The sequence below is a fragment of the Perognathus longimembris genome, chromosome 23, assembly GCF_023159225.1.
Source record: "Perognathus longimembris pacificus isolate PPM17 chromosome 23, ASM2315922v1, whole genome shotgun sequence".
NCBI lineage: Eukaryota > Metazoa > Chordata > Mammalia > Rodentia > Heteromyidae > Perognathus > Perognathus longimembris.
The window spans coordinates 24,601,888-24,886,631 of record NC_063183.1 but is presented as its reverse complement, the minus strand read 5'-3'; the positions used below and the strand labels follow the sequence as shown (position 1 = coordinate 24,886,631).

General features: G+C 45.5%; 9 protein-coding genes and 3 long non-coding RNA genes across 18 annotated transcripts; 4 read left to right on the top strand and 8 right to left on the bottom strand.

The window, feature by feature from the left end:
• Positions 1 to 37,995: 37,995 nt before the first annotated feature.
• Rsl24d1 (ribosomal L24 domain containing 1) lies at positions 37,996 to 44,052 on the bottom strand. Its single transcript, XM_048332178.1, has 6 exons — positions 43,912 to 44,052; positions 43,541 to 43,654; positions 42,045 to 42,117; positions 41,174 to 41,237; positions 40,180 to 40,265; positions 37,996 to 38,742 (listed from the first exon to the last, which is right to left on the bottom strand). Exons 1-6 carry the CDS (start codon positions 43,990 to 43,992, stop codon positions 38,669 to 38,671), a joined length of 492 nt encoding a protein of 163 aa, XP_048188135.1. The 5' UTR covers positions 43,993 to 44,052; the 3' UTR covers positions 37,996 to 38,668.
• Positions 44,053 to 47,257: 3,205 nt separating this feature from the next.
• On the bottom strand, positions 47,258 to 67,362 carry Rab27a (RAB27A, member RAS oncogene family). 2 transcript variants are annotated; one of them, XM_048332571.1, is made up of 6 exons: positions 67,342 to 67,362; positions 58,265 to 58,439; positions 56,681 to 56,766; positions 54,446 to 54,549; positions 53,518 to 53,641; positions 47,258 to 47,555 (listed from the first exon to the last, which is right to left on the bottom strand). In XM_048332571.1, exons 2-6 carry the CDS (start codon positions 58,415 to 58,417, stop codon positions 47,360 to 47,362), a joined length of 663 nt encoding a protein of 220 aa, XP_048188528.1. In that variant the 5' UTR covers positions 58,418 to 58,439; positions 67,342 to 67,362; the 3' UTR covers positions 47,258 to 47,359. The 2 variants fall into 2 exon arrangements, with proteins under 2 accessions (XP_048188528.1, XP_048188529.1); XM_048332572.1 differs by lacking the exon at positions 67,342 to 67,362 and adding an exon at positions 59,121 to 59,136.
• Positions 67,363 to 84,328: 16,966 nt separating this feature from the next.
• Positions 84,329 to 85,603, top strand: LOC125340758. The gene is made up of 2 exons (XR_007208815.1): positions 84,329 to 84,395; positions 84,593 to 85,603. It is a non-coding gene; the product is annotated as an uncharacterized LOC125340758 (long non-coding RNA).
• Positions 85,604 to 92,209: 6,606 nt separating this feature from the next.
• Pigbos1 (PIGB opposite strand 1) lies at positions 92,210 to 92,549 on the bottom strand. The gene has a single exon (XM_048333306.1). It carries the CDS (start codon positions 92,547 to 92,549, stop codon positions 92,385 to 92,387), a length of 165 nt encoding a protein of 54 aa, XP_048189263.1. The 3' UTR covers positions 92,210 to 92,384.
• Positions 92,502 to 136,514, bottom strand: Ccpg1 (cell cycle progression 1). Of its 3 annotated transcripts, none has more exons than XM_048333300.1 (10): positions 136,381 to 136,514; positions 130,115 to 130,183; positions 128,017 to 128,131; positions 126,504 to 126,586; positions 125,430 to 125,631; positions 120,563 to 120,814; positions 113,769 to 113,890; positions 110,149 to 111,551; positions 108,175 to 108,272; positions 92,502 to 92,620 (listed from the first exon to the last, which is right to left on the bottom strand). In XM_048333300.1, exons 2-10 carry the CDS (start codon positions 130,172 to 130,174, stop codon positions 92,589 to 92,591), a joined length of 2,367 nt encoding a protein of 788 aa, XP_048189257.1. In that variant the 5' UTR covers positions 130,175 to 130,183; positions 136,381 to 136,514; the 3' UTR covers positions 92,502 to 92,588. The 3 variants fall into 3 exon arrangements, with proteins under 3 accessions (XP_048189257.1, XP_048189258.1, XP_048189256.1); XM_048333301.1 differs by lacking the exon at positions 92,502 to 92,620 and adding an exon at positions 107,506 to 107,626; XM_048333299.1 differs by lacking the exon at positions 92,502 to 92,620 and having other exon boundaries at positions 107,506 to 108,272.
• Positions 94,854 to 107,514, top strand: Pigb (phosphatidylinositol glycan anchor biosynthesis class B). Of its 2 annotated transcripts, XM_048333302.1 has the most exons (12): positions 94,857 to 95,061; positions 95,948 to 96,083; positions 96,998 to 97,115; positions 98,554 to 98,658; positions 99,240 to 99,370; positions 99,972 to 100,112; positions 102,019 to 102,070; positions 103,962 to 104,173; positions 104,860 to 104,924; positions 105,852 to 106,062; positions 106,289 to 106,469; positions 107,152 to 107,514. In XM_048333302.1, the coding sequence occupies exons 1-12, from the start codon at positions 94,926 to 94,928 to the stop codon at positions 107,287 to 107,289; spliced, it is 1,626 nt and encodes a 541-aa protein (XP_048189259.1). In that variant the 5' UTR covers positions 94,857 to 94,925; the 3' UTR covers positions 107,290 to 107,514. The 2 variants fall into 2 exon arrangements, with proteins under 2 accessions (XP_048189260.1, XP_048189259.1); XM_048333303.1 differs by lacking the exon at positions 107,152 to 107,514 and having other exon boundaries at positions 94,854 to 95,061; positions 106,326 to 106,470.
• An 87-nt stretch (positions 136,515 to 136,601) lies between the features above and the next one.
• Pierce2 (piercer of microtubule wall 2) lies at positions 136,602 to 142,415 on the top strand. Of its 2 annotated transcripts, none has more exons than XM_048333304.1 (2): positions 136,602 to 136,817; positions 141,818 to 142,415. In XM_048333304.1, the coding sequence occupies exons 1-2, from the start codon at positions 136,701 to 136,703 to the stop codon at positions 142,163 to 142,165; spliced, it is 465 nt and encodes a 154-aa protein (XP_048189261.1). In that variant the 5' UTR covers positions 136,602 to 136,700; the 3' UTR covers positions 142,166 to 142,415. The 2 variants fall into 2 exon arrangements, with proteins under 2 accessions (XP_048189261.1, XP_048189262.1); XM_048333305.1 differs by having other exon boundaries at positions 136,684 to 136,922; positions 141,818 to 142,409.
• A 5,502-nt stretch (positions 142,416 to 147,917) lies between these two features.
• On the bottom strand, positions 147,918 to 162,157 carry Dnaaf4 (dynein axonemal assembly factor 4). 2 transcript variants are annotated; one of them, XM_048332327.1, is made up of 9 exons: positions 162,022 to 162,157; positions 161,191 to 161,338; positions 159,832 to 159,965; positions 157,664 to 157,895; positions 156,039 to 156,184; positions 154,834 to 154,943; positions 151,248 to 151,401; positions 150,103 to 150,208; positions 147,918 to 148,223 (listed from the first exon to the last, which is right to left on the bottom strand). In XM_048332327.1, the coding sequence occupies exons 1-9, from the start codon at positions 162,142 to 162,144 to the stop codon at positions 148,108 to 148,110; spliced, it is 1,269 nt and encodes a 422-aa protein (XP_048188284.1). In that variant the 5' UTR covers positions 162,145 to 162,157; the 3' UTR covers positions 147,918 to 148,107. The 2 variants fall into 2 exon arrangements, with proteins under 2 accessions (XP_048188284.1, XP_048188285.1); XM_048332328.1 differs by lacking the exon at positions 150,103 to 150,208 and having other exon boundaries at positions 148,140 to 148,223.
• On the top strand, positions 156,837 to 171,543 carry LOC125340612. The gene is made up of 3 exons (XR_007208787.1): positions 156,837 to 156,849; positions 159,720 to 159,721; positions 171,405 to 171,543. It is a non-coding gene; the product is annotated as an uncharacterized LOC125340612 (long non-coding RNA).
• Positions 169,501 to 195,346, bottom strand: LOC125340613. The gene is made up of 3 exons (XR_007208788.1): positions 195,335 to 195,346; positions 186,395 to 186,402; positions 169,501 to 170,636 (listed from the first exon to the last, which is right to left on the bottom strand). It is a non-coding gene; the product is annotated as an uncharacterized LOC125340613 (long non-coding RNA).
• On the bottom strand, positions 173,511 to 183,345 carry Pygo1 (pygopus family PHD finger 1). The gene is made up of 3 exons (XM_048332329.1): positions 183,218 to 183,345; positions 175,999 to 176,084; positions 173,511 to 175,091 (listed from the first exon to the last, which is right to left on the bottom strand). Exons 1-3 carry the CDS (start codon positions 183,264 to 183,266, stop codon positions 173,970 to 173,972), a joined length of 1,257 nt encoding a protein of 418 aa, XP_048188286.1. The 5' UTR covers positions 183,267 to 183,345; the 3' UTR covers positions 173,511 to 173,969.
• Positions 195,347 to 198,152: 2,806 nt separating the features above from the next.
• Prtg (protogenin) lies at positions 198,153 to 259,584 on the bottom strand. The gene is made up of 19 exons (XM_048332052.1): positions 259,257 to 259,584; positions 239,243 to 239,387; positions 237,597 to 237,730; positions 236,409 to 236,546; positions 235,447 to 235,605; positions 234,484 to 234,643; positions 232,581 to 232,828; positions 229,708 to 229,872; positions 228,977 to 229,282; positions 227,440 to 227,628; positions 211,184 to 211,279; positions 210,042 to 210,228; positions 209,066 to 209,193; positions 207,327 to 207,497; positions 203,888 to 204,070; positions 202,574 to 202,694; positions 201,561 to 201,723; positions 200,258 to 200,362; positions 198,153 to 198,885 (listed from the first exon to the last, which is right to left on the bottom strand). The coding sequence occupies exons 1-19, from the start codon at positions 259,582 to 259,584 to the stop codon at positions 198,556 to 198,558; spliced, it is 3,456 nt and encodes a 1,151-aa protein (XP_048188009.1). The 3' UTR covers positions 198,153 to 198,555.
• Between the last annotated feature and the right edge of the window lie 25,160 nt (positions 259,585 to 284,744).

Here is a 284,744-nt window from a genome sequence, read left to right as displayed (position 1 = left end):
GAGCTATAACGCCAAGTGGTAGAGCACTAGCCTTGAGCAAAAGAGCTCAGGGATAGTGCCTAGGCCCTCCCTGAGTTCAAGAGTTCAAGACCCACAACAACACCACTAAAAAAAGCATCTAAGTCTAAAATAAGTCCCCAAATAAGCATTTAATCTTAGCTTCTCAGAAGGCTGAGACCTGAGGATCACAGTTCAAAGCCAGCCAAGGCAGCAAAGTCTATGAGACTTATGTCCAATTAACAAGCCAAAAGCTAGAAGTGGAGCTTTTGCTGGCACAAAAGCTGAGGGACAGTGCTCAGGCCCTGAGTTCAAGCCCCAGGACTGACACATATACATGCATACATGCCCATGCGCACGCGCACACACACACACACACACACACACACACACCTATAAGGGGAGAAGAGAAATGGAGGGACAAAGGGAGGACAACTATAGCAGTGGTACTCACTAGACACTATATGGAACAGGAAGGGAAAACTAGGAGAGATGGAGGGAAGGGATGACATGGTCCAAAAAGAAATGCACCCATTACTGGACTTATGAAATTGTAACCCACTTGCATATCGCCATTTTTCTCCTCCTCCTCTCTCCCTGTGAAGTGAGCGCTTCCTGGGGTCTACGTCATGAGAGTTCATTTCAATTCAGCACCTGGCGTCCCCCTCAGACACAAAGAGCAACACGGATGGCATTGGAAGGCCAAGTGGGACAAAAGCGGACCATGTGCCCGTCCCGTCCCCCACAAGAGGAGATGTGGATGCAATGGGGTGAGGCTCCATCAGAGAGGAAGCGGCCACAGCCCCCCACAGCTCGGCAGACCCCACTCCCCACCCCCAGATTCAGAACTCTGCATTAAATCTGCACTCCAATGGCCACACACACACACACACACACACACACACACACACACACACACACACACGGCTGCCAAACACCTCATATGCTCTCTGAACAAGTCCTTTCCCCAACTCCTGCCCTCCCTTTCTTCTCTCCCTCTCTCTCTTTCTCACTTCCCCTTCCCCCCTCTTTCTCTCACGTTCCTTTCCTTTCCCTCTCTGTCTTAACACTTCCTTCTAGAAGTTAGAACTGCAGCCTAACTTAAAAGCTCTCTATGTTCCTTTTCTTTTTTTGTTTTGTCAGTCGTGGGGCTTGAACTCGGGACCTGGGCGCTATCCCTGAGCTCTTGCACTCAAGGCTAGTGCCCTACCACTTGAGCCACAGCACCATTCCTGGCTTTCTCTGTTTATATGACACTGAGGAATCGAACCCAGGGCTTCATGCATGCTAGGCAAGCTCTCTACCACTAGGCCACATTCCCAGCCCACACTGTCTATGTTTTCAGGTGCTTATCCTTTAGCTCTGGCTTCCACACAAAACACATGCACCCTTGGTCTTCCTGGGCATGGCTTACTTCATTTTCTTCCAGGCTCATCCATGTTTCTGCACGGGTTGGACCATGATTCCTTGTGATGGATGAGTAACATCCCTCTCCATGGGAAATGGCACTTCCTCCAACATGGCAGCTTCCTAACACGGGAGAAGAAGGGAGCAGGCTGGTCAGAGACCCTGAAGAAAGCCTTGGCAAGAAACCCTCAAGCACATTCACCACAGCAGGAGCTGGGACGGGGCCAACAGACTGCTTCCCTCGGCTCCACCCTAAAGGTCATTCTAAAGGTCATTCTGAAGAGGAAGATGGGCCACAGAGAGACAGAAGCAGAGAGAGGCCAAAATGGAGGAAGGAAAAGCAAACGTTCACTGTCTCAGGCATGAGAACGGCCTTTCCCCATACTTGGACCTTTTCCAAGTACATTCACATGGAATGAAACCGTTCACTGCCCTGTCTGGAAACTGCTGTGGTCCGCAGGGAAATGGAATGATTGAGGTACGTCTGGTGTCTGGTACCCCAGGAACGCATACCAGGCCCACAGGTCACAACTCATCTTGGATGGGGTAAGAACTCGTTTTCTTTTATTTCCCACTAGTTTTCCGTGCTGAGCGTGTCTCAGCAAATGCAATAGGAAAAGAGCTGACGAGCCATGGTTATATCTTCTTTTCCACAAACCAAGGAAGCTTGAGGAAATGACAGAAGAAATGAATCACATTCGCCAAACCAATACCCACAATGCCTTTCTTTTTGCTTTCAATTTGAGAAGAATTAATTGTTTTTTTCTTCCCCAATACCAGCCATGTTTATGACCTAACGTGTCAATATCTCACACGTTCAACCGAATCAATTTTCTTACTGAAATGAATGTACTGCGCCTTTCTCTCTCAATTCAATTCTGTGCCACAAGTCTTGAAAAGTTATTCTGGAAGAAACAAACCAAAAAAAAAGCACACTCATATGTCTGAGACATTTCTCCTCTCTAGAGACCCAAATCATATTCAGATAAGCTATGAACCCGAGTCAGCCTCCCAACCAGAAATGCAGGCTTAAATCTACGCAAAGGGAGAACAGGGCCTACCTTCACAGTCGTCACACATAAAAAGAAAGAAAAGAAAAAAGTCACAGCGAGGCACCCGTGGCTCACTCCTGTAAGTCCTAGCTACTCAGGAGTCTGATACCTGAGGATCAAGGATCAAGCTCAGCCCAAGCAGGAAAGTCTATGAGACTGTTACCTCTACTAAACTACCCAAAAAGCCAGAGGTAGAACTGTTGTTACTCAAATGGTAGAGTGCCATCCTTGAGCAAAATAACTCAGGGACAGCAGCCAGGCCAAGTGCGCACACACACACACACACACACACACACACACACACACACACACACACAGCACTTATGTACGGTTCATCTTATTTCAAAGTCAACTTATGTAAATACACTTTTCCCTATTCAAACTAGCCAGCCAAGAGTAGACCGTGAAGCTGAGCTCAACCAATCCAAGCAGAAAGGCAGGGATAGCCTGCCTGCTCTGTGTGCTTGTTTGCCAGATTTGGGGCTAATGGTACGTTCTTCTGAAGAAGTCAATTTTGCCTTGCTGAGGCAACTCTTTTCTTTCTTCCTTTTCTGCCAGTCCTAGGGCTTGAACTCAAGGCCTGGGAGCTGTTTCTGAGCCTCTTTGTGCTCAAAGCCAGCACTCTACCACTAGAGCCACTTCTGGCTTTTTCTCTGTAGTTTATTGGAGATAGAAATTTCATGGACTTTTCTGGCCCGGCAGGCTTCAAATCATGATCCTCAGATCTCAGCTTCCTGAATAGCTAGGATTATAGGTGCAAGCCACTGGCACCCAGCTAAGACAATTCTTTTTTTTTTTTTTTTTTTTTTTGGCCAGTCCTGGGCCTTGGACTCAGGGCCTGAGCACTGTCCCTGGCTTCTTTTTGCTCAAGGCTAGCACTCTGCCACTTGAGCCACAGAGCCACTTCTGGCCATTTTCTATATATGTGGTGCTGGGGAATTGAACCCAGGGCCTCATGTATACGAGGCAAGCACTCTTGCCACTAGGCCATATCCCCAGCCCCATAAGACAATTCTTAAAGAAAAAAAAAAAATCGGGCTAGGAATGTGGCTTAGTGGACAAGTGCTTGGCTAGCATGCATAAAGCCCTGGGTTCAATTCCTCAGCATCACATGAACAGAAAAAGCCAGAAGTAGCGCTGTAGCTCAAGTGGCAGAGTGCTAGCCTTGAGCAAAAGAAGCTTAGGGACAGTGCTCAGGCCCTGAGATCAGGCCCAAGGACTGGCAAAAAAAAAAAAAAATCACTGTGACTTGGGAGTTCATAAAAATTGTAATAAATTATATTATATGATATTTATCCTGCATGCTTAACAGAAATGTTACATATGATCCTATCTGCCATTGCATAAGGAAACACTCAAGTTACACACAAGTGCTAACGTTGGGTTCTCTTGCCCAGAAGAATGATGGGAGCCGGCAGCGCTTAGCTAGGACTTTCAGAGGATTGACCAACACTAAACACCACAAAAATGCATCCTCGCATATTGCTATTGTCACATATACTTAATCACAGAAGATTGTGCCTTCTGAATATTGTAGAAGAACTTCTCAACATCAAGGAGACAATGAGTCATAGTTTCAGAAGGCAGTGACGACGCTCCCGATTGTAATTAACTATGGGATGGGTACAAGGAGGAGATGATAATTCATGAACTTGATTTGAAGTGGTGTCTTGGGGGAATTTTTTGGCTTGAGGTTCAGATCTATCTTAATCCATTGCCACGAAGGGATAATGTGTCATCGGATTGTTAGCCAGCCTTAAATAATTCAAAAGGACAGATCTCTTGGGATATGAGAGAAGAATTAAGTTTTAACTTTGTTTCAAAGCAAGTCATAAAAGCCGCTTTTCAATCTGCCAAGTGGATGACAAACCGGTTTAAAAATCTAACAGTCCATCCAGGAGTTTAGATACTGGAAGAGTTGAAATAACCAACAGTCGCTACCAAATCAAAATAATAATAATTATTATAGTAACTATTTACGTCGGGGGTTAATGTGAGAGAAGCCAGAATTGGGGAGACAGGAGGAAAGACTGCTTCTTTACCTCTATGTGGACGTAAGAATAGACTAAATGTTGTCAGGTGCCAGTGGCTCACACCGTAATCCTAACGGCTCAGGAGACTGAGATCTGAGGATTGGGGTTTCAAGCCAGCCTGGGCAGAAAAATCAACGATGCCCTCATCTTCAATGAACCAGCAAGAAGCCATTAGTGGAGCTGTGGCTCATGCAGTAGCTTGTGCTCCATAGTAGCTTTGAGCAACAAAAGCTTAGAGACAAGCCACCAGGCCCTGAGTTCAAGCTCTAGGACCATTGCCCACACCCCCACACCCCCGAAAAAAGAAAGGATGAAGAGTCGTGCGATGAGTAATAGCTAGAAAGAGAACAAAGATAATGTGAACTATTAATGAAAGAGACCACAGTTTAAAAATCTCAATTTAGGGCTGGGAATGTGACCTAGTGGTAGAGCGCTTGCCTCGCATACATGAAGCCCTGGGTCTGATTCCTCAGCACCACATAGATAGAAAAAGCCAGAAGTGGCGCTGTGGCTCAAGTGGTAGAGTGCTAGCCTTGAGTAAAAAGAAGCCACGGACAGTGCTCAGGCCCTGAATTCAAGCCCCAGGACTGGCAACAAAATAAAAATTTTTGAAATCTCAATTTACAAGTCCTGAGCATAGAGACTGGTTGAAGCCCTATGAATGGATATTTTACATCCAAATGATAAAAACTTTTTTAAAAACAGCACTGGAACCACCTTCTCTCTCATCAAAATGAGCTTGGAGCATTACCAGACAATCTCTGTGTCTCACGAGCATTTCTGAATCTTGTAAAATATCCAAAATTCAAAGAAAATCAAATACCACATCAAAAAACAGATCAAAGCCAGGCTCCAGTAGCTCACACCTGTAATCCTAGCTACTCAGGAGGCTGAAATCTGAGGACCATGGCTCAAAGTCAACCTAGGCAGGAAAGTCTATGCGACTCTTATCTCCAGCTAACCACCAAAAAGCCAGAAACGGCATGGTGGCTCAAGTGGTAGAAACAAAAACAAAAGCTCAAGGACAGTGCCCAAGCCCTGAGGTTCAAACCCCAGGACGAGCAGAAGAAAAAAAAAAGAAATCTGCAAGTATAGCTTCTGCACATTCATATATAATGCAGTGCAAGATGACAGATTTGGGGGATTTTTGTCCCATCATCCTACGGCATAAAGAAGAACTCACATCCACCATCTCTGGATCCCTAAGTAGAATCAAAAACCCTCCAGACTTTCTGATCTCTGTCAGCTCTTGGGCTGTGAACAGGCATAACCACACTGCTTCCCTGAGTTTTCCAGAAGTGATACAGCATGGTTTTGCTGTTAACAATTACCCCACGTAAAAGTTCAACATCTTGGGCTGGGGATATAGCCTAGTGGCAAGAGTGCCTGCCTCGGATACATGAGGCCCTAGGTTCGATTCCCCAGCACCACATATACAGAAAACGGCCAGAAGCGGCGCTGTGGCTCAAGTGGCAGAGTGCTAGCCTTGAGCTGGAAGAAGCCAGGGACAGTGCTCAGGCCCTGAGTCCAAGGCCCAGGACTGGCCAAAAAAAAAAAAAAAAAAAAAAAAAAAGTTCAACATCTTGGTGGATGCGTCTGGGACTGTGACAGACAGCACAGGATGTAACGGCATTCAGTCCACATTGATCTAACTGCTGGAGCAGGAGAATCAATGCACATTACTGGGATGATTTGCTGAACTTCCTAGTCAAAGAAAGCAGCATCCTCTTAAGCTGAGGAACCAAGTATCTGCTTTCAAAAAACCGTTAGGAGGATTAGAGAGAACATTCAAATCCCAAACAAGCTCAACACTGGTAAAATTAGGTTGAATTATGTGGACAGCTTAAGGCATATTCTTTCTGCTAGGGCAGAGCCCCTGAGCAGGCATGATGGTCTTTGACAGAACAGCGACGGGGAAATAGCAGCTCTCCGAAGAGAACTGCTTCCCTGCCACACCACCACCACCAAGAGAGAATACGATACAAACGTGACCTGATTTCCAAAGTTGCCTTCCAGACTTTTCCACTCACACTAAAATCCCTCAGCTCATCTCATGTTCTCCCTAAGTAACATCACGGTCTTCGTGCTGTGGTCTGAGCTTTTGTCTCCCCCAAAGTTCATATTTCAGAATCCCAGTGGGGGTATTAAAAAATTGTGGCCTTTGAGAGGCCAACTGGGTCATGAAGGGTCTTGGTAGTGAGGTCACCAATGACTTAACTTCCTTGCACTAGGCCCCACCCTCCAATGATCTAACTTCCTCCCACTAGGCCCCTCCCTCCAATGATCTAAATTCCTTGCACTAGGCCCCACCCTCCAATGATCTAACTTCCTCTCACTAGGCCCCTCCCTCCAATGATCTAACTTCCTCCCACTAGACCCCACCCTCCAATGATCTAACTTCCTCCTACTAAATAGGCCCCACCCCCAATAACCTAACTTCCTCCCGCTAGGCCCCACCTCTGGTCCACTACCGCCCACGGGTGCTACAGGCTATTGACCAAGCCTTTGACACTCGAGCCTTTGAGGGGACACTCAAGATGCAAATCATCACATCAACTTATAGATTTGGAATATAGTCTACTCAGGCTGAACCTCCATGGGTACCATCAGTGAGTCCTGAGAATCCCAGTTCACACACCCTTTGCCTTTCCGTATCCCGGATCTACCTGCTCACAGGCTTTTCCTCCCAGGTATCCATGAGTCTCATTTCGAAATGAAAAATGGACACGTGACTTCTCAATCGCAACTACTAAAAATGTATTATGAAGTAGAACCTTCAGATGGACTGGATATTAGAAATAATCTAGCTCAAGTCCCCAAAAAGTTTCAGATGAGGGAACAGATACCCAAGGGGGGGACAGGCCTGGCAAAGGTCACAGAACTCATCAATCAGAAAGGCTGAAAGCTGCTTCCAGGCTCGAGGCCTCCAGAGGCCAAGATTCATGTTGCTTTTCTTATTGCCATATCAGCCACACCGGCCAGTCACCCCGGCTGTCACACAGGGAGCTGGAGAAAAGACATTTCAGTCTCCAAGTTGGGGGATTTTGTACTAGGCAACGGCCTTTCGAATACTGTTTTCGGTTTTATTTCATTTTTATCAAGCATTCCCTTGTAGAGCTATTAGAAATAACCTTTAAATACCAGCAAGCCAGAGATCTTAAAGAGTCTGTAATAATTGGTGAACCTTCAAATGGATTCTGAATCCGGAAATGAATTCACTAACAACAGGAGCTTCTCAAGCAAAATGGCCAGCAGCTACCCCAAGGAAATTTTTTTTCTGCAGTACTGAGATTTGAACTCAGGGCCTTGAACTTGCTAGGTGAGCATGTTGCTACTTGAGCCAAGCCCCCAGACCTTTTTGCTTTAGTAGTTTTTCAAATCGGATCTTGTCTTTATGCCCAGGACAGCCTGGATTAGAACCATCTTATGTATACTTCCCAGGGAACCTGGAACACACACACACACACACACACACACACACACTCACGCACACACTCAACCAGACTGAACTACAGGTAGCTCTAGATGCCTTGACATAAAAAGCATTCATCCATCTGGGTACCGGTGGCTCACGCCTGTAATCTGAGCTACTCCGGAGGCTGAGATCTAAGAAGCTTAATGCAAAGCCAACCCTGGGGCAGACAAATCCAGCAGACTCTTATCTGCCATTAACCAGCAAACGACCCCCCAAAAATGGAGCTGTGGCTCAGGCGGTAGAGCATCAGCCTTGATGAAAAAAAGCCAAGCAAGAGCACAAGACCCCGAGTTCAAGCCCCAGTACCTGCGTACACGCACATGGACACACGCACACACACACACACACACACTTTATTATTCCTTCTCTAAAATCCTCAGATCTCTCCTAACTAGGGAGTCCTAAACTGAAGAGCAGGAATTCCCAGAAAGGCCTGGAGGAAGAAGGGAATTCCAGGCAGAAGGAACAGCCTATGCAAAGGACCTGAGGTAGAAGAGAACAGGGAATTCTTAGAGACTGAAGTGGGTGAGACATGAAGCTGAAATATAGGCAGTTAGAAGCTTAAATCCTTGATCCCAGACAGCAAAGTACCCTTCCATGGCTGGGAAATGCCATTCCTGACAGAAAGTCAGGTAGAGCTGCTCAGTCTGTCTCCATTGGTCATCTATGATCTCTTAGTGCTCAAATGTCCCAGTACACAGTTCTCTTCCCTGTCCACGTTCACTCTCACCCGATGCAATGGCTTGCTCCTATAATCTACAGCTATTTAGGAGTCCGAGTGGCAGGATCATGTATAAGGCCAGCCTGGGCAAAGCGAAAGACTCTATCTCAGCAAATAAGCAAGATGTGGAAGCAGGCTATATGCTACGCGGGAGGCACGGGTGGGAGGATTCGCATCCACAGCCAGTCCCAGGCAAAAGCACAACCCCATGTACAAAAAGAAAGCAAAAGCCAGGCTCACCCAGGTAAACCTGAGGATCATGGTTTGAAGCCAGCCAGCCAGAAAGTTCATGACACTCTTATCTCCGATTAACCACTAGAAAGCCAAAAGTGGAGCTGTGGCAAAAAGTGGTAGAGTGCTAACCTTGAGCAAAAAAGCTCAGGGACAGCACCCAGGCTCTGAGTTCAAGCCCCATGATCAACAAAATAAAAGAAAGAAAGCAAAAACAAGACCAATGGCAGAGGAGCTGGGAATGTGGCTTAGCGGTAGAGTGCTTGCCTAGCATGCATGAAGCCCTGGGTTCGATTCCTCAGCACCACATAAGCAGAAAAAGCCAGAAGTGGCTCTGTGGCTCAAGTGGTAGAGTGCTAACCTTGAGCAGAAGCTCAGCAACAGTGCCCAGGCTCTGAGTTCAGTCCCTAGGACTGGCAAAAAAAAAAAAAAAAAGAAAGAAAGAAAGAAAAAAAAGTTTTACTCCCATGACAACATTTTCCTCTCGTTCCTAGTGTTAGAGATGGACAATTCCTTCCTGCACTCCGTATTATCAAACATTGTCCATTTTGTCAATATAACCTTGTTTGATCATCATTCACTGTAAGTAACATTAAGTACTTTTTATTTTTATATTTGTATAATCCATTTAGATTTCTTCCTCTGTGAACTGCTTCTCCCTGTTTTTTTTTTTTTTTGCCTTGTGTTTCTACTGAGTTATTATTTTTCCCTTATTAAATCATCCAGTGCTGCTTTGGCATGAAATAACTATTAGAGAAAATGATATATTTTCTTTCTCAAGAAATTCAGGAACTGCCTGAAAACTTAAGCTTTTCCCTGTAGATTTATAATGCCTAGATTATTTTTTCGTAAGTCATATATTCTATTTTTACCAGGACATGAAAGGCTACAAACGATATATTTTACATTTATGAGGTAACCATTGCAAATTATATTAAGTCTGAGCAGAGTATGGAGAAACTTGCAGCCCGTAATTTTCTAATACTAAAGCGGATTCTCTTGGATTTTTCTGGACTTTTTATATGTCTCTGTGCTCGAGCCTATTTTGGAAAGATGAATGTCCCTCTTTGAGTTTCTTGTAATTTCTCTCTCTTTTTATTTGCTCTCTGCAGGAATCAATTCTTGACCATAAAAGAGTTCTGAGCTTATGTAGATACTTGATAAAATCTATGGCACAGATGATTATTTGGGCATTGCTATGATGCAAATGCTCCTCTGAATAACAATTCGCAATGGCTGGGCACTAGTGGCTCACGCCTGTAATCCCATCTTCTCCGGAAGGTGAGATCCCAGAATCACAGTTCAAAGCCAGCCAGGGCAGAAAAGTCTATGCGTGAGACTCTTATCTCCAATGAAACTACCCCCCCACCCCCCGCCCAAAAAAAGAAGCCAGAAGTGAAGCTGTAGTGGGAAATAAAACCTAGGGACAGTGCTCAGACCAGACCCTGTGTTCAAGCCCCAGGACCAGCACAAAAAGCAAAATAAAAACAATCATGAACCAAGCGTTTTCCATAGCTGTCATCTCAGCTCAGCAATAGTTCCTGGACAATTGAGCTGCATTCCAAAAAACTAAAAGTAAGTTAAAAAAAAAACAAGTTTGGTGCACCTTGCGGGTCTCCTGGCCTTCGGCCTTCTGCCTCGCCCAACGCCAGCAGCCTGGGCCCCGCGGCCTCCATGGTGGCACAGACAGGCATTGTATTCTTCCTCAGTCCCCGAGCCTCAGGGACTCTGTGATCGCAGCACTAATGGACCACACGCATCCGGGACAGTGCTGCACACACGCATCCGGGACAGTGCTGCACACACGCATCCGGGACAGTGCTGCACACACGCATCCGGGACAGTGCTGCACACACGCATCCGGGACAGTGCTGCACACACGCATCCGGGACAGTGCTGCACACAGGCACTTTGTTTCTCTGGCACAGACACACTTGCCTACGAGTGAACCTGCAGCCCTGACACTCAAGCTGCCTCTAGCTCACCCCCACGGAGGGTGCCAGTCCTGAGCCAGACACCCAGCGAATCCTCAGGACCGAGCCCATGGAGCTGCCCCCCCATCACCTGCCCCCAGAAGCAGCAGATAAGCAGGGAAAGTTTGGAGAGCTTCATCAAGTACGGATGGCTCCTCTCAGTGATGGTTACACACACACACACACACACACACACACACACACACACACACACACACAAATGTAGGCTGAAACATTTTTTATTTTATTTTTTTGCCAGTCCTGGGGCTTGAACTCATGCCTGAGCACTGTCCCTGGCTTCTTTTTGCTCAAGGCTAGCACTCTACCACTTGAGCCACAGCTGTGTATGTGGTGCTGAGGAATCGAACCCAGGGCTTCATGCATGCTAGGCAAGCACTCTACCACTAGGCCACATTCCCAGCCCCTAGGCTGAAACATTTTATAAAGCAATTTCAAATATTTACAAAAATAAGAAAGAAAAAGTATCTTGATCTTTCCTGATTATATGGGTGTGTGTGTGTGTGTGTGTGTGTGTGTGTGTGTGTGTATGTGCACAGCAGTCCTGAGCTTAAACTTGAGGCCTGAGCATGGTCCCTGAGCTTTTATTTTTGCTCAAAGCTAATGCTCTGCCACTTTCAGTGCACCTCCACTTCCGGCTGTTTGGGTGGTTAATTAGAGGTGAGAGTCTCAGATCTTTCTGCCCGGCTAGCTTGAAACCTCCATCCTCACATCTCAGCCTCCTGAGTAGCTGGCATTATAGGCGTGAACCACTGAAGCCCAGGTAGAAGTGCAGCTTGTCTTCAGTCCAAAACCAATACATGAATCATAGCTACTGTGAGCTGTGCTCTGTGAGAATATGATGAGAGAGAGAGAGAGGGAAAGAGAGAGAGAGGAAGGAGAAGAAGAAGAAGAAGAAGAAGAAGAAGAAGAAGAAGAAGAAGAAGAAGAAGAAGAAGCATGAGTTCATAGGATACTGAGGCTGCACAAAAGCATCTCAAATACAAAGGACATGAACCAGATGATAAAATTGCAGCCTACACAAGCATAAGCTTTTCCTGGATAGAAACATGATGTGGGCATTAAGAAAATGGAGGTAGTGAGCTAAGCCTTCCTCCAAGCTCATAGAAGGCGGTAGGAAAGCGATGCGATGGCTCGCGCCTGCAATCCTAGCTATGCAGAAGGCTGAGATCTGACGATCCACACTGGAGGCCAGGCCAAGCCAGAAAGTCTGAGAGACTGTGTATCTCCAATGAACCACCAAAAAGCCATGTGGTTCAAGAGGTAGAGCACCAGCCTTGAGCAGGGAAGCGAAGGAAGGGATAGCAGACAGGCTCTGAGTTAAAGCCCCAGCATCAGCGCCAAAAAAAAGGGGGGGGGGGAGATTAAAACTTCCAATTCCCCTGCCCTTTCATTGGTCGGGAAATGTGTGACCAAGGCTTGGAGTGGATGCTCGCGGGTTGCAAACCAATCTTGGCTCAGGATGCAAATGGCCCCAAATCTCTGGATCTGACCGCAGACTCCCAAAGCACCTGCTGGTATAATACACTAGACTCCCTGAATTAACGACAGCCAGCTTCAAGAAGTTTCTAACCGCCTCCTGTGACGTTCTTCTCACACAGGCTCATGACCACTACTAGCCCGGACCAAGTTCAAAGGAGTTAAGAAAAGAAAGGCATAAGTGTAGAAAAGACAGGATCAACCCGGTTTCTTCCTTCCTGCCCTGCCTGGCACAACTTCCTGCCATCTGCCAATGATGAGGGGAGAAAGCTACCATCTGCCACCTCCATTAATACAGGGGGGAGGCGAGGTCTCCTCACCTTGGAAGCCCAAGGGAGCTTTCCAGGCCTCCTTACACACCCCTGGTCCTGGTCAGTCCGGATGGACCAGGGTATGTGTGTGTGTGTGTGTGTGTGTGTGTGTGTGTGTGTGTGTGTGTGAAAGCTGGGTGCCAGTGGTTCACATCTGTAATCCTAACTATTCAGGAGGCTGAGGTAGGAGGATGGTGGTTCAAAGCCAGCCAGGGCAGGAAATTCTGTGAGACTCTCATCTCCAATGAACCACCAAAATGCCAGAAGTGGCGCTGTGGCTCCAAGTGGTAGAGTGCTAGCCTTGAGCACAAAAGCTCAGGGACAGTGCCCAGGCCCTGAGTTCAAGCCCCAGGACGTACAAAAAAAAAATAACTGTACAGCAGCCAAAAAATGGAGTCTTCACACAAATAGAATTGGAGGCGTGAAAAGGGCCTGCTGCTCCCATGGGAAAAGCAGAGTCTATACCGTCCTCAAATGTTCCCACGGGCTCGTCCACAACATTCTTGTCTTTTTCCTCTTTTCTATTTTCTGAGATATCCCATCTTCCCTTAGGCATGTCAGAAATGCATTTCTTACAACATTTAAAAAGAGCACGAAGAGGGCATAACATCTTTACTAGCAGTCTGAAATCCAAACTTGAACTATTTCTAGAGCTGAATGGATGGGAACTTGGGGGGGGAGGAGGGGAGAGGATGGAATTGGGAAATGGAAACAGACTGAAAAGTCTCCCCAGGCTGTGCTCAGGTCTGCCTCGTTCTCCAAAGGCTGCTCGTAATACAGCTCCGACCTTGGGTTTGTTTTTTTTTCTTTTCTTTTCTTTTTTGCCAGTCCTGGGGCTTGAACTCTGGGCCTGGGCTATGGACTCCCCAAAAGGTCCTTGGCCTCTGTAGTTTATAGATCATAAAATAAAATTAGACTCTTTTCAGACCAAAGAAATTATACCCCGTGTCTCCTTTTTTAACCATCTCTAAATTCAGCAAACCCAGTTCTGTCTCTGTTCCTGTTCTTTGGGGATTATTTTTAGGTCCAAGGCTGGGATTCGAACTTGGTACTTGCTGCCACTTCTGCCCATTGGCTGGCTAGTGCTTTACCAACTGAGCCACGCCTTCAACCCGCTAAAAGTGATATACTCACAAACACTGGCATGAGGTAGGAAGTCTATATGACCATTTTCCAATGATGCTACCCAATATTGATTTGTTTTTGTTTTATTTGTTTTTGTTGCCAGTCCTGGGGCTTGAAATCAAGGCCTGAGCACTGTCCCTGGCTTCTTTTTGCTCAAGGCTAGCACTCTGCCTCTTGAGCCACAGCGCCACTTCTGGCTTTTTCTATATATATGGTGCTTGGGGAATCGAACCCAGGGCTTCATGTATACGAGGCAAGGACTTTACCACTAGGCCATATTCCCAGCCCACGCTACCCAATATTGAGATGCAGGGGCCAGGCAAATGCAGGAAGAATGCTAACCATTGCTACTGGGGTTCTTCCTACTTTTCCGAAATCTAGTGTTGTTCAGAATAAAGAAGGGAGAAGAGACACAAGGTCATATGATCTTGCTGCAACCCTGCCAAACAGAAATAAATACCAGCCATTCCCAAACTCACCATTTCTCTTCCTCAGCCTGTACTAAAGCTAAGAGATACAGATACACTCCGAATGGCTAAAATAAACTACACTCACAAGGATAGATGGTTGAAACGTTAACTATGAAGAGTTCAGAAACTCTCATTAATTTTCTTAAATAACCCACCCAAAGCTTTTACCACTCAAGAAATATAGACTAGCTGTAATCCCAGGATTCAGGAGGCTAAAGCCAGAGGATCAGAAGTTCAAGGCCAGCCTGGACTACCTACTGAGACCCTATCTCCAAAAAGGAGGAAGAGAGGTTCCTAAGTTCAAACCCCAGTACAAGAACCACAACAACAACAACAAAATGCCCTGTTTATATCATCCATACTTCATTATATTTGTAATACATGTGTGGATTTCATTACATGATATACTATTTGGGATTTTCACATGCAGTTTATAAGCAAAATGGGTCTGTAAAAGTACCTTTCCTTGATCCATTTTTATCTGGCTTTCAAATTATTCTAGCTTGGGGCTATGAATGTGGCTTAACAGGAGAGTGCTTGCCCCGCATGCATGAAGCCCTGGGTTCGATTCCTCAGCACCACAGAAACAGAAAAAGCTGGAAGTGACACTATGGCTCAAGTAGTAGAGCGCTAGCCTTGAGCAAAAGGAAATCAGGGACAGTGCTCAGGCCCTGAGTGCAAGCCCCAGGACTGACAAAAAAAAAAAGAAAAGAAAATTCTAGCTTTATAGAATAAGGATGATTTCTTCCTTTATTTCTAAACTTTATATAACACAGTTATTATCAACCCCCCCAAAAAAAGAAAATCCATGTGCCAGTGGTTCGTGCCTATAATCCTAGCTACTCAGGAGACTGATCTGAGAATCACTGTTTGCAAACAGCCTGGGCAGGAAAATCCATGAGACACTTATCTCCAATAAATTACTCAAAAAAACAAAGCTGAAAATGGAGCTATGGCTCAAGTGGTAGAGCAAAAAGAGTGAGGGGAAAAAAGTGAGCAAAAAGAGCTCAGGGACAGCACCCAAGGCCCTGAGTAAAAAAAAAAAAAAAAAAGAAAGTAAGTATCCCGGACTTTCCTGCCTGAGCTCTTTGTGCTCAAGGCTAGCACTCTACGACTTTGAGCCACAGCTCTAGTTCTGGCTTTTTCTGAGTCGTTTATTGGAGATAAGAGTCTCATGGACTTTCCTGCCTGGGCTGGCTTCGAACTGTGATCCTCGGATCTCAGCCTTCTGAATAGCTAGGGTGACAGGCGTGAGCTACCAGCGCCTGGCTTGTCGATTTTTCTGTCTTCTCAGTGCACACCCTCGACTACAACACCCCGAGACTCATTGCATGCCTGCCTTGTTTCCAGTCTGCAAATTAGAACCCAGAAACGCAGCAGGAACTCCATAAATATCCATTAAACGAAGGAACAGATCCATTACAGAACGAGCAGCTCCACACACTTGCTGAGAATACAGCATTTGTTGGCGAGAGGAAAAGATAAGTGGGGGGAGGGAATGGAGAGGAAGAGGAAGGATGTAGGGGAAGGAAAGGAGAAGGAAACGGGAAGGAGGAAAGACTACGGAGTACATAAATGAACAGGTTGGGTTTTTTTGTTGGATTTGTGTTGGGTTTTTTGGTGCCAGTCCTTGGGCTTGACCTTAGGCCTGGTCACTGTCCCCGAGTTTCTTGAGCCACAGCGCCAGTTTTGAGTTTCAGGTGGCTAATTGGCTACACATACTTCCTTGCCTGGGTGGCTTCGAACCAAGATCCTCAGATATCAGCCACCCACGTAGCTGGGATGACAGGCTGGGAAATGATGGGAAAGATGGCACATGCCATTCAACCCAGTGGGGGACAAGAAACAGGAGGCATGGAGAGTTGCTCGTTTCCTTAGTAGAACAGATTACTACTGGGAGTCAAGATGCCAGGGGAAATCACCATGGGAGAAGCCATCCCACAGTCCAGCACGTGACGTGTTTAACGAAAGGAGACATTAGTGCTGCTTGGCCCAGAGTCCCCAGCTGTCACTTGTTTGAGCCTCCTAAGCTCATACCGTGAAAACTTGCATTGTCATGAGTAAAGATGTGTGAGCCTCATAATTAGAGATGCGCTAGTCGATTAAGAGAAATCACTGTAAAATAATAAAGAGGAAATAAAAGCCAAGCACTCGGGTGGCGCGTGCCTGTTAGCCTCACTACTCAAGAAGCTGAAAGCTAAGGATCGAGGTTCGAAGTCAGCCCGAGCAGGGAAGTTCGTAAGACTCTTGTCTCCAATTAAGCAGCAAGAAAAATAAAAAACAAAAGGAAGTGCAGGCATGCATTATAGTGGCTAGCAACAGCTTTGTGTGAAAAAGCTAAGGGACAGAGCCCAGGCCCTGAGTTCAAGTCCCAGTACCTGCTAATCCAAGTCTGCACAGGTTTAAAAATAAAAAATAAAAAGGAAGTGACACTGTTCAAAAAAGAAATGTACTCACTACCTCCCTTAAGTACTGTAACCCCTCTGCACGTCACCTTTACAATAAAAAATTAAAAATAAAATGAAAAAATATTTTTAAAAGACTCTCAGGTACTTGTCTGATGAGCACAATGATTGGGAAAATGGTAAACCTAAGGATCCTAAAGTACAAAGGCAACACTGTACTTCTAGGCTGGCACGTGGAAGTGACACCTTTTTGTACAATTACATGTAATTTCTTAAACTTTTTTTAATGACATAATTCCTAAAGAGAAGTCACAACTGGAGTTTACTGACACAATTCAGGTAGCCGCATATTCCCAGTGGAGTTGGAAAGTTGGGGTTCATAAGGTTCTGCATATCTTGAATATTTAAAAACTTGAACTTTTTAGACTCACCATCTGCCCAAATTTTAAGCCTGGTTTGGGGGTTTTTTTTTAGTGTTTTTTTTTTTTACATAATCAAAATCTGGGTACAGCTGGCATTAATAATACATCTGTATTACCCATAATTGTTCCAAGCTTCATTTGGGTACGATTAAGGATAATCATAATCCTTCTGGAAAAGAAACATCTTTTTGTGTTTATTCTGTTGAAAGCTCCTCTTGGAGCATTTTTATGTTTCTACTCGCTGTTCAATTAATCTGAAATCAAGTATGCATTTCCTTTGTGTCGAATTTTCCTTCACTCCATCCACCAATGTGACACCTTTGGGTGCTCAACGCACAGAACTAACCAGATCCGGGTGTTTTAGTCAGTCGATCCCTTTTTTAAAAAATCCTTAGAGCATACATAAGGGCATCACCTCCAAAGGGGGTGCAAAGGTTCTATGGAAAAGGGTGTCGGCCAAGAGTCAAAGGAGTTCCCTCTGGCTACCAGAACCATTCCAGAAACTTCCATTGCTTCTTCACTGCCACCCAACCACAGCAACACCCAGACAACCATCACAGACGCTGCCAAGTGGCAGGAGGGGGGTCACGCTGCCAGGTGCTCAGCTTCCCTGGATGGAGGGGGGCCTGGACACACGGAGCCCGGCGTCTGTCCCTGAGAGTGTTTCTGAAACAGCACCCAGGCCCCTGAGTTCAAGTCCCAGAAAAACACCTAGGTGGGGGAGGGGTGCTTCAGGGAACTGTGTCTTGGGGTGTCTGGGGTCCTGGCAAAGCCCAAGGGACTGGGGGAGGGAAGGAGGCTGGCTGGAGCCAGCTCCCCCTTCTTGAGGAGTCTGGATAGTGGACTCCAGATTTTTCTTGTGCTGAGTAGACTTGAACTGGCGGCTCCCCAGGACCTGCCCTGCCCTTGGCTCTGGACCAGGGCTATGTCATTGCCGTGTCTCTGGTTCTAGAGGCTTCTGCCCTCCAAGCCAGCAGTGAAACCCTCTCTGATCGTGTGGAAACAATCGAATAAATGGCCTCTTCCCATCACACACTGTACGTGCTCCGTGTGTCTAAAAACACTGCTTAACCACAACCCTCATTCTGCCCCTTGTGACTTTCTGAAAACCATAAGAACTTCTCCCTGGCCTCTTTCCACCTTAAGCAGAACTCTTTCCCCTCTCCCTCTCTCTCTCTCTTCCTCCCCTCTCCCTCTCTCGTTTGTCTTTTGGTGACTTTACAGCCCTGCCCCTCCACCTTGAGGACAAGAAAGAGAAGCAGGAGGGAAATCATTCACGCTACTGCATTTTTCCTTTCCCTACACACTTTTCCAACAAAAAAAATGGCAATTAAAGGGCCTGGCCCTCCCTTTCTAGTACGTTTCTTTCATAGGAAGTGCAGCATCTGTGCTAGCCTCTAATCCTCCAGCTCCCTCTCAGAGAGGGATGCCCTCTCTCTATGTTGGGGGAAGGGCTGGTCCTGGGGCTTGAACTCAGGACCTAGGTACTGTCCTTAAGCTTTTTCACTCAAGGCTGGTGCTCTACCGGGTGAGCCACAGCTCCATTCCGGGCTTTTTTTTTGGTGGTTCCTTGAAGATAAAGAGTCTCACAGACTTTCCCGTCCAAGCTGGCTTCAAACCATGATCCTCAGATCTCAGCCTCCTGAGTAGCCAGGATTCCAGACATGAGCCCCCAGCGCCTGGCTGAGATTCTCTTTCAGACAATGATTTCCTCAGGATGCTCTAGGATCAATTCTTCCAAACAAGTCTGACTCTCCATCCCGGATTGGCTTTTCCTCTTCTCGCCGCTTCTTCCTCTGCTCGTGCTGGGGCTCACCTTCGCTCAACCTTCTCCCTGACATCATTCCCCTCAATCCCCCCACGCGTGGCAGCCGGATGAATTATCCTACAACCTTTCTGTGTGAAGTCATGTGGATCGGTTTGAAAATTACAGCTAAATTATTACCGCTGATAAATCCAAGGCGAAAAACCCACAGAAGCCACCGTTTAAAAGGTTTAAAAATGCTCTTAGCGATTTCGAAACCAGATGTGCTTGGTTTAAGAGGAGAGAAAAAGACAAGTCAATTCCAAAGCCATTCCGAATGTTTCATGGTTAAGACAACTTTTATATTGCTATACAAACTCCAAAGGCCGGAGATAGTTGCTAATATCTTGTGCTTCTTAAATAATATATCTGTAAGTTGTTTTATGAGACAGTTGATGCTAGTGGCAATGAAAATCACCAGCTTGTAACCGGTTGTAACAATAATGTACTACCTGCAGAGGTAAGTCCCAAACCATTTCAGGAGACAAGAGAAAAGGAAGGAAGAAGAAAAGACTGAAGCCTGGTGGCCAGTACCAGAGGCTCACACCTGTCATCCTAGCTGCTCAGGAGGCAGAGATCTGCGGATCGAAGTTCAAAGCCAGCCCAGGCAGAAAAGTCCCCGTGAGACTCAATCTCCAATTAATCACTCAAAACCTGGTAGTGGCAGAGCACTAGCCTTGAGCAAAAGAAGCTCAAGGAGAGCACTCAGGCCCGGAGTTCAAGCCCTACAACCAGAAAAAAAAATGAATGAATGAATGAATAGACTATGAATACCGCCTTGGAAGCCAATACAGCAGTTCCTGTCTGTAATCCCAGAATTCAGGAGGCTGAGAATGAGGTAGGTGGAAGATGATGAGTTTGAAACTAGCCTGTATTACACAGCACAAGCATGTCTCAAAAAAAAAAAAAAAAGGACAAGGGAATATATATGGAATAAAGAGAGAAAGCTAGAAGATAAGAAATCAGAGAGAAAAATGAAATGTTCACTGGAAACTGGATTTTACATAATCAGCATTTCTTTTATTTTGAAGTTTTCTACAAGAGTTAAAAAAGAGTCAGATTGCTTTCAGAACTCAGCCTTTGGATAACTAAAGTACTTTTCCATCATCCCCAGGGAAAGCTGAAATAAATCAGGAAAGCTGTGTGTGTGTGTGTGTGTGTGTGTATACACACTCGGCTGTGGAAAACCCTTAGTAACTGATAGACAGCCCAAACACTGAACTCTTTTCTTTCCATAAAATGCAAACCTAAAAAGAAAGCCCATGAAATGTTTCAGTTTTCACTCTTTACATTTTCCACTGTGCTACAGAATTGGTGAGATGAAAGAGGCCGTCCAAGTTTGTTGTGGACAGGGATTTTGTGGTGGTTTGGTTCCATTTTTTCCCCCCCATCTAATGGTTGATAAATAGCTTCTTCCATCCCGTCCAGTTATCCCCAGGAGCACAGCGCCCCCTGTCGGCCGGCCTGCCACACTGCACCCGAGGTCCTCTGACTCTCAGTCACACCAGAAACAAAAGGACACTAGGTATAATGGGCCCTAAAAATAAAAATAAGTAAAGCCAATAACATTATTTATGGCCAAATCCACGATTTGATTTTTCTGAAAAACTGCTTTGTCCCATGGCTGAATTACCAACCACGGTGGCTGGCAACAAGCGAGCTCACCCCTAACCAAAGTAGCCCCAGCCCACAAATGGGTGATAGCAGACTGGAGATGGAGCACACAGGGGAGACCCCCCCCCCACTTTCTCCAGGCTTGCATCACCTTGAGGCTGAGCTGGGAAGGGGCCAGGAGTTGTCACACGAGGGGAAGATGCTTCCAGGGAAGGATAAAAGGACGTTTCAGAGACTGAGCCATGCAAAGTCCTAGCGAAACATTTCTTGGCAAGAACTTTAATCCTTTGGTCTTTGACCATTGGCTTATGTTTTTAGATGACAACATAGAAAGGCCCTGGTTGGTGTTTTTTGTTTTGTCCTCCATACAAAGCTTAATTTCCTCTCAAACCTAGTGTTATAATTTGGATCTCCAAAGCACCTTCAAGCAGGTGCTGGTGACATATGCCTATAGTTAGAGCTACTCAGGAGGCTGAGGTATAATGATCGCGATTCAAAGACAGCCCAAGCAGACAAACCGAAGAGTTCCTTAGCTTCAACTGACCAGCAAAAAGCCTGACATGGAGGTGTGGCTCAAGTAGAAGAGTGCCGCCCATGTGCCAAAAAGTTGAGCAAGAGCCCCAGCCTTGGGGCAGGAAAAAGAGCTAAGTAAGAATGTAAACCCTGGCGCGCACACACACACACACACACCCTCTGTTGCTGAAGGCTGATCTGCCTGTAACATTACAGAGAGAGGCGGAGCCGAATGGGAGGAAGTTAGGTTATTGGAAATGTGCCTTTGAGACTACATCTTCTTGTTCTCTCTACCATGATGCTGAGTCTCACAAACCCAAAGCAGTGGGACCAAGCCAGCATGGACAGAAACCTCTGAAGCTGTGGGCCAAAACAAACCATTCCTCCTTTGAAAATATTTCATCACAGGGATAGGAAACATATGACAAGTTTTTACCAAAAAAATAACCAACCCAAGAGTATCTTTAAACTGGGGACCCATTGAGTCTCTATGTGAAACAGACCAAGAGCATCACCCCAATCTTCCCGCCCTACCCCCACATGCCCCAGGGCAGATTGCCTGCAAATAGCTTGTCTCCACACAGAAATAGTGACCTGTGGTCACACCCTGTCAGTGTTGTCAATGGATGTGCCAGGCACTGGACAGGAATCATGGAGGGACAAAAATAAATAGCAGTTCTTTCCCACAAGGCTCTCAGTCAAGTAGGACACAAACACAAATGAACACCATTAGAATATTGCACCGTTGGGCTGGGAATAGGGCCTAGTGGCAAGAGTGTTTGCCTCAGATACATGAAGCCCTGGGTTGGATTCCTCAGCACCACATATATAGAAAAGGCTAGAAGTGGCGCTGTGGCTCAAGTGGCAGAGTGCTAGCCTTGAGCAAAATGAAGCCAGGGACAGTGCTCAGGCCCCGAGGTCAAGGCCCAGTACTGGCAAAAAAAAAAAAAAAAAGAATATAGCACTGTAAAGCCCATGCTAAAAATGTGCACAGATTGGGAGCAGAGAAAATTCTTGTAAGACCCATGATTTCAAATCAGTTCCAAATTCCTCACATTTCATTCAGTGAGGATTCAGGTAGCTTCTGGATTCCTCTAATACACTTCTGATACACTGTGTGTTTGAAAAGGACAGAGCTAGTGAGAAATACATGCGGTATGAATTACTCGGAATCAGAGAGGCCTCAAATACAAAAAGCAAATTATTTAGATGCTTGGAAGGAGGTGGTAAATTCAGAGGGCAAGGATCGCTGCATGTGGCCCTTGGAAAAGACATATGGGGTTCAAAACCACTACTTCAGTAGAGCAAAGAGTTCAAAAGATCAGGCTCAAAGAAGGCGTGAATAAAAGGAAACTAAACATGGCAGGCACAGAGGCTATTGGAGGTCATTATTACTTGTGCATTTAGCTTAAGTGAGCACTAAGAAGGAATTACACCGAGCCTCCCTGTTAAAGTAGAGAGGCTGGAGCTGGGTGCTGATGGTTTATTTTGTAATCCTGGAGGCTAAGATTCAGAGAATCATGGTTCCAAGTGCTCAAGACACCCTCTCTCAAAATAATCAGCCAAAAGATGAGGTGGAGGGATGGTTTAGGTAGTCAAGCACCAATCATGAAAGAAAGCTAAGGGAGAAAGGAAGGAAGGAGGGAGGGAGGGAGGGAGGGAGGGAGGGAGGGAGGGAGGGAGGGAGGGAGGGAGGGAGGGAGGGAGGGAGGGAGGGAGGGAGGGAGGGAGGGAGGGAGGGAGGGAGGGAGGGGGCTGGGCATGCAGGTTCACTAGTCATTGAGACCTGAGTACAACTTCAAGATAATTTAGCTACTCCAACTCTCTATAAAATCATAGCATCTATTTCATAGAAAAGTACCTAGCATAGATATTCAGGGCAGAAACTGAAAAAAGAGGAAGAGGTGAAAGAGGAGGAAAAGGAGGACAGGTATAGAAAGTACTATATTTCTCTAAATCTCACTTTTAACATTTCTGAAATTGGGATGCATTGTAATTTAGTGTCAGCACTTTCCCATTAGTAGCACATAAAATAATGACTCTTGTAACAATAACCCATGGCACCCTGGATTTAATGAGTTAGTCCTTAACCCCGGAGCAAAGAGCAGGTCTGATCATATGCCAGGATTAGGAAGATATGAATATAGACTCAAGTGAATGTTTCAAATCATAAAAAAAAAGTCTTCCAGGCTTCTGCTACTCATAATACAGCCCATAAACCAGCACTGGAAGCCTCGCCTGGGAACTGGTTAGACATTCAGAACTGCCAGCCGCCAGTGGCTCACACCTGTAATCCTAGCTGCTCAAGAGGCTGAGAGCTGAGATCCTAGTTCCAAGCCAGCCCAGGGCTGGAAAAGTCTTTGAGACTCTATTTTCAATTAATCGGCCAACAGCCAGAAAGGAAATGGCTCAAATGATAATCAGCCTGGAGAAAGCTAAAGGATAGCACCCAGGCCCTGAGTTCAAGCCCCAGACGTAAAAAGGAAAGAAATGCAGGTTCTCAGGCCCTACTCCAGAACTACCCAAGAGAATCTTCATTTTAACAAGGTTCCGAGGTGATTTTTTTTTTTGTACACAAGTTCAGAACAATCAAATTTTTGTTAGTTCAGTGTTAAAGGTATGTAATTAACATTTCAACGTGATCCCTGAAGATTCATAAAAATTATATTCTTGCCTTAAAAATATAATGGTGTTATGCTTCCTGGCTGTCATAGTCCACACCTCTGTGCAAATATCCTATACTAACAAATCTCAACTGGAAATTCAGCTGATTCTTAGTGAATAAAGATGACTACACAAGAAAAAAAATAGAGGGAATAGAAGAGAGAAAGACAGAGACAGAGACAGAGACAGAGAGAGAAGAAATAGATTTATTATAGAAGAAATAAGAATATGTACCTAATTTCCTTAAACCAGATCTTGTTAGTTATTGTTTTTTGAGAGACGGGATCTTACTCTAGAGCCCAGGCTCATCTCAAACTCAAAATCCTGCTGCCTCTGCTACCCAAGGGCTGAGGTGACAGACACGAGACACCATGCCCAGCCAGCAAGCATTCCCTGATCACAAAGCAGACAGATTTCTTATTTCAACTGGACTTGATCCTTGATCCCTGTCTTATGCCTGAATAGCCTAGTTTTAGCCAAGGATCCTTGCTCATTCATTTTAGCAATAACTCCCTTACCCGTGGCCTGCTTTTTCCCAAAATAAAAAATCATGTTAAGTACACTTAGAAGTCAATCCTGACTTTGAGATGTCTCAGTAAATTTCCATCCACTGACCCCCTTCATTCTGTGTGTTCTATAGACATTTCTGGTGGTGGTGGTGGTGGTGGGTTTTTTTTGGGGGGAGGTCAGTTGTGGGGCTTGAACTCTGGACCTGAGCACTGTCCCTGAGCTCTTTTGCTCCCGGCTAGTACGCTACCACTTTGAGCCTCAGCACCACTTCCAATTTTCTGGTGGTTAATTAGAGATCAGAGTCTCACGGACTTTCTTTCCTGCCAATGATGGCTTCAAACCCTGATCATCAGATCTCAGCCTCCTGAGATGTTAGGATTACAGAAGGAAGGCATCAACACCCAGCTTTCACCTGTATTTTTTTTTTACCAGTCCTGGGGCTTGAACTCAGGGCCTGAGCACTGTCCCTGGCTTCTTCCCGCTCAAGGCTAGCACTCTGCCACTTGAGCCACAGCGCCACTTCTGGCCATTTTCTATATATGTGGTGCTGGGGAATCGAACCCAGGACTTCATGTATGCGAGGTGAGTACTCTACCGCTAGGCCATATTCCCAGCCCTCTTATTTTTTTTAATATACAAGTTTTCTCAGACATCCATTGAAGTCTCTCTTTTGGCACGAACACTTAGTAAAGTCTATCTCTACACATACATACAGGCACCATACATACACCCCATATATAATGAAAAGTTCAGGTGACAAGCTTTTAAATATTCTAAAAATGGATGCTGTATTTTCGGACTACTATATCTTCACACAAAAGTTAAATTGTCTCTGATTAGCAATAATGTTAAGCTGGAAAGATGAGAAAGACAGTTTTAATTTAAAAAAAAATAGGCCAGGTACCAGTGGTTCACACCTGTAATCCTAGCTACCAAGAGGCTGAGAAGTGAGGATGGAGGTTCAAAGCCAGGCACTGTCAGGAAAGTCCATGAGACTCTTATCTCCAATTAACCACCCAAAGGCCAAAAGTAGGGCTGTGGCTCAAGTGGCAGAACACTATCCTTGAGCAAAGAAGCTCAAGAACGGTGTCTAGGCCTGAGTGCAAGCCCCTCTAGCTGTACAAAAATAAATAAATAAACTTCTGCCTAAAGCACTGACTTGAGTCTCTAGTCTATCCGGCTTTACCAACCTAGTAAGCAACAGGCCGCCAAATATTTGATTCAACATCATAGCATCAGAAACACCAGCTGGTGGTGATAGGTTTTTATTTCATGATTCTGACTACAGAAAACATGAATCACGTACTAATGATTTACATGAGATTGTGGTAGAGTCACATGTTATGTTTTATAACAGTACATTCATTCATAGCCCAAGATCATAAGGTATTCATTACCCTATCCTTCCTCCTTCTCCAGGATACGTTCAGCCGAGGCAATGTAAAATGGGGAGGCAGAAACTGAGCTGGAATCAGAGCAAGTCTAGCTGGGCTGCGGGCCCACAAACAGCACACAGCAGTACAGCAGGTGGGGGGAGCCCAGACCTCCGCTTCCCGCCACAGAATCACTAGGTTTCCTGACATTCATGCAGCCAGGGGACATGGGCTGGGCCTTTGGCTCGTCTCCCTACTGACTGTCATCCCAACTCATCTGGGGGCTGAGATCTGAGGATCACGGTTCAAAGTCAGCCCAGGCAGGAAAAGTCCGTGACACTCTCATGTTCAATGAACCAGCAAAAAGCCAGGCGTGGCTGTGTCTCAAGTGGTAGAGCACTAGTCTTGAGGGAAAAAGCTAAAGAACAGTGACCAGACCCTGAGTTCAAGTCCCCAAACTGGCACCAAAAGGAAAGGAAGAGGAAACAGAGAGAAAGAGAGAGAGAGAGAGAGAGAGAGAGAGAGAGAGAGAGAGAGAGGAAGAGAAGAGGAGAGGAGAGGAGAGGAGAGGAGAGGAGAGGAGAGGAGAGGAGAGGAGAGGAGAGGAGAGGAGAGGAGAGAGAGGAAAAAGAACGGAGGAAGGGAGGGAAGGAGGGAGGGAGGGAGGGAGGGAGGGAGGGAGGGAAGGAGAGAGGGAGGAGAGAAAATGCAAGCCTATTGCAAGAATGGGCTGGTAGCAGGTAAGGTTAGTTTGCATGCTAGACTGTCAGAGTTGTGATTTGCTCGCCAGCACTCTGCTTTCTGATTGCTGAATGGAGATTGTGGTTACAACACTGTCATTACCCGTGAGGAACCAGATCCCAGGGAGACCCAGGCTCGCCAGCGTGTCCATCCAGAACTAGGCAGATTAGGACACGCTGTCCCTGTAAGGAGCCCGCAATGAAGCTGGTGGCAAGCAGAGGCTCTAGCGCATGCGCCACGCACACACCACACACACGCCATGCTAGGTTCACCAGTGACATACCAACCTATGAAATGATGGCAACTGCAACACTCCGAAGGTTTGCTGGGTGTCGCTTCTAAACCTTTTTATTTTTGTTTATTTTTTGATGTTCAAAGTCGAGTTTAAAGTTGTCATTTGGGTAAACGGATCAAGAATTAAGGCATTTTCAACTACTTACTTCAAGATACAGAAAACAGCTCTGAAACAGAGAACCATGGTGGAAAGCCCAGGGAAAGGCAGCTCCTGACAGGGCCCGGGGCTGTGGTCAGGTGTGAGACTCCATCACACAAGGACACGTAGGGGAGAAACGTAGGGCTGGGAATATGGCCTAGTGGCAAGAGTGCTTGCCTTGTATACATGAAGCCCTGGGTTCAATTCTCCAGCACCATATACATAGAAAAAGCCAGAAGTGGCGCTGTGGCTCAAGTGGCAGAGTGCTAGCCTTGAGCAAAAAGAAGCCAGGGACAGTGCTCAGGCCCTGAGTCCAAGGTCCAGGACTGGCAAAGAAACAAACAAAAAAAAAACAACAAGGGGAGAAACGTGTTTCTCACTTCCTTCTCAGCCACCGTATGGAGAAAGCTCTCAAATGTTCTCCCATTGTGAACGATGGTGCTAGGGCATTTCCTTAGGCATAAAGTGTCAAGCTCAAAAGAGAGAAGGGTGGGGGAAGCATTTTTAATGCCGTGTCACAAAATCAGAAGGAAAAGATGACAGGAGGGAAAAGGTAGTCAGGCACCCAGTGGTTCACGCCTGTCATCCTAGCTATGCAAGAGGCTGAGATCTGCAGATCGTGGTTCAAAGCCAGCCTGGGCAGGAAAGTCCAGGAGACTCTCATTTCCAATGAACCACCAGAAAACCAGAAGTGGTGCTGTGGCTCAAAGTGGTAGAGTGCTAGCCTTGGGCAAAAAAGGGACAGCACTCAGGCCAGGAGTTCAAGCCCTCGTACTGCATACACAAACAAAAAATAGAAGTAAAATTCTTAATCTCATGACCTCAATAACTATTTTGCAAATCACAGCATGATTCTTTGTTATGATGATAGGTAAAACATCAACATTTATCTCTATCAAAAACTGGGACATCTGGCTACCCTAACCTTGTCTATTAAGCAGAATATAAATCACAGACCAGGGAACTGTGAACAGTAAAGAGAAGAGAGTTATGAAAATGGATGGCCTGGCAGACAAACCCAAGGGGCACGCGCGCACACACACACACACACACACACACACACACACACACATCTTTCTTTTAGAACATCTTCCAACCAAATCGCCATGAAAGTTGGAATTAGGGAAAAGGCAAGTTTGACACATTTGGCTACTTATAGCAGCAGCTCATCTTTCTAACAGCCCTCCAGAAAAGCAGCAAAAGTCCCACTGCTTCCAATAACAGCTATCAAAGCACTGGAATATTATCAAAACTTGGAGAAAGTGGTTCCTGGATCTACAAGAATTGACCTCTACAAAGAAAGATAAAAGGGCTGGGAATGTAGCTTCGTGGTAGAGTGCCTGCCTAACATACATGAAGCCCTGGGTTCCATTCCTCAAACAAAAAAGGCCAGAAGTGGCGCTGTGGCGCAAGTGGTAGAGTGCTAGCCTTGAGCAATAATAATAATAATAAAGTCAAGCAAGAGCTCAAGGCTCTGAGTTCAAGCCCTAATATAGGCATAAAAAAGTAAGAGTCCTTCAGACTCCCCATGCACACTGCCTATCATGCGTGAGATTTTGGGGAGCGCATGTGAGCTAGGAAGGGAAGCGATCTGTGGAAACCAGCAGGCCTGCCTTTAGGTCTTTCTCCTCGGACAGGTCACCGAGGGCCCCTGGGAACAGGAGAGAGTTGTAAAGACTATGGATAATGAATGCATCGCTGTCCCTGGGACCCGGGGTTCACAGGACTTGCTTGCTGGCTTCTCACTCTGCATCAGAACTCCCTATCAACATAACTCCAGGAGTCGGGTTTTCCACTCACACAGGTTGCTCTCTTTCATCTTGCCAGCCCTCCACAGAGCCGGCAGACCGTGTCCTTGTTTTCTAGAAGGCAGAACTGGAGTGGAAGGGAGAAGGTGATTTGCAGACACTCACCGCTCCATCTCCTGGCTATTGATCTGGTCTCTGGCGTCCTTGCATGCCCTGCTTCTCTCTGCTCCAGTGGCTTCTCGGGCAGCCCCTCTGGGCTGCTTTATCCATACTGTCCAGACCATACTGTCTCTCATGGAGACAAGCTTACACCTTCCTGAAGAGCAGCTAAAGCCTTCTTCTCCTCAGCCATCCACTGCAAGGGTCCCCTCACCTGGGCGCTGCCATAAAAGCCTATGTCAGGCAGGTAGCAAAGCCTGGGAAATGAGCTGTGTACGTGCAGGAAGCGAGTGGAAATAGAGGCCGAGCTGCACAAAATGATAGGATACTTCTAGCTAGACACTTGTGGGTACGCCTGTCATCCTAAGTACAAAGGAGGCTGAGATTGAAGGATCCAGGTCCAAGCCCAGCCTGGGCAGACAAAGCTAAAAGACTCTTGTTTCCAGTTAGCTACTAAAAAGTTCAAAGTGTTAACCAGGCACCAATGGCTCGTGCCTGTAATCCTAGCTACTCAGGAGGCTGTAATATGAGGATCATGGTTCAAAGCCAGGCCAGGCAGGAAAGCCCATGAGACTCTGATCTCCAGTTAACCTTAGAAAACCAAAAGTGGTGCTATGACTCAAAGTGGTAGGGCACTAACCTTGGGCAAAAAAGCTCAAGATAGCGCCCAAGCCCTGAGTTCAAGCCCCATGACTGATGGAAAAAAGTCAACAGTGAAGGTGTGATTCAAGTGGTAGAGCACCAACCTCAGGTAAAAAGGCCAAAGTTGTGTATACATTATACACACACACGTACGCATATATACATCTACATATATGGGCATATGCACAAATACATTTACACGTACATATTTGCATGATATTTGACAAAAAGATTATTCCATACTAGATCTATAAAGGTAATTGGAATGATTTATTCATTTTCTCCTTACCAATATTTTCAGAAACCTGAAACATTTCAAACTCTCCAAGCCTACTTTTGCAGATAATAAAATTCACCTGCCAAGAGCTCAATTGATTCGAGCCATCTTAATTATTTCTGCACTAGACGGCTAGCAGCGGGGCTCCATTTTTATAAAACAAAGATTTGAAAGAGAAAATCATCAGCTCAAGGCATCTCAGAGGCAGCCCGGCCTTCCTGCCGGTGCCCGCGGCCAGCGTGACCCCGACATGCGCGCGAGGGAACGCAGAGAAAGCCCAAGGCCCATCCTAGAAATGGGGGGGGGGGTCACCTGAGAACTTGTCCCGAGACACCCCAACACTGCGGAATGGGGCCACGCCTCACATGGAAGAGGTATGGGTGGAAAAGGGTTGGGATCGTTCCGAATTCAAGCAGGGCAGGCTCTGAGTTCAAGCCTCAGGACCAGCAAAAAAAAAGTCTATAACATATACTTACATATAGAAATATATGTACAGGGCTGGGGATATGGCCTAGTGGCAAGAGTGCCTGCCTCATATACATGAGGCCCTGGGTTCGATTCCCCAGCACCACATATACAGAAAATGGCCAGAGGGGGCGCTGTGGCTCAAGTGGCAGAGTGCTAGCCTTGAGCAAAATAAGAAGCCAGGGACAGTGCTCAGGCCCTGAGTCCAAGCCCCAGGACTGGCCAAAAAAAACAAAACAAAACAGAAATATATGTACATATATTTATACTTCTATGGACACATATGCTTATATATGAATATAAGTATATATACATATACTTTCATATTTATATACGTACACACAGGCACCTACCTTTTAGGGTATTAAATACAGATCCGGCATTTGCTAGTCAGGCACTCTCTGGCTTGAACCACGCCTCCAGCCCTTTTTTGGCTTTAGCTATTTCTCAGATAAGTTCTCCTCTCTTGCCCAAAGCCAGCTGGACCAGGATCCTCCTACTTACACCTCTGACGTGGCTGGGAGGACAGGTCTACACCCCCACGCCCAGCTTGTTGGAGATGGGGGTCTTGCATTTTACCAAGGTTGGCCTCCATGATGATTCTCTGGAACACAGCCTCCTGAGTAGCTGGGATTACAGGTGTGAGCCCCCAGTCCTAGCCTGGAGTGACTTCTTGAGGCTTTGTGGATGGAAAATATCCCAAAGAATCCGTATAAACCAATTCCACTATTACCTTTCTTCGCAGTGTTTTTCCATTCAAATCAACCGCTCAGTAATTCAGCCCGTGTATGCAAGCCCAGAGCCTTCTGCTGATAGGACTGAAAAACAGACAGACAGAGGGAGGGCAGGAAAGAGACTGAACCCAGAACCCTTTTAGTATTTCCAGGAGCAGCTTGCCTAGAACCTGCCCTCACCTCCCTCACTGGTGGAAGTTAAGTCCTGTTCCAGCTTTGCGACCACCCTAGAGACGCATTATGCCATAGGTAGACTGGGGGTGTTGGTATCAGTTGCCTGGGCAGGCGCTTTCCCCTGCTTCATGGCCAGCCAGCAGGGCAGAGCTTTGCCGCCACCCACTCCACAGATCCCTGACTCCAGGACTTCCCACCACCACTCCTCAGCCGGAGTCCAGCCTCCAGCTCTTACTTTCTGCCCATCATACACCGGCTGTGCTATTGGTGTCACAACCAAATTCCTGTCCCCCAGCACAGACTGAAGGGCTGTCTCCGTCCTGCTCCCCAGCCAGACTTTTCTATCCTTAGAGGAAGGTCCAATGGTAGCACACAGTGCAGGGGTTGAACTAAGAGTGCCAGGGACCCCAAAACCACACCTTGAGGGCTACATGTCCAGATAGCATTTTTCTCTATCCATAGGCAAACATTCCACTGTAGCAGATTCTTGACTGAACTGAAACCCTTTTGTGCAACTACTTTAATAATAATAACAATCGTGATAACAGAGTCCCTTAGGCAGCCACCTTAAAGGTGGCTCGCATCTTGAAGCCCAGCTACTCAGGAGACTGAGATCTGAGGACCAAGGTTCAAAGCCAGCTCAGGCAGGAAAGTCTGTGAGAGTCTTATCTCCAATTAACCACCAAAAGACCTGGAAGTAGAGCTGTGATTCAAGTGGTAGAGCGCTAGCCTTAATGGAAAACATCTGAAGGGACAATGCACAGGCCCTGAGTTCAAGCCCCAATACCAGTACCAAAAGATAAAAATAAGAAGAACTGTTGAAAATCAGGCATGGTAACACACACATGAAATCGCAGCCATTGGGAAGCTGAGGCAAGAGCAACTTGAATTTAATACCCCCCAAAATGGCTGAGCCTCGTTTGGGTCACTTTAAAACCAGGTATGATTAAAGAGTGTAGCCTAGGCTTTCTTCAAAAGGAAAAGAGACCTTTCCTTACACTTGCTTAGTGATGTATTCAAATTTAAACTATAATAAGTAGTAAACATGTAGTGTGTATGTAGTTGGCTGCATCCACAAAATAAAACAATATGATTATACCCTATGTACAGATCTGCAAACTGAGACTTTGCCCGGGATGACAGGATTCTAACACTGGATTCTGTGGCTTTGAAGCTGTGCTAAGAGTTTTCCCTGTCCTGAGGTTGTGCTGGGCCCCGGCCTCTCCTGACAGGATCTAGTGCCCCAGTCCTGGCTGACAACAGCCCCCAAGCTTTTCCTCAGCCTTGTTTGGCAGGAAGACACCTGCAGAATTCCCTACAAGGTGTCCTGAGTACAGCTCTCTGCTGCCCCCAGCTGGCAGGCAGAAGTACAGTCTTCCGCCTAACCAACCCCTCACCAGCACTGTCAAGAGCTTACATAACTGCAAATTTTCTAAATGCTCCCATTAACAAATCAACAGTGGATTGAATTCCTCCATTTCACACATCCAATCCAAAATAGGATCTTTTTTAATATCAAAGATTTATCAGTATGAGCTGGACGCTGGTGGCTCATGCCTGTCACCCTAGCTACTCAGGAGGCTGAGATCTGAGGATTACGGTTCAAAGCCAGTCCAGGCAGGAAAGTCCATGAGACTCTTATCTCCAATGAACCACCAGAAAACCAGAAGTGGCGCTGTGGCTCAAAGTGGTAGAGCACTGGCCTTGAGCAAAAGAGCTCGGAAACAGCACCCAAGCCCTGAGTTCAAGCCCCAAGACCACCACTAACAACAACAATAAAGTATTAGTATGTTAGTTTATCTTCCTAGGGGAGGAGCTTGAAATAGAGTCTCACTTATCCAGCCCACACTGGCCTTCAACTGGTGATCCTCCTGCCTCAGGGGCCTCCCGAGTGCAGCAATGGGATTGCAAGCATGAACTGCCGTGCCCAGCTATACTTTCTGCATTCTTTTCCCACCAAGATCTGGTATATATATTTACAACTGTAACACATCCTAATTCAGACAGGACACAGTGCAAATGCTGTCACCACAGGTAGCTACCAGAGCTGAGACACGTTAGACACACTTCAAGTCCAGCAAAATTGGTTAAGTAGTTCTTCTATGGTGATGAAATGCCACCATCAAATTGTAATGCTTACCCAATGTCTTTTACCAAGTTAAGCTGAAGTATAACCAAAGTTACATCATTCCTGAAGTGATATCACAGTAAGGAAAGCACAGGCCTTGTGTTCAAACAGTCACAAGTTTAAATCCCAGCAAAATGACTAAGGATCTCCAGTAGCTGGGAGTTAATGGTTCATACCTGTAATCCTAGCTACTTAGGAGGCTGGGATCGGAGGATCGCAGTTCAAAGCCAGCCTGGGCAGAAAAGTCTGTACGCCCTTTATCTCCAATTAATCACAGAAAAAGCCAGAAGTGGCGTTGTGGCTCAAGTGGTAGAGTGCTAGCCTTGAGCAAAAGGTGCTCAGGGACAGTGCTCAGACCCTGAGTTCACAAAAAAGAAAGAAAAAACATCTGAAGTGGCACTGTGGCTCAAGAGGTAGAGTGCTAGCTAGCCTTGAGCCAAGACGCTCAGGACAGTGCCCCAAGCCCTCAGTTCAAGCCCCAGGACCAACACACAAAGAACAAAATACAAAAAAAAAAAAAAAGTAGGGCTGGGGATATGGCCTAGTGGCAAGAGCGCTTGCCTCGTATACTTGAAGCCCTGGGTTCGATTCCCCAGCACCACATATACAGAAAATGGCCAGAAGTGGCGCTCTGACTCAAGTGGCAGAGTGCTAGCCTTGAGCAAAAAGAAGCCAGGGACAGTGCTCAGGCCCTGAGTCCAAGGCCCAGGACTGGCAAAAAAAAAAAAAAAAGTAAAGTAATTAATGCCAAGTTACTTGTGCTCAGGCATTGAAGTTTAACACAGCGTTTAGAAAGGCTTTATTCCTAGACACATTTATCGTCATCACTTGGCCCAGCTGCGTGCCAAATGCTGAAGGCTTCAACTATTTCCATGTGCTCCAATGTAATTATGCAAAACTGCATGGTGATTTTGTGGAGGGTTTTTCTGTCCAATCCCAGTTTGGTTTAAACACTGATTACGTTGAAAGCCAATTAACACAGTGTAATTATTGATGGAATTATCATAAATCGGCACTTACCCCTGTAAACATACCAGCCACTAATGAATTAATTATACTGTATTGGGGGACAAATAAACACCAGACATAACCAAGTGAGCACCTATAGGCATGGGTCCCAGTCAACGGGGTGCAGGAATGATACTCAGGAAGTGAATTCGAAGAGTTACCTACTGCAGGATACACAGGCTTGAAGTAGAAAAATAAGGAATGACCTGCCCTGCCCACTTAATCCAAGAAGCCTGAGAGAGTGGGAATTATTCATTCCCAAACACACACAACCCTACCTGGTCAGCAGAAAACATTTCTGCAGAAAACACAAGCCAACACAATTCCACTGACTCTGTGTGTGTGTGTGTGTGTGTGTGTGTGTGTGTGTGTGTATACACCAGTACTGGGCTTGAAGTCAGGACCTGGGTGCTGTCCCTTAGAAAACACAAGCCAACACAATTCCACTGACTGTGTGTGTGTGTGTGTGTGTGTGTGTGTGTGTGTGTGTGTGTGTGTGTGTGTGTATACACCAGTACTGGGCTTGAAGTCAGGACCTGGGTGCTGTCCCTTAGCTTTTTCACCCAAGGCTGGCACTCTACCACTTGAGAGCCAGCTCCACTTCTGGCTTCTTGCTAATTGGAAATAAGATTCTCACAAGCTCTCCTGCCCAGGTTGGTTTGGAACTGTGATCCTCAGGATTGCAAGATAAATAGAAAGCCCACAGATTGGGAGATCTTCACTGGCCATACAACAGACAAGGGCCTCCTATCTAAAATATATGTAGAACTCAAAAAATTAAATTAGCCCAAAACAAATCTTCAAAGAAACAACTTCCCCCTTAATAAGTGGGCTAAATAGAGACTTCTCAGAAGAGGAAATGAGAATGGCCAAGAGACACAGGAAGAAGTGCTCCACACTACTGGCCATTAAAGAAATGCAAATCAAGGGCTGGGAATATGGCCTAGTGGCAAGAGTGCTTGCCTCCTACACATGAAGCTCTGGGTTCGATTGCCCAGCACCACATATATGGAAAACGGCCAGAAGGGGTGCTGTGGCTCAGGTGGCAGAGTGCTAGCCTTGAGCAAAAAGAAGCCAGGGACAGTGCTCAGGCCCTGAGTCCAAGGCCCAGGACTGGCCAAAAAAAAAAAAAGAAATGCAAATCAAAACAACACTGAGATTCTACCTCACCCCATTAAGAATGTCCATTATCAAGAAAACTAATAACAAATGCTGGAGGGATGTGGCCAAAAGGGAACCCTAGTACACTGTTGGTGGGAGTGTAAACTTGTTCAACCACTTTGGAAACAGTATGGAGGTTCCTCAAAAGGCTAAACATGGAGCTCCCCTGACTCAGCAACCCCACTTTTGAGCATTTACCCAAAGGATTACAAGCAAGACCACACCAAAGCCACCAGCACAACTATGTTCACCGCAGCACAATTTGTCATCGCTTAAATATGGAACCAATCCAGATGCCCCTCAGTAGACCAGTGGATCAGGAAAACATAGTACATATACACAATGGAATTCTATGCCTCTATCAGAAAGAATGACACTGCCCCATTCATAAGGAAATGGAAGGACTTGGAAAAAAATAATACTAAGTGAAGTGAGCCAGATCCAAAGATTTGAATCGTTCTCAGGTTTCTCTGAACTAACCCACTATGGAGGGTTATCCATAAGAATATGATGGGGGTGGGGGGCACCAGTGGCTCATATCTGTAATCCCAGCTACTCAGGAGGCTAAGATCCGAGGATATCAGTTCAAACCCAGCCTGGGCAGGAAAAGTCCAAGTCCATGAGACTTCAATGAACCACCAAAAAAATCTAGAAGTGGATTTTGTGGCTCAAGAGATAGAATACCAGCTGTGGGCAAAAAAAAAAAAGCTAAGGGACAGCATACAGGCCCTGAGTTCGACCCCCAGGACTGGCACACAAAAAAAAAAAATACGGAGCTCAAATCTAAGCTCTGCTAGGTGTTCACCAGCAACAGAAGCCCAACCACTCACCTCCAGCTTGTTCATCTGCAAGGCGGCAATTCTCCCTAAGGACTGTTGTCATTTCCATTGTGCATCCTCACCTATCTCCTGGTCCTCCTGTGTAGAAATGGAGTCATGTGTATAAAGCAAAAGGTTTTGTGGCTCTTGCTTTGTGGCAACAAGATTCACCTGGGGGACCTGGAGATCTTAATAGCCATCAAGGCTGGCACCTGCGGTCTACCCTAGTGCACACAGGCGTCTGTGTTGTAGTGACATCCTTTGTGCAGGTGTACAGACTGTAACACACTTGTACCTATACTGCATTCCTTGATAATCCACAAGGGAAAGATGGAATGGTATCTGTGTACACTAAATCTGCATTGGGTAACTGGGTAAGAATATCTTCTTCCCCTGAAGCCTAGCTTTCTTGGGTGCCACACATCAGTGGGAGGCTAGAGAGAAAGAGCATGCCAAGTGGAACCCCGGGGGAAAGTCTAAGAACATATTCACCTTCTCAAACCTGACATGATTACCCTCCAGACTAAACGTGAGGGACAGCAGGAGCAGCTCTGTGCTTGACAGCTTGTCCAGTGTGGGCAAGTCTGGCTTCCATTCCCGGCATTAGAGAAAGAGAAGGGAAAACCAAGAGCTCATCAGGACAGCGTCAGGAATTCTTAGGTTCAGACTGTAAAAAATAACTTGTGTGTGTGCTAGTCCTGGGGCTTGAACACAGGGCCTGGGCACTGTCCCTGAGCTCTTTTGTTTAAGGCTGGTGCGTGACTGCTTGAGCTGCAGCGCCTTTTTTTGTTGTTGTTGGTAGTTTACTGGAGATAAGTTTCATGGACTTTGCTGCTTGAGCTGGCTTTGAACCGTGATCCTCAGATCTAAGTCTCCAGAGTAGCTAAGAACACAGGTGTGAGCCACCAATGGCCAGCAAGTGTTCTACTTTTACTTTTTTTCCTTCATTGTGAATGTTTCTGCATTCTTACATGGCATCATGGTTGAGTTGTAGTGGTACACACCAACAGGAACACTCAAGAGACTGACGAAGGGTCTCAAGTTCAAGGACAGCCTGGATACACACTGAAAGGTCTCCAAAAAAAAAAAAGTGCTGGGCTGGGAATGTGGCTTAGTGGTAGAGTGCTTGCCTAACATGCATGAAGCCCTGGGTTCAATTCCTCAGTAGCACATAAACAGAAAAAGTCATGGCTCTGTGGCTCAAGTGGTAGAGTGCTAGCCTTGAGCAAAAAGAAGCCAGGGACAGTGCTCAGGCCCTGAGTTCAAGCCCCAGGACTGGCCAAAAAAAAAAGGCAAAAACTACACTGGAATTCAGTTCTTCGAAAACTGATCCACATTTTTACTACCTATTACTGAAAAACAAAAAATTAGCTGTTAACTTCATGATAATTACCTAAAAACTGTAAACCTAAATCCCACACTAAAAACAATGTAAATATTCTTAACACACTTGTCATCAATATAAAAATACAATGAAATATTAAGCACATATTTCTTCCTAATTAACTGTATCTGCTATTTAAGAAGGTTAGAGAAAATGCTTCTTTTCCAAACAACAGATCCTTCTAACCTTTATTAGAATCCATATGTAGGAGCTTACTTTAAAAATGGCTTATTTGGGCACACACACGTGTGCATGTGCACACCAGTCTTAGGGGTTGAACTCAGGACCTGGGCACTGTCCAAGATTTTGTGCTCAGGGCTAGTGCTCTACCACTTGAGCCACAGCTCCACTTCGGGCTTTTCTGGCGGTTAATTGGAGATGAGTCTCTTGCACTTTCTTACCCAGGCTGGCTTCGAACCTCAGATCTTAGCCTCCTGGGTAGCTATGATTACAGGTGTGAACCACCAGCACTCAGCCCAAAATGGTTTTATTTTATACAGAAATAATAAACAGCTATCAACCAGGAGAATTTCTTTTGTTGTTTTCAAAGAGAGAGAAAACTAGATAGTAAATTTTTTAAAGCACTGGATTGTTCTATTTCTAAAGCAGCTGGGAAAGCCAGGAACCACATGTCAGAACTGAGTCCGCTTCAAAGCAGAAAGCAACACAGTGCCATTTCCGGCACAGACAGTTCACCTTCCCTGCCAGCATCCTCCGGGCCAGCCAGCCCAGCGCAGGACAATTAGGCCTCATGGACTAGGCCACTGTGCAGCGCTAAGAGACCACAGCTCCAAAGAGAAAAACGCTGACATCAGCAGGATTAGCAGGGTTGGCACTTACATGTCTGGGATGTACACCCCCCTCACCCCCGCCTCCTTTACCATGAATTCACAAGGATCATTTCACTGCAAATAACATGTTCTTTTAGACATCAGTAGTCCTGAACGCTCGTGTCTAGTCACGACACAGATGCTGTCCAGCGCCTTGAACCAGGCGCCATGGGAGCCCAGGCCAGGCCATCCCTGCACCATGGACGAGGACCAGGGACCAAGGCGCCATCTGACATGCGCTCTTCGCCGGCAGCGGAGGCTGTGTGGAGAGCAACGCCCCCAGGGACGTCATGCAACCAATCAGTGATTCCCAAGTTCCACGTCTCCACAGACCATCCCTCGGCGTCCACGCATGGCCAGAAGAGGCAGCTACGACACATCCTCCATGTCCACGTCCTGCTGTAACTGCTGAACCATTTTTTCTTCCAGTTGCTTCCCTTTGCCTTTAAGAAGGAAAATGAAGATTTATTGTTTTGGGTTTTTTTTTTTGCCAGTCCTGGGCCTTGAACTCAGGGCCTGAGCACTGTCCCTGGCTTCTTTTTGCTCAAGGCTAGCTAGCATTCTGCCACTTGAGCCACAGTGCCACTTCCGGCCATTTTCTATATATGTGGTGCTGGGGAATTGAACCCAGGGCTTCAAGTATAAGAGGCAAGCACTCTTGCCACTAGGCCATATTCCCAGCCCCGAAAATGAAGATTTATGTGATGCGTCATAAAGGATCTGGACTGTGGAACACTAACATCGGCCATGTCCAAGAAAGTCACTCACACCTTACGGCTGAATACAGTAAACATCCTACAGAGGTTGCTCATTACCCCCTCAGAAGACCCCATTTGAATGAGAAAACTGAGCCACAGACTCGGCCCAGGTCTCTCAGCTAGTGAGTCCAAGCTGGGGTTTGAACCCCGGTCACTGGGGTTGCCAGCCTCTAAGAGGGTTGCTTTACCTAAAAAGCAAGGTAACAGTGGTTCACTCCTGTTCCTTTGGAGTGTACGTGCTTATAACCGCTTCCACTGGAAACCAATGTCCAGTAATTTGTCTGTCTTGTTTATACAGAATTTGGTACTAATACAACCTAAATAAGACTTCCACATCAGTCCTCTCACGTGCCATCAAGAATCTGGCCTTGACACTAGGGGGTAGGCGTTTTTCTCTCTCCCTTTAATTCATCTGCTTCAGGCAAATGTTACAGAGCAGACTGTACTCAACCAAGCAGGGTTTATGCAATGAATAGCCACCCAAATCAGTCACACTACGTGAGTAATAAGAGGTTCTAATACAAAAAAGCAACCTCCAATTTTTAGAATTACTACCACATTGGGGGCTACTCCAGACCTAGGCCTGTGTGTTTATACACTAAGCTCCCTAAGTAACTCCAGTACGAAGCCAAGTTTGAAAACTACTCATGTAAAATGTCCTTTAACCAAAGTAAGTCTGAAGCAAATATCATCTGTGCTGATTTAACTTAGCTACAATGTGGCTGACCAGATTTTAAGAAAAAAGAAATTCCATGTGTAAAAGACTGGAATGGGAAAAAAAAAAACACTGACTGTTGCTTTTTATTAACTAACTCATTATACATGCATGACTGCACAATATACCCACAAAACATATTTAAATGAGAAAATAAGAGCTGGAACTTAAGGAGACATACAGGGATGGGGTAGACGGGTGGGGGAGGGGTACAGTGGAAGGGGTGACTCTAATCAAGACACATTGTACCCATCAGTGGACATGTTAAATAAAAACCTATTTGAAGAGACAATTTAAAAAAATGGTAATAATAAGTTAGCGGGCACCCAAGTGCATGGACCACAGTCTGCTTTCCATTGCTCAACTGTAAGTAGTACCTGAAGTCCTGCACAGAAAGCAGCACTCACCTGCAAGCGGGGCCCGGACAAGGTGGATGTTCTGCTTGACTTCCTTGATGTCCTGAACTTTCTGTAGCTCCTTATTCTTCTTCAGTCTAGAACCAAACACATCAAAGCCAAATGTTCAGTTTCTATCATGTGTTTCAGAGGCATCAATTCCCAAGATGGGTATGAAATTTCAGGGTGTGAGCCACACAGAGCGGGGTTGGGAGCCAGCCAATCCTCCTCTTCCTCTTCCTCTTCCTCCTCCTCCTCCTCCTCCTCCTCCTCCCTCCTCCTCCTCCTCCCTCCTCCTCCTCCTCCCTCCTCCTCCTCCTCCTCCCTCCTCCTCCTCCTCCTCCCTCCTCCTCCTCCTCCTCCCTCCTCCTCCTCCTCCTCCCCCTCCTCCTCCCCCTCCTCCTCCTCTTCCTCCCCCTCCTCCTCCCCCTCCTCCTCCTCTTCCTCCCCCTCCTCCTCCCCCTCCTCCTCCTCTTCCTCCTCCCTCCTGTGCTTGCAGCACAAGCAACCCCACTCCTACCACACATCCTCGCAATGATTTGGGAAATGTGGGAGATGCTAACAGAACTGACAGGAATCCACATATTCTGCCTCCAAGTTTGGTTATGTCTGAAATTATCTGAGCTTTAAAAAATATTAATCCGGGGGCTGGGAATGTGGCTTAGTGGTAAGAGTGATTGCCTAGCATTCATGAAGCCCTAGGTTCAGTTCCTCAGTACCACTTAAACAGAAAAGGCCACAAGTGAAGCTATGGTTCAAGTGGTAGAGTGCTAGCCTTAAGCAAAAGCAGCTCAGGTCCTGAGTTCAAGCCCCAGGACTGGCCAAAAAGAAAAAAAAAAAACTAATCTGGACAGGCTTAGTAGAAGTGTTTGCCTAGCATGCATGAGGCCATGCGTTCAATTCCTCAGTACCACATTAGCAAAAAAGTAAATAAAATTAATAAAAATAAAAGGAAAAAATTAAAATACTAATCTTAATTTGTATGGTTACTCTAAAATACTCATACCTGTTCATGATAAACTTAGCCTGGCGTTTCTGTTTGATTTCTTCCACTCTCTTCATTGCATCGACTACAAAGAAAATTTTTAAAATCAGCAAATATTCGTACACTCAAATAACACACAATTACATCAACAAGTGCTTCAACACCCCCCACCCCCATCTTTATTACTTGACTTCAGAAGAAATTGAACTGACAACAATGAACTGCTTCGGAAAATATCTACAAAGGCCTTGACTTCACAAAACTGAGTGGAACTCTATTTTAGAATCTACGTCAGCACTGTTGAATGTAAGACACCACACGTGTTATTTTCACCTATAAGGGAGCTGAGTATATGGGAATCAATTACCATTACAGAAGGCTAAGCAAGCAACAGGGCAGGGAGCGCGTGTTACACACTCATCTCTGCACCCTCCCCAACCCTGCCACACGCATGTGCGTGCATAGCACACACACAGGAGGCACGCATGCGCACATGCGAGCACACGCACCAGTGCTTCCTAGGTGAATGCTGAACTGAAATGCATTCAGAACAACAGTGAGCACCACCAGTGAGAACTCACAGAACAGGACAGCACGGAAACAATTCACCCCTAAACACATCTGAACTTGCAAAGTGTGTTAGGTACGCTGAACACTGCGCCCCGCAGAGCCCTCTCCTCAGCCGTTCAGGTCCCCATCTCAAGTCTAACAGTTACATGATTTCATAATAGAAGGACCTGGCATATGCTGACAAAAGAACTCAAGGAAACCACTGAAATGCAGAGAAAGGAATAAAAGCCAAGCAATGAGAATGACGCACTTAATATGTACAATACATCGTTTCAGAATCTGCAGAATTCCTGCATACTCCCCGCCCTGCCCAGGAACTTACCGGTCTTATTCCACAGCTCCCGCTGGTATTTCACAGGCTCATTTCTCCGTTTCTCAAATTCAAAGGAGTTGTCCTGCAAGAAGGAACAGGGGCTGGTGAACATGGCTTCAAGCATCACCCTCTCACAAAACTTCTGAGGGGTGCATAATAAAACCCCTCCAGGGTCACTGCAAAAGTAGAGGTTTCTTTTTTTTTTTTTGCCAGTCCTGGGCCTTGGACTCAGGGCCTGAGCACTGTCCCTGGCTTCTTCCCGCTCAAGGCTAGCACTCTGCCACCTGAGCCACAGAGCCCCTTCTGGCCATTTTCCATATATATGGTGCTGGGGAATCGAACCAAGAGTTTCATGTGTAGGAGGCAAGCGCTCTTGACACTAGGCCATATTCCCAGCCCCAAAAGTAGAGAGTTTCGACCTTTCTCTCCTCTTGAGACAGGTGGCTGCAAGGCAAAGGAGTTGCACCCCATCCTTGGGGAAAGGGAGGAGGTGTGCATACAGCAACAGCAGAGACTACAGACAACCTGAAATTGGGTTCTCCAGTTGCCCCCCAGATATGACTCACAGCCAGAAAACTTTGTATTAGAGTAAACCATATGAAATTATCACCATTCATAAATACAAAAGAGTTTAAAACAAAACATCAAAAACTTCACGTGACCAATCTCCACTATGCCTCTGACACCAACACTATTAATTCTCAGATACAAAGTCTTGCTAAGAAAATCTAGAAACTGATAAAGGAATTTATTACAAATCTCATGGGAGATGACCACTTTTCTTTTTGTCAGTCATGGGACTCAACCTCAGGACCCGGATACTGTCCCTGAGCTCTTTTGCTTAAGGCTAGTGCTCTACCTCTTTGAGCCAAAGCTCTACTTCTGATTTTCTGGTGATTAGTTACAATTGAGTCTCACAGCCTTTCCTGTCTTAGCTTTGAACCATGATCCTTCGATCTCAGCCTCCTGAGTAGCTTAGGTAAGCCACCAGAACCCTGGCTGAGATCACTACTTCTTAGAAATCTATTTAGTCATTAACAACTTTCAAGATCCTTGAGAAACTACTTCACCAAATCCATTTAAGTGATTTTCTTCTTTTCCAGCAAGACCTAAAAAATAATCCTATGAAGCTAAAAAAAAAATCAATTCTACCAGCCAGGAGCAAGTGGCTCACGCCTATAATCCTGGCAACTCAGGAGGCTGAGATCTGAGGATCACCTGCCTTGCCAGCTTGGGCAGGAAAGCCTGTGAGACTCTTATCTCCAATTAACTACTCAAAAAGCAGGCTGTGGTGCTGTGGCTCAAGCGGAGAGCACTAGCCTTCATCATAAAAGCTCAAGGACAAGCGCCCAGGGCCTGAGTTCAAGCCCCAAGACTGGCATCCTTCCTCCCCACCACCGCAAAAAGAAAAAAAGGAAAAAAAAATCATTTCTAGGGCTGGGATGTAGCTCAATGGCAAAGCACAGCCTGCTACAGGCCCTGCCGTGCTCAGCTACTGTACTCACCACCGTCAGCTCTTTGCCCGCTGCTTTCCGGAAGGCCTTCGTCCACCTCACCTTGCGAGGGTTGCGCTTCTTCTTAAAGTTTTTATGACACTTGGATTTACAGAATCTGAACACCTACAAGAGAAGTTAACAGACTGAAAAGCCACCATTCAAACTTTCCAGGGGCTCACACACGCAATACATAAAACGGGTTTATGATGAACAGTACAGACTCTTCCAACCTCTGCCCCCGCCTCCGCCCAGCGCCCAGTGTCGCGGGACGTAGCTCCCCGAGTTCGAGGCCCGAGGCCCCCATCCCCCCTAACCTTACCGCGCGCCCACCCACGTGCCAGCCGCCGGCTCCCGGGCGCGCTCGGCCTCGGCCCGCTCACCTTGCAGTCGTTGCGGACGAACATCATGCCGTGGCCCGGGTAGATGGGCCCCGAACAGAAATAACACTTCTCGATCCGCATGCTGAGCCCGCGTGGACGCGCTCCCACCCCACACCCGGCCCCGCCGGAAGTGACGGGATTCGCTGCCGGAAGCGACTCTTCCCGGCCCTCCGACCCGGAAGAAGAAAGCGCTTGCGGAGGCCCAGGAAGGCGATCCGAAGCGGACTGGCGCCCCCTGGCGGCCCGGCATGTCGACACGCGCCAGCTGTTGTGCGCAGGCGCAGAACTGTGCAAAGGCGCTCTGCCCTACCCAGCCTGCTAATTGGGAAGCTGCACCTGGCTCTCTGCCCTGCGAGAACGCGTGACTTCTGAATTTTATCTCGGGTTGGGGTGGGGCTGACCTCCTTTCCCATAGTTTGCCCTGGTCAAACCCATTCCAGTCCCAAACTGGGTTTGCCTGGCGGGGGGGGGGGGGGGGGGGGGCGGGGCGGGGAAGCAGAGAGAACCCGGGAAGGGAGGTGACCAAGCTTCCAGGCTGCAAACCTCCTGACTGAGCTGTGATAAGTGATGTGGGGACGGGTGGAAAGCAGGATGGCCGGTCAGGGAGTGACAGTCTGGCTGGAAGTGTGGAAGGTAATGATTGCCATGTTATGAAAGGTGATCTGGCATTTGAACAGGATTGCAGATGGAAAGAGAGTCATGAGAAGCGTCTAGGGCCTGGGTGCTATCCCTGAGCTCTTTTGCTCAAGGCTAGCACACTTCCACTCTGAGCCACAGTTCCATTTCCAGTTTCTGGGTGGATAATTGGAGGTAAGAGTCTTGGGGACTTTCCTGCCCAGGCTGGCTTTGAAATGAGATCCACAGATCTCAGCCTCCTGAGTAGCTAAGATTATTGGCTTGAGCCACCAGTGTCAGGCAATCATTCTTGTTTTATCTGAGATTCCAGGTGAGTCAAGTCTCACTAATAAAGGTGCTCGGTAAATGTCTGATTCGAAGATTTGAAATTGCTTTTTCCCCAGGATGTTGTTCTGCCTGCCCCTCAGTGAGCGCCCGGTGAATCCGAATCCTTATGCCAGGTGTCACCTTTAGCCTCACTTCTCCTTTGGCATTATTTTGGTGATGAGAAACTTAAGTCATGTTGCCACACAAGCTTGACAGACTGGGTCACATTTTTATTATTGCTTAATTGGCACAAGGTTTGCTAAAGAAACATTTTGCTATTACACAGGCTTGTAAGTAGAAAAATACATTGACACACAAAAATAGGAGACTTTGATATGAAATTTAAACAATGTTTTGGTTAATGTTTTTGTAATGTTTTGGTTCTTGTGTGTGTATGCTATAATACTGCACTTCCATTGTGTGCTATGGTTAAAGCCAGTAGACTCTTGAAAACCAAAATACACAAACATTATCTTATTATTAAACATTATATCTGCATGAATAGACCATATAAAAATGTGCCCTGATACATTAACTGCAAAATTATGACCTATCTCCCCCAAGTCTAAGGCAACTTGAAAGGCACCAATCATTCTGTGCTCAGGGCCCTAAACTTGAAATAGCTGCACTTCAAGTGCATAGGTCCCAGTAACTTCTTTGGTATTTAAAAGAAGCTTTCATCTCCAAAATAAAAATATGTAAAATCTTCTTAGCCAAGACTGAGTTTGTTGTAGGAATATTGGAAGGGCAGTGGCAAGAAAAAAAAAAAAGAACAACATAACAAGTATGCAATACAAAGCCATCTGAAAATTATCCTGCAAAAGGAAACCTTTTTCATCATACTCATATTTTTCTAATTACATTTCTGCCAAATATTTGCCATTACAAAATTCCTATTTTTATTTAAATGCTGATTGAACAACCACTACCACTCTCTAGAAATTCTAATCTACTTGGTTGAAACTACTTTAATAAATAAGAGTTTTACCTTAAATGAAATGCCTTAGAACGTTATAGAGAACTTCTCTGAGGCATATTATAAAAACACCTTCAATTTGGTGTGAAGACACTTTGGCAAGATAGAATACAAGATCTTGGCAAGCTGCAGCAGGCTCAGTAAATGTTCCTTGTCCCAGGAAAAGGCTCCTGAACACTTCCATTTTCCTCACGTTGGACTAGAACACAAATGTGGCTTCTTAAATACACACAACCATCTTCCACCAAGTGGCAAACAGTCTATGTGATTAACAACGAATTCCTTCAATGGCACTGGTGGGAAAATAAAACCAACTAGAAATATCCACAATCCAAAGAGCCTGATGGTGAAGAGACAAAAGAGTCCTAATTCCCAAGTTAATAGAAATGGAAGCCTGAGGCTCCCAGGCCAGCACAACAAAGACAAGAAAAAGAGCACAGCGTAAGCTCCGGTGTGGCCAGCAGGCGGGGCTCCCAGTGAATCTCAGCCACTTTAGAGCAGTGACAGCTTTGTGGAGAGCTAGAGGCCGGACTTCACTGTCTCAAACTACACGAACCCACTCCTGCCTCCAGCCCCAACCCCCCGCCCCACCACCACCACCATCAGATTTCCAGAGTCTCCAGTCACAGTGGGTTTATCCAGGGTCCAAAGATATGGCAGTAATGTGTCTATATCGCGCCAAAGGGAATGATTAAGAATAGTGCTGAAAGACACTTCTCTCTTGTGCATACATACATATTTTGGGGGGCCACTACCGGGACTTGACCTCGGGGTCTGGGCACTCACTGTTCCTTAGCTTTTTCTTTCAAGGCTAGCTTGAGCCACAGCTCCACTTCAGCTTTTTGATGGTTAATTGGAGATTAAGAGTCCCACTCTCTTCTGAAGTTTTAAATTTGGATTCTAGAGTGTAATTATTTTACAAGGGCATCTAAGACCTTTTTTGGGGGGGGCGGGAGGGGGTCAGGTATGGGGCTTGTTGAACTCAGGGCCTGGGTGCGGTCCATGACCTCTTTTTGCTCAAGGCTACTACCGTAGCCAGTTTTCCGGTGGTTCACTGGAGATAAAAGTCTCTTACACTTTTCTGCCTGGGCTGGCTTTGAACCTCAATCCTCAGATCTCAGCCTCTGAGTAGCGAGGATTACTGGCGTGAGGCACCAGCGCCTGGCTATGTGAGATCTTAATGTCCTGTGTGATTCCGGGGCTGTTAGGGGAGGGGCGGGTATCATCAGCATTGTATATACTAGACATATTCTTCTGTAAAAGCCTAACTCCTTGCAGGATCTGCCCCTTGAGCCGAGGCTTTTCAGAAGGCACCTGGAGCTCTGTGCAACAGCTCTCCTAATTTCCCAGGAGGAATCGTGAAGCAATTTTTTTTACCAAGCTAGAACAAATGGATTTGAAAGTAGATCTAATGGAGGTGGTAGGAAGCCGCTCACCCCCGAGCCTGACTGTCTCCCTGGGCTGCAGGGCGAAGCACAGAGATGGCGGCAGGCGCGGGCCCCCCGACTCACTGCCACGCTCCCTTGACCTTCAACAGCCACAGGTTCCCTTCTTCTCGTCCCCTGACGGAGGGGCCGCCCCGTGGCCATTGGAGCGCACGACACCTTCGGGGATCCAGGACTTGTCCACGCAGCGCTGCATGCGCTTCATGATGAGATCCAGGAGCGCCTCAATCGCTTGGCTTATGTTGGTCCCATTGGCAGCGCTGGTTTCAAAGTAAGGGATCCTGGAAGACAGGCAAGGCCGGTCTCAAATGCAGGTGGAAGGACAGCAAGTTTTACATTTGATAATTCCAAGAGTAAGGTAATGCTTGAACTCAGGGCCTCAGGCTCTTGCGTGGCTTTTTCCACTCAAGACTGGTGCTCTACCACTTGAGCCACACCTCTCTTTTGGCATTGTGCAGATCCACTGAAGGGAAGTCTCATGGATTTAGCTGCCCAGGCTGGCTGCGAATCTCATCCTCAGACCTCAGCCGCACCCCACTAGCTGTCATCCTTGCTACTCAGAAGGGCGAAATCTGAGGACCCTCGGAAACCAGACCAGGCAGAGAAGTCTTGAACTCAGGGCCTGGACACTGCCCCTGAGCTCTTTTGCTCAAGGCTAACACTCTACCACTTTGAGCCACTGTGTCACTTCTGGTTTTCTGGTGGTTCATTGGACAGAAGAGTCTCACAGACTTTCCTGCCTGGGCTGGCTTTGAACCATGATCCTCAAATCCCAGTCTCCTGAGTTGCTAGGATTACAGACGTGAGCCACCCACACTGGGCTTCCATAAGATTCTTATCACCAATTAACCATCAAAACAAGCTGGAAATAGAGCTGTGATTCAAGTAATAGAGTACTAGCTTTGAGTGAAAAAGCCAAGAGAAAACATGAGGTCCTGAGTTCAAGTCCCAGTACCAAAAAGGGGGGGGGAAGTGTTTTTTTTCTGTGTGTGTGCCTCCCAGATAAGGGTTTCCCTCATCTTCCATGTCTCACTGGTCAAACTGTATTCCATACCAACGATGCACGCTAACGGAGCATCATTGTTCTTCATCTGCCTTTATCTGCACATCGGATGGGGCATTTATTATGGCTCCTATCTTTACAAAGAAACCTGAAATATTGGAATTCTTCTGTTCTTAGTTATAGCCACAGCCTTTATAGGGTATGTTCTTCCATGGGGACAGATATCATTTTGAGGGGCCACAGTAATTACTAATCTTCTATCTGCTATTCCTTATATTGGTTCAGACTTAGTAGAATGGATTTGAGGGGGGTTTTCAGTTGATAAAGCCACTCTAACTCGTTTCTTCGCATTCCATTTTATTTTACCATTCATTATTGCAGCAATAGCTATGGTTCTCCAAACCAAATTCTAAGATCTTCCTGCCTAAGCCTCCTGCATTCTGGGACTACAGATGAACATGGCGGCACCCAGTACAATAGGAGTTCTTGAAATAGAATCGATGCATAAAGACAATGAGAATTCTACACAGAAGGGGAGGGAGAGATGTGGATGTTGTCCTGGCAACCACAGGGCCCGTGTCTACCACAGGAAGCAGACCCAGTGGGCAAGAACAGGCTAGAAACCAGGAGTATAGAAAGGAAGGGTCAATTCTGTCCAATTTTTTTTCTTTTTTACTGGCATACCTTAAGTGGTATGCTGAAGCTAGTTTGATCATATTCACTTAGGAAAAACTGAGCACTCTCTCTAGCTTCCTTTTGCTCAAGGCTAGCACTCCGCCACTTGAGCCACAGCGCCACTTCTGGCCATTTTCTGTATATGTGGTGCTGGGGCATCGAACCCAGGGCTTCATATATACGAGGCAAGCGCTCTTGCCACTAGGCCATATTCCCAGCCCCCAGGAAAAACTTCTTAAATTAGGTCTTTAGCAAGGAAGGCCCAGATGTCAAGGGGCCCAATTAATGTCATGTCACATTTTTACAAACATAAAACTAGCTTTTGCATTTTCTCACCTATGTCCTCAAATAACTGGGAAATATCCTCTCGGTGGATAGTTAACGGACTCCTGATTTTCATAACTATTAAACTGAAATTTACCTGTGTAGCACTTGGCACCGGACTGGCACACAGAAAGCATACAACAAATGTTCACATAGTGGGATCCTTCCTTTCAAAAGCATTATAAATTTTTAGAAGCTTTTTTCGGGGGAGCCAGTACTGGAGCTTGAGCTCAGGGCCTAGAGACCCTATTTTTGCTTTTTTTACTCAAAGCTAATGCCCAATCACTTGAGCCACAGCTCTACTTCTGGGGTGTTTTTTTCTGGTTAATTGGAGATAAAAGTCCCATGGAGGGGCTGGGAATATGGCCTAGTGGCAAGAGTGCTCGCCTTGTATACATGAAGCCCTGGGTTCGATTCCCCAGCACCACATATATAGAAAAGGCCAGAAGAGGCGCTGTGGCTCAAGTTGGCAGAGTGCTAGCCGTGAGCAAAAAGAAGCCAAGGACAGTGCTCAGGCCCTGAGTCCAAGGCCCAGGACTGGCCAAAAAAACAAAAACAAAAGTCTCATGGACTTTCTTCCCAGCCTGACTTTGAACTGAGACCCTCAGATGTCAGCCTTCTTCGTAGCAAGGATTACAGGCATGAGCCACCGGCACATGGTTCCAAAACTTTTGAGGCAAAACTTTTGTAATCTTAGCATTAAATTGAAGAGGATCAAAGGTCCCCCTTTAACTGGAGAAAACGTGTTGTTGTGCCCTCTGTCCACATGGGGGTGCTAATGCTGCACTAGCACGCAGCATTGCGGAAGGTATGAAATAAATACTATTTTCTGGCTCAGGGGGAAGTCTATAAATGACCACTCATGGCCATTGGGACAAAATGCAGAGCCATTATTTGGCTCACCCCTGGATCCAGAAGTTACGGAGAGAGTGCTGGGGATATGGCCTAATGGCAAGAGTGCTCGCCTCACATACACGAAGCCCTGGGTTCGATTCCCCAGCACCACATATACAGAAAATGGCCAGAAGTGGCGCTGCGGCTCAAGTGGCAGAGTGCTAGCCTTGAGCAAAAGGAAGCCAGGACAGTGCTCAGGCCCTGAGTTCAAGCCCCAGGACTGGCAAAAAACAAACAGAAGTTATGGAGAGAGTGCTGGGGAAAGCGAGCAGCGAGTCACTGGTCTCCAGAGTGTGGGTGCTCAGCCAAGGGCACTGATGGGCCAGGTAAGCATCCCAGCCGCTCTGCTGACCGTCCGAACCAGGAACATGGTGACCCATGAGCTCTTCACCCTCTACTAAGTAAGACAGCCGCCAGAAACCCGCCTGGTATAGTTGGTTGTAGCTTCGTCATGTGATCTGAAGCACTCCCGGCTGGGTATGGTGGCACACGACTAATCTACAATCCCAGCACTTGGGAGTCCGTGGCAAGAGGATCACAATTGGAGGACAGACCTGTCCCCAAAATAATTACGTTTTAAAAGGAGCCAAAAAGGGGGGAGAGGGGAGAAAGAACTGCCCATTTGTGGGTTCCATTCTAGACCTGTGAATCAAATCCCCTTTTCCACCCTGTAAAGTAGTCTGGGGTGGGAGTGGGGGGTGCCACCTCCTCAGACCACCCCCCTCCCCGTTGGGACAGAGGAAGGCAGTGCGGGCCCAAGTCACCTGACTCGCCGAAGCACTGCGGAAAACCCTCCCTTGACTCAACGGCTGGCACAGGGGGCCCTGTGCATTGCCTCATCACTGACTTCCTCCTCCCCCTTGCGACACACGGCCCCCCTCTGCCACAGCCCCCCTGTGCACCGACCACAGTCCCTGAGGGCGGCAGGAGCCAGGGAGTCCACAGGTCTCAGCCAAGGCCCAGGAAAACCACGCAGAGAGCTGTCTGGAAGCGAGCTTGGCTAGACTCAGCATTAATCCCCACCATTTCCTTCCTGGCAGGGCCCCCCCCCCCCAAGGGACCAGGGAGGGGTGTGAGGGCAGAGAGGAAACAGGAGTAGGTTCACCACCATCCTGCACTGGCGTTCATCTGCTGGCATAGACCGGCAGCGAGACCTGCACCTGCTCCTTCCCCTGGCGTCTCCGCCACCGTGTGGTTAGCCCTGTGGCAAAGGGCCCTGGCTGTTCCCCAAATTACCCACGCCCTCGAGGTCAAAAGCAATGGGCTGACACGGCTTTGGCAAACGACAAGGTATCCCAGCTGGTGTATTGGGCTTTGGGTTCTTTTTCAGACTCTCGATAGGCAGCCCAGGCTAGCCTTCAAAACTCAACCTCCTGCCTCCCTCTCCCAAGGGCTGAAATGACAGGCAGGTGTCACCCCGCCTGGCTGGTCCTTGCATTCTATATCCATCCCATCCTTTACGCCCATAGGGCCTTCCTGACCGTGTGCACTGAGGACTTGAAATTTCAGCATCAGACACAAACCAAACCAGCCAAACCAGCTCCAGCCATCCCGTAAGGTCAAACCACGACAAGGCCGTTCTCGAACACAGGCACTCGTGGGCCTGGGAAGCCATCCACTACGATGGCAGCACAGAGCTGAGACCCAAAGATGCTCTGACCAGAGCTCGCCAGGTGCTGCTAACATGATTCAGCCAGCGTGGAAATTCCACATCCTGTGAGTCACAATCGAGAAAGATCGAAGCCCCAGTTTGGTCTCGCCCCCGAGGTTCTCTTCAATTCACCCCTCCTTTTTCTTTTTCCACAACTCCAGCCCTGGTCTGTCTCCCCGACCAGTGCCATCTCCCCATCTCTAATGGATCCTCCTTCCACTTCACCCCACCGTCAGCTCCCAAACTGATCAGGAAAAATTCCCCTAACACCCTTCCATAGTGTCAGACTCTCAGCAAGGCCGGGCCTGCAGGGGTCAAGTCTCCTCTTCACAGCCAGCATTCAAAGCTGTCCGGAGCCCAGCCTCTTCCCACCGACCAGGCTCTCCTCACACTCCCCCCAGTGGGAGCCTCTCCTGAGGCTCCTCAAAAACCCACGCCATCAGGCTCGGAAGGTGGCTTAGCGGTAGAGTGCTTGCCTAGCATACAGGAAGCCCTGGGTTCTATTCCTCGCTACTATATAAACAGAAAAAGCCAGAAGTGGTGCTGTGGCTCAAGTGGTAGAGTGCTAGCCTTGAGCAAAAGGAACCCAGGGCCCTGAGTTCAAGCCCCAAGACTGGGGGCATAAAATGTTGGGGATTATTATGGCCTTGGGAAGGCTGCCCTTCCGCCAGCTTTGGGACAATGGAAGTCCCTCCCACCTTCTGGCCTCCACCCCTTGGGAGGTGAACACGTGCGTGCCACCATGATGGGGTTGTCCCGCCCACAAAGGGAAGTTTCGTGATGTCACTTGATGAAGGTGATCCCTAGCCTATGACTGGCCCTTTGGCCAGCCCCCTTTCTTTCCCGCCATTACTTCTATATAAGTGCCCTTCCATATTAAAGTCTTTGAGACGCTTCCCACCACTGCAGCGTGTCCCTGATGCCTTCCTTTTCGCCTCTGCCCTTGGTAACATGTGGGGGGACTGGGGGGAGGGGAGGCTTCAGCAACCTTTCCTCAACTTAGCGCTTGCCCATGTGAGCACGCCTTTGGCCTTCCGCTGGCGGGGGGCCAGGCTGAGTGCTCTTTCACAGAGTTTGTGGTTACCATTCTCCCCGTGGGGGGCGAAAGGGGTTGTCCAAACCCCAACATAAAAGAGAAACTTCTCTCTACACCTGAGTATGCCTGTATTCAAAGCTATCTTTTTGCAAAAACCAAGATCTTCACAAGATGGGACTAAGACATTGGAGGAGACCCACAGTTAGGCTTCTATGATTCCCACTATCATACGATCTCAATGTAAGAAGCAGGGATGTAGAACAGGATACCCACGGCTCATGCTGGTAATCCTAGCTTCTTACTCTGAGCATTGAGGGTCAAAGCCAGCCCAGGCAGAAAAAGTCTGTGAGACTGTGTCCAATTAACTAGGAAAAAGCCAGAAGTAGAGCTGGGGAATCGAGTGGTACCGTGCCAGCCTTGAGCACAAAAGCTAAGGAACAGCACCTAGGTCCTGAGTTCAAGTCCTAAATAGCACACACACACACACACACACACACACACACACACACACCTCAAATTCTGAAAAGTACAATGTGACACCTTCCAGGGCCTGAGCTTTTGGCTTTCATTTTTCCTTTTTGGCTTTTTTATGGCTCATTCATGCGCTCATGTTTATTACACTGAACGTGTTTCCTTGTGCTTCCACGGTGAAATGCTCACCCATACTTCTCCGCGAGGCCTCTGGCTTCCTCTTCTCTCACCACCCTCTGGTCTTCCAGATCATTTTTATTTCCACATAACACTATATCAGGGTTCTCACAGTAGGCATGCATTTGTAGCTGGCCTAGGAAAGGGAAGAAAGATTATCAGAGGAAAATAATAGTGTAAGCACATGATCTATAGAGAATACACACAACTGTGATTTTAAAACTATAAACGAATGTGCGGTAATGCGGGCTGGGAATATGGCCTAGTGGCAACAGTGCTTGCCTCGTATACATGAAGCCCTGGGTTCGATTCCCCAGCACTACATATATAGAAAATGGCCAGAAGTGGTGCTGTGGTTCAAGTGGCAGAGTGCTAGCCTTGAGCAAAAGGAAGCCAGGGACAGTGCTCAGGCCCTGAGTCCAAGCACCAGGACTGGCAAAAAAAAACAGCAGTAATGCAGCATTTAAGACAGCATGAATAGGAAGGTTTATAGACATATAAATGAGTAGGATAGTATTTAATAAAAAACGTAAAACTAAGCTGGGTATGGTGGCTCACACTTGTAAATCTAGCTAGTCAGGAAGATGAGGATTGCAGTTCAAAGCCAGCCCCAGCAGGAAAGTCCCTGAGACCCTTATCGTCAATTAACTACCAGAAAACCAGAAGTGGAGCTATGGCTTAAAGTGGTAGAGCACTAGCCTTGAGCAAAAGAGCTCAGGGACAGCACCCACGCTCCAAGTTCAAGCCCCACATGGACAAAAAGAGAGAGAGAGAGGAAGGAAGGAAGGAAGGAAAAACTACTCCTGTCCTGAACAAAATTCTCCAGTATATTTATATCAGAGTTTTGGGACAATGTTCTCCTCCAAACAACTTCCAACGCAAGTAGCCCAGTAAGGGTCTCTATTCCAGGGAGAGAGACGCAGACCGCAGTAACACTTACTTATCCAGTTTCGGACATTGAGGAAACTTTGTTCATTCGTCAGATCAAAAAGTAGAAGAAAACCCATGGCATCCCTGAAGAACGCTGTTGTCAAGCTACGAAACCTAGGAACATAAAATTGAATGCGTCATCTGAGCCGCAGCCTCAGGTAGCACATAGAGACAGAGTTGCCAGCCAGGCCCCAGCCCTCTTCTACAAATTCACCATTAAACTCCACGACGCTCTTCCAAAGGGTACAGGGCAGGCATTTAGCACTTAGGTACGTTTCTGAGTTCACAGACCACATGATCTGAAGAGCCAGGCTGCTGGAAAGGACTTGGAGAACTAGCTCGTGATCCCTTGGTCTCAGCCAGGAATTTCTTGTACAATTACGAGCTCATTGGGCCAAAGGCCAAGGTGATTTCTGTCTATGTTTTTGTCCTATGAGATCTTGACATGTTGGTGTGCCCTGGTCTTCTAGCTAAAGTCTCTATACAAATCTCCTCTTTGATGACCATTTCCCTGGGTCTAATGCCCACCCTTGGCGCTCTGCCTTCCAAGACTGTTCTTCTGTCTCTCCCTAATAGTAACTTTCCTCGCATTTTGCCTGTATGTGGAAGGTCTGTAACCGACTGTGAGGTGTCACGGAAGAAAATATCAGTGTCAATTTGCCACCTAATCATAACACTAAGGTTTTCTGGAGGGGGGGTTCCCAAATATTTTAATCAAAAGATGAGAGTCGGGGCTGGGGATATAGCCTAGTGGCAAGAGTGCCTGCCTCGGATACACGAGGCCCTAGGTTCGATTCCCCAGCACCACATATACAGAAAACGGCCAGAAGCGGCGCTGTGGCTCAAGTGGCAGAGTGCTAGCCTTGAGCGGGAAGAAGCCAGGGACAGTGCTCAGGCCCTGAGTCCAAGGCCCAGGACTGGCCAAAAAAAAAAAAAAAAAAAGATGAGAGTCAGCCAGGCACTGGTGGCTCACACCTGTCATCCTAGCTACTCAGGAGGCTGAGATCTGAGGATCAAGGTTCGAAGGCAGCCTGGACAGGAAAGTCTGCGAGACTCTGATCTCCAATTAACCACCATAAAATTGGAAGTGGTGCTGTGGCTCAAAGTGGTAGGGCACTAGCCCCTTGAGCAAAAGAGCTCAGGGACAACACCCAGACCCCAAGTTCAAGGCCCACAACCAACAACAACAAAAAAGATAGCAGTCCTTATCTTTGAGAGGTAGGTACCAGAATAGTTACAAATGCAGGATCAGCTCTTAGAAATAGTTCCTAAAAAACAGACAGGGGAGCTGAGAATGTGGCTTAGTGGTAGAGCGCTTGCCTAGCATGCATGAAGCCCAGGGTTCAATTCCTCAGTATCATATAAACAGAAAAAGCTGGAAGTGGTGCTGTGGCTCAAGTGGTAGAGCACCAGCCTTGAGCAAAAAGAAGCTCAGCTCAGGAACAGTGCCCAGGCACTGAGTTCAAGCCCCAGGACTGGCAAAAAAAGATGAAGAAGAAGAAGAAGAAGAAGAAGAAGAAGAAGAAGAAGAAGAAGAAGAAGAAGAAGAAGAAGAAGAAGAAGAAGAAGAAGAAGAAGAAGAAGAATAGACAGGAGAGAACACATAAAATAAGATTAAGCACCATTACCATTTGTCATGGCAAGTGAGCCCATTGTACTATGCTTTTTACTTCTGTATATGCTTGAGGGTCTCTATATATGGAAAGATTAGAGAGAAAATAAAGTATACACACATGCACACACACACACACATGCACACACACACACACACACACACACATCTTCAAGGAGGCTCTGAGAAGTACTTAAAACCCGGCTTGTGTCAAGATGTCACTTGATTTCTTAGCCAAGTAACCTCTGACCACAGGAATTCATTCCAACCAAAAATTTCAACTAGGTTTCAGCAACCAGGAAAAAATAAACGAACAGCTGCAGCCATCTTACAGTTAAATAAATAGCAAGAGGTAATGGGGGTGGGGGTGGGGGAATGGGGTGTGGACAGATATAAAACAAAGGAGAAGAGGAGGGAAGGGGGAAGGGGGAGTCCAAAGTAAGGAACTCCCGATTGAAAGGGCTCCATGTTTCCCCGTGACCTTAGAGGAAATAAAGCTGCCATTATCAGCCGCACTGATAACAGGGCAGCATATCTTATCCAGAGGCAAATCCAGCAGGTGGCTGGCATTGGCCGGGCGCAGGTCTGTGTGAAGTGGGGAGCCAGCCTCTTGCTGTGCTGGGCTGCACTCACCTCTCCTGCCCCGCCGTGTCCCACAGCTGCAGGTGGATCCTCTGGCCTCTGCCCACGGCGCCATCTGGCCCACTGGCTCTGTACACCTAAACAAGGAAGGAAAGCGCCATGGCGGAGGACGTGTGAGACCCTCAAGCTCCTCCTCCCTTCCTCCTCAGCATACATCCACAAACACCACGAGAGAACCCGTCTGCCAGGCCCTAGTGGCTCACGCCTGTAATCCTAGGTTCTCAAAAGGCTGAGATCTGAGGATCTGTGGTTCAAAGCCAGCTGGGGCAGGAAAGTCCATGAGACTCTTATTTCCAATTAGTCACCAGAAAACCTGACGTGGAGCTGTGGCTCAAAGTGGTAGAGTGCCAGGTTGGAGCAAAAGAAGCTCAGAGACAGAACTCGGGGCCTGAGTTCAAGCCCTGCAACTGACAAAAAGAAGAGAGGAAGGGAAGAAAAAAGAAAGGAAGGAAAGAAGGGAGGGAGGGGGAGAGGGAGGGAAAGAGGGGAAAAGGGGAGGAGAAAGGCGGGCAGATTTTGTTGGATTTTCTTATTTTTCTGTTTTGGAGACAGGGTCTTCCTGTGTAAACCAGGCTATCCTTAAATTCGGTCCTCTGCCTCAGCCTCCAGAGTGCTGGGATTACAGGCATGAACCACCACACCAGCTAAGAAGGGATTTTTAAAGGTTCTAATATTTCTTGGTACCTATGAAATCATTCACATGCAGGGCTCTACTTATGCCTCGGGAAGAGCTGGGATATGGCTCAGCTGTTAGAGCGCTTGCCTAGCATACATAAGGCCTCAGCACTGAAAAAGAAAACAAAAACAAAAATAATATAGATGTGGTCATTGGAGGCTTAACTACATACCACACCGTCTGCAGTTGGTTAATTCACAGACACAGAGTTCACAGATAGAGGGCCAGCTGTGCAAAGATTCTATCGATTATATGTCAATAAAATTTCATTAGGACGCAGTGAGTCTGTCTTTATAAGGTTCTCTGTAAGCTGAGTACCAGTGACTTAGACCTGTAATCCTACTCAGGAGGCTGAAATCTGAGGATCACAGTTTGAAGCCAGCCTCGGCAGGAAAATCTGTGAGACTCATTTCCAATTAACCACCAGAAAACTGGAAGTAGTGTTGTGGCTCAAAGTTGTAGAGTGCTAGCCTTGAACAAAAGAGCTCTGGGACAGTGCCCAGGCCCTGAGTTCAAGCTTCAGGACCAAAAAAAAAAAGGCTCTCTGCTTGTTTAACATGGTGGTACATCCTATATTACCATAAAACGAGTTCAAGGCCAGCCTGGAAAAAAAAAAAATATATATATATGGAAGTGGAGGTATGGTTCAAGTGGTAGAGCCTGAAGCTGGGGCTTAGGCCCCAGTACCTGCATCAAAAATCTCACAGGCTTGGTTTTACATGAAGTATCCTTCAGGCCAGCCTTTCCATTGCCCAGGCGGAACATAACACACATAACACATGTAACTTTTAGTTTCAGATTCCAGCCTCCATCTTCCTATGTCCTACAAAGGAAACAGAAAGGACAGGCAAACAGGAACCCCGAGATGATCTTTTTACTCAGGAGGATGCAGAACTTACCACTCTCTTTTCCCTGAAGTCGATGCCCACTGTGGTGATAAACTTGGAATTAAATTTGCCATCGGTGTATTGGTAAAGTACACTGGTCTTCCCTACCCCAGAGTCGCCCAAAGCTAAAAACTTGATGAGGTAATCATAATCTCCATCGGACATAATGAAGAGCTCTGTGGTGCACCTGAAAAACACAAATAAGCACAGATTGATGCAGGTCTATCATAAGGAAATATTAGCGATGCTGCCAGGCTGAGAGGGCTCACCCGACATCCTAGCCACTCAGGAGGCTGAGATGTGAGGATCATGGTTTGAAAGCAGCCCAGGCAGGAAGAAGGCAACCCAGCCAAGAAAGTCCATGAGATGCTTTATGTCCAGTGAACCACAAAAAAGCCAGGAGTGGCGCTGTGGTTCAAGTGGCAGAGCACTAGCCTTGATTTTTTATAAAAGTTCAGGGGCAGAGCCCAGGCCCAGAGCTCAAAGCCCAGGACTGACACAAAAAGGAAATGAAAAATAAATAGGTAGCTACTGGGTATTTTGATGTTCACATCTATACATGCGTAGGCCCTGAGTTTCAACCCCAGTACCTTAACAAAAACAACAACAAATTCGGTCTTCGTAATTATTACTTAAGTCCTGAGTAATGTTTTTGAAACCCAAGGGGGAAAAAAATGCCCCATGCTTCAGAGATGGAAATCAAATGTAAATGTGTTCCCATTGGCCTGCTAGAGAGGGCAAGGAGACAGTGAGAAAGCACCAGGTTAGCCTTGAGCCGGGGCAGCCAAACCCCATCCTGGGAGCACCGTCTTTCCTGCGTGCAGTCCAGCCGTGGGGTGCCTCAAAGCACCTGCGTGGGAACACTTACAGTCTCCAGGAGTAGGCACTCTCTCAATCCCTCCCGTGGCATCTAGGAAGAGTCAAGGCGGCCCTGCTTGGGAAAGGCCAAAGGCAGACTCCCAGCAAGCACTTCCAGCTCTCCTCCTTACACAAATATTTTCTCAAAAGTGCCCTCCACCCTCGCTCCCTCCACTAGCAAGGGAAAACAAGGCACGCCCACTTCCTTAACAAGTGCTGGGTGGGATAACTATCCAGAGAAAGGAAGTCAATGATCTTGGTTATTAAAAAAGAAAAACCAGGGCGCACTGGTGGCTCATGCCAGTAATCCTAGCTGATCTGAGGACCACGGTTCAAAGCCAGCTCAGGTAAGAAAGAACATGAGGTTTAATTCCAATAAACCACCAGAAAACTGGAAGTGGAGCTGTGGCTCAAAGTGGTAGAGCACTAGCCTTGAGCAAAAGAGCTCAAAGACAGTGCCCGTGGCCTGAGTTCAAGCCCCAAGACAGACAAAAAACAATCAAGCAACAAACATATTTTCATTGCTGTTTAGGGGATGAGAGAGAAGAAAATGGCTGGAGCTAAGAGGAAAGACTCACTCTCTCTCTCTCTCTCTCTCTCTCTCTCTCTCGTCCCTTTCTCTCCCTTTCTCCCAACCCCTTTCTCTTTCTATCAAGTAAAATGGAGATGACCACATTCGTGTCCTCACTGAGATGCTTTAAGGAAAAGGATAATCAACAGAAAGCTTTGAGCATATTGCTTGCTAAATGCAAAACAGTAAATCACTGAAAACTTACTATTTACAACACTGTAACTTCTGTGTATATGTGCGTGCCTGTCCTGGGGCTGGAACTCAGGGCCCAAGTGCTGTCCCTGAAATCTTGTTTTCTTTTTAACGGATGGTCACTATTGCCTCACGTGTCCAAAAGCCAGTGGTCACCAGAGCCTCTTTTAGTCGGAGTGTCTACAGGGATTTATGGAAAGCAAATTTACGGAAGCACTGGGTGCTGCAGAGTTATACTTAAGAGACACAGGCCCCCAAGGCAGCTTCACAAATACAGCATGGCGGGCGTGGAGGGGCTGGGGAAGCCCTCATTTGTCACCTGTGAGCACCACCGTGGGGACAGGGGTGTCTGTTTGATTCAGTGAGTAATACCTCAACGATTGTGACAGCAGCCCTACAGAGACACAATCACGAGGGAGTGTGATGGAATGCCCCAGGCTGCCTGCTCCCAGGAATTTCATACAGGTCCGCCGCGTGTGGGGCCCTGCCGGCTCTCGGCTGCTGCTTGTGTGCACGCAGAAAAGCACGGGACCTGGAGCGGGGGCCGGGGCCCTTTCCACGCTAGTAACAGGGCACAGCCGGCAACCTGGCTACGTGAGCCTGGCCGCACCTGGTCACAGGCCTCAACCAAGCAGGACTTGGACACTGATTTTTTTTTCTTTTGTGCCAGTCCTAGGGCTTGAACTCAGGGCCCGGGCTCTGTCCCAGCCTTCTCTCTAGGCACTGTCCCTTTCACACGCACGCTAGGGCACTCCACCACTTGAGCCACACCTCTGCTTTCCGCTTTTTGCCGATGCACTAGGCTGAGTGACATAGCAAGACTGTCTCAAAAAAAAAAAAATGAATAGCTATAAGTAATTTTGTCAATGGAGAAACTCAATTCTTAATTTTAAAAATAGTGAAAGAAAAGAAAGGGTAATACCATAACAATAAATGACCCTGGGATTCTTAGCCTCTGCCATTAAGTATTTAAAAACTGTAGACAGCCAACTCTCAACCTCTCTGGTCCTCTCTCTGCCAATATATTTTCGGCATGAATCCAACTGCTCCCCAACACCATATTCTTTTTTTTTTTTTTTTTTTTTTTTTTTGCCAGTCCTGGGGCTTGGACTCAGGGCCTGAGCACTGTCCCTGGCTTCTTTTTGCTCAAGGCTAGCACTCTGCCACTTGAGCCACAGCGCCACCTCTGGCTGTTTTCTATATATGTGGTGCTGGGGAATTGAACCCAGGGCTTCATGTATGGGAGGCGAGCACTCTTGCCACTAGGCCATATCCCCAGCCCCAATACCATATTCTTTTTTTTTTTGGCCAGTCCTGGGCCTTGGACTCACGGCCCGAGCACCGTCCCTGGCTTCTTCCCGCTCAAGGCTAGCACTCTGCCACCTGAGCCACAGCGCCGCTTCTGGCCGTTTTCTGTATATGTGGTGCTGGGGAATCGAACCTAGGGCCTTGTGTATCCGAGGCAGGCACTCTTGCCACTAGGCTATATCCCCAGCCCCAATACCATATTCTTGAACAGGTGAGTCAAAAGGAAAGGAAAGGGGCTTACCTAATGGACAAGGCTGGCTTCCTCTGCTAAGCTCTCACCAGTGGCCAAGGCTCGGCCCGAGGCACGCTCTGGGCGCTGTGTGCATGGATTGGGCTGAGAAGCTGCCCAGAGGTGGGGTGTGCCCCGAGTTTACTTATGCAAGAGCACCCAGTGGCCCGCCCTATCTCTAATGGCTTCCGTGGGAATCGGGGAGGGAGGGAGGGCAGGCACATGCAGGCAGATAAGGACTGACTCAAGAACCTGCGTTCCGCACACATGCAGATGACCCGCGCCATCAGAACCTGTCACTCACACGTCACTGCGGAGATGATTTCAGGGTTGGGAGCCTGCCTGTCCCCCACTGCAGGAAATGACAGGACGATTCCAGCATGTTCAGGGCAGACCAGTGCTGTCACAGCCAGCAACCTACCCCTCCAGGCATGAGGAAGTCTCGCGGTGCCACGGTGGCCAAGGGCAGACTGCTCTGATCCGGAGGGTGGCAAACCTGCACTGGCAATAAAACTGGTTCTTCAAAAGGACTCTCACCTAGCACCGTACCATATAAAACAAATGAAGGAGAAGCATTCTAATTGTAAAAACAAAAAAAAATGAAGGTTATGACTCTACTCCAAGGCCTATGGACCCACTGAGGCCTGACAAGGGCTCCACTGTATGTAGACAATTGTGCCAGCACGTTGAGCCTTGAACCTAGTTCATTGGCCTTTGGCTTTTGTTTTGCCAGACCTGGAGCTTGAACTCAGGGTCTGAGCACAGTCCCTGGCTTCTTTTTGCTCAAGGCTAGCACTCAGAGCCACAGCGCCACTTCTGGCTTTTTCTATATGTGTGGTGCTGAGGAATCGAACCCAGGGCTTCACATGTATGAGGCAGGCACTCTACCACTAAGTCATATTCCCAGCCCTGCCTTTGGTTTTTTGGTTTTTTGCCAGTCCTGGGCCTTGGACTCAGGGCCTGAGCACTGTCCCTGGCTTCTTTTTGCTCAAGGCTAGCACTCTGCCACTTGAGCCACAGCGCCACTTCTGGCCATTTTCTATATATGTGGTGCTGGGGAATTGAACCCAGGGCATCATGTATGTGAGGCAAGCACTCTTGCCACTAGGCCATATCCCCAGCCCCTGCTTTTGGCTTTTGATGAAACATTTTCTCTCCACCTAAACCCCTCAGATGGACAGCTAATTTGTAAAGCCGCCTCACATTTTGGTCACTCAACATCTCCTAAAGATGCCAGCGCTCAGATCTCCTCAAGGTTCATCTTATCTCAGAGGGAAATCCTCTAAGGTATGGGGTACCCCTGGTAAGCACACCCAAAGCCTAAGAGAATGGATTAGACTTCCAGAAAGAGCCTTGGGGACCCCATCCTCCGGCCCCTCTCTTCCGATGTCATGAATGTGTCTCATCTCTCCAGTGAGATTGCCTACTTCCTTGGGACTGTTTTCTCATCATTAACTGACAAGGAGCCAGCTGTCACTCAAATGCTAACTGTGTCTCCATCTGCTTCCCTTGTCCCCCTCTTCCTTCCTCTGGTTCCCTCGGTTCCTACCGATTTCAAGAAGTGCCCTGGGGCCCCATGGAGAGCTGGCTCCTTCTTTGATCAACTGCACTATACTTGTTGAAAACTTGATAAGCAATATCTGTGTGTCCCTTAGCTTTCTACCACTTGAGCCACAGTTCCACTGGTGGCTTTTTGCTGGTTAATTGAAGAGAAGAGTCTCATGGACTTTTCTGCCCAGGCTGACTTTAAACTGTGATCCTCAGAATCAGCCTCCTGCGTAGCTAAGATCACAGACGTGAACCACCAGTGCCTGGCTTGCTGAAGGTTTTTTGAATACTTATTCTCATTCTCGTTAAGGAAGTGTATCTATTCCTGGCTTCTTTTCAAAGAATGAAGAAGTGTTGTATTTCATCAAATTTTGTTTCTATATCTACTGAGATTATGCTATTTTTCTCCTTTACTCATTCACCCAATATTACATTAATTCTGCATTTGATACTTATCTTTCCGGTTTTATTTTTTAAGTTTCTTTTCTCACTTTCCTGCCTTCCACTCTCGATTTGTATTTGTTACTCAAAAGCTCTCTTTCAGCGGGGCACAGTGGCTCACGCCTGTAACCCCAGCCTCTTGGCAAGGTCCTTCCAGGAGAAGAGAAACTGAATTCAGCACAACATACATCTACCAATCCAAAAGCTGCCATTCTAAATGACCCCCACCAATGATGAAGAGATAAGACTGGGGACCCCCGAAGCCCCTGAGGAAGGGAGCCAGCCCCCTTTGAGGGAGAACACGCAACATCTCAGGAGCGCGTCACAAACTGGCACCGACGATCCACCGTGCTATGACACTCCATCAAGCACCAAGACGGCGGCTCTGGAACCATGGTTGCGTGCATGAGCTGCACGGAGACACAATGGAGAGCGCACACAGCCACACGAACCAAAACCACACACAAAACCCTGGAGGGGAGGAGAGGCCCATAGGCCTAGGGGGGCCATGGCGGGAGGGGCCTGTGAGCCGAGCCCTGAGATGAGGCGATGAGGCGAGGCCAGCCATGCTACAGCAAGAGCAGCGCACAGAAGAAACTGCCCTCTGGCTGAGGGGCAACCGAATGGATGTGCAGCGCCAGCCATGATGGATGATGAGCGACTGTTCCTACCGGGCTTCGCGTGACTTGCGGGCTGTCACAGCCATGAGAGCTGAGCAAGCTTTAACCCTTTAACCCTCCCCCCCCGCATGGAATGCTGGGATACTGAGGGTCTGGAGAGGGCAGAGGCTGAAATGGCAGCAGAGCCGGGGACCTGCGGACATGCATGGGCCCTGGTTACCATGGCTGCAGCCCCATCCTGTTCCTCCACAGTTCCTGTCCGTGAGTAGCGACAGCAAGAAACATGGAGTGTGATGTTTCTATTCTAGTGACTGCCAGGCCACTGAACTCCAGATCAAGAAGGGATGAGGAGAAAGTGGGAGGAAACAGAGAAGGATGGCCCTGAGCTCCTGTCAAATCAATGGGGGTGCCTCATGAATAAACACTCCTCCCCCCAATCTCCTTGAGGGGAGGTGACACTTGTAATCTTACCTATCTTGGCCCAGAATGTCAGCTTTTCATCAAGCATGGAGACGAGGGGTGAGGGGTTGGCAAAGAATATGACACTGGTTAGCACACTAAACTTACGACACGTTTTGGTGTCAGCACTCACAAGTCAAATGACTTGACTGGTTCTAAGCCGCAACATCACCACTGGAAGAGGGGGAGATTGGATAAGAGAAATACTAAGAGTCTTCTACACCGTAACCTGCAAGTGGGCATACACGGGGTAGAGTCTCCTTCTAAGTGCCTCTCAGGGCACCACATGTCGCAAAAACACACCAATAGGGCAGTGGCTATAATGTAGTAGCGATGATAAGAAAATAGACTGGGGGGGGGGGTGGGCAGAAGCTCACACCTGCTACCCTAGCCAAGCAAGAAGCAGATACGAGAGGGATCACTGTCTGAGACTGGCACAGGGCAAAAGCACAACACTATCAAAAAATAACTAGAGGGCTGGGAATATGGCCTAGTGGCAAGAGTGCTTGCCTCGTGTACATGAAGCCCAGGGTTCGATTCCCCAGCACCACATATATAGAAAACGGCCAGAAGTGGCGCTGTGGCTCAAGTGGCAGAGTGCTAGCCTTGAGCAAAAAGAAGCCAGGGACAGTGCTCAGGCCCTGAGTTCAAGGCCCAGGACTGGAAAATAAATAAATAAATAAATAGAGTTGCTGGGTGCAGGTGGTTCACACCTGTAATCCTAGCTACTCAGGAGGCTGAGATCTGAGGACTGTAGTTGAATGCTAGCACAGGTAGGAAAGTCCTTATCTCCCATAAATCACCTGAAAACTGGAAGTGGAGCTGTGGCTCAAAGTGATAGAGTGAGAAAGCTCAAGGATAGAGCCTAGGCCCCACAATTAACCAAATAAAGCAAAAAGGGGTGAGGGCGTGGCCTAAGTGATAGAACGCCAGCCCAAAGAGCCCAAGGCCCAGAGTTCAAGCGCCAGTATTAGACAACAACAACACATACACAAAAGGTAAACTGTATGGACCTTTTTATATGGCTACATTCCCTTATCAAAATTAACAACAAACTGAAGGTAGAGTTTAAATCACAGGAAAATGCACCTTATTCTGAAACATATACTTTCCCTCCTCCATTGAACTATGATCATTGAAAACAAAATCCTAGCCAACTTGAATTTTCATGTCCAGAATTCTCAGAGGATGAGTAAAATTTAGAGTAATGTGATTATTTAGCCACTTCTCTCAACCGATATAATATTTGAGAATAAAAGTTTGAATTACTTTATTAAAGCCGAGAAAAGCAAGGAAGAAAGCACACAGTCTTTCTACCCACTCTCTAGTCATTAAAAATGCATCATTCAAACTAATGCCAAGAAATCTAGCAGAAATCAGACATCTCTAGTTTAAAAAAAAAAAAACAACTAGAAAGAAGGCAATTACACATCATTTCAGTCCCTGACAATATAGTAGAGCTAGAAACCACTCCAAGAAAATAATAAGAAACGTATAAACATACCTCCACACGGCAGATAAATCGTTTGCTGTGTTTTCCTAAAATGTGAGGTATGAACGATTAGGAACTTCCCATGGCCACCTCGGTAAGGTTACTTTTCATCTAGCGGTAAGGCAACGGGCCTTCTTATCAAAGCTTTCCAAGGGTCGTTTGAAAAGCAGGTCTGCTTCACCAGCTTACCAAAGCAGGCATGGCTGTGCAAGCCCACAATCCAGCTAATTAGTCTCAGCTGTTTGTCATATGGCCCCTGCGGACCAGTCAAGTGATGCTTGCTTCTTTCAGGCTTGCTAAGATCCCATTCCTCTGGGCTCTCAGACAGAGGGCTGCTTTATTAGCCTCTCCTCTAGCGTTAGGAGAGTAGAATTTCCACTCTATTCCCTTCAATCAAGAACAGATTGTTTTCCTGAGAAGTCATCGTAAAAAGCCTTGTGTTCCCAACACTTTTTTTTTTTTTTTTGGCAGTCCTGGGGCTTGGACTCAGGGCCTGAGCACTGTCCCTGGCTTCTTCTTGCTCAAGGCTAGCACTCTGCCACTTGAGCCACAGTACCTCTTCTGGCTTTTTCTGCTTATGTGGTGCTGAGAAATCGAACCCGGGGCTTCATGCATGTGAGGCAAGCACTCTACCACTAGGCCATATCCCCAGCCCCCAACACTCTTTTAAAGTTGTATTTAGTCTAGGTTCTTAATACGATTCCTAATCTAGGGGCTGGGAATATGGCCTAGTGGCAAGAGTGCTTGCCTCCTATACATGAAGCCCTGGGTTCGATTCCCCAGCACCACATATATAGAAAATGGCCAGAAGTGGCGCTGTGGCTCAAGTGGCAGAGTGCTAGCCTTGAGCAAAATGAAGCCAGGGACAGTGCTCAGGCCCTGAGTTCAAGGCCCAGGACTGGCAAAAATAAAAAATAAATAAATAAATACGAATCTAATCAATACCAGAGATGCGATAGAAAGGGAAAAAGGGGTAGCACTAGATGATTTCCCTAGACGTTGCTCCTGGCCTCCAGAACCAGAAGTAAAACTGGCTACGGGGGGAGCTGGTGGTTCAAGCCTGCAATCCTGGTTATTCAGGAGGCTGGGATCTGAGGATCTCAGTTCATAGGCAGCCCAGGCAAAAAACTCCATGAGACTCCTACCTCCAACAAAACTACTCAGAAAAAAAAACCCAGCAGAAGTGGTGCTGTGGCTTAAGTGGTAGAGCGCTAGCCATGACCACAAAGAGGCTCAGGGACGGTCCCCAGGCCCTGAGCTCAAGCCCCAGGACCAGCAAAACAAAGCAAGCAAACAAAAACTGTCTACAGGGTTGCCCACCTGGAATTCTCATTAGCATCTCCCAGTCAACCTGGCCTGTACTCAGCTTACCTCCTTTGCTCTTCTCCCTGTGGCCGCCTTGTCTTCCTGCCTCCGGAGTAGCTTCTCCAGCACAGCCACAGAAATCCAATGGTCCTCACTGACTCCTCCCCCTGCCACTTCCCACTGGCCACAGAAACTCGATGGTCCTCATTGACTCCTCCCCCTCCTCCTCTGCCACTTCCCATTGGCCATGAAATCCTACATCGTCGGCCTCTCTCCCTCAGTTATTCCATTTCCTTTCTTGTTATTTCTGGTCTGGATGGCTGAGATGAACCATTGATGTGGCTTCTTGGTTCCAGATGCCTCCTCTACAACTGTACCCAAATTGCTCTTTCCAAAGGGAAATGAGAATCTGTCACTCCCCCACACAACCTGTTACGGCTCCCTTTAGTATTAGCTACCATTCCGCTTCCAGACCATGAGTCACTAGGTCCCAACTACCAGAATGGTTTGTATATTTTTCTCAATACCATGGTGGTTATGAAAATCTGCACCCCAGACCAGCAAGAACAACACATTAGAAACTCACACTCATCCAGGTGGTGATGGCTCACGCGTGTAATCCTAGCTACTCAGGAGCTGAGATCTGAGGACCGTGGTTCAAAGCTAGCCCAGGCAGGAAAGTCCATGAGCATCTTACCTCCTAATAACCACCAAGAAGCTGGAAGTGGAGCTGTGACTCAAGTGGTAAAGTAGTAGCCTTGAGCAAGATAGTGCCCAAGAGTTCAAGTCCCAGACTGGTGCACACACACACACACACACAACCACACACAACCACACTCCTAGGAACATCCATTGAACTAGACATGCTGAGCACCGTACACACATGAGTGTGGTGTAACGAGGCCTCCAGGTGCTCAAGCCAGGGCACCTGTCTGCCATCAGTGATGAGTTAGCCCCTACTCTGTGCCTAGGCCTGGTCAGCCCAGTGTGATAAGCAGACAGTTCATCCCTTCTTGGTGCATGCTATCCCGAAGACAAGAACTGTCATATTTATCAATCATTCTTTCATCCCACAGTCACTTCTTGAGCATGTACTAATTATTGGGCCAGATGCTGGGTATATAATTAAACAATCCATACCTTACCTCCTGCAAAAATTCCTCTTTCTGTTTGGCTGCTCAAATGTGACTGATGACTGTTCAATCTACACTAGGGGATGTAATTCAGTGGAGAACATCTGCCTAGTGTACACAGGCCCTGGGTTTGATGCTCAGTGGAGGGAGGGAAAGAGAAGACAATCAAAGAAATAGGAGAAATGTTAACAAACCATATACATATATGATAAGAGGTTAATATCCAATGTGCACAAGGAACTCATGGAGTCAAAGAAGAGCAAAGGATCTCAGTAGACATTTTTCCATAGAAGCTATCCAAATAGCATAGGAGTATATAAACAACTGCTCTATAATCACTAATCATCAGGAAAATGAAAATCAAAACTGCCGTGAGAGGGGCTGGGAATATGGCCTAGTGGTAAAGTGCTAGCCTCGTATACATGAAGCCCGGGGGGTTTGATTCCTCAGTACCACATATACAGAAAAAAGCTGGAAGTGGCGCCGTGGCTCAAGAGGTAGAGTGCTAGCCTTGAGCAAAAAGAAGCCAGGGACAGTGCTCAGGCCCTGAGTCCACGCCCCAAGACTGGCAACAAAAACAAAACAAATAAAACAAAACTACCGTGAGATATCACCGTTTACATCTGCTTAGATGGCTAATATTTTAAAATCGAGGTGTATCTGGGGATGTAGCTGAGGTAAGACACGTGCCTGGCATGTATGAAGCCCTGGATTTGATCCCTGGTGCCAGGTAAAGAAAAAAAAATTGTGGGTAGTTTTTGAGAGGGTACTGTGGCTTGAACTTAGGGTCTCACATTTGTTATCCACAATCCCAGCCCCAGGAATTTTTTTTTTTTTTAAGTACGTTGGTGAAGATATGGGGAGAAAAGGGAAACTTTATATACTGTTGGTGAGGATGTAAATTGATACAGCCACTATGGAAAACAGTATGGAGGATCCTGAAAAATTTGACTTAGAAATACCACAGTGTAGGGCAGCCCTGCTTCCTGGTACATATTCAAAGGAATTGAAACCAGGATCTCAAAGAGAAATCTCCACAAGCTTCACAATAGCTAAGGCTTGCAAACAACCCAAATGTCAAACACCCTGGTGATGAATGGGTAAAGAAAAGGTGGACTATAGATATGATTATTCATATGTTATTCAGCCTTTAAAAAAAAATAAGACAGGCCTGCCAAAGCAACAACACGGATGGGCCTGAAAGACATTCTATGAAAGGAGCCAGACACATAGTGCCTCACTTAAAATCTAAAACGACCAACCTCACAGAAGCAGGGAATAGAAATAATGGCTCATACTAGCAACTAGGAAGGCTGACAATGGAAGAATTGTGGTTCAAGGCCAGCCCAGGCAGAAAAGCTCATGAGACCCTACTTCAAAAATAGTCAACAGGGGGCTGGGAATATGGCCTAGTGGTAGAGTGCTTGCCTTGCCACATATATAGAAAAAGCCAGAAGTGGCGCTGTGGCTCAAGTGGTAGAGTGCTAACCTTGAGCAAAAAGAAGCCAGGGACAGTGCTCAGGCTCTGAGTTCAAGCCCCAGGATTGGCAAAAAAAAAAAAAAGAAGAAGCAAGAGGAAATTGGGGGATGAGGATCAGTGGATGAGTTGATGGCCTTATGGATGAACACTTGCCCAAACTCATCAAGATGAGTGTATCAGATACACACAGCTTTGTATATGTCAATCACACATCAGTGTTATGTTGTTGTTGTTTTGTTTTTAATTAAGTGGAAACACAGAAGGCAGAACCTCAGCTATTCAGTTTTTGCTGTTATTGTTTGGAGATAAGGGCTTCAGTTTTCCCAGGCTGGTCTCACACTACATGGAAATGGATGATTCTCCTGCCTCAGCCTCCAAAGCAGTTGGGACTACAAGCTCACATGGTGCCTGTTTCTTCACCTTAATTCTCTGCAGTGGTGAACATGGGACCCAGGGTCTTGCAGGTGCTAGGCAAGCAGTATACCACTGAGCTACACTCCCAGGTTCTAGAAGCTCAGCCTTCAGATCCCAGGCCCCATCCTCACCAGCACTGAGACGCCTCCAGCCCTGGTGAAGGTGCAGGCTTTGTCTCTGGAGAGGGAGATGATAAAACTCTCAGGCCGAGGTTCTCTGAGACACACCAGCTACCAGCAGCCAGTGAGATGCTAACCAGTAAATATGGTGACTCCCCGCCAGCTACTCTGCAACCACCCAGCTGGACTCCCTGCTTGCAGGCTTGATCTGCAAACACAGGCTTACTGTGGGGTTTGTTGTTTTTGTGTTTTTTTTTTTTTCTGGAATCTACTCAGCCTTCCCTCCTGGGCTGAGAAGATAACAAGGAAACCATGATATTGACTGACTTAAATCATAATGTAACTATTTGGGGAGGAGGGAAAGGATAGAAATGGTACCTATGTGTGGAATGGAGTAGGTAGAGAAATTGTGTGTGTGTGTGTGTGTGTGTGTGTGTGTGTACATACATATATGTGTATATATTGCAGAATATTCTGATATAGGTGTAGAGAGAGAACTTAGAGAAGTATGTTCATGATAAAATGTTTAAATTAACATGAAATAAAATTTAATATCCATGCTTTAATTGACTTCTGGGATAATTCAGAACACCATACTAGAAATTTCTCATGCCTCAGGATGGAAGATTCAGTATAAAGCAGGGAGTTGAGTCCTGGAGACAGATTCACTCTGTATGATCTCGAGCAAATGATTTTACCTTCTCTGCTTTGCTGGCCTCCTCTGTGAAACAGGAATAATAACTGGATTATTTTGTAAGACCTGAATAATATAATTCCTACAAAGTACTTAAAACCATGTTTGGCCCATAAGACACATTCAGTAATTGCTCTCATCAAGTTATGATCATTTCTGTAAGAGATGGCTACAATTACCACATTGATCTCAGGTTTCATTAGCTCATATTTCATTTTCCCAGTCTCATCTGTGCTGTAATCGGTGGACCTTTCTAGAGCATGATGTACACACAACCAGTGTGCTGTCCCTTTAATAGGCAGAAATGAAGTAGTAGGATTTGATCATAGGGCCTCATGTTTGCTAGGCACTTGAGCCACAAGTGGGACACACCCAGACATGTTACATCAGAAAGAGGAAGTCAACCAGCTGACCGTTGCCTGTTTCCCAGTCTTGGGGCCACATGTGGCTAAGATGGCGCCTGACGGTGAGCCAGGAGGTGGTTCTGTGGGCTGTGACAAAAAATCAGGCCCCATCTAGGATTGGTCCCCAGTTCTCTAACGCCCTTACAGTCCCCAGATAGGCGTGCACGTACACCCCTCCCCTTCCTGCTGATCTGTGATCTGATTGGCTCCTGTGCCTTATATTAGCTGTATGTACTTCCACACTAAATGAGATCTCAAGCTGACTTGTGTCCCAGACGCGTCCGATTGTCCTCCGATGAGGAAGGGCTGGGTGCAGGCAGTCTGTCGGCCCTTTCCTTTCTTGGCTTGTCCGGGTTGGGGCGTGCCTTCCCCATTTCTCCCGCAGGTCAGGGGATCGTGGGGGGCTAAAAACCCCGACAACTGGTGCCCGAACAGGAACACGAAGAAGGCGTTCACCAAAAGTGAAACTATCTGCAGGCCAAGCCAAGCGGGTTACGAGGTAAGGGTCTCCCTGAAAAGATGGGGCAATCTCATATGAAGCATGATGATCGGCTCTTAAAGCACTGAGATTCATGCTCAAAAGCAGAGGTTTAGAGATCTCGGACCCCCAAGCCAAATAGGTCTGGGAAACCTTGACGCACACTGCACCCTGTTATGGGTGTGGCCAACAGGGCCACTTCCTACAGGCCGGGTAAGACCTGGTACCTCGCAAAGACGTCCCTCAGGTCCGACTAAGGGGCAACCTCCGCCTAAAACACCTTGCCCCCGGGGCAAGAAGGGACTTCATTGGCAAAGGGATTGTAAGTCCAAATTTGACATTGAGGGGAAGCCTTTAAACTGACGGCAGGGCGCCCTCCAGCCCTGTCACCCAAAGGAGGCGACCCATCTAGTGACCCACCTAGGGCCCACTGGACAGTCCCAATAATCCCAGGAAGTAGGCCAAAAATGGACATCTTCATAGCAGGAAAAAAGTTCTGATGCTTGATTGACACTGGAGCAGACCGGACAATATTAAGAGGAGGTTCCCCCACAATGGAAGGTGACCCCTGGGCCTCAGTTGTTAGGGGTGGGGGGTGATACTAGGTCTGAAGAACCCAAGGACTGGCTTACTTGGAGGGATGTAGATGGTAGTCAGGGAGAAAGAAGGATGCCCTCTGGTGGCGTCTGGCTTAACAGCTAATCTGCTGGGACAGGATATTTGGGGGGAAGCTGAGGCGTTTATCACCACAGATCATAAAGGGATCTACTGTGATATCCTGGAGGATGAGGAATACCAACAACCATTTGGCCTGTCAGGTAACCTTAGCAACTATCGGGGAGATCCACTTTTTGGGGCCTCGAGGCAAAAGGTTCCTGGCTCCCCGTGTGAGGCCACACCCCCCAATCCTAAAGGCCACTGCTCCTACCGTCCCTGCCATTCAATGGCTCCCAGGCCCTCCGGTGTGGGGGAGACAGTGGCCACTTCCCCTAAACAAACTACAAAAATTAAAAGAAATAATATCAAAACAATTGACCCTAGGACACATTAGACCCTCGTTGAGTCCTTCGAATAGTCCTGTATTTGTTATACAAAAGGCCACAGGTAAATTGAGAATGTTACAGGACCTAAGAAAAATTAATGAGCGGATGATTCCCACAGAGACCCCTTTGCAAGGGCTGCCGTGGATCCCCTCCATTCCTCGGGATCTGACTCTTATTGTAATAGACATCAAGGATTGCTTCCTTTCCATTCCTCTCGATCCGCAGGACTGTGAGAAGTTTGCCTTCTCCGTCCCCTCAGTTAACTACCAGGGGCCAGACCAAAGATATGAGTGGGTGGTACTACCTCAGGGCATGGCTAACAGTCCAGCCTTCTGTCAACATTATGTGTCACAAGTCCTACAACCCCTTCAGAGCCAATCAGACATTATTTTATATGTCTATATGGATGACATCATTATTGGGGCAGCGGACACCCAGGTGTTGGGCACCGCCTATAAGAAACTTCAGACACTCCTACAACGGGGAGGATTACACATATCCAATGACAAGGTCCAGACCTTACCTCCCTTTAAGATTCTGGGGGCCGAGCTTAGGCTAGACTCTGTTTGCCCCCTTAAGCCTCAATTATCCTTCCAGTCGTCCTATACCTTGGTGGAGTTACAAAAACTGTTGGGTGAGATTAACTGGCTAAGGCCTTGGCCTCACCTACCTACAGAAGATCTGCTTCCACTTTTTGACTCTTTAAGCGATAAAGCCCCCACTGATATTATCACAGTAACTCCATCACATCAACTAATATTTCAAAAACATTCAGGCAGCCTTGAATACAGCACAATTGGCTCGCTATAGGCCCCAATGCCCCCTTTGTCTTTGGATCCTTCCCAGCTCAGAGCTTTCCTCGGCCGCCATTACTCAGTTGGGCGAGCCTCTCCAGTGGGTACATGCATCGGTGGGACGAGCTCCCAGGTTTTACTCCCAGCTAGACCAGCTAGCTGACCTGGTAATTAAGGGCAGGGATATTTCCCTGAGACATTATGGGTGGGATCCTGATGTGCTAGTAATTCCCTACCGGCTGTCAGACTTTGAGTGGGTCAAAAGAAACCATAATCGGGTGTCCAATGCCTTGGAGGGTTTCATGGGGAAGCTGGACTGTCATTACGGCACTTAAAGATGGGTAACCTCATTTTCGAGGTTACAATGGACTCCCCCCGTACTTTTCTCTACCAAAACCCCTTATTAAAGCTGTAAATGTTTTTACTGATGGGGGAAAAGTGGGATCTGCCACGGTGATATACTCCACCTCCTCCCCTGCCAATAGAGAAGAGGGAACCCACTACTTTGAGCCAGTTACGGGGTCTGCACAGTTTCAGGAGCTATACGCAGTTGCCCTGGCACTAACCCATGTTCAAAAACTGATGAACCTGTTTTCTGATAGTTTGTATGTAGTCAATTTGTTACCAACTCTAGTGTCATCATACATTAAACTGGATAAAAATTCAATTGCTCCCTTAATGATCCAATTCTGGTCTTTACTAAAGGAACAGGCTGAGCCCTTCTTTTTACAGTATCTCAGAGGACACCAGGAGTTGCCCGGAATTTTGACACAGGGAAACCAAATGGCAGATCAACTGGCTACTAATGGGACTATTACAGCCACTGCACAGTCTCAACAAAACCTCCAAATGGCTCAAGGACTTCAGGAGCTTACACATTTAAATTGGAGAGGGTTACATCAAAGATTCCCCCTGATCCCTTAAAGGGACTTTAAGGACTTAAAAAAGATCATAAGGACATGTAAATCATATATGCCATTTCTACAGGTTCCGCCTCTTCAGTCTCCTGGGATTAACCCCAGAGGCCTTAAACCTAATGTTATCTGGCAAACTGATGTAACCCACTATGTTCCCTTTGGAAAATTAAAATACGTATTTATGTCCATAGACACCTACTCACATGCTTGTTGGGCAACTGCTCATTCAGGTGAAAGGGCCTGACACGCTGAAAGCCATTTCCTACAGTGTTTTGCCATCTTGGGGTTACCCCTACAGGTTAAGACAGACAATGGGCCTTGTTTCATAAGCAAATCATTACAAAGATTTTTTTCAAATATGGAATATTAAACATACCACTGGAATACCATATAATCCAAGGGGGTCAAGCTATAAGCAAGAGACATAATAAGACCCTAAAGGACCAATTAATAAAACAAAAAGGGGAAGCAACCCCCATGACCATTTAAGGACAGCCATGCTTACATTAAATATTTTAAATTTTTCCAAAGACCAACCTTTAATGGCTTTTCAGAGGCATTGGTCAAATCAGACACCTTATTTAAAGGTGGAAGTCTGATGGAAGGACCCCCTTACTGGATCATGGCGAGGCCCTGACCCCCTTATTAGTGTGGGAAGGGGCTTTGGATGCATTTTCCCGATCGGTGAGCCGAGCCCAATTTGGGTACCTGATAGAGACCTAAAATACTGTTCACCAGAACAAAGGTAACTACCCAAGAGCACCCCCTCTTAAGGTATGATTCTTTGTTTCTCTCTAGGAATGGAAAGACTGAGGCGGATGCTGTGCCTTGCTGTGATGGTATTCTTCATAGGTTCTCTTCTTCTTCTTCTCATCCTGATCTTCGCGGAACCTTGCCCCTAGACCCAGAGACCCAGAGCGTCCTTGAAGGTGCCTATCACTTGCTCAACAAAACCAACCCTACCTTAGCCAACGATTGTTGGTTGTGCCTTAAAGGGGAGTCGTTAAAGGCCTCCGCCTTCCCTCTTTATGGGGTATAAGACTCTGCCCTTCCAGCTGCCCAGCCCTACCCCCTCGTTCGGGGGTATCCACCCCTACCCTTTCTCTACTAAATGTTACTTGCTTTACTGGAAATGGTACCCTTGATGTAGAAGGTCTGAACCCTGCCTTTTGCCATGATAATAAGTTATATGACTCTGCCTTAACATCCTTATGCCCCCCCAATGGCATGGTGTTTCTCTGTGGCGATACTGCCTACAGCTTATTGCCGAAGAATTGGAATGGAGTTTGCACTATGGTTTTCCTTTTGCCGGACGTTAATGTCGTCCCCATAATCAGTCTTTACCTATCCCCACTTTCGACCACATTGTTAACAGATCACCTAGGGCTATCCATGCCCTTCCTTTGTTGCTGAGCTTAGGGGTTGCCACTGGGGTGGGAACAGGTGTTGGAGGTCTTGGTACCTCGCTTCATGTTTACAATAAATGGTCTAAACAAAGGATTAATGTTATGCATCAAGTTGCTAGCACTATCCTAGATCTGCAATCTCAACTTGATTCCTTGGCTGCCATGGTCCTCCAGAATCACCGGGGCCTGGACCTGCTTACCGCCAGAGAAGGGGGACTCTGCCTGTTTTTACAAGAGGAATGATTTACATTTGGCCCGTGCGTGGTTAATAGGCTTCTTCAATTTCTTAAGGAATGAGCCAGAGCTGTTCAGTTAATGGTGGTCCAACAACAATATGCTGCCTTACAAGAGGCTGATTGGGAACCCTATGAGGTTGGCCACGGCCCCTACCAGGATGTACAGGCGTGAGGCAAAAATAACAGGACTTCCTCTTGAGTGTCAATCTCTTCCCCTGAGTCCTTCTACTGGGCTGGCAGGCCCTGCAGGTAGGACTGCCTGAAGAGCTAGAGTGGTAGTCAATGACAGGTAAGATCCCCAGAGGGGGACAACCTAAGACAGGCACACTTTCGAGTAAGGCAACCACCTTCTTTTGGTTGGGTTTTTTTTTAACTGTATTTTTTTGTGTTTTCTTTTTTGGAACTAGGGATCGAACCCAGGATGTTGCACTTGCTAGGCAAGCGCTTTGCCACTAAGCTACATCCCAGCCCTGGCAACCACCTTCTAATAAAACAAAAAGGGGGAGATGCGGGACACGCCTGGATGTTCTACATCAAAAAGAGGAAGTCAACCAGCTGACCACCGCCTGTTTCCCAGTCCTGGGGCCACGTGTGGCTAAGATGGCGCCTGACGGTGAGCCAGGAGGTGGTTCTGTGGGCTGTGACAAAAAAATCAGGCCACCTCTAGGATTGGTCCCCAGCTCTAACGCCCTTACAGACAGCTCATGCCTCCCCTTACAGTCCCTAGATAGACGTGCACGTACACCCCTCCCCTTCCTGCTGATCTGTGATCTGATTGGCTCCTGTGCCTTATATTAGCTGTATGTACTTCCACAATAAACGAGATCTCATGCTGACTTGTCTCCCAGACGTGTCCGATGGTGCTCCGGTGAGGGAGGGCTGGGTGCAGGCGGTCTGTCGGTCCTTTCCTTTCTTGGCTCATCCGGGTTGGGGCATGCCTTCCCCATCTCTCCCGCAGGTCAGGGGAGCGGGGGGGAGGGGTCCTAAAAACCCTGACACAGCTTTTATTGCTATATACATATATATATATATACATATATATATATATATATATATATTTTTTTTTTTTTGCCAGTCCTAGGGCTTGAAGTCAGGGCCTGGACACTGTCTGAGCTTCTATTGCTCAAGGCTAGCACTCTACCACTTGAGCCACAGTGCCATTTCTGGCTTTTTATGTTTATGTGGTGCTGAGGAATGGAACCCAGGGCTTCCTGCATGCTAGGCAAGCACCCCACCACTAAGCCACATTCCCAGCCCTGTTGTTTATTTTTGATGTAGGGTCTCACTGTTTTTGCCTGGATCGTCATCCTATTATTTATACATCTTTCCCGGGTAGCTGGTCTGATACATATGCTACCCCTCTCAGCTGTTTTTGTTTGTTTTGGTCTGGGCTAACATAGAACTGTGATCCTCAGATCTCAGCCTCGGGTAGCTAGGATGGCAGGAGTGAGTCACTAGATCCTGGCTTCCAGTAAGCTGTTTCTAATTGACATGGCATCTGGAAACCAATGACCAAGCTTCTTATTACTGTTGTAATGAACAGTGTGTGAAAGTGAGGAAACGGCTCTAAGAAGCTCTCTTGAGGCAGGCTGGTATGCTTCAGTCTATCAACCACCTGTCTGACCTCTCCATATCCTTTGGGTTTACTTCCTTGGTGTCAGGTGCAGTGACACTTTGCCAGATCCTGTCAAAGTAATGACACAGGAAGTTCCGCCTCCCTGGAAATCCCATGCTTGGATTGGGCAAATGATTTAAGCCTTTTGAGCCTGTTCCATCGACCATACAATGAAGGATAGTATCTGCTTTGAAAGGCTGTTGGGGATTAAATGAGTGTTTGTATAATCCCCGACACACACGGTGGCTGCACACTGTCGTTATTACCGCTACCAGCAGTGGTAATCGTGTATGACTGGGGAGATTATCTCTGACTTGCTTTATAGAGAGTGGGTCTCAAGCAGCGTCCATGTTTATCTTTGTCTTACACAATTTGTTTCAGGAACTAAGACATACTAAATAAATGTAGTAGTTTAACATAGTTGGCTTCTCAACTGGGCAGAGACACGCAGGTTTCCACTGTCATTTCATAGGGGACTTTTTTTAATTGAGGGAACTGTTTCTAAACTTGAGGATGGACATTACCATGTCACCTCACAAGACCAGCAGGCAAAATACCTGAAATTGGTTTTCCACTGCTGTCTCACTTATTTCTCTCCTCATGACACTAAAACATTCACTTAAAATGTCAAATCCATCCCTAAATAAATAAATAAATAAATAAGGACTTTAAGCTGGGAACCAGTGGCTCATTTCTATCCTAGCTACTCAAAAGACTAAGATCTGGAGGATTTGGGTTCAAAGTCAGCCCAAGAGAATAATCTAGAACTCTCCACAACTCCAAGTAAGCAGGAAAACACTAGGCTGAAAGTGTGGCACAAATGGTAGAGTGCCAGCCTAGCTAGCAAACTGACCAAGCCGAGTTTAAGCTCCAGTACCAGCAAAAAAAAAAAAAGCTGGGTGTTGGTGGTTCATCCCTATACTCCTAGCTATTCAGGAGGCTGAGATCTGAGGATCACTGTTTGGAGCCAGCCTGGGCAGACTTTTCTCTCCAATTAGCCACCAGAAAAACCAGAAGTGGCGCTGTGGCTCAAAGTGGTAGAGCACTAGCCTTGAGCACAAAAGCTCAGGAACAGCACCCAGGCTCTGAGTTCAAGCCCCACAACCAACCCAAATCAAAGAACAAATAAAATCAATCAATAAGGATCCATACCACCAAACAAATCCAAACCTTAAAAGCTAAAGCAATTCATTACTTTATAGACTACAGGTCACAGCCTGAAGTCCTTCACCTCTGGGTACAACCCCTTCTCAAGGCGCATTTGCTATCAGCAAGATGACAACTGGGGTTACGATAACTCAAAGGGTCCCAAGTCACTCAAAGCCAAAGCCTGTGAACTTTAAGCAGAAACAGGAAGGAAGTGGAGCCCTCTTTCTATGCTAAAGATCCCCAAGCTCCTCCTTCCCATATTTCCACATTCATACTGCCCAAGTCTCTACTCGGTGCCCAAGGCCTGTGACCACAGAACCTTCAGAAGCCTTGAGGGCGATCCGGCCCAACCAACTAGTGCAAGAGTGAGTGAGTGTAGGAGACTGCTCCACACATGGTCTCATGCGCACTGGGGCAGCTGATGAAAATCCACGGCTCTGACCCCACGGGGGGGCCTCTGAGTTAGGACCCCTGGGAGGGAGGCCTAGAGAAACCGCACTGCTCACGAGCTTCCCAGGGACATCATGGCTGTGCACACATTTGAGAGCCACTGTTCAAGGGAGATGACAGCCAGCAAGAGGCACAACTAATCGCTAGGCAAGGCCACCAGCCTCAGGCTGCAAATGTGCCCAGCAGGAATAATATCTCCTTGGCAGGATGGAAGGAGGTACTGCCCTTCCCCGCGCTCTGTGCGTCACACACAGCGCACGGGGACCTCCAACCTAGACTGCTAACGCCAGCGCGTGGTTGGAATAAATGTCACCAAGGAAAGCAGGTGGCGACATTAGGCTAAGCCCCCCCCCCCCGGGGTGAATGCGTCATCAACCGATGCCTGGGTTGTAAAATGTACCAGGGGAGGGTAGCTCTCCGCTCAGCGTCCATCCACACCACCAAGATGGCGTGCAAAACACACTCTGCCCCACACCCCCTCTGCATCAGGTTGAGGAGTTCTGGGTGAGGCTGAGAATCTGCATTTCGGGGGTAGGGGGTGCTGCTGTTGAACCCAGCACCCCACTTGAATCGTCACTGCTGTGGAGGGGTTTACTCTAGAACCCTAGTAGCTCATGTCTAATTGACACCGCGCTTTGCAACGAAAAGGAAAGCTACGCTGTGGGTTATTTCCTGTTTGACACCAGATGGGTTAGCTATGTGTAAAGGAAAAAAGCCATGAGCCGCCAGTTTCCGAAGCCTGGCTGCCTTTGTTTAGTCCTTTTCTGAGCAGGGCAGAAGGAGACACATGAGCTATGTGGCCCTGAAAGAAGCTCAGGGCCTCTCTGAGTCTCACTGGGGCACCTAGGTGTGCAGATGGGTGTGGTCACAGCTTCCCACACCTCATGGAGGGGTTTTGTCGTTGTTGTTTGCTTTTATAAGAGGAAACAAGTGTCTAGCAATCCTAGCTACTCAGGAGGCTGAGATCTGAGGATCAAGGTTTAAAGCCAGCCCTAGCAGGAAAGTCTGAGAAACTCTTCATCCCCAATTAACCAGCAAAACAAAAGAAAGAAAGAAAGAAAAAAACACATAGAGAAGTGGCACTGTGGTGGGCTGGGAATATGGCCTAGTGGCAAGAGTGCTTGCCTTGTATATATGAAGCCCAGGGTTTGATTCCCCAGTGCCACATATATAGAAAATGGCCAGAAGTGGCGCTGTGGCTCAAGTGGCAGAGTGCTAGCTTTGAGCAAAAAGAAGCCAGGGACAGTGCTCAGGCCCTGAGTCCAAGCTCCAGGACTGGCCAAAAAAAAAAGAAGGAGGAGGAGGAGGAGGAAGAAGGAAGGAAGGAAGGAAGGAAGGAAGGAAGGAAGGAAGGAAGGAAGGAAGGAAGGAAGGAAGGAAGGAAGGAAGGGAGGAAGGGAAGGAAGGGAAGGAAGGAAAGAAAGAGGAAATAAACACACTAGTCTCCAAGTGAAGCAAGTCTGCTTAGCAGTTCTTTGCTTCATGTATCAATAAATGGGCATTTAGCTGATATATGACTGTTAACAAAGGGAGATGGAGAGACAGTAGAGACCAAGTCTGTGAATACTGTTTATGTTCTGGATACATTGTATATTGCTTATATGTCTACCTGACCTAGACAAGGGATAGAAAAACAGGTCGTAAGATATCACAAGAAATGTACACACTGCCCTACTATGTAACTGCACCCTCTTTGCACAACACCTTGTAAAAAAAATTTATGTTCAATTAATACAAAAAAATAAATGGGCATTTAGGATTTGGTTCTGAAAACAAAGGAATTCCATAGGAGGGACTCTGCTGGCTTAGTCATTCCCTCATTCATTATCGACTTAGCATTCACCAGTATTGTAGGCATTAATTATTCTAGGTTCTCAGCAGGTAGCAAGCAGCTGGCAAAGAAAGAACCTTTTCTGAAAAGGAAACAGATGGTAGACAAGGAAACACAGTGATAAAATCCGCCAAGCACCAGGGATCCACACTTGTAATCCTAGCTGCTCTGCAGGCTGAGATCCAGAGGATTGCAGTTTGAGGCAGGCTAGGTAAAAAGGTCAGCATGACATTTGCCTCCAATATAGCCAGAAAAAAAGCAGGTTTAAGTCTGCCGCTAAGGGGCTGGGAATGTGACTTAGTGGTAGAGCGCTTGCCTAGCATGCGTGAAGCCATGGGTTCAATTCCTCAGCACCACATAAGCAGAAAAAGCCAGAAGTGGCGCTGTGGCTCAAGTGGTAGCCTGCTAACCTTGAGCAAAAGGAGCTCAGGGACAGTACCCAGGACTGGCTAAATAAATAAATAAAATAAAATAAGGGCTATGAAGCCCACAGAATACTATAATGAGCACTGGACACTTCTTTGGACAGAATATTCAGGAAGGTTTCTTTTGAGTGACTCCACATTAACTCTGCATGAGGCCAAAGGAACCATCATGACAGGTGCTTAGCTGTATGGGCTACTTTAACCTGGAGGAAAACCACAAAGTGCTTGTTCATTCACTGAGATCGTTCAGAAGGACTCAAGGAAGGGATCTTGGTGGCTGGTAACCACCCATCCAAAAGTCACTTCCTTTCATCAATAAAGTCGGACTGCTGAGGACAGCCCACCTCCCAAAATGGTCACAAGCAAGAAATGACAGTAGCAGAGGCCCAGAAGCTCATGCCTATAATCCTAGCGATTCAGGAGGCTGAGAGGCTGAGATCTGAGGACTGAAGTTTGAGCCCCCCCCCAGGGGCTGAACATTTATAAGACTCTTGTCTCCAATTAGTCAATAGACAGGAGATATAGGTCAAGTGGTAGAGCTCCAGCCCTGAGCAAAAAAGCCAAGTGAGAGCTTGAGGGCCATCAGTTCAAGCCCCAGCATCAGTACTAAAATGAAAGAGAGAAAGAAAGAAAGAGAGAAAGAAAGAAAGAGAAAGAGAGAGAGGAAGGGAGGGAGGTAGGAAGGAAGAGAGAGAGCAAGAAAGGAGAAAGAAAGAGAAGCAGGGGGCTGGGAATGTGGCCTAGTGGCAAGAGCGCTTGCCTCCTACACATGAAGCTCTCCATTCGATTCCCCAGCACCATATATACGGAAAACGGCCAGAAGGGGCGCTGTGGCTCAGGTGGCAGAGTGCTAGCCTTGAGCGGGAAGAAGCCAGGGACAGTGCTCAGGCCCTGAGTCCAAGGCCCAGGACTGGCCAAAAAAAAAAAAAAAAAAAAAAAAAAAGAGAAGGAGGGAGGAAGGGAGGGTAGGAAGGATTATCAGCAGAATAGCACCGAAAGAACACAGCAAGGAAGCACAAACCTGCACCCCGCAACCCCCCTGCCACCCTCCTGCCCTCTCCTAACCTTATGGCCTGGGGCCCAGCTCTGAACCTCAGAGATGGAAGGGAGGATGGGCAGCCTAGCTCCCAAGGCCTCTAGCAGATCTTCAATTACACAATCCTGTCATGTCATAGCCAGGTTTCCTTATCTGAGTGGCTGATGAGTCAGGGGGTGGTTTTCTGTCACAACTCTAAACTGGAGAGAGTTCTAGTTAAGCAGGAAATGGGGGTGCTAATGAAGAAACTGGCCAGTCTTGCTATTTCTGTGGCACCTTCCTTACAACGGCATGGAGGGACTGAGCACTCTGGAAGCAATGCTCCTGGTGAACTGACCCCCCCCCCCCCCGCTCAGTTCCCCACCCTCCCCAGGTCTCTCTGGCAGGCTCCTTCCGTGTGGCATTACACACTGTCAAGCCCCATGGTCCAGCCTCTCACTTCCTGTTGCTAGTTTCTTGGGTTGTTGTTTTTTGGTTATTGTTTTTTTGGTTGGTAGTGGGGCCTGAACTTGGGGCCTGGGTGCTGTCCCTAAGCTCTTTTACTCAAGGCTGGCGCTCTACCACTGAGCCACAGCACCACTTCTGGTTTTCTGGTGGTTAATTGGAGATAAAGAGTCCTGCCCAGGCTGGCTTTGAGCTGTGATCTTCAGATCTCAGCCTCCTGAGTAGCTAGGATTACAGGTGCGAGCCACCAGCACCCAGTTCCTGTTGCTAGTTTTCTCTATAGAGTTCACACCACTTAGGGGCCAATCTGGCCTCCCCAGAAGGACCTCAGTCCATGTGAATTTCTGTGTGCAGTGGTTCTCAGAACCCTCCCCCTGCTCCTTATCAGCAGTGCCATTGACAATATAAAGAGAGTACTTGAGTCCTAGCCCCCATTTAGCGACTCAGACTTGGGGTGAGGGAAAGGTTAACAAGACAGCAATGGTAGAGTCTGGTTCAGTCAACTTTATGTAATGGACAGCACATGAATCTCAGGGAACTTCAAGGCACAAAGGGTCAGGGTTTCTTGGGGACAATCCTTCATTGCTGTTCGGCTGTTGTAGAACACTTCATATCATCTCTGGCATCTAACCCTCCAAGTGCCAGTTGTAACTTCCCCATTGTAAACATTGAAAACATCTCAAGACATTGCCAAATATCCCCCCACCCCACACAGAGGGAGAGGGGCAAAACCACACCACCGGGTAAGCCACAGGTGGGATGCACACAGCTTAGTCATACAGAGACTAAGAGCCAGCCCACTGCTACTTGGCTCTTCTGCCTCTAAGTAGGAGTCCTGGGACACAGAGAAGAGTCAGTCCCTGAAGAAAGGCCATAACCATCTCCTGACCTTCTGCCTCGAGCAGAGAAGGGTCATGAAGAGTTGCACCAGTGTCTGACAAGAAAAGTCAAGCCCAACACAACCAGCAGTTAGTTTGGCCATTTTAAGAACCGAGTGTAATGGATGCATAAGGACAGTAAGTCATCTTTTGAAAGGCTGCTAGATCTCACCAGTTATCCTTTTTTTTTTTTTTTTTTTTTTTGCCAGTCCTGGGGCTTGGACTCGGCCTGAGCACTGTCCCTGGCTTCTTCTTGCTCAAGGCTAGCACTCTGCCACAGCGCCACTTCTGGCCATTTTCTGTATATGTGGTGCTGGGGAATCGAACCCAGGGCCTCTTGCCACTAGGCCATATCCCCAGCCCCTCACCAGTTATTCTTGAGGTCATACTCTTAAAATAGTGAGATTCATAATGAAAATCAATCATACACAGCAAGAAACAAATCCTGACCATAACTGGGTTACATTTTATAATTCTGAGGGAACTGAAAAGAACAGTTTAATTTACAACCTATGTGTCTCCTCCCTACCTCTATTTAGAGGCAACTAAGTCAAGAATAAAGATACTCTATTAGTAGGTTTAGCCAGCTGAGGCTTTGTTTCTGCTTTTAATGATATAAATATCCAGGAGATTACTAGGCAAGGATACCAGATAAGATCTGACCAGCCACTCACTGACGTGGTGGGTTGAACTGTAGCAAATAAGAACACACCAATTTTTTTAGTCTCTTGGCAACCAATTTTATTATGTTTTGACCAGGCAGCTGATATGACTCTGTGTGAATTAACCAATGAAGTTATGATAAAAACAAGATTAGTGACTGTGAATATGGTTTTTCTAGTGTCAGTGAGAGAAAGTATGTTTATTTTCAAGGCTGCCTAATTAAATGGGTAGAAATAACTTAAATAATCATCCGCATCATCATAATATTAATATTAAAGCAATATCCACTGGTCCTAAAATGACAGTTCTGGCTCTATTACTGGAGAATCATAGCCCAGACCAGACTGGGCATAAGTTGAGATCCTACCCCAAAAATAACTAAGTCATAAAAGGGTTAGAGGTGTGCTCAAGTGGTAAAGTAACCTTCCTAGCACATTTGAGGCCCAGAGTTCAACACCTAACACCATCCAAAAAAAAAGGTAGATACATGCATAGTCACAAAAATGAACAGGAACTCACCATTCTTTGGACATTATCATGATTAATGCATAAACATGACCTCTGACTAAGGCTAGTTACAGTGGGGTTTTGGAGCTAGGCATGGTAGTTCATACCTCTAATCCTAATCTTGGGAGGCAAAGACAGGAGGATCATAAATTAGAGGCCAGTCTTGGCTCCATAACAATTCTAAAGCAGTCTATATTAGTAAGAGCCTGTCTAGAAAATGCATTTTGAATAAATAGAAAATATTTTTGATAAAATATATCCCAGTATTGCAAGGAATATCTCTTAAGTTTCAGGAAAATTCAGTGTTTATCTGATATAAAAACTTGATCTTTTTTATTTGCTAAGTCTGGTACCTTACCTCTACCTTCAAATTGGAATTTCACTTTTTTATGGCTGGACTGGAGTTTGAGCTCAGGGCCTCAAACTTGCTAGAGAGAGGTTCTACCATTTGAACCACAACTCCAGCGCCTCTTTGCCTTGCTTACCTTTGAGAAAGGGTTTGAAAAACTTTTCTGCCCAAGCTAGCTTTGAACTGTGATCCTTCAGCTCTTGGCCTCCTTAGTAGCTAGGATTATAGGCACAAGCCATGCCTGATGCAGAATTTCACTTTTTTTCTTTTTTTTTTTTTGCCAGTCCTAGGCCTTGGACTCGGCCTGAGCACTGTCCCTGGCTTCTTTTTGCTCAAGGCTAGCACTCTGCCACTTGAGTCACAGCGCCACTTCTGGCCGTTTTCTGAATATGTGGTGCTGGGGAATTGAACCCAGGGCCTCCTGTATACGAGGCAAGCGCTCTTGCCACTAGGCTATATCCCCAGCCCCCAGAATTTCACTTTTAAGAATCAGAAGTTCAAGGTACAAATTGGCCCAGGTGGAAATCAATGACAGAAGAATGGATGTGGTATACACATACAAACACACACCAAGTAGACTTTTACTCAGCCATAAAGAAGGAAATTGTGTTGTTTTCAGGATAGTGAATGGAATGGGAGCTCAACTGGTTAAGTGAAATGAGCCAGTCCCACAAAGACAAGTACCACATGCTTTATCTCATCTGTGAAATGGAGAAAAAGAAAAAGAACAGAAGGAAAAGGAGTTTAGCAATGTGGAAAGAGAAGAGAAAGGGAGAGAAGGAGGGGAATAAGCGAGAGAGGGAGTAAATATGATAAAACTACATCATATGATTGCAAAGAAATAAAAAGTGTTATAGAAAATTTTTAATTGAAGAAATGTGTCGAGTCAGCATGAATAGATAGCATATGTTTGGCATGTGCAAGGCCCTGGGTTCAACACCCTGCACTGGAAAGAAAAGCAGGCAGTGTTCCATAAACAAGGGTAGTAGGAAGAAGTGGCACTAAGAAGGAAGACTTCTCAAAAGCAAGATACAAAGGCAAAAAAAAAAAAAAAAAAAAAAAAAACAGACAAAAGCAAAACTTTCATACTCTCCTTGAGTAAGGGAGGCATGGAATTCTCCCTGGCAGTAAGGAACATGCAGATGTTTCAGGGAAATACAGAGGTTGCTAGACCTGGATCATAGAAGGAAAAGAATATAGTACTGGCACTGTACCACGGCTCTGGGAGGCCAGGAGAAGCCAGAGGCTCCCTGCTCCGCAAGCCTCACCACAGGGACACACAGTTAATTACAAACCCTCCCTCTCCGCCTCCAATTCAGAGCTCACGTCCACTCCCAAGGTAATCAGCTAGAGGGAAACAAGATCATAAACTCAAATTTCCTGACCAGGAGGCCAAGGAGCCAATGTAGTCCTAGCAAATCCACAGGAGGCATGGAAGGGAAAGCTGTGGAGGGGAAAATTTACTCCTTTCCAAGGAGTCTCACTTTAGCAATGGCAAGACAACCTTGCTCCTGCGTGGCCAGGGGCAGGGGTGGCTCAGACTTTCAAACCTTCAAGTCCTGTTCTGTGTTTCAGGGAATTTTAAATCTACTGTGACTTATTAGGAAAAAAGGATCGCGTACATCTCCCATAGATGTCAAAATAATTCATATTTTCAAGAGAGATTATAGCCAGAACATGTTCCGAGATAAGTTTAACTAATAAAGGGAGATGAGTTTCATTTTAAAGTAACATAGAATGTGAGTTAATGTGCTTTCTAGATGGAATTAACTGCACTCTCACGAAGGATTCCCATAATTCCTCATTAATAGGAAAAACCCACTCAACTGGGGCCAAGCAAGAGAAGCCAGACAGAGCGGCCTATGTCGGGACTCGCTAAGAGAAATCAAATGTATAGATTAGATGTTTCCAATGATGACAGTAAGTCTGGGTTGATCCATGAACTTACTGCATGCTCAGCAAGGACAATGCAATGAACACTTATTAATGAGCACTGAGACATGTTGCAAGATAACACTCAAAAATAAACTGAGATCTTGTTCCGTCTCCAGGATGTTACAATCTAGTTGTGGAAATGAGGCTGACATACACAGAAACGGTCAACAGGTTGAAGGTATTTGCGTAACTAAGTGCCAAGGGGTGGCAATTTCTGTTAGAAGCCACAGAAAGATTAATTCACTGTGGTATACAATATTCATCAAGAAATTAATACCATTAGCCAGGCACAGTAGTTCATGCCTGTAATCCTACCTTCTCAGGAGGATGAGCTCTGAGGATCAAGGTTTGAAGCCAGCCCAAGCAGACAAACCTGAGAAACTCTTATCCCCAATGAACCAGTAAAAGCCCAGAAGTAGAGGTGTGCCTCCAAGCAGCAGAATCTTGAGTGAAAAGCTAAGCAAGAGCTTAAGGCCCTGAGTTCAAGTCCTAGCATTGATGCATATGTAAAGAAAGAAAGAGAGAGAAAGGAAAGAAGAAAGAAAGAAAGAAAGAAGAAAGAGAGAGAAGGAGGGAGGGAGAGAAGGAAGGAAAGAAGGAAGGAAATGAGAGAGGAAGGGAGGGAGGAAGTAAATTTGTGTCTTCTTGAATTTCCAATAAACCGGTTTTCCCTACACCAGTGGAGGAGGCCAACACACAGGAGACAGGCACACTGTCCAGGCTACCGAGCAGAGGGCTGCCCACGCAGCCCTCACCCTCTCTCTATACTTAACTTTTCTCATTCCAGGAGGATCATTATCCTAGGGGAACTAGGAAGAAGGAAGGGTCTTAGAAGATGGTTTACAGGTAGACATTCTTTCTTTAGGGAAAATAGGGAAATAAATAGCAAAGTGATTCTTAATGGCTCAATCTCCCATCCCATGTTCATTCCTTCGACATATACTTTTTGAGTCCTTTGTGTATGTCTCAGAAACCATCTCATGTGCTCTGGGCATCACAGACAACCAGGCAAATTCCTGGTCCTCGTGGAGCTTATAGTCTACCAGTGCGAGCCGAATTGTGTATGTGTGTACAAAGACAGGCTAGAAATACTTCAACAAAAAGCAAGCCAATATAAGGGCAAAAAATTCTGGAAGGGATGAAAGATGCGCTATTAGGTGGAATAGTCAAAGAGGCCTCTCTGCAACTTGACTTTGGACTGAATGGAATGGATGAAGGAAGAAGGCGCCAGGCAGAGGACATGCCCAGGTGCAGCTGGCGTGGAGCAAGTCTAGGGAAGAGTGACAGGGTTAAAGCCCCTCACCCTGGAAGGGCCTCAGAGACCATCAGAGTGAGTGACATGGTGCTCCCTGGTTGCTGGGCTGAGTGGGTCCTTGGGAAACACTGGCAGGTGTCCCAGGTCTCCATGGGAGCAGGGGAACAGGGTGAAGTGGTCATCAGCTTTGATATATTCTCTAGGTAGAAGCCATGACATTTGCTGAGGGATTACTCAGCAGAGGCTAGGAGAAAGAAGAGAATCAAAGGCAATTCCAGGGTGTGGACTCGGTGCGCCTCCCAGATGATTAAAAATTGCCACTCACTAAGGAGGGGAAGGCAAAGGGAAAAGGCAGGCTCCAAGGAGGGAAAGTCAGAAGTCTGTCTCCCAAAGGCTATTTCCCACTTCAGGACTCTCACGTCTGTTCTAAGACCAAAGCAAAACTGAGAGCTGATCTTCAAAATTCCACAGGAAAATTCAAGGGCCCAGAGGGCTCTGGAGGACTCATGCATTCTGAACTCAAAACTTACTACACAGTTACAATAATCCAGACCGGGCTGGGGTTGGGGGCTTAGCGCAAGCCCGGGAGAACACCAGGCTAGCAAACACGAAGTCCTGAGCTTAAACGCCAGTCATGAGAAGAAAAGGGGTGGGAGGCAGGAGGGGAGGCAAGGAAGCAGGAATAAAAAAAATAAATAAATTAAAAAGCAAGATAAAATACCAAACAGAACAAACCTCAGTCAAGTTCTTTCTTATAGTAAGCTTTCTTCATTTCCTCACAAACTCGAGAAGCCCCCTTTCTACACTGCATTTTCCCCTCTAAAATGAGCTTTTCAGAAGTAACTATACAAAGCTCACATGGCAAAACTACCTGTTACCTCCACCTGCCCCCCCACTCACCCAGTATCTGACTGATCACCCCACAGCAGAGGGAGGGTTCCCCCCAGGAGGGGCACGCGCGGCTGGGGCCCACCCCACTGCAGAGGGAGGGTCCCCCCAAGAGGGGCATGCGCAGCTGGGGGTCCACCCCACAGCAGAGGGAGGGTCCCCCCAGGGGGGCGCGCGACTGGGGCCCACCCCACCGCAGAGGAAGGGTCCCTCCAGGAGGGGCACGCGCAGCTGGGGGCCCACCCCAATGCAGAGGGGGGGTCCCCCCAGGGGGGCGCGGGGCTGGGGCCCACCTCACTGCAGAGGGAGGGTCCCCCAGGAGGGGCGCGCGGCTGGGGGTCCACGGGGCGGGAGGAGGACGGCGTGGCCCTGTGGGCTCCGGAGACCCGCAGGATCCCGCAGCCCGGGACGGCCCCCCGCAGCTCACCGGGCTGGGCAGAGGGGACCGGAGCCTGTCGGGGCTGCTCAGCCAGACAGACGCGACCGTCTGCAGACCCCCGGCCCGCCCGACCCCGCTGCGGGCGGGCGGTGCTGGGGGCCCGGCCGTGGGCGGGGGGGTGAGCCGAGCCCCCTTTCTGTCTGACCCTGACTCCCGCCCCGCCGCTCCTCGGGTTCGGGGACACGTGTCGGGGGTGCGGGGCCCCGGCGCCCGCGCGCGCGCGCGTCCTCACCTGGCCCGGCCGGTGGCTGAGTGCGGTGGTCGCGTCCCCCGCGTCCCCCGCGTCGGGTCTGGGTCCACCGACGGCGGCTGCCCGCGTTTAGGTCCTCGGCGGTATTTTCCGCCCGTCCGGCCGGCCGCACATCACTTCCCGTGGAGGAGACGGGGCGGAGGCGGGGCGGGCCTCGCCCCGCTCCTCCCGACACCTCGGGGGCGCCCCACACCGGGGCCGCACGCACTCCGGGGGGGGGGAGGAGGGGGAGGGGACGGCCCCCCCACACACCCTGCACATCCTCCCCCCCACACACACCCGGGAGGGGGCGGCCGCACCTGCCCCCGGTCCTCCCTCCGCCCCCGGCCCCCGGGAAGCGCGGGACAAGCGGGGAGGCATTCACAGGGCGCCCCAAGACCCGCGTCTCTCACAAAACCCCTTTTCCCACAGAGCCCCGGAGCCCGCCGGCGAAGCCTGGGGGAGCGCGGCGGGGCGGGGGCGGCTCGGGAGGGGACGGGAGGGGACGTTTACGGGGGGGGGGGGCCGGGCCAGCGCGGCGTCCTCCAGACGGGGAAGGGAGGGCAAGGCAGCGGCTCCCGGGGACCGAGGGAGCGGAGGCCAGCCACCGCACGCACCGCGCGCCTCCGCCGCCCCCCAGCGGCCGCCGCCTGGGGAGCCGGGGATCGGCCGGGATCCTCCCCCACCCACCCACCCAGGGCGGCCGAACTCAGCCATCGGCGGCCCGGACCCCCCCACACCCCACACCCCACACCCCGGCCCCCGAGCAGCGCTGCTCCCATTCACTCAGCTCCCGTCAGGCACACAGAGCAACGGTGAGCTAGATGAATGGTTCCTGGTCCTCAAGGCTTGCTTACTTGAAAGGTGGAAAATGGTGGGGGTGGGGGGTGGGGGATGGGGGTGGGGGGTGTTAGGTGAGGATCATGGTTTGAAGCCAACCAGAAAGGAAAACAACAACAACAAAAAAAAGTTTGAGATCTCACCTTAACAGACGAGTTAGACGTGAAGATCGTGGTCCCAGGTCGGCCCTGGCAAAAATATATTATCTGAAAAGTAAATAAAAAGGGCCACGACGTGGCTCAACTTCAAATGGCCCTGGCTTAAAATTCCAGTACTAAAAAAATAAAATAAAATAAAAATTAACTAGGTACTCTGGTGTGATAAGAGCCTTAATAAGGAAAATAGGTAGGAACGCCAGTGTGATAAGAGCCTTAATGAGGAAAATTAAAGGCACTCGTGGGTAGGTGTGCAACGGCACGTGTGCCTACAGTGTCAGCTGCTCCAGACGTAACATAGCAAGACTGTCGCCAAAATGATAAATTCAAATTTTATAACTGTCTCCAAGAGCAAAAGAAAAATGTCAAAGGTTCACACTTAACAGGGTACTAATTAAATCAACTCACGTTTGGACCTTGAAATATTCCTTTTTCTTAGAAAAGAAAACCCGACTGCTGGATTTCAGTGGCTCTTGCCTTGCGATCCTACTCAGGAGGCTCACATCTGAGGACTGAGATTTGAAGGCAGCCCAGGGAGACAAATCTCACTCTTATCTCCAGTTAAACATCAAATAGCTGGAAGTAGAAATGACTCAAACGACAAGGGTACCAATTAGCCTTGAATAAGAATCTAAGGAAACCAGGCCTGGAGTTCGAGCACGCGCACACACACACACAGGATATAACCACTTGTCTTGATAAAAAGATATAAAATAAAAACTACAGAAAACATTGATAATGCTTTTAATTGTGATCATACATGCCTCAGGAGGCTGAGGCAGGAATATCTCATGTTCAAAGCCAGCCTCAAAAGAAAAAGAAAATGTACTAACTTAAATAGCGATTTAAATTCATTAGTCAGGATTCATTTAAGCAACTATTACAGTGCAACTTCAAGCAGCATTAACTTCTCTTCTCTTCTGATTCTTGTGCCAACTTCGTCTTTCGTTTTAATTCCTCCTGATCTCTGGAATATTGCTCCAGTATTGGTTGGTAAATATATATTCCTCCAGCAATTCCAAGGACGGTAGCAAAAAGCATTTGTGGAAAAGTCAGCCTCCCAAACATGGTTGCAACACAGCCTAGTACAAAGGTAGTGTTGAAAAGTTATATCCTACTTGCAGCCAATCTCTTCAGATCTGTGTACAAAGAAAATGGGAAGTAAGGCAGTGACTTGGTGTATTAATTACATATACATGCCTTTATAATACAAATGGAAGCAAGCCTTAAATACCCTCCTGCACCTTTTCCATATAGTTTTCTTTTGTAGAATGACATAGCTTTCTGGACTGCCCACTCCTTTTTATGTCTTATGGTCCCATGATTTATTTCATTGCTTCATCAATGATGAATAAATAAATGCCAAAGGATAATTAATCTTTATTTTTACATGAACCAAACAATATCCTCATAACTGCATGTCACTGCTTTGCTCTGGCATGAAATTTTTTTTAATAATATGTAAGCATCACTGATTTAGGTATATAAATATATAGGAAATAGCCCATTGCTGATGGCTGACGCCTGTAATCCTAAACTATTCAGGAAGTTGAGATCTGAGGATAGAAATTTCAAGCCAGACCCCGCAGTAAAGTCCGTGGCTTTTATCTCAATAAACCAGCAAAAAGCTGGAAGTGGAGGTGTAAGCTCAAGTGACAAGAGTGCCACCCTTGAGTGGGAAAAGCTAAGGAATAGCACCCAGGCCCTGAGTCCAAGCCCCAGAATGAGCATATAAATAAATAAAAGATGGGAAACATGGGTGAAGGGGTGGAGTGGGCCAGATCTAAATCCTCTTCTATTACAGAAGTGTGCTCAGTGGTTTTATTTTATTTTATTTATTTATTTGGCCAGTGCTGGGCCTTGGACTCAGGGCCTGAGCACTGTCCCTGGCTTCCTTTTGCTCAAGGCTAGCACTCTGCCACTTGAGCCACAGCGCCACGTCTGGCCATTTTCTATGTATGTGGTGCTGGGGAATCGAACCCAGGGCTTCATGTATAAGAAGCAAGCACTCTTGCCACCACGCCATATTCCCAGCCCCATGCTCAGTGGTTTTAAACAGGTGAAGTTTTTAAATGGGAAAAGATAGTAAATTGTTGAGATCTCTGAAGGCCTATCACAAAGCTTAGTGCCGAAATAAAAAAAAAAATGTTGAATGTAATTGTGTCTAGAAATCTAACCAGGAAGCAAGAGAAAAAAGAAGGCAGAGAATACTTTTCATTTGATCTCCTCACGGTTTTCTTCTTAGCAATACCTACAGTAAAACCAGCTTTTTAAGAGGCTAAAAGAGGGGCCCATTCCCAAATGTGAGGCCTGATCTGAAAAAAAAAATCAAACAACAACAAATGATTTTAAGGGGCTGGAGGCGTGGCTCCGTGGGTGGAGAGCTAGCCCAGTCCTGATCTTGGACCAAAAATAAATACATAATTTTTTTAAAACCCTAAGAGAAACAAACACGTCTGGAGACACAGCTCAAGCGGTAGAATAGAGAGCTTTGCTTATGAGCAATCTAGATGGCTTGAGTTCAAGCCCCAGCACATTAAAAAAACATTTCAGGAACCTCCTCCAGATGCTACCCGGTGTAATGACACACAGACGTCAATGTGTCGTTCGCCCCTTTTTTGCCTCACCATTCATTTTGGACTGAGTCCGACTGTGGCGGATGGGCAGTGGTGGAAACCAACGACCTGTGGAATGTCCTCGGATGGAATCTTCCAGGCTGCAGCCTTCCTCGCCCTCGCCTCCGTACTGGGGTCGAGGGTGGGTTTGTTTGGCGCCCGCCACCAGCCCGAGGTCGCGGAGCCCGCACTCGGAATCCCGCGCGCCCTCAAATATCCTCGTCATACAACCTCAAGGGGCCCACGACTGGCCGGTGGACTCGGGCCAGCCCCCCCCCCCCCCCCCCCCGCCACCCACCACAGCACACGCGGGCACGCACGCGCAGCCCGGGCACGCCCTCACGCGCACGCGCAGCACGTGGGTCTCCGTGCTACGTCGGAACCACACGCTAAGTCGCCACGGAACCAGCCATCCCCGTCCAAGTGCCCACCCCACGCGCGCCGTCGCGCCGCCCTCTCCGCCGACGGCTGTCATTACCGAGGCCGACGTCGACCCCCGCGGACCCCGCCTCGCCCGCCCCGAGGAGGTGACAGCCCGGCCCCTTCCCGGCCACCGGAGCTGTCCGCGTCCCGGAACACGCAGGGACTGCGGCGCGGATAGAGCGCGGCCCGCTGCGCAGCGCTGTGTGGTGGCGGCGAGGCTCCTAGCCGCGGCCCCGGGGCCGCCTTCCCGCGCTCCGCAGGCGCTCCTTCTGCGCCTGCGCGCGACGGCGGCTCGCCGAGGCCACACCTAGCTGGGCAGCCGCCGCGCGCGCCGGCCGTTCCGCTTCCGGTCCGATGGTGGCGGCGGGTCCTCCGCCCGCTCCCGAGCCGGTTCGGGAGTGGGGCGATGGATCCCGAGGGCGGAGACAGCGGGGTGGCTTTCCGCGGTCTGCAGAGCCGCTCCGGCCCGAAGACGAAGCTGCGGAAGAGGAAGTCCACCCTGTACGCCGGCGCCCCGGAGAAGGGCGCCCGACCCGCCGGGGGTGAGTGCGGGGGCCCGGGCGGGCCGAGGCGCGAGCCGGCGCGGGAGTTAACACCCCCACCCCCACCCCGTACTGTGCATCACCCCGAGCCCGGAAGACACGACTTGAAGATTAAGTGAGAATTAACAGTGATTGATATATAGTGAGCATCGATAAGGGATATGCTCAATTATTATGAGCCAGTTTCATTACACATGTAGCTTAACTAGCCTGAGACCTTAGTTAACTCAATCTTTTTTTTTTTTTCCAATATTTATTTCAACCTTCTCTTTGTATGTTCAGGTGCAAGACAAGTTGGGTAAATAAAAGCCAGGGACATCACCACCCAGTGGGCAAGGCCATCACCCAAGACCCACCAAGCTTTACCACTGAGCCAACCCCCAGGCTACCCATCTTCCTAGTGTATGTTTAGCTCTAGGCAAATGGCAAGTGGTCTGGAAGGGCCAGAATCCACCAGGGTGCATTAGCTGGGGACCAGCCAGAGCAGCAGCATACTTAAGTTCTGCAAGAGAAGCTGCTTGATTTTTATTTTTATTTTTTTTTATTTATTTTTTTTTTTTGCCAGTCCTGGGGCTTGGACTCAGGGCCTGAGCACTGTCCCTGGCTTCTTTTTGCTCAAGGCTAGCACTCTGCCACTTGAGCCACAATGGCCGTTTTCTGTATATGTGGTGCTGGGGATTGAACCCAGGGCCTCATGTATAGGAGGCAAGCACTCTTGCCACTAGGCCATATCCCCAGCCCCCACTTCTGGCTTTTTCTGTGTATGTGGTGCTGGGGAATCGAACTCAGGGCTTCAAGTATACGAGAGGAGCACTCTTGCCTCTAGGCCATACCCCCAGCCCAAGCTGCTTGATGCCACGATGACCTTCTTGGTTTTGTTTTTCAGATCTCCTTGGAGAAAACACTTACCTGGTCTTGTTTATCATTGCTTTACGAATACTTAACTGCTTTTTAGTGCAGACGAGCTTTGTTCCAGATGAATACTGGCAGTCTCTTGAAGTTGCACATCACATGGTTTTCAAATATCCTTTTTCATTCTTTTCCACACTACCAACTGAGGTCACTTTCGATTTTCAAGCAATTGTCTGCATTTTCTACAAATAATTTCAGCTCATCAGAACATATATTATTGTATACTAATACTTCTTGTAGATCTTTGAGTTAACTAGATTTGGCATAGCCTTTAGTGTATCTTCCAATAGTGCTCAGTATTCAGAGTATTACCAACTCATTTTTTTCTCTGTACTTGGGAGCTGAGGCTGGACAATTGCTAGTTCAAAGTCAGCCCTGGTTATACAAAGGATTCCAGAGCTGGGTGCTGTGACTCATGCCTGTAATCCTAGCTACTTGGGAGGTCATGGTTTGATGCCAGCCCAGGCAGGAAACTCTGTGAGACTCTTAGCTCCACTAAACTACCCCAAAAAAAAAGCTGGAAGTAGAGCTGTGGCTCAAGTGGTAGAGTGCTAACCTTGACCAAAATAAGCTCAAAGAAAGCACTGAGGACCCAAGTTCAAGCACAGGACCCAGCACAAAAACAACAAAGGATTCCACGACAGCTTGTACTACACAGTAAGACCCAGTCTCAAAAAAGCAAGTGAGCAAATTAAGAAGAAAACAAAGTACATGCATCAAGACATCCCCATCTTGGGTTAACTGAATTCTTACTCCAAATATCCAATATAAAATGCTCTTTGAAAACATTTTCTAAAGTTAAAATACTGGAGGACACATGTGGTGATTGCCTGTAATCCCAGCTACTTGCGAGACAAAGGACCAGAGTCTGAGGCCAGCCTATCAAATGCAAGACCCTATCTTGCTTAGCAAGTGTGTGAGGTCATGAGTTCAAACCCTAGCACTGCAAATGAATGAATGAAATTTTATATATGGAAGTTAAATAGTGCTTCAATACTCTGAATTTAATCCTTAATATGACTAATTATGGTTATTTGACCTGGGAGTGGACAGAAAGATTGAGGGGTTACACTTATCCCTTAATTTTTGCAAGCATCTACAAGATTCTGCATCTATTGGGGAAAGACAGTGTGCAGTTACTGGTAAGTTTAATAAAGGTAACCGAAATATCTGTGAAAAAATATATGCATGTGAGATAGAATATAGCTCAGTGTAAAGCCCTTATCTAGCATTCAAAGGCCCTGGTTTTAGTCCTCAGACACAAGCACACCTGCTTGATTAAATTTAAGCCAATATTCCATCCTTCAAGGCTAATTAGCACTAATATTCGTATCCTTTTCTTGGTACTACTACTGGGGCTTGAATTCAGGACCTCCTTCTTCTGCTTGGCTTTTTAGCTTAAAGCTGGCACTCTGCCATTTGAGCCACAGATCTATGTCTAGCTTTGCTGATTAATTGGAGATCTCAGCTTTGTCATGTACAGCAAACTTAAGATTAGCAAGCTGAGAGGCTGGCCCTGTTGGGTATGTCCCTGTTGGGTATGTCCCTCTTGGGTATGGGTACCGAACCAGGATAATGGGTGATGGTCATTTCTTCTGAAGCTACTTCCTGCTGGGAGGGGCAAAGCAATCAATAGGGGTACCTAAATTGTGTTCAACCAGGCACCATATGGGAGGTATTTGATTGACAGTCTGATTGGTATTTACAAAACATTCTCACAAGATGAGGACCTTTACCAGTCAGGCTGTCAACCAGATGCTTCTCAGACCGCAGCAACCTCGGTTCAAATCCGAGTCACTGCACAGCACCAATGAAAGCAACCATCCCAGAAGACTACACAGACACAGTCAAGTACAGCAAAAGGAGTTTATTGTCAGCACAGGCTGACAAGGCCGATTCTCTCATGGGAGGGGGAGAAATGGCACCTGTCCTTTGTTCAGGGACATTTTTATAGTTGGGACTAGGGGCAGGAAGTACAGAAAGCACCCTATGTGCTCAACTGAAAGCTAAAGATAGCACATAGCTATGGCAGGTTTTCTGATCGCAATAGTTACAGTCAAGCAGCATTCTGCTGATGTAGCTGTGGGCTAGAGATACTACAGTGCCTGCCTTAGAAGATTGTTAGTACTCAATGAGATAACATAAGATACACTTAGTAGGATACGTGGCACACAAAATGGTTTTTTAAAAATTCTTATATACTAATTGAAATAAACATTTTTCTAAAATAGAATCCACACACAGAAAATAGCTTGCTAGCTACTTAAAATCTGAAGTATACTGGCTGGTTGTGGGAGGCTGAGGCAGGAAGACCATTAATTCAAGGTCAGTCTGGGCATTTTAGTAAGATACTGCCTCAAAAAAGAAAGAAAAACAGTAGTAGTTAGATAAATCAGTATGAAAATGGAGAGAAAAGATGAGAATGATAAATATACCTTAGGAATGCCCATGAGAAATGAATATGGCTTTGGTAGAAGCAGATGGATTTTTGTCGATTTTTAGACTAGGAGTAGCTTTGGTTTATTTCCATTCAGTGTGAACCAAAGATGTATTTCAATTCTTCTTCTTTCACTCTTGAAGATCTGGATTCCCAGACTCGCCCAAGCACTTCTGTCTGCTCTAGCAGACCTAAGGCTTTACTCACTAATGAAGCAACTGGACAGCCAAGAAGTGGCAAGACAGGTGGTAAGTCCTAATCACTTCACATAAGTGAAAGCCTCTGGGAAAAAAAAATATAGATCCCCACAACAGTTGAACTTACTACTGTAATTGACAATAAAATACCAGAGACACATGCCATATGTTCCTTCCTGATTGAGCCCTGGTAGTGGAAAGCAAACCGTAGGAGAAACAGCCAGAAGAGATAGCCTGGTACCTTCTCAGAAGTACCCAAGTCCTCGCTTTGTTTTATCCAGAATTTAAGAGGAACAGCTGCACATCACTGCCTGCCTCACAAAAGGCACCTCGTGTTCACTGTTTCCTCAGAGAAACTCCTTGGTACCCAGATCCCTGGTTCAAATGCTTGCCATGGCTGGCCTTGTAGGAGGGAGCAAGTGTAGTGTAGAAGCAATCCTTTTCTTTGACTTATTTCAAGATGGAAGTATCACTTCCTCATTATCCCATTCAAATCTTTGAAATGAATTTGGAAACATGGTTTTGGCAATACTAGACTCACTTGCTAGTTCCCACACAAGATAATTAATGCTAAGCTTTGCCACCTCCATGGCATACACTCCCTAAGTGTTTGCTCATCACTCTTTTCCTAGTTGTTTTGCCAGTTGTGTTCTTGGTTCACGTGGTATTGCTGTACCAGAACCCTCACCAACACCATGGAGACTGTTCTCACTGTACTTGCTCTTTTCTACTATCCTCTGGAAGGTTCCAAGTCCATGAACAGGTGAGATCTACTGCTGTTAACCATACGTACAAAACTCTAAGGCATACTTTGGAAAAAGCTTAAACTATCAATGTGTTCTAGTTTCCCAAGTGTTGAAAACCACAGATTTTAGTGGATAAATTATACTGTGAACAAGCACAGTCCTCAAACTGGATAGTTAATGAAATGACATACAGTTTTGCAAGGGTACATATACCCAAGTATCTAATCATATAGCTATTTATTTCAAAAACATGCTGTTGGGTTTCTGGCATGTGTGTGCGTGCGCACACACACCAGTCCTGCAGCTTGAACTCAAGCCTGGTCACTCTCCCTGAGCTTTTGTGCTCAAGGTTAGCGTACTACCTTTAAGTCACGGCTCCAATTCTGGCCTTTTGGTGCTTAATTGGAAATAAGAGACTCATGGACTTTCCTGCATGGGCTGGCTTCGAACTGTGATCCTCAAATCTCAGCCTCCTGAGTAGCTAGGATTACAGACAGGGGCCACTGGTACCTGGCTATTCCTTTTGTTTCTTTTCGTTTTATTTTTTAAAGAATACCCTAAACAGTATGGACAGTAGGACTCTGCAGTTCTTGTGGTCACACATTTCCTTGCTTACAGTGCTAAGTACATGTCCCTGGTGGCCTTTGCCTGCATAATTCGCCCCACAGCCGTCATCCCGTGGATACCGCTACTCTGTACACATTTCTGGCAAGCACGGAGAAAGCTCCCTCTTACTCTGCATCATTTCTTACCTGTGGGGTAAGTACGGCTACAGCCCCACCTGTTGAAGTTCACTAGCCTGTAAATGAGGGATTGAATCAGGTTTTATATCCTTCAGTTCATTCAATCTTCCAATGCCAACCAAACCACCACACCTGTCAAAAAATTTTTTGTAAGAAACTGTTACAGGAAAATGAGCTATTTCAAAACAATATCCAAAGGGCATCTCATTAGACATGAAATTTTTAAATGTCCATGCTATGTCTGCCCAATGGCTGAAAGCTCTATAGAACCCTACATATTCCTGGAAGAATGTCAACTGATACAACCAGTTTGGAAAACTGAAAACGAAGTATCAAAGCTGACCTTGTAGACTAGCAACCGCAGTCCTAGAAGTACATGACAGAAGTACAAAAGAAGCTACCTGGGCGACGATGGCTCATGTCTGTAATCTTAGCTACTTAGAAGGCTGAGATCTGAGGATCGCAGTTCAAAGCCAGCCTGGGCAGGAAAGACTGAGACTCTTATCTCCCATTAACCACCAGAAAATTGGAAATTTTACATTTTCTACTCAGAACTTAGTCAACAAATCAGGCCCATGTTTAAGTTGTGGCACCGTTCTACCTTCCTTGAATTTTAGGAGAATGGAATCAGACCACATGTACTCTTGTTCCCACAGCCTTCATCATGCTGGTGACACTGAACTATTGCATGAAGCACTTTAGGCATTTACAATACCATCTACGTAACTACACTATATTCCACTGTGCCCATTTTCAGCTGTTAAAAGTGCTACTAATATTTTATGTTGTCTTTTTTTTTCACACTAGCATACATTAGTTGTAGAGATGGGGGGGGGGGGTTCCATTGTGTTAATTTTGTGATACTGAGTTCTGAACTTAAAACAGTCTCATGATTTCTAGGCTGGGACTTTACCACTTGATCCGCACTTCTCAACCCACAAACGTTGCTTTTTCTTTTCTTACTAGCATACATTCGTTGAATGGGGGTCAGGGGGAGGACAGGGCTGACTATGCACATTAATGTAGAGTACCTACCTTCCCCTATCTCTTGTCTTCACTCTTCCCCACCCCCATTCCCCTCATCTTGAAAACATTTTCAGCACGTTTCATTGTTTTGTTTACATACGTGTACATAAACTACATTGACCACATTCCCATTCATCTTTATTCGCACCCCCAATTGCTGATGCCCCCTCACAATGCAAGCCTATTTTATCTTCCTGTCATTAAGTGTTGTCTTTTTCATTTTCTAGTGTATTAATTACATCGAGGTATTTCATGATGGTATTTCAGATATGCATATATTATGTTTTTCATATAACCCTCTCTTTTTTCTCTTCCTGTACTATGAACATTCCTTGAACTTCTTTCTTGTCAGTCGTGGGGCTTGAACTCAAAGCCTGGATGCTGTCCCTGAGCTCTTCAGCTCAAGGCTAGCCCTCTACCACTTTGAGCCACAGCTCTATTTCCAGTTTTCTGGTGTTTCATTGGAGATAAAGAGTCTCATGGGGGGCTGGGGATATGGCCTAATGGCAAGAATGCTTGCCTCATATACATGAGGCCCTGGGTTCAATTCCCCAGCACCACGTATACAGAAAATGGCCAGAAGTGGCGCTGTGGCTCAGGTGGCAGAGTGCTAGCCTTGAGCAAAAAGAAGCCAGGGACAGTGCTCAGGCCCTGAGTCCAAGGCCCAGGACTGGCCAAAAAAGAGTCTCATGGACTTTTCTGCCCAGGCTGGCTTTGAACTATGATCATTTCTCAGCTTCCTGAGTAGCTAGGATTTCAAGTATGAGCCACCAGTTGCCTGGTGGTGGATTTTTAAAATGTCTATTGGTCTAAGCACTTCAAGACCTATGTGGAAATACTGTTTATTTTTTCTTTTTTAGGCTCAGAATGTGAATCACAATTGCTTTCTTTTTCAGATTTATAGCTTTGAGTTTGTCTCTGATCATTGATCGCATTTTTTTTGGCCAAGTAAGTAAAAAAAATTACCTTAAGTACTTAATAGCTGTCCTTTTTTGTGGGAGGGGGGTTGGTTGTATGCTTGAGCTCTGGGCCTGGGAACTGTCCCTGAGCTCTTCAGCTCAAGGCTTGTGATCTACCACTTGAGCCATAAGGCCACTTCTGGTTTTCTGTGGTTAATTGGAAACAAAGAGTTTCATGGACTTTCCTTCCCAAACTGGCTTTGAACCTTAACCCTCAGATCTCAGCATCCTGAGTAGCTAGGATGACAGGCACCCAGCACCTGGCAATAGCTGTCTTTAACCATTTTATGCACTGGAACCTCAATATGGATTCTTTTTTAACCCACTACTACTTCAGAACAGAGGCAAATCTCCCAAAAATGGTATGAGACATTTTTTTTAGAAGATTTTTCAAGCCATACCTGAGAGTTCAAACAGAATCCAGTACTTGGGAAGCTGAGGCAGGAGAACTTAGCTTAAGGCCAGTCTAGACTCCAAAAATTAACAGCCAACAATATAAATAACTTTTGAGTGCATGCTCTTGGTTTTCTTTGCCTTGATTTCTAAGATGCATTCCTAGTTGATGTTCATAAGAATACATTTTAAAGCAGAGTATTATAAATTAACATGTTGGTAATAAAGGCTAAAATTTCTAATGACTTTGGCAGACCCTTAATTATCTGCAAATCCTACCAACCAAAATAAGCTTTATATTCCTCAATCATTTGGTTTTCAAAATAACTAGGTAATGGCTTTTGCTTATTTGTACATCCCCCTGACAGAAGTCATTTCTGTGTGTCTGTGTACATGTGTGTACATCAATACTCCTCTACACTCTTGCTTGGCTTTTTCACCCAAGGCTAGTGCTTTACCACTTGAGGAGCCACACTTCCACTTCCAGATTTTTGCTGGTTAATTGGAGATAAAGTTTATCTACCTGGGGCTGGCTCTGAAGCATGGTTCTCAGATCTCTGCATTCTGAATAGCTAAAATTAAAGGCATGACCCAGCCAGACCCAGAACAAGGCCCCAGCCAGAAGTCATTCTTGACTGTGGATTCAATCATCTGTCACAGTTTGAAACTCATACTCTCATACCTAGCAGTGTGATCTTGGACAAGTTCCAGGTCTTTCTTTCTATGACTTCTTTTTCTGGAAGTAATTCTGGCCCTTGATGTTGGAAGGTTAAATGGGATAAATCATGTAAAATGCTTACATTACAGCAGTTCCTAGCACGAGTGAGCACCTAATGTTACCTATTATTAATTTTCTGTCATTCTGTTTTGTGCTATATAATTCAAGTTTTTGTTTCGTTTTGTTTGTCCTGGGACTTGAAGTCAGGGCCCAGCACTGTCCCTGAGTTGCTTTTGCTGTAGGTTAGCACTCTACCACTTGAGCCACAGCACCACTTCTGGCCTTTTCTGTTTATGTGGTACTGAGGAATCAAACCCAGGGCTTGATGCATGCTGTGGAAGCACTCTACCACTAAGCCACATTCCCAGCCCCTAATTCAAATTTTAATGTTTGCAGTTTTACCTCACCAAGTAATAATATATAACACTGTACAGTAAGAGTAAAATAACTGATACCACACATACCCTTTACTAGGTTTTCACTGTCTTATATTGTATATAAAACTTTGCCAAAATATGTATAAACATTTAATCATGTTAGAGATTCCTCTAAAATCTCAAAAACCCAGTATTTTATAACTGAACAAAGAATGCATCAATACTTAGGAAAGAAAAATATCCAGTACCATAAAAAATTTCATAAAGGTATTAAAGTATTAATGTAACCTATTAGGTGTGATTTAATGGCAAGAGTTTTATCACATTTCCTAATGCCAAAGAGTAATCCTAGACACTAACGCCTCTGTTTCTTTTCCCTTCAACTCTGCTAGTGGACACTGGTTCAGCTTAATTTTTTGAAGTTTAACGTGCTGCAGAATTTGGGGACTTTTTATGGCTCTCATCCATGGCACTGGTACTTCACTCAAGGATTCCCAGCTGTCCTGGGTACGCATATACCCTTCTTTATCCATGGCTGCTTTCTAGCCCCTAAGAGGTACCACATACTCATGGTGACTGTGCTGTGGACACTGTTAGTTTATAGGTAAGATCCTATGTGTTCAAGTAGTTTGTTTTTTAAGAAATAGAATTAACAGAAGTATTGATTGTGGATTTGATAGGGGAGATTATTTTAGAAGACTAAAGTAGTAGTAACTGTGCTTGTGGTGAGATGAGTAGCATGAGTAGCATTTGCTTGACACGGGCTATACTCCCATTTCTTCAAAGTTGAACAAATTTTATTCACGTTAAGTAGACAAACTGCCCAAAATTTAAGCATTAGCCGGACACCAATGGCTCATGTCTATAATCCTAGCTACTTAGGAGGCTAAGATCTGAGGACTGCAGTTCAAAGCCAGCCAGGGCAGAAAAGTCTTTGAGACTCTTATCTCCAATAAACTACCAGAAGTAGAGCTGTGGCTCAAATAGTAGAGCACTAGCATTAAGCAAAATGAGCAGTTTAGGGACAGCATCCATGCCGTTAGTTCAAGACCCTGTTCTGACACAAGAAAGAAAAAAATATATTAAAGGAGCAAAGACATGCCATTCTAAAATATGTATATTCCAAATTTATTGCTACTTGATTGGTTAATAAAGGTCTCTACAAAAATGACTTTTGATGCTTGAAGAAATTCAGTCCCCAATACTTAGAAAATAGATTGTTATATTTCATTTTAAATTATCAGTCATTTGACATGTTGAAATGTTTTCTTTTATGATCTTTTATTATAGCATGTTAGGTCACAAAGAATTCAGGTTCATCTACACAGTTTTACCGTTTTGTATGGTGTTCTGCGGTAAGTAGCTTTTATTTAATATAAACAGTTGAGGGGCTGGGAATGTGGCCTAGTGGTACAGTGCTTGCCTAGCATGATAAAGCCTGGGTTTGGTTCCCCAGCACCACATATACCGAAAAAGCCAGAAGTGGCGCTGTGGCTCAAGTGGTAGAGTGCCAGCCTTGAGCAAAAGAAGCTCAGGCCCCAAGTTCAAGCCCCACGCAAAAACAAAACAAATATAAAACAAGTGATAGAAAGTTAAGGACAGTATTTTTGAACTAATATGTTTTCAACCAAACTGTGTGAGAAATGCTTTTTTGTATTACTATTGAGTTCTTAAAAACCTTTTTGGCTCTTTGAGAGGGCTCACTGTCTTGAGTTTTAGTGTCCCATTCTAAAACTGAACTACTCTTTCCATCATGTAAATACAATATTGTCTTTTCTAGAGTACATAAAAAAAGTCCATTCACATTTCTGACTGGTGAAAGATAGTAGAGAAGGTAGTAGTTTCCTTAGCATTGCATTTTCTGGTTAGTCATATAATGAACTGCGGAGGCTCACTCTCCCATCCCTTCACTGTCTTGGTGAGTTGGAACTCATGAGTTGTTGCCATTCAATCATTGGACTTATTCATGTCCAAAACTTACAAAAATGTGTCTATCAAGCTAGACAGCAGAATCTAGCATCTCAATTACATTTTTAAAATATGCATTCAAGCAACACCACTCCTGTAGGCTTCTGAGTTTAGCAATAAAAGTGTCTTTCCAGCTCTTACCTTAACTAGACTAATAAAGACCTACATGAAATTGATAGGGACAGGCCAAAGGAATCATGACTGCTTATTTCTTAATTGTCAGTTTACGGTGTTTCCTTACAAATACATTTAGAGCTGACATAAAATAATAAGACTGCCAGTGTTAACAGTTCAATGTGTCTGTCTCCATGTAGGATACTCATTAGCCCACCTGAAATCATGGAAGAAAACAGCCCTTAGTTTCCTGTTATTATCAAACACACTCCTCGCATTCTATACTGGCTTAGTTCATCAACGAGGCACTCTTGATGTCATGAGTCATATTCAAAAAGTCTGTCACAGTCCAAATAAATCTTCGGCCTCAATACTTATACTGATGCCCTGCCACTCTACTCCGTATTACAGGTAATAAAAGTTGCTTTATGGGCTGGGAATGTCGCTTAGTGGTAGAGTGCTTACATAGCATGTATGAAGCCCTAGTTGATTCCTTAGCACCACATAAGCAGGAAAAGCCAGGGATAGTGCTCAAGCCCTGAGTTCAAGCCACAGGACTGGCCAAAAAAAAGTACTATGAAAACATCTGCCATTTCTATTACTTCTAACTATTATGGTAACTTGATTCTTCTCCTAGCCATGTTCACTGTCCACTTCCAATGCGATTTCTCCAGTGTCCCCCAAACTTGAGCAGGAAAAGCAAGTATCTTGATGAAGCAGATGTGTTTTACCAAAACCCGTTGAAGTGGTTACATAGAGAATTTCCAGAGGATGCACCACTACCTACTCACTTGATCATCTTCAGTGTTTTGGAGGAGGTGAGTAACATGGAAGAGGACAAGTCTTTGTTTTAGGATTAGTAAACCCTAAAGTCAGGGAATACAGCCTGTTTTGTGACATCCCCCCCCCCTTTTAATGCCTGTAATCAATTAGTGTTTTCCTCAGTCAAAATTAGCTTTAGTTCTGTAACTGTCAAGGTACATTGATTACTATCCAAAAGTTGTTTTTTGTGCCAGTCCTGGAGACTGAACTCGGGACCTAAGCAGTGTTCCTAAGCTTTTATATTCGAGGCTAGTGCTCTACCATTTGTGCCACAGCTTCATTGCTTACTGGTGGTTAATTGGAAGTAAGAGTCTCGTGGGCTTTTCCTGCCAGAGCTGGCTTTTAACTACAATTGTCAGCTCTCAGTTTCCTGAATGTCTAGGATTGATTACAGGAGTGAGCCACTAGCGCCAAGCTCAAAAGTTGATTTTTTTATTATGGAAATCTTGTATAGGGGGAAAAATTGCAAAGTAGCACTTAAGAACTGGCTGGCCATTTTGGTGTTTTGATTTTTGGGTGGTGGGATGGGATTTGAACTTGGGGCTTTTTGCTTGCTAAGCAGGTACTCCTACTACTTGAGTCACATCCCCAGTCCTAGAAGAGGCCATCCCAAAATGTTCTGGAACATTACTCAGCAAAATGTAGCCTTTATTCATGTAAATGTTTATTTACTTCTAGGAAATAAGTGCTTTCCTAGCTGCAAGAAATTATGAGAGGACTGCTCTTTTCTTCCACACTCACTTGCCAGAGGGTCGAATTGGACCTTACATATGTGTCTATGAACGAAAGGGAAGTGGGAAACTCAGCAGAAGATGAAACTCTGGACTGTTTGGAATTTCTAGTGACAGCACCTGACATCGCTGGGATGGAAGCACTCGGACAATACTTCAATCAATGCCAAAGTCGGATTCATTGCTTGCAATAAACCATTATGAACTGCCCAAATACCATTACTGACGAATTATATAAAATACTACAAAGTAAAAAAAATACCTATTAATACAATGCCAGATTTTAAATAAAGACCTTTAGTTTTCCTCATGGTGTAGTTTTATTGTTTCTTCCACAATATTCAGATGTGCAAGAAATTTCACAAGAGAACAAGTCAGCAAGCTCTTAAGAGGGCAGCATACTCTTCACAAGTCAACGGGCTCTTGAACCCACAAAAAGACAAGAAATGTAAGAGTATAAAATGTTAGAGATGAAGTCCCAGCACAGCATACTTTTTTCAAGCTCTACTGCAAATCAAACACAGTGTTAATTACACTTTTGTCATGTGGGGATTGGGCTTGCTCGTTAAGCTCAGAAGACTGAAAGGAAGTCTTACTTCATGCACAAAATCTGTTGCATGCCTGACTTCCTTAATAAAACTACATTTTTTCCAGTACCCTCCCCCCAAATTTCAACAAAGCTAAGTTACAGGAAAATGCAGGTTTAGTAAGCTTCTGATTGATGCTTTTGAGTAGTAATAATGAAGCCATCAAACTGATCTTTTGAAAATGGAAGGGGAAAAAAAATGCACTGATAATTTCATGTTAAGTTTCAACACCAAACAACTGTGGGAAGCATCCATATGTCTCAAGTTTTCTAATTAATATTAACCACGGAATCAGTATTTAGGATCAAAAGGTAAGTGCCCCAATTCTATTTCAAGGTTTGCCATGTGTCTTCCGTGAGGACGCCCGTACTTAGGCCATTTACCTTCCCTTTTATAAGGCTGTGGCTGTAGGTGCTTCTGCTCCTGTTTTCCATGCCTGGAGTTTTCAATATTTACCATACGTTGCTTTTTATCAGGTCGACTGAAAGTAGTAAACACATTTTTCATCTATGTTAGAGTTCTGTGTATTTCAATTAAAACAATTTTCATGTTTTTCTCTACTAATCTACTACCTGAGCACTCTGCAAAAAGATGTTCATCTGATGTATATAATTGTAATAACCATACCAAAAGTAGAAAAACATAACTAATGGCAAGGGGAAATACTGAACAGGTGACAAGCAACAGAAATGTGACAATAAAATAATGAGATGTTTCCATTATTCTCCCTCTTTTGCATAAAAAGCCAGTCCCTCCCCAAATTGCTCGTCCCTCAGACAAGCATATATACACCCCTCTTCCAAGCAAAGCAAAACGAAGTCTCTAGCTCTGCCTCGCTCAGCACAGGTTTCCATCAGAAGTCACAGTCCAATATGCCATCCACTGCCACCCAATTCCCAATCCAAGAAACATTTCACCAAAACAAACCCTTTCTGGTCATTTAAACATTTGACCCATGACCTGTATGTTTTCCAGATGTCATTCTGCTGTCTTGCCTGAGCCTCTTCTGCAATTCTAGAAGCCCTGTTTCACAGGGCTGGAAGTCTGGGCTGGCTGAGATGCCCATGTGAGTGATTGCCAGCAAAGCCTCTCCAGGTAAATGTCGATCAGTGCCTCCCAACAATCCTCATTTCCAGATCCTCTCAACCTACAACTTCCTCCAACATATAACCCACTCCAGAAACCTAGAAGACACTGCCAGAAACCTACATTTATCTATTGTATATTGTCTCTTTCCACTTCAGTTTGTTCAGATATCCATTAGCTCGCGTCTGTATTACAATGTCCACTGGATTCTAGTCTCACACCTTTCCCAATCGATCCTCCAGACCATTGCCAATATTCTAAAAGGCAACAGAATTCCACTTAATCCAAAATTCTATTCACATTTGTCCGATAAAACAAATCCTTCTGAGTTCATCTCTTAGCACTACTTTGCTCCCTAAAAGTTAAAGTTTTGTTTTCCTATCTCTAATAAATCTTTGCAGTTGACTGAGTGAAATGCCTCCTTAATCTGTTTAAATCAAGGATACTGAAAAGCCAGTCCACTCCCCAGGCCTTTCCAGTATCTCTACATAGCCTGAGGTCACCACATACATGCCTCCACATCTTCATTTATCACAGTTACACTTCCTCAAAGCAACCTCTCAACATGTGCTGATTATTCTACTAGATAGTAACTAAAGACACCAGAAACCAGTCTCATTATTTTATAGACACATTACATTTATTCATAAAGGTATAGTAAATATAGGACTCTTAAAGGTAAAAAGTGAAACTAACATTTGAACATTAGGGGAGTTTCATGTTACAGAATAAAACAGGAACAATGAGTGAAATCTTATGAACACACTGAATGTCTGGCTTGCTGAGTTTGCTTCATCAAGCCACTACCCATCCTTATCAATAAGAGTATAAAGTATAATAATTAAATTGGTAGGTAGAGTAGAAAAATGAAGACGGATAGGCCATTAGAACTGCATCCGCTCTTCTGACTTTAGAGCGACATTTCTGTTGTTCACTCCTAGCCTCTTAAGCTAACCAAGTAACTTCCCTTAAAGATAATCATAGTTTCATATGAAACTGAAAAAACAAAACTGGCCAGATCAGGAATCATATGGCCTTATTTTTTTAAATCATTTCCTCAAGTTGAAGTGATGCCATATTAAATTTTCATCTGCAATAGCCCTACTTTTCTAACTATAACCCTTCAAATGATTGTAAATTTTCAGTAGCAATAAAAAAAACATTTCTTTTAGAAACAGTAACACTCCAAGAAACTAAGCAAATGTTAAAAATGCTCTCTGCTCTACAAATGTCAGAAACTATTATAATAACATGGGTTTATGTAAACCGACCTGGGTCCAAGTGGAGGGGGGAAAGAGTGAGCAAAGTGTCTGTATATGTATTCATCCAACTTCTCAAACACGCCATCATTATCTACTTGATACTCCTTCATGTTGCTAAGATAATCTTGAACATCATTAACAAAGTCCAGGAAGGGCTTCTGATCATGTCGAAACAGACCATTGAGGAAAAACTTACTGATGAACTGATCAAGTTCTTTCCAGTGATGAAAAGCTCTCAGTTCTTTTAACAAGAACCTTTCCATTATTTGTCTAAATTCAGCTATCCTTACAGGAGTCACTATATTAAAGGGGCTTCTCTTGGATTCCTGCCGAGCACCTTCAAATATATTAGAACACATTTTCCTGGAAGAATGATGCTTTTCCCTACAGTTGTGCTCAGCACTGCCCTTTGGTGGGTTTGCATCTCTTCCGTATTCTTCAAAGGGCACTGGCTTCTCTTTCCTTCTGTCATGTTGCATAGTAGGGCCTCTGCAGTCCTGGTTTGGTTTGTTTGACCTAAATTGTGGATACAAATAGTCACTAAAAACTGTCCTTGGTTTCTCAGCTGTTGTTTCCTTTGTAGTGCCAAATCTTTTGTTGCCCTTTTCATCAAAGATGTTTTTCGTAGTATCTTTAAAATGTCGGAAAGTGGATTTAACTGAATCTGAGAATTTTTTCAGATTTTCCTTGACAGCTTCCTTTGCCTGCTTAATTTTTTCTTTATGATGTCTTACAAACTCCTTGGTAGAATTCTTCATGGCATCAAATGTCTCCTTAACTGTTCCTAAGAGTGTTTCCTTTGACTTGCTCTTAGCCCTGTGGCTTCCTCTGCTACCTTTCTTTTTGCCATCTGTTTCTTCCTTCCCATTTTGATCTTTTGCCTCCACGTACAGTCTTTCCCATAGATCAGAGCGTTGCTGCTCAAAGACTAACTTCTGCTCCATCTCAGTGAGCCTCTGCTGCAAGAGCACAATTTCCCTTTTCTCATCCAGCGAATTGGGAGATTCAGAGTTGTCCTGGGGCTGGGTGTTTATCTGCTGGAGTTCCAGCCTCAAAGCCACTGCTGCAAGCCGCTCTCGCTCCAGCTCCGTCCTCAGCATCCTTGCTTCGGCTGACAGAGTGTCCCTCTGACTAAGGAAGGTGTGTGTTTTCTGCTTTTCCTCTTCCAAATGCTGCTTAAGTTTCTGATTTTCTGAATGTAATTCAAGATTGGTCCCTTTATCTTCCAATATTCTTATCTGTTCCCTTAGTTTCCTTAATTCTTCCTGTAATAAAGATATGGCTTTTTCATCCTTCTCCAGAGTTAGTCTTAGATACTGATTTTCCGTAGCAAGGTTATTTTTCTGAGTTTCAAAGGAAATCTTTTCAGCTTCAGTAAGGGTCCAACAACTGGCAAGATTTTCTTTCGATGACTAAATTGTTTTTCAAAGAAAACAAAAAAAAAGTTTTTAAGAAAAAAAAGGTAAACTTGAATCTTTAATGCTTATCGCCAATGAACATGTTCCTATCTGATCAGTATCCTAGGGCTAGGAACAGTATGCTGACCCTGAGCTTTTTTTGTCAATCGTGGGGCTTGAACTCAACGTAGGCACTGTCCCTAAGCTTTTTTGTCAAGGCTAGCACTCTACCACCTTGAGCCACACATCTCCACTTCTGGTTTTCTGGTGGTTAATTGGAGATAAGAATCTCACAGACGTTCATGCCCAGGCTGGCTTTGAACTATGATCCTCAGATCTCATTCTCCCAAGAAGCTAGGATTACAGGTGTGAGCCACCAGTACCCAGCTTCCCTGAGCATTTTTACTCAAGCTAGAGCTCTATTTGGAGCAACAGCTCCAACTGTGGCCATTTGGTGTTTAATTGGAGCTAAGATTCATGGACTTTCCTTGCTGGGGCTGGTTTTAAATCATGATCCTCAGATCTCAGCCTCCTGACAAGTTAGGACTACAATGAGCCACTGATAGTTGGCTCTAACAATTGCATGATAAAATAATTTAAAGACAAGGAAAAGTTACCAAGAGCTCTCAAAACTTTAAAGAGGGCTGGAGATGTGCTTGGTAACAGAGCACTTGCGTAGCATGCACCAGGCCCTGGATCCCTTCTCCAGCACTGAGGGCACTAGGCGGTGACAGAGAGGGAGAGAGTACTTCTAATTGGGGATTTCCATAATAGTATGAAGTACTCATTAGCTTATAGACCCATCTAGAGCATACTTTCAGCTTTAAAAAATTCTAGCTGGGGGCTGGTGGCTCATGCCTCTAATCCTAGCTACTCAGGAGGCTGAGATCTGAGGATCAAGGCTCAAACCAGCCAGGGCAGAAAAGTCCATGAAACTCATCTCTAATAAACTACTCAGAACGAGCTAGAAAGGGAGCTGTGGTTCAAGTGGTAGAGCATTAGCCCTAAGCAAAAGAAATTCAGAGATAACTCCCAGGCCCTGAGTTCAAGTCTCAGGTCCAACACAAAAAAAACAAAAATTTCTATTTGTAGTCAGTGTTCTTTGAGGAAACAATTTAATCTTATACAAATAGCATTTCTAGGTTAAATGTAGATAAGTCATAAAATTCTATAGTAAGAGGACAGACTGAACTGGTAACAATTATATGACAACAGATACACCTAATTTCCCCAATTTCATATAAACTTCTGAAGTCACTATATAAACCAGATTATAGTAACCCTAATGCACACAGAGTAATGTAACTCAGTACCCATGACTAACAGAAATGGTGCTCAACAGGGCTTATAGAACATTTCTCTGCAGTTCAAAGTAGCTTTCATTGATCTAGTTTTACTTTTAAGTGTCTATTAGCAACAACTTTAACATCAAAGATAACAAAACACTTATTACCTGACTTATGTAACTGTAATCTCTCTGTACGTCACCTTTATAACAATTTTTTTAATTTCAAAGAAAAAAGATAACAAAAACTATGATTCAGTAAATTAACACATTATCAAAGGCAGTTAAAATTACAGCTGAGAGTATTCATGGGTTATGAAATCACAAAGCCTTTGTACAACTATTTAATAATAAAAGAGGGGGGAAAAAAACCTTCCTGGGAACCATGGTCCTCAGATCTCAGCCTGCTTATAGTATTTCCAACTCTTGTGGTGGGATTGAACTTTACAAAAGGTAGGCACACATGCCACTTTCTGAACCTCTTTTTCCATCTTTAAAATGAAATATTTGCTTAATATAGGGTTATCAGCTGGGCTCTATCAGCTGGGCTCTGGTGGCTTATGCCTGTGATCCTAGCTACTCAGTAGGCTAAGAACTGAGGATCCCATTCAAAGTTAGCTCAGGCAGCTAAGTCTACGAGACTCTATGTTCAACTAACCATCAAAATGCCAGAAATAGAATGGTGATTCAAGTGGTAGAGTGCTAGGCTTGAGCAAAAAAAGCTCAGAAATAATGCCCAGGTCCTGAGTTCAAGCCCCAAGAGTCACACACACACAAAACTATACATATATATGGTTATCATGAGAAATATGACACACTCCATGACACTAAGTAGGATTTAGCAGTTGATCTAAACAATTTTTATCAACACTTTTAAGATGCTCATCTCAACTTAGATCTAAACAGCACAGATACCCGCAAACAATTTTAATGTTACTGATACACACCTTAGAATCTGTAAGGGACTCCTGTTCTTGTTGACATTGAAAAAGATAATCCTTCATATCACTCAATTCATCTTCATGGATATTTCTGACTAACTGTTGACGCTTTTGAATCTGAATTGTGCCTAAAATGAAAAATCATTATCGATATATAACAGCATTATGACAGCAAATATATACAAACACATAATATACTTAATCTACATATATATATATATATATGAGATACAGACAACTGAGGTTCAAAGCTAGTCAGGGCAGAAAAGTCAACCAAACTCCATGTCCAGTTAACCAGCAAAGTCTGACTGGAAGCATGGCTTCAGTGGCAGAGCACCAACCTAGCAAGCAAATCAAGTGAGCACAAGGCTCTTGAGTTCAAGCCCTAGTACTGGTGCAAAAAAGAGCTGTCATTATAAAGCACCAGTGGCTCACATCTGTAATCCTAGCTACTCAAGAGGGTGAGATCAGAGGATCCAGCCTCAGCAGCAAATGCTGAAACTCTATCTCCAATTAATAAGAAAAAAAGCTAGATTTTAGGTATGGTTTAAATGGTAGAGCACTAGCCATGAACTAAAAAAGGTTGAGAGCACAAAGCCTTATGCTGAAGCTTCAATATTGGCAGAGACACATACAGGTTGTATCCTATAAACAAAGAGCACATAAGTAAGCTCAGGATATCATTCATTATATGCTACCTGTAATACTGATTAATAATGCTGATTAGGTTCACTTGTTTTACTAAACATACATGCAGAAACTTTTTTCTGTGTGTACTGTTCCTAGAGCTGGAGTTTAAGAGCCTGAGCACTGTCCCTGAGCTGCTTTTTTGCTCAAGGCTAGCATTTGACCCACAAACTCCACTTCCAGCTTACTGCTGGTTACTTGGAGATAAAGAGTCTCAATACACTATCCTGCCCAGGCTGGCTATGATCTCAGCCTCCTGAACAGCTAGGATTATAGGCGTGAGCCATCAGCACCCTGGGACATAACAGACTAGCTTGCACCACTCTATCATATTAAATGGACTTAGCTTTATTGTCGAAGATATTTTTGAAGTATATAAAGTGTTTTAAACTCCTTTACACAGAGAAACGATTCATGGTGGGGTTTTTCCTCCAACAGGTTAAAAGTTAATGCAGGAAAAAATGAAAATAACTCTTAATATTTTGCTAAAGTGGCAGGCACTAGTGGCTCATGCCTGTAATCTTAGCTATTCAGGAAGCTAAGATCTGAGGATCGAAAGCCAGCCTGGGCAGGAAAGTCTGTAAGACTCTTCAATTAACCACCAGAAAACCAGAAGTGACTCAAAGTGTTGGAGCATTAGCCTTAAGCTGAAGATCAGGGACAGCACCCAGTCACAGAGTTCAAACCCCACAACCAACAACAACCACCACAAAAACTGCTATAGAACACAGACCAAAAAGAAAAGTATATTAAATAATCTGACTATGATTGCCCACCACTCTCAAATTCTTAAAAGAATTCTGCCACACAGCTGGAGCTGTAACTCAGCAATAAAGCCCTTGCTCATATTTGCAGTGCCCCTGCATTCAATACCCAGCACCACTGGGAGGTAGGGTGGGGGAGGAGAGAAGAGTACCCACATCTTTGGGATGGGTTGGGGGACCCACAATGGTTAAGTCTGTATTGTAGTACCACTATTCCTATCCCAGGCAGGATAAAGGAAAATTCCTTTACTTTCACCTCAAAATCAAAACATTAATTTTGCTAACACATACTGTTTACATGCTGCTACATGCTTCATGCATGAGGAAACCACAGGAAACTAGAAATAGGGCAAAATGCACCTGACAGTACCAAGTACACACATAGAACTTCAAAACAAAATAATAATAGCTTATTTTTCTTCTTACTGCTACAGACTGTATTTTTAATCTTTACTACATTTTGAAAAAAACTAAAAAAAAACCACTAACTTACTGCAAACAACTTGGCAAGTATTCTAACAGTTAACAAGTTAGAAATTCTGTGTAAGATTTCATTTTTTCCTTTACATTTCTGACATACAGAAACATGGCAAACTTGATTCAAAGTTACCCGAAGTAAGACTTTAATTGGAAATCGCTATAATTATTACATCTAGATATAATCTCCACAGTATGAGGAAACCTGTAGCATTCCTTCAAAATGCTAGCAAGACTGATTCCTTTGCTGTTGGCAAATAAGTAAATTTCTGTTGAGATCTAACTGTATGGGATGATGACTTAGCACATGACTGATGACTGTCTTACTTTAATAGGTGACCTTCTGCAATTTTTTATTTATTTATTTACTTATTTATTTATTTTGGCCAGTCCTGGGGCTTGGACTCAGGGCCTGAGCACTGTCCCTGGCTTCTTTTTGCTCAAGGCTAGCACTCTACCACTTGAGCCACAGCGCCACTTCTGGCCATTTTCTGTATATGTGGTGCTGGGGAATTGAACCCAGGGCCTCATGTATATGAGGCAAGCACTCTTGCCACTAGGCCATATCCCCAGCCCCTGGCCTTCTGCAATTTCCCTAATCAGTAAGTGATGCTTTCTTCCCCTACATCTTCATCCATTAACACCAATAAGGTGTTATTAGCCAAGGCATAATTTTTGGCCTAGGGCTGAGGATATGGCCTAGTGGCAAGAGTGCCTGCCTCATACACATGAGGCCCTGGGTTCAATTCCCCAGCACCACATATACAGAAAATGGCCAGAAGTGGCGCTGTGGCTCAAGTGGTAGAGTGCTAGCCTTGAGCAAAAAGAAGCCAGGGACAGTGCCCAGGCCCTGAGTCCAAGCCCAGGACTGACCAAATAAATAAATAAATTAATTAATTAATAATAATAATAATTTTTGGCCTAGTCATGTCAACAAACACTGCCTGCTTTCTTGTATTGAATGACTTCTCAGATAGTTGCCACCACTAACAAGAGCTTCTGGACAATATATTTAGTTGATTCTGGGTACACTTTTGGTAGCTTCTTTAAGGGGAGGAACATGTCAAAGCTCAGGCACTATTCTAAACCACTCAACAATGAATTTCAGTACCACATCTGTCAACTATTTACTTCATCATCTAGCAAAACTCTTTCCTGGATATAGCCCAAAACAAAAACAGCTAGCACACTTCCTAAAATTTAAGTCTACCAATACCCCAAGTATCCAGGATCAGTCCTATCTTGTTAGTCCTCACAACCCCTTATTTTACTAACTTCTGTGCATCCTTGCTGCCACTAACATTTTCAAGGCCCTCCTCACCAAATCTCTGGCTATAAAGCAAGCTGTTCAGTTTGTTCCATGCCATACTTATCTTCCAGCACTTTCTCCCACTTTCTCATTCCTGTTACGTCACTAAATGAATTAATACAACTTCCCTACCCAGATTCCAAGATTTTTATAGCATCCACCTACTCCATTATTTCAAAGTAACTCATCTATACTCCAGCCATCCTCTCAGCTTCAAAAGTCAGAAAGTTTGTTTCTTCCTTGAATACTCAGGTCACTGGCTGGAATGTCCATCTTTCCTTCTGCCTATCAAGAGCAGACCTGGGCTGGGGATATGGCCTAGTGGCAAGAGTGCTTGCCTCGTATACAGGAGGCCCTGGGTTCAATTCCCCAGCACCACATATACAGAAAATAGCCAGAAGTGGCACTGTGGCTCAAGTGGCAGAGTGCTAGCCTTGAGCAAAAAAGAAGCCAGGGACAGTGCTCAGGCCCTGAGTCCAAGCCCAGGACTGGCAAAAAAAAAAAAAAAAAAAAAGAGCAGACCTAACTCAAATCCCTATACCAAGGGTAATTCAGTTAAGTGTACTATCTAACTTAGCAACTACTATGGCTGCCTGGTGAAGGAGTCAAGAGCAATACTTACAGAAACTACATGAGAAAAGAAAATCAACAGGAACAAGGAAATACTTCATACATACATACATACATACATATATATATATATATATATATTTTAACATTCAGAAACACTTTCAGAACTGAACAAAGTATTGGAGTATACTATTTTAGTATCCTTAGCTCTCTCTTCCAAAGAAGATGGGATACTCTAAACTTACAAGGGGCCAAGGCTGGCGAATGTTTTAAGCAGTACTTAGTAGTTTGTTTATAATGCAAATGATTGCTTAGGGACACATGTAAGTGAATGGGAAATTCAAACTAGCTCTGAAAGCAAATCCAGAATAATACTGAGATTCAGTGTCAGCATTCAGAAAAAAAAATGTTGCAACCAAGTTGAAAGGTCATTCAGGATGAGTCTTACATTGTTATCAAACCAATTTTCTATACTGTAGATAGTGGTATATACCACTATGTCACCCAAGTGTTTTACATTTGGAAAAGGCTTATATGAAGTTATACAGAAAACTATTTTATTAGTTATTATTGAAGTAAATCTTACGAGTGAACAAAATACTAAATGAAGTAATTCTCATTTTTTGAAAGGACTCTTCTGAACTGAACTTTCTACAAAATATTCAAAGAGCATGCAATTGGTAAGATTTCTTAATACAGCTTGTATTAATATTAAAAACCACTTCAACAATGTTTGCTTTTAGTAAGAAAAAGACTAAGATCTCCTTTGTTACCTTCATGTTTACCTGTAAAGGGAAAAAATTCATACTGAAAATCTTATCATATAACTGATCCAGGTACTCAATAAAGTTTAATGTGTATTTCAAATCAAACTTCATTACTACAAAATTCAAGGGAGAATACAAGTCATAGTGCCTCAGCATTAAATTCAAACAGGCATCCATCAGTAATCTAAGAACTTATTTCTAAAAGCAAGTATTGTCTTCATAATTCTGAGCTGGGTGCTGGTGTCTCACCCCTATAATTCTAACTACTCTTAAGTCTGGTATCTGAGGATGTTTCAAAGCCAGCCCACATAGGGAAGTCTGTGAGACTCTTATCTCTGACTAACCACCAAAAAGCAGGAGTGGAGCTGTGGCTCTAGTGGTAGAGCACCAGCCTAGAGTAAAAAAGCTAAGTGCCCAGGCCCAGAGTTCAAGCTCCTATACCAACACACGCACGCACACACACACACACACACACACACACACTAAATAACAGCTTTTCCATAAACAGCACAGGGCACTTGCAATTCTATCTTTTCATAAAGAACACATTGTTGAAAATAACAAAACAGAAAGAGCATAGATAATGTGGACCAAATGGAGAGTTTATGTAGACACACTAAAAACCTATGAATGTGCCAAGATGCAAGTCATTTCTTTGGAAAGTATACTCTCACAGCAAAGTCCAACAGAATGAGGTGTGAATGTTCATTTCCTGTCTTTGTGCAATCATAAGTAAGACAACAGTTAAGATTCCTATATGAAAAACAATATCACATGGAAAAAAAATTCCTCTTTTCAGATGACAGGTACATACTACCATGCTGCACTTCTTCCATTTGACATGAAGTCTCATAAGCCTTTTTTTCTTTTTTTTTTTTTTTTGCAAGGGCTGGCCTGAAACCTAGATGATCCCAATCTCAGTGTTCTGAGTAGAGGTACGAGCCTCCCACCTGGCTCCTTTTCTTTACTGAGCCAAAGTCTGGCTATGATGCCTATGCTAGTTTCAAACTTCTTCAGTCAAGAAATTCTGACTCAGTACCATGATCAGCTGGGACTTACAGGTATAAACTACAGGTACTTGATCTTATATTTGTTTTTTTTAATTAATTTGTTGTTATTGTAGAGATGATTCACAAAGGGATTACAATTACACGAGTCAGGTAATTATGTTGCCTTTTGAACAGTGTATTTTGTTCCCTCATTATCTCCCAGTGGCTCCATCTGGTCTCCACCTACGTGTTGTATAGTTCACTTTCATCAGTGTCCAGTGAGCTCCACTGCTGTACTTTTTTACCCTTCTTTCCTCAAGTTCTGTACTCTCCCTCCAGCCCTCCTGAAAATATGCACAATACACCATACATAAGGAAAAGAATCATCAAAAATAGATATAAAAAATGAAAAAGGGAAAGAAAGGTTTCTTGTTTCCATATCTTAGAGTTTGCTTCTACATACAATATTTTATGTTAATATGAAGAGGCACGTAGGCATTTCGCCTTTGTGTCTGTCTCTTAAGAGTATCTTCTTTTGGTTTCACTGTATACAGAGTCCTGTATAATCTATCACATCCCAGTATCTTTTAGATCTAATTTCTACATATCAGAGAGAACAAGTTCCATCTATTTCCCTGCAAATGACATCATTTTATTCTCTCTAATGTCTGTGTAAAATTCCATTGTGTATAGGTACCACATTTTGGGGATCCACTCATCTACTGTAGGGCATCAGGGCTACTTCCTTCTCTTGGCTATTGTGAATAGTGAGGCAATGAGCACGGATGCACTGGTATCTTTATCATATCCTGGCTTTGTGATGTTCTGGGTATAGAGCTAGGTACAGAGCCTAGGAGTGGTATGGGGAAGGTCAATGTTTAGCTTTTTGAGGAACCCTCCAGACTGCTATTCAGAATGGGTACTAGTTTACATTCCCACCAACAGTATGTAGGGCTCCTTTTCCCCCACATCCTCACCAACAACTGTTGTTATTCGAATTTACACTGTTGGCCAATCTAACTGGGGTCTGCATCATTTACACACAAAGTATTTGGAGATAGGCAGCACTACCTCCATTGTCCACCAAATGAGAAAATAGTAACATCAAATTGCTAACCATGTATTTAATAATTCAGTGAGCAGAGTTCCATAGTCCCTCATCTCCTAGTAAGTGCCTCAACCCTTTACACTTTAAAGGACCACTTTACATCTATCTTACTCATTTTCAAATACTTACCATAGAAATGTCCAAATCCCATGCTGATAGCAATGACCAAAGCAAGTATAACACACTTATTGAGACCACTACTGAACTGGCGTTTACTCAACTCCTTAGAAGGTTCATGTTCTTGCTCAGCAAGCAGCCGTTCCTCAGATTCTGAAGTAGAAACTGTCTTCTTCCTCCCACGGCGGCGGCGGTAGGTAGGACTGGGCTGATGGCTGGTTTCATCACTACTTGATTCGTCATCATTAGGCTGAGATGAAAATACTATTTTAAAAAAATTGGTAATATAAGTGTTAAAATTTTTAGCAAAGCTTTCCCAGGAAATACATTTATAGAAACTAATGCCATCCATACATGCCTTTTAACATGAGACAGCCAAAAATGAAAACCAACACAAACCAAAACGCAAATGTCCAATTTACCAACATAAGCAGAAACAAAAAAGACCTCCAGTACGGGAATCTGTTATAGATATTCCCTAATTTGAGATGTCTACTTTTCGGGGGAGTAAGGGGTTTAACCATCTACCTTCCTCCTGGTAGCTTATATTTTTAGAGCAATCATTCATTCTTGTAGTATTTCATTGTTATCAGAACCATGTAACACAAATACTGTTTCTGAAGGAAAAAAAAATCCTGTCTCTTCAGTTAAAAAAAAAAAAAAAAAGCTCAACTACGTATAAGCAGCACAGGAAGGTATCAAACAGTTCTTGCAGCTTGCAACATAAAACAGCCACCAAAAGTTTCCTCAGTGTACCTGCCCCCTATCCCATGGGGTCACCCAACAAGGTCATAGCATTATGGTTTAGTAATACAGGTTTCCAGAAGTCAGATGAGCCCTTCCCTTCGACTGCCACTCTTACTAGAAGGTTTTTAATTTTACCCTCTAGTAAATATGTCAGCATGAGGAAGTGACACAAGAGCTATCTCAAAATTAAGAACTACACTGGTACTGCTCCCTTATGAAAAGAATGAAAAACAAAGAAGGAAATTTTTTAATGCACAAAAAAATCTCAAGTTTAGGAAACATTCCCCAGAAATAGCAACATCCTTTTTATTCAAAATTGTATCACTTCTTAACACTGTGCCCTATTTCAGCAAACTATAGATTCACACAGAAGAAAAATCACTCAGTTATAACTTCAGTAGGCCAATTTGAAGAAAAGCAAAGCACTAAAAGTAGGGATAAAATGTGAAATGGAATTTAATTCAAAGCTCCCAAATAAATCTCATGCTTCACAAAAGCAAAACAATTTTTCAGAAGACAGGGTAACCATGATAACCATGCCACAGGAAAGGTGGTGACTTGGGTTAGTACTGTGAGTTTAATCAGCTCTCACAACAACACACACAGAGAAGTCACTATCAAGGAATAGTCCTAATGTTTAGTAACATGGATGCCACTGAGATCTTTTGGTTGTGACCCTTTTTTATGCCCATCATGTTTATCTGATTAGTCTTGATCCAAGATGCTTTTCCAAGATGCCATTGCCTCAGGTATGAGGTTACATTTCTTGGACAAAGAGAAAAATAAGACTTAAACATTATATATTACAAAGGCATTCATGCTCATGGCTGATTATTTTGGTCAAACTTTCTGACATAAAAACTATAATAAGTAATTGTATTAACAAACCATTTTGTCAAAATTCCCCAAATGGTGTTCTACTATCCATTTTGCCTTCATTATATATTGTACAAAATCAGCCTACCTCACATTAAAATATTCATCTTTATCTAACGCTTCCATCTTTTTTAACCCATACATACAATTGTGCTGAAGTATTTTTCTTTTCAAGCTCCTTTTAAAGCATAATTTAGCCCGCAGTCCAAGATGCAAGTAATGCAAAAGCATGCAAATAAGCTTAGCCAGCTTTTGGTTGCTTTTTTTTTAAACAAAATCTATGTTGAATATCTCTTAAGAGTATCACAAGTAACAGGTATTTTTAAAAGCACTTAGTAAAAAGGAAATGTGACTGGGCACACTCAGCTCTTGAGAAGCTGATCAGACTTAGACCACCTTGGAAAGCGAGTTGGCTAGGAGCATGGTGTTTCAGCCGATCATCCCAGCCCCTTATGCATTCAGGAATCTTCCACAGCTTCTCCCACCACCTTTCTTTTGTGAATAAACAGGAAAAAAAGATGCGTAAAGCTTTATTATATATAACAAAAAGAAAAATAATTGAAAATATTTCATTATGTAACACAGCTATCTATTCTAAATTAAATATAATGGTGTATGTGTGTTGGTCATGGGGCTTGAACTCAGGGCCTGGGTGCTGTCCTTGACCTTTTTGCTCAAGGCTAGCACTCTACCACTTGAACCACAGCTCTACTTCTGGCTTTTTGGTGGTTAACTGGAGCAAGAGTCTCACAGATGTTTCTGCCTTCTGGCTTCAAACAATGATCCCTAGATCTCAGCCAGGTCCTGAGTAACCAAGATTACAGACATGAGCCACTGGCGCCCTGCACAATCACATCTTTCTAAATTATAGAAACATTCACAACGCAAACTTCCCTTGAGTTACCAACTTTGCCTTCTGGGGAAGTAGAAGATGGCCACACTAAAACAGGCAGTCTTTAACTGAGCCAAACATACAGTAATATCTATTACAAGCCAAAGGATGAAGAGGAAAGGGATAGGGAAAAAATAAAAACCAAAACAACTCAGCAATGGGTATATAACAAACAGGAAATAAGAAAGAAAAGCTATCAGATACTTGCACTACATAATGACATCTCGGTCAAGGATAGATCATGTACGAGGGAGATCCTATTAGATCTATCTAGTCACATTACAGTCTTAGCTCCATGAAGCTTATGACATTAGGTCATGAAACCACCTAATGGTGTATCTCCCAGAAAAGATCATCAGAGCAGAGAGCACTGTTAAGCAGTACATAGCTGGTATCATTATTATTTTAATGTTTTGTTTATTGGAACATTTTTGTAGGAAGGATAACAGTAATAGATTTTTTAAGAAACAGTACAATAATCTGAAAACTCCTCAAGTCTTACATTAATAGGCTTAGATATGTCCAAGTTGCTGAAAAAGCTGAGTGTGTGGGGCTGGGGATATAGCCTAGTGGCAAGAGTGCCTGCCTCGGATACACGAGGCCCTAGGTTCGATTCCCCAGCATATACAGATTCCCACATATACAGAAAACGGCCAGAAGCGGCGCTGTGGCTCAAGTGGCAGAGTGCTAGCCTGGAGCGGGAAGAAGCCAGGGACAGTGCTCAGGCCCTGAGTCCAAGGCCCAGGACTGGCCAAAAAAAAAAAAAAAAAAAGCAGAGTGTGTGACCTCTTATATGTCACCCTGGGCCCTTCTTGCCCTCATTCCATACCCCACACACATACCATTTTTTTTAAAAAAAACAGTAGCCTAGGCCGGTCTTAATTAACCTCCTCCCTCAGCCTCCTGAGTACAAGACTGTAGGTTTGCACCACTATGCCCAGTTCAATCTATCCAATTTGTACTTTTTTGTTGTTGTTGTTGTTGTTGTCAGGCTTGAATTCTGGGCCTGGGCACTGTCCCTGAGCTTTTTCAATCAAGGCTAGTGCTCTACCACTTAAAGCCACAGCACCACTTCTGGTTTTCTGGTGGTTAAATGGAGATAAAGAGTTTCATGGGGGCCGGGAATATGGGAGGGTGGCAAGAGTGCTTGCCTCGTATACATGAAGCCCTAGGTTTGATTCCTCAGCACCACATATATAGAAAAGGCCAGAAGTGGCGCTGTGGCTCAAGTGGCAGAGTGCTAGCCTTGAGCAAAAAGAAGCCAGGGACAGTGCTCAGGCCCTGAGTGCAAGCCACAAAAAAAAAAAAAAAAAAAAAAAATTTCATAGACTTTCCTGCTTAGGCTGACTTTGAATCACAACCCTCAGATTAGCCTCTTGAGTAACTAGAATTACAAGTGTGAGCCACTAGGCAGGCTCCACGCATACTCTTAAACAAGGAGGATAAAATAAGCAAGCCAAAAGGGGGGGGGGAGACTATTTGAATGCAACAGGAATCCTATAGTTTATATTATATACACATATGTATGTATTTATTTAGTTCGGCTATACAGTGAGAACCTGAATCAAAGAACTAAAAATGAGGTCCAAACATGGTGGCTCGTGCATATAATAATCTCAGCTACAAGTAGTGGTAACTGGGAAGATCAAGACCCAACAGGGCAAAAATTTGCAACACTCCATATCAAACAAACAAAAATCTATGCATTGTGTGGCACGTGACTATTAGCTCAGTTACACAGGTGGCTTATGGAACATGATCATGGGATAGGCCAGCCAAGGAAAAAACAAGACACCCCATCTGAGAAAAAACTAAAGCAAAAAGAGTCAAAAATGTGGCTCAAGTGGTAGAGTGCCTGGCTAGCAAATATAAGACTCTGAGTTCACACCTCAGTGCTACCAAAACCCCAACAATATTTTGTTTTAAATAAGGGAGATATTCTACCTATTGCTGGAGTGTAGCTCAATGGTTGTGCTTATCTAGCCTAAGGACCTTGGTTTAATTCTCCCACAAGGAAACCCACAAGGAAAAGGAAAAAGAAAAAAGAAGTTATTGTTATGAAAAAAATAATGCTTTACTCTAAGCCATAGTGGCCAGGAAAACATCAGACACAGTAGGTTTTTTTCAGGAAACAATTTTGAGTTTCAGGGCTAGGAATGTGGCTTAGTGGTAGAGTGCTTGCCTAGCATGCATGAAGCCCTGGGTTCTATTCCTTAGTATCATATAAAAACAAAAAATAAAATAAAAAAAAAAGCTTTGAGTTTCACTGAAATGTATCCCAAAATTGAGAGCTAGAATTAGAAAACATAATACAAACAAGTGGTTAAGTGTTATATCCGTGTGTTACCTTTACATGGGTCTTACCAGTTTCTGGCTGGCAGAACGCATACTGGCTGCTCAAGGAGGAGCCCATGTTAAAGTCGTCAGAATTGTGTGCCTCCTCAACAATCAGAACCTCTTGACTTTCAATTTCTTCTAACTTAGGTGGCTCAAGGGTAACAATATCGGAGTCATCACTGGCAGTTCCAAAATAGACATTGTGTTCAGATGACTTTGTTTCCTCTACCTAAGAAGTCACAAATTTACAGAGAATAAATCCAATCATTATTTGAGTCTTATATTTTCTGTATAATTCAAAATATATAATGGTCCCTAGGTATTATGACACTATGAGGTGAAAATAAAATAAACTTCTTTTGTTTTCTTTCTCCTTTTCAGTACTGGGGATTGGATTCACAGCCATGTGCATGTGGACTAGGGCTTGACCACTGTCAACTCCTAAAGACATCATGTCTACCCAGTAAAGGAACACACAGTAGCAGGCACGTGATGTAAAGCAGGGATGTGAAATTCCTATCATGGCATGCAACCACACGTAAAACAAAGTAGAAAGAATTCATGCGGAAAAAAAAAATTAGAAAAAGGAAAATATCACATAATAGTTCATATTGCTTAACTGTTGAAATGACACTATTTTGGATATGCAAGGTGGAATAAAATTATTAAAATAATTTTTAAAAAGAGGGCAGGGAATGTGGCTTAGTGGTAGAGTGTTTGACTAGCACTCATGAAACCATGGATAGAGTGCCAGCTTTGAGCAAAAGCAACTCAGGGACAGGCCAAGGCCCTGAGTTTAAGCTGACAGGACTGGCCATACATACATACATACATACATACATACATACATACATACATACATACATATTAGATCCTTAACAGAGTATTAACACATGATTTTTCTAAATTAGAAGACAGGGCTCAGGATGGAGCTCAGTGGCCAAGGCTATGGCTTGGTCCCCAAAACAGCTTAACTTTAAAATTAAAACTGACCTGTTTTTCTATTAAATATGCTTACAATTCACAACTGGAATTGAGACTTCAATTAGTATTCTCTATGGATACTGTTTATCATATATTCAGAGTAAAATACATATTTACCTCGATTGCTGGAGTGGTTTCTTCCAAAACTGGAAAAGCAGTTTCTCCCAGTAACAGTGTGCCATCTTGGCTTTGGCTGCTTCCTGATAAAACACAAAGATAAACAGAATTATATCTCTTTTTTCCTATTAATAACTTTCTTCAAACTTCATTTCCAAAGGCGATATAATACAATAGCCTACATAAAACAGGGTAGACAAAAATCTATTTCCAATATGTTCAAATGGATTTATTGCACTAGTGATTATAAGCAACTCTTACTATTGCTAAAAAGTTGTAATTAACAAATTAAGAGACAATTTGAGATATTGAACTATACTCATTTAGAATCTATTGAGTACTCAAATGAAAGTTAATCTGACTAAATAAAAGCTCTACCTTGTAATAACAACATTACTTAACCCAAGATGTTCCTAAGAACTAAGAACATCTATTTTTAGATACCAGGGAGCACATTTCCTGCTTAAAAGTTCATTCATCATTCCTCAAGAACCAAAGACACTCACTGCAGAGAAAAAAAGCTTGCTTACAGATTACCTATACCTTACATGCATGTCATTTAACTTTGCTGTACTGCTTGTACTGTATACATTCTAAACAAATGAGTCTTTTCTTTCCCTCTGGTACTGGTAGTTGTACTTGTACTTAGGACCTCATGCTCTTGCTCAGCTCCAGCTTCAGCTTCCTCTGTCCCACAGAGCGGAAACGCGCTGGGGCTCTATCACTTGAGCCTTGCCTCCGCTTCTGGCTTATAGCTAGTTAGAGACTCTTGGAAGCTGGAAGTAGGCTCACAGCCTAGCCCATGGGAGTCTGAGACAGTAGAATCATGAATTTGAGGCTAGCCTAACAACATAAGGAAATCCTGTCTCAAAAAGGGGGGGGGGGACCCTTATACTCATTTGTCCAGTGTATGCAATCTCTTGATTTTTGGTCCTGATGCATCTACTTTATTCTCTGAAGTTAAAATATAGTTACTTTATACTTTAATTCAATTATTTTTAAGGTTTAGGAATATGAAGATTATGAGGTAACTACTAGTGAGTTGTATTTCTCTACATAAATGTGAGCTTCAAATCCCACAGGAAACGTACACAACCATAGAAAAATACAATAAAATACCATATTCTAAGGCAAATACTCTATACATGATCACTAAACAGTTTAATCTCCTTATTATCCATAACAATAATGGCAAGCAAATTCCATTTAACACCAAGTGTCAAATTCACCTTAATCCATGTAACAATGATTAGTCACAGGTTACCTCTTTAGTGTCAAAGAATAACAAATAACACATCCAAATAACAAGCCCTTAGAGCAGAGAAGGAACTGGGCCTTGTCCCACTTCCCTAAATCTACACTTCAGTTCTACCTAATCTGCACTTATGTTTTAGTTCTTCATGACCTGATCACTGTATCATTAACCAGAAAGGCTGACCACACAAAGATACCAAAACTCGCAATGTCACACAGGCATAGGAAGGTTTCAACAAGTTAGAATTTAACCACTCACCTCCCTGCTCTATCTGCAGTACTTGTACTTCTTCTTGCTCTAGAGATGAACATTCTGGGATAAGCTCACAGCTGTCACTGCCTGAGACAGAATTCATCATCTCTACATCAGACCCCTAGAGAAAAAGTGATCATCATTCAGTTAGTCATATATATTATCCCAAAGCTGGATGTGATTGAACAGAAATGCTTCCAAATTCAGAAGTCCCAGCTGGGTGCCAAAGGTTCATGCCTATAATCCAGGTTCAAAGCCAGTCTGAGCAGACAGATCCAAGAGACTTTTATCTCCAATTAACCAGCAAAAAGCTGGAATTGAACATATGGCTCAAGTGGTAGAGCACAGGCCAGGCCTAGAGTAAAAAAAGTGAAGCGGAGAGGCTCTGAGTTTAAGTCCCAGTAAAGGCACATAAATAGTTCTTGTTTATCTGCCATAAGAAATAGTTTGTTTATTTGCATGTGGTCTTTGAATCAGTTGCAATTTTTAACTTTTTTATACTCCACACCATCTTGCAAAGTGCATTATCAAATATGGTTCTACAAACTAAACAGCTCATGCCTGTAATCCTAGCTACTGAGGAAGCATGGTTTCCATGATCTGAGGATCATGATTTCAAGTCAGCCTAGGCAGTAAACGCCATGAGATTCTTATCTCCAATTAACCACCCAAAAATCCGAAGTAGAGCTGTGGCTCAAGTGGTAGAGCACTAGCTTTGAGCAAAAAAGCTCAGAGATGGTGCCTAAACCCTGAGCCTGGGAAAGCCCCCATGCCTATGCGCATATTAGAGGCATGAGCCACAACCCTGGCTTCCCTTCATTTTCTATACTGAATATACTATCAATGTGAGAAAATAAACCAATGCTTATTATGTTCTAATTATGTTTATTCATTGTATCATAAAGTTTGTTTGGTAATAGCTCTAGCCCTAAGGTCTGAGCACATTGTCGTAACACAACATAAACAGATGTTCTCCATTTTACTTTCTAATAGTCTGGTTCAATTTTCTAGCTCTATACTCAGCCAAATTACTTAACTTTTCTAACATTTAGTCTTCACAACTATAAAACAAGAACAAAGGAGGGTGGGAATATGGCCTAGTGGTAGAGTGCTTGCCTCGTATACATGAGGCCCTGGGTTCGATTCCTCAGCACCACATATACAGAAAATGGCCAGAAGTGGCGCTATGGCTCAAGTGGCAGAGTGCTAGCCTTGAGCAAAAAGAAGCCAGGGACAGGGACAGTGCTCAGGCCCTGAGTTCACGGCCTAGGACTGGCCAAAAAAAACAAGAACAAGTTGGGCACCAGTGGTTTAGGCCTGTAATCCTAGCAGTTGGAGGCTAGAGTAGGCAGAAAGTTAGCTAGGCTCCATCTCCAAAATAAGCACCAGAAAGTCAAGACTACAGAAATAGCTCATAGACATGCTTAATGAGCACAAGGTCCTGAGTTCAAACCTAACTGCTGCCAAGAAGGAGAGAATTAGTGCAGAGCATGGTGGTACAAACCTATAATCCCAGCATCCATGAGGCTAAGGGTCCCAAATACAAGGTCTATGTAGTGAGATTGTTCTTCCCTAACTCTACCTCTAAGAGAGTATGAAAATAATCCATACTACAGTCCCCCTTCCTTTTTTTTCCCCCCTTGGGGGGGATGGGGGGGTGCTGGTTCTGGGGATTGAATACACCATGGCCTCAAACACACCAGGACCTGACATATTCTACTTTTTTTCCACTAAAAGCTGTCACTCTACCTCCACTTCTGGCTTTTTGGTGGCTAACTGGAGTCTCATGAACTTTTCTGCTAGTGTGTGGGAGCCACTAGCACCCAGCTCACATAGAATATAGGCCAAGGAAAGGCCTATCAAGACTCAATAAATGGCTGCCTAACGTCTCAAAGCTAAGGAAAACTATGTACAATAATGTAGAAGATACCAATGAACCCGTGAAGAGTTTCCAGCAGTCAGATTTAACGTTGAAGGGAAATTGTCTAAGCTACACTGGTACATTTACTTTAAATGCAGAAAAATATGGGCCTTCAAAGAACAGTTTGTATCACTGCTAACACTGAGATTACAAACTGCCTCATAAGAAGCAGAAATAACTTACCTCATGATTGATGACCGTCCAGCCACAAGATGAATCACTGTCACTGGAATTTTCAGACATTTTTCAGGTCTACAAATATAAGAACATATTGACTTGTGGCACCACCTCCCCGCCTTTTTTTCTCTTTTTTGCCAGTCCTGGGGCTTGAACTTGGGGGTCTGGGCTCTGTCCCTGAGCTTCTTTTGCTAAAGGCTAGCACTCTACCACTTGAGCCACAGTGACACTTCTGGCTTTTTGTTTATGTGAGGCTGAGGACTTTAACCCAGGGCTTCATGAATGCTAGGCAAGCACTCTACTACTAGGCCACATTCCCAGCCCTGTGGCACCCTTTTTTTAAACATTCTATAGGTAGCTCTCTATTCCACGTGACACCAAGTATGCAAAGGTGGCTTACTGACCTTCAGGTGAAACTGAGACAACCCACCCATACATAGATTTACCAAACAACATTTGAGTGCATACTAACAGACCAAATATAACCCATTCTCTGGTGTCAAAGCAATCCTCCTGAGCTACAATACTATGGACAATTAAATTGTTGAAATAAAGGAAATGCAGGTGGGCACCAGTGGCTCATCCTAACTACTCAAAAGCTAAGATCTGAGGATCAAGGTCTGAAACCAGTACAGGCAGGAAAAAAGTCCCTGAGACTCTCTTATCTCCAATAAACTAACAAAGAAGCCATAGGGGAGCTGTGGCTCAAGTGGTCAAGTGCCAGCCAAGCAAAAAGCTTAGGGACAGAGCCCAAGCCCTGACTTCAAGCCCCAGGATCAGCACAAAAAAAGAGAAAGAGAAAGAGGCGAGAAAAGGAGAGAGAGGGATGAGGGAACAAGCAAGCCAGCCAGCCAGCAAGCAACAAAGCAATCAAGCCAGCAAGAGAGCAAGAGAGCAAGCAGGTTGAAAGAAAATGTAGAATACGATGGTGCAGAGTAGAAGGGGCAGGAGAACCCAAGAGAACCCAATTTCCCGAGACACAGGTCGATGAGCTGCTGAAGAGATAACCAGCAGCAACGGCCTACAGAACTGCCTGGGCATCAGTGCAAGTTCTAGACTGGCCTGGGCTGGCTACAGTGACCCCCTACCCCACAATGAAGTAAACCATAACAAATTTGTAAAAATAAAAACACAATACTTTTGCCTTATTAAAGGTAACTGGAACCAATTACCTGATAAGATGGTACCCCTCATAATTCCTGAGTAACTACATTTTACTATGTATGGAGAAGGTCGTTTCCATTTCCATATCTTCTAGAATTACACACGATGGAGAAGAATGTGGGGCACTATTATCCCATAATTCTGAAATTCCGAAGAAAAGCAACCAATAGCCTATAAGCAAAGGCCCCCACATGCTCTGTGCCCATAGAGCCAGGTGAGAGAAGACGGCTATCAAGAGTATATCCATATGCTTTTCCAAGGTTCTGCACCTTTCATCACACCAATTATGAAAACGCCATCACTTTATTTGAGAAAGGAGCTGGAACTAATGAAATTTTTTTCAAGCCACCAGTACCCAGCTTAAATCTTTTTTTGTATGTGCCTGTAAGTAGCATATTCAGCTTTTAAAGAATATTCCCAAACACACATGCAAAGAAATTAAGTTTCCTGCTAGACATCAGTGGCTCATGCCTGTAATCCTAGTTACTCAGGAGGTTAAGATGTGAGGATCATGGTTGAAAAAATCAGCCTGGACAGTAAAGTCTGTGCGACTCTTATCTCCAACAAAACACTAAAGAGCCAGAAGGGAAGTTAGTAGGGCTCAAGGGGTAAAGTGGTAGCCTTGCATGAAAAAGCTCAAAGACACTCACTAGGAACTATGATGAAAATGAACGATACAAATTGTGGATGGGAATGGGAGGTGAAAACTGGGAGCTATTGGACACCAAAAAGGAATGTGCTCTTTACCTGACTTATAACCACAATACAAAAAAAAAAATTTAAGTTCAAAGACAGTGCCTAGGCCCTAAATCCAAGCCCCAAGACCAGGATACCCCTCCCCCCCCCACACAAAATTCAATTTTAATTACAGTAAATGATAAATCCAAACATCTTCAGGATGATCTGTTGTTCTAAGGTAAGTTAGAGAAGTACAATGTTAACTAAAACCAGGTATGGTGCAGTGGTACATGTCTATAATCTCAGCACCTAGGAGGCTGGTGGAGATGGGAAAGTTTGAGGCCAGCCTAAGCTAAATAAATGAGTTCCAGGACAGCTTGGCCTACACAGCAAGACCCTATCTCAAAAAAGATACACATAGGGGCTGGGGATATGGCCTAGTGGCAAGAGTGCTTGCCTCCTACACATGAAGCCCTGGGTTCAATTCCCCAGCACCACATATATAGAAAACGGCCAGAAGTGGCGCTGTGGCTCAAGTGGCAGAGTGCTAGCCTTGAGCAAAAAGAAGCCAGGGACAGTGCTCAGGCCCTGAGTCCAAGCCCCAGAACTGGCAAGAAAAAAAAATTTAGTTGATAATCTAGGATTACTCTATAAAGGTAATTACTACCCAAAACACATTTTATTCATTTGTTTGCTGTTAGGTTTACTAAAATAGGTAGCCGGTAAAGGAGAACGCCATGCGGTATTCAGGCAGGAGAGCAGTTTATTACCGACCTCCTGGCTGGTGGCTGACATGATGCATGGCAGGCGAGAAAGGGGGACGCCCCAACAGGCCCTGACTTATCTAGGGCAGGGGCAGGGGGTGTGGCCAAGTGGATTAGGATGTGACCTCAGGGAAGGAGAAGGTAACTGCCTCCCCAGGTACAGTGGTTACCCAGGTAATTGGGTGGAGACTTAAGGGGGGGGGGGGGCATCTCCGTGGAACACTCTGGGGCAGACCTCACATTTGCCTTTTACTTTAATTTACCCACATTCACTCTAAGTGCTTAAATTACTTATAAATTTCTAAGACTATCTAACATGAGTGTTCTAGGTAAGCTTAACCTGAAACTTGCCACATACTTAGATGCTCCAATGGCCAGGCTTAACCTCCTCAGAACGAGGCATCAAAATCACTAAGACTCTCTCCTGAGGACTTGATTTCCTATTTAATGGTCTGTTCATGAGATAAACTAAAATCTCATTTTAGAACCTAAAAAAAAAAAAAGGCACTTCCTGTCAGACTAATGATCTCTCTAACACTTTTCAACATGAGATTTAAACAAAAATTAAAGGCCTAACCAGAGAAATATATTACAGTTTCAGAGCCTTTGTTGCAGCAGAGTGCAAAGTCACAGTCAGGAGAAAAGCCAGGTTTTCTTCAACAGAGAAAATACTACATCAAGCTCTACCAAGAGATCAAATGAAGAGGGCTTCATTTCTGACTTTTTTCTAAGCTTTTCCATCAAAATGTATGTAGCCCATCTAGCCATCACACTTCAAATGTGTAAATATTCTTTATGTAAATGTCACTTATGCAGTCCAAAAATACTTTTAGTAGGTAGGTCAGTCTTCCACTTACAAAATGATCTCATTTGCATATATGACTTCATCTTCACAAATATCCCAGGAAGGCAACTAGCTATTATTTATAACTTACAAATGTAAACAAAGGCACTCAAAGAAACTACTAACTAGGTATCATTAAATCTTCTGATTCCCATATTCCAGGCTGTTAATTTCATCGTGGTGGTGCTATTAGCAAGAAGTAAGGTTTTAGAATGATAGTGAAAAATAGTGGCTTACGAGGATAAAGAAAAATTCCTTTTGTGGCCTCCTATGATGAAAGAAAGAAATCTCTAACTATTGTTACTTATCTTCCAATACTTTCTCAGAAAAACCCATAAGTTCTTTTAAAAAGTTCTTCACACACTAAAGCCTTTTTTTAAAAAAAATCCCTAAATGTATTAGTTATATGCAATTCTGTACACATATGGCTAACTTTCATCTTATATTCTAACTGGAAGATTTGGCCAAGTTTACCCAAAAGAGGCTTCTGAAGCCATCACACGTTTTTGACCCTTTCAAGCTAGTCAAAACTGCACAAGCACCAGAGTTCTTGAAAAATAGTTGTCACAACTCGGCTACTTCCTTACCTTACCCACACAAACAGACAATTCTGCCTGCAGTGGTTCTGTATTGTTAGATGAGTCTGCATTTCCTCTTTCAAAATACTGAGGGCTTACCAGCCTTGCCAGTGCTTCCCTTGTTCAACATTTTTAGAAACTACTACTTTAACAATGAAGGTAGGAGAAATATAGGGGATAAGAGTGAAATTTGTAGATGGTAATTCCAAAGTAGAGAATCTAAAATAAGAATACTACTGCATGAAAAACATCTGGATAACAAGCTTCAGAATACATATTTTGTTACAACTAAATGGACACATGGGATTGGGGTAAATCTCAATTTTTTCAAGGTTGATAATAGTAAGGTGTAACTATTCTTATGAAATAATGTCCTTTAAGAAAAATCAAGGGCTAAGTAACCAATATGCAACCTATGTATCCACATTCAATAAGAGGATAAAAATTTAAAACCAAGGGGCTGGGGATATGGCCTAGTGGCAAGAGTGCTTGCCTTGTATACATGAGGCCCTGGGTTCGATTCCCAAGCACCACATATACAGAAAACGGTCAGAAGTGGCGCTGTGGCTCAAGTGGTAGAGTGCTAGCCTTGAGCAAAAGGAAGCCAGGGACAGTGCTCAGGCCCTGAGTCCAAGGCCCAAGACTGGCAAAAACAAAACAAAACAAAAAATTTAAAACCAAGTGGTCCAGAATATCACACATGTAAAGTACAGTACTCAAATGACTCAATGTTAAAAAGTTTAAAACACATAGTTATAATAATAGCATCTGGTAAGGGCAACATGGCTCTCACCTGTAATCCTAGCTATTTAGGAAAATGAGATGTGATGATCTTGGTTTGAATCCAGCCTGAGCAGGAAAGTCCATGAGACTCTTAACTCCAATTAACCATCAAAAAGCCCTAGGTGAAGTTGCGGGTCAAGTGGTAGTGTTAGCCTTTAGCACAAAAGGCTAAGGAACAGCACTTACACCCTAAAAATTGTGCTACGTAATGCTAAAGCACAAACAGGCACTAAAAAAAAAGCAGAAATAGAACCACCTGCTCTATGGTTTACAAAACTGGTTCTAGGTTTTATGGGGTTCTACACTCAGGGATTGAACCCAGGGCCCCAATGCTAGGTGCATACTCCCTTTCATTTTAAGGGCTAAATTTGCCCACGCAGAGCCCTAAGGGAGAGATCCTCCAGCCTCAGGTTCCGGAGTTATCTAGGACTTCAGGCACACAGCTCCTTTTAACTGGAATATCACCTTGTGTAAATGGGTTAAAACTTACACAACAATAAAATACATTCAATCCTCTCCACCCAGGTTTTGGAATTCAGGAAGGAGTTAACTATTCACATACACTACTAGCGGTAAATATTCCCGAGGGGGGGAGCAGAGAGGGGAGGGGAGGACTAGCAAGATTCTAACCCCCTGCAAGGATGCGGGTAAGAGTGGCCTTGAAAGCTCACCTTCAGTGACCGGACAAATCACCTCTAAAACTGGCAGTGCTTAAATAAGTACCAATTCTAAGTACATATATATATATATTGAATTTTCTAAATAAAGCTAAAGCAGGGGAAGCACAAATCTCACCACCCAAGGCGCGCTCTTAATTGGCTGGATGGCGAGGAACTGGCGCTCCCCGCGGGAAAGGGTCGGGATAAACTGGAAGATAAACTTGGCACGCGCGCCGGCGCCCGTGCGGGACCGCGGCCACCGGGGCTGGTCCCATTCGGCAAGCCCAGCGCTCAAGGGTATAAGGAAGGGGATTTGGTCATTACCGGACCGGCGTTACCGTGACCCGTTTAAGCTTTTTCTATTCCAGGCACGGCGGGGCTCCCGCGTATCCCCGCGCGCGGGGGGCTGCGGTGAGCGCACGACACATCTCACCATATGGCCTCCACCCGTCCCCCGCGGAGGAGCGCGCAGAGCCCGCCCGGGGGGGGGGCGGGGGAGGAGGTCTTCGCGGGGTCCCCGGGCTCCTCAGCTCCCCGACCCCGCGCACAGCCCGCGGCTGCAGGCGGGGGAGGTGGGGGGGGTGGGGAGACCGTGGGAGACGCGCCGGGCGGGTGACGCCGCTGCCCCCGCGGGTTGGCCCGGGGCGCTGGAGCCGCACGGTCGGCGCGCGCTGGGAGTCGAGCGCCCGCCGGGGCCGCCCCCGCCTCGGAGACCGACCTCCCCGGCGTCCGCTCCGACGGAGTCCACGACAGCGGGCCCCGAACCCTCTTCCTCACGGCCGAAACTCGCCCATGACTTTACCTGGCCGGGCAGCGCCACAACCACCAGACGGAGCCGGGCTGTCACGACGCCGGCGGTCACGACTCCAGGTGCCAGTGACGCCTCTCATAAAAACAACAACCTGCTCGCTCGCAGGCGTCCGCAGCCGGGAAGCGGCGGCTGGCGGGGCGTCGCGGGGCATGCCGGGATTTGTAGTTCCGCTTGCGCCTCCGGCCTTGAAGGTTGCGCAGGAAAAGAACTACCAATCCCGAAGAGCAGCGCAGCGCACCACGGCCGGAAATTGGACCTGACGAACGCGGATCTTCAGACCATCCGGGCCCCTGGGCTGGCGGCCGGTTGCTATGGAGACGGGTTGCAAACCACTACAAAGGATTCGCGGTTTCCACCCGCGGAGTAGACCCAGCGCTTTATCGGATATTGATCGAGCCCTCTCTCTGATTGCTTTAAATTGGTTGCAGGTAAAAGGGCTCACGGCCCTCGCCGGATTTATCAGCCATTGCAGGGAAAGGCTGCGTTTGTGAAAGAAATTGAAACCCAGAGGAAGAATGACTGACCTGCACTGGGTGGGTTTGGGCACGGGGATTAAGGGTTTTGAGAATTCTTGGATAAAATTTGGGTGTTCTTTGATAAAATTTGAGGCACCACCCACTTGCAAGTGTAAATGCACTAGCTTTAAGCGGTTGCTGCAAAGGTCTGGGTGCGGGAGCGGGGAGGGGGCGCCCGGTTTTTCCGCCGCAAAGATCCTAGTGATGGCTTTATAAACAATTCAAAGGTTCCTGACTTCTGTTTTATTTGCTTATTTGCAGTGCTGGGGATTGAGCCCTAGGCCTTGTGCATGTTAGATTACGTGAGCACTTTTTACCACTGAGCTTACATACATGCCCAGCCCTGTACTGTAATTTTCATGATTTAACATTGTACCTTGTCCAAAAGAAGTGGTGAAGAAAAAGAAAAATACATATTACGCTTATACTCAGTAGAAGCAATGGAAAGTTAAGGCTTAATTCTGTCCCCCTGTGTAAGAGAGTATTTCAAATCTTGGGTTTCAGGGACTCAATGTATCTTTACAATTAGACCTGGGTTTGGGAACAATTGTAACATCAAGTGACACAACACCAACCTGAAAAAAGTTATCTTTATTTTCATAATTACAGCATATGTAATGAATTTTTTTCCAGTCCTGGGGCTTGAACTCAGGGCCTGAGCACTGTCCCCTTTTGCTCAAGGCTAGTGCTAGCACTCAACCACTAAGCCACAGGGCCACTTCCAGCTTTTTCTGTTTATGTGGTACTGAGGAATCAAACCCAGGGATTCATATATGCTAGGTAAGCACTCTACCACTAAGCCACATTCCCAGTCCTGGATTTTTTTTTAATCCAAAGGCTTATTTTCATTTATCTTGTTTGTTTCTTTGTTTGTTTAAATAAGTGTGATGTTACCCAGGAATTCAAAACCTTAAGCCAAAGTGGTACAAACGTGTTGAGGCAGGTAAATTACAAGTTTGAGACTTCATATCAAAATTAAAACCTTAGGGACTGGGAATATGGCCTAGTAGTAAAGTGCTCGTCTCGTATACATGCAGCCCTGGGTTCGATTCCCCAGCACCACATATATAGAAAAGTCCGAAAGTGGAGCTGTGGCTCAGGTGGCAGAGTGCTAGCCTTGAGCAAAAAGAGGCCAGGGACAGTGCTCAGGCCCTGAGTTCAAGCCCCAGGACTGGCAAAAAAAACAAAACCAAACAAAATTAAAACTTTAAAGGGGGGGGGTGGGCTTCATCACACACCCACGGTGTGTCATTGTGAGGATGGGAGGGCTATGGCCTGGAGCCTCATCCAAAGGAATTCAGGAATGCACATGACTTAGAAAGGAAGAAGAGGAGGGAACCTTGGGGAGAGAGACTTAGTCTATTTTCTCTGGCTGGCACTGAGCACTGAACTCTACCTCTAGGCACAGGTTCCTGTACTTCTTTAAACAAACTACTTTTCTGCAAGTTAAACCTCAAGGTAAAAAAAAGAAAAAAAAACTCGAGGTAATTTGCTTGCTTTGTGTTCATGGCTGCCATAAAGTAAGGCATTGAACCTTCTGACTTTATCTGAAGGTCACTAGATGTTCTGAGTGTGGTAAACCTACCAAAAGATTCTATAGCTTCTAGCATCTGTATCATTTAAGTGCTGCTTCTTCTTAAAACTTAGAACACTGTGCTTGGAGAGAAAGTAACTTTGCCAAGGACAGCCCTAAAAGTGGGGGACAGTTAGACCTTCTGAGAAAGTTCTTTATGGTCTTCAATAAAATAAGGCACTGAAGCTGGCACTGAAGGCTCAGACCTGTAATCCTAGCTACCCAGAAGAGTAAGAACTGAGGAATCATGGCTCAAAAGTCAGCCTGGGCAGGAAAGTGTATATGACTCTTATCTCCAATTAACAACCAAAAAGCTAGACATAGAGCTGTGACTCGAGTGGTAGAGCTCCATCCATGAGTAAAAAAACTAAGGGACAATGCCAATGCCCTGAATTCAAGCCCCAGCACTGACACAAAATAAATAAAGGCAGACATTCAAAATATTAAGACTCACCGCAGAGGCAGGCAGGTTACAGTAGAGGTGCCTGATGTAATTTTCTAACATTCTTAGCTTTGAGGGTGGTAAATTGTACTGTCACAAAAATGTTAGATCTGATGAGAATGATAGTAAATGGCTACTGAAAGGGACTGAAGAGAGGTCAAGATCTTTCTCCTAAGAATCTGTTGTATTCCATCTATATACAGTCATCCACATTCTACTCGTTTGTAGATGTGGCTGCTTTAGAAAACTTTACTTCTCATACAATAGCAGACTATACATACTACAAATTTGTGTCAATTTGTTTGCAAAATGGGTAAGTTTATAAACTTTATAAAAATCTCTGGAGTATACAGAAGAAATCTAATAGCCATAGGAGAAATCTAATAGGGAGGCATAATAATAGTGCATGTCTGTAATCCCAGCACTGAGTTTGGTGTAGGAGGATCGGCGTTCAAGGCCAACCTGAGACACCAGGGCAAGACCCTGTCACAAAAAAAGTTTGTAAGGGAAAACTTTCCTGTACAATATTAATAGTTGACTGACAAGGAGATTGAATATGGTTTACAGTGCTTTAAATCAAAGGCTGGCCTCTAGTAACTGGTTGGTTTTGTTTGTTTGTTGGGGGAAGGTCAGGGGAAGGACATTATTTTATCTCAGGTTCATTTCAACTTACAGTGTTATGGATTTCTAGCTCCCTTGTCCCATCTCAGAATAGTGGGACCAATCACAAAACCTAGCACCTACTGATCCAGGAAAGGAGAATAGGATTCTTAGGAAATAAGAATGAACGGGGCTTGGAATATGGCCTAGTGGTAGAGTGCTTGCCTCGTGTACATGAAGCCCTGGGTTTGATTCCCCAGCACCACATATATAGAAAAAGCCAGAAGTGGTGCTGTGGCTCAAGTGGTAGAGTGCTGGTCTTGAGCAAAAAGAAGCCAGGGACAGTGTTCAGGCCCTGAGTTCAAGCCCCAGGACGAGAGAGAGAGAGAGAGAGAGAGAGAGAGAGAGAGAGAGAGAGAGAGAGAGAGAGAGAGAGAAAGAAAGACTGGATATAAAAGCAGAGAAATGTCCAAGGTTTCTTGGAAACAAGCAGGATTTTCTGGAAATCTGAGCACCTCTCCTTCTACTTGATGTTTCCATGGGTGTTTACAGCAATTGTCACCCCTCTGCTGCATCGGGTGGTAGATGGGGTAACAAGGGAGGCAGAGCAGGTCTGGCCACCCCCTCTGGCTTCTAACCAGTCTTAGTAGCCCTCCTGAACACCAGTCCTCACTGGTCACCAGTCCTCACCTAGGTCACTCAGGCAACAGCAGAACCTTTCTGTGAATAAGAACTGTAACCAGTCTCAAGTCCATTTAAAACAAATAGACATAAAGTGATTCTTTATTTACTGTTTTTCGTGATAGGGTCTCTTTCCATAACCCAGGTTGGCCTTGAATTCATTATCCCCCTGCCTCAGCTTCTCATGCTGGGATAACAGGGATATGCCACTACACCCAGCTCTATTTCATTATTTGTATTTGTTTTATACTTGCAAGGGAAATAGGAGCTTCTAAAGGATTGTTCAGTCTTTCAGAAAAAAAAATTAAGCAGTAAATAGTTTCAAAGTGAAGTGAATTTAAAAATCAATTTTCAATAACACAACTCTAAAGAACTCCTTTAATAATTTTATTCTGATTAAACCATGGGTTAGGTGGAGGAGGGTGGGTTTTTTTTTTCTTTAGTGCTGGTCTTGGGGCTAGAACTCAAGCCAAGTCCTCAAGCTTCTTTTGTGCTCAAGGCGGACTTTACCACTGGAGCTCTGCTTCTTGGTGTTTTGGTAGTTTAGTGGTGATGTGTGCAAGGACTTCCCTTGAGATCTCAGCCTCCTGAATAGCTAAGATTACAGGCCTAAGCCACTGCCACCCAATGGATAGTAAGGTTTTTTGTTTTTTTTTTAAGGGATTACTGGGATTTGAACTCAGGGGCCCATGTTGTCACTAGACTGTTCTGCCTGGGCTAGCTTCAAACTGAGATCCTCACATCCAGCCACTAGAGTAGCTAGGATTATAGATGTGAGCCACTGGTGCCAGATTATTTTATTCTGATTTTAAATGTGATTATATTAAGCAGGGTAGAGTGGCTCAAGCCTTTAATCATAGCTGTAATGTAAGGATCACACCAGCCCAAGCAGGAACATCCTTGAATTTTGGAGTTTTCTTTTTTTTTTTTGCCAGTCCTGGGGCTTGAACTCAGGACCTGAGCACTGTCCCTGGCTTCTCTTTTGCTCAAGGCTAGCACTCTACCACTTGAGCCAGTAAGTAGAGCTGTGGTTCAAGTGGTAGAGGGCTAGCTTTGAGTAAAACAAAAAAAAGGTAAAGGACAGCACCCAGCCCCAAGATTATAACAAAACAAAACCAAAAAACGTAGGGTACAACTCAAGGAGTAGAGCACCTGCCCAGCATGCTTGGGGCCTAGGTTGACTTTACTAGTACTGCAAAAATCAGTCAGTGGCTACCCCCCAAGCTGGGCATGGTGGCCACTCATGCCTGTAACCCTAACACTTTGGAGGCAGAAACAGAAAAGGATCTGTGAGTTCTAGGCTAGCCTGGACCACACAAAAGACTCCCTGAAGAGAGCAGGACAGTTGAACTCTTATTTCTTTCTTTTTTTTTTTTTTTTTTTTTTTTTTTTGGCCAGTCCTGGGCCTTGGACTCAGGGCCTGAGCACTGTCCCTGGCTTCTTCCCGCTCAAGGCTAGCACTCTGCGACTTGAGCCACAGCGCCACTTCTGGCTTTTTCTGTGTATGTGGTGCTGAGGAATGGAACCCAGGGCTTCCTGCATGCTAGCTAGGCAAGCACTCTACCGCTAAGCCACATTCCCAGGCTGAGGCTGACTTTTATGCATCTGTCTTTTTAGGATAAGAAAAGTGCTTCCGTTTCCAGTTCAGACATGGAGATGAAGTGCGAGCCGCTGCCTGCCTGTGTGAACCCTGGCAACCCGGTGTTCTCCTGTATGCTGGACCCGAAGACAATCTGCACCAGGACCTCCCTCTCCCACCCCCAGATGATTATGTACAAGACCAACTCTGGCCACTACGGCGAGTTTTTACCGAAGCCACAGTTTTTTCCCTGCAATTACACTCCGAGAGAGGACAAATTTTCCAACCATATCAGAGCAACTGGGATATATCAAAATAACGGTCTAAATACTGCCCCTGATAGAACCAGAACCCTTGATTGTCCTAATTTTCAACGTACTCTGTGAAAATAGATTCTCGTGACAATTTAAGAAATAGATTGGTGAAAATCAATTTTCAATCTAGGGCTAGTCCCTAAACTTAGAATAGAAAAAGATTTTGAAAACAAAAAGATTTGAATAAATTTTATTAAGTAAATCGGTGTTGTATTGTTTTCTGAAACAAGGTTTAGCTGTGTACCCCAGGATTGGCCTTTCTACCCCTGACTCTCCAGCCTCAGCCTCCTGAGGGCTGGGATTGAAGGGTTGTGCAATGGTTTTTGCTATTTTATTTTTAAGGTAGGACACTGTATAGCAAGCTCTGTGTGTAGCTGGGGCTGGCCTTGAACTTGCAGTCCTCCCTCCTCAGCTTCCAGAGTCTGGGAGCTAACAGGTAAGCTGCCACACCCTACTTCCCAATAAATAATGAGACCACATTTTGAGAGCCAACCTATAATAAATATATAGAGAAAATGGAGCCAAACACAACTACTAGGAAATATTTCTTTAATATGGACTGCAAATGATACAAGTGCATAATATCAAAGACCAACTAGGCCAAACAGAATAGTTACCCCTAGGAGTAAAAAACTAGCTGTGATCTATAAGAAGGCCTAAAAGAAGCATTAGAGCGTGAGCTGGAAAATATTACATTTTCTACCTATGAGTGCCATGAAATAAAACAACCTCTTGGAGTATGCTTCCCTAAAATAGAAATAAATGTAATTTTCCCAGAAACCTATTTCAAAGAAGTTTGAATATGTGGGTTTTTTTGTTGTTGTTTTTAGGAAATATTGAAAGCACATGAGGGAAAACAGGTAGAGGAGATAAGGGAAGAAATTCAGCAAACAACTGTGGCAAAGCTAACAGAGGACTATCTAGAGTGAGCAATCTTTAACTTAAGACTCTAGCCTTGTAATCCCAGCATGTGAGAGGTTGAGGGAGGGTGGATAACAACAAACCCCAGGCCAGCCTAGAGCCTGTGGGAACTTCATACCTAAACTAAAAACAACCATAAAAACCTTCAAGATCCACCCCAGAGGCCATAGTCAAACCCGACCCCTTAAGAAGCAACTCCTGTTATTAAAGGACAGTCTTTTTTTTTTTTTTGCCAGTCCTGGGGCTTGAACTCAGGGCCTGAGCACTGTCCCTGGCTTCTTTTTGCTCAAGGCTAGCATTCTACCTCTTGAGCCACAGCGCCACTTGTGGCTTTTTCTGTTTATGTGGCGTTGGGGAGACGAACCCAGGGCTTTGTGTGTACGAGGCAAGCACTGTACTGCTAGGCCATATTCCCAGCCCCAGGACAGTCTTTTTTGATCCTGTCTTTTCATCCGTACCTAGGTAGCTATGCTCAGTGTAGATCATTCATGCTTTCCTTCATCAAAGTGTCCTTATAAAATGCTCTTGGCATTTTAGGTCCTCACTGCTTATTTCCAATTGTGGACTAGCTTGGCCCCATACTTGCTAGCATTTGTAATACCTCAATAAATCCTTCCACAGTAGCCTGGCTTCTAAAGAGCTTAACAGTATCATAGGTTTTAAATTATTGTACACTTACTATGGTGTAAAAGCAGTATACAAGCACTTTGTTTATAAATGTTTAAAAAATCAAAAGCCAGGTGCTGGTGACTCACGCCTGTAATCCTAGCTACTCTGGAGGCTGAGATCTGAGGATAGTGCTTCAAAGCCAGTCATAAACTGGGGGGGGGGGGGGGGGGGGGGGCTGCTGGGAAGGTGGCTTAGTGGCAAGAGTGCTTGCCCAGCCTGCATGAAGCCCTGGGTTCAATTCCTCAGTACCAGATTGTAGGGTTCACCAGAAAGGAAACCTGCCACATGGCAGAAAGGAGTTTATTGGGGGGAAAGCAAACTGCCAGCCTACACAAGATGGAGGCGTGGGGAGACAGAGAGGAAGGAAGAAGGGAAAGAAAAGAGCAAGAGTAAGAGAGAAAAGGAAAGAGAGCAGGGGCTGTGTTAAGCCGGATTATATAGGGAAAGGTGGGCGGTATGGGGAAGTGAATTGGATGTGACCTCAGAGAAGGAGGTAACTGCCTCCAGGTATGCCAGTTACCTAGGTGACTCAGGCACTAGGCACAGACTTAAACAGGTGGGGGTCATCTGCACGGAGCCCTCCCAGGGGTGGACCTTACACACATAAACAGAAAAAGCCAGAAGTGCCTCTGTGGCTCAAGTGGTACAGTGCTAGCGTTAAGTAAAAGAAGCTCAGGGACAGTGCCCAAGCCCTGAGTTCAAGCCCCAGGACTAGCAAAAAGTAAAAATAAAAAGAACTAACTGGGCTTTATCTTTTATTGTCAACATGTAAAAGGGACTTATAACAAGGAGCTTTATAAGGCTTGCAAAAGAAGGAAATTATGTCAACAACATAGGAAGAAGGTTGTTTGGTTAATGCCATGAAATTCCTTTTTGTTTTTCAAACTAATTCTCCTATCTATAGCTGCTTGTAAGAAAAACTGAAATGTCACATAACCTGTAAGCAGTCCCACCTAGTTTTTTTTTTTAAGTATAAGTTACAGCCACTTAAAGGTGTGTGTGTGTGTGTGTGTGTGTGTGTGTGTGTGTGTGTGTGTGTATCTTGCTATGTAGCCAAAGCAGCCTCACACTCAAGATTGTGCTGCCTCAGCCTCCCTGGGGCTGAGGTTACAGGTGGGCACCACCACAGCCGGTACCAGCATCAAGATGGTCATTTTGGTTGAGTCTCTCTGTGCACTAAGCAGGAGTGTCCCACTTTTGCTTTGCTTCTCTCTACTTCATCCTGTTTTGCTAAATAAATCTTAGTAGAAAAAAACATTTAACACTTAATTTCAGCTTTTTTTTTGTTTATTTGTGGTGCTGGGTTTCCTTCAAACCTATGACAGCTCCAAGTTCCCCAAGTACTTTACTACACAACTTCATCTCCACACCCTTAATTGCTTTTATTTTTGGCTTTTAGTCAGGAAACTCTTCGTCTATAAAGATAGAATGTGTGTTCCAAGCAGAAGAGGTTGGTTTTATAAACAGAAAAGAGAGAGGGAGAGAGCAGGCAGACAGCCTAGGATGCAGCTGAGTGGGAGAGTTCCGGCCTGGCTTCCCTAAGGCCCTGGGGCTATCCCCAGAGCCACAAAAAAACAAGCAAAAGAAACTACATGGGTCTTTTCAAAGTTACTTTCATTTGGCTGGGGATATGGCCTAGTGGCAAGAGTGCTTGCCTCGTATACATGAAAGCCCTAGGTTCAATTCCCCAGTACCACATACATAGAAAATGGCCAGAAGTGGCGCTGTGGCTCAAGTGGCAAAGTGCTAGCCTTGAGCAAAAAGAAGCCAGGGACATTGCTCAGGCCCTGAGTTCAAGGCCCAGGACTGGCAAAAAAAAAAAAAAATCAAAGTTACTTTCATTTTAAAGCAGAAGGAAGAAAGGAGGTTTTATTTTGTGTGTGTGTGTGTGTGTGTGTGTGTGTGTGTGTGTGTGTGTGTGTGTTGGTCCTGGGGCTCAAACTCAGAGCCTGACTACTGTCCTTGAACTTTTTTTGCTCAAGACTAGTGCTCTACCGCTTGAGCCACAGCTCCACCTCCAGCGTTTTGGTAATTGGAGATGAGAGACTGAAGGACTTTGAACAGCCATCTCCAGATCTCAGCCTCCACAATAGCTAGGCCTACAGGTGTGAGCCACCAGCGCTTGCTTGGCCTTAGAGTTGATTTTTAATCTCTTTTCTATTGGAATTATCACAAGACCAGATACATTGATTTGGGTTTGAGGTGTTTGAACTTTATCCTAAGTGCTCCATTTGGGTTTTTCGTGTCCTCTCTAATGGGGCAGAGACCACAACAATGGCCTCTTGTGGTTTTGATGTAACGCAAGCAGGCACTCTGTTTCCTTCAGTCTCGTGAGCATGGCTAACGTGGACTTGATCCTCAGAGGTGGATCTCGGCTCCTGATGGGTCTCCCCACATTCCAAGAGGAAGCTATGCAAGTGAGGCCTCTAATTCCAGCACCTGGATGGCCAAGGCAGGAGAACCATGAGTTCCAATATTTCGTTTTTTCAAAAAGGAAGTTATGGCTGGGAATATGGCCTAGTGGCAAGAGTGCTTGACTCTTATACATGAAGTCCTGGGTTCGATTCCCCAGCACCACATATATAAAAAACAGCCAGAAGTGGTGCTGTGGCTCACGTGGCAGAGTGCTAGCCTTGAGCAAGAAGAAACCAGGGACAGTGCTCAGGCCCTGAGTCCAAGGCCCAGGACTGGCAAAAACAAAACAAAAAAAAAAGGAAGTTAGGCTGTGGTGTGTAGTGCTTACATAATAACAGTGAGACAGCACCCATGCTTGCTGCCTAATCCAACCAATACACAATATGTACGCAATGGTGCCTTTGTTCCTCTCAGTCTATAAAATCAACATTGGCTCAGCTCAAGGGAACGTTGTGTTTTGCGAAGTTAAGCTGCTGCTAAATCTAACGTCACAATGCCCATCAAGGTCTGTAAGGTAACTTTGTTGGAGTTTTATTGGCTATTTTGAGACAGAGTCTCACTACACCGCCCTGTCTGGCCTTGAAGTGGCAATCCTCCTATCCTCTGCCTCCCTTGTGTTGAGATTACTGGCCTGTACCACCACACGGTGCTTTTAAAAAACTTATTAGTATTAATTTTACTTTTGGTGCCAGTCCTGGGGCTTGAACTCAGACTGGATGCTGTCCCAGAGCTTCTTTTGCTCAAAGCTAGTGCTCTACCACTTGAGCCAGAGCTTTGCTTCTGGCTTTTTTTGGGGGGAAGGGGTGGAGGCAGTGGGGGAAGCAGTTTATTGGAGATAAGAGTCTCACAGACTTTCCTGCCTCAGCTAGCTTTGAACCACGCTGGTCAGAGCTCATCCTCCTGAGTAGCTAGGATTAGTGACATGAGACACTGGAGCCTGGCTTTAAATTTGTTTTTTGACAGCATTCTATAAGTACAGTTGGAGATAAGATTTTAGGTAGTTGAGTACAGGTTAATTTCTAATTAATCTCCAAAAGGCAGAAAGGGGAGATGTGGCTGAAGTAGTAGAGCACCAGCCTTGAGCAAAAAAAGCTCAGGGACAGTGCACAGGCCCTGAGTTCAAGCCCCAGGGCTGGCACAAAAAGAAAAAGTTCTCTGTACTTGGAAACTACCAGTATCTATTATAGCAAAGTCAATGGTTCAGACAATGAAATAGTCAATTTAATATAAACAGAAATACTTTTCACAAACACAATTTTTATCTTAAAATTCAATTATTATAAGAGCAAGTGACTTGCAATTCAAAAACACAAAAAGGGCTGGGAATGTGGTAGAGTGGTAGAGTGCTTGCCCAGCATGCATGAAGCCCTGGGTTCGATTCCTCAGTACCATATAAACAGATAAAGGTAGAAGTGGCACTGTGGCTTAAGTGGTAGAGTGCTAGCCTTGAGCAAAAGAAGCTCAGGACAGTGCCCAGGCCCTGAGTTCAAGCCCTAGGACTGGACAAACAACAACAACAACAACAAAAGGGATAATTAAGCCAGGCACCCATGGTTCATGCTTGTAATCTTAGTTACTCAGGAGCTGAGATCCAAGGTCTGAAGCCAGCCCAGGCAGTAAAATCCATGACACTCTTATCTCTAATTAAGCAGCAAAAGAACAGAAGCAAATCTGTAGCTCAAGTGGCAGAATGCCAGCTTTGAGCAAAAAAGTTAAAGGAAACTGGGGGAAAGTGAAGAGGTGACATTGTTCAAAAAGAATTGCATTCATTACCTGATTTATGAAATGGTAACCCCTCTGTACAAACCTTAATAATAAAAATAAAATTAAAAACATTAAAAGCAAAAGGAGAGTGCCTTGGCCTTGAGTTCAAGCCCTAGTACCAGCCCAAAAATAAACAAACATAAAAGTACAACTAAGCTGTTCCACAAATAAGAAAGGTTAGTCCAGTGTATCTAATTATTTCTGAGAAACGAAAAAACAATGCCAAATACTCTACCTAGCTGTTTCTAGTCATAAGAGTTGGCTTCTGTTCCCTGGATTATATTCCGAATCCTTTCTGCATCACGTTGTACAATTTCATTGGCTGGATCAATCTTAAGTGCAGCCTCATAATCCTGCAATCCTGCATTTAGATAGCAATGGGGGGAGGGGTAAATCCTTTATAAGTACTTACTTTAAACAACATAGACCTTAAATAAATTGATATCTTTTTTTTTCTTTTTTTGCCAGTCCTGGGCCGTGGACTATATTCCCAGCCACATAAATTGTTATCTTAGAAATTAGCCAAGTGCTGGGGACTCAAGCCTATAATCCTACTAGCTAATCAAGAAGCTGAAATCCCATGATCACAGTTTGATGTTGGCCCAGGCAGAGAAGCCTAAGAGATTTTACCTCCAATTAACCAGCAAAAAGTCAGCAGTGGGCTGGGCATATGGCCTAGCGGCAAGAGTGCTTGCCTTGTATACATGAAGCCCTGGGTTCGATTCCCCAGCACCACATATATAGAAAATGGCCAGAAGTGGCGCTGTGGCTCAAGTGGTAGAGTGCTAGCCTTGAGCAAAAAGAAGCCAGGGACAGTGCTCAGGCCCTGAGTCCAAGGCCCAGGACTGGACAAAAAAAAAAAAAGCTATCATTGGCATAATGCGAAAATTGAAAAAAAAAAAAAAAGTCAGCAGTGGAAGTGTGGCCCTAGTGGCAGAGCACCAGGTTTGAGGGATAGTACCCAGGCTCTGAGTTCAAGCCCCAATACTACCACAAAAATTAAAAAAAAAAAAGCTGCAGCTCCTAAATCCACAGGGATAAATGGCAGATGATAGTACAGTATCACAAATACAAGTAACATTTCTACTGTGTGAGTGTGTGGGTGTATTTACAGGGTCTGACTATCTCAGGTAAATTTCTTGTACCAATTATCACATACCCATCTATAACACAACATTTTCCTGGTCTCACCCTGCTCACATCTTGCTTTAACTCCCTCCCACAATGAATGAGTCTATTTAGTTCATTTCATTTTTATGGTGCTGGGCCTTGAACTCAGGGTAGTTCATTTGCTTGGTAAGCGAATCTATTATTCATCCACATGCCCAGCCCTACTTTTATCCCTTTTTTTTTTCTCCCTCAGCTTCCTTGCTCAGGGCTGGTGCTCTACCACTTAAGCCATTCCTCCAGGTCAGCTTTTTTGCTGGCTATTTTGGAAATGGGATTTCACATACATTCCAGCCCTGGCTGGCTTTGAATTGTGACCCTCTAGGTCTTGGCCTCCTTAGTAGCTGGAATTATAGGAATGAGTCACTGATGCCCAGCCCTATGAATTTTATTTATTTTTGCCGGTCCGGGGCCTTGAACTCTGGGCCTGGGTACAGTCCTTAAGCTCTTTTTGCTCAAGGCTAGCACTCTACCACTCGAGCTGCAGTGCTACTGCCAGCTTTTGCTGTGGTTAATTGGAGATAAGAGTCTTTTGGACTTTCTTTCCCTGGCTGGCTTTGATTCCTGATTCCTAGATCTCAGCCTCCTGCATAGCTAGGATTACAAGTGTGAGCCACCAGCACCTGACCAGCCCTAGGAATTTTTACAATATAACTTCAAAATCACCTTATGCTTTGCTTAAAATATAATGTAATGAATCCTACAGGGTCATGACCTTCAATAATGACATTTTTTTTTCCAGAGTAACCTGGAACTTAAAACATTTCCATTGTTGGGTACAAATAATCCCAGCATTTCAGATCAAGAAACAAAGCAAATGCCAGGTCCTGGTGGCGAAAGCCTGTAATCCTAGCTACTCAGGAGGCTGAGATCTAAGGATCACAGTTGGAGGCCAGCCCAGGCAGGAAAATCTTTGAGATTCTTAACCATCAGAAATCTGAAAGTGGAGCTGCTACTAAAAGTGGTAGAACACTAGGCTTTGAGCAAAAGAGATTAGGGACAACGCTCAGGCCCTGAGATCAAGCACCACTACAGAGAAAAAAGAAATAAAACAAATCACATTGCTCTCTTACCTTCTACATACAATTCTAATCGACAGAATGCTGTTCCCCGGCGTACATGGGCCTTCATTCTTGCATTAGCATTGTCTGTAACTGGTGGTGTCAATAATTCCAAAGCCTAGCAAAACAAACCACACACACCCAAAAAATATATGTATATACTTACATATTCATATGCAAGGCAAAGATTTAACTTTCCAATTTAAGTGTGAACAAAATCTAAGTAAGGACACTAACAGAAACCTGGGACATGGCCAAGAGTCTCAGCACCCTCCTCCAGTTCAGACTCAGGACAATAGAAAAGGCCAAGCCTCAAGCCGGAATTCATCAAATGCATATATGATAGACTGATAAAAGGTCTGATCAGGCTTATTATTTGAAATCCACCACAGGATGATTAAATAGCATCTGTGGTCTTTGCCTACAAAATGACTGATTTCATCCTTGTATGTTTTTCTTATATAGTGTTTTTGCTTTTTCTTTTCCCAGTCCTGGGGCTTGAACTCAGGACCTGGGCGCTGACCCTGAGCTTCTTTTTGTCAAGGCTAGCACTCTACCACTTGGGCCACAGCACCACTGGTGGCTTTTTCTGTTTATGTGAAACTGAGGAATTCAACTGAGCGCTTCATATATGCTAGGCAAGCACTTTACCACTAGGCCACATTCCCAGCTGTGTTTTTGCTAGTCCTGGGCTTGAACTCTGTGCCTGAGTTCGGTCCCTGAGCTTTTTCTACTCCAGGCTAGTGCATTATCACTTGAATCACAGTGCTACTTTGGGCTTTTTCTTACTGGAGATAAGAGTCTCTCAGATTTGTCTCCCTGGGCTGGATTCCCACCGAGATCTTTAGATTTCAGCCTCCTGAGTAGCGAGGATTACAGGAATAAGACAGGGCTGGGGATATGGCCTAGTGGCAAGAGTGCTTGCCTCATATATATGAAGCCCTGGGTTCAATTCCCCAGCACTACATATACAGAAAATGGCCAGAAGTGGCACTGTGACTCAAGTGGCAGAGTGCTAGACTTGAGCAAAAAGGAAGCCAGGGACAGTGCTCAGGCCCTGAGTCCAAGCCCCAGGACTGGTCAAAAAAAAAAAAAAAAAGATACAGGAATAAGACACATAAATAGAAATCACTATATATAGAAAGGTGCATATATACCTTTGAAGAATCTTCAATGGCTTTGTGTAAGTTTTTCAGTTTCAGGTGGCAAGCAGCCCGATTCAGATACAAGAGTGGAATCTTGTTGTTTAGTCTTATGGCTAAGTTGTATGCATTAATGGCTGCCAAATAGTTTTCTGTTGCAAACAATTTGCTAGTGAGATAAAAACAGAAAAACAACAACACTGAAACAATAATTCAAACAGAAATAATACCCAGAGCTATTTAGTAAAGGGATATGTCACTCCTTTTGTATTCCTTGCAGGTTGGAGATGGTTAGCAAACTGACCCCAACTCCCCCTTCCAGCAGCATGTAGTGAGAATGGAAGGACTGCAAACTGCCCCAAAGTGGCCACGGATTGTTTAATCAGCAGGGCAGATATCCATCCACCTTGCTACATACAATGAATGATTGACCCTGGGATGGGATTCGTGACCTCTAAAGTGGTCTATTCAGAAAGAAACTTCTGGGCAGGAGCTGTAGTTCCAGGCAGAGGGCCTGAAGAACAGGTGCAGGGCCCCTGGGGTCCCCTCCCTAGCACCCACAAAGCAAAGAGAAACAATGAAGCTTGTCTCTTTGGTTTTACAAGTGGAGGATGGAAAGTTGGAAAAACTCCTTCCCCTGCCAGATGCAAGTGAAGAGAGTACAAAGCCTAAATTGTGGTTCACTTTCAACACCATGGGAGAAGCTAGAATTAAAACATGAATTAAATATGAAAGGAATAAAAAAGGCACATAAAAAAAAGCCAAGCACTTGTACAGTTGGAAACGCAAGTTAACCTGCAAAACTAAGCCTTACCTGAAATGCAAATAGATTTAAAGTGTGGGATACTTGAACCAATAAACCCCTTGGAGTAAAAAGCCAATATCAGGGACTGGGAATATGGCCTGGTGGTAGAGTGCTTGCCTAGCATGTATGAAGCCCTGGGTTCGATTCCTCAGCACCACATATACAGAAAAAGCTGGAAGTGGCGCTGTGGCTCAAGTGGTAGACTGCTAGCCTTGAGCAAAAAGAAGCCAGGGATAATGCTCAGGCCCTGAGTTCAAGCCCCGGACTGCCCAAAAAAAAAAAAAAAAAAAAAAAGAGTCAGTATCAGTGTGGTAGTGCATGCCTGTGATTCCAGCATTTAGGCAGCAGAGGCAGGGAGATCACAAATTCAAGGCCAGGCCAGACTACATAGGGAGACCCTATCTCCAATTTTAAAAAAGTCCCAGGTGAGCCCAGGCACTGGTGGCTCATACCTGTAAATTCTAGTTACTCAGGAGGCTGAGATCTGAGGATCTCAGTTCGAAGCTAGCCCAGGTAGGAGAGTTCGTGAGACACTTATCTCCAATAAACTACTCAGAAAACCACTGTGGTTCAAAGTGGTAGAGCACTAGTCTTGAGCACAAAGATGCTCAGGTACAGCTCCCAGGCCCTGAGTTCAAGCTCCAGGACTGGCATAAAGAAAAGAAAAGTAAAAGCCAGGTGAAATAAAAAGGACATCTGATACACAGATGGAATCCAGTTGCAGGAAACTCTCAAAGCAGCAAGCATACAGAAAATCAGCCTAGCATATATGAGTACTACAGTAGTCAGAGTGAAGATGCCTCTGTTCTAAATAAGAATTTGCCAACAGAATTAACTTGGGTAGTCAGAGGAAAACCAAAACCAATGCTTCTGTCCTAAAATGATCAGGTTGTCTGGCAGGCTCTAAACCTGGCACTTAGGCAGAGAGAATGAGTGGGGCTTGGGCACTAGAATTAGGGTAGAAGGTGAATTTATGAAACAACAGTTATAGGAGGGATGTTAGGAGTTAGATTATAGGGTTTGATCGCCTTAATACCACTATCTCATGTTAGAATTTGTCTGAGGTATGCAGATGAGATGCAAGAAGATCCAGTGTGGGGAAAGAAAGTATTTTTTTTCCTATTGCCAGTACCACTTAGGACTTTGTGCCCATTTGACTGGCTCCAGTGGCTGGTGCTCTTCCACTTGACCCATGCATCCAGCCCAGCTTTTTGCTGGTTATTTTGGAAATGGAGTCTCCAGGACTTTTCTGTCTGGGCCAGTGTTTGAGATCATTTAGATCTCATACCCCCATGTAGCTAGGATTATAGATGTGAGCTGGAAAGAAGGGATTTTTCAGTCAAGATGCAGTCACTAAAACTTGTAAAAGAAATCACGCACAAAGTAATGGCAAAATGACAGAGCAATGGCCCTTCTCCCTTCTATGATTTCGGGAAGGGTAGCTATTAAAGTTATTTACAGAGTCTGAGTCACCAAAAGCTGTTAAATACCATTATACCATGCATATACCTAAATTATAGCATCTAGACTCTGTGTGTGTGCGTGTGTGTACATCACACCAACGCCAATATAGAAGTACAACTTAGGGCCTCACACTTGTTCAGCTTGTTTGTGTGGCACTCTACCACTTGAGCCACACCTCCAGCTCTGTGTTTTGGTTACTATTTTGGAGACAGACTTTCAGATTTTCCTGGCAGGGCTAGCTTTGAACTATGATCCCCAGATCCTCATCCTTCTGATGAGCTAGAGTTATAGGCATGAGCCACAGAAAGAAAGCCAAGATGCTTTTTTGTTCTTTTTGGCCAGTCCTGGGGCTTGAACTCAGGGGCACTGTCCCTGGCTTCTTTTTGCTCAAGGCTAGGGCTCTACCACTTGAGCCATAGCACCACTTCTGGCTTTTTCTGTGTATGTGGTACGGAGGAATGGAACATAGGGCCTCTTACATGCGAGGAAAGCACTCTACCACTAGGCCATATTTCCAGCCCCTCTTCCTTTTTTGTGTGGGAGACCAGGACTTGAACTCACTATCTCATGAGCTTTATGCTCATGCAGACAGCTTCCTATCTTAGCCACGCCTCTATCCCCATGTTTCTTTCTTTTTTAAATTTTAGCTGGGGGCTGGCAGCTCACGCCTGTAATCCTAGCTACTCAGGAGGCTGAAATCAGAGGATCACAGTTCAAAGCCAGCCCAGGCAGGAAAGTCTGAGACTCTTATCTCCAATAAACTGCACAGAAAAGGCTGTTAAGTGGTATTGTGGCTCAAGTGATAAGAGTGCCAGCCTTGAGCAAAAAAGCTCAGGGACAGCACAGAGGCCCTGAGCTCAAGCCCCCACCCCCACCCCAACACACACACACACACACATATGCAGCTGTGGCAAGTGGTAGAATGTTAGCCTTGAGCTAAAAAGCTAATGGATGGCAGCCAGGCCCTGAGTTCAAACCCCAATACTGGCAAATATATATATATATATATATATGTATGTATATTAAGTAATTGTACAAAGAGGTTATAATTCCCTAAGTCAGGCTATGAGCACAATGCTTCTTGATCAATGTCACGAATTCCTTCATTCTCCCCCATTGCTCTACTCAATATTTTTACATTTTTAGAACAATTTAAAACAAAAAATAAGAACTATACTTAGTCACTGTACTATGAGTTGAGTTTGCTTGTTTGTATATCTTCCCCCAAACAGACGCGCGTGCAAACACAAGGGTGGAAAAGCCGGGAGAAGGTGGTAAGCACCAGTGTCCATGTACATTAGCGACCTTGTGTCCAGAGCTCAAGCAACTCACTTTCCTTTTTCCTTCAACCAGTCTGGATTCTTTTCTTCTTCTTTCAAATCACAAAATTCAGGAATATCCGTGTTCATTGCTCTTCTTGCCTCAGCTTGTTTGTGCAGCCACTGAAATGAGGGAAAGTCTTGGGAAGGATACTGTTGTATTGCTACAGTGAAATACCCATGGCTGGCTACTTTAAAAAGAAAAGAGGTTGGGCTGGGAATATGGCCTAGTGGCAAGAGTGCTTGCCTCGTATACATGAGGCCCTGGGTTTGATTCCTCAGCACCACATATACAGAAAATGGCCAGAAGTGGCGCTGTGGCTCAAGTGGCAGAGTGCTAGCCTTGAGCAAAAAAGAAGCCAGGGACAGTGCTCAGGCCCTGAGTTCACGGCCTAGGACTGGCCAAAAAAAAAAAAGAAAAGAAAAGAGGTTGGCTTTGCTGCTGGTAATCTAAGACGGGATGGCCCCATCTGGCCAGACTCTGGTGAGAGCCTTTTGGCTGTGGTCTAATATGGGAGAAGGCATCAAGTGGCCAGAGGATGGGCAAGGAAGAAGGTAGGGGAGAAGGGCTGGGAATATGGCCTAGTGGCAAGAGTGCTTGCCTTGTATTCGTATACATGAAGCCTGGGGTTCAATTCCTCAGCACCACATATATAGAAAACCGCCAGAAGTGGCGCTGTGGCTCAAGTGGCAGAGTGCTAGCCTTGAGCAAAAAGAAGCCAGGGACAGTGCTCAGGCCTTGAATCCAAGCCCCCGATTGGCAAAAAAAAAAAAAAAGAAGGTAGGGAGAGAGACAAAGGAGGGCCTCACGCTCCTGCTTGGCTTTTTCATTCATGCTTGGTGCTCTATCACTTGATCCATGCCTCCATTTCCAGCTTTTTGCTGATTAACTGGAGTTGCTTGGCTTTTGTTTGGCCCAGGCTGGCTTTGAACTTGGATCCTCAGATCTCAGCCTCTTGAATAGTTAAGATTACAGGCATGAGCCTGGCAACAATACTATCTGTTAAGTTAGTTTTCTCTCCTGAATATTCTGGAGCCAAAAGCTCTGTAAAATAACTTTTTTCTCATAAGAAAACACTAAAACATATTCATGAAGTAGTATCTTTTAAAAAAAAAAAAAAAACCTAAGAAATCCAGAGCCAGTACTAATTTCAGTGGCTGACGGAAGAGTCAAGCATTTTCATTGCTGGTAGCAGTAGGTAAAACAAATATACCCACCTCCTCTTCTTCTGCTACTTGTGACTCCCGAAGAGCGGTGGGGAACACTCGCGGGGTGAAGCTGACTTTAATGCTGCCAACAGAGCGAGGGGCGGGAATGCTGGTTTCCTGCAATGCTTCAACAAATATATCCTCTGCATTTCTCCCTTCAAAAGGAAGGGTAGCAAGTAAGCCGCTGCTCATCTTCCTGATAAAACTGTAACTTTTTAGATAATTACACAGCAAAGCTAATTCTAAATTCTTAAACAAGTAAGCCAAAGACATCGTTTGCAAAAAGAAATACTGACAATATGGCTGATAATATGGTGGCTAATCTGTTACTAACTCAGTGACCTCCACTACCCTTCTGAGGTTCTTTCCCTACTCTCCCACCCCATTCCTGGGGTTTGAACTCAGGGCCTGAGTGCTGTCCCTGAATTGTTTTGATCAAGACTAGGGCTCTGCCAGTTGAGCCACAGCTCCACTTCCAGCCTTTTAGTGATTAATTGGAGATAAGAATCTCATAGACTTTCCTTCCCAGGCTGGCTTTCTTCTTCTTCTTCTTCTTCTTCTTTTTTTTTTTTTTTTTTTTTTTGGCCAGTCCTGGGGCGTGGACTCGGAGCCTGAGCACTGTCCTTGGCTTCTTTTTGCTCAAGGGTAGCACTCTGCCACTTCTGGCCTTTTCTATATATGTGGTGCTGAGGAATCGAACCCAGGGCTTCATGTATAGGAGGCAAGCACTCTTGTCACTAGGCCACATTCCCAGCCCCCCAGGCTGGTTTTGAACTGTGATCCTTAAATCTCAACCACCTGAGTGGCTAGAATTATAAGAGTGAGCCACTGACACCCAGATTATTATATATTTTTATAGAATTATAGTTGGTTGAGGGCCAAGAGTTTGGCTTTGTGGTAGAGTGCTTGCCTAGTATGCACAAAGCCCTGGGTTCCAATCCTTTGTACCACATACACAGAAAAGCTGGAAGTGGTGCTGTGGCTCAAGTGGTAGAGTGCTAGCCTTGAGCAAAAAAAGCTCAAGGACAGTGTCCAGGCCCTGAGTTCAAGCCCCAGGACTGGCAAAAGAAAAAAAATATATACTGGGTTGAATAAAAACTCACTTAAAAACAGTATTCTAAGTCCTTTCCCTTAGAACCTATTAATGCAATTAGATTTGTCTGGGTTCTCCAGAGAAATAGAATCAGGTAGATATCTATCTATCTATCTATCTATCTATCTATCTGTCTGTCTGTCTGTCTGTCCATCCATCCATCCATCCGTCTGTCCAACAACCACCTACCCATTTACTTATCTACATAAGGGAAAGGGAGAGATGGCGGGGAAAAGAATAAGGGAAAGAGGGAAGGAGGGTGGGAGGAGAAAGAAACAGAGACAATGAGGAAGACAAAAGCAGGGGTTAAGAGAGGGGAAAGATAGAGATTTACTATAAGGAATTGGCTCAAGTGACTATGGAGAGCAAGAACATTCTAGACCTGCAGTTGGTAAGCTTGAGAACCTGGACAACCATACACACACACACACACACACACACACACACACACATACACGTACACACACACGTGTGTGTGTTATATGTGGGTAGTATTATAATATATATTATATATAGCATCCATATATATTATATATATTACCTTTTGTAGCATGATGCCTGAATGTAGAATTTCTTGTAACTGTTTCATGTTTTAATTTTTTTCTTTCTTCTTTGGTTTGCTTTCTTTGTTGACATAATTTCTCTTCTCTTGGAATTGGTTTTTGTTTTTCATCTTTCTTTTGACATTCTTTCCACACTTCCAGTTCTTTAGTGGCTTTTCTCCGTTCATTTTCCTTCATATCTTCTATTTTTTTCCTTTCATCTTCTTCAATCTGTAAAAATGGCAATAACCAAGCCCTTTGAATAATTTAGATTATAATTATACAATAAGAAATTCATTATAATTAAATATTCTTACATTTAAATATTTACCATACCCTCCAGAACAGTAATCGTGAGTTCATGATTAAGAATTAACATAGGGGGTTGGAAATATGGCCTAGTGGCAAGAGTGCTTGCCTTGTATATATGAAGCCCTGGGTTTAATTCCTCAGCACCACATATATAGAAAATGGACAGAAGTGGCGCTGTGGCTCAAGTGGCAGAGCCTTGAGCAAAAAAGAAGCCAGGGGCAGTGCTCAGGCCCTGAGTTCAAGGCCCGGGACTGGCAAAAAAAAAAAAAAAAGAATTAACATGGGGGGACTGGGAATGTGGCTCAGTGGTAGGCAGAGTGCTTGCCTAGCATGCACGAAGCCCCGGGTTCAATTCTTCAGCACCACATAAACAGAAAAAGCCATAGTGACAGTGTGGCTCGAGTGGTAGAGTGTTTGCCTTGAGAAAAAGAAGCCAGGGACAGAGTTTAGGCCCTGAGTCCCAAGCCCCAGGACTGGCAAAAAAAAAAGAAGAAGAAGAAGAAAAGAAAAGAAAAAAAGAGAGAAAGAAAGAAATTACCATAAGTAAGGTAGCCAAGAGCTGGTGGTCCAAGCCTGTAAGGAAGCTACTCAGAAGGTTGAGATCTAAGGATCACGGTTCCAAGGCAGCCCAGGCAGGAAAAGTCTATCAGACTGAGCATCTAGGCCCTGAGTTCAACCCCCTGCCCCCACCAGCACCACCAAAAACACAAACCACAGTCTATAGTGGGTGAGACTCCTCTTCCCATGTGAAGGCAAGCTGGACACATTCCATAGCCAATGAAAACTCAAGAAATGGGGACTAGGGCTGGGACTATGGCCTTGTGGCAAGAGTGCTTGCCACATATACATGAAGCCCTGGGTTCAATTCCTCAGCACCACATATATAGAAAAAGCTGGAAGTGGCGCTGTGGCTCAAGTGGTAGAGTGCTAGCCTTGAGCAAAAAAAGAAGCAAGGGACAGTGCTCAGGCCTTGAATTCAAGCCCCAGGACTGGCAAAACAAAAACAAAAACAAAACAAAACAAAAAGAAATGGGGGCTAGACCTACCCTGTAAGGTACTCTAAGAAATGGACCCCAACTCAGATCTACAAGGTGCACTGAAGGCAAGACTCTAATAAGTAAATAAAACTCAGGAAAATAATAAAAGGAAAAGGCTAATAGGTACGATAACAGAAGAAAAGGCTGAAATCAACAAGTATATTAAAGAGGTTGAGTTTGAGACCTAGGATATGTAGAAGAGTCTCAAAAAAAAAAGAAAACATAATCTAGTAGAAGTGAAGAAGAAATCTTTGGAATCATGACATTATTTTTAAAAAGCTTTATTACAGAGATGAGTCATAGATGCATGATTTTTTCTTGAAAATTAATTAATTTAGTGTTCCATGGAGCCCCTTTTTTGTGTGTGCTGGTCTTGGAGCTTGAACTCAGGGCCTTACCTTTGTTTCTCAAGGTTGGTGCTCTACCATTTGAGCCACAGCTCTACTTTCAGCTTTCTGGTGGTTGATTGGAGTTAAGAGTCTCACAGACTTTCCTGTCTAAGCTGGCATTGAACAGTGATTCGCAGATATCAGCCTCCCCAGTAGCTGGGAATATAGATATGAACCACTGGTGCCTGGCTTACTTAATATTTGAGGCAGGGTTTTACTATGTAGCCCAGCCTGGCACCTAAGTCCTGAACTCCTAAGTCCTGAGGCTCTACCTCAGCCTCCTAAGTAGCTGGACTACTGTGGAGCACTGTGCCTAGCAGTAGATACTTTATGTAACATTGTAAATCCTATAATCAAGTGCTGAGAAAGAACAGTGAAGGGAACTGCCTTTACCCTCCCTGTTTATCATGTTCTCTCAGTCTAGCTTACCTTCATCATGACAGTTAGTGTATACTTTTGATCTTCCCGCCTTGCTGTAGCTTTTGCTTCTGCAGCTTCCTGCGCTGTCTGTTGAGCTTGCAAAATAGATTTTTCTCTGATTTTTTGCTTTGTCTCTTTGTCGACTAAAACATAAGGAACATTTCCAGGTGACTATGTTGTTGACTTAGAGAAAGGTAAGTTAATATACTGATGCAGAATGAGGTGAGGGCTTTTTGTTTTTGTTTTTCTTATACTGGGGTTTGAACTTACAGCTCCCATTTGCTTGGCTGGCACTCTACCACTCTGCCACTCCAGCCCTACTTTTTGCTTTTTGGGGGGTATTTTTAAAAAATGGAATCTGCCCTTGCAGGAATTAAACCGCTATCCTCCAGATCTCCGCCTCCTGAGTAGTTAAGATTACAGGCATGCAGGGCTCTAGTGCCTTAAGCCTGTAATCCTAGCTACTCGGGAAATTGAGATCTGAGGATCACAGTTCAAAGCCAGCATGGTCAGGAAAGCCTGTGAGACTCTGATCTCCAATAAACCCCCAGAAAACCCGAAGGGGCGCTGTGGCAGAGCACCATCCTTGAGCTCAGGGACAGTGCCCAGGACACAGTGCCAAAAATTCATTTAAAAACAAACAAAAAAATTACAGGCATGAGCCACCAGCACCCTGCTCAGGATATTTTATTTTTATCTAAACTAATAAGAAGTAAAAAAAAAATTTAGGGGCTGGGGATATAGCCTAGTGGCAAGAGTGCCTGCCTCGGATACATGAGGCCCTAGGTTCAATTCCCCAGCACCACATATAAAGAAAACGGCCAGAAGCGGCACTGTGGCTCAAGTGGCAGAGTGCTAGCCTTGAGTGGGAAGAAGCCAGGGACAGTGCTCAGGCCCTGAGTCCAAGGCCCAGGACTGGCCAAAAAAAAAAAAAATTTACTCTTTTTGGGGGACAGGGTTTCAGGAGTATTCAGGGTTTCAAGTAGTTTGTTTTGGTTGCTGATTGGGATTACACGTTTTTTATTTTGTTTGTTTGTTTTGTTTTTTGGTCCGTCCTGGGGCTTGAACTCAGGGCCTGAGCACTGCCCCTGGCTTCTTTTTGCTCAAGGCTAGCACTCTACCTCTTGAGCCACAGCACCACTTCTGGCCTTTTTCTATATACGTGGTGCTGAGGAATTGAACCCAGGGCTTCATGTATACAAGATGAGCACTTTACCACTAGGCCACATTCCCAGCTCCTGGTGACTGGGATTAAACCCAGGGCCCTGCCTATGCTGAGCACTCATCACTTAGGCCTCCTGAGTACTAGTATCACAGGCATGCACCACTGCACCTGCGCAGATGAACATCCTGCAATGAAGAACTTACCCCTTGGCATGGAAAGCGCCTCCCACATGGCTGCTTCTTTTTTATACAGGGTGAAGATAACAGTGTCATTCCCAATCTTCGCTTTGCTGCTGGCATCGTCTATGGGAGCGTATAGAAATACTTCAAATAAAAACGGAGGAAAATTGACCTGTACCAAAAGGGGGCGGGGGGAAGCAGAAATTATGTTGGTTACATAATGTCACTGCCATTAAATACAGGATAAACTGGGCACCAAGTGGCTCAGGCTTATAATCCTAGCTACTTAGCAGGCCGAGGTCTGGAGAATCTAGGTTCAAAGCCATACCAAGTGGAAAATGTCTTTGCAAGTCTGAGTTCAAGCCCTGGTGCGTGCACCCAGAGGAAACAAAACACACACACACACACACACACACACACACACACACACACACAGTAAATGACAAAAACTTAATTTTTCTTAAAGGCCCTATAAGTTTATACCAGGTACCGCAAAGTAGCAGGGTCCAGGAGAAAGCCTTGCACAAAAAGTCACCCCTGACAGGACGACATCTGTCTGCAGGAGGGTTGCACTGGCTTGGGATTCCGTTTTTCCTTAAAAGGGGAACTAGAGACCCCCGGGGGGGGGGTGTGGCTCAAGACTTCGAGGCCTCCCTAGCCAGAGAGAGGCCCTGAGTTCGAACCTCATGCTGCAAAAAAAAAAAAAAAAAAAGAAAATAACAGCAAGAACGCCCCCGTGGTGATGATGCGGACGGGAAGCATTAGCCGAGGGCTGGCTCCGCGCACGGCCGGGGCGGGCGGAGGCCAGGGTGGTGGCGGGGGGGGGGGGGGCGCCGGCCGGGGCCGGGCTCCCACCTTGAGGTAGTTCTCCGTGCAGAACACGTCGGCGTCCCTGGCGCTCACGCCCCGGAGCGGCAGCGAGAGGAACACGGCCGCTTCCGTCTGCTGCCAGCTGTAGTCGCCGACCTGCACCGGCATCGCGCGCGCGGGGCCGCGGTTGGCGTCGCCGGTTGCTGCCACGCCCCCTCGGTTGCTAAGGAAGCTGGGGGTCACCACCCGCGAGGACTTCCGGGTCAGGCCGGGCCCGGCGGGCCTCGGCCGTCCTGGACACGTGTCCGGCTGAGGAGATCCTCGTCCGTCCCGGGACGGCCTGGACGCCGGGGTCGCGGTGTCAGCCGCCGCTTCTCGGGGTTCGCCGCCCTCCTCTGCGCCTCACAGGGGGCCGCCCTTCTCCGCAGGACTCGGGAGCGCGGGCTCGTGTGGCCGTCGGGCGAGGCCCGGGGAGCCCGTGCGACGCCGCCGCGGCCCCGGAGCCGCTGTTCCGCAGGCGGAGGCCCGAGTCAGCGGCCCCGTGCCCAGATCGCGTCTCGGTCGATGAAATTACTCCAATGTAGAAGCGCGACTGTTTACCCGCACCGCCTGGAGCTGGTGGGCAGTGCCGCAGCCCCAAGGCCCCAGGCACCCGGGTAGCGGGGAGGGAGGACCCCACGGCTCGCCTGACCAGGGCTTTGCCACGTCGGGACCGGGCAGCTGGGTGAAATACCAGCCGACACGGATATCGTTGACATTTGCTTAAGTAGACTTTAAGTCAGGTGGCTCCGTGCTGTAGATGAGAACCCTGAAGCCCAGACATCGGAACCCCCGCAGAGCGGAAGAACAGTGGTCAAATCCAGCCAGGAGTTCTGTCCCTAGGCTACTTTCTGGAGAATCAGTTTATAAATCAGTAAATTTTTCTTTCTCTCCCTCTCCCTCTCCCCACCCCCCTCTCTTTCCCTTTCTCCATCCCTCCCTCCCTCCCTCTGACAGTCCTGGGGCTTGAACTCAGGGCCTGGCACTATCCCTGAGCCTTTCTGTGCACTAGTCTAGCACTCTATCACTTGAACCACAGTGCCACTTCTGGCCTTTTCTGTATACACACTGAGGAATCAAAGCCAGGGCTTCATGCACGCTAGACAAGCACTCTACCACTAAGCCACATTCTCAGCCCAGGGGAAATGTCTTTCCCCCCAAACAAGGTACCCCTGACATAACCAACTTGGTCAGCAGTTAATGATCTCAACCATCTGCATGCCCCACCCCTCACCCCCCAGTCCTGGCACTTAAACTTAGGCCCTGAGCACTGTCCCTGGCTTCTTTTTGTTCAAGGCCACTTGAGCCATAGTGTCATTTCTAGCTGTTTCAGTTTCTGTGGTGCTGAGGAATCAAACCCAGGGCTTCATGCATGCTAGGCGAGCACTACCGCTAAGGCCATATTCCCAGCCCCGAGCTGCAAATGAACACTGGGCCATTATAGACTTACTGTCCCATGTCTGAGTAACCCATGAAATCTAAGAATCTTCGACATTTTTTTTTCTTGATGCCTTTGGTGTCCCTTATCTTTTCATTCTATTCCTACTTTTGCTATTCTGTGTCAAGCTTCCATCCTAAAAAGTTCATGCTTTGTCATTGTTGTTACTTTTGCAGTCAAAGTTGGCACTCCACCACACCTGGATTTCTGCTAGTTAATTGGAGGTAAGAGTTATTTAGATTTATCTGTTTAGGTTGGTTTTTAATCAAAATACTGATTTCAGCCTCCTTGGTGTCTAGGATTACAGGCATGTGCCACTGGCACCCAACTGCTCTGGCTGCGGGGTAAACATGAAGAAAAACTTGTTAGTAAGGAAACTACTTGTACCATACAGCCTTTTATTTTTAGGCATTTTCTTTTTTTTTTTTTGGCCAGCCCTGGGGCTTGGACTCAGGGCCTGAGCACTGTCCCTGGCTTCTTTTTGCTCAAGACTAGCACTCTGCCACTTGAGCCACAGCGCCACTTCTGGCCGTTTTTTGTATATGTGGTACTGGGGAATTGAACCCAGGGCCTCATGTATACGAGTCAAGCACTCTTGCCACTAGGCCATATCCCCAGTCCTTTTTTAGGCATTTTCTGAGAAAGCCAGATAGATACACAGTGTCTAGAGACTTTCAATCCCATGGAAATTGTAGTTGGAAGAAACTGTCCCATGAGAAGGCAAGTTCAGGTGCAGTTCTTCCTGGGAGACACAAAGTTCAAGTCTCACTGCAGGATTGCCTAAGAAACCCAGAGAACACCCAAGGGCCTTTTTTTTTTTTTTTTTTTTTTTTTTTGTGGTGGGGCTTGAACTCTGAGCCTGGGCACTGTCCCTGAGCTCTTCAATTCAAGGCTGGTGCTCTACCACTTAAACCACAGTGCCACTTCCAGTTTTCTGGTATTTAGTTGGAGATAACAAGTCTCATGGACTTTCTTGCCCAGGCTTTGAACCACCATCCTCAGATCTCAGCCTCCTGAGTAGCTAGGATTACAGGCATGAGCCACGGGTGCCTGGTGGTCCTTCATTCTTGACTGTTCATTATGTAACAGATGTAATCAGAGAGCCTTGGATTGACAAATGTTTATCTCCCCTTCTCTATCCCTCCCTCCCTCCCTTTGTCCCTTTCTCTAATTTTCAAGGACATTTGGTATCTTTCTGATACATTTTTACTTAAACAAATATTCTCAGGGATGAGAATGTGGCTTAGCGGTAGGGTGCTTGCCTAACATGCATGAAGCCCTGGGTTCGATTCCTCAGTACCCCATAAACAGAAAAAGCCAAAGTGGCACTGTGGCTGGCTCAAATGGTAGAGTGCTAGCCTTGAGCAAAAAGCTCAGGGACAGTGCCCAGGCCCTGAGTTCAAGCCCCGAGACTGGAGATATGTATATATTTTCCCCCTCTGGTAACCAATGTTGTACTTTTTTTTTGGGGGGGGGCAGTCTGAGGCATGAACTCAGGCCAGGGCAAGTCCCTGAGCTTTTGCTCAAGGCTAGCACTCTACCACTTGAGCCACAGTGCCACTTTGGCTTTTTCTATTTATGGGGTACTGAGGAATCGAACCCAGGGATTCATGCATGCTAGGCAATCACTCTACTGCTAAGCCACATTCCCAGCTTGTAGTACATCTTTACTGTTGACAATATGAAGAGAATAGTCCCCCATACTCCATTTCCTAGAAATAGCCACAGTCCTCCTTGATTTTTGGCATCTCCAACTGTGCCTGGAAGTTAATGTTAAATAAATGAATTTCTACTTACGTGCCACATTCATCTTTCTGTTTTACTTTTTAATTATTCTTGCCCCTTGGTGCATCTTTGTCTTTCCAGCCATTTTGAGTTGTTTCCAATTTCCTGTGCTAGAGACTCCAATTTAGCTAATGTTCCAAGACAGATAATTCACCGTTTCAGTTCTTTTCTGATGCCAGTGATACTGAAGACCAGTTGCTGACTGGGCAAATGAGAAAAACTGCTATCATCTTAGCTCTGGCTCTTCCTGCTCACCATTTCTTAAACCCAGGTGTTAAATTTCTTTTCCATGAAAAAATATGTATGTAGCAATGCCTGAACAAAAATACTGATTCTCTATGGATAAAAATAAATCCTTGGGGGGCTGGGAATATGGTTTAGCAGTAGAGTGCTTGCCTTGCATGCATGAAGCCCTGGGTTCGATTCCTCAGCACCACATAAACAGAAAAAGCCGGAAGTGGCAATGTGGCTCAAATGGTAGAGTGCTAGCCTTGAGCAAAAAGAAGCCAGGGACAGTGCTCAGACCCTGAGGTCAAGCTCCAGGACTAGCAAAAAAATTAAATAAATCCTTAGTAAATTGTAAACTGTTGTCACCAACATCTGTTGATGATATACTTATCTCAATGAAAGTCAAAACACTTAACAGGTCTTTTTCTCTTTAAAAACTAGCTTTATTGAAAAGAAATTTAAGCATAATAACACTATATGAAACACACGATACACATTATCCAAGAAAGCCTGCCACACATCACTTCTACTAATAGACCTACAAGTGACATTCCAAACATGATGCACAAATGACATTAGCCTTATCCCTGAAAAGAAGAGGCAACACTACCATTGACTGTCTTCACAGCAGAACCTCTACTTGTCTTATTACTTTAGAGTAAAAAACTAACATGGAATACAAATTCCAATTGTCCGTTCTAGCGTAGTGTTTAGGGAAGAAGTGAGTAAGAGGAGAAAACTCGAAGAGTTCATCTCAAAAAAGGATAAGTAGCTTACTGTTATTATAGTAATTATCATTATTTCAAAACTGAAATACACTTGGTAGCCTTGAGACAAACTATCCATGAATTAGTATATTTCATGTTTTACTACAGTCTAACAGCTACCAAGCCAAGTCTTTTGAAAGTTAGAACCTGTAAACAAGCCTTATAAAGATAATAAGCAAGTTGGAGGTGATCTACTAATTGCATACTTTAATTTCACAAAACAGTTCATGAATCATTTCATACTAATACTTCTTTAAACCTCTATGATTTAAATAGAAATATACGCAGTTTTAAAAGACTATGTGTCAAAATACCAGACAAAAATAAACCCTGAACATGTAATACTCAATTTTTAACACAAAAAATAGACCTATGAAAATATGGGCATTCAAGTCAAGTATAGGGGGATTATGACACGGATGGTATCTGACATTTTAAAAAACATTAAGATTGAATCAAATTTATTGCTATATAATCCAAAAAACAGTCAACAATTAAAAGTACAAAATAGACCACAACCACCATGCCAAATACAATAAAACATAGAAATATCATTAACATAGGGAGACATTTACTTTCTAGTGGATTCACTAACATAGTAAAACCTTACTTATTCAGGACAGTTTGAATAGGTGAGTCTAAAAATTCGAATATTTTTAAAAGACATGCAATTTAAGCACTCATATTATGTTCTTTTAGAAGGGTGAAAGCTCCAAGCTAATTTCAAATACATAGATTGGCATCAGTCAAATGTTACTAAAATTCTTTTTGGGTACTTGTTTTAAATGACACAGTAAGAACTTTTTTTGTTAAAAAAAACAAAACAAAACCAAAAAGCCAAAACAAAACTAAACAATGTTCTTAAATAGGTGTTTTTAAAATAAAAAATTTCCTTTATAACTAAGCTTTGAAAATCCTTAGGACTTTTATTATTAAATCCTTTCATTAGGTAGTCCAAAATAAGAGTATTCAAGTATCAATGGTCAATGGTTACACATTCTAAGTAAATTACTTTTATGGTATCTTAACAATTTCTTAATAAGGAAAGACTAGTGTCACTATTTTGTGGTGGAATGAGTTTGTGGCTGGAGTCATCTTAACGTTCTAATTTATACAGCTGGTGCTGGTGGCTCATGCCTGTAATCCTAGCTACTCAGGTTCAAAGCCAGCTCAGGCAGCAAAGTCCATGAGACTCTTATGTCCAATTAACTACCAGAAAATCTGGAGTGGTGCTGTGACTCAAAATGGTAGAGCACTAGCCTTGAGCTTAATAGCTCAGTGAGAGCATCCAGGCCCTGAGTTCAAGCCTCATGACAACAACAAAAAATTTGACTGTGTAATCTTGGTGGTATTTACTAGTATGGGCTAAAACATCCTCATAAGCACTGTCAGTTAGTATAATTCATTACTAAATTATGTCTATAGGTATTTTTTTTTCTCTTTGAGACAGGGTTCCACTACCTATCCCAAGCTGGCCTTTTCAAGTCAAAATTCTCTTAGCTTAGTTTCCAACAGGTTTGGATTACAGAGGTGTACCATCACGCCCAGCAGATCAAAATTTAAAGAAATATTTGTTGTACTGAATATCATGAATTGCTAACACAAAATTTTATTTCTCCTATTTTAAAGACATCAGACCACCCACTAATCCACAGACACTGATGTTTCACATACTTCATAGAGTAGCTTAAAACATACCAGCATAAGAAATAATTAGTATTACATAGTAATTTTCTTTGCCATAGGAATAAGTGTTGGACAAAGTCTGGAAACGTTCTATTTTCCAATTTGAATTACAGTAATTTTGCCATAGACCACAACACTAGTGCATGTATTATTCCTTTAGACATGCTCTAAAAAACAAAAGAAAACTTTACTGCAAAAATACATGTCACCAATGTGGAACACACTCAGATTTGTATCAAAGTACTGAACTAATATCCCAAAAAGAGGTATATGTAAACAGTACATAAGGAAGAAATAGTTTTAATATGAAACAATCATTTAAGTCACATACATCATGATAAGAAGCAGGACTTTTTTTTATAAAAGATATTTTAACTAACAAATAACATCATCTACACATCTGCAGAGCAGGAAAAGTACAGGTATTTAAAATCAGTATTAATTGTGATGTAGTACCAATAAACTACGACTAAGATGAAGCTTTATACTCTGTGTTTCATTCGAAGCTATTTCATTAGACACAAGCAGTGCCCAATGGGTAACTGCTTGTCTTACACAAGGCCACTTTCTCTTCACCATTAGTCTCAAAGATGCAAGTGCTATCTAGCTTCCCTGCTCCAACTCAAATTCCGATCGCAGTACCACCAAGACTTGAAAATGCACAGTGACTTTACGATGCTCTACTGAGAAGGTAGAATAGAAAGGGAGGCTAATGAAATTTGGAAATGAGAAGAAATCACTGATTGCAGAACTAAGGACAGGAAGACGTGAAAAGTCAAAACAAGTTAAAAGAAAAAGTGCTCTTCAGACAGTACCAGCTAATTTGCTAAAAAAAAAAAAAAATACTGCTTCCCATGGTGCTCAAAATGCAGCTATATTGTCTGAAATGTTACACACTAAAGATTCCTTCTGAAGATCCTTACAAAAGAAAAAAAAAGATGCCTCATTCTCCACTATCTTGATTTGTATCTTAGCAGAGAATGATTTTCTTCTACTTATTTTTCTTATTGTAAAGGTGATGAACAAGGGGGTTACAGTTACATAAGGTACTTTTTTTTTTTTTTGGTCAGTCCTGGGGCTTGAACTGAGCTTGGGCACTGTCCTGAGCTCCTTTCCTTTAGCTCAAGGCTAGAACTCTACCACTTGAGCCACAGCACCACTTCTGGCTTTTTCTGTTTATGTGGTGCTGAGGAATCAAACCCAGGGCTCATGTATGCTAGGCAAGCACTCTACCACTAAGCCACATTCCCAGCCCGTGAGTACATTTCTTGTTGAAGTTATCCCACTCCCTCATTTTCTCCTGCTTTCCTCTCCCCACTTTTTCCTCCATGATTTTTTTTAAAATATAGCCAACAAGTATCACCCAAAGAAATGCTTTCTGCTGAGTTAAGATGGGAAATTCTGAAGCGCAGGGCATCCAGGAGGGAAAAAGATAAGCTTGTCTGCACAAATGCACCAGAATGTGCCATGGGAAGAGCAACGGAAAACAAGAGCTCAGCCTCCCAGTCACATCAGGAAAACTCTCCTTTCTTGCTCTCTTTCCTTAAAGCAAACTAAGTGCTCAGGATGATGACAATTAACTACATGATGGTTTAAATAAGCCTTTATGAGCTTCCCTAAGAATCTGGTTATATAGAGTTCCAAGCTATTTACAAATGAACTTTGGAAGTTGGGCTGTTTTTCAACATTTTTAATTGGAAAAAAAAGTCTAAAATGGCACAAATGTTCATGCATATAAAATCTCTATACCCTGGCAAAGAAAGAAATCTAAAACTTTATAACTCCCCTTTAAAAAACCATTGCTTAGAGCTTGGGGTGTGGTTAGATGATACAGCACTTGGTAATGTGCAAAGCCCAGGGTTTGATCCTCAACCACACAGACACACAGACACAGCTTATATATTTGCTTACTGTTAAATACAATTAGTATGTTGGATAACTACTAGCACTCTATTTTGTTGAAGAGAAATGATTAAAAGAATATTAGACGGAGGCTGTTGACACTTATTTTATGTGGATGATTAAGTTTTTTTCCATGCTACTAGGCAAAAGTGGGAGTCTTTGTAAAAAAACAAAAGCAAAAAACCCTGGATATCTCTTTATTGTGTTAGTCTATGAAGAACAAGCACTAGTACAAGAAAAATCTTGTTTTATGCATATAACCTTCTAATTTGGACAAGATCTTAACAGCAGCATTCTGAAGTATTTTACCCAAGAGAAAAACACTGATCACATATGTAACGCTAAGCATTCTATCAGAACAACTATTTATTTAATAAGCTGAGCTGCTTTAGTATTTGTGGGTCCAGTAACATCTAAAAGGCAGTGGGCCAGCAATCCTCTAGTGAATGAGTAAAAGCAAGTTTTAAAGAAAGGTTGGATGGTGAGACAGGCATTGGTGGCTGACTCCTGTATTCCTAGCTACTCAGGAGGCTGAGATCTGAGGATTTCTGTTCAAAGTCAGCGCAGACAGGAAAGTCTGTTAGACTCCTTTTTTTCCCAATCAGCTAGCAAATAACTGGAAGTGAAGCTGCAGCTCAAAGTGGTAGGCACTAGGCTTGAGCACAAGTGTTCAAAGACAGCACCCAGGCCCTGCATCCAAGCCCATCCAACAAGAAAGAACGGGTGCTTTAAAACTTCATCAGCAACCTGGCCTCGATGAGAAAACCTAGATGGTGCTAATAGTGAGGGAGGATGAACTTCAGCAAAACTCAAGACTGTAGGGGAAAACCCTGAGATAGCTGAGAATGTGTGCATGCATGTGTGTATTTCGATGTGTGTGTGACAGAGAGAGAAATGTGAGATTTCTATGAAGGAAAGAGGTTTCACCTTGAAAGGTACAATCCACTTGTTATTTCTTTCCATCACTATGTGTTTAAGGTTGATGGCAGCTTGTCACTTTTTCTATGACCTCTTCATGTCACAATATACCAATTTGCTATCCATTTTCATAATTCATCACTGTTTCTCCCCCAACAGCATCTGTAAATGTAATTTGGACTAAATGTTTTAAAGAGATAAATGTGAAAACTAGTAAGAAAATGAATTCAAACACATGAAAACATTCATCAGTTGTGATTCATGTCAAAATCAACCATGGTTCTTCTTTAGAATAGTTATTTAAATATGACATTTTGAAAACCTAAACACATGAATAGAAATCCACCTGTTTTTAAGTTTAAAAAAACAACTGTAAACAACAGTGAAAGGAGAAAATGAATCACCTTATAAATCAAATGTCTTTAGACTAGATTTCAAAAGGTTATTTCATTTTCACAAAAACAGCTAATTACTGAAACTGTAAGCCCTCAGAGGTCTGGGAAATCTCATAATTTCAGCAATGAGTACGGCTCAAGTACCACCACACCAGGTGGGAGGCTCCTCAGTAGCAGAAGGGTACCTAGTTCTATTCAGTCATAAACTCATTCCCTAATGTGAGCACACAGCATGCAGTGTATCATTTCTTAAAAATCAGCACTCCATAGAACTAAGTCTTTAAACACTTAGAACATTATTTGTCTCTAGCAAAAAATAATTACGTAAGCAAATTGATCTTTAAGTATGTACCAAATACCATCAAATGCCAGTCAGCCCAAAATACTGCATTTTAACCTGCTTCAAATGGTAGTTTTCACACAAGGAAATATCTAGCTGTAGAATTTACACCGTTTCATTTTCTAATTGTTTCACCGTTATATATTATACAACTATTTAAAGTATTCTAACTAGTCAAGCAACGATAAAGAGAGGAAACCTATTACGTTGTACCATAAGAAATTGCTACTTTGGATGTCAAAATTAAAACACTATAAAAATAAGTTTTATTCAATCAAAATGGACAGTTTTCTTCCAAAAAGGTATCAAATACCTAACTTGTACAAAAGACATCATTTTGTCAGGCTGTATAAGTTGTGCCAACTGTCCACTTATTGCTTAGTTGGGGAATGTGTTGTTTCTTAGGAAGAAGCCACAAATGACAAAAAAGCTGGCTGTCCACTGGACAGAGGTCCAGTGGTGTGAAGATGTGATGACATTTTGCAGTCCGAGTCAATTAACTATGGATTACACCGCATGGGTTCACATTTGTTAGTTATAAGTTTTTGGTGGTACTGGGATTTGCATGCAGGGGCCAAATGCTCTACCATTGAAGCCATGCCCACTGCCAGCCCATTTTGTTTCAGTTATTTTTCATACAGGGCCTTACTTTTGCCCAGGACAGCCTTGTACCATGGCCTCGAACTTACCTCCTCTCTGCCATGCAGCTGGGATCACACGTGTGTACCACAATACCTAGCTTGGTTTAGAAGGTCTTACTGTGTTGTTGTTTTAGCCTTGGTTGGCTTTACACCGCAGTCCTTCTATCTCTATTTTCCAAGTAGCTGGGATTATAGGCATGAGCCACGGCCAAGCCCAAAAGTGGTTTTAAAGTCAAAAATTTCCTGCACAACTTAAAATTTCCTGACAGTACTATATATAGCTCCTGTCATCATCTGCCCAGACTTAAACTGTAGTATCTGACTCCTTTGCAGATCACCAGTCTTGAGAACTTTCTAGGAGGAAATAATGGTAGAGCTTCATCAACATCTAACCATGGTATAAAAATTGCTATCATTTGTCACACAGTATGTTTCACTTTATTTTGGTCACAGGTACGGTCTGCTAAAAACAAACAAACAAAAAAAAAACGTGCTTCTCCTGTTGTAAATCTTAATTTTCATTCCTCCGTCTTTTTTCTAAGCCTTGTACTCCCAGGTCCACTTCCACACTGGGCTCAGTCACAGCAGATACTTTAAGCCTGAGTTAAGGATCCTAAGTTGGTAATCACTGGTCTCTGCTTAAAGTGAACTTGAGCTTTCCTGAGGCTCATTCTGCAAGCTTAGATCTCAGAACAAGATTTTCAAACCACCACTGAGGGGTTCTTTTCGTTTGCCAGCAGATCCTCTAGAGTCAAGTGATGCCTCTACCTTTCTCATCTGTAGAATGTCCTGCTTGAAAGTTCTATTAAAGAACACGTTCACAATTCTTCTGGAGACACGGCTGTACTATTGATAACTCTGCAAAATAAAACAACTGAATAATCAAAGAAAACAGAGGGCATAATACTATTCTTCTAAACACTACAACTGGAAACATACTGTAGACCAACTTTACTAATTGCAGTCATTTCTCAGCTGATCTAATAGCGATTTCAAATGGTACAATCTGTAATAAACAAATATTTACTGAGAATCTACTAAATTCTAAAATCTGTCTTTTTATCTATACAGATATCCTGGGAAGACTGACTGGAAAATATGGAATTCACTCATTTCAAAGGCTCTTGTGGAGAAGGAATCTGGTGCCACACGCTATTTATTTTTTTGAGAACCCATTATGATGAATGCTTTCCCCATGTTATAGCTACGTGTGCTATTTGGAACACATTAAGTGGATCCTTAAAAAAACTTTTCCCCCCAGGTGGTCCTGGGACTTGGAATCTGGGCCTAGGTGCTGTCCCTGAGCTCTTCAGCTCAAGGCTAGCACTTCATCACTTGAGCCACAGCACCACTTCTGGTTTTCTGATGGTTAACTGGAGGTAAGAGACAGATTTTCCTGCCATGGCTAGCTTTGAACTGCAGTCCTCAGATCTCAGCCTCCTGAAGAGTTAGGATTACAGGCGTGAGCCACCGGCACCCAGCCTTATAAAACTTTTTGAACTAAATGTCTAATGTGATATGGCCAAGGTTTGGCACTGAATCATGTATTTTTCAATGATTCCAATTTTTCACATTATGTTGAAGCTCCAAAAGGCTTTTATGTTTATGATAAATAACAACTAACATTTAGGCATAAATGTTTGCAAAGCACCCCCACACACAGTACTCTCATTTAAGATAGCAAACAAGGACAATACAAAGTGTGCACTAGCAATGAAGTAGAATATTAGGAAGAACTTAAAGGTAATCAAGCGTCTGTGTGTGCATTTAAAAAAATAATGTAGAATATTTAAATCCTGTGTCACCGAGACACTGGAACACACAGGGGGAACCCACTTCAGTTTTTGCCTGTGGCTAAGCATCACTGCCCACCGCAGGAGGGCCGAAAGCTTCCCTGGTGCGTGTTAACTGGACATCCTTGTCAGCCATGCAGGTATCGCAGCCCCACACTGCCGCGGCTTCTGCGGTGAGGAGGCCGTACGCCGTCTCTGTCATCCCGGTGCAGATGCGGTGGAACCACTTCTGGCAAGAGGCCTCACAGAGGATGGCGTCCTGATCGTCATTCACTTCGTTTGTACAAATTCCACAAGGATACACGGGGTCGGAAGACGAATGGCCATGGCGGCCGGGGTGGAGGGATTTATTGCTTTTCTCAGTACTGCACACCTCGGCTGCACCTCTGGGGTGCCGTGGCTTATTCTGTGTCCCATTTGCATGGCTGTTGTTTGTGACTTCAGTGCTACTAGAACGGCTGTTCTCCGGATTGACTGCATTGTTTCGAGTAACATTTTTCAATTCAATATTGCTCTGACTCCCCGTGTCATCCATATTTAAGAGAGGTGTAAGAGCAGAGGCATGTTGATTTGTGCTTTTGGTGGCTCCTTGTGGAAAGTCTTGTTTTGGAGGTGGTGCTTTTGCTTGACCAAAAGTGTTTGGAGGTGGAATAAAAGAATGATTTGCTTCTAATGAAGAGGTAAAATTTGAGTTATTTCCAGGGACAAAATTAGATGCCAAATCAGGGTTGGATACTTGCCCAACATTCTGTGGAGGAATCTGAGTGAAGTTTTCAGTGGGATTTTGTCTAAAATGTTGGTTGGGTATGTTAACATTTTGACTTAGCACATTATTATAAGATGGATTCCCAAAACCCGAATTATCATGTGGCCCAAAGTTAAAAGCATGAGGTCGATTAAAACCCATGCCCAGAGGATTCTGAGGAAATGGGTGGGGCTGATTCCTGAGTGAGTAAGGACCACAGTAGGGAGAAGACATTCTTGGGGGGACGTGTGGTGGCATTCTGAATGTGTTATAGCCTCCAAAACCAGGATAACCGGGGCCAAGATACGGATTTGATGAAGGTAGTGGTTTATAGGAAATAGTATTATAGTTGTCATCAAATGGATTAGCAGCCACTAGATGGTCAGAGTTGGGATTTGGTGGTGGAGCATACTCAGAGAGTGGAGGAAAAGAAGGTCCCTGAAAAGAGATACAAAGTAAAGAATAGGTTCTTGATCCAAGAAGTCATTACAATTGTCCCCTTTCTTTACACCTATGAACCTGGCTTCAGTCAAACTGCCCCTACAGTGTTATGACAACACTACTTCTTCACTTGACCTTTCAATCAGGTTATTTATATTTAATGATACTATACTTATTGGTAAAACTATCTATGCTCCTTTTACTTAAGGAAGGAAATAAAGATGGGTGCTGGTGGTTCATGCCTATAATCCTAGCTCTCAGGAGGTTGAGGTCTGAGGATCATGGTTTGAAGCCAGCCCAGGCTGGCTGGAGATTAAGTCTTCAATGAACTACCAGAAGATCGGAAGTGGCTCAAAGTGGCAGAGCGCCAGTCTTAAGGAAAGAGCTTAGGGACAGTGCCTAGGCCCTGAGTTCAAGCCCACGGCCACCAAAAAACAAAAAGAAAAAAAAATAGGGAAGGAAGGAACGAACAAAACAAAGGAAAGAAGGAAGGAAGAACAAACTAACACAAGAGGGAAATTGGTTAATAAGAGGAAAATAATCATAACATCAATATGTCACATTAACAAAATGGAAGATCCAGGGCAGAGCCTCCAAAAGGAAGAAAAGTAATGAGTGCTTCAATTTATAGAGAATGTACCTTAAATCTATAAACAGAACTACAGATACTTATACCTTTTAACAAACTTTAGATTTCAGAACAAGTATTTTAATTGGCCTGCCCACATTTTCTCCTTGCACTATCCATAATCCACACACAGCCAGTGGTTACAGACTACCAAACATAACAATTACTGCAGAATTCTCTATCAGGTTCTGAATGAAGAGAAGAAAGCAAACTCATTACCAAATTTCAATTTCCCCTAGCAAAGGAAAATTGTTCCTAAAGAAAACATCAATTTACCTGTGCATTTGCCTTGCGTTTTTTCTTATCTGGACTTCCTAGTTGTACACCTGGTCCTCCTAACCCATCCAGTCCACCATCACCACCTATAAGAAAAAAAAAGTCTCATTTATCTATGTAAGTGTAACAATTTTGTAGATCTCATAGCAATATCTATTTTATTTGTTTTTGTGCCAGTACCAAGGCTTAACTCAGGGCCTGGATACTGTCCTTAGCTTTTCTGCTCAAGGCTGATGCTCTATCATTTGAACCACAGCACCACGTCTGGCTTTCTCTGGTAGTTAAATGGAAGTAAAAGTCTCATGAACTTTGCTGCCCAGGCTAATTTCGAACCTTGATTCTCAGATTCCCTCTCTTGAGTAGCTACAATTAAAGGCTTAAGTCAACCAGTGCCTGGCCAGCAATATCTTTTATAACCTATGTACTAGCTACTTGGCTGGTGGTTGTAAAGTTCCTGACTTGAACAATTCAAGGGAGGAAAGATTTATTTTGGCTCAGTTTCACAGGGTGCAGTTCATGGTTGCTTGGCCCCATGTGACTGGGCAGAAGGATGTGAAGAAGGAGCTTTTTTACCTCATGAGAGCCAAGAAGTAGAGGGTGGGAGAGACATGAGGAACCAGGTGCACCTTCAAAGGCATTTTGCCCCCTTCTACATATTCCATACAGCTCGGCCCTAGGCCCTACCTACTGAATCTCCCAAATCTTCTCACTAGTTGGTGATGAACCATTCAACACTTGAGTGAGCCTGCAGTGATACTTCATATTCAAACCTAACATCTGTTACTGTTTCCTATTTTTGTTAGATAAAAACAGTTAAAAAAAAAAAGGCTGTCATATCATTTCATGCATCTGTCCCCTCCATCTTATTCTTTCAGTAAAAAAAATCCAGTCTCCTGGGCCGGGAATGTGGCTTAGTAGTAGAGTGCTTCTCTAGCATGCATGACACCCTGAGTTCGATTCCTCAGTACCACATAAACAGAAAAAGCTGGAAGTGGCGCTGTGGCTCAAATGGTAGGGTGCTAACCTTGAAGCTCAGGGATAGTGCCCAAGCCCCAAGTTCAAGCTCCAAGATTGGCAAAAAATAAAAGTAAAATAAAACAATCAAGTCTCCCTTCCACTGTTTTGTTTTGTTGAGTAAGTCTTGTTCCATACTCCATCCAGGCTGACCTTAAGATCATGATCCCACTGACTATCCAGCACATACACGCAGCAGAATGGGGCTTTTAAGCAGTCATCTTAGAATTGCACTATCACAAGAGTGACAAACTTCAGTTCTGATGATCCATTAGGGGAAAACAATAATTGCATCCAGCCAGCCAGCCATCCATCCCATCCATCCATCCATCCATCCATCCATCTTGCCAGTCCCGGGGCTTGAACTCAGGGCCTGGGCACTGTTCCTGAGCTTCTTTTGCTCAAAGCTAACACTCCACCACTTGAGCCACAGCACCACTTCCAGCCTTTTCTGTTTATGTGGTGCTGAGAAATTGAATCCAGGGCTTCATGCATGCAAGGCAAGCACTCTACCCATAAGCCACCTTCCCAACCCTTGCATATATTTTTATATTTTCATTTATCCTATAAAGTACAGCTAACAACTATCTGGTTAGGTGCTGGTGGCTCACACCTGTAATCTTAGCTGTTCGAGAGACTGAGGTATAGACAATCTCAATTCAAAACCAGCCCATGCAGAAAACTAGGAGAGATTCCATCTCCAATTAACTAGCAAGAACCTGGGTGACTCAAGAAGTATAGCACCAGCTATGAGCAAGCACACTTCTCAAGCAGGAGGCCCTAGGTTCAAACCCCAGTCCTATACACCCCCCAAAAAGTAGTTCCTTTTCTATTTCTGCCCTTTGTTATTTCTATTCTACTGAGGAAGCACACTTGATGGCAAATGACACCAGTCTGTCATCCTCAGTGACACACAGAAGCACAGGTGAAGGACAGCTCAAGCTAGCCAGGCATAAATTGAGATCTTACCTGGAAAATAAACAACGCAAAAGGGGGCTGGAGGCATGGCTCAAGTGGTAGAGCACTTGCCTGCCAAGTTCAATCTCCAGGACTTTGAGGGGAAAAAAAAAAAAAGAAGGGATTTTTATCCTAAAGGCAGTGAAGAACCCTTGCATAATTTTATGAAAGACACTGGGGCAACGGTATACAGCGGATAAAATGTTGGGCCTTACAACTTCAATTATTTGTCACTTACTAGCTGAGCAAATTTTAATGTTACTTCTGCAAGGTAAAGAAGAAATCTGTGAAACTCCTCCACAGCCAATGGCTGGGCACTATGGCATGGACCAGCATGGAAGTTTAGAATAATAACATCTCATTTAGGGGATTCCTGAGAGAATTGAGCCAAATGTTCCATTTAAAACACTTGGCAATGCACTAGGTGAGCACTCCATAGATAGTGGTTACTTAACACTAGCAGAGGCTAGGTGGGTGGATTAAGGACATGGAGGAAGCCAGGAAACAAGAAAAGGGCTATGGCAATTAACAAAGCAATAAGCAAACCCAAACTGAAGAACTGACTGTGGAAAGGTCTAGGACTTAGGGACCATACTGTGTGGGAAGGACCAGTGTTTGGGCTGCTGGATAAATAGTGGTCATGTTCATTAAGTTTGGAATACTGGGGAGAGAATACATGGCCCAGCTCACAATATTTCATTTGTCAAAAGAAAAATTCATTTATGTATTCCTCCTAAAACTACCCTTTCATATGTTGTGTATGTGTGACACTATTCTCATAGTTTTTCTCCTACCTCTCTGAGAAATCTAGCACATTCTACCTTTCAAGATCTTTTTCCATCTGTCTCCCAAATGTTTGTGTTTCCAAAGCTTGTGATCTCAATGCTTTTCTCATGGTTCAGTCCCTCCTGGGTGAGTTCATGTGCTCCCAAGACATTAATTAGTATTCACTTGTTTACTGTGACTTTCAGATCTCTATTTATGGCTCAACAAGTGGCTTCAGATACAAGCCATGTAAGCATATCCATTGGACTATCTTGGAGTATACTGATTCAAGGTTTGAATCTAGACTCACTTTCCTGATAATCTGCCTAAGTTCTCTTAAGATGAACCAATTTTAAAAACAAAAACCTTCCTTTACACTTTCTCTCCCAAGCTGTTCCTCCACTATGCTGTGACTAACACAACCTTTAAAGCGTCTCCAATCTTCATGACATTTCTCTCATAAATGTCCTAAAAGTGCTTATCTGAGGACTGCAGTTTGACGCCAACCAGGGCCAAAAAATCCGTTGAGACTCTTGTCTCCAATTAACAATCAAAAAGCCACAAGTGGAGCTGTGGCTCAAGTGGCCTTGAGTGAAAAAGCTAAGGGACAGCAATCCAGATTCTGAGTTCAAGTACCAGGATCAACACACACACACACACACACACACACACACACGCTCATAGGGTATGGAATAGGAACAATCAGAATGCAACATAAAGAAATTAAACAAATGAATAAATAAGCAAATAAATTTATGTGGTCACTCCACTCATTCATTAATTTGACATATGGTGGAGATAAAATGAAAATATAATTAGGGCATGGAATCTGTCTTATAGTCAACAGCTGAAGTTTTGGGGGGAGACTAGCTAGTAGATAATATAAGATACTGTGTAATTTGAATTTAATACCCGGACAAGATCAAGACTACAAATCAGCTTTTTCTGGTCCATTTATGTCTGCAATCTGTTTTCAAATGAATAAAGAACACCTGTATAAAGAACACCTGGGGATCACACTAAAAAATGCAGAAGAAATTTCTCAGCAATCCTAATTCTGAGGATCCAGGATTCTATTTTAGTATCACAGGTGGATTGTGATGCTTTTGTTTTACAGAGCACACAATGACAAAATCTCCCATCATAAATTTCTCAAATCTAACTTCTATTTATTTAGTTTCTTTTTTCTTTTCTTTTTCTTTTTTGTCAGTTTTGGAGCTTGAACTCAGGGCCTGGGCGCTGTCCTTGAGCTGTTTTGCTCAAGGCTAGTGCTCTACCTACCACTCTGAACTACACTCACTTCTGGTTTTCTAGTGGTTAATTGGAGATGAGTCTCCTAGACTTTCCTGTTCCAGCTGGCTTTGAATTGAGATCCTCAGACCTCAGACTCCTGAGTAGTTAGGATTATAAGCACGAGCCACTAGCGCCTAACTTATATTAGTTTATGATTCACTTAAATTGAAAAGTGTATTGATCTATAGTGTGTGTATACATATACATATATGGAGTCTATACCTATAGCTTATCCTTGTCTTAGCAAATGAATGATATCAATATGTATGAAATAAATATACAACCATCCTAAATATCTACCTATATACAGGAGTGGAATGGAAAGAGTTTGGGAGCACTGCTTCAGAGTTTATGTGCTAGGGCTGGGGGTATGATTCAAGTTCAAACACTAGTACCACCACCTGTAAAAATAAAAGGAGCTAATGACCTGAAAGCATTACATACTGCATGATATAAACAATAACAAAAGTTCTAGGACAGTCAAGTTCATCAGAATTGTGCTTCAGAAAAGCTCATAATTGACATTCTAGTACCTTTTGTGGGTTATAAAAGAATCCAAATATCTTTTACATTAATGTGCAATTTATTAGGAAATGACTTATAAAACCCTATGAGATGAAAATACTGACATTTTTTCCCTTAGTTCTGGCACTTTACTATCAGAATTTCTTGAGTTGACACCTAGCCAACTTGTAACAGGTGAAGTATCAGACTTTCAAGCAGCAGTTGGAACAAAATGAAGACACATCTGTGGTCTTGATCCTCAATAAATACTCACCCATTACACTTAGAATTATATTAAAGACTGCTAATTATAGCTGAGTGATAGTGGCTCACCCTTGTAATCCTAGCTACTCAGGAGGTTGAGATCTGAGGACTGTAGTTCAAAGCCAGCTGGGACAGGAAAGTCTGTGAGGTTCTTATCTCCAGTTAACTACCAAAACACTAGAAATGGATCTGTGGCTCTGTAGCCCAGGCCTGAGTTTAAGCCCCCAGAACTGTCATAGACACACAAAAGAGACTGATAATTAAATTCAAAGCTAGAAATCAGATGGTTCTTTCTTTTCCTTTAGCCACAAAAGCAGTTTATAATGAATGGCAAAAATAACACACCAAGAATGTCAGGAGAGGGCTGGGGATATAGCCTAGTGGCAAGAGTGCCTGCCTCGGATACACGAGGCCCTAGGTTCGATTCCCCAGCACCACATATACAGAAAACGGCCAGAAGTGGCGCTGTGGCTCAAGTGGCAGAGTACTAGCCTTGAGCGGGAAGAAGCCAGGGACAGTGCTCAGGCCCTGAGTCCAAGGCCCAGGACTGGCCAAAAAAAAAAAAAAAAGAATGTCAGGAGAAATATTTTATCTCAGAAAGTTCTATTCCTTAAAGGCTTTGACAGCACACACCACAAACAGAAAAATTCACCAGATGAAAGGCTGTGCTGACATTAAACCTTTTAAAAAGAATGCTCTGCCCTAAGTTATTTTGTTTAAATGACTAACAAAATAAATTTCTACCTTCTTTTTGAGATGTCTTTCGGACATTAGATTATCAGTGTGTCACAAGCCAGTTCTATATATGCTTGCTTAATTTGCAGTCATGCAGACCAGAAAACATCAATGAATTACTGCAGTCCTTGATCTCAACATCACCTAAGTGGTGATTTTTCTACTAAACTAGTTGTAAAGTATTTTAAGCACACACACACACCCCTTTTTTGTTCTTCTTTGTCTTGTTAAGATCTAAGCCAGGACCTCATGCAAGCTGGGCAAGTGTGTGTGTGTGTGTGTGTGTGTACACACCCCGTTTTGAATGAAAAAGCAACTGCAATAGTTTCCTAGTCTCATTGACTTAGCCCTTATTCTCTATGGTCTAAGTTTTACACAGCAGCCACAGAAACCCTACTAAAAATGTCACCTCAATCAGTGTTTTGGGCAAAACTGTACAGTCGCTTTGTCAGAGTTAAAGTCAAAGTCTTAAATGGCACACAAGGTCTCCCAACACACAGACACCCCAACCTTCAGCCTATCTCTTCTGACTCTTCCCTTGCTCACTTTGCTCTTTACAACAGCTGCTTTGCAGCTGCCTGAATGCAGTAGGCATGCATGGATACGGATGGATGGATGGACAGATGGACAGATGGATGGGGTGAGTGGATGGATGATGGATCAACAGATGATGGATGAATGGTTATGTAGATAGGCAGACAGATGAATCCAGACCCACAGCTTTTGCATTTGCTGCTGCTTTTGCCCCGAATGAAGTCTTCCTGAAACATCACCTCATGTATAAACCCTGTCTCCTTATCTGTTTTCCTGCTTTATTTATTGTTACCACAACACCTACAACTTGCCATTCCGTACCTTTTCTTTATCCTGAGTTTACCCCAAGTGTGAACTCGTTCTGGATGCAGATCGGCTTTTTTAAAACCACTGTTGGAACCAAGGAACAGTGCCTAGGACTTGGTACATGCTCAATAAATAGCTGCTTAATGACCCAGCAGTACTACTCCAACTTCAGCACTCCCAGCTCTAAATCCACGGAAGTGGAAAGCCTCCCCATCTTCGCAGATGGCATGTGGGGGTTTCACACTTGCATGCAGTATCTTTTGTCTAGTTCATTGCTCACTCGCTCTGACTCTTCGTGGCAAAGACGGCAGTAACGGTACTCACTAATCTGCTAGGAACAAAACGGATGATGCATAAAAGCCATTTTCCGTGATCCGATTCCTAATCATAAATCAATACAGAAGGCGCCTTTTGGATTTATCGCATTTCTCTCCTTTACCCTAAGGGAAAACAAACTATACGATGCCTTTTTATGGGGGGGGGAGGGTGGAGGCGGACCCGGGAGGGGGGGTGAGAAGGGGTTCCGGAGAACCTCGCAAGACCTGCACACCTTGAAAAGCACCAACTCTCGGTGCCACGCAACTTACTTTTGGTGGTGGGGGGTTGGGGGGAGAGGGATGCAGGGTTGGAGGTCCCGACCCGGCGAACCCCCCCCTTTCCCTCCAAGGTGCCCATTGTGGGGAAGGGGGGTGAGGCGGCGGGAGGACGGAAGGATGCTGAGGGCGGCACACAAAGTCGGGGTGACCCGGGAGGCGGGCGGCGGGCGCAGTTAGGCCCCGGACGGAGCCCCGTGGCCTCCGGGCACGCGTGGCCCGGATCCCCGCCCCGGGTCCCGCGTGCCGGTTACCTCGGACTCTCTTCAGCGCGATGGGGTCCTTGTCCTGTTCCGCGGACATCACCGACCGCGGCGCATGGCTCCCAGGCCGCGGGAATCCGGTCTCCACGCTGCGGCGGCGGCGGCTCCTCCCCGACCCCGGCCCGTGCCCGTCCCCGCCGCCGCCGGCGCCTCCTCCGCCTCTGCGGGGCCGCGGCGGGCGGGCGGGCGGGAGGCGGCGGCGGCGCGGCTCAGCCCCGGCGGCCCGGGGAGGCGGCGGCGACGCGGCTGACTTTGCAAAGTTTGGGAGGAGGCCGAGGCCCCGGGGGCGGCGCGCGGGGCTCCGGCGGCTCCGGCGGCTCCGGCGGCCGCGGCCTGGGGGCGGCGGCGGCGCGCGCGGGACGCGGGACCCCGGGCCGCGGAGCCCGGGCGGGAGAGGCGGGCGGCGCGGCCCGGGCGGCGCCCTCGCGACCCCGAGGACGAGGACGGGGAGGAGGAGCCCGGTCCCCCCGCCGCCGCCGCCGCCGCTCCCGGGCGCAGACACAAAGCCCCCGGCCGGGAAGCCGCCGCCAGCACCCGCTCCGGGGCGGGCGGGCGACGGACGTGGCGCGGCCCCGCGCGGGGACGGGCTTGGGGAGGAGCGGGGAGGGGACGAAGGGAGGGAGCGGAGGGGAGGGAGGGGAGGGAGGGGGCCGCGGCCTCGACCCGCCCCCGCCGCCTCCGCTCCCGCCCCCGCCGCGCGCTCCGCCTCGGCCCAACCCCCGAGGCCTGGGTGCGCGCACGCCCCCCCTCACCTCTCACCCCTCACCCCTGACCTCTGACCCTGAGCCCGGGGCGCGGGCGGCCACTTGACAGCCGCCCCCCTCACACACACACCCCCTCCGCGGCGCTCGCCCCTATCCGGCCTTTCCCGCGCTCCGCAGAGCTCCGCGACGCCGCCGCCGCCACCCGACGCCCCGGCTCCGGGGGAGAGCCCCCCGCGACGCTCCGCCGGCCACCTCCGCCACGGACTCCGCCACGGAGCACACCCCCCCCCCGCCCCGGGACTCCCCACCCGGCCCCGGCGTCCCCGCGCGCGCGCGCGGCCTCCGCGACGCCACCTCCCCACGCGGGGCGCCCGGGCCCGTGCTCCGAGCCCCCCCCCCAGGACGCCCCCACCTCCGTGGCCGCGGGCTGGACGCCTGCCCGCGCGGCACCCCCACCTGATGCGGGGCACGGAGGGGGGGGTGAGCCCCGAGTCGGGTGGGGAGGGGGGCCCCCCGGGGGCGACGCCGGACGCCCTCTTCGGGGGGTCCCCACCCCCGACGGGGCCATGGTGACTGTGCGGCCCAGACAGCAGCCTGGCCAGGAGGCCGATGCCATTCCCCACCCCCGCGCCCCATGACTGAGCGGAGGTGGGGGGGGCGTCTTCCTCATGAGAAGATCCAGCCTGGGGCAGCAGCGTGGAGCCAAGGTTAGGTTACCAGAGCCACGTGGCAGGAGGCTCCCCCAAACTAGCCTGGAAGTCCGTCCAGCGCCCCGCTGCGTCCTCACCACCGAGTGTTCAAAATATACTTGGTGACTAAGTGTGTGACGAAACGGACTGGACATGGGCCTGGGACACGGGGGGTGGGGGGGGTGGGGGTGGGGGTGGGGGGGGCAGAGCTGTGGTGCGAGAAAGCCCGCGGTAATGCGATGAAAGTGCTCGGGACAAATGGTCATATGATACAGCTGAATTTGATCTAAGGCTCTACCCTCACAGAGCCGCGGAGAGAAGACTCGAAAAGCACTCGTGAAAACACCAGTCAATATGGCATCTTTTTATTACATAACCCTAGGGAAAGGAGACTGGTCGAGGAAGGTCAACCCCTTCCTGGTACTGAGCATTGAATCCAAGACATTCGGATTTTATCCTGAAACCAGTGGGGGAAACAATGAAGGCTTTGAGCAGGTGAATGGAATGCATAGGTCTGTAATTTAGGAATACTGTTCTGGCTATCAAGCGGAAGATGGATTGGAGAGGCACCAAACGCTGCCAAGCTAGGCTTGGTATTACCTGTGGTCCCAGCTGCTTGGGAAGCTGAGGTAGGAACATCACCTGAGCTTCTAAGTTCAAGTCCAGTCAGGGCAACATAGGGAGGACTCTGCCTCCAAACAAGCAACAGCAACAAAAAGTATCCCTACTACTGTACCCATGCTGCTAGGACAATGGTATTATTTATAAAGAAGATAAATTTATTTCCCACAGTTGGGGCAACTAATGAATCTTAGGGTGTTTTTTTGTTTTTTTTTCGGCCAGTCCTGGGGCTTGGACTCAAGGCCTGAGCACTGTCCCTAGCTTCTTTTTGCTCAAGGATAACACTCTGGCACTTGAGCCACAGTGCCACTTCTGGCCATTTTCTGTATATGTGGTGCTGGGGAATCGAACCCAGGGCCTCATGTATATGAGGCAGGCACTCTTGCCACTAGGCCAGGGCCGCCTCCTGCTCTCCAAGTTGTACCATGAATGCAGACTCCTGGGAGGAGCAGGGAGGAGGTAGAAAGGCAAAGGGTATTGGGAAAGCAAAGCAGGAAGCCTAGAAGTTCCAGGTCAACCTGGCTGCAATAGTAAGATTCTGTCCCACAAAACAAAAAACCAGAAGGGCAAAAAGTGAACAAACTCCCTCCATCACCCTCCTTGCAAAGATACCTGATTCTATTCATGCTGTCCTAGTCCCGGTGGTCCCTTCGAGAAGGGCCAATCTCCTAATGCTGTCAACAGAATTTTGAAGGCAACACATTCAAAACAGAGCAGTTGAGAAATGATACACACACACACACACACACACGAGGTCAGCCAAGAACCTTTTATGTTGAAGCAGAGGATACAGGAAAAAGTAGTATAAACTGATAATATGGTAATGGCTTGAACATGGGAGACATTTACACCCAGCCTTGGTTTAGATGACCCCAACAGAGGAAGAGCTTTCCGTTGGGACAATGAGCTATCTTAGACACCCTGAGTCTGAGGTGGGAATCTAGCAGATAGATACACTGATAGAACCCATAATACCCCACGTGATACACATTCCAGTCCAAGGAGTCATATTAGCAACCATGAGTGAACTCTATCCCTATCACTTATGTCATCAGTTATGTCATCAGTTATTAGTGGTGAAATAACCCAAAACTTGATAGCTTAAAAAACAGTAAAAACCAGTCACTTACTTGTTCGTAGCTCTGTGGCTAGACCATTTGTGCTGGGTCAGCGGGAAAAAGCTGTGCTCTTCTGGCATGATGTAATAGTGATGATTAGGCAGACTCCAGGATTTGTAGTGGTTGGTGGTAGGTGGCTGGCAGTTTGGTAACGGGGTCATCCCTTAGCCTCCGGCAGGCTAGTGTGACTCCTTCATCTAGTAGTAGTTTACATATTTCTAAGAATACCAAGAGAAGGAAAGTCCTTACGTGCAAACATTTTTCAACCTTGCTTAAGTTTCATTTTGTCAGTCCCATTCTCAATGTGGAAGTGGCTTATCCAGAAACTTGGATACAAGGTAGGCAGAGCAAATGACTGCCACCATCTAGCACTGTGTGTCCTTATTTCTGACATTCCTGAGGATGGGAGAGACAGGAGCACATGGTTCTCTTAAAAAAGAAAAAAAAAAACAACCCAAAACTCTCTTTCCTCCCTTGTGGCATCTGTCATGTTCTTCCACTCTTGATCATCTTGGAAATGTCAGATTCCCATGAAGATTCATCAGTATGCTTCAGCGCTGCTATTGCTAGCTAGATGCCACAGATACAGTGCATCCTGCTCTAGTTCTAGTTTTTAAGTGTCAACGCAACTCTGAAGTCTCCTCTTAAAGCCTGGCCCCCAGTCTATGCAGAAGTGGAAAGAAGGACTTCCTCCACACAAACCCATTACTCTTTTTTTTCCCCCAGTCCTGAGGCTTGAACTCTGGGCCTCTGTGCCATCCCTGATCCTCTTTGTGCCTGAGACTAGCTCTCAACCATTTGAGCCACAGTGCTACTTCTGGCCTTTTCTGATTAATTTGTTGGACATAAGAGTCTTGTGGACTTTCTTGCCCATTCTGGCTTCAAATTGCGATCCTTAGATCTCATCCTCCCTGAGTAGCTAGGATTACAGGAGTGAGCCATCGGCGCTTTGCAGCCTATTATATTTTTTATATCTCCAACATGATAGAATTCCTACCAGAAATATTCTTTTACCTTGCTGCAGTCTTGCGTAACCAACTTCATTATGAGTTCCACAGTTGATCCTTACTCCATCTCTCATTAATATTACCAAATGAAATAAGCAGCATATATTATTTGGAGACTAGTTTTCTTTCCAAAAGACCACATTTTCTTCCAGTGACATCTACATTGTGGTTTGTATCAATAGTCTCTTTGTACTGCCTAGCAGTATTCCACATAAATGGATACACCAGTTTTTTTGTTTTGTTTTGTTTTTTGCCAGTCCTGGGGCTTGGACTCAGGGCCTGAGCACTGTCCCTGGCTTCTTTTTTGCTCAAGGCTAGCACTCTGCCACTTGAGCCACAGCGCCCCTTCTGGCCATTTTCTGTATATGTGGTGCTGAGGAATCGAACCCAGGGCTTCATGTATACGAGGCAAGCACTCTTGCCACTAGGCCATATTCCCAGCCCCATACCACAGTTTTTTAAAAAATCATTTTCTCATTGAGGGACACTGGAGTAATTTTCACTTTTTAGCTAGAAAAATAAAGTCATTATGAACATACATGTATCAATTCTTGCATGAAAATAAGCTTTAATTTCCTGATATAAAGATCCAAAAACACAAGTGCTAGATCATGTGGAAAGTCCATTTTTGGTATTATAAGGGCTGTCAAACTATATCTCAAAGTGTAGAGAGCTCTTTTAGGTACAGAAATGTCATCACGCTATTCTTTTCCATAAAACTCTCCAATAACTTCACTGCTTTTATAATTAAGCCTTTGCAAATGTTCCTCAAATCATTATTGCCTTCCTACCATAGAGATTTTGCAAATGCTTTTTCCTTCTATTCTTCAAGCATCATTTATTCAAATAAGCCCAAAGCCAGGTTCCTCTTTTTCCCCACATTCTTTTATTTCATTACTTCTTTCAGTTTACAATTACATTTTAATTTCTGTGAATTTTTTTTATTACATTCAGCCTGCAGTTCCAGACCAACATTCATGTAAACCAGGCTTGTGTTAACTTTTGCTCATTGCTGTCTGGCACCTATAGGTATTCAGTAAATTGTATAATGGCAAAGAATTCAGTGTTAAAGCCTTAACATTCATTAATTTCATTTATCCATTATTCATTTCAAATATTAACTATTTATCTCATACAAGACAGTCTGCTAAGCAATCGATTCCTATAGCCAAATTTTAGGTTCATACGAAGTTTATATTAACATCCTGAAATACATATTCTTTCTAATGAAAACTTACTAAAATATTTCTGGTGGATAAAACTATAAAACAAATAATAGGCATTTGGGTATATGTATGTGTGTATGTGTACCAGTAGTAGGGCTTGAACTCAGGACTTTATGCTCTCCCTTAGTTTTTTTCTGCTTGAGGCTGGGACTCTACACACTTGAGACATATCTCTACTTCTGACATTGGAAGTTGGGGATCAGTCTCACACTTTTCTGCCCCAAGCTGGCTTTGAACCTCCATCCCTCAGATCCTAGTCTCCTGAGTAGCTAGGATTACAGGTGTGATCAGCCACCAGCGCCCAGCTGCAGTATCACATTTTTAAGTGACATAACTCTAAAGCACTATCTTTGATCTTGTGCCCTTAGGGGCACAAGAGTTGAGTGTGAGAGCTGTTAAAACCAATATGGCAAGGTAATGAGAATCTTCCTTATTTTGCTCTGTTTTTATTATAGCAGTGGAAAGAGAAGCTGATTTTTCCCCCCAGGATACAAATACTGCCAACATAGGCAGATTGAACTGCTGTGAGTGCCTGAGAAAAATTTTATGAACATGTGGGGACGAACAGGATGTGTGCATATTTGTGAATGAAACACAGCAAGGCAAGGCTATGTAAGAAACATGGCAAGGCTTTGTGTTAAAACAACCAACTAAATATGGAACTATCAGCATTTTAGGAAATCTCATTTAACAGACAGCGAAGGTGCCAACTTGAAGCCTTTTTGGCTTATAGGCGTGTTTGCAGGAAAGACTGGGAACAGGGAGACAAAATAATCAAAACTTTGTATAATAACATTCTTTTGAGGGTGGGAATATGGCCTAGTGGCAAGAGTGCTTGCCTCGTATACATGAAGCCCTGGGTTCGATTCCCCAGCACCACATATACAGAAAATGGCCAGAGGTGGCGCTGTGGCTCAAGTGGCAGAGTGCTAGCCTTGAGCAAAAAGAAGCCAGGGACAGTGCTCAGGCCCTGAGTTCAAGGCCCAGGACTGGCCAAAACAAAACAAAACATTCTTTTGAGTGTTTTTTCTTATTTTTTTTTTTTTTGCATACTTGCTTTTTTGTTTGTGGTGGTGGTGCTATCAAATTTTGAGCTCAGGGTCTTGAGTGTGCTTGGCTTGATTGCTTGATGTGGTGCTTTATCTCTTGGGTCATGCCTCCACCCCAGCTTTTTGCTGGTTATTTTGGAGATGGAGTCTCCTGGAACACTGCATCCCCACTTGGGAGAAGAATTAAGGAAATCACATACAAGTAACATAGTATTATCCAGCAGAGATCACTAGACACCTAACACTAGATTACTGTAATGGATCTTCATTGCTAAGGAAGTTAACAAGAACTATTGTCTGTGGGACTGGAAATGTGGCGTAGTGGTAGAGTACTCACCTCGTATACATGAGGCCCTGGGTTCAATTCCTCAACACCAACCACATATATAGAAAAGGCCAGAAGGGGCGCTGTGGCTCAAGTGGCAGAGTGCTGGCCTTGAGCAAAAAGAAGCCAGGGACAGTGCTCAGGCCCTGAGTTCAAGCCCCAGGACCGGCAAAAAAATAAATAAAATTAATTTGTGACAAAAAAAATTTTTTTAAAAAGATCTCCTGTCCGTTAACATTGGGGACTGGTTCTGAGGGTGGGGTAGTATACAAACTAAGAGGGATTAGGTGACACAATCGCTTGGAATCACTGTGGCATCCATCATTTATTTGGTCTGGCTTTGATTGAGATATTATGTGCCACATGACCGGTATAATTCCAATAATGCCTAGGCTAGTTTTATTTCTTCAAAGCCCTGATCCCGGCACGCAGGATCCACATTATATTGAGCTATGCTGGTCTTCCTTAAATATGGGATGGCTCCATAAGCTTCCCTTGCATATCCTGATTCTAAGATTTTTTTTTTTTTTTTAGAATACAGGCCAGTCCCTACAGTAGAGTTGGTTTGTGTGTATACAAGGGTTCTGGGACTTGAACTCAGTGACTGGGCACTGTCTTTGAGCTCTCTACCACAGCCCTGGTTTTTTGGTAGTTGACTGGAGATAAGAGTCTCAGGGCCTTTTCTACCCAAGCTGGTTTCCAACCTAGCTCCTCCAGGTCTCAGCCTCCTGAGTAGCTAAGATTACAAGTGCAAGCCACCGTGCCCAATTTAGAATCATTTTTACCTTTTCATATTCATCTTTCTAAAAATATTCTGAGCCAGGCACCAGTGGTTCAAAGTCAGCCCTGGCAGGAAAGTCTGTGAGACTCTTATCTCCAAATAGCCACCAGAAAACTAGAAGTGGCACTGTGGCTCAAAGGTAGTAGCTAGCTAGCCTTGAGCAAAAGAGCTCAGGTCCTGAGTTCGAGTCCCACGACCCACCAAAATAAACCAATTCTGAATAAGCATTGTTTTTTTTCTAGACAAGTCCATAGCCTTTAGGCTACCTGCTATTTAGTTTCTGAGTGAGTGTCCATGAAGCAAAGCAAGAACATGATTCCCACAGAGCTACACAGAAAATAGGACATGAAACCAATTTTTAGATCCTTAACTCACTCACGGCTATCATCATCCCCATCTCATTCTAGCTATCCCAAGTTTCCTTTCCCCAAAGGAAAGGGTGGCGTGAAAGAACACAGGGGCCTTTTCTGTTTTAAACTAAGAAAAGTCTTTTATTTAAACTGTGCAATCAATCAGTATTTAGACAGCAGTTTCATAAACATTTTGGCATTTATACTTTTACTCATTTTTTGGCCTGACCTGTCGGGTAGAATATAAACTACCCTGGGGTGTAGGGGGGGGAAAATGCTAAGAAATATTTACTATGATGCTAAGGAGAAAACAAACCCACATTATTAAACAAAATACGTTTTAAGAAGGCATTGGGAAAAAAAGTACATTCAATAATCAGGACAGACACTCGCTTTCTTCACGCACTGGAGTTGACAGAGCTTACCCCCTGAGTCAAGTACAAAATGAAAAGCGTTCAGCTCCGCCGTCCACGAGCAGGTCTGCGAATGCTGTCCAGGTAAGAACAGGGCACACGGAGTGACAGGATCCAGAACACCCACGGGAGAAAATAATTTAACTGGCTCCCACACTTGCAGTAAATTCACATCTTTGAACAAAATACAAAAAAAAAAAAAAACCACCAAAACCAAAAACACATAGACATAAAATGCTGCTCAACAATAGCAAGAGACAACTTTCTGAACACTTGTTTTCTAGCACTCATAGACAAGGCAATGCGCAATGCGTGTGCGTGCAAGGCTCTCTCTTATTCACTCACAGGCTTGAGTTGCTAATCATTGGTCATTTCCATTTTCAAGCAAAATGGCTATCATCCAGAATGTGGACTGGAATAAACTAGAATGAGGTGGCTCTGTATGTTGTCCTACACAAACTTCATCCAGTATATGCAGCTAATGTGGTCTGCTGGCCAGCAGGGCCAAGGCCCCGGGTTCCATCCACAGAGAAATAATTCTAAATAGTTTGCAAAAATAGAAAAAATGCTCCACAACCATAGGAGAGTAGATCTGTTAAAGAAGAATTCTAGAAGCACACTTTTCTCCTTAACTCATTAAAAGCCAAGATATCACAGTGAATGTCTGTCTAGCACAGGCAATTTCTCTGTCCTCTTCCCTGGGTTTACTCACCCTCTAGAGCACTGTTTAAATTCTTGTATCTCAATTCTGCTCTCTCTCACTGACTGCTTTCTTGTATTGGATTTCTGATGCACACACAAGCGGTGCAAATGCTTTCCATCTCCACATAGAAAGCCTAAGGGGGAAAGGTGGGTCTGTAAACAAAGAATCGTTAAGATGCGATTTCACACCTCACAGAAATGACTTCTGGGTCCTATGTATTTACCTTTGAATTTCATTTGACGTTTTCAACAGATTGCTTCACTCTGCCCAACAAATCATCTTTATTTCATGGATAAAGATGGAACAGAGTGAAAAGACCAGGCAACAGGGCAAGGCCCTAAGTTGAAGCCCTAGTTCCAGCACAAAAGGAAAAGGGGTGGGGGGGGGGGGGAAGATGTAACAGAAATAAATTAAGAGCTTTCCTACCAAATAATTCTTGAAGTGGTCAAGACTAGAACCTAAGTGCTGGCCCAGCTCATGGGTAGAGCACCTGCCTGGGACACACCCCGGCAGAACAGAACAAAAGCCCAGCCTGCCGCCACCGCCTCCTCCTCTTCCTCAATTTCTGTTTCTCAATTAGTGGGTTAAGATTAGTTGATGTTTGTGTAAAAACAACTGACTCTTTAGAAAATGTATCAAGAAGTGACTACTGATCACACAGCCTGGGTTTGTCTTTTTATTTTCTGTGTAAATATAGAGGCCACAGAAAATTTCAAAAGGTAAAAATCCAATTCTAAAGACCTAAGGATAATAAGGCAACATTTGAATCAACAGGAACTCCAGAAACCATTTGGACATTGCTTCTAATGCAACTCCGGGCCTGGCGGACAGAAAGAGAAGGTTTTGAAGCAGAGAGGTAAGGAGATGACTGGAGGTAGGTTGCAAGTCCCTGCTTCGCCATCTTCCTGAGAATAAATGAATTAGCACTAAGTCAGATTTCTCTGTGTTGCTTCTACTCTGTGGACAGACTGTGTTGACACACAAAAAAATTCTTCTGGATGCTTGTGTGGTGTCTCACATTTGTAATCCTCAATCACTCAGGAGGCTGAGGTCTGAGGATGATGGTTCAAAGTCAGCCTGGGGACGAAGGTCCACGAGACTTGTACAACAATGCCATAGACACGTTATACAGATCAGAATTTCCAGAGAAATAATAGGGTAGGTACAAGAATGCTTACCAGGGCTGGGAATATGGCCTAGTGGTAGAGTGCTCACCTTGCATACATGAAGCCCTGGGTTCGATTCCTCAGCACCACATATACAGAAAAAGCCAGACTTGGCGCTGTGGCTCGCTAGCCTTGAGCACAAAGAAGCCAGGGGCAGTGCTCAGGCCCTGAGTTCAAGCCCCAGGACTGGTTAAAAGAAAAAAAAAGATCGCTCACCAAATACAGGACAGAAGGACTTTGCAAGTGTGGTTAAACTGAGGAACTATAGATGAGACATCTTAACCAGGTGAGTCTTCACGAGTGGAACAGTTTTCTCCAGGGACGAGCAAGGAGCTGCTACACTGCTGGCTTTGAAGACAGAGAGGAATCTACAAGCCCTTAAAAGCTGAGAAAGACCAAGAAAGAAAGAAATTCTTAAGACTTCCAGAGGAAGAGGGCCTACCCACACCTTGACTTTCATCTCCAGAGATCTTCAGAGACCTAAGATGGATTAGGTGTTGCATCTTAAAACACCTCCAAGGATTGTGGAAAGATGAAGCCTGCAAACACACACGTTGCGTTAGCCTATGATCTTTGCTCCTGAGTATACATCATCCTAGAATTAATCTACGGTTAACATCAATACAATTGACCACTGGACAACGGGATGTGAACACGGATCTCTAGAACCTAGCACCCCTCTCCACTTTGGGGGTCACAGGTGGCAAAAGGTTATTTCGATGACTGAACCAATGCAAAACTTATCAGAGGCCAAAGCCTACACAAAACACAGTTAGACACAGAATAACCATGACTCTTTTGACATAGTGGGAACATTTTTCTTTTTTTTTTACATTCAGTTTCAAGGTTTACATTCAATGAAACACACACATACGCATATATATGAACTCATATGTATATATGAACTATTATAGCCACTGCTGAAGTGTAATCCTATCTGGAGACTCTTGTATTCCTAAAACATATATATATATATTTTTTTCTATTTCTTTTTTTTTTTTGTGACCAACTCAGAAATGTTTCCAAAGGGTTTTTCCTCTGGGCTTGAACTATGATCCTGAATTTTTGACATTGATACCCTTAACAAAGCTAAGACAAGATGGCAAAAAAATAAATAAATCATATTGCTCCTTGTTAATATCGTCTCTGTGTTGAAAGCACAAGAAACAGAAGTGTAGAATTTCACGGAAGATCTAATTTCGTCGTGGCAAAGCTGAGTTTGAAAAGTCACGGAGTGTCTTTACTTTTCGGTTAATTATATAAAACTCCAGATCTCACTAAAAAGTACCTTTCTTTCCCCTTAAGTGTCATGTCTAGTTTGAAAACCAGGTTCCTTTACCACAATGGACATATTTCAATTTAATGATTCAATTTCAACTCAATGACTTTGAAGAGCACATCTATCAAAGCACAACTCACTTAAAACATGACAAGGTGTGGTGTGCTGGTTACTCACACCTATAATCTAAGCTACTCACAAGGCTGAGAACTCAAGGTTCAAAGCCAGCCCAAGCACAAAAGCTCAGAGACAGCGCCCAAGCTCTTTTCAAGTCTCATAGCCAGCACAAAAATAAAATAAAAAATAAGAATATGACCTTTTGTATCCATTTTAGCTTTGCATATGACAATATTCCTATTCCTCAGGGTCCATCGCAAACCAAGTGACACTTTACAAAGAGGAAAAGGACTGTACAGGCTAATTGTGGGGTTACCATGACAGTTACCCATAGAGAAGCTTGCTAGGGTTTCTATCAAACTCTCACCAAGGAGGTGCTTAGGAAAGAATCACACCATTTGGCAAAAACATTCCATGGCTGAGCAATCGGACTTAATGGAAAATCTCTATGGATGATTTGTGTGTGCAGAATAGCTTCAGGAGAGACACGGTTGTTGAACACAAAAACAAGAAACAAAAAGTTTAATGTACAACTCAATTTCCCTACATGTAGAGGTAACTTTAAATATCTTTGGTTCTTTTTGTTTTTCTTTTTTTTTAACTTGCCGATGTGAAAGACTTTAGAATAAACATCGATAAATACCAATGTACTTATTGCTTTTACTTATGTAAACAGCCTTTTGAATATCTTTTGCTACTAAAGCTAGATTCCCTATCAGCCTCTAAATAAATTTATTTCACATCTGCTCATTCTTACAGGCTAAACTATATATTTTAATGGTCTTTGGTATGAAAATACTGATGAGCAGTATCTTGTAATATTTGGCATTTAAAAATGGCATGCATGTGTCAGTACTGACAGCAAATACATCTTTGGAAAAGAAAATAGTTCTTGTCTCATATTCACCCCTTGGGAGTGAATACCATGAAATACCATTCACATTTTAAGTTACAAATTCATACTTCAGACTTCAAAGAAGCTTTCTGGCCAAGTAAAAAGAAGACCTTGCTAAACATTCAGTATCTTATTCAGTACAATAAAAAATATTTTACTTTTGATGAAAAGATTCCCCCCCAACCAAGTTAGCGTCAAAATATTTTTAATACTGGATAGTTGGACATCCATACTTGCTGAAGGAAAAAAATATTTGAATTTCTTTGGAACTATCTGCTGATAGAGAGGATAATTATACTTTATTCTTTTAAATGCTCTGAAAACAACGAGGTAGTCAGCATTACTAGTCTAATTACTACAAAAACAAAGTAAACTTTCTCATTTGGGGTAACTGCAGGTATATGCTTCATTCTGACATTCAATTTCAAGGGGGGAGGAGGAGAATTAATAACCAAAATTTCACTTTCTCCTGAAAATTCTTTGGTAACAGATTATGCAAAAAAAAATCCTGTAATATGAACAAAATAAGAAATAAAAAAGGTAAATAATTAGCAAATACGGATAGCCAAAACATCTACCCTAACTGAGGACCTATTTATTCATCAATAACCAAACAATGATTTTCTCAAAGATAGTATTTCCTCTGATTCCTTCAAGACTATCTTTTTCTTTTGTTACCTTTTCTTTTTAGGCAGATGAGATGGTTCAAAATTCATATTGTCCTACATATAAAGCTGTCAGTTTAAAAAACTAGAAACAATCCCGTCATACTTCTGACTTAGAGATACTGATAAAAGTTGATTCTACAAGCATCTACACCCACCCACCCACCGCCATACCCTGTCAACGTGCCCAACGGCACTCCCTGAGTCCAGGCAAAGTAACACTAGCACAGCTTTACAGGAGGTAGTATAAAACGGGAGCCATAGAGGCAGAAGCAGCATCTCCCTCAACTCAAGACGATTCACCCAAAGCTCTGCTTTTTCTTTTTCGTGTTTGTTTTTTTTTCTTCTTCCTCTTTTGCCAGGAGGCCAAACTTAACCCAAGAGGGGCCAACTATGAACTTAGTACTGGAGCAGTGAGGGCCACTTCACAAAGTCTGCTTCTGAATATAACCAGTTTGGCACGAAAAAGAGAAGAGAAGAAAAGGCAAGATGATGACAAAATGTTCGATCATCAGTCAACAGATATCCAGTAGGCTATTATCTAGACAAAAAAAAAAAAAAAACCTCTGAATTTGAGGATGATTTAATGTGACCTGACCTTTAAAAAAAAAACAAAAACCACTGAGACTTACTGGTGGCTCAAGCCTGTAATCACAGCTACTCAGGAGGCTGAGATTTGAAGGTCAAAGCCAGCCTAGGCAGAAATGCCCAGGAGACGTCTAGCTCCAGTTCAACAACAAAAAGCCAGACGTATAGCTGTGGCTCAAGTAATAGAGCACTGGCTTTGAGCCAGAAGCCCAGGGACGGCACCCAGGCCCTGAGTTCAAGCCCCAGTACTGCAGAAGGAAGGAAGGGAGAAAGAAAGGGAGGGAAGGAAGGAGAGAGGGATAAGTCGTTTCTAGGAGACGTGGCAAAATGACATTAACCCACTTGTCACGCTTCGTCCCCTCTACTGCTCACGAATGAGTGAACAATTCCACTGGCAGCAAGAGGAAAGGACAGTAAAGCAAGAGTACCAAATTCTTTTAAGAATTCAGAAAAACACAAGTTAACGTAGTAGAGCTCTGAACATTTCATCCTTAAACAAAATCTGTACTTTTAAAGTTACTGTACATCAAAATCGTTATTGATAAAAAAAATTGTTAAGGCAACTTTCTGTATTCCCAAGTAATTTCATGAATATTAAAAAGGTCTAAGGCAAAACATTTCATAGTATATTCTGGAAGGCACTGTGAAATGAAAATCTCACGTTCTTTTATACTGTCACCTGTTACATTTTTTCATCTTCCTGGTTAGTGTTTTATGAAATTTCCAACTCTTTATGCCAAACTGGGATTGAAAAGAAGCCTCTAACTGTCCTCGAAAAACCCAATTTTCTTTTTTTTCAGCATAGGGTTTTGCACCTAAGACTGGAAATATGGAAGATGCTTTGCAAAGTAGACGGTGCAACCTTTGGCTGCGGTCAGACCAAGAGGAAGGGGGAGAAGGCACAGAGGTCCCCAAACCTAACAGCCTGCTGGGCAACACCGCTTTGGTCACTGAAGGACTCCCCCATTTTCCCTTTCTAAGTGGCGTAACGACCCTCACAGCTAGAGGTGTTCACACAAGTCACACAGGTGTCACAGTGTTTAAAAAACAACAACAAAAACAAAAACCAGAGCTTCAGAGGTGACCTCGTCCTCATCTACCTGTCCGGCTCCCCGACCACACACGCGTGCACACACACACACACACACACACACACACAGCGCGGTGCACACACAAACATTCGGAGGAAGGTTCATGGGCCGCGGAGGGAGAACCACAGAGCAGGGGACGAAGCTGTCTTCGGAGTTCGCCATCTGGCAAACTGAGGTAGATAATCAGCAAAGGGGCTTCCCAAAGTCTTTCCTTTGCTCCAGTGATACAGTTCAGGATGCAGTCAAAAGGCCTTGACTGTCTTTTCACATTGCTGACAATAAACACATTCAAAAGGACAACAATAGTAATAATAATTACACACACACACACACACACACACACTCTCATAAAAGGCTCAAATACCTAAAAGAACATCAGGACATTCATGTAAAGGCTTTGGCTCCGGGTTCCTTGTCCTTGGAACAGCCTGGCAGGGGAGGAGGAAGAGGAGAAGAGGGGAGGAGGGAGAAGGGGAGGAGGGACAGGACCTAGGGGAAGAAGGGGGAGGAGGGAGAGGACCTGAGTGACCTCAACACAGCTGTCATGTCTCCCCAGGCGGGGCGCCCGCACCCCTCCTGGCCGCTGGCTCCACGCACGGATCCCCAGCAGGAAGAGAATAGGGGGCCGGGGGTGTGGTGCCCGTCACAGAGGACAGGTGTATCTCATCGTTGGACTCATGCGAGAACCTTCCGGAATCCCCAGTCTCGTGGCTGCCCTCGCTGTTGGCCGAGTGCTCGGTGTCCCGGGGGTCTGGGGCGGGCGGGAAGGGCGCGGAGGGGCCGTGGGCTGGGGGGCTGGGGGAGGCGGCAGTCACCAGCACCGTGGTACCCGGCTTGTAGAAGCAGGCGGCTTGAGGGAATCTTCTGGAAGGCTGCAGGGAAACAGGTGAAGGTGAGCAGCAAGCGGGCCGGAGGCCACCACACCCCAGGAGCAAAGCAGCACGGCCTGCCAAAAGTCTTCCATATTTTTGGCCCCTCCCCCGCCCTTTGTACTCCTCTGCCGTACTGAAAACACAGCTCTTGCTTTCTTTGATAGTACTTGCGTTTGAACTCACGGACTCCTGTGTCCCAGGGAGGGGATCTATCACCTGGGCTAGTCATTTTTGCTTAGTCGAGTGTCTTGAGTTGTCCCCATTCCCCTCCCCTCTTCCCCAGGCCTGGCCTCAGACCACAGTGTGCCCCCCCCCCATTCCCTCCAGAACACACGGTCACAGGCTGAACGCATGATCACTGACCGAAGACACGATCACAGACCGAACACACGGTCACAGAGTGAACACACAACCACAGACCAGGCTGAACGATCATAGGCCGAAAGCGCAGTCACAGATGTGTGTCCCCGTCTCGCCCACCCCCTGCCACCCCCAGCACCTGACCCACTACTTTCCGGTTGCACTTAGCTTTGAACTCAGAGCCTGGTACTGATTAGGAAACTGCTCTACCACTTCAGCCATACACAGCCCTCTTTTGTGCTTTAGTCATTTTTTCAAATAAGGTCTTGCTTCACCTTGGGCCAGCTGGGCCCGCCATCCCGTTCACTTTGGCTATGCAGCTCACGGGACAGGCATGCACTCCCTTGCCCATAGCTCTGACATCTATTTTTTTTTTTCTTTTTCTGTCTGTCACGGGATTGAACTCGGCCTGGGCGCTGTCCCTGAGCTCTTCAGCCCAAGGCTAGTGCTTTAACACTTGAGCCACAGTGCCAGTTCTGGTTTTTTGATGGTGAATTGGAGATAAGAGTCTCAAAGACTTTCCTGCCCAGGCTGGCTTTGAACTGTGATTCTCAGTACTCAGCCCCCTAAGTAGCTAGGATTACAGGCATATGCCCCACCACACCCATGTCTGAGGTCTATTCTTATTACTCACCTTAGCTCTCCACAAGTATGCATCACTAAAAACTCATGCAGAAAGAGAACAAAAATTGAAAGTATTCATCTACATTTTTCTCTCCTTTTAATTACAATTTCCTTTCTCATGGGTGTCAAAGATTTCTGTGTGTAGGGGGCTGGGAACATGGCCTAATGGTAGAGTGCCTGACTCGTATACATGAAGCCCTAGGTTCGATTCCTCCGCACCACATATATAGAAAAAGCTGGAAGTGGCACTGAGGCTCAAGTGGTAGAGTGCTAGCCTTGAGCAAAAGGGACAGTGCTCAGGCCCCGAGTCCAAGCCCCAGGACTGGTTAAAAAACAAAACAAAACCAAAAAAACAAAAAAAAAATATTTCTGTGTGTAGGTGGATTACCTGTTCCACTTTTGTCTTCTTAGAGTCTTGGGAAAAAAGCCACTTTTTTTTCGGGTTGTTTTTAATTACAGGACCGTAGCTATTAATTATCAGGTCAGTTCCTCCCTGGGGAAAACAAAATAGGGGAGGGGGGGAGAGGAAGGAGGTAAATATATTGGTACTAGAGATTTCAGTTTATCATAAATATACAAAAAAAATTTAAAGTTAAAGGGGAAAAATAATCACAGACCAAACCTCTTTTTCTTCTTTTACACAGCAGCATACAACATTATAACAGAGTATTCATTAGTGAATAAAAGTTTATGTGGTTTGTATCCAGGCTACTCAGATTCCTCCTGGACTGTCTCTGGAGTGCTGAGATTACAGGCATAAGCCACCATGCCTGGCTAGCATTATGTGCATTGTAGATATGCACATTCTGTGTGTGTGTGTCTGTGTGTGTGCGCGTGCACGCATGCGCGCGCACACCAGGCCTGAGACTTGAACTGAGAAGGATTATAGTGCAAAGCCAGCCTGGGCAGACAAATTAATGAAATTCTCATCACCCATTATAAAGTCAGAAGTGGAGGCGTGGACCAAGTGGTAGAGCACAAGACTTGAGCAGAAAAAGCCAAGCAAGAGCACAGGACCTTGAGTTCAAGGCAAAGTATTGGCAAATAAAGGGGGGGGAGAGGTAATATCCGTACAAAAGTATGAATTTTATTCCACTAATAATACTGAATGAGGGGCTGGGAATATGGCCTAGTGGTAGAGGGCTTGCCTCGTATACATGAAGCCCTAGGTTCGATTCCTCAGCACCACGTAAACAGAAAAAGCCAGAAGTGGCACTGTGGCTTAAGTGGTAGAATGTTAGCCTTGAACAAAAAGAATCCAAGGACGGTGCTCAGGCCCTGAGTCCAAGGCCCAGGACTAGGGAAGAAAAAAAAAAAGAATGAATGAATGCTGAATGATTCATGTCTTAACAATAACCAAATTCTTCACACATTTAAAAAATACATAAGGTTGGGTGCTGGCAGCTCACACCTGTAATCCTACAGACTCAGGATGCTGGGATTTGAGGACTGTGGTTCAAAGCCAGCCTGGGCAAGAAAAGTCTGTGAAACTCATATCTCTAATTAACTGCCAACAAGCCAGAAGTAGAGCTCTGACTCAAGTGGTAGAGCACCAGCCTTGAGCAAAAAAAGCTAAGGGACAGCTCCTGGGCCCCAAGTTCAAGCCCCACGACTGTTACCAAAAAAGGAGAGGGGAGTGGGAGGCGGTGGGGAGAAAGGGAAGGGAGGGAGATGGAGCGAGGGCAGAGCACCTTTGTATCGCTCAGGCTGTTCGGCAAGATCATGGGCATTAAGGATTCTTCGTTCTCTACAGATCTTTGCAGGGTCTTTCCTACTTCATTCCTTGTGGCAAAGGTGGAACTGGTGCCAGACAAGTGTTGAGTTCCATTCTGAGCTGTCTTGGAAGATGATTTCCTGAAATATTAGGAAGACAAGAAAAACCTTCGCATCGCATCTCACAGAAGACAGCCAGCAGATGCACCCAATTTGGTCTGTGACCACCAACTAGCAAACGACGGTGTCCTTCGTCAACCATTTCTCAAACAGCTTTCTTTAGAACTGAATATCAAATTTTCTTCTCCCCCCTTTGGTCAGTTGTAGGGCTTGAACTCAGGGCCTGGGCATTGTCCTTGAGCTTTTCTGCTCAAGGCCAGTGCCCCACCACTTTGAGCCACAGCCTCACTTGCGGTTTCCTAGTGGTCTATTGGAGATAAGAGTCTCAGGACTTCCTTGCCAGGTCTGGTTCAAACTGTGATCCTCAGATCTCAGCATCCTGAGGAGCGAGGGTGACAGGCAGGAGCCACCGGCTCCCAGCAGGCCCGCCTGTCTTAATTCTCGTCTGAACATTCCCAACCATTTGTCCTGTGCAGTTCTCAGTGAATGAGGCTTTTTCTGAAACTGCTGCTTAAACAGGAAATATTCCCGGAACTCTTCTCGAGTACCAGATGCATGGGATTTAAGTGCGCCATTAAGACAGAAACAAAACCCAATCTCAGCGACACATTTTATGTTTCTCAAAATATGAAGGAAATGAGGAAAGCAGGCCCTCATTTGAATGTATTTTATAGGCATGGTAAAAAATTTTTCAAATGACAAAAAAAAAAAATCTCCCTACAAAATACATGTTTCCAGTGTAAGAACTCAGTAACCCTGCATTTATTTTAAAGTGGCAAAGTCCCAGTCCCCCTAAAAGGCACCCGATTTCCACTTCTGTTCCCTGTGGTTGCTGTTCACCCGCTCAACATGTGTAGCAATGGGCACACACCTGGCTTTACTCCGGTATATCAAGATGAGAACACAGATGAGGATGCAGGTCAAGGCGATGCCCACGCCGATGGCAATGCCCGTCATGGATTTCTGGTCCAGTTGGTAATAGCCTGAATAAACTGGAGAAGAGCCTGTTTACTCAGGTGACTCAAGAGAAAACAACAACAACAAAAGCCTTTCCGCACATCGTAACTCTCAGGTACACATGGCTTCCCTCAGGCAGGAATCCATCAAGTATCATAGTGATTCCAGAACAACTTATCCCTCCATGTTGAAGATCCTGACATCACACTTAAGACATCGCATTATTACAGTATCTGTGATCATCAACCCGTAATTTCTCACATGGAAAGGGGCAGAACAGATGTCTCTTTGGTGGGACCAAAGGACGGCTTTCACGTCCCGTGACCTCCAGGCAGCCGTGCAGGATGAAGAGATCTTTCCCATTTACATACATTACAGCAGTGTTTTAGGCTTTTGATGTGTGTCAGTCACCGGAGACAGGTTAAAAGTGAGGTGGATTCTGAGGCCCTAACTAGGAAAGACCCATGGGGTCTGATGTTTATTAACAAGCAGGGGACAGTCTCCAGATCATTTTGAACAAAGTGCGTGACACACAAAGAAGAGACTGGCTCCCCTTTTCACGGGTGATGTGGTAACTGCGATGGTTACCACCTGGCCTGTTTTCCCTTCCTTCCCCACCCCCCCCCCCACATAGAATAGCTTCTCTTTGAGAGCCATGAGTCCTTAGTCTTGTTCTGAGTTTAGTTGGCATTTCCCTCCATTGAAAGCTGCCCCCTCTTTGCAGAAGAGGTGATGGTGAAGGAGACAAGCCCCGAACCCCAGGGCTCAGGGCTCAGGCCTCCTCCAGAGGGGCAAGCAAGGAGGGCGATTCCTCTTCGAAGATGTAGGTCCAATTGCTTTTGTAGAAGTCAACCCCATTCTTTCTAGAAAGGCCATTTTTCTGTGGCTAAAACTTAATGCAAACCATGCCGTTGTGCGTGTGACCGTCACAGTCTCCTTTGCTGTGTCTTTCTACAGAGCCTGCCAGAGAGCTGGAGCTGGAGGTTGGGGGGGGGAGGGGGGTGGACCGCGTTGGGGGGGGGGCTCAGCTGCTCTTGTGGCTGCACAGCTGGGACAAGAAGAAGCCAGCAGCATGGTGGCCTGAAAGCCACTGTAGAGAGATCGCCGACACAGCAATAACGCCAGACCCTCACCAGCAACCATTTAGCAAGCCTAAATTTAGTGCAGGTTTAGGCTGATGGCAATTTTTATAGAAAGTGTATATATCTCACCGTGGCCATATACGTACCTTTGGCATCCGCAGAATCTAACCGCTTGGGCCTCTGGTTGGACTCAGAAGTTTCCTTTGGAAGAACGGCCAGCTCCACGGAGCTTGAGAAGGGCCCCTCCCCCACCTCGTTGGAGGCAGATATCTTGACGATGTACACGTTTCCAGCCACCAGGTTCTCTAGCAAAGCCATGGTTATGGCTCCTAAAAACCAAACAGCCATCACGAAGTCAACTTCTTTTTTTGGCCAGTCCTGGGCCTTGGACTCAGGGCCTGAGCACCGTCCCTGGCTTCTTTTTGCTCAAGGCTAGCACTCTGCCACTTGAGCCACAGCGCCCCTTCTGGCCGTTTTCTGTATATGTGGTGCTGGGGAATCGAACCCAGGGCCTCATGTATATGAGGCAAGTATTCTTGCCACTAGGCCATATCCCCAGCCAAAGTCAACTTCTATAGCCCTAGAAATGCTGCAATCTGATTACAGGCTGGCACTTGTATTCCTAGCTATGCAGGAGGTGGAGATTGGAGGATTGCGATTCAGACGCCGAATTGCAAAAAGCCCAAGTGACAGAGTTCCAGTTTTCGGGGGGGGGGGGGGGGGGAAGGCAGCTAAAGGATAGCACCCAAGCCCTGAATTCAAGCCCCAAGACTGCACCAAAAACCAAGAACATTTAATTATAGAGCCTTGCAACCATACACACACAAAGAGAGTAATGTTCAACCCAGATCAACAATTATAATTCAATTTTCAAACCCCCAATGTGAGTCCTTTTCCCCCACTTGCTAGAAGAGTTGAAACTACTTATGATAATAACTGTGATTAACAATCCTGTCCTTCCCTCTTAAGTTGGATGCAACTTTAATTATTTCTGAAAGCATAGGAAGGCCCCTTCCATGGCCCAATTATGTCAGATTTCTTCCACAAAAGAAAGGGCCAAAAAGTAAATCATCAGGTGAATTTATACAGGAAGTTTAGTAGTTACAGGTATTTTCTCTGTTGGAAAGATTCTGATTTGGGGGTTGCTATTCCTTTGGGAGTCTTTTCTGATCTTGTTCTGATCTGTTGAAGTATTTCTTTCCCCTTAGAATGGCAACTCCTACCCTGGAATTAATCCTAACATTAAAAAATCCAAGCTGGGTGCTGGTAGCTCATGCCTGTAGTCCTAGCTACTCGGGGGACTGAGATCTGAGGATCAAGGTTCAAAACCAGCCCAAGCAGGAAACCCCATGGGACTTTGATCTCCAATTCACCATCAGAAAACTGGAAATGGCGCTGTGGCTCAAGTGGTAGAGCTCTAGCCTTGAGCTGAAGAGCTCAGGGACACAGAGTTCAAGCCCCACGACTGACCAAAAAAGGAGAGAGAGAGAGAAAAAAAAAAAAGATTAGGTTGGGAATGTGGCTTACCACTGGAGTGCTTGCCTTGGGCTTGATTCCTCAGCACCACATAGATAGAAAAAGCCAGAAGTGGTGCTGGTGGCTCAAGTGGCAGAGTGCTAGCCTTGAGCAAAAAGAAGCCAGGGACAGTGCTCAGGCCCTGAGTCCAAGCCCCAGGACTGGCAAGAAAAAAAAAGAAAGAAATTGAACCACAACCAGGCAACAGTGGCCACATCTGTAATCCTAGCTACGTAGAAGGCTGAGATCTGAGGATTGAAGTGCAAAGCCAGGTCAGCCAGCAAAGTCCATGAGACTCTTTATCTCCACTCAGCCAGGAAAAGGCTAGAGGTAAAACTGTGGCTCAACTAGTGGAGCATTAGCTTTGAACAAAAAAGCTAAAGGATAGTACCAAGGCCCCAAGTTCAAGCCCCACTACCGTCACACACACACACACACACACACACACACACACACACACACACACACGCCCAGCACTGATTCTATAGGTGGGTTGCACAGGAGGAACCTCGCTTTCCTGCAAGTGTTTCCTCCCACTCCCCCCTTCCCGCCCCCACCACGCGTTGAGTCCTTGACAACAGCTTCCAATAGCTCACGATGGCTCCCTGCCGTCGGTGGCAGGGCCAGCTGCGTGCAGGCACGCCAGGGTGGCAAGGGGCAATCTCAGGAGCCGAGGTCATGCCGCGGGGGCGTTGGGCCGCCAAGCCAGCGGAGGCTTGTTTTCATGTTCTCCGGTTGCCACTTGGCCTGCACTTGGGGTGCGAGCAACCTGAGCACAGGACAGGACGGCTACATCAACAAAGCCCTATTTAGCCTCAGGGAGCGCAAGCGTCCCGTCCGCGCGTCTCCGTCTCCGCCGCTGGCTTCTCAGGCAGATGCACTGAACACAGCCAGCCGAAGCCTTCCCGCTTCTTCCCAGGAGACAGAAAAGTCACCGTTTCATTACTAAATGCCTTAAAAACATCCTTCATGTGTGGCAAACACTAGTCATTGCCAGCAACTGAAAGCCTTCCATTTCATCCCAGTATTATACGCAGATCAGCAATATTGTGCATCCTTCCTGGTTAATTTTTTTTGGGGGGGAGGGCAGATACTGGGGCTTGAATTCAGGGCCTCGGCACTGTCCCGTACCTAGCTTTTTCACTCAAGGCTGGCACCCTACCCTTTTAGCCACAACTCCACTTTGAGGTTTTTACTGGTTAATTGGAGATTAAAAAAAAAAAATCATAAAATTTCCTGCCTTCGTTGGCTTTGACCATGATGCTCGCATCTCAGCCTCCTGAATAGCCAGATGATAGGTGTGAGCCACGGACAGCAGATTGATGGCCGTTTATAAAGAAGGAAACTAGGAAACACATTCTGGCTCCTACATATATAAATGATGTCTGCCTGGGGCGGGGCCTCTGCGCTCCCCGGACACCAACATACCGGTGCTCAGATGTTGTTTCTTCCAAGTAAACGCACCTTGCTACCTCTTCCACCCTGCTGCCACTTTGCCCTATTGTGACTTTCTTTCCAGCATTTATGATAGGATCATTTGTATAAATGGGATATGAGAGCTTAGAAAGCGCTCAATTAGCATGTATGTGGTAAATATATTCCTACTGGTGATCCGATTTATTTGGCAAGCATAGAGTTAGAGAAGCTGCTTTATTGAAGGATTTAAATTTCCAATGGGAATCTTTGGTTTTGGGGGGGGGGGGCAGGGGGAGTAGTCAGTATTGAGCCCTGAACTCAAGTCAGAGCTTGGGTGCTATCCCCTAACTTTTTCACTCAAGGCTACACTCTACCATTTGAACCATACCTCCACTTCTGGCTTTTTTGCAAATTAATTGGAGATAAGAGTCTCTTGGATTTGCCTGGCTTTGAACTGCCATCCTCAGACCTCAAACTCCTAAGTAGCTGGGATAACAGTCGTGAGCTACCAGTGCCTTTGAATGAAACCAAATGCTTTGATAATTTACTTCAGACATAGAAATACACATTGCTCTTTTTCTCCTATGTTTCTTTATATTATTATTAATCCACCTGTTCAGTCTCCTTAACATAACGATGGATGGCCTCGCTTACCTTCTCGATGCAGGACCTGCCATTCTCCCGCAATCCAGGCCTTCCTGGAAGCGTACAGGATAGTGTAACGCGTCACCACCGTCTCGGGCCCGTCGGGGGGCTTCCACGAAACCAGGGCAGTGTCATCGTCGATCAGTGTCACCTTCACTCCCACGGGGGGACCCGACGGCGCTGTGCACAAATGAAACGGTTTAGCAGGGCGCCACTGGCTCACACCTGTAGCTAGGAGGCTGAGGTCTGAGGATCACTGGCTTGCAGCAAAGTCTGAGACCTTTTTTGGCCAGTCCTAAGGCTGGAAATTAGCACTGTTCCTGAGCTTCTTTTGCTCAAGGCTGGCACTCAACCACTTGAGCCACAGCACCATGTCTGCCTTTTTCTGTTTATGTGGTACTGAGGAATGGAACCTAGGACTTCATGCATGCTAGGCAAGCACTCTACCACTAAGCCACATTCCCAGCCGCTCTGTGAGACTCTTATCTCCAATTAATTACCCAAAAACTGGAGGTAGAGCTGTGGCTCCAAGTGGTAAAGCGCTATCCTTGAGCAGGAAAGCTCCGGGACAGCGCCCAGGCCCTGAGTTCAAGCCCCACAACCAACAACATAAATGGACAAAAAAACAAGTAAATAAAACAGAATGGTTCATAAGCATTCAAATGCCTGCCTGATAGATGGATAAGGCTAGAAGTTTGAAAAACTGGAAGCTACTACAAAGCTTTTAAAGACCATGAATGATACTTAATAGTAAATTACTATTTTTTTTCCTTTCTGAAAGCTAATTTTACTTTTATGTTTACCAGATAAAGAAAAAAGGAAAAGGTCTCATTTTGGTGGCTCGTGCCTATAATCCTAGTTACATCAAGAGGCTGAGATCTGAGGATTCTGGTTCAAAGCCAGCCCAGGTAAGAAAGTCTGTAGGACTCTTACACTTTTTTTTTTTTTTTTTTTTTTGCCAGTCCTGGGGCTTGGACTCAGGGCCTGAGCACTGTCCCTGGCTTCTTTTTGCTCAAGGCTAGCACTCTACCACTTGAGCCACAGTACCACTTCTGGCTGTTTTCTATATATGTGATGCTTGGGAATCAAACCCCGGGATTCATGTATATGAGGCAAGCACTCTTGCCACTAGGCCATATTCCCAGCCCTCTGTAGGACTCTTATCTGCAATTATCAGCAAAAAAATAAATAAATAAAAAGCTGGAAGTGGAAGTGTGGCTCAAGTGGTAGAGTACCAGCCTTGAGTAAAAATGCTAAAGGACAGTGTCCAGGTCCCAAGCTCAAGCCCCAGTACCAGAACAAAGGGGAAAAGAGAAAAAAGATATATGGCACATCCACTGGTAGTTGAAAACTCAGGATATTATCCTTGCCAAAGTGCTTGCCTCGTATACATGAAGCCCTGGGTTTGATTCCTCAGCACCACATATATAGAATAGGCCACAAGTGGAGTTGTGGCTCAAGTGGCAGAGTGCTAGCCTTGAGCAAAAAGCAGCCAGGGACAGTGCTCAGGCCCTGAGTTCAAGCCCCAGGACTGGCAAACAAAACAACAACAACAAAAAAAAAACAAGAATCAAAGAGAGAGAGAGACAGACAGACAGACAGACAGACGGACAGACACTTCTTCATTAATGTATAGTAATTGTACAATGGGTTTTCACTGGAGTTTTCCATACTGGTGCATAATGAATTGGAATCATTTCCTTACAATCTCTTAGGAGGTAAAGCCAGACTGCAGTTGCTTCCTTTACCTTCTGGAAGTGTGGAATGGTAGACCACGGGGCTCCAGGGGCTGGAGAGCTGGTCCACGTGCAATCGCACAGCAAATTCGTATTTGGTGTTTGGTTCCAGACCTTGAACCAACATGTGCGTCTCTGACCTACAATAAGGAGGGAAGAAGTCCTTATCACTGGAAACTACCAGAATGTTTCTACGAGACTGTCAGCTTCCCACCCAAGAGGCAGCGTGCACTACCATCAGTTATCAGTCCCTTGCTTGCCTTAAAACATTTGTCAGACTATAAACACAAGGAATCCACTCTTATATTATCCTTCAGAACGAAGCCTACAAGGTGCCTCTCCGAGAGGAAACTACGCTTCCAGAATAGATACTGACTATAAAAAAATAATTAATTTAAAAAAGATTGGGCTGCCTGAGGTGGGCTCAGGCCCAGCCACTCAGGAGGCTGAGAGCTGAGGTTCCAGGTTCAAAGCCAGAAAGGGCAGGAAAGTCTATGAGACTTTTTGTCTCAGTGAACCACCAAAATACCACAAGTAGAACTGTGGCTCAAGCGGTAGAGCTCCTGCCTTAAGTGAAAAGCTCAGGAATTGAGCCCAGGACTTGAACTCAAGCCCCACAGCACTGGCACCACCACCACCCCCAAAAAGGGGTGGGGGGAGGCTGGGTTTCTAGAATTTTACAGGGAATCCCTACGTACTGGAACATTTTATTTAATTTGTTTATTTTTTGAATTTCATATGATTGCCTAAGAGGGCTACAATTTAACACGTCCACCTACATTTCCCACACCGAAGCACTTCTATGCTAGGTCAAAACATGACACACAACGCTTGTAGCCACCATTTTTTTTTTTTAAGAAGACGCACCCCGAAAGAAATAATACATACAATGGAAGCCCAAGCTGGATTCAAGATGGTTTAAAAAAAAAAAAAAAAGGTACGAGTAAAGAGGAAGCCAAGAAAACAAGCATTCATCGGAGCGCCGTACGTTTGCAGGTAGAGAACCAAAGAAGCGTTCTGCAGGCCCACGGGGTTGCAGCGGACGGTGTAGTTGATGACCTGCGCGGTGGTGAACGCCGACCTCCGCCAGTGCAGGAAGATGGAGGAGGAGGTGTTGGCCTTCGCATAGAGGTGGTGGGGGGGTGGCGGAGGAGGCACCATGCGATCACGAACAGCTATGGAAAGACACAATGTGTCACTCACTACAGGACTCTGTTCAATGTAGAAACAACCAGCCAGGTGCAAATAAAATCATCATGGCCCACTTTAGAAGTTAGGCTCCCTATTTGTTTTTGGGGTGTTTTTTTTTTAACCCCACCAGAGATTCATTCATAGTGATCTGGAAACAACTCTTCCCCATTTTTACAGAAAGAGTCTGACACAATCAGTACCTGACAGATTAAACACCAGAAAAGCACACCGGGCAATGGTGGCTCACACCTATTAATCCTAGCTACTCAGAAGGCTGAGCTCTGAAGACTGCAGTTCAAAGCCAGGCTGGACAGGAAAGCCTGGGAGACTCTCATCTCCAATGAACCACCAGAAAACTGGAAGTGGAGCTGTGGCTTAACGTGGTACGGTAGAGCACTAGCCTGGAGCAGAAACGCTCAGACAGTGCCGGGGCCCTGAGTTCAAGCCTCAAGACTGACAAAACAAAAACAAAAACTCAGAAGCACAAAAAAGACAAGACATTCAGGAAACCGGCAGGCGAGCTGAGACTAGAACGTTCTCCCTAACAGCAATAAAACAACAGCAACTGCAAAGAAATAGCCTCGTGGAGAGGGTAGACAAAAGAAAATTTTAGTATGCCAAGTATTCCGTGAGGTTTTTAATCTCCCCAGGTAAATTTCTGGCAGTCTTTTGCTTACAAAGTTAAAATGGGGACTCAGAATCGCCCTCAAATATTTACAGAGGCACCTGAGCGCCTACTTATTCTAGATACTATGCCAGGGCAGCACAGGGGATGGAAAGCAAGTAAACCACCAAGGCTTCCAAGTGCAGACAAGACCTGGACGGGAAGAGGAACAGGAGGGAAGGAGGGAGGGAGGGAGGGAGGGAGGGAGGGAGGGAGGGAGGGAGGGAGGGAGGGAGGGAGGGAGGGAGGGAGGGGCCACTGGAACTGCCACTCACAGACGCAGCCCGGGGTGCTGACTGTCTGGTCCGCCTGGTAGCCATCTTCCACGTTGTTGTAGGCCAGCAGCCGCACGTGGTATTTTCTTCTGGGGTCTACAAGCAAATCCACAGTAAAACATTATGATCAGCCCTCTGGCAATGGGTACAAGATCTGCACAGAGCCTTTCTTGACTTTTTTTTGGGGGGGGGTTGGTTGTGGTGGGGCTTGAACTCGTGGCTTGGGTGCTGTCCCTGAGCTCTTCAGCTCAAGGCTAGTGCTCTACCACTTGAGACGCAGTGCCACTTCCAGTTTTCTAGTGGCTTATTGGAGATAAGAGTCTCACAGGGACTTTTCTGCTCAGGCTGGCTTTGAACTGCAATCCTCAGATCTCAGTCTCCTGAGTAGCTACGATTAAAGGCATGGGCCACCAGTGCTCAGCTTCAAAAAAAAAGTTTTGAATAAAACGTTTCTTCTATCTTCTGTATGTGTGACTTAAGTGATCCATCTGACATTGCTATTTTTAACTACGAATCATAGGACTTTCTCTTATACATCACCTAATTCCCAACATTACTTTTCTTCCCCAATGCCCAGATTTTTTTTTTTTTTGGCCAGTCCTGGGACTTGAACTCAGGGCTTGAGCACTGTTCCTGGCTTCTTTTCACTCAAAGCTAGCACTCTGCCACTTGAGCCACAGCATCACTTCCAGCTTTCTCTGTGTCTGCGGTGCTTAGGAATGGCTAGGCAAGCACTCTACCACTAAACCACATTCCCAACCCCAGATTTTTATTTTAAAAGGCTAAAGGTTACCAGTTGGTTATGCTCGTCACCCTAACTACTCAGGAGGCTGAGATATGAGGATGGTGGTTCCAGGCCAGGACTTTCCTATCAGGAAAGTTCATGAGACTCTTACCTCAAATTAACCACCCAAAAGCCTGAACTGGAGCTATGGTTCAAGTGGTAGAGCACTAGCCTTAAGTGGAAAAAGCTTAGGAACAGCATATAGGCTGAGTTCAATCTCCAGTGCCAGAAAAAAAAAGTTAAAACCTGTATACAGCCATGTACTATTAAAGTTTTAATAGTTTGTTTCTAAGTTTACCCTTCCAATCCACAATTTCAAGTCAAGAAAAGAGAGTTAGAGCTCCCTCTGCTGGTATCTATTAAGCTATGACACTAAAACCCATCCCATGCACTTTTTTACAGGGTATTGAAGAAATAAACAATTTGCTATGCATTTTAATTGGGGGTGGGGGGGGAGGAGGTGTGTCTTTTCTGTTTTGGTACTGAGGCTCGAATCCAGGATGTTGCACTTGCTAAGCAAGCGCTTTACCACTGAGCCTACATACCCAGCTGTGACTGTGCATTTTAATAAATATGAATTTTTAAACACTCGAGAAGAATACAAATATACTTTAAATTATCCGCTTATGGTGGCATATAACTACAAAGCACGTTTAATCCTCCCCAAATGCTTCCTGGAAATAATGTCTTTCTTTTTAATTTTACTTCTCAAAAGAACAACAAAGTAAACACACAAATAATGAATTCAATATTAATAAGAGAAGAAAATCATCCTTAATAGATATATCATTTGGAGAAGACGACACAGGGTTAAAGAATAAACAAGATTCTAAGTCAAGTGCCAGTGGCTCAAGCTCATAATCATAGCTACTCAGGTGGCTAAAACCTGAGGATTGTGGTTCAAAGCCAGTCTGGGAAGGAAAGTCCTTGAGACTTTTATCTCCAGTTAACCACCAAAAAAACTGAGAAGAGAGCTGTGTCGAGTGGCAGAGTACTGGCCTTAAGAAAAAAAATATCTCCGACAGTGCACAGGCCTTGATTTAAAGCCCCCGGATCGACACACAAACACAAAGAAGGCCAGATTAGGGGCTAGATGCGGTGGTTCACACCTAGAACCCTAGGTATTTGGGAGGCAGAGACCTGGAGATTTCCATTCCAGACCATCATGGCATAAAAGTTCTCCATCTGGACAAGTGACTGGGTATGGGTGCACATCTGCTGTCCCAGGTACGTGAGGAAGCACAACGGCTGGGAGTCGTGGCATGCACCCGTCAACCCCAGCCACGGACCCTCAAATAGTAAAGACAGGTAGGAGGATCAAAGCTCAGGCCAGCTGGGGCATGAAGTACGACTCTGACCCCAAAAATATCCACGTCAGGCCAGATGCCGGGTCTCACCAGCTTAGGCAGGAATGTCCATGGGACACTTATCTCCACTTATCTCCAGTTAATTGTTAATCGTAAAAGAAGTGGTAGCACGCCAGCCTTCAGCAGTAAAGGTAAGGGACAGCACTCAGGTCCCGAGTTAAAGCCCATACATGTATGTATGTGGCCAGCGCATACCTATATACACACACACATACATACACATAAAACCATGTCAACAAGAATCTGCAGACATGGCTCAAGAGGTAGAGCACCTGCCTAGCGAGACTAAAAATCCTCATTTCAACAGCCAGAACCACCAAAGCCAAGAGGAGGTGGCAGGTTCGGGACAGAGCTGAGCAGGGCGCTGCTCAGCAGCAGCTCGGCCTGGCTGACTGGACACACGGTCCCCCCCTTCAGCTTTGGCCGACTGGATACCAATTGAAGAGTAGGTTGCTGTCGTAGTGGGGTTTGTCAACCCAGAACCCTCTCGGGCAACCTGGCTTATTCTTATTTACAGAGCTGTCAGAAATGGGGCTTGATGGCCTATCAGTAATTTCGTGAGCAGGCCCTGAAGTAATGGCAAAGCAAGCATTTATCGCCCACTGATACTTCTCAGCTAAAAAACAAAACACAGAGCCGCGCCACCCTAGCTACTCAGGAGGCTGAGATCTGAGGATTGAGGTTCTCAGCCCACCCAGGCAGGAAAGTCCCTAAGATTCTTATTTCCAATTTACCATTAGAAAACAGAAAGTAAGCAAAAAGAGCTTAAGGACAGTGCCCAAGCCTTGAATTCAAGCCCCATGATCGAAGACAAAAAAAAAAAAAAAAAAAAAAAGATGACACAAAGCTGATTCCAAACATTTTAATTCATAACAGTGTGGCTCAGGAACGTTGGCTTATTATTAAAATGACTGTCTCTAGCCTAAAGACAAGCTTCTTACTCTTCTAAGCCAGATATCAGAATTCCCCTTATAGGGATCTTAAGAGCTTTAAATAAAATCATGCTTAATCACTACATACTTGGTTGTTGTTGTTTTTACCAGTCCTGGGGCTTGAACTCAGGGCCTGAGCGCTGTCCGTGGCTTCTTTTTGCTCAAGGCTAGCACTCTGCCACTTGAGACACAGCACTACTTTTGGCCGTTTTCTATATATGTGGTGCTGAGGCATCAAACCCAGGGCTTCATGTATACGAGTCAAGCACTCTTGCCACTAGGCCATATTCCCAGCCCCACTAACGGTATCTTTATGGTGCCTTTTAAGTTGTGCACTTCAAACGTTGGTGTGATACGCTTATTTTTCATTGCAAAATGCCCTGGAAGACTAGGCAACAACAAAAAACCCTCTCGACCCTAAGTCCATCCCAGTGACTTGTCAAACCTGCGTTTCTCCTGCCCACCACCAGGTGGCACCCGTGTGTCTGTAAAGAGAGCCATGGCTCTCCAGTCACCAGTCCCACACCCCCATTTACCCTCAGGAGAGAATTCTGATAGCTGCTCACTGATGACTGAGCAAATCAAACCCAGTAGGTATGGAGAAGGGCTGTTGCTTACGCTTTACCAAAGGACAGTCTCCAACTGCAGAGCCGTTTAAAAAAAGTGACTCAGATGCCTTTTTTGTCGTCACACATCTAAATGTTTTGTGTGAATTTCCAAAAAGCTGTGAGAATTTGGTACTGTTCGCACTCGCCATCCTCTTCGGGGGAGGCCAGGACAAATAGTAGACAACTTCGAAGCTAAGGACAGTCGAGTGCAGTGCCGCAGGACTGAGGCGTGCCACCCCAGCCTGCCTAGGTGCCAATTCTACCTGCCTACTAATGTATGGGAATGTGGGAAAACTAACCTCTCCTTATATCTCAGTTATAATCGCCTGCCAAATGAGTAGGACGATGATACTGGTATTCTGAAACTGTTGGGAAAGATTTTATTCATTAAAGTGTAGGATACTTATGTAGAATAACGGCAATACTATCAATAAAAATTAGGGCTGGGTTGCTAAGTAGCTCATGCCTGTCGCCTTAAGGAGCTCCCAGAGGCTGAGACCTGAAGATCGCAGTTCTAAGTTAGCCTGGGCAGGAAAATCCACGAAACTTTTATCTCCAATTCACTACCAAAAAAAGCCAGAAAGGAAACAGGGAACGCTGGGCTGAGTGGTAGAGTGCCATCCTTGAGCAATAAAGCTAAGAGACAGTGTCCAGGCCTTGAGTACCAGCGCGCGCACACACGAATCATTATTACATAGTAAGGAAAATGTGAATTTAAAGTCCAGGGCCCCTCCAGGCAGGAGGGGAGGCCCCTGTTGGGAAGCTTTGAGTGTAAGGTTGCCGGGAGCTGAGGGAAGAGGCCAGCGCGCCCTGGAAGCCGCCGGGGAAGGAAATGAAGGAGGCGAGCGCGAGTAGAGGTAGGAAGGGGGAATTCTGCAGGATGACACCTCGTGCCTGGCCAAATGTCCACTTTTAATTTAATCTTTTGTGCAGCGGGGGTTTTGTGCAGTGCCTGCTTTTTGGGGGCCCATTGTTCCCCTGTTGTCCGGCTGGAGAGCTCCTGGCTCTGGTCAGCCCTGCCCCGGGGGCCTGTCCCCCCCACCCCACCCCCCCAGCAACACAATAACCCCATCTAATTATTCAGAGGAGAGGCCAGCAGCGCGGCCACGGTGACACTGGGTCGCGGCCTCTGACACGGAATCTGGGGGCCAGCCCGAGTCGGCCCCAGCAGCAGAGGGGCAGGGGACAGGCGGAGGGGGGATGGGTGGGAACGGAAAGGCCAGGGAGAGCCAGCGCAGGAGATGGCCAGTCCCCTCAAACCCCATTCACATCCACAAGGCTCCCCGCCGCCCAAGGGCGCGGGGCGGCCACCCTTCACCCCCACGCGTGCCCCGGGGACCAGGTCCTTCTCAGAGGTGGAAAACGGCAAGGAGCTCACGCACACTGGTTCAGGCCGTCTTCTTTGAGGGGCCGGTGGTCACATAAAATACCATTTAACAACATGAACTCCAGGAAACTATAACTGTAACCCCCTCTGTACGTCGCCTTTATAATAACAGTCTTTAAAAGCCATCTATTCTCCCTCATACACTGAGTTTTCTGCAGGACACTAATTGCCGTAAATGGTTTTTTTTTTCCTTCTTTCTGCCTTAGACGCTGAAATCTCACTTTCTTCAACAACTCCGCCCAACGCGCCACACTCATGGTGCGATGGTGCATCCGCCCAAGCGAGACCAGGGCGGAGGGAGGGCAGAGTCACTGGGCCCCCTCCGCCGCCGCTTGCTCGCTCTCTCGCTCGCTCCTCCACGCAGCGGGGCAGGACATTTGTCTGAACCCCACAACACCAGGGCTCTTTTGTTCTGCCTTCCAGAAGGGCCTTAAGACAAATAACACCTCTCCCTGCCAGGAAAAACATCCCCTCCGGTGGGAGTCTACAAGAATGCAGGACGAAGTTCTTTGTATGGGGCATTATGAAAATCTGCTTCCTAGCAAACTAAGCAGGCACGATGGGCCATCTCTGTGTTTCGTTTTGTTTTGCGTGTACAAGTTCCCCACAATGTCTGGGGTTGTTTGGTGAGATGCAGAGCAAACACATGGCTTTTCCAATTAAATACTCCCATCCTGTCATTTCTCTTTGGACCACAGTTCAAGCCCCAGGACCCGCCAAAAAAAAAAAAAAAGTTCCTTTGAAATAATAACAATTCTACCAGGAGTGATGCTTCTCCTAAAAGCAAGTAGAACACGGGACTTACTCACAGTACTGTATTTGCTGAGCATTTGCTTAGGCAGCTACTTCGGTCAGCACGCACACATTCGCGGACCATCTCACACACATTGGCGCTTTACAAACAGGATTTTTATAAATTGACAAGAGAGAGCCTATTCATGACAGCCAAACTTCCCCTGTAGCTAGGAAATAAATTTCCCTCCAGAACTAACGTTTCTCCGTTCCTCTGTCGTGGGCTGGCCCTGCCATTTTGACCCTTCTGCGAGGCAACATGCAAATGTCATCTATCATCTCAACTCCCAGGACTTGCTAGGGAGGTGCCTGGTTTCATGGCAAAAACATGTGGAGTGGGGTAACCACCCCTCCAAAACTCAAGCCTTAGCGGGTAGAGACGCGCTTCCAAGACGGGATACGTATATGCGGGTAGACAACCTGAAACATCTTTTCACTTCTTTCGGTAGAAAAACAAAGGTTTCTGCATATATTGAAACATGCCAGAGGCACTGGGTCACCACCTGTTTGAGCTCTGCTGACTGGATCACTCCAAAACACATTTTAATGTTTGGTAGCAGACAACAAAATTCTGGGAGCTCTTGGGTACAAGCAGGTACCCCTCACTAACACGTTGATTGGTTTTCAGATTCTATACAGTTCAACCTTGTAGGTATTAAAAGACACTGAGAGTTGGGTGCTAGTGGCTCACGCCTGTAATCCTAGCTACTCAGGAGGCTGAGATCTGAAGATCATGGTTCAAAGCCAACCTGGGCAGAAATAAAAATCCCAAACCTCTTATCTCCAGATAACCAGCAACAACAACAGAAGTGAAGCTATGGCTTAAGTGGTAGAGCACCAGCCTTTGAACAAAAAGGCTCAGGGACAAACACCCAGATCCTGAGTCCAAGCCCCAGCTCCAGCACAAAAAATAAATAAATAAAACCCATGAAAATAGTTTAAAAGGCTAAACTAAAAATATTTTCCTCCATTAATATTTTTCTTCCAGGCAGCTTCGGCTTCCCTGTGGAAGGCATACTAAATAGGAGGAAGCTTAAAATTTTTCACTGGCATACAGTTTTAAGAACAAAGACCAAAGTGAAAGCAAAATGGATTCTACAAAGAGTAATTACCGGGATTTTTTTCTTCTTCTTGTCCACCCAGAAGCCCCTTTCATGTGCTAATGGTGGCATTTCAAAAAAGCTCCCCTCCTCTAAGTTACTTAGATCTCTGAGGACCTCACACATCTAAAGATTCTTTGCCTTAACCAGGAACTTGTGGAGTGGGCCCAGAGTTGACATTCAGTGTGATTAATGGACAGTATTGATTTAATCTCCTACAAGAGTTCTTCCTCTCTCCTCTTAGGAGATGTGGACCATTCAAGTCAAGCGCTGACCATGCTGACAGACTCAACAGAGGGACGCCCAGCTAACCAGAACCTTTCCCTTCCTGCTGAAAACTAACATGCGAAACATCTGGACTGGAAAACAATGAGAAGATGCTTCTCAATAACTGCCAGTGTGTCTGCCTTAGGTCAAGGAAGCATTTCCTGGGTGTTTGATTAAAGCATGCATATAAAAGCTTAGGAAACAGCAAAAAAAAAAAAAGAAAGAAAGAAAACCAGTTGACTAAACCAACTCGAAAATGGAAAATGCTTCAGAAAATATTGGAATATTTGAGAAGGCAAAATAAAAGTCCTGTTCTATGAACTGAGTGAGATAGGAAGTAATAAGAGTTAAAGATTCTGCTTAAATAATTATTAAACAGCTCTGGACATCGTTCTCTAGGAAATAATGACCTAGTTTCTTCAAAAGTCTCAGTTTCAAGTGTCATTTGAATTTGTTTGTCTGTGTATTGTGTCTGTACTGGGGCTTGAATTCAGGGACTCACACTTTCACTTAACTTGGAAAAAGACAGAAAAAAAAGAAAAGGCAATATAAACCATTTTAATATTTCAAACGGGAATTTTAATTTGATGGAGCTGGCAACAGGGAGTATCTGTTGAGAACTTCTTAAGAAAGACAGACCCTACGCGTGACCAAGATATCCTGAACCAGTCAGCCCAGAAACTGAATGGACATTACATTCCCAATCTGGACACACACAGCCACTGCAGAAAGGCAAAACAAAACACAGCCCCTTAAAATAATGGCATTTCCTTATCCTGCTTATTTTGTCCGGCTCCACAGGGGCCTTGCTTTTCTTTAGGGCTCTTTTCAAGCAAGTCTGTGAAGTGAAGTCCCCCGGTACTGTAAATCTTCACCTAGCCCCAAAGGTCAAAGGGTTATCTGCAGTTATCTGCCCTGGGTGGTTTTGGGGTAGACAATTTTTCTTCTACTTCTTTTTTTTCCCCCCCTTAAGCAAGAAGACAAAACCTATGCAGACGAATCACACAGCAAGCTAATTTAGGTTGGGCAAGAGTTGGTCTTTTACAGAAGTGCTTTCTGAAGAAAAAAAAAAACAGAACACAGAATATTAACTTTTTAGTGGCTATCACAAAGAGAAGCCAGCTGCCCGGCGGCCTCCCCCCCTCCATCGGGGTCCCCCCTCCCTAAGTGGCCCCCCTCCATTGTGCGCTGGGAAACTGGTGTCACAGCTGGTGAAACCCACACAAGGCACAGGCATCCGATACTTTGTTCTTGGGGAAGGCAAAAAACAACAACAACTTTGCTTTATCTTTTCATGCTTTGTTGTTGTTCACATCATACCCCTCAGCTCATAGCAAGGCATGATGTATTATTCTATGTTTTACAGCATTTCAGAGTGATCATTATTATTTAAGACTAAAGGGGGAAAAATATCAAAAATTCTTTCACATTTTCAAAAGCTTCCTTTTTTGTGTTTGTTTTTGTTCCAGTACTTGGGGTCTGGGATCTGTCTCTAAGCTTATTATTCATTCAAGGCTGGGAATGTACCCACTTGAGCCACAACTTACAGCTTTTTTTTTTTTTTTTTTTTGCCAGCCCTGGCACTTAAACTCAGGGCCTGAGCACTGTCCCTGGCTTCTTTTTGCTCAAGGCTAGAACTCTGCCACTTGAGTCACAGCGCCCCTTCCAGCTTTTTCTATATATATGTGGTGCTGAGGAATCGAACCAGGGCCTCATGTATACGAGATGAGCACTTTACCACTAGGCCATATTCCCAGCCCCTCAGGCTAACTTTGAACCGCTATTCTCAGATCTCAGCCTCCTGAGTAGCTAGGATTACAGGCGCATGCCACCAGTGCCCAGCTTGCTCTCATTTTTTTCTCTCCAAAATGGTTTTGGTTTGCTTGTTTGCATGCTGATGATGGACCCCTGGGCCTTCTTAGGCAAACTCACACCCCAGCCCTCCAAAATGACTTTTATCATGTAGGACCTAAACTTAAGTACACTATTCCACTTTTGTTCATCCTCTTCGGGTAAGGTACAGTGTGCAGCAGAAAAGCGAGCATTGAAGGGTGTAGGTGGCTCATGCCTGTAATCCTAGCTACTCAGGAGGTTGAGATCTGAGGACTGTGGTTCAAGGCCAGCCCTGGCAGGAAAGTCTTTGAGATCCTTTTCTCCAATAAGCCTCCAAAAAGCCAGAAGTGGTGCTGTGGCTCAAGTGAGAGCTCTAGCCTTGATAGAAAAAGCCAAGCAAGACCATGAGGTCCTGAGTTCAAGCCCTGGTACAAGCACCAAAAAAATCTTCTGCCTTGACCAAAAGGCAAGGTTACAAATAAATCTGCATATCAATTTGCTTCACCAGCTAGAACCCTTGGCTTTCTGTTCACGATGTGTAAACCACACAAACAAACCTTAATCTATTATTACAAAAGGTAATACCCAGAAATGCAACTTGATTTTAGCAAGCTTCCTTACAAACTTGCTGACTGACTCTAAAATGAGGAAGTCTCCCCAGACTCTTTTTTACCCTAACTTCCAGCAGCTGAAACAGACAAAAAGAAAAAAAAATATTTTTCAGCCTAACCTCATAGAATATGCATTACAAATTTTGTTTCAATTTATTGTGTACTAAGTATACAGTACATGTACCTTACAAGTAAACTGAACATTGAAAGCGCTAAGAAAAAAATAGTGATGGGGCTGGGAATGGTGTAGTGGTGGAGCGCTTGCCTAGCATGCTTGAAGCCCTGGGTTCCATTCCTCAGCACCACATATACAGAAAAAGCTGGAAGTGGTGCTGTCGCTCAAGTGGTAGAATGCTAGCCTTGAGCAAAAAGAGGCCAGGGATAGTGGCCAGGCCTTGAGTTCAAGCCCCAGGACTGGCAATAATTATTTAATCAATAATTAATTAAGTGACTTGGGTAGTTCATACCTGTAATCCTAGCTACTCAGGAGTTTAAAAACCTGGAGGATCACAGTTCAAAACCAGCTCTAGCAAAAAAAAAAAAAAAAAATCCAGTTGACTTTATTTTCCAAAACAACCAGAGAGTTGGGCGCAAGGTGTGGCTCAAGTGGTAGAGCACCATCCAAGCAAGCAAGCTGAACAAGCGTGAGACCCTAAATTCAAACCTCAGTCCAGCCAGGTACCCACCAGGGTGGCCGGGGTGGCTCATGCCTGCAATCCCACCTGTTCAGGAGGTTAAGGTTACAGTTTGAAGCCCACCAAGGGCAGACAAATCCAAGAGACTCTCTGACCCCTAACTAGTAAAAAGCTGGCACTAGATGTGTGGCTCAAGTGGCAGAGCACCAGCCTTGAGTGGAAAGAGCTGCGTGAGAGACTGAGGCCCTGAGTTCAAGCCTCAGGACCAGTACATACACAGACACAGGCGCAACCCACTACAGGAAAATAATGGCAATAATAATAATAGTAATAAAATAATCATTACAAAAGTGAAAATAATCATTACGTACTGAATTACACTCATACAAAGATGCCAAAGCCTCATGCAAACCTACATCACCATTTAGAACCAACCACAGCAGCTAAATATGTTTCCCCTTAAGCCCAGAGTGAACTAGTTTTAACCAAAACCATGCTACATTTCAAAGTCAAAGCTGGACAAACTAGCAACTTCAAAAAATGTGCCCAGGGCTCTACTATTTGTATTATTATTTATATTGAAGATAATAATCTTTAGTATAGATTTAACCACCTAAAAAGAGAAGCATTCCATATCTCAGATTGGAGGTTTGAGGTTTTAAAAGGAAATGTTCTGTAATGTTTCCTTAGTAGGTACAAATGAATTCCATCAGATATCTGGTAGAAAGCTGGACACATCAGTCAATTAAATAGCCTTTGATTTAATCTCTTGTTTTAAGCATGGGTTATGTCTGTCATATGCTGTGCCATAGTATTATACCCTACTTAGAAAAATAAATTGCTTGTTAAATGAACTGAAAGACATAAATCCATTTGTTTTTCATTGTTGTTTTGTTCTGTTTGATGTTGGTCCTAGGGCTTCATCTCAGGGCCTGGCTCTGTCCCTGAACTTTTTATGCTCAAGGCTGGCACTCTACCACTTGAGCCACAGCTCCACTTCTGGCTTTTTTGGTGCTTAATTGAAGATAAAAGTCTCACAGATTATCCTGCCCAGGCTGGGTTGGAGCTGTGATCCTCAGACCTCAGCCTTCCAAGCCCCTACAATTACGTGTGAGAGCCACTGGCACCCAGCTTAGTTATTCTTCTCTTAGAAACAAAGACCCAGAGTGGATTCACAGGAGAGTGTGTCTGGATAACATATTCTTCTTTCAATTGGAAGCTCAATTGCCCAACGTAGAAACAAAAGGATGTGTAAGGACAGGAAAATGAGATTTTGAGACAGCAGTTTGTTACACAAAATTGACACCGAATCGGCAAAGAGAAGCGCTGAAATTTCATTTCCAAGCCCACTTAGGGCACGCAGCTCCGGTGAGCTCACGTCTAATGCGGACGAGCTCATGAGAGCGTGCATTTACCCCATGAGACGCAGACCCAACTCCCTTAACCTGCTGCCCTCCAGGCGCATCGCTCTCTTAAACAGGCGGCCGCCGCCAGATGCTCCCGCTAGAAACGATCACAGATGGCCAGCCGTCCAGTTAACAGAGCACACCGCCCTCCCGGCCCCCCAAAGTCAGGACGGCAGTGAGAGCTGTGAACACTTGCTTGCTCTGAACCTGCACAAGCATCAGCACTGACTTTATAGAAAAGCACTGTTAAGCCAGATATCGGGGCCTCCCATCTATAATCCTAGCTAGGCAGGAGGCTGAGATCTAAGGATCATGATAAAGCCATTCCTGGCAGGCAAATCTGAGACACTCTTGAATCAACAAGCAAAAAGCCAGGAGTGGAGGTGTGGCTCAAGTGGTAGAGCACCAGCTTTGAATGAAAGAAAGCTAAGCAAGGGGCTGGGAATGTGGCCTAATGGTAGAGTGCTTGCCTAGCATGCACGAAGCCCTGGGTCCGATTCCTCAGCACCCCATAAAAAGAAAAAGCCAGAAGTGGTGCTGTGTCTCAAGTGGTAGAGTGCTAGCCTTGAGCAAAAAAGCCAGGGACAGTGCTCAGGCCCTGAGTCTAAGAACCAGGACTGGCAAAAAAAAAAAAAAAAAGATAGGTCATTTAGTTAACAGCTATGCAGTGCTTAGCCCCACACATCTGGATCTCTGCTAGGTAGCCATTCTGGCTGAAACTTCAAGACGAGCAGAACCTGGAGCCCAATCGGGAAGCCCCAGCTGCCTGGAGACCTCCTCCCTGGAGCTGCAAGTGGTCCAGACATCAGACTCGCCCAGTGATTCCACCCACAGGGTACGTCAACCATGAAAGTAACGTCTCAGCCTACTCATTTAATGTAGCCGGGTGCCAGTGTGGCTCACGCCTGTAATCCTACTCAGGAGGCTGAGAGTACCTGGGCCCCCTCAGTTCAAAGACCCAGAACGGGCACAAAAATAAAGTCTGATTCTAAACAATTAAGTCAACATACCATCTGCAATGGATGCTACAACATAAAAAGACCTATTTATAAAACCTAAAGGTTAAAGTTTTGAGAGCTTATTTTCTAAATATTACAAAAGAACCCAATAGAAATGGATGGGTCTGCCTTCTCTTTACAAATATACATACACAAAGATATTGTGTGTGTGTGTGTGTGTGTGTGTGTGTGTGTGTGAAAGAGAGAGAGAAAGCATGCATATATATGTGTGTGTGTGTATATATATATATATATATACATACATACATATGCTTCTCTTTCTCCCCATAGTTAGGCATCTATGCATATTTGTAGAGAATTTAAAAAATTTAAAGAACTACTTTTTTTTTGGTGCCAAGAAAAAGGGCTTGAACTCAAGGCCTGGGTGCTGTCCCTGAGTTTTTTGCTCAAGGCTAGTGCTCTACTACTCCAGCAACACCTCCACTTGTAGTTTCTTGGTGGTTAATTGTAGCTAAAGAGTCTCACAGTCTTTGCTGCCTGGGCTGGCTTCATCTCCTGAGTAGCTAGGATTACAGGCAAAGCCCAGCGCTCCTGGCTTAAAGAACTACTTTTAATTATCACAGCTTTAGAAAAGATTTCTCTGAACATCCCACAAACAGAAGCCTGATTTGTCTTGCTCCAAAATTAGTCATCCCAACAGAATAAGCTACCTATAAGGTCTGCTTAAGAGGAACACCTTAGGAATGCACTTGAATGCATGTAGAAAATACATATATTTGCAAGTTTCCTTAATAGCAAAGCCAACTGAAGCACTGAGCTCGATCTGTGATTTTTATCCACAACGGTCACAAATCCTGATCCCCATTGAAAGCCAAATAAGAAGTGTCTGCCTAAACGGCACAGCCCTGGAAAGGCACGGCGCGCTGGGAAGCCGCAGGCAGGACTCAAACACCGCTCGACTAGGGGACCGGAAGGAGGCTCGTGTCACCTCAGTGGCAGCAGACGAGGGCAGGTCGGCCTGGAACATCTGTAATGTCTCATCATTTATAAAGCTGTGTGACAGAAATCCGTAGTAAATCTATTTGACCAAATGTAGATTCAATTAAAACGCGAATAATAAGATTAGAAGCAAAAGTCCATGTGGAGAAGGACAGCAAGGAACTGTGGGAAAAACAGGTTTCAACATCCCAGCTTCTGGACAATGGTTCCCAGCATGGTTTCTCACAAGGCAAGGACTCCAGCCCAGGGCTGCTGGGAGGGAGGGAAGAAGGGGAGGGAGGGAGGGAGGGAGGACAGAGGGACAGAGGGAAGGGCAGAGCCCAGCATGGCCTCACGGGGACTCTTCCTGTCCTCATCTCCAAAGGGCGCCTGCAAAGAACAGCCAGAGTGCTGTGGAAAATTCTAGCATGTGCCCAGGCTGCCAAAGCAACCCAGTCAGGAGGTATCTGGTTAGGTATGCATAATTCAAGTGCTTGACAGTGTAACAGTGTAAGAATTTACACACAGTCCACAAAGAGCTAACCTGATGAGTAGACAGCTCATCTGCTCAGTCATAAATCCATTTTAGATGGATATCTCTCTCTCTCTCTCTCTCTCTCTGCCAGTCCTGGGCCTTGGACTCAGGGCCTGAGCACTGTCCCTGGCTTCCTTTTGCTTAAGGCTAGCACTCTGCCACTTGAGCCACAGTACCACTTATGACTTTTTCTATATATGTGGTGCTGAGGAATCGAACCCAGGGCTTCATGTATGTGAGGCAAGCGCTCTACCACTAGGCCATATTCCAGCCTGGCAATTTCTTTTTCTTTTCTCTCTTTCTTTCTTTCTCTCTCTGTCTGTCTTTCTTTCTTTTTTGTGTGTGTCAGTCATGGGGCTTGACTCGGCCTAGGTGCTGTCCTTGAGCTCTTCAGCTCAAGGCTGGCACTCTACTACTTGAGCCACAGCACCACTTACTGTTTTCTGGTGGTTAACTGGAGGTAAGAGTGTTCCCTGCCTGCACTGACTTTGAACCTTTATCCTCAGATCTCAGCTTCCTGAATAGCTAGGATTACAGGCGTGAGCCACAGACACCGGCTTTACTTTCTGCCATGCATGTTTACACACACACACACACACACACACACACACACACTTTTGTTTTTTTGGTCAATCCTGGAGCTGGAACTCAGGGCCTGGACACTGTTTCTGAGCTTCTTTTGCTCAAAGCTAGCAGCACTCTACCACTTGAGCCACAGCGCCACTTCCGGCTTTCTCTGTTTATGTGGTGCTGAGGAATTGAACCCAGGACTTCATGCATGCTGGGCAAGCAACACTACCGCTAAGCCACATTCCCAGCCCCTATACCATATGTGTTTATATTGCAAAATTCTTTTTCAGCCAGCAAAGATTGGAAGGACGGGGAACAGGACTCGGTGGAAAGGTGGGTGAAAGCATGCATGGCTAATGCTTTTTCTCCAGTGTTCTTGGGTCAGAGCTAAACAAAGTGAGTGCACACACAGGAACTGCATTAAGGGCAGCATTTTATATATCACATATAAATTATTTTATGCCATAAAACATTCTCAGGCAAATTCAAATTTAAACTTTCTTTTTTTTTTTTTTTTTTGCCAGTCCTGGGCCTTGGACTCAGGGCCTGAGCACTGTCCCTGGCTTCCTTTTGCTCAAGGCTAGCACTCTGCCACTTGAGCCACAGCGCCACTTCTGGCCATTTTCTGTATATGTGGTGCTGGGGAATCGAACCGAGGGCTTCATGTATACGAGGCAAGCACTCTTGCCACTAGGCCATATCCCCAGCCCCTAAACTTTCTTATTAAATATTATTTGCAAGTTAGGCACTGGTGACTTACACCTGTAATCTTAGCTACTCACAGCACTGAGATCTGAGGTTTGCAGTTCAAAGTCAGCCCGGGCTCAGGAAAGTCCATGAGATTCCCATCTCCAATTAACCGCCAGAAAAACAGAAATGGCGCCATGGCTCGAAGTGGTAGAGCACTAGCCTTGAGCAAAACAGCTTTCAGACCCTAAGTTCAAGCCCCATAACCGACCAAAAAAGTGTGGGGGAGGGAATCATTGGGTGAACTCCTCCTTCTACATTCCTATCATATATCGAATACATACCCACAATAATCAATCAGGATTTTCCTCTACCAGCACTGAATTCAAGAAAGAATAACAGAAGCTCAGAACTCAGGGAGCGGCAGCAGGGCTACCAAACACCTGGAAGGGCAAACTTACTCCTGTAATCCTAGCTGCTCGGAGGCTGAGGTCTAAGGAACAAGGTTCAAAGCCAACCTAGGCAGAAATGTCTGTGGGACTCCTATTCCCAACTAACCTCCACAAAGTTGACATTTAAAGCTGTGGCTGAATGGGTGGAGCACCAGCCTGGAGTGAAAAAAAGTTAAGAGGGAACATCTAGGCCCTGAGTTCAAGCCCCGGTGCCGGCACCAAAAACCAACACAAACCAACCAACCCAATCCTTTCCTTCACAGCACAGGTTGGTTCATTCCAGCCTTACACCCAAAATCTTTCGTTCACCACTGGCCCAGGGCAGGAGGATGGAAGGCCCCGCAGGGACTCACCCAGGCCACTGAGCGTGTAGAGAAGGTCGCTGGTGTCCAGGAAGATCGGGCCGTGCTCCTGCTGCCCCTCCTCTTTGTAGAAGAGCTTGTAGCCCCGAACCGCTGCCGGGTCCTGAGCGCCCAGCTGCCACCTCACGGAAATCGTGGTGCAGTTCAGAGGGTCCAAGTACAGCTCTGGAGACCTCGGGGCTAGAGGATTTCACCAACAAACACAGTGTAAATGACCCATGACGGGCTGGGAAGGTGGCCTAGCGGTAGAGTGCTTGCCTAGCATGCATGAGGCCCTGGGTTCGAGTCCTCTGAGTAGCACATAACGGAGAGCGGGGCCCAACTTCACGGCAAACTCCAATTCTTACATGGCAGTGTAACCTAACTTTCTAGATTTCACAGTCATATTAAACATTGAGGTAGAACATACTACCAGAAAGACTATAATAACAAAACACGATCTATACGCGTATTTAATATTTTGTCATTAAAAATATTTTTTTCAAGGAAGCAATAGTTTCTGATTCTGACCATTCAATACCGTTCTGTGATAGAGAATAAGCATTATCATCAATCAAATAACAATACTAAAATCTGTCATATTATATTCCTATGGGCAAGGAGAGAATTTTCCATTCTCATAGGCCTCCTCCCTCCCCCTTCCTTCGTTCTCTCCTTCCTTCATCCTTCCCTTCCTTTTTCCCTTTCCTTTCTCCCTCCTTCCTGTTTTCCCTCACCTTCCTTCTTCCTTTCTTCATCTCACCCATCCCCCCTCCTCCTCCCTTTCTCTTTTGCAGTAGTGGGAATTGAACTCAGAGCCTTTAACTGCCACTCTGAACCATATCCCTAGCCTTTTGCTTTTTCTCTCTTTTTCCCAAATGGGATCTCACTTTGCCCAGGCTAGTCTTCAATCCCAGTCCTCCTATCTCTGCCTCTGAATGAATAGCTGGAATTACAGGTGTGTACCACCATGACCTGTCCCTTTTCTTTCTTTTGAATTGATTTTTTTTAAGTATGGCAATAATATGAAAGTCTCTGTTAATGTATTCCCTCTATTAACTCAGATTAATGGGCTGATCTGTCCACAATGGTTTTCTGAAGTCAATCAGTAGTTTACCCACTAGTGAGCTCTCAGCCCAAAGGGACTAGAAATAATAAAAAGAGTCATTGTCACCAACTAACTCCACCACCTATGGAATATTTTTATTCATAAGGGTGAAGAAAAACACAAGTAAGCATAGCTGGGCACTGGTGGCTCACGCCTGTAATCCTAGCTACTCAGGAAGCTGAGATCTGAGGACGGTGGTTCGAAGCCAGCCCCAGCAGGCTAGTCCATGAGACTCTTATCCCCAATTAATCACAGAAAAAGCCAATAGTACTGTAGCTCAAGCGGTAGAGCTTGAGCCTTGAGCAAAAGGAGCCTAGGAATAGCGCCCAGGCTCAGAGTTCAAGGCCCAGGACCAGCAAAGAAAAAAAAAGAAAAGCAAGGCATAATGGGGGTGAAATCTGGTTCTAGAGTGAGAGCACGAGCTCGTCCTCGGGAGGGTACCTTGCACGCTGGTAGCTTTGGGGGTCCTGTGGGACGTCCACACTGACGACTCCCCCAGCCCCACTCGGGTGGCGGCAGCGATCCGGACCAGATAGACGCAGTCAGGCTGCAGGCCTTCCAGGAGGTGCTCGTGCGCCGTGCCCGGGAGCTCCACGACCTGGATGTTGCTGTCCGAGCTCAGGCGGAAGGACAGGCGGTACAGGACCACCTGCCCACGCCGGTACTTGGCCGGGATGGGCAGCCAGGAGATGAGGATATCCGTGGGACTTCGGCTGGTCAAGCTAATTTCAGGCGGTCTCAGAGGAACTGGATACAGAGGAGAACACAGCGTGAACACTTGGGATCACGCCGCTGCTTTTACACAGGGCGACATAGCCACACACGATCTCAAGCCTTGAGCTACCCTCAGGCTTCTACTCAGGAGCTCACATCCTCTCTAGACGTTTGCCACTCAGGGCTGCCACTCTACCACTTGAGGCACACCTCTACTTCCGGCTGCTTGCTAGTTAATTGGAGGTAAGAGTCTCTTGGGCTTTCCTGCCCCGGCTGGCTTTGAACCACAATCCTCAGATCTCAGCCTCCGGAGCGGCTAGGATTACAGGTGTGTGCCACTGGTGCCCAGCTTTTCTAATACAAGGAAAGGTGTGTTCTCTCACACGCCTTCCTGGAGAGGTGATTACACAGCTGCACTGCTGTTCTATGTAAACGTCTCCGGGAGCACTGTCTCTTACCATCCTCCAGGGTGTTCTGCGTCACGTGGTCAGACATCTGGCTAGCCCCCATCGGCATGTAGGCCACAATGTAGAACGTGTAGTTGCTGGCGGGTTCTAAGTCATCGATGATATAATGGGTTGTGTCATTGCCAAGAACTACTTGATATTCTTCATTATTTAAACCTAGAGGAGAGTCCATTTTGAAACATTACATATATTCCAAATGAAAGGAGCGACACCATCTTCCCTTACGCGGAAACCCCAGGGAATGGAGGGGGATATGGGATACGTCTGGCCCTGGAGTCTAACCTGTGCCTGCTACCTTCATGGCACACAAAGCTTTTGTGAGTAGCCGAGTTGCTCTTTTTCCTAAAAGTAATCGGGTGATACATCTTGCTACAGACCGCATGTCTGACTTTTTCCCTGAATACATCAAACTGCAAGGAATACATTTTCTCTAAACTTCACTTGCCATCTGGTCCACAACACGAGCTGAGACAAGAGCCCCTAACCAGGGAGGGGCTCCTCCTCCCAGAACGCGGGGACGCGGATGCGGGCGGGCTCTGGCTTAGGCGAGTGGTTTCTTTCTTTCTTGTTTTAAACAGAGAGATGGTAGGGAATGGAAAAAACTCTGCTCTTTGCAAAAACAAACCAAAGCAAACGAAACATGCCTCACACAATTTGTTCTTTGATTTACACTGAATGCAAAGGAACTGGAAGGCAATGTCCCACAGTGTGCTTTTTTTCTTTTTCTTTTTTTAAGACACAGAGAGAGGGGAAATCCCCAGCAGTTCTTCATAAAAATGTGCGCTGTGAGGTACAGAAACGGATTTGTCCATGGGGTTTAATTCCGACACCGCAGACTGTAAGGTGGGGCACCGGCAGTCACGGTGCCCTGCGAACAATTCCCAGCCGAAGCTTGTCAACTTAATCAAAACTCTCTTGCGCCGCATTGATAAACAACACAGAAGGCACATTCCAGTATTCAGTTTTCCCACATTTCTGAATTAACTTGATAGCATTTTAATTAGACAAGATTACAGGCATTTCACAACAGACAGGCTAATGGCTCCTTAATTAGGACCTGTCTAGTACGATTTCTGACCTACCAAACAAGGTCCTTGAGTTGGAATTAAAAAGCCCGTTCTTTCTCTTGAATAGACCATGGAGCCACATGCAGAGTCCTAATGAAACACCCATAATAGGGAACCAAGAGAGGCCCCCACCAATCCAGCCCCCTCCCACCTCCTCAATCACAGCCAGGGGAATTAACATACTCCACCCAGCGCAGCTATCAGACCCCCATTATTCTTGCTGCCAGGACCCCTGATTTGCATTCAAAATATTCCTTTTCAAAACACTACTTCAAAGTACCCCAAACCCAAACAACTACGCCACCAACAAACCACCTGTCTACAGCTAACTTCAACACATCGTCATTCCTTGGGTGCTTTAAGTATTTATATATATGTGACTGTATATAATGCATAAGTACATTAACATTATACATCATATAATATATTCACATTGTATAATATGTAATTATATAGCATACTATAGAATATATAACAACATACTATTATACATACATTATTAATATGTAATACATAATTTTATATTTTATTGTTGAAATTATTATTATGTTAACAGTATACAGTGCGTAACTATAAATATGTACACTATGTTAATATATACTAACATTATTATATAGCATATATTAATATATAAGTAAATATATATTACTCCCTATGGATAAATGTATATATAAAACAAAATTATATATCATAGAAGCTAAGCTGCTTAGTATGGAACTAGACTGCAGAGATGATGATTTCTATGAAAAAATTGATGAAGATTGACAAGTAGTTTTATTTTTGACGATTTTGGCCAAAGGATACAAGAATTAAAAAAAAAAAATTACCCAAGAATGGAAGCAATACTTTAAGAACTGGTTCCAGTACGAGGGCTTGAACTCAGGGTCTTATGATCTCACTTGGCTTTTCTGCTCAAGGCTGGTGCTCTACCACTTGAGGCACACCACTATTTCCAAAGTAAGAATTTTATTTTTTGAGTAAGGACTTGATAGTTTTATATAGTAAGTTATATATTAGGAAAGTGTCTTGTTCAATAGCTACAAAGTTTCACATGATGACAAAACACATTCAAAGTCTATAGAATTAAATATGCGGAGAATTTGATGTTTGCTTTCCTCCTTAAAAATAACATGCTCTAGGGTCCACAGTTTATTATTTTACTCAACAGTCCCATAGCTGGTCCTGGGTAACTGGATACTTAAACTGCTGTCAATCTCACTGCAGGAATTTATACCCTGGTGGCACGAATTCCTAAGCACACGATTCTGCCATCTGCAGCAGGCAGATGCTTCATATTAAGTACTAGTACTTACTTCTAAGCAGAAAAACCCTACATGACACTCATATAGACAGAATATTATCATAGAAAATTTAGAAGAAGAAGAAAAAAACCCAGACTCACAAGCCATCATTTTTATCAGGGACAAATGCTACTACACAATTTCAAAAATACCTTGTGGATATTACACAAGACATCCTTCACTGTGAAAAATAATTTCACACGTGTGCACGCGCACCTGAGCAAGTAGTAGGGATTGAACTCAAGGCCTTGTGCTGTTTGTTGCCTGACCCTTCTGGCTCAAGGCTAGTACTCTACCAATCAAGCCAGACCACCACTTCCAGGATTTCGCTGGTTGACTGGAAATAAAAGTCCCAAAGATTTATATCTCCCCCTGGCTGGCTTCAAACCACAAGCCGCAGATCTTAAGCTCCCGAGTAGCTAGGATTACAGGTGTAGCCTATAACACCGAGTCCTGGCGGTGGTAGCACCTACCCTGCACGGTGTGAGCCCCTTACCTTCTGCTTTCATGTAGTGCACGGAATAGGCGATGACCTTGTCTGAATTGTACAGCGGCCTCTCCCAGGCTAGGAGGATGGCGGAGCTGGACATGGTTTCCGCGTGCACGTTACAGGGAGCGCTGGGGCTGTCCTCAGACATCACCACCGTCAGCCTGGCTCTGGACAGAACAGACCCCTGGCTGTTCTCAGCCATGCACTGGTAGATAGCATCATCCTCGGGAATAATCTGGTTAATTACCAGCTTACTGAGGGAAGAAAAGCAAATCATTTAGGATTATTATAAGAAAAAAACCTGTAAGAATGACTGTGAGGGGCTGGGAATGTGGTTTAGAGGTAGAGCGCTTGCCTAGCATGCACAAAGCCCTGGGTTTGATTCCTCAGTACCACATTAAAAAAAAAAAAAGTAACAAAATTGGTTAATTTTTCCCCCCTGGTCCTGGGGCTTGGACTCAGGGCCTGAACACTGTCCCTGGCTTCTTTTTGCTCAAGGCTAGCACTCTGCCACTTGAGCCACAGCGCCACTTCTGGCCGCTTTCTATATATGTGGTGCTGGGGAATTAAACCCGGGGCTTCATGCATGCAAGGCAAACACTCTACCACTAGACCACAATCCCAGCTCTCCAATTATGTATCCCAGGCTGGTCTCGATCCCCGTCTCTAGTGAATAGATCTTAGATGAGAACTACCCTATTGAGCCAGGTCCTCTTTAAGGTTACATTTCCTTTTAACATTTGGTCTTTCTGGGCCAAAGAGCATGCTGGGCAAGATCAAGGGTTTTAGTTCAAACCTCTGAAACTTTCCACACACACACACAAAAAAAATCCTCTCATTTTTGACTTTTATTAAGAAAGCACATCTTGGGGCTGGGGATATGGCCTAGTGGCAAGAGTGCTTGCCTCGTATACATGAGGCCCTGGGTTCAATTCCCCAGCACCACATATACAGAAAACGGCCAGAAGTGGCGCTGTGGCTCAAGTGGCAGAGTGCTAGCCTTGAGCAAAAAGAAGCCAGGGACAGTGCTCAGGCCTTGAGTCCAAGCCTCAGGACTGGCCAAAAACAAAACAAAACAAACAAACAAAAAAAAAAACAAGAAAGCACATCTCTCTAGATCATTTAATTCATACATTACGATACACACAGAAAACTCAGGTCAATAAAAATCCTCAAGTTTCATTTAATCTAAACAAGACTACTTCAAGGATTATGTTTACACTAATAAAATGGCATCGTCAACATCATCCAGGTTTTCTCTTGCTGTAGTTTGATTTTTGTTTTACTTTGTAAAGGTACAGGAATCTGCACTCAACACCTCATGCTTGCTCAGCTTGCTCGTGGACTGGCATGCTACCACTTAAGCCAGACACCCAGTCCAGCTTTTTGCTGCCTATCTTAAGAGATAGGAGTCCCACAGACTTTTCTGCCCAGGCTGGCTTCCAACCTCTATCTTCCAAATCTCAGTCTGCTGAGTAACATGGATTACAGGTGTTAGCCACCGGTGTGTGGCTACAAAGTCATTAAGTTTGAATGATAGAATAATTCTAGAGAATCAATTGTTTAATTCTAAGCGTTTCATCTGATAGAGGAAGGAGCTGAGATCCCAGAGAGTTGCTATGTTTGCTTGTAGTCGCTCATCTAGTGGCCCACCAGGAGAGAACCTCAGTTTAGGGAATTTCCCAGCATTCCTTTGGGTGTGATCTACTACTTCTGTAATCCATGTGCAGACAAGAAAGGATTTATGGGACACTAAGGAAGTTGTGAATTGTTAACGTAGTTGCAAATCTCTAGTTCTTTTCCTATTTACATTTAGTTTTAACTCTTAAGTATTACAAAGGCATGTGATACTTTTAATCATTTCAAAGTTTAAAAAAATATACATTAGTAGCAAAACAGCATAACCCACCTGTTGTACATTTTAATCCTCCCATTGGAATGGACCTTCCTTCCATTTTTCAGCCAGGACATTTTAGGCGAGGGGATTCCTTCTGCCTGGCACACAAATCGAGCAGTGCCAGCTCGAGGCCTCGTTAAACTCTCCGGCCATTCCACAAATGAAGGAGGAGCTATTTTTAGGGGAGGGAGGAATATATTCTGTGTTCTCAATGAGAAGGAATCAGGAAGAAGTCAGCAGAAGAAACCTGCCCCATTTCAGAAGCTGCCTGACATGCCGAGTGAGCCTCCTGTCCACGGTCCCGCATGGCCCTGGGTAGCTGTTTTCCGCACTGCCTGGCTAGTGTCCATTTCCCCTGCTGCGACCATCCACACAAACAACACTACAAGTATGGCACCCACACTCTTGCTGATTAAACCCCAGGTGTATGTTTGTGTGTGGATGCATACAGCCAACGGATTAAAGCTGCTGATTGGCAACTGGGTGCAGATGCATGTGAGGGAGGACAAAGGGAAACTCCGATGAGGAATACCAGGCTCCGCAGGCAAACAGGGAGGTGACCTCAGAATAACTCTGTAACTATACTTTTACCCAAGGACCTCATCATCATCCTAAAACTAACTGCTGGATTACGATACTTATTATCAACATCCATACAAATGCTTCAAAACTCAGGAGACATACATACAAACTCTTGAGAGAGAAAACAGCAAATGGGTACTGTCAAGATTTTCTTAAGGGGGCTGGGGATATGGCCTAGTGGCAAGAGTGCTTGACTCATATGAATGAAGCCCTGGGTTCGATTCCTCAGCACCACATATATAGAAAACGGCCAGAAGTGGCTGTGGCTCAAGTGGCAGAGTGCTAGCCTTGAGCAAAAAGAAGCCAGGGACAGTGCTCAAGCCCCACGAGTGGCCAAAAAAAAAAAAAAAGATTTTCTTAAGGACAGAACCAAAGGAAGCATAGCATACATACCCAACACCGTTAGAGTTGCCATGGCAACGGTAAAGTTGCGCGTGCCAGGGGTAGTGGCCCGACAAATGTATACTCCAGCATGGTGCAGTCTGACATCAGAGATCATGAGGTTACCGTTTCCCAGGACCCGGGTGCTAAAGACATCAATGGACTGATGATCTGAGGCAAAGACAAGATGTCAGTTAAGCCAGTGTTAACACATCATCTGAAATTATACCTGACGTCCATACTATCCAACAACCACCACCCATAAAAAGTATAAACATCTCCAGAGTAAAATCTTCTCTCAGTCAGAAAAGATCTCGGTGAATCTCAATGAGCTGCACGCTCACGCCTGTGACCCTCCTAGCCTGTGATCTGAGGATCACAGTTTGAAGCCAGCCCAGGCAGGAAAAGTCCAGGAGACTCTTATTTTACTTTTTTGTGGGTTTGGGGACTTGAACTCTGGGCCCATGGGCTGTCCTTGAGTATCTTTGTGCTTAAGGCTAGTGTCTACTACTTGAGCCACACCGCCACTTCTAGCTTTTTCTGAATAGTTTATTGGAGATCAGGGTCTCATGGACTTTCCTGCCCAGGCTGGCTTCAAACTGCGATTCTGAGAGTAGCCAGGATTACAGGTGTGAGCCACCAGCGCCCGGCTTCTATGAGATGCTTTTAAATTAGCTACCAAAAAGCCAGAAGTAGAGCTATGACTCAAAATGGTAGCGCACCGGCATTGAGCACAAAAGCTCAGAGACTGTGCCCTGCCCCTGAGTTCAAACCCCAGGATCAACACAGAAAACAAAAACACAAAAAAGAACCTTTCCTCTACACATGGAATTGCCGAAAGGACCCCACCAATTCCTAGCGCCCAAAATGTGTCTGACTTGTAATGCAGTATTTCATCAACTTTATCAGAATACACAAAGTAGAGGCAGGCCACATCCCTCCCCCACGCCATCATTCCCCACCCCAACACGTACCCAGGCGGCTCCAAGAAATGATCGGCTTGGGATTTCCCGTAGCCACGCACTCTAAAACAACCGTGTGGTGAAGAGCCACCGTGGCATTCTGTGGGCCGGCTACAATGGTCGGTGTGAGGAAGGATTTTGACTCCTTTGCTTTGAGGGAGGAAGCCACAAAACACAGGCAAGTATGAGTGAGAGAGAAGTAAAACGTGTTACAACACCCACCCTGACAGACTTTTCTTTTTGAAAATAAGAACTGTGTCGGAATTCTATAAACTCCTATACGTGATAATGCATGTGCCATTTTATCTACCCACTGCAGAGTGCAACTCAATGGTCGTCACAAGTTTCAGAGTAATGTAACTATTATTATTATTATTATTCATTTTAGAACATTTTCATCATGCCCAAAAGAAACCCTTAAGTTAGCAGTAAGTTCTTACAAAACAATGAGCAAAAGAAACTAGGCTAGAAACATTCTTACTGACAATGAATAATTTTGGTGCAAAGAAATGATCGCTGTGTTATTTTTTTAAATTATTATTTTTTACTTTACTGTTACGCTGCTCTTTTATGTACTTTCTATATTTTATGGTTTTTCCCAAACAAAGGTGAAGTATTTGTAGAGCCAATCATCTTCCCTAAAGAAATTGCGATGGCAGAAAACACGTTAGCCTGGGAAAGGAGAATTAAAAGACTAAGGTGATTATTTTTTCCAAGTGGATTGCAATAATTTGAATTACATCAAGATATTACCTGATATGGAATACTACTATACCCACAGGAGAAAAAGTAATAGATAGATGAATAGAATTAATAAAAATGGAAAGAGGTGCCGGTGACTCACACCTATAATCCTAGCTATTCAGGAGGCTGAGACACGAGGACCAGAGCTCAAAGTCAGCTTGGACAGAAAAAGTCCGTGAGACTCCTATCTCCAATTAGCCAGCAAAAAGCTAAAAGCAGACCTGTGGCTCAGGGAGTAGAGTGTCAGCCTGGAGTGAAAGCGCTAAGTGAGAGCATGAGGCCTAAGGACTAATATACACACATCCAAAAGGAAAACGTCCGTCTGGGAATGAGGCTTGGTGGTAGAGTGCTTGCTCAGCACATAGGAGGCCCTGGGTTCAATTCTGTGTGCCACATAAGCAAAAAAAATAAAAGAAATAAGCTTAAAAGGAAAATAAAGCCACTGGAGTGTGGTACCTGGAACCACCGTGAGAGAGGCCTCCATGCTTTTCCTTCGGTGAGCTACCGTGGCGGCGACGCAGCGGTAGCTCCCGGCATCCATTTGGCTCACGTCATAGATCTGCAGCACACCCGTGGGTAGGGCAGTTATCCTGTGATGCAAAGAAATGTAATGACACGTCTTGTAGTGCAGCCTTTAGGTAACATACCCTATGACAGGAATGAAGGCGCTCAACCTTTTGATAATTCCCCCAAAAGAATAAATACTTCTTTCTCGGGCTGGGGATATGGCCTAGTGGCAAGAGCACTTGCCTCATATACTTGAAGCCCTGGGTTCGATTCCCCAGCACCACATATACAGAAAATGGCCAGGAGTGATGCTGTGACTCAAGTGGCAGAGTGCTAGCCTTGAGCAAAAAGAAGCCAGGGACAGTGCTCAGGCCCTGAGTCCAACACCCAGGACTGGCCAAAAATAATAAATAAATTTAAAAAAAGAATACTTCTTTCTCTTATCTGTTTATATTCTTGGAGGTGGTAGTGCTTGCCAGGCAGGCTCGCTTATCGCCTGAGCCACGCCTCCAGCTGGAAAGAAAATACTTTGAAGATTTCTCTCTTAACGTGCTATCTTGGACTGAAGCGTAGCTCACTGGCAGAGTGTGTGCCTTGCACGCCCAAGATCTGGGGTTTGATTTAAACAGCAGAATCCAACTTTAATCTGGGGAGGGGAGCCTGTTCTGGTGCTTGAACTCAGGGCCTGAGCATTATCCCTGAGTCTCTCTGTCTGTGCTCAAGGCTAGTGCTCTACCACTGAACCACACTGCCACTTCTGGCTATTTTTTTCTGAATAGTTTACTGGAGATTAAGAGTCTGTCATCTTCAACTCTCAGCCTCCTGAGTAGCTAGGATTATTGGCATGAGCCACCAGTACCTGGCTACAAACATTAATTTGATTCTCTTGCTTTCATTTGGGTTACTGAAGATCTCTAAAATATGTATAACTCTGTAGGATACAGTACATGAACTTTATTAGTCTGACTTTATACAGAACCCTTCACTCCTTTGATATTCTAGCCGAAACTTAGTTAACTGATGGCCCAGACCTTGTGATGATTTATTTTCAGATTCCTGACTTTCTTCACTTCATTAACATCTACTTATTAGCTGGACGCTGGTGGCTCATACCTGTAATCCTAGCTACTCAGGAGGCTGAGATCTGAGGATCACAGTTCCAAGCCAGCCAAAGTAATAAAGTCTATGAGCCTCTGATCTCCAATTAAACCAAAAGTGGGCATGTGACTGAAAGTGACAGAGTGCTAGCCTTGAGCAAAATGAGCTCAGGGACAGCACCCAGGCCTTGAGTTCAAGCCCCATGACCAAAAAGAAAAGACAAGAAAAGCAAGGCTCCTCTATTTCCTAAAGCTTTGGGCTGTAATTTACAGACTCACAGGGGCCCGTGCTGGGACACGGCTGACAAAAGGCCATCTACTGGAATTCTAAGCAACACAAGTAACACGCCTCCCGTGTCAGTGACGGAGGTAACTCCTTGCTAAATCTGAAATCTCTTAGGAAACCATCACCCCACACCTCCCCCCACCCTAGTCCTGCCATGGCTGCAGCTGACGTCTTCATCACTCACGTCACCTCAAGGCAAACCGCACGCTCACCTGTCCGTGGCTGCAGGCAGAGCCGTGCGGTTAAACTCCCACGTGATGGCTGCAGGAGGGTTGGATGAAATCTTGCAGGCAAATCGAGCAACTCCACCTTCGTGAGCCTCGGTGGACACCGGCTGAAGTTCAAATGCAGAAATAGCTACGGGACAAAACGTGACACGTCCAAAATGAGTGCTCAGCGACTACTTACTGTTTCTACAGCATTACTGGCACTTCACTACTGAAGAGTATAGAGTACAGTCCAAACTTCAAGAAAAGGAAAACAAAAGACAAACTGGTCAGATAAAATACCATGGGTTTGGGCTGGGAATATGGCCTAGTGGTAAAGTGCTCGTCTTGCATACATAAAAGCCCTGGGTTCGATTCCTCAGCACCACATATATAGAAATAAGCCGGAAGTGGTGTGGTGGCTCAAGTGGTAGAGTGCTAGCCTTGAGCAAAAAGAGATCAAGGACAGTGCTCAGGCCCTCAGTTCAAGTTCCAGAACTGGCAAAAAAAAAAAAAAATACCATGAATTTGATTTTTTAATTTTTGTCCATCATGAAGCTTGCAACTTGGGGCCTGGGTGCTGTCCCTGAGCTGTTTTGCTCAAGGTTAGTGCTCTAACACTTGGAGCTCCACTTCTGTTTTTCGGGTGATTAACTGGGGGAGAAGTCTCACAGATTTTTCCTGTTCAGGGTGGCTTTGAACCAGGATCCTCTGATCTCTGATCTCAGCCTCCTGAGTAGCTGGAATTACAGGCATGAGCCACCAGTGCCCAGCTGGAAATTAGTTTTGAATTCACTTTTATTTTTTGGTTGTCCATGGGGCTTGAAGTCTGGGCCAGAGGGCTGTCCCTGAGCTCTTCAGCTCAAGGCTAGAGCTCTGCCACTTGGAGCCACAGCACCACTTCTGGGTTTTCTGGTGGTTAATTGGCGGTAAGAGTCTCATGAACTTTGCTGCCGAGGCTGGCTTTGAATCTTGATCCTCAGATCTCAGCCTCCAGAGTAGCTAGGATGATAGGCGTGAGCCGCCAGTGCTGACTCAGATTAGCTTTTATGTTGCTTTTGGCAATAGTGAGGATTGAACTCAAGGCTTCATGCTTGACCACTTGAGCAATGCCCATAAGGCTTTTCGGTTTGTTTTTCATAAAAGGTCTCTCATTTTTGTTCAGGATGGCCAATGACTGCAAGCTTCCTACCTTCACCTCCCAAATAACTGGGCTACAGATACTGCCAAACTCAGCCTTGAATTCGATTTTGGAAGAACCCACTGTAGGCTGGGAATATGGCCTAGTGGCAAGTGTGCTTGCCTCATATACATGAAGCCCTGGGTTCGATTCCTCAGCACCACATATATAGAAAAAAGCTAGAAGTGGTGCTGTGACTCAAGTGGCAGAGTGCTAGCCTTGAGCAAAACGAAGCCAGGGACAGTGCTCAGGCCCTGAGTCCAAGGCCCAGGACTGGCAAAAAAAAAAAAAAAATCCACTGAGCTCAGATGAAGTAGGAAAAACAAGGTATTACACACACACACACACACACACACACACACACACACACACTACTTGTTGGATGCTAGTGACTCACACCTACAATCCTAACTACTTAGGAAGCCAAGACCTGGGGGAATCACTGATCAGTCAAACCAGGCAGAAAGTGTGACAGACGTCATCTCCAGTTAACCAGTAAAATGCTGGACTGTAGGTGTGGTTCAAGTGGTTAAGTGGGCCAGCCAAGAGCCAGAATGCTAAGTATGAGTATGAGGTCCTGAATTCAAACTCTGGTACCAACATGCATATATACATAAATACATGCATACACACAGAAGTATATGTGTGTATACATGCATGTGTATACGGTGCATATAAATAGATACCTGTATGTGTTTACATATAAGTATGTGTGGCATGTGTGCATATATGTGTATATAATTTCAATCAAAATTTAGAAAGTTTAGCCAGGCATTGGTGGCTCACACCTGTCATCCTAGCTACTCAGGAGGCTGAGCTCTGAGGATCGCAGTTCAAAGCCAGCCTGGGCAGGAAAGGCCATGAGACTCTTACCTCCAATGAACCCCGTAAAAACCAGAAGTGGAGCTGTGGCTCAAAGGGGTAGAGTGCTAGTCTTGAGCAAAAAGAGCTCACAGACAGCCCCCAGGCCCTGAGTTCTAGCCCTACAACTGACTAAATAAATATTAGAAAGGTCAGCAAAGCTCTTGTGCTGTGAGTCTTACACTTTTCCCCAGCCACGTATTTATTATTCTGTTTGGATCCCTTCCGTCTCAGCTAAGAACTGAACCTTGCAACACGCACCTAGCAGCAAGCTGAAAACGTGAGTGTGCCCTTCACAGCCGATGCTAGTGCCCTGGGCTCGTGAGCACCGACAGATTTTGCACGTATGGAAGTGGCCAGTGCCCCGGTCCTCCTGCACACACTGGCTGGCAGTGGCTTCCTGAGGTGGACTTTGTTGCTGCAGTGCGGCTGGATTTTACGAGTCCGCAGGCTCCTTGTGAAACCCGATCTCCTTCCTCCCTCCGCCGCGCCAATGTAAACCAGAGCCCACCAGCACCGTGAAAGGAGCCCTTAAGAGGCCAGGGCCCTCAAAGGCAGGCAAGAAACTGGATCTCCACAAGCATGCCCCGCCCCCGGGCCCCCCAAACACAATAAATGTAAGTGCCTATTTTATTTGTGACTTCCTCCTCTTTGCCTGTCCGCTTAATCATTTGCTTCTATGATTTATAGTCAGAAGAGAAAAAAAAAAAGAAAGAAAAACAGAAACCAAACTTTATCAAAGCCACTTATATGAAAATACTCTCCAACTTCATTTGATCCGAGAGGAACAGGTCAGATGGTTGTATACTGAAAAAAAGACATGACTATTTAAACTCATATGCCAAGATTAGTGAGCAGTGAACTAATTTAATAAATGTTAATGATAATACACCATCCACATGGCTATGAGGTTGCCATAAATAAAATATGTAATGCATTATTTTATGTAATCAATTTACTTTATCCTTATTGTAAAAGTGATGTGCAGAGGGATTACAGTAACAAGAATCAGGAAATGAGTACAGTACGTTTCCTTTTGTCCAGTGTCATCTGTGCTCAGTCCCTCCCTCCCGTCCCCACCCACGTGGAGTTCACTTCCATTAGTGTCTACTGAGCTCTACTGCTGCACTTTTTCACCCTCTTTTCCTCCAGTTCTGTACTCTCCTCCCAAAGATATACATGTGAATACACCATACATTAAGGACAGAATCACCAAATAAGAAGTTTGTTTCGACAGATACAGATATATAGATATATATTATTTTATATAAATATAAAGAGGTACATAAACATTATGCCTTTTTGTTTCTCCTAAGAGTTCCCTCTTTAGTCTCACTGCGTATGAGTATCTAGAATCCTGCATAATTTATTATATCCCAGTGTCTTTTAGATCTAATTTCCACATGGCAGAGAAAATATTAATGGATGATTTTTAAAACCCATTTTAAAACTCAAGCAGTGATGGCTCAAGAGTGTAATTCCAACTTCTCCAAGAGGCTGAGATCTAAGGACAGGGATTTGAAGCCAACCTGGCCAGGAAAGTCCACGAGACTCTCCGCATCTCCTGCTAACCAGCCAAATGCCAAAAGGGAAGCTACAGATCAAGTGGTGAGAGCGCCAGCCTTGAGTGGAAAAAGCTAAGCAACAGAGCCCAGCTCCTCAATTCAAGCCTCAGTCTCAGCACCCAAAACAAAAAAAAAAGGGGGGGGGAGTTATAAAGAATCTACAATGACATAGTACCCAATAGGGAAAATGTGGTTTTCCCTTTTTCCATGGCATTTAAAATATATTGAAGTAACTCAGAATCTTAAAGCAGGATTTAAGCCACACAGCTTGTATCCTCGAGGGCTGCCCGGGCCTCCACCCCCACCCCACCCCACCCCCAGAATGCCAGCCGCTGGACATGTGGTCAGCAGTCACGTCTCCACACCCCAGCTCTCTTTCCCCTGATCTGTAAGTCTCTGAAGGGCAGCTCTGGGGTAGATTCCGAACTAGGGCTCCCAAAAGCCCACCATTTTAGAGTTGATTTTTTTTTTTTATACATCCTAATTCAAAGTTCATTTTGTTGGGCTTTCTTTGGGTTCCCATTTCTTTGGGTCTTTCATACCAACAACTTGCCTTTCTCTACTTCAAACACAGTTTAACAACTTGCCTCAATCAGATGTGATTTTGCATGTTTGAGCCTTTGGTGTGAAGACTGCCTAGCAACTGCACAGGAAGTAAACCTCAGAGATCGGGTCCCATCTGTCAGTCAAAACTTCAGGAGGATAAAAACCAACCAGACACACACTGCCAGTGGGACTTAAAAACCGACCACATCCTTCAGTCAGCGGGAGAAGTTACGAGTTCCCCAACCTGGCCCCCTTCTGCCACCCTTTCCTTCCAATGCACACTCGGCAAGGGAACAAGTGTCATTTTCTTGACATCTGTCTCCTAAAATGTCCACCAAAGAGCTCAAGACCAAGACACCAGCAGCGATTTCCTTGAGGTCAGAAGCCACGGCGCTTCAACACGGAGCGTCTACCTGTGAGAGAGGAACTCTCCATTAGGGATGGTGGCAATGCACTTGGGAGGAAGCGAGGAACAATCACCAGGGATGGCAAGTGAGTCCAAATTTCCTGGCATCAACTATTTTCAGCATCCATATGATTCTTGCCTTTGCACTGAATATAGATGATTGACAGATGATAGACAACTGACAGGTAACTGATAAATAGAAAATTGATGATTGTTAGATGACAGATAATTGATACACTGACAAATGACAGAAGATATATAATTGACAGATGACTGGTACAGAAGACAACTGATAAGTGACTGATAGACAAATGAAGGATGATAGGTAGATAATTGATCATTGATAAATAATAGACAGATATAGACAGGTGATATAGAGGAGAGAGAGACTAACAGACAGATCCCCTTAAATTCTTTCTCATCTCGTGTCATATCTGCCTCTGAGGGTCCTTTACAATCTGGTCCTGAGAAGCTACTGAACTGTCTGTCATCTTGTTTCTGCTGATCTCCTAAGCCCACCGTCTAGGGCACGGGGCTTCTGCTGGAACCCGGATGTTGCATGCACTGTGGAACTCTCCATCTTTTCCCACTGTGTTGAAGGAGAGTCAGGTACCAGTGTGGCAAAGGTTCAAGTGCCAAACAGACCATGCACCTTTGTTTCCCCAGTCAGTGGGGAGACCAGGTACAGGAAAGACCTCACTCACCCCTAAGCAAAATAAAAGCAAGCAGCAGGCTGCCGGCAAGAGAGAGCTACAAAGGTAAGTTTTCTATCATCATTAAACTGCCATAAAATTACTACCACTGCTTCTTGACTTCCTTCCTGGGGCTGATAAAATGAAAGCAAAAACACTTTGCTTTGCATCTTTTCCAACTGCTTCTTCATCTTGAGGTCTTATTTGTTCTTTTTCTGAGCCAAGTGCCAGTGGCTCACACCTATAATCTTAGCTATTCAGGCGGCTGAGATCTGAGAATCACAGCACCCAGTACTGGCATGCAAAAATAGTTCTCTCAGAATAAATCACGCCCCATATGACAGACAGGCTCAGAATCCTAACAGACAGAATCCTGATCGACTGAGGGTAAGCTCTAACCTCACTTGGAAAGACATTCCCAACTGGGCATTTTCCTCTTGTCTGCTGATCAATCTGTCCTCTCAGTAAGAGTATGCGATGGAGCTGATGCACTTCTCAGGCCTTCGTCCCTCTGAAGGGAAAAACCAAGCCAGAAACAGTACAGAACGGACATGCAGGGGAAAGCCACCAACGGCCTCAGGCCTGTTCAACTCCTGTGGCTCCTGTGAATTCAGGGGATGGAGAAAGAGGCCCTGCTTTGTTTTCCCCAAGACCACTTCTCCCAGCACCTTGCCAAGTGATTGCCTTGTACTGCCAGGACTAAGCGCAGCCTGTCTGAGGCTGGGTGTCATTCCAGAAGGAATTAGTTTTGTGTCTGGGGCCACTATGCAGGGGCCATGTCCCTCCCTGCCTGGCCGCAGATCCAACAGGCAAGACAGCGTCAAGAAGATGGGCATCGGGCTGGGGATATAGCCTAGTGGCAAGAGTGCCTGCCTCGGATACACGAGGCCCTAGGTTCGATTCCCCAGCACCACATATACAGAAAACGGCCAGAAGCGGCGCTGTGGCTCAAGTGGCAGAGTGCTAGCCTTGAGCAAAAAGAAGCCAGGGATAGTGCTCAGGCCCTGAGTCCAAGGCCCAGGACTGGCAAAAAAAAAAAAAAAAAAAAAAAAAAAAAAAAAAAAAAAGAAGATGGGCATCGGCGGCGCGCGTGACTATTTCTACTACGACCACTTGTGCTTCCACGAACGATGGAGTCAAGACATGTAAAACCAATTCAACAGCTGTCATCTAGCAAGTAATACTGAGGATAGAGTTTACAGCGTTGCTCTCCATCTTAACTTCATGTGTACACGTATACATGTAACACAAACACAGCATAAATACACACAAAACACACAGCACACACTAAACAATACACACACAGACACCAAGACACACACTACACATAAACACATAGAACAGACACACTAACACATACATAAACATACAACACAAAACATAAAACACACACAAACACGCACAAGCACATTCATATGCAAGTGCACACACACACAAACATACAATGTTGCTTTCTCCGAGTACAGACTCTTGCTCTTTCAGAGCATAAAAGGCCTGGTGTTTTCCCCCTTTTTTCCCACGTAATAGCCAGATACTCAGCGGATAGTAGGTCAATATAATGTATTAAAATGCATGCAATAATAATTTATGACATCAATTAAATAGTCTCCACATGACATTCAATTCACAGACGGAGAATCCATCACCAGGAAGTGTCTAAGCTCTAATTTAGTAGGTCATCTTTTTCACCCAGCAGCTGCTAAAGGCATGCCAGGTTTTATGCTTGTTTGTTTGTTTCGTGATACAAAGATTGAATGCAGGATCACTGACCTACAACCTCTTACAAAATTTCCCCCAAAGCCATGAATAAAGGCATGCACCACCATTCCCAGCTAAGACCAAGGCAATTTCAAGTTAAAATGTTATAGTTATATCAGATGACCTGTTAACTTCATGAAACAATGCCTTCTGAACTACTTGTCTACAAGTAGTAGAGCTGTAGCTCTAATAATGGTAGAGTGCTAGCCTTGCGCAAAAAAAAAAAAAAAAAAAAGATCAAGGACAAGGCCCAGGCTGGCCTGTGTTCAAGCCCCTGGGCCAGCACAAAGGGAAAGAAGGAAGGAAAAAAGGAACGGAAGGAGGGAGAGACAAATGGACCTACGGACAGACCACCAGGTGCACATGACTCACACCTGGAATGGTAGCTACTCACAGAGGCGTGGGCTGAGGACTAGGGTCCATTCTATACCTGACATAACCACACGGGCTGGCACCTTGCCCCACCACACTCATGAACACCACAGCCAACCACTGTAGTTTGGAGAAGCAAGCACGAAAGGCAAGAGTCCTCTCAGCACTGGACCTGTCATGCAGTCTCTGTGACAGTTTCCATGTTCCTGAGCCTTTCTGGGTGGAACCCAAAGCTACTGCATAAATAAGTGTGTGCCTTTATGGACCACTTGAGCCACACCGCCCACTGCCAGCTTTTGTGCTGGTTAACTGGAGATTAGAATGCCACAGACTTTTCTGTCCTAACCGGAACTGAGATGCTGAGGTCTCAGCCTCCTAAGCCAGCGGAGTCGGCGGGGAGGCTGTAAGGTGTTGGGAGCAGATGTAAAGGTCTCCGCAGGCCAACACCAAGCCTCCACTAACTTCAGTGTTTACAACCGCAGGAAGCCCCTAATCCCTTTTCCTTAAAAGAAGAGATAAAATAGCTTTGGTTTAGGATCACACCATCCAGGGTCCACAGGAATTAGCATATTCAAAAATAATCCCCCCCCCCCACACACACAGTATCAAAGGTCAAACTAGAGGTCAGCAAGAAATATAAAACCAGTTTATAACCCAAAGGGCTAATCTTTAAGCCAAAAAAGGCAGTGAGAGAGACTCCATAAGAAATACAACTATTCTTGGCTTGGTGTGTTGATAAGCAGGTAATTCCAAGTAGAAGCAAGCTGACAGAGCTTCAGTGCTTCAACATTCACGTTCTTCTGAAGTGACCCCGGAGGAGGCAGAGCCTTCAATGGCTCCTAACCTCCCGGTGCCTGTGACTTGGGGCACGGGGTGTGGGTCTTGGCTTGAGTGGATCCGGCCTACATCTTCAACTCCATTTCTGGCATGGCGGGCTGGTGCCTACTAACCCTTCTGGGCTACCTCCACCTGCCGAATCTGCAGTCTAATTTCCCTCCACACACCAGCTAGGGCATGGATCAGCTCTAGGAGCAGCCCTCCGCCTCCCACACCATAGACGTGGAGATTCACATGGTGGTGAAGGGCCAGGCTGCCTGAGGTTGACGTCACCGCGGCAATCCAGGCCAACGCTATGCAGGTGCTTAGCGGACTACCTCCTCTTTTCTAAAATAAAACATCTTTTTTCCCTTGGTCGTGGGGCTTGAACTCAGGGCCTGGGCACTGTCCCCAAGCCCTTTTGCTCAAGTACTCTACCACTTTGAGCCACACTGCCACTTGCAGTTTTCTGGTGGTCAGTGGGAGAGACGAGTCTCACAGGCTTTTCTGCCCAGGCTGGCTTCAAACCGAGACCCTGAGCTCTCAGCCAACTGAGAAGCGAGGACTGCAGGCGTGAGCCACCAGCACCTGGCAAAGTTTTCAAGACGAAAAGTTGGAAGAGGTGGGTAGATAGTTCACACCTGCCATCGCTTAGTTGGGAAGCGGAGCTCGGAGGATCAGGATCCGAGGCCAACTGGGGCAAAAGGTTCATGAGTGCCCATCTCAACCGGGAAAAATCCGGGCATGGACATGTCTACCATCCATCTCCACAAGAAGCCTTAGTCGGAGGACTGCAGCCAGGCTAGCCTGGACATAAACTCAAGACCCTATTCAAAACAATAACCACCTGGTGCCCGTGGCTCACACCGGTAATCCTAGCTACTCAGGAGGCTAAGATCTGAGGATCACAGTTCAAAGCCAGCCCAGGCAACAAAATCCGGGAGACTCTTATCTCCAATAAAAATACTCAAAAAGCCAGAAATGGCGCTGCGGCTCAAGTGGTAGAGTGCTAGCCTTGAGCAAAAGCAGCTCAGGGACAGCGCCCAGGCCCTGAGTTCAAGCCCCAGGACTGGCACCAAAAAAAAAGAGAGAAAGAAAATACAGCAGGAAAAAATAAAAAAGGACATGGCTCAAGTAGTAAACTCCTGCTTAGCAAACACAAGCCCCAAGTTCAAATCCTGGGTTCAAATACCACAAAGAAAGAAAGAAAGAAAAAAAATGAAGAAATAATATCACATAAGCAATTCTAGATACTCAACTTTAGGAACACTCTTCTGTTGCACAACTATTGCGTTTTGGGCTGGTTGGATGGTTTTCCTGCAGTGCTGGGTTCTTAAAACCTGGGCCTCAGTCATGCTAGACAAGCACTCTATCACGGAGCTCCGTGTCCAGCAATATTTAGCTAGACTTGCACTCTTGTCTTCCACAAACCTATCACCGAACCTAGAACCTGTCAGAGAAACTGTTCATTAATCAAGACCTTCTCAGGACCTAGCCAAATAGGCTTTGAGTAAATACTTGTTGGAGGAATTAATAACTGTACTAAGTGAAAAACATCTAATGGTATAATTCTCAATCAGCCAGTAAGGATGTAGCTTCTATAAGATGCCAAGACGGTGTTCTGGAGGGAGGCCACAATGGCGATTAACAAGGCCAGCAAGGAAGTCCCCTTGATGGGGACTGTCCTAGATGAAGGAGAAACGGACTCGCTGTGTTGGGATGAATGTTGAAAACGAAATTGAACAGATCCAGGAACTTATGGAGAGGGTAGGAAATTCTCCCAGATTAGACACGTAAATTCTTTTTTTTTTTTTTTTGCCAGTCCTGGGCCTTGAACTCAGGGGCTGAGCACTGAGCACTGAGCACTGTCCCTGGCTTCCTTTTGCTCAAGGCTAGCACTCTGCCACTTGAGCCACAGTACCACTTCTGGCTGTTTTCTATATATGTGGTGCTGGGGAATTGAACCCAGGGCTTCATGTATACAAGGCAAGCTTTCTTGGCACTAGGCCCTATTCCCAGCCCTAGACACGTAAATTCTAAAGGAAGAATACATTCTTGCCAGGAGCTGGTGGCTCAAGCCTGGAATCCTAGCTACTGCGGAGACTGAGATTTGAGGACTGTGGTTTAAAGCCAGCCCACCGAGGAAGTCCATCAGACTCTTATCTCCAGTTAACCACTAGAAAAATGGAAGTAAAGCTGTGGCTCACAGTGGTAGAGCACTAGCCTTGAACAAAAAAAGCTTAGGAACAGCACGCAGGCCCCGAGTTCAAGCTCCACAAAAAAAAAAAAAAATCCACAAAGGAGAATAAATTAAACTCTACAAACTGCTTCTATCAACTCATTTCTTTTCTTCTACAATGGCAAATTTCAAAAAATATGCGAAATCATTGTGGTAAGGATATTTGCAGGCTTTCAAGAAATAGTTTCCCATCTTTGAGGTAACTCTAATGCTTTAGGCACTCTTGTGGCTTTAGTGACGTTTTTTCCTAATTAAAATTATGTTAAAGACACTACTAAGTCAAACTAAGAGTGTGACTTTCCTGAAACACTTAAAAAGTTAATTCCCTTTTACTGAGAGAACAACAAACACATTCAACTGGTAAAAATCACTTTAGAAAAGCTGTGATCCCTTTTAAAAAGAATGAAATTGCCAACATCAAAGCATTTTTTTCCTATTATAAATCCACAATGAGGTCAATATTTTAATCTGAGTTACTTTAAATCCAATCACAGAGACTCAAGTTAATTCAGTTTGAAAGCTGAGGGGAAATTAAACCTTATCATTCTTAATAGGAATTAGTGAGACTGAGTGACCAGTAAAGTCCATTTCTATTAAAACACAATACAGGAGCAAAATTCTCATGATGTAGACATAACTGCATTTTGAAAAGGACTGAATCAAAATAAAATAGCCAATAATCAGAATACATTATTATCAACTACTCCAACATGTGTCTGTAGTTTGCATTTCTCATATACAAATTTTCAAAGCAGAATTACCATTGCAAATACTCCCAGCCAAAGTAATCTATTATTTTTTCCTAGAATCTTAAAAAGTAGTATCTGGTTTAAAAAAAAAAATGAAGAAAGCAAGGGGGGTGTTGGGGGGAGGGAAGGAGGAAGAAAAATGAGGGAGTAACAAGTATGACAAGAAATGTATAAGTATTCACTACTTTAAGTATATAACTGTAACCCCTCTGTACATCATCTTGACAATTAAAAAAAGAAAGTAGTGGGGCTGGGAATATGGCCTAGTGGCAAGAGTTCTTGCCTCATATACATGAAGCCCTAGGTTGGATTCCTCAGCACCACATATATAGAAAAGGCCAGAAGTGGCACTGTGGCTCATGTGGTAAATAAGAGTGCTAGCCTTGAGCAAGAGGAAGCTCAGGGACAGTGCTCAGGCCCTGAGTTCAAGTCCCAGGACTGGTAAAAAAAAAAAACTAGAGGGGGAGGTATGGCTCAAGTAGCAAGAGGACAGCCTTCAAAGAAAAACACCAAGCAAGAACTGAAGGCCCTGAGTTCAAGGCCTAGTTCCAGTGCTGAATATACAAATGAGTCTGTATAAAGTAGTATCATGAAAAAATTGTCACTTTTCCAGATAAATAGGGATTTACAAGTGTCCTAAAGTAAGCGTCACAAATTTTTCTTTGAGTAAATCTAAAAGCTAAACCCAGGAGGAGACTGAGCAAGATCTCTGCACAATGAGTGCATTCCCAGAAGCCCCTTAATTTATCTACTCAGCAAAAATGCAAATATGCCAGCCAGAAGGACAAACCCTCCAGAAACTAAAGCCAAACATTTTTAAATTCATGCCTTCTGCTAATTCTACAAGAACCTAGCTTTTCAAGGTTCATCAAAAGCAATTTCTAAAAACCAAAGGATTGTTGTTGTTTTTTAAAACAAGGAATGTGAAAGTCAGGAAAGAATTTGTCAGATTAGTGTCAGAGCCCTTTGTGAGGTGATGCCTTCATATCTCTCTCTCTCTCTCTCTCTCTCTCTCTCTCTCTCTGCAATTCCCTTAGCTTCAATGTCATAGTCCAAGACAATGCAGTTCCTTTTACCTTTTTTCTGTTTGTTACTATAGTAATTTATGTATTACAGGCTCACTCTGCATCCAGTTCATGCTAAAGGAACTGCAAATATTGCTTCAATTACTACAGCTGTATCTTTTTCTTCCTTACTTATTTATCAAAACTGAAGTGATTTTTTTTTCCTCTTTTGTTGGTCCTGGGGCTTAAACTCAGGGTCTGAGCACCATCTCTGAGTTCTTCTGCTCAAGTCTAGCCCTCTACCACTTGAGCCACAAGGACACTACCGGGTTCATAAATCAACACGTTGAGTTGAAACCCTTTGTACAATTATTGTAAATAATAAAAAGATATGAAACAAGATTAATCAGAAGATGGGCTGGGAATATGGCCTAGTGGCAAGAGTGCTCGCCTCGTACACATGAAGCCCTGAGTTCAATTCCTCTGCACCACATATATAGAAAAAGCCGGAAGTGGCGCTGTGGCTCAAGTGGCAGAGTGCTAGCCTTGAGCAAAAAGAAGCCAGGGACAGTGCTCAGGCTGTGAGTTCAAGCCCCAGGATCGGCCAAAAATAATAATAATAATAATAATCAGAAGAATCAAAGTTGTTTTGAAACTTTAAGTAGAATCCTCACAAAATACCTGATTCGTGGATTATATTTCATAATTATCAGTTTAAAAAAAGAAAAAGCTGAAATCAGTTAATGCTCAATGAGTAGTCCTGGTTATGGATCAACTATCATCAAAAGTAATTCCAAGGTTTGGTGGAGTGGCTCAATTGGTAGAGCACCAGCCAGCCAATGAGCAAAGTGTCAGGTACCAAGTTCAAGTCCCAGTCTCTAGGCCAGGTGCTGGTGGCTCACACCTGTCATCATGGCTACTCAGGAGGCTGAGATCTCAGGATCCCAGTTAGAAGCCTGCCCGGGCAGAAGTCTGTGAGACTCTTATCTCCAATGAACCATCAGAAAAGCGGGAGTGGCGCTGTGGCTCAAAATGGTGGAGCACTGGTGCAGCCTTGAGCAGAAAGCTCAGAGAGAGAGCCCAGGTCCTGAGTTCAAGCCCCACAACCAAAAAGAAAAAAAACAGTCTGGGTCATAAAACAAAGAGAGAGAGGGAGAGAATTCTCATCCTCAAAAATACGTAACCTGGAGTGAATCTGATTTACTAACAGAAACAGCCCTTTAGTAAAGCCTTGTTAAAAAGATTGGCTTTCTGCTACTCTTTGAGATGGCTCTGCTCTGCATCAATAGGCCCAGCTGTTAAAATTCAGGAGCAGCCGGACAACAAATCCTTGGGCAAACAACTCCTGGGAGTGAGTCCAGGTTCCTTACAACCCTCACAGTTTGCAAAACAAGCTCGTTTCTATACTGTGAAAAGAAAAATCTAACTTTTTCCTCATGCTGGGTCCATCTTAAAAATAAATAAATAAGTAAGGCTGATAACTGTGAAAGGAGCTGAGATGGGACTGCTGGTTTCTGAGGCTATGACCCTCAACTAAACCAAGCGCAAAGTGGGGAAAACTGGTTCTCAAGATTGCCCCAAGATTATCTAGATTCCCGAGATTACCGGGCGCCCGATTAACAGGCTATTTAAAAACCAAATCAGCCCGGAGAACTGCACGTTCAACTTCTACTCCCCTAACTGCTCCCTGAACTGCACTTCTCCGAGATGGTCCGTTTTAAGTTTAAACGAACTACTTTGGAACCACACTATATCTTTGAAAGGGTGTTTTTTTCTTGGGTCCCCACAAAGCATCAACTCAGCTTTTATCTATAGTGTTGGCAGATTGGTCTCTTTAAATATCTCAGTTGTGTCTATTTTTTTTTTTTTTTTTTGCAAAAACAAATGACTCTTTACCATAAGTGAATCCGGGCTGCTAACTGCCAACCCCTTGACTTCAAGGGAACAAGACACTGTACTTTTCCAGCACTGATAAATCTCAACGGACCGGTGACTCACTATTATAAATTGTCCCTATTTTAAATGCAGGATCATTAATAAAATTTAAGAAGGCTAGTCTATAGTTTTATAGTTGCTATTCTTTTTTTTCTTTTCTTTGCCAACTGGGGCTTGAACTCGGGGTCTGAGCACTGTCCCTGGCTTCATTTTGCTCAAGGCTAGCACTCTACCACTTGAGCCACAGCGCCACTTCTGGCTTTTTCTATATACGTGGTGCTGAGGAATCGAACCCAGGGCTTCATGTATGTGAGGCAAGCACTCTACCACTAGGCCATATTCCCAGCCCTATAGTTGCTATTTTTTCAATATATACTCCCACCTTGAAGAAAAGACACAACTTTTAAGTGTGCATTTTTTTTTTTGGTGGGTTGTGGGGCTTGAACTCAGGGCCCAGGCACTGTCCCTGAGCTCTTTTTCCTCACAGCTAGCGCTCTATCACCTTAAGCCATAGCACCACTTCCAATTTCCTGGTGGATAGTTGGTATAAAGAGTCTCAGGGACTTTCCGCCCTGGGCTGGCTTTGAACTGTGATTCTCAGCCTCTTGAGTAGCTAGGATTACAGGCATGAGCCACTAACTGGTATTTTTAAGTTTTGTTTTTTTTTTAAATGGGCTGTAACTTCACCTTTCAAAATCAATTTTGAACTATATTATAGATTATTCCTGGGCTGGGGATATGGCCTAGTGGCAAGAGTGCTTGCCTCGTATACATGAGGCCCTGGGTTCAATTCCCCAGCACCACATATATAGAAAATGGCCAGAAGGGGCGCTGTGGCTCAAGTGGCAGAGTGCTAGCCTTGAGCAAAAAGAAGCCAGGGACAGTGCTCAGGCCCTGAGTCCAAGCCCAGCACTGGCAAAAAAAAAAAAAAAAAGATTATTCCTTAAAAATAGATAGAGCAAGAGATAACTGCTCACTAATGCCACACAAAAAAGCCTTAATGTTCATTTTAACTTAAACTGAAGCAATACATATTTTTTAAGGATTTTGAGTGTCTATTACCCATCATTCTTTTTCACTAATTTTTGGGGGGGGAGGGATAGACAGTACTGCTAGGAAGGTACTTTACCACTGAGCCACAAGCCTACTTTTTTTTTTTTTTTGCCAGTCTTGGGGCTTGGACTCAGGGCCTGAGCACTGTCCCTGGCTTCTTTTTGCTCAAAGCTAGCACTCTACCACTTGAGCCATAGCGCCACTCCACCTTTTTCTGTATACGTGGTGCTGAGGAATCGAACCCAGGGCTTCATGTGTGCTAGACAAGCTCTCTACTACTAAGCCACATCCCCAGCCCCTCACTTTTGACATTTTATTCATGAAAAACAATCTACAGCCTACAAAAAGAAATTATCTTGCTACCAAGTTACAAGAACGTACTCCTTAGACAACTTTGCTTATGACAAAATGAGTAACACTGGAAGAAATTATGAAGTTATAATCATTCCTACAACCCTACAGCTTCAAATGTTCATATATATACATGTATATATGTGTGTGTGTACACACATACACACACCCCAAGTTAACAATCATGCAAAACCTGAGAAATACAGGCCAGTTTTATGTTTTCTTTCCCTTTATCCAAAGACTTCAATTTCCACCTTTTATGGAAAGGAAACAAATAACTAGCTTCCGGTTCACTCTGTGGCTACAGCCAAGCTTTTACACATCTGAGAACACAGTGTGCCCCGCCCCCCCCAAGCGCCTCTTATCTTAAACTTGTTGAAATAAGAGACTGCTTTTTACCACACTGATGCTTTCCCCGGAACTCATCTTATTTCAAACTCACCTTATTTCAACAGAAACTAAAGAAACCATCAAGATGCCCTCAGGGTCTTCATCCTGAAATATTTAAGCTAAACTGTTTCTAAAATTTAAAAAAAAGGACCCCTAAAGGTGAAATTTTTAATTCACTAAAGCATTAAATATTTAAATTTATACAGAGAAGTTTTTCTGTTCTTACCATTATACGTAAATTTTTTTAACAGGTCCCCTCACATTACTCCTCGTTCTATTCTAACTACATGAAAATATAGTGCGACCAAACTGTTATCAATAAAAAAAAAAAACTACATAAAAGTTCAATATTACTTTTAACGCTCAAGGCCTTAGTCTTCGCACAACCAAGCTCTTTTCTTTTGTACCGGATGAACCCCAGAAAAGCCAGGCCTCTAGGCCTTTAGGGGAGGGGCCTTATCCCTGCGGTCATCCCCCCCACCCCCCAACTCTGATGTGCTTTGGAGATAAGGCCACACCGAGACACTTAAGGAAAAGGCCGGTTCACATTTGAATTTCTGCATTCCTCAAGAACAATTCCTGGCAATAACCAACTTCGCAGCCCAGCTACATGAAAGCTCCGGCCAATGAATGGGGGTCATCTGCTCTTTATCACAGGGTAAACCTCATCTCGGCCAGTTTCTAACCTTTTAACCCTGGGAATTCCTAATTTACACATGAATAATGGAATTCTTGCCTAGAGTGCAACTTTCAGCCTCTGGTTCCTAAGTTTAGAAAGGAAGACTTGATTGCCTAAGGTTTAAAAAAAAAAAAAAGTAAAACTTACACAGAAGAAAGTTTACAATATCAGGCCGATACTAACCACGCTGTTAACGCGGTTAGAATCCTAAACAGTAAAGAGGATAAAAAGAACATACACGGCTCCTGCCTGTTATCAATAACCAAGAGAAATAGCTTAACAACAACAACAAGAGAATGTCCACTTCAAGCCGATTCTCTTCCTGTGTACTCTCATAATCTCTCTACCCTGAGCCCAGAAAAAAGTGCCCTGAGCTCCCTTTATCAGGACCGTGCGACTTAGATAACAGAACTCCTTCCTTCAGGATCTCTGAAGAAATTTCCTTACATCTACAGAGAAATCTCCACCATGAGTTCCTTATTTTTAGACATGTGATATGGAACGATTTCTCCCTAGGATAATACCTCCTGTGGATTAAATAAAATGTGTGCCTATCAACATGGTCTCAAACCGTTACAGGCTCTGGAACAGAGAACTATTCTACACCCAGTTCATTGTGAAGCTTTCCATGGATAACGTGAAAATTACCTCTCTGCTCATACCAGCTGGAATGATTTTATCTCTAATTGGGTATAATGATAATTTTATAAAGACACAAAAAATTTGAAGCCTGTCACTGATGGCTCACACCTGTAATCCTAAACTATTCAGGAGGCTGAGATCTGAGGATCATGGTTCAAAGCCAGCCCAGGCAGAAAAGTCTATAAAACTCCTCCCCCTCCCCCCAGCCTGGCCATCTACTACTTGAGCCACAGCACCACTTACCTTTTTGCTGAGCAGTTTTTTATTGTAGGTAAGTCTCCCAGACATTTCTGCCTGGGCTGGCTCTGAACCGCAATCGCCAGATCTCAGCCTCCTGAGTAACTAGGATGACAGGCCACAGGTGACTGGCTGTCCCCAAGACTCATCTCCAACTGACCACCGGAGGATCAGAAGTGGCGCTGTGGCTCTCAAAGTGGTGGAGCCCTAGCCTTGAGCAAAAAGAGCTCAGAGAAAGCACCTAGGCCCAGAGTTCAAGCCCCACCACTGACCAAACATTAAAATAAATAAATAAATAAATAAAATAAAAGTATTTTAAAAGCTGGTATTTATAAGTTAGTATTTAGTTGGTTTCTGAATGCTATGGATTGAAGCCAGGGGCCGTGTCCACCCAGGGCCTCTGCAATACAAGGGAAGCTGGGCTCTGCCACTGAGCCCCAAAGATTAACCTATCTCACACCTTTCAGGTTTTACTTGTGAATTGACAAACTGTGCGTGCGTGCGTGTGTGTGCGTGTGTGCGTGTGCGTGTGTGTGTGTGTGTGTGTGTGTGTGGTTCCGAAGTATTTCTGGGTGCCCAGTCTGTGATTCTGCCAAGCTTCTCATGAGGTCCAGGAACCTGCTATGGGGTATGGTTGTAACTGACCGCTGCCGCCTGCCATCTCCTCCCCTCAAAAAAGATTACACAAGTCACACTTCCTGGATGCGAACACACAAGAGTCCACAAATCTGCAAAGCTGGAAAATAGGTATTCCTACAGAATAATTTTACAACAGGAATTAAATCAACAGAACTTAAGAATAAAAAGCAAGGGCTGGGAATGTGGCTTAGTGACAGAGTGCTTGCCTAGCATGCATGAAGCCCTGGGTTCGATTCCTCAGCACCACATATACAGAAAAAGCCAGAAGTGGCGCTGTGGCTCAAGAGGTAGAGTGCAAGCCTTGAGCAAAAGGAAGCCAGGGACAGTGCTCAGGCCCTGAGTTCAAGCCCCAGGACTAGCCAAAAAAAAAAGGAAGAAAGATAATGTACAGGGAAAAAAAAAAAGAAAGAAACCTCACGGGGGAGGGGTATCACAGCCCAAAACAAAACAACAACAAAAAGACCAAAAGCAAAGAAGGAAAAGGTTTATAAGGACCTCTTGGGCAAGATAGATTTACAAACGCCTCTGATTTTTTTTTTTGACATTTCAACATAAAAACACTGCTGCTTGCAATGTACTTTCTACTAGTTACGACTGCACAAATGCAATCAATTACTGACACGAGGGTGTCATCACAGAGGGTGTCATGAGCAGTAGTGAAATTCCAAGCACAAGCCTGAAAGGATTCCCAGAAGGTTATCTCCCTTTATCTCAACAGCTCCCTCTTCCCGTGACCCACTTGGAAACCAACCATTTGTAGGTACAGGGTAAAAATCGGCCTCCGTGCGCTGTCCACGGCTGCCGCTAACACGGTTTTAAAGCCGGTCCTGGTGGAATCTGGTCCGCTGCCTGTTGGGTCGCCAGAGGAAGTAATGGCCTGTGCCAGGCTGTCCCCTACCTGGCCTGGGCCCATCCTAACTCTCAAGTTATCAGGCCAACTACTGAGCAGCCGTGGATCCCTTGGACAAATGGCTGCCATGATGGGGTGGCTAACGCAGAGGAAATCATTAGACAGAAAACTTTATGACAAGGGGGGGGCAGGGGGAGGGAGCAGGAGATCTGGTTTAAGTCCATTAGACAGAATATGGAAATGGCCTTAATCTCTTTCTCTCCCGGCAGGAAAAGGCTAGGAAGACTTCAAAGGCTTGAGAGTTACTGACCAATGCCTTCTCTTACAATTAAAAAAGCAACCAGGGTGATCTAAAAACAGCTGGCGAAAAGGAAGGTTGGACGGGAAGAAAGATTTAGCACTCCGAGGCCAGGCCGGGCCGTGGAGCGAGGGCTTGCATTCAATTACAAACTTTGTCACAACAACTCTGGCTCCCCGGGCCAAACTTTTTTATAATGCAAAACATCCTCATTCGTATATTCATATTTATAGAAAGCCACCTCTCCCGGGCTTTATTTTGCTACGGGTTCTAAACCTAACTTGACCTCTGTTTTCAATCAATCATTTGAACTGATGTTTTGGGTTTTTTGCTCTGCATGCCTCTCTCTGTTAGCAGTGACTATTATCTCTAGCAAAATTCTCAGCACCAACTATTATCTCCAATGAAATACTTAGTGTTATGGATGACTTTTAGGGCTATGCTTTTTTGTGTGTGCACCAATACTGGGGTTTGAACTGGGGGAGGGGTGCGGGGGGAGGGCCTTCTTACTCCAGCTTGGCTTTTTTTGCTTAAGGCAGGCGCTCCCCCATTGGAGGCAACACCTCCACTTCCGGCTTTTTACTGAGTAAGTGCAGATAAGAGCTTCTCTAGGCTTTGTCTGCCCTGGCTGGCTTCAATCCTCTGATCTCAGCCTCCCGGGTAGCTAGGATCACAGGGCTAGGGTTATTATATTCCTAAGCAAAGCATCAAACTGACACCGTGAAAAGCTGTCAACAACCAAGAACGCAGACACTTACTTGACAGGGCCAGATGTGCTTTTTGACTAAGGATGGCTCCGTATTTGTTCATGGCCAAGCACTGATAAAATCCTTCATCCGATGACTCTCCCCGCCTGCCTTCGGCCTCTCGGATGTACAAGGAGCCGTTAGAAAGAACCTGGATCCGTTTATTTTCAGACACTTTTACTCCATTTTTCAACCACGTGACCTTAATAGGAACTTCTCCGTGAGCGTGGCAATCTAGAAGGAGTGAGTCTTTTCTTGTGACAGTTATATCCTGGGGCTCTTTTATAAAAAACAGCTCGCTAAAGCACCACACTCCTGCGAAAGGAAAAAGGGACGTCATGTCCAGATTGTAGGTAGGTATTAAAAAATAATTTAACACACAGTTGTAAAACACATATTTGGGGAATAATACCAAACCAATCATAGCTGGTGAGCTTAGAAACACCTTCATCAACTGTTCTTCATTTCAGGAAAGCTCTTCAACAAGTCAGGGAAATCACCAATCACCATTTCCAAATACATACAATACATAACATACAGCATATTGCAGTGTACTATATATGCATACTGTATTATATAGAAACAATTAAAAGCACAGGGAGGATTTCAATAACTTTCTCCTCCTAAGAATTCTGTTCTCAAGTTCCTTGCTAGCAATTCAAAATCATCAGGCGGGGAGCCCTCCAAGACAAGCTGCCTCGCTACTTTTTACAAGCTTGTCAAAAAGATCTTGAACAGGGTAAGTCGTAAACCTCTAATTTTACAAGAAATCATTAGCAAAACTCAGACTCTGTGAACAAGCAAGTTTATTTCCTACTCCCTTGAAGTGTCCTGGGGACCTCCAGCACCTAGCACCTATTCCTTTGGGAAGGACACATTTATCTTTTGTGCCAAGTTACAAGTTTGCATTTTTTCTATCTTCTCGCTTCCCTCCCCCCACCACCACTTCCCCCCCCCCACCCCTCAGCTGAGATTCTGTCTCCTCTCCTTGAAAGAAATCCATTTACTTAATTTCTACAGAGCCAGCTAGGTATTTAAAGGACAAACAATAGACTCTGAAAAGTTGGTAACTCTCCGCTGCTTGTACTCAGTGGGTGATCGGGAGCAGGAAAAGTTTTATTTCGCTTTTTATTTATTTATTTTAAGAATCACCAACTGTTGGGGGGGGGGTGTGAGAGGGAGAATGCGTGACTAATGGATCCTTACTGTCTAATAGGGATAGGAGATTGCTTAATCAACCAATACACATTTTTTTTTAATCTGAGCAGAGGAAATGCTTGATCCGAAGCATAATGTCACATGGCCCTGCCCCCCCCCGCCACCCCCACCCCCCCCCCGCAGGAGAAAAAAGAAGCACCCCCACCATCCACACGTGCATTAGGAGCCAAAGCCAGAGGTAGGGGTTGTGCTGGGGGAGGGGCGGCCGGGGCTCATCTGCCCCTGGGGTCATTGGGAATCCCAGATGACAAACCCCCAGGAAAGATTTCTCATGGTTCTGATCAAGCCTCCTGCCAAGGTACACCCGCCCACCCCCACCCCCACCCCTGGGGTGGCAAGAACCACCCAAACAGCCCAGCTTGGGGGGGGGGGCAGGCCACTCCCTAAGACACCCATTGTGTCCGTCCACCCCATCTGACTTTGATCCTTTTCTCTTGCTAACTCCTGGGGGGTGTGTGGGGGGGAAACCTCAGCATCAGTAACTTGTAAATAAATAAAATAACTCATTTCCCCCCCTAAACACCACTTTCCTTCCTCCCCCCTCCCTCCCTCCTCCTGCCTTCCAGGAATCCCATTTCCCAGCAAGCCAGGAGGAAGCCTGGCGCTGGTGTCTGACGCTTGGAAGCTCAGGCCGGTAACCCTCGCTGAGTCAAGAAGCTGAGATCTGAGGGTCAAGAGTTCGAAGCCAGCCCGGCCCCCCGGAGAGTAAAGTCCTGTGGGATCCCTGTCTCCGACGAACCACCCATAAATAAAACAAATCAGTAAATAAAGCCAGAAGTAGGACGGACGACTCAGGGACAGCTCTCAGGCCCCGAGTTCAAGCCCCGGGACCGACACATAACACGCGCCCCCCCCCCCCAACCCAAATGAGAAGACTTCGTGCCAGTTGCTGCGCTGGCTCGGAGGGTTCGGGGCCCGCGGCTCCGCACGCAGCTCCGGCCCTGCGCCCCCCCCCCAGCCCCGGAGCGGCTCGCTGGGGGGGGGGTGGAGGGGGGTAAGGGGGGAGAGGCCTCCCCTGTGCACGGCATCCTTCCCGGGCCCCTCGGCCTCCCCCACGGGGGGCCCCGCGCGGGGGCCGTGCAGCCGACGAGTTCCCCCCCCCCACACCCCCACCCCCAGGTCCTGGGGAGCGGGTGCTGAGTGCACAGTGCCCCTTCTCCGAGCCCCGGACGCGGGGGACACCCCGGGCCGAACCCTCGCGGCGCGGCACCGCGGCGCCCCCCTGCGCGACGAGGGGGAAACAATATAAATAAAGCCACGTGGGGCGCGGGGCGGGCGCGGGCGGGCGCGGGCGGGCGCGGGGCGCGGACAATGGGGAGGGGAGGGGAGGGGACGGCGGCCCCCACGGCCCCGCGCTCCGCACGCAGCCCGGGCCGGGACGTGGGGGGGGGGCCGGAGGTCGGTGGCGCCCCCCCCTCCCGCGTTCCCTCCTGGACCCCCGCACCCCCGGGTCCCCCCCCCCCACCGCGCCCACCTGGAAGGCAGCCGAGCAGCAGCAGCAGGCGCAGCAGGCGCGGCGCGGCGCGGGGCGGCATCGCGGCGGGGCCCCGCGGCCGCACGGAGGGCGCCATCAGCGGCGGCGCGGCGCGGGCATGCTCCGGGGTGGCCCGCGTCCCCGGGTCCGCACACGCCGCGCTCGCGCCGCCCGCGGGAGGAGCGCTGACCCCCGCGGCCGGGCGGCGGGGCTCGGGGCGGCGGGGCTCCGGGCTCGGGGCGGCGGGGCGGCGGGGCGCGGGCCGGCGGGCGGGCGGGCGGGCGGCGCGGGGCCCCGGGTCCGGCGTGGCGGCGGGGCGGCGGCGGCGGCGGAGTGGACAGCGCGGCCGGGGACTACTTTCTACATCTGGGCCCTGGGGTCGGGCGCGGAGGGACACGCCGGGAGGAGGGGCGGGTGGCGGGGTCGCGGCCCGGGGGAGGGCGGGGCGGCCGGACAATGCACCTGGGGGTCAGGCCCCGGCGAGGGGCTCCGGCCCGGGCCCCGCCCCCCCGGCCTCCCGCGCGCCGCCGTCGTGGAGGACGGAGCCACAAAGGCCGAGCCTCCGGCCGGGGGCCCGGTCCCACCCCCCTCCACCCGGGCCCGGCCGTTCCCTGGGGTCCCCTCCCTCCCCTGGGGTTCCCTCCCTCTGAGGGGGTCCTTCCCTCCCCCTGGGGACCCCTCCCTCCCCTTGGATGTCCCTCCCTCCCCCTGGGGCTCCCTCCCTCTGAGGTCCCCTCCCTCTGGGGTCCCCTTCCCCTGGGGCTCCCTCCCTCTGAGGTCCCCTCCCTCTGGGGTCCCCTTCCCCTGAGGCTCCCTCCCTCTGAGATCCCCTCCCTCAGAGGTCCCCTCCCTCTGGGGTCCCCTTCCCCTGGGGCTCCCTCCCTCTGAGGTCCCCTCCCTCTGGGGTCCCCTTCCCCTGGGACTCCCTCCCTCTGAGGTCCCCTCCCTCTGGGGTCCCCTTCCCCTGGGGCTCCCTCCCTCTGAGGTCCCCCCCTCTGAGGTCCCCTCCCTCTGGGGTCCCCTCCCCCTGGGGCTCCCTGTCTCCTTTCCCTTGGGGGCCCCCTCTTTCCCTCCTCCCTCTCCTCCCCGGGAAGTTTAGGATCCTGACCCGAGGGGGAGGAGGAGGGAGGGGTGATGAGAGACCAGGCCAGAGCAGGGACCTCCCCCCTCCCTCAGCCCCCCCCCCCCCAGTGGAAGGACCATTGCCGTGTGTGTGTGTGCTGGACCTGGGTCCTCGTCCTCCTGTTCTCACTTGGCTTTCTTTTTTTGGCTTAGGGCTGGCACTGTCCCCCTTGGGCCACAGCTCCTCCACCTCCAGCTCTTTGGGGTAGTTGATTGGAGAAGAGTCTCACAGGGGCTGGGAATGTGGCCTAGTGGCAAGAGTGCTTGCCTAGCATGCATGAAGCCCTGGGTTCCATTCCTCAGCACCACACATACAGAAAAACCTGAAAACGCTGTAGCTCAAGGGGCAGAGTGCTAGCCTCGATCAAAAAGAAGCCAGGGGCAGTGCTCAGGCCCTGAGTCCAAGCCCCAGGATAAGGCCCCCACATTTGGGGACAAAGCTTGCCTACTCTGACCCTATCAGATGTAGCACTGGCTTAAAAAAAAAAAAAAAAAAGCTACACAGAGAGGCCGGCAGCATCAGGTCTACCTGTGGCTCATGTTCATGTCATTCAGGGGCACAGAAAAGCCCATGGGACTCTTAGATCCAATTAACCAAGTGGGGGGGGGGGGGGGCGGGGAGCCAAGTGAGAACTCAAGGCCCTAAGTTCAAGCCCCAGTGCTGGCATGAGCATGTGGCCTGAAATGAACAATCACCTTTCTTCCTCAAGTTACTGAAATCCCTTAATTTGTAAGAACTAGGCACACAAAAGGCCCTGAAGGGACCAGATGAGTAAATTGGGGGGGGGGGGGGGCGGGCGGCCTCTAGAATCTCTGGGGCACCCAGCTTTAATAGGTAGATGTTAGGTTGACCAGAGTGATACAGAATCTGTTCACAGTTTCTAAAATTAATGAAGGGCTAACAGGAGGAGTTGAAACACACATTTAAAAGGTGGTCTTTATAGACAACTACTTAAAGGCAATAAAATATAATTTAAAAAACAATGAAAAGTGGCATTATTAGATTGACCAGCAGAAATGTCAGGAAGACCTCAGCATGCAAACATCCTAGCGTGTGTTCCAGAAGGCATTTCTGTGAAGGAGGGGCGTAAAGAACATCTGCTAGGACCAGCTTCCCCTGAAGAGGTTACTACAAGAATCCGTTTCATGATTTTCAACTGAAATAACACATGTCACATAGCAATATCCTTGGCTACCTGCTCCCAAACCAGTCTTCTATTATAGATCCTGCTGAACTATTTGTAGGCATCAGAATAAAAGGCTCATGGGGAGGAAGGCAAGAAAATGAAACACTGGCAAGGGTATTTTAAATAGGTGTTGATTCCAGTGTACAGAAAATCACACTTTACACTGCCTGCTGTTCAGCTAGCATTCTGGGTTTTTTGTTTTTTTTTTTTTTTTTGGCCAGTCCTGGGCCTTGGACTCAGGGCCTGAGCACTGTCCCTGGCTTCTTCCCGCTCAAGGCTAGCACTCCGCCACTTGAGCCACAGCGCCGCTTCTGGCCGTTTTCCGTATATGTGGTGCTGGGGAATCGAACCTAGGGCCTCGTGTACCCGAGGCAGGCACTCTTGCCACTAGGCCATATCCCCAGCCCATTTCTGGGGTTTTATTTTAGCTGTCATTGTTGTTTGTCGGTAGTGAGGCTTGAACTCAGAGCCTGTGCACTGTCCCTGAGCTCTTTTGCTCAAGGCTAGCACTTGAGCCACCACTTCTGGCTTTTTCTGTATATGTGGTGCTGGGGAATCGAACCCAGGGCTTCATGCATGCTAGGCAAGCACTCTACCACTAGGCCACATTCCCAGCCCCGGCTCTACCACTTTGAGCCACAGCTCCACTTCCCGGTTTTGAGTGGCTCATTGGACATAAGAGTCTCATAGGAACTTCTCTGCCCTGGCTGCTTGGAACCATAATCCTCAGATCTCAGCCTCCTCGGTAGCTAGGATTGGATTATAGTCCTGAGCCACCAGCCTCTGGCCAAGCTAGTTGTTTTCCCCTAATTGTCTGACATTCTACACCAACTTGACTCCTCTTTCCAGTCCATTCTAAGTGCTCATATTAACTGGACAAGAATTGCTAATCAGATGCTCTTCTGCTTTCATATTTAATAAATAAATATATATATACATATTTATTTTTCTTAGTCCTGGGCCTTGGACTCAGGGCCTGAGCACCGTCCCTGGCTTCCTTTTGCTCAAGGCTAGCACTCTGCCACTTGAGCCACAGCGCCACTTCTGGCCATTTTCTGTATATGTGGTGCTGGGGAATTGAACCTTGGGCTTCATGTGTACAAGGCAAGCAGTCTTGCCACTAGGCCATATTCCCAGCCCTGTCCCTGAGCTTTTTCATTCAAGGCATTCTACCACTTTGAGCCATAGCACCGCTTCCAGTTTTCTGGTGGTTAACTGGACATAACAGCCAGCTCTAGCTGGCTTTGAACCGCGATCCTCAGATCTCAGCTTCCTGAGTAACTAGGATTCAGGTGTGAGCCACTGGTGCCCAGGCTCTGCTGTCTCTCTGGAATAAATCAGAATAAATATTGGGGGGAATATATTGGGGGGAATATTGTGGGTAATATAGGGAAATATTGCCCTAAAAAGCAGGGGGGAATGTTAATTGCCTTTCCTTTAATATTTCAATTAATCAGTGGACCTTTAATTTTTTATAAGGTGGTTAATTGAAAGTAAATTAATGTTTAAGGTGATTAATTGGAGATCTTGTCTCTTGTATTTGTTGACCCTAGCTGGCTTCAAGCCAGAATCCTCAGATCTCAGCCTCCTGAGCAGCTAGGATTAGAGTTAGTGGTGCCTGGCTTGAGAAACTATTATAAATAGCTTCCTTTTAAGTTGAAACTGAAATGTACCCAAGGTCATTTATTAGTAAGTCATAACTGGGGACCAGAAACCATGTCTTCTGAGTTTCAGTATTGCTCTTTCTGCTATGATTCTTTCTGTACTTAATTTCTCTCTCTCTCCTCTCTCTCTCTCCCTCTCTCCCTCCCCCTTCAACTCCCCCTGTCTCTTCCCTCCCTCCCCCCTCTCCCTCCCCTCCCTCTCTGCCTCCCTCTCCCTCCCTCTTTCTCTCCCTCTCTCCCTCTCTCTCACTCTCTCTCTCTCTCTCTCGCTCTCGCTCTCTCTCTCTCTCTCCAGTCCTGGGGCTTGAACTCAGGGCCTGAGCACTGTCCCTGAGCTTCTTTTTGCTCAAGGCTAGCACTCTACCACTTGAGCCACAGCGCCACTTCCAGATTTTTTTGTGTATGTGGTGCTGAGGAATCGAACCCAGGGCTTCATGCAGGCTAGGCGAGTGCTCTACCACTAAGCCACATTCCCAGCCCCTGCACTTAATTTCTCTATCCTTTTGTTTCTTGTCCCAGGTTTCGACCATGGGGCCTTGCACATGCTAAGCAAGCACTGTACCATTGAACTATGCCCCCAATCCACTGTGTCCTCCTCCTCCTCCTCCTCCTCCTCCTCCTCCTCCTCCTCCTCCTCCTCCTCCTCCTTCCTCCCCACCCCCCCCCCTCTTTTCTTTAGGCAGGATCTCCCTGTGTAGCCCAGGCTTGCCTGAAACCTGCCATCCTCCTGCTTTTGCCTCTCTAGCACTGGGATTACAGGAGTGTACCACCATGCTCTGCTCTCTGGACATTTTATGAAACATCTATTCATTTTGACCTCAGAATGTATACCCCATTTCTTTGGCTGACATAATACGTGCCTCCCTCAGACCCTACCAGCTAGACTCCGTAGCTGTTTATGAAATTATCCAATTCTTGTGAGCGTATCGTTTCTGTGCGGTGGAGTACAGTATATATAGTGGTCAACAGTAGATTGCCTAAAAGCCTGGGGTTTGGTTTCTAACAGGCTGGAGTTCAGATTTCACTGTTACATAAACACATTACTCATGCTCTCAAACCTAATCTAGTTAATGGGCAGCAGTGATGTAATAGGACACACGGAAAGTACCTGGTACACTGCTCTATAAATAATTGTCATCATTACCAATGTCCCCATTAGCGAAGAATCTTTGTCCTTTCAGCGCGAGCTTAGTTTTGGAAAAACTAAGTTTGTAAGAGTCAAATCTGATAGATTTATTAACTATGGTGCTCTGGTAACTCTAGTGGTTTCTTAGAGAAATTCCTAAACTGGATTTGAAGGAGTAAGACCTGCCTGGGTGTTATTCTTCAGAGCTACCCCTGGAGGGGTAGTTATCCTGGAGACTAAATCTCACTGAGATGTATACCTAAACCTCGCTTTGCCTACATAGTCTAAAAAATCAAGCCCAATTATTTTCAGACTGGAAAAAGTAAAACCTATGTGGGAAAAAAAAAGAGCTGAAACCTGAGGATAGGTTTAAAATAATAAGAAGAAGAATGAGGGGCTGGGAATATGGCCTAGTGGGCAAGAGTGCTTGCCATGAAGCCCTGGGTTCGACTCCTCAGCACCACACACACACACAAAAAAGCTGGAAGTGACGCTGTGGCTCAAGTGGTAGAGTGCTAGCCTTGAGCAAAAAGAAGCCAGGGACAGTGCCCAGGCCCTGAGTTCAAGTCCCATAACCAAAAACTACCACCAAAAAAAAAAAAAAGGAGGATTGGATGTGTGCTGTAGCATTTCTGTGTTTATTCCACTGGACTGCACCTCTCTGGACCAGAGGAGAGCTGCACGCGCTCCCAATTGTGCTACTCAGGTTCTGTTTGGTGCATGAGAAAACCAAGAGGTGGTTGGAAGGGAGGCACCTAGCCCTAGCATGCTGAGATGTCCGCGCTTCCCCTCCATGCTTCCTGCCAGTCTTTCTGGCTCCTACCATCCTGCCAAATGAGATTTGGGGGGACCATGGCATCTGGAGGCTGCCCGTGTGCCCTTAGGCAAGGGAGGTCAGCCTGTGAGTCAGATTTCAAATTGGGGTTGTTTTTTAAAAGACAACTAGACAGGGAGAAACCAGAAACAAGGGGTGGGGGGAGAGGGATGGAAAGCAAAGCCTTTTAAAAGCTTTCCACAAAAGGCACAGAGTTGTTCCCCAATCCCCGGCCCTCCCTCGTGACCCTGTTACCTAAGGTCAGTGTAAGGCTTTAGAAAGAGTCCTGGCTGGCTCTAACTGCTGTCACTCACCACTAACAAATATGTCTTTAAAAGGGTCACGTTTGGGCCAGAAACTGGCAGAGTCTTTCCTTCCCATTCACACACACATCACCCCGAGGTATGTTTGGTTTCTATTAAGAAGTCCAAGCTGGGAGCCCATGGCAAACGCCGGTACGCCTAGTTATTCAGGAGGCTGAGATCTGAAGATCCAGGTTCGAAGCCAGGCCCTGGGCAGGAAAGTCCATGACATTTTTATATCCACTTAGCCAGCAAGCAGCCGGAAGTGGCGGTGTGGCCCAAGTGGTAGAGAGTCAGCCTTGAGTGAGAAAGCGAAGGGACAGTGCCCAGGTCCTGAGTTCAAGCCCTAATATCAGTACAAAAAAAGACTGCTAGTATTTAGAATCGTTATCCACATTTCAATTTTATCAAAAGCAAGAAAGAAGTCCCAAGAAGGATTCCACACACTCCGCAGCCCTCGAACTGCGAAGCTATTTTGATTTCTCCGGGGATTTACCAGATCAACATTCTTTCTGGCTAGTCCTCAAATTCAAATAAAGAACCATCCCTGTAAAAACTAGCCGTGGGCTTCGCTGCTGCTTTCTGGTCTCTTTCCTTATTTCAATTCCACCACACTGTGTTGGCTGTTTAGGGAATCAAAACAAATGAAGTCTAACTCTTAACCTCAATGAGCTCAGAATGAAGGAAAGGGAAACTGACCTGTCAACAAATGAGTGAAAAAAAGGGGGGGGAGGGGGCAAGGAGATGCCAGGGAAATGCTTAGATTTCTTAGTTATGATAATGGGGCTATAATTGGCTTTACCTTCTTGATTCCATGCCTCATAAAATCCCCTCCAGTATTGTATCAGAGTTGATCTGTGATGTTTGTGGTATGAAGCCAAATCATAAAACGCTATTTCTGTGATGGGTACAGGTGGCTCAAGCCTGTAATCCTAGCTACTCAGGTGGCTGAGATCTGAGGATCATGGTTCAAAGCCAGCCTGGGCAGGAAATTCTGTGAGACTTTTTTTTTTTTTTTTTTTGCCAGTCCTGGAGCTTGAACTCAGGGCCCAAGCACTGTCCCTGGCTTCTTTTTGCTCAAGGCTAGCACTCTGCCACTTGAGCCACAGCGCCACTTGCGGCTTTTTCTGTTTATGTGGTGCTGAGGACTTGAACCCAGGGCATTGTGCATGCTAGGCAAGCACTCTACCACTAGGCCATATTCCCAGCCCATGTGAGACTCTTATCTCCAGTGAACCACTAGAAAACCTGGGAGTGGCGCTGTGGCTCCAAGAAACAGCACCAGCTTTGAGCAAAAGAGCTGAGGGACAGCACCAGACCCTGAGTTCAAGTCCTGGGACCGACACAAAATAAATAAAGATCTTGCTGCCTTTTTATTCTTTTTTTTTTTTTCCTCTCTCTCTCCTGGCTTATTTGTGTTGTTCATCAGTTGCATAAAGAGGAACTGACACCTGCTTACCATCAACAGAGTAAGTCTGTTTATTTCCTTCTTCCTCCTTTTTTTTTTTTTGTGCTGGTCCTAGGACTTGAACTCAGGGCCTAGCTGCTGTGTGTGAGTTTTTTTGTTTTTTGCTTTTGTTTGTTTTTGTCTCACGACTGACTGGCTCTCACCTGAGCCATAACTCTACCCCTGGCTGTTTTGGAAGTTAATGGGAAATAAGAGACTAATAGACTTTGGTGACTGGGCTGGATTTGAACTGTGATCCTCAGATCTCAACCTCCCATGCAGCTAGGATTACAGGGGTGAGCCACCAGTGTCTGGCTCACTGATGACCTCTGAAAGGCTGCAGGAGGGCAGGGGGGTGGAGCTGAGGAAATGGGATGGTGAGTGCCTCCATTTTTCATTCAGAAAGTTGGGAGGGGGGGGGGGAGGATGTTGCTGGAGGGCACAGCAGGGCCCAGTGAAGGTTTTTTTCTAGCAGGCAGGGAGGGGGGGAGACCAGGCAGGTCTGGAATACATCTGACTGCAAGGCTAGCCTCTGTTTCCAGATGTGTTAGTCATCCGAGAGGGAGAGATAATGTCTCCATCTGTCAAGTGGGGACTGACATCCTTGGCTTTATGTGGTCCTGATTCTTATTTACATTGTAGGGCACAAGATATCATTTCAGGCTTGTCAGAGAAGTTGCTCAACCCCAGATTTACATCCGCGGTACTCGGCAGTGATATTTACTGCCCAAGAGTTGAGTTTTTCAAGTCAGAAAGACTTGGGGGTGAACACTGGCTGTAGCAGCCAATGCAGCCCTTAGGCTAGTTATGGTACCATAATATTATTCTTACACATCAAAGTTGGAGGGCTGGGAAGGTGGCTGAGTGGTAGAGTGCTTGCCTAGCATGCATGAAGGCCTGGGTTCGATTCCTCAGCACCACATACACAGAAAAAGCTGGAAGTGGCGCTGGGGCCCAAGTGGTAGAGCGCTAGCCTTGAGCAAAAGAAGCTCAGGGACAGCCCTGAGTTCAAGCCCTAAGACTGGACAAAAAAAAAAAAAAATCAAAGTTGAGCATTGTTTCTCATTTTTATGTTTCCACCCTATGTAATGATCAATTGATTAATCAGTATATCTCTCTGCGTTTCTCTCTCCTCACCAGAATTTCCTTTGCAGCAATCACCAAGGGTGTGGAATTGGCTCTGCCCCCCACCCACCAGAGCGGAGCTCCCCGCCCCCCCCCCCCGCCCATTCCGACACTGACAGGTCAGTCTCTATGGGGGGGGGGAGATCTGAGCATTTTTCAAACAGTTCTGGGGTGGGGGTTGGGGAGGAAGAGGAGGGAAGGACAGCACCAAATGAAACTCTTTGATCTAAAAAAAAGTCCCTCAGCACCACACACACACACACACACACACACACACAACATACACATTTGGTTGCTCTCTATCAGGAGCCAGTTCCTCTTCCCTTCTTGCTTGCTTGCTTGGGAGGAGGATCAGAAAACTAAAGAAGAACATTGCTTTTATAAATATGACAATGACAAAAGGACCTTTGGAATGCTTTCTCAGCCCATAAAATCACCAACGGATGAGGTCCTCGGTAAGGAATTCTACCCGCGGTATAAAATTATAAGAAGAGACTGAAATGTGTGCAGAAGCTGCCCGTTCAGGAGAGCAGAGGTTGGGGAAAGGGCAGAGCCGCAGATCAGACCATCTCCAGCAACCCAGACAAATATAAACAAATGGCAGGCCCACTGTGATGTTTCTTTCAAGTTTTCTCAGCTCTTTCACAAATACTCCTTCTCCTTTGATCAACAGTTCCTTCTGAAGACCCCCCCCCAAAGGAAAGAAGATGGAGGGGGCTCCCCCCATTTTCTGTCATTGGACCCACACGTTGTGGGACAAGGAGAAGGCTGCAGGCAGAGCAGCAGCTGGGGGGGGGGGGGCTTCTTCTGGAATGTACAGGCCCCGGCACCCCAGCTGTCACAGGAAGAGCGATGGGATGGTGGCCCCGGGAGTGTGAAGGCAAACAGATTTCTCTGTCTGCTCAGCTTGTTCCCAGCACCGCCTCCATGCCTGCTCTGGAAAGATCCCTTGTGGCTATGGTCTTCTTTTTAAAAAAAAACAAACCCAGTCCTGTGTTTGTCATCCTAGCTACTCAGGAGGCTGAGATCTGAGGATTGCAGTTCAAAGCCAGTCCCAGGCAAGAAAGACCATGACAATTGTGTGTGTGTGTGTGTGTGTGTGTGTATGTGTGTGTGTGTGTGTGTGTGGTTGCGGTGAGGCTTGAATTCATGGCCTGGGCGCTGTCCCGGAGCTCTTCAGCTCAAGGCTAGTGCTCTATGACTTGAGCCACGTGCCACATCGGGGCTGGCTTTGAACCGCGATCCTCAGATCTCAGCCTCTTGAGTGGCGAGCATGACAGGTGTGAGCTGCCGGTGCCTGGCAAGTCCATGACAATTTTTAATCTCCCATTAACTATCAAAAGCTAGAAGAGGAGCCGTGGCTCAAGTGGTAGAGTGTCAGTCTTGAGCAAGAAAGCTAAGAGACAGCACCCAGATCCTGTGTTCAAGTTGCACGCACATGCACACGTCCCCACATACACACACACACCAACAGAACAGGCTTGTACTCAGACTCGCCACAGTCCCGGGGTAATTGTGATCTTCCCTCCTGGGGTGGTAGAATTGTAAGCAGGCTCTCAGGGGGAAGCATTACCAAGACAAACTGATTCCACAAATAGGGGAGCAGGCGGGAAAAGTGGGGAGACAAGAGCACCATCATAGGGTGACTCTCTGATGTTGGAATGGCCACAGTTCCAACGTGTGTGTGTGTGTGTGTGTGTGTGTGTGTGTTGGGATTTTAACTCAGGTTGTGGGCACTCTCCCTTAGCTTTCTCACTCAAGGCTGGCACTCCACCCCTTGAGCCACAGCTCCCCTTCTGTCTTTTGACTAATTAATTGGAGATAAGAGCCTCCCACACTTTCTTGTCCCAGTTGGCTTCGAGCCACAACCCTCGGGTGGGATCGCAGCCTCCGGAGCAGCTCGTATGAGGAGCACGAGCCCTGGCCAGAGCTCGGTTGCTGGGACAAATGGCAGTGTGCTAAGGATGGGAGTGGAAGGCAGGCGGGATTTGGCTTTGCAAAGCCAAGTCCCATGGTAAATGGTATCAGGAAGAAACAAAACGCAGACTCTAATGCAGCCACAGCTACAAACCTCACTCCTGGTAGCTGGGGCCAGGTAGGAGCTGTAAACTGATAACCTCAAAATAGCCAACGGGCGGCTAATCCCCCAGCCACAGCTTAACAAAAGCCTGCTTGATGCCTGGCAGACAGCGGCTCCCCATCGGGCCCCTAATGTCACCACAGAAGTTCCTGGAGTTTCCTAGAAAAACCTCTTCAGGGTCTGCGGGTTCCAGCCAGTGCCAGCTCCTATAGGTCGGGGGCGGGGGGGGGGGGGGGAGGAGGGGAAAGAAGGGAGGGAGACAGGGGTGGAAGAAGGGGGCGCCTGTCTCCACCTGCTACCAAGCTTGTAGACGATCTGTGACCCCCCCAGAGCAAGGCTGGCAGGGAATGCCAGCGGCGGGGGGCGGGGGCTCCCCGGTTGGCAAGGAGAGGGGCTGTGGGGGCTTGAGACTCTCAGGGAGAGCCTGCTTCCCACCTGTGCTCAGGTAAGCAAAAGGTGGTGTAGGAAGCCAGGTGGATCTCACATCTGTCATCCTAGCTACTCAGGAGGCTGAGATCTGAAGCTCAAGGTTCAAATTCAACCAAGCCAGCAAAGTCCATGGGACCCTTTGATTAACCACCAACAAAGCCAGAGGTGGAGGTGTGGCTCAAGTGGTAGAGCACCAATCCTGAGCAAAAAAAAAAGTCTGAGGAGAATGGCAGCCCCTGAGTTCAAGCCTCAAAGTCAGCACAAAAAATAAGTCAGTCAACAAAAAAATAAAAGGTTGGGGGCTGGGAATGTGGCTCAGCGGTAGAGTGCTTGCCTACCATGCATGAAGCCCTGGGTTTGATTCCTCAATACCACATAAACAGAAAAGCTGGAAGTGGCACTGTGGCTCAGGTGGCAGAGTGCTAGCCTTGAGCATAAAGAAGCTCAGGGACAGTGCTCAGGCCCCGAGCCCAAGCCCCAGAACTGGCAAAATAAAATAAAGGGGCTGGGAATATGGCCTAGTGGCAAGAGTGCTTGCCTCCTATACAAGAAGCCCTGGGTTCGATTCCCCAGCACCACATATACAGAAAATGGCCAGAAGTGGCGCTGTGGCTCAAGTGGCAGAGGGCTAGCCTTGAGCAAAAAGAAGCCAGGGACAGTGCTCAGGCCCTGAGTCCAAGCCCCAGGACTGGCCAAAAATAAATAAATAAATAAAAAGAAAAGAAAAGGTTGTAAAACTGGATGCCAATGGCTCACACCTGTATTCCTAGCTACTCAGGAGACTGAGATATAAGGATCTCAGTTCAAAACCAGCCTGGCCAGGGAAGTCCATGAGAGTCTTACCTCCAATTAACCACCAAAATAAAATAAAAGCTTAAAGTAGAGCTGTAGCTCAAGTGGTAGACCATTAGCCTTCAGCAAAAAAGCTCAAGGACAGCGAATAGGCCCAGAATTCAAGGCCCATGATGAACAGTTTTCCAGGTCTCTGCTGCAGTAGGAGATACGAGGTGAAGGCTAGCTGGGAATACTCACCACCTACCAGTCACTGGCCAGAGCACTTTCCATTTCCCTAGCTTTGTTTTTAAGACAGGGGCTTCCTGTGGAGCCCAGGTTGGCCTTGAATTCACAGCTTTCCTACCTCAGCCTTCAGAGTGCTGGGATTATTCCCAGCCCTTTACTGGTCTTGAACTGACAACTCCATGCGTAGTTCTTGTGTTAGCTTTTTTATCCCCCCTCCCCCGCCTCCCACTGCTGAGATAAACAACTTAAAGGAGGAAAGACTTTTTGGCTCAAACTTTCAGGGGTTCCAGTCCATAGTCAATTGAGTTGACTCCATTGCTTTTAGGCTTGTGGCAAGGCAAAAACATCATGGCGGAAGGGTATGTTCACCTCATGGAAGACAGGAAGTGAGAGGGAGATGTGAGGGACAAGCCCCTCTCCCCATAGCCTACTTCCTCCAATGAGGCCCCTCCCACCGCTTCCTAGCCCCTCCAGCTGTGCAGTTCATGGAAGAGTCCTTGCCTGTCAAGTGGACCACCAGCGTGGGGTACCAGCCATGGTGTAGACAGGAAGGCAGACATTTGATAGATGAAGACCTTGGATTCTTGCAGCTTGCTTGAGCTCCCCCGGGGAGCAAGAGGTAGGAGCCATCCCCGATAACTTTGGCTGCTCATTTTATAGCAGCCAGAGGCCTCTTCTACAAAGGCTGTGTCCAAGCCAGGCACCTATAATCTTAGCTTCTCAGGAGGCCAAGATCTAAGGATCGTGGTTCTGAACTTGATCTTCAGTTAATCACCAAAAAGCCAGAAGGGGTGTGACTCAAGTAGTAAGAGTGCCAGCCTTGTGAAAAATCCACCAAGCCCTGAGTGCAAACCAGCACCAACAGAAACAGAAGCACCCTTTACTTGAAAACAGCAGATAAAAGATCAGATCAGCCAGGCACTTGTGGCTTACTCCTGTAATCCTAGCTACTCAGGAGGCTGAGATCTGAGGATCATGGTTCAAAGCCAGCCTGGGCAGGAAGGTCTGTGAGGCTCTTTTCTCCAATTAACTACCAGAAAACTAGAAGTGGAGCTGTGGCTCAAAGTGGTAGAGTGCTAGCCTTGAGCTGAAGAGCTCAGGAACAGCACCCAGGCTGCTAGTTCAAGCCCCAGGACTGATTAAAAAATAAACAAAAAGATCAGATCATCTATTTGCTGTTATGAATAAGAATTGTGCCTGAGATCATCTGAAGTAGACTCAACACTCATCAGATTACAGATGTATATAGCAATCAGCCTGAGCCATTGCAAGAAGCAGAAGAAGTTTGAGGGGGTGCTGGGGATATGGCCTCGTGGCAAGAGTGCTTGCTTCGTATACATGAGGCCCTGGGTTCAATTCCCCAGCATCAAATATACAGAAAATGGCCAGAAGTGGCGCTGTGGCTCAAGTGGCAGAGTGCTAGCCTTGAGCAAAAAGAAGCCAGGGACAGTGCTCAGGCCCTGAGTTCAAGCCCCAGGACTGGCCAAAAAAAGAAGTTTGAGGGGGGGGGGGAAACTAGCGTAGAGAGAGCCAACAATATAAATCTCACCTTCAATCAATCAGCCAAGGACAGCCAAGAGGTGCAGGTGTGCAGGAAGGACAGACCGCCCTCCTCCAGGCCCAGCTGTGGGACCACGCTGCTCACAGGTGCTTTCCTTGAATTACATTTGACATTTATTCTGATTACATTTTGAAAATATTTTCTATGGTAAGCAGCACCATGACATTTCAAAAATACCCAGAAAGCAGTCTGACCTGGAACTAGTGGCTCATATCCGTAATCCTAGCTACTTAGAAGGCTGAGACCTACAGGATCACCATTCAAAAGCCAGTTCAGGGCCATAACGTCCTCCAGACTCTATCTCCAATTTAACCAGCAAAAGGCTGGACCGGAGGCGTGGCTCAAGTGGTAGAGCACCAGCCTGGGGGGTGGGGGTGGGCGGGAAGGTTGACCAAAAGCAGGAGATCCTGAGTCCAAGCCCCAGCAATAGCACAAAATTAAAAATAAAAGGCAAATGGACTGAACTATCTTACTCTGAGCTGGCAGCTGCCACAATCAGTTTGACCAGACCCTGAGAGGGGAGAGACCCTCATCCTCCCAAAACCTGACACAGAGAAGACTGCCACTGCGGCTGTTAGGAGCAGGTCCAGGCTAAGTCAGGCCTTGACTCTGAGTTTATGGAAGAGTAGGCCTAGCTGGGCGCTGGTGGCTCACAGCTGTCATCCTAGCTACTCAGGAGGCTGAAATCTGAGGATCATGGTTCAAAGCCAGCCCGAGCAGGAAAGTCCATGAGACTCCTCTCCAATTAACCACCAGAAAACCAGAAGTGGCGTTATGGCTCAAGTGGTTAAGCGCTAGTCTTGAGCCTCATGACTGACAAAAAAAAAAAAAAAAAAAAAAGGCTGGAAGTGATAGAGCACTAGCCTTAAGCAGAAAAGTGCTCTCTCTCTCTCTCTCTCTCTCTCTCTCTCTCTCTCTCACACACACACACACACACACACACATCATAGATAGCTCTAGATCATAGATCTAGACTATATGCAAGGCTTCTGCTCTAAGATCATTCATTATCTTTCCCCTTCCTTTAGCCAGGCCAGGGCTTTACCAAGTTGACTCTACCGTGAACGCAGGAGCCAGTCCCAAAGCCCTCTGTGGGCCAGGTCTCTGTTGTTTCTTCTTCCTGTGGTCCCATCCTATGGCCCCAGTGCTAGAAGCTGAGCAGACAGGATGAGAAGAGCCAGTGTCTACCTTCCCAGGGCCTGTGTGTGGCTGGGGACAGGCATGTGCGCACACACAGCTGGAACTTAAAAGAGGAAGAACTTGTTCCCTAAGGGAATCATGGACAAGACTTCGAAGACCCGTCAGAAGCGGAGAGATTGCTTCCAGCTGCCAGGACTCAGGGGCCAGGACCCCAGGATGGGCACTGTCTCATACTGCTCCCCTCCACCGAGGAGGGGGGACCTCAGACATCTTCAAAGAGCACAGCTAACTAAACAGAGAGCAACTGGAGCACCTAGCCATGCCTGCCACCCCGGGAGTACTTTCTCATCTACTTTATGTTGATACATCATGTATTATTATATATCATATAGAAATATGACAACATACATTAGAACATATAATGCATTATATATTTTTGCTATGTAATAAGTTTAAGAGACATATAGTGATCATATATGATAAATGTATCATATGTATATGTAATAAATATAGTATCTAATGTATAATCTATCTAATATATATATATATTATCCATCTATTATAGAGATAGATAGATAGTCAGGTGCTAAGGTTGGAACACCAGGCTTCACACAGGCTAAACAAGTGTTCTACCACTGACCTATACCCCCATTCCCAGAAGCCTGTCTGAAAGAATTACGTCAGAGACATAGCCCCCTGCTTTGGTAAGCCAGATGAAGTCATTTTGGAATGAAAATTGAAAAGTGTAGTGGATATGCAAAGTAGACTGGAAGTATTTATATTGAGAAAGTACCTAAAGAGGGCATGGAGTTCTTTGTTTACTTGTTTAGCAAATGCTCTGGTGCAATGCCAGGCCCTAAGCTACGCTGGCTGTAGAAATACACAAAAGCAGAGATACACAAAACAGATATCCTATTTCTTTTTGTTGTTGTTGTTCTGGTCCTGGGGCTTGAATTCACAAACAAAATAATAAAGCAAATAGTGTTTCATATTTTTAATCGGGTTTTAGGATCATTTACCTTTCATGTGAGGAAGTGCAGCACGATCCATTTGCATCTTATTATTTCAGAAAAGCAATCTGCTTTTCACTCTCCTTCTTGCTCCCTCCCTCGCTTCTCCCTTTCATCTCTCCATCTTCCCTCCTTCTCTTTCTTTTTCTTTTTGTAAATGCTTGAGAAAAGTCAAAGGATAGGGACTGGGAATATGGCCTAGTGGTAAAGTACTCACCTCACATACACGAAAGCCCTGGGTTCGATTCCCCAGCACCACATATACAGAAAACGGCCAGAAGTGGCGCTGTGGCTCAAGTGGCAGAGTGCTAGCCTTGAGCAAAAGGAAGCCAGGGACAGTGCTCAGGCCCTGAGTCCAAGCCCCAGGACTGGCAAAAAAAAAAAAATATATATATTTTTTTTTTGAATCAAAGGATAGGTTCCAGTTAGGGGAGTCTTTTTATATTCAGGACTGACTTGAGATAAAATTCATAATTTGCTCCAATAGGCCTTAAGTCCCTATTTCCTTTCCACAATTCTGATCCTGCTCATAAGTAACCCCAAAAGACTAGAATCTACCTTTCCCGGCCTCTTCAGCCTTGCTGCGGCCAGAGCATGTGAGGCTATAAAGGTCTCTGTGATGGTCCGTGTGGCAATTCGGCAGTGCGAGGCTAAGTGGCCATTTGTGCCTTCCGAATAGCATGCAAATGGCTGATGGCGGCTGCCCTGCACAGCACAAGCCCTTTGCTATGTGCAGATGGGCCAACAAGAGAGAGAGATCGGCGGGAGATGTTAGCCTTTCCGTCCTCTCACCGGCTCTCCTCTCCCTCTCTCTCCTCTTAGAATAGGACTGTCCAAAGGAAATACATTTTGCCGCTGCACCTAGCAAACAGGAGAATGGAAAATCACTCGTGTCCTGGAAGCAGCGGCGGCGGCGTGATCTGTTAAAGTTCACACAGTGGCAGGCAGAGTCTCCAGGCTACTTTGGGAAGCTGAGGGCAAGTTTTTGTTTATTTTTAACAAATTAGTCAACACCCAGCCCCGTTGGAAAGCTGGATCGGAGGCGCCACCTGCTGGCGGAACTGCATGACCCCCCCACAACAATTCTATGAAGAAAAAAAAAATCTAAAATCTGTTGTCTTCCCCACCCCCACCCCCTTTTTTTGGTCAGTTGTGGGGCTTGAACTCAGGGCCTGGGGCACTGTCCCTGAGCCTTTTTGTGCTCAAGGCTAGTGCTCTACAGTTCCACTTCTGGTTTTTGACTACTTGGAGATAAGAGCCTCACAGGGACTTTTCCGCTTGGGCTGGCTTTGAACAATAATCCTCAGATCTCAGCCTCCCCAGTAGCTAGGTTTACAGGCATGAGCCACCAGCAGCCGACTTTGTCTCCCTTATTTTCTTTTTAACAGGAGTAAGAAGTGAGGGTCAGAGAGTCTCCTGTGGTAGCTGAGTGATGATAGAATTTCCTTCATCTTTCTGTGTGTCCCAGTGGCCCTAACCTATACATGCATGCCACCTACAAAAGATATCTGACCTGAGGCTCCAGAGGAGTTTGGGGAAAAGCAGCCACCTTGCCCTGTTCCCTGCTCCAGAGGCCTGAACGGAAACAGGCGCCATGGTGGAGAACAGATTCCAAGAAGGCAAGTAGTTCCTGAGAAGATATCAGGAAACAACACTTATCAAACAGCCTGTCTGCTCCACCAACGTTTTCGTAAACCCCAGACCACTACCTTACCTGGAAAATACAGTTCCTGCTGCGTGGACCACAGCAGAACTTCAATGGACACTTGTTAAATAGATGGCCACCATGGGCCTGCCTGTAGTCTCAGCTCCAAAGGAGGCTATGATCTGAGAATCACAGTTCAAAGCCAGTCTGGGTAGCAAAGGTCTGTGTGAGACTCTGATTTCTAGTTAACAAGCAAAAAACATAAAAAAGAAGCCAGAAGTGGAGTTGTGACTCAAGTAGTAGAAGGTGAGCCTTGAATGAAAAGTGATCAGGGATAGAGAGCACTCAGGCCCTGAGCTCAAGTCTGCGTACCAGTGCACACGCAGAACATGGAGGGCTACAAAAGGGAACTTAGAGAGCCTGTCTCCAGTCAATAGTCTAGCATGAGAACTGTCCCTGTGTAGACTCAAGTTTGCGATGGATTCCTTGGTCCTGTCACTTTTTGTGTCACACAAGACCTGTGTTCTCTGTGGCAGTGCTCAAGTTTCCACTTCATTCCTGTGCTTCTGTTAAAATCTGGTTTCTGCTACAGAAAGTTGCCTTTCTCCTTCCCAAGTAGTTCCCACCTCTGATCACTCCACAGCGAACCCAACAAGCATCCTACCTGCTGCGAAGACCGGCCGGAACACCTAAGCTCAGCACTGCCCCCTGTTGGAAGAATTAGGTGAGACAGTAACCCCACAAAGCCAGCATCTACTGCTTGCCAAGGAACATGTCTGACACACGGGTCTCCTTCCGGACTCTGAGCTCTTTTGCTAATAGTAACTGTCTCTTGCCCTCTCCATCTGTAAGAGGACGCCTCTGGGTCTGACTACCTCTGCGGTCCTTTGGGTCATCCCAATATCACCTTTGTAGTCTTCCCAAGCATCTACACTGGACTCTAAACACAGCAGTGACATTTTCCCTCAATGATTTACAGTCACCACTGTACCTAACTTGCATTTTAATATCTTCCTTCCTGGAAATCATTTTCATAATTGCCACAGGTTATTTTAGAGAAGAGAGGGAGGGCCAGTGGGCGAGTGTATGTGAGGGTTAGCAAAATCTATTCCAGCTGAGTTAGAGAATCCTTCAAATTTCAAATCATCTTTCTTCCCCCGCCCTCCCCGCCCCCCCCCCCCCGTCTTGTCATCATTTGTCAAGGTCATTCAGGTCTCAGATGCCAGCTCCCACTTCTCAGATGCCCAGAAACAACTGGTAGGTGGGTAAGATCCGGGGTACAGGCCCAGGGCAGGTACCATCTAAGTGTGCTTTCTGATGGGCAAGGTACAGCCTGGGCCTCTAACATTTGGGTTTCTCTAGGCCTTCTTGTTGCGCGGCCATCTGCCTGCCCTGTCCTCGGAGCCGTAAGACCACACTGATGGGTTAACGAAGTCTTCTTTGTTTTGGTACTGAAATTTGAATTCAGGGCCTTGCACTCAATTAGCTTGCTTGGCCAGTGTTCAGCCAATTGAGCTTTGCCTCCAGTCCTGGTTTGTTTGTTTTTGCTAGTTAGGATTCTTGAGGACTTTTTTTTTGCCTGGGTTGGTTTCAAGCTGCAATCCCCTAGATCTCAGGCTCGTGATAGCTAAGATTATAGGAGTGAGCTGCCAGGGTCCTTGAACACACAGAGAGAATGCACACATCAAGAGTCAATATGATCACAGTGACGCCTTCCACATAATTATTAACCTAATTAGCAAGAGTGTCATGATTATTTACTACAGTTCCAAGCTATTAAAGGAAGGATACTATAGTGTGTGTGTGTGTGTGTGTGTGTGTGTGTGTGTGTGTGTGTGTGTGTGCTGGTACTGGGGCTTAAACTCAGGGCCTCTCTTGCTTAGCTTTTTGCTCAAAGCTGGCGTTCTCCCTGTCAGGCTGCACTCCCACCTCTGGGCCTTTTGGTGGTTAACTAGAGATAAAGAGTCTCACAGACTTTCATGCCCAGGCTGGTTTGGAACTGTGATCCTCAGATCTCAGGTTCCTGAGTAGCTAGGATGGCACTGAGCCGGGCAGGTTCGGAATGGGAAGCTATAACGTGTGGGGCTTTAAAAGCAAGGCTGCTCTGGAATCCCCCCGCTATGGACAGGCGCTGGCCCAGCTAGCTCTGCTTCTCGCAGGCCCAGGTCCCCACAGAGCCTTCCACTGGAGGAAACCCGGGCCCTGGGGCACTGCAGGCGCAGACCCAGTGTTCCAGAAAGGGGCCAAGGGTCGGGGTCCAGGCCAGGGAGGCCTTGAGGAAGGAGGGCAAGCAGGTCAGCTGACCCCATTGTTTTTTCCTTCTTTCTCATCTACAGTCTTGGGGGCCAGAAACTGTTATCCTGGCAAAAGAAAGTGGAATGCATGAAGGATTTAAAAAAAAATTGATTTACTCATTGTCAAAGTGAGGTACAGAGGGTTACAGTTTCGTAGGTCAGACAGTGAGTACATTGCTTATCAAACTTGTCACCTCCTCCCTCATTTTTCTCCCACCTTCTCCCATCCCCTGCTTTAAAGATTTTTTTTTTTTAAGCAAACAAAGAAGTGGCTGGGTGCCGGTGGCTCACGCCTGTCATCCTAGCTACTCTGGAGGCTGAGATCTGAGGACTGTGGTTCAAAGCCAACTTGGAAAGTCCATGAGACTCTTATCTCCAATAAACCACCAGAAAGCTGGGAATGGAGCTATGGATCAAATGGCAGAGCATTACCTCCAAGCACAAAAAAAGCTCACTGACAACGCCCAGGCACTGAGTTCAAGACACAATAATAGCAGACACACACATGCCTCACACACAGCATACATAATTACCAAACGGAGCAGTTCTAGAATCATCCAGACTCTAGCCTAGCTAAATGGTTGCCTATTCACTCAGTGGCTGGAAGACCTTTCCCATAAAATCAGATGGGGGAAAAAACTAGGAATGCTGAGGAAAGTGGTTCAAGCGGTGGAATGCCTACTTAACAAGTACCCCAATACAACCAAGGACAGAAAGCCAAACAATACCACTGGTCAAAGCTGGGAGGAAATACAAAGGTGTTTTTTTTTAAGGTACGAAAAACATTTCAGCAGAGAAATTGAAAATTAAAATATGTTGTGGTCAAATGGTGAGAGAATAAATAACCTAATATAACCTGTGATAACTGGAAATAATGTGTCAAGCTGATAAACAGCAGAAACATTGTTTATTGATATGGACAAAGGAAATAAAGGTGGGGGTGTGGAATTAAAGATTCAATAGCTTCATTGATACAATTTTCAGTCTGTATTATTTAACCTTTTGAAATTATTTTATTTAAAGAAAAGTTATGACAGGAGCTGGCAGCGTATGCCTGTAGTCCTAGCTACTCAGGAAGCTGAGATCAGAGGATCATAGTTCAAAGCCAGCTAAGGTGAAAGCCTGTGACACTCTTCTCTGTAGTTAACCACCCAAAAACCAAAAGTGGAGCTGTGGTTCAAACATCTAAAAGAAGGGGCTGGGAATGTGGCTTAGTGGTAGAATGCTTGCCCAGCATGTATGAAGCCCTGGGTTCAATTCCTTGGCACCACATAAACAGAAAAAGCCAGAAGTGGCACTGTGGCCCAAGTGGTAGAGTACTACTAGCCTTGAGCAAAAAGAAGCCAGTGACAGTGCTCAGGCCATGAGTTCAAGCCCCAGGACTGGCAAAAAAAAAAAAAAAAAATCTAAAGGAAGCTGGGTGCCGGTGGTTCATGCCTGTAATCTTACCTACTCAGGAGGCTGGATCTGATTTTTGTGGTTCAAAGCCACTGTGAGACTCTTTAACTCCAATTAACCACTCAAAAAAACTAGAACTCAAAAACTGGTGCTATGGCTCAAGTGGTAGAGCACAAAGAAGTCGAGTTCAAGGCCTAGTACTGGTACACATGCACACACAAAAAATGTTGTAAAAGTACTGAGACTGCTTGTATATTCTCAACTAGATCTTCTTGTGATCTTACATAATCTTAGTTCAATGACTGATACATTAAGCTCAATATATGTTTTTCTTTTGGGAGGGAAGGGGGGGGTGTTGAACTTGAGCTCTTTTTGCTCAAGGCTAGTGCTCTAGTACTTTGAGCCATAGCACCCACTTCTGGGTTTTCTGGGTGTTAATTGGAGATAAGAATCTCACAGACTTTTCTGTCCAAGCTAGATGCTCCTCAGATCTCAGCCTATTTTTATGTATGATGGAGTCAGCACTGTTAGTTTTTCTCTAGTGTGTTCCTAGCTGTCTCTGCATTTGCTGTTTTTCCCTGTGAACTGTTAGAGCAGCTTGCTGGTATCCTATTAGGTTTTTAAATTAAGTTAGGGAAAATGACACGGTTCTTTGGTGATGTTGATTTCACCCTGGGCAACAAACAGGGGTGTCTTTTCATTTGTTCAAGAATGCTTTTGTATTTTTTTTTAAGAAGGTCAAATTACATTGGAAAATGAACTTGTTTTCCACTTAGGAATGCGACACAAAACCCAGCGAGTCATGCGCTCTCCAGAGAAAAAGAGCAATGTTTTTCATGCTAACCTGCTTCAAGGACCAAACGATGCTTTCCAAAGCCTGTTTCCAGATTGTTCAAGGCCTTTGATGAGCTTTTATCAATGTCAGCTGCAGCGGGATGCTTTGCGCTACCAGGAAATGCCAGGGACAAGGTTTATTATCTTTTTTTTTGGGGGGGGGGGAGGGAGGGAATCTGTTTCTTTGGGCTCAGCAGGAAGCCAGATCTTTCCCACCTAAACTGTAAAATGTCTTGAGAAAGATAAACAGCTTCTCTCTTCTTGAGGATTGGGAAAGGGAGGCGAATGTAACCCCAGGCATGAATCTTAAGACAGAAACACTCAGAAGAGAGAAGTAGAGAAGGAGTGCTTCAGGGCTTGTAGACAGGAGAGAAAAATCAACTGGCCACTGGCTCTTCTGCAGAGAAATACTCCCCCGCCCCCCCGCCAAGCGCCTGTCCTTCTGTCCTCACACACTTACGCATAGGAGACGAAGATGGCAGGCAGAAATTGATCAGAGAATGAAGAACAGAGAGGAACAGGACAGCTTTCTGCTGTTTCCCTCAGCGAAGAATCTCTACCAGCCCCCTCTGTGAGTCAAACCTAGGAAGAAGCCCAAAGCACCTTTAAA

What these genes read in the sequence shown, in the direction of transcription:
- Rsl24d1 (XM_048332178.1), bottom strand. Translation starts at nt 43,992, where the DNA reads ATGCGGATCGAGAAGTGTTATTTCTGTTCGGGGCCCATCTACCCGGGC. An exon ending in CGGGCAAAGAGCTGACGGTG is followed by an intron (nt 42,118 to 43,540) that starts GTGAGTACAGTA and finishes TCCTTCTTGCAG; the next exon opens with GACAACTCCTTTGAATTTGA. An exon ending in TGTCCGGGCCCCGCTTGCAG is followed by an intron (nt 38,743 to 40,179) that starts GTGAGTGCTGCT and finishes TCCTTCTTAAAG; the next exon opens with GCAAAGGGAAGCAACTGGAA.
- Rab27a (XM_048332571.1), bottom strand. Translation starts at nt 58,417, where the DNA reads ATGTCCGATGGAGATTATGATTACCTCATCAAGTTTTTAGCTTTGGGC. An exon ending in CAATGTCCGAAACTGGATAA is followed by an intron (nt 53,642 to 54,445) that starts GTAAGTGTTACT and finishes TCCCTTTCCTAG; the next exon opens with GCCAGCTACAAATGCATGCC. An exon ending in GGCCTCGCGGAGAAGTATGG is followed by an intron (nt 47,556 to 53,517) that starts GTGAGCATTTCA and finishes CCTGTCTTCCAG; the next exon opens with GATCCCTTACTTTGAAACCA.
- Pigbos1 (XM_048333306.1), bottom strand. Translation starts at nt 92,549, where the DNA reads ATGTTTGGGAGGCTGACTTTTCCACAAATGCTTTTTGCTACCGTCCTT.
- Pigb (XM_048333302.1), top strand. Translation starts at nt 94,926, where the DNA reads ATGGATCCCGAGGGCGGAGACAGCGGGGTGGCTTTCCGCGGTCTGCAG. An exon ending in GGTTCCAAGTCCATGAACAG is followed by an intron (nt 99,371 to 99,971) that starts GTGAGATCTACT and finishes CCTTGCTTACAG; the next exon opens with TGCTAAGTACATGTCCCTGG. An exon ending in CATCATTTCTTACCTGTGGG is followed by an intron (nt 100,113 to 102,018) that starts GTAAGTACGGCT and finishes TTTCTTTTTCAG; the next exon opens with ATTTATAGCTTTGAGTTTGT.
- Ccpg1 (XM_048333299.1), bottom strand. Translation starts at nt 130,174, where the DNA reads ATGTCTGAAAATTCCAGTGACAGTGATTCATCTTGTGGCTGGACGGTC. An exon ending in AAACCACTCCAGCAATCGAG is followed by an intron (nt 125,632 to 126,503) that starts GTAAATATGTAT and finishes GTGACTTCTTAG; the next exon opens with GTAGAGGAAACAAAGTCATC. An exon ending in GTTCTGCCAGCCAGAAACTG is followed by an intron (nt 120,815 to 125,429) that starts GTAAGACCCATG and finishes TTTTTAAAATAG; the next exon opens with TATTTTCATCTCAGCCTAAT.
- Pierce2 (XM_048333304.1), top strand. Translation starts at nt 136,701, where the DNA reads ATGGAGACGGGTTGCAAACCACTACAAAGGATTCGCGGTTTCCACCCG. An exon ending in TTGCTTTAAATTGGTTGCAG is followed by an intron (nt 136,818 to 141,817) that starts GTAAAAGGGCTC and finishes CTGTCTTTTTAG; the next exon opens with GATAAGAAAAGTGCTTCCGT.
- Dnaaf4 (XM_048332327.1), bottom strand. Translation starts at nt 162,144, where the DNA reads ATGCCGGTGCAGGTCGGCGACTACAGCTGGCAGCAGACGGAAGCGGCC. An exon ending in GCACGGAGAACTACCTCAAG is followed by an intron (nt 161,339 to 162,021) that starts GTGGGAGCCCGG and finishes CTTTTGGTACAG; the next exon opens with GTCAATTTTCCTCCGTTTTT. An exon ending in CACTAACTGTCATGATGAAG is followed by an intron (nt 157,896 to 159,831) that starts GTAAGCTAGACT and finishes CCATTTTTACAG; the next exon opens with ATTGAAGAAGATGAAAGGAA.
- Pygo1 (XM_048332329.1), bottom strand. Translation starts at nt 183,266, where the DNA reads ATGTCCGCGGAACAGGACAAGGACCCCATCGCGCTGAAGAGAGTCCGA. An exon ending in CGCGCTGAAGAGAGTCCGAG is followed by an intron (nt 176,085 to 183,217) that starts GTAACCGGCACG and finishes TTTTTCTTATAG; the next exon opens with GTGGTGATGGTGGACTGGAT. An exon ending in AACGCAAGGCAAATGCACAG is followed by an intron (nt 175,092 to 175,998) that starts GTAAATTGATGT and finishes ATCTCTTTTCAG; the next exon opens with GGACCTTCTTTTCCTCCACT.
- Prtg (XM_048332052.1), bottom strand. Translation starts at nt 259,584, where the DNA reads ATGACGTCCCTTTTTCCTTTCGCAGGAGTGTGGTGCTTTAGCGAGCTG. An exon ending in CATTTCTTGGAGCCGCCTGG is followed by an intron (nt 235,606 to 236,408) that starts GTACGTGTTGGG and finishes TCTTTGCCTCAG; the next exon opens with ATCATCAGTCCATTGATGTC. An exon ending in ACAGCCTGAGCGATACAAAG is followed by an intron (nt 200,363 to 201,560) that starts GTGCTCTGCCCT and finishes TGTTTTCCCCAG; the next exon opens with GGAGGAACTGACCTGATAAT.